The sequence below is a fragment of the Fringilla coelebs genome (assembly GCF_963513975.1).
Source record: "Fringilla coelebs genome assembly, chromosome: 15".
NCBI lineage: Eukaryota > Metazoa > Chordata > Aves > Passeriformes > Fringillidae > Fringilla > Fringilla coelebs.
This window is the reverse complement of record NC_140041.1, coordinates 17,816,850-18,096,712: the sequence shown is the minus strand read 5'-3', so window position 1 is coordinate 18,096,712 and position 279,863 is coordinate 17,816,850. Positions and strand designations below refer to the sequence as shown.

The 279,863-nt window shown below is 48.3% G+C and overlaps 15 protein-coding genes across 23 annotated transcripts; 6 read left to right on the top strand and 9 right to left on the bottom strand.

The window, feature by feature from the left end:
- Positions 1-14,591: 14,591 nt before the first annotated feature.
- SPRY4 (sprouty RTK signaling antagonist 4) lies at positions 14,592-25,639 on the top strand. The gene is made up of 2 exons (XM_084215696.1): positions 14,592-14,707; positions 23,932-25,639. Exon 2 carries the CDS (start codon positions 23,978-23,980, stop codon positions 24,869-24,871), a length of 894 nt encoding a protein of 297 aa, XP_084071822.1. The 5' UTR covers positions 14,592-14,707; positions 23,932-23,977; the 3' UTR covers positions 24,872-25,639.
- Positions 25,640-48,114: 22,475 nt separating this feature from the next.
- Positions 48,115-63,694, bottom strand: NDFIP1 (Nedd4 family interacting protein 1). Its single transcript, XM_084216093.1, has 8 exons — positions 63,535-63,694; positions 54,590-54,677; positions 53,739-53,869; positions 52,813-52,900; positions 52,520-52,644; positions 50,871-50,937; positions 50,211-50,316; positions 48,115-48,276 (listed from the first exon to the last, which is right to left on the bottom strand). Exons 1-7 carry the CDS (start codon positions 63,577-63,579, stop codon positions 50,213-50,215), a joined length of 648 nt encoding a protein of 215 aa, XP_084072219.1. The 5' UTR covers positions 63,580-63,694; the 3' UTR covers positions 48,115-48,276; positions 50,211-50,212.
- A 6,094-nt stretch (positions 63,695-69,788) lies between these two features.
- On the top strand, positions 69,789-74,452 carry GNPDA1 (glucosamine-6-phosphate deaminase 1). The gene is made up of 6 exons (XM_084215866.1): positions 69,789-70,044; positions 70,118-70,219; positions 71,333-71,515; positions 72,074-72,258; positions 72,812-72,986; positions 73,259-74,452. The coding sequence occupies exons 1-6, from the start codon at positions 69,921-69,923 to the stop codon at positions 73,354-73,356; spliced, it is 867 nt and encodes a 288-aa protein (XP_084071992.1). The 5' UTR covers positions 69,789-69,920; the 3' UTR covers positions 73,357-74,452.
- Positions 74,453-74,580: 128 nt separating this feature from the next.
- On the bottom strand, positions 74,581-81,846 carry RNF14 (ring finger protein 14). 4 transcript variants are annotated; one of them, XM_084215865.1, is made up of 10 exons: positions 81,718-81,846; positions 81,340-81,469; positions 80,623-80,804; positions 79,969-80,120; positions 79,151-79,678; positions 78,256-78,484; positions 77,479-77,651; positions 76,829-76,959; positions 76,172-76,251; positions 74,581-75,468 (listed from the first exon to the last, which is right to left on the bottom strand). In XM_084215865.1, the coding sequence occupies exons 3-9, from the start codon at positions 80,774-80,776 to the stop codon at positions 76,191-76,193; spliced, it is 1,428 nt and encodes a 475-aa protein (XP_084071991.1). In that variant the 5' UTR covers positions 80,777-80,804; positions 81,340-81,469; positions 81,718-81,846; the 3' UTR covers positions 74,581-75,468; positions 76,172-76,190. The 4 variants fall into 4 exon arrangements, with proteins under 4 accessions (XP_084071991.1, XP_084071988.1, XP_084071989.1 ...); XM_084215862.1 differs by lacking the exon at positions 74,581-75,468 and having other exon boundaries at positions 75,953-76,251; XM_084215863.1 differs by lacking the exon at positions 74,581-75,468 and having other exon boundaries at positions 75,953-76,251; positions 81,707-81,834.
- A 462-nt stretch (positions 81,847-82,308) lies between these two features.
- Positions 82,309-98,371, bottom strand: HSPA4 (heat shock protein family A (Hsp70) member 4). Its single transcript, XM_084215888.1, has 19 exons — positions 98,200-98,371; positions 94,031-94,088; positions 92,258-92,398; positions 91,935-92,057; positions 91,389-91,488; positions 90,868-91,001; positions 89,341-89,585; positions 88,900-88,976; positions 88,473-88,624; positions 88,247-88,353; positions 87,783-87,916; positions 87,164-87,345; positions 86,715-86,801; positions 86,059-86,211; positions 85,481-85,606; positions 84,655-84,762; positions 84,243-84,362; positions 83,688-83,849; positions 82,309-83,492 (listed from the first exon to the last, which is right to left on the bottom strand). Exons 1-19 carry the CDS (start codon positions 98,304-98,306, stop codon positions 83,295-83,297), a joined length of 2,514 nt encoding a protein of 837 aa, XP_084072014.1. The 5' UTR covers positions 98,307-98,371; the 3' UTR covers positions 82,309-83,294.
- A 3,043-nt stretch (positions 98,372-101,414) lies between these two features.
- On the top strand, positions 101,415-111,877 carry ZCCHC10 (zinc finger CCHC-type containing 10). Of its 2 annotated transcripts, XM_084215939.1 has the most exons (4): positions 101,415-101,485; positions 103,955-104,116; positions 106,941-106,982; positions 110,200-111,877. In XM_084215939.1, exons 1-4 carry the CDS (start codon positions 101,445-101,447, stop codon positions 110,462-110,464), a joined length of 510 nt encoding a protein of 169 aa, XP_084072065.1. In that variant the 5' UTR covers positions 101,415-101,444; the 3' UTR covers positions 110,465-111,877. The 2 variants fall into 2 exon arrangements, with proteins under 2 accessions (XP_084072065.1, XP_084072064.1); XM_084215938.1 differs by lacking the exon at positions 106,941-106,982 and having other exon boundaries at positions 101,427-101,485.
- Positions 111,878-113,355: 1,478 nt separating this feature from the next.
- AFF4 (ALF transcription elongation factor 4) lies at positions 113,356-163,984 on the top strand. Of its 2 annotated transcripts, XM_084215763.1 has the most exons (23): positions 113,356-113,674; positions 130,082-130,208; positions 131,654-132,430; positions 133,709-133,753; positions 134,620-134,706; positions 139,594-139,630; positions 141,095-141,143; positions 141,933-141,953; positions 142,485-142,539; positions 143,490-143,527; positions 143,890-144,052; positions 144,495-145,412; positions 147,495-147,583; positions 149,058-149,295; positions 150,291-150,388; positions 150,895-150,958; positions 151,095-151,231; positions 151,631-151,702; positions 152,359-152,452; positions 153,138-153,181; positions 153,968-154,188; positions 159,913-159,979; positions 163,929-163,984. In XM_084215763.1, exons 2-23 carry the CDS (start codon positions 130,086-130,088, stop codon positions 163,933-163,935), a joined length of 3,444 nt encoding a protein of 1,147 aa, XP_084071889.1. In that variant the 5' UTR covers positions 113,356-113,674; positions 130,082-130,085; the 3' UTR covers positions 163,936-163,984. The 2 variants fall into 2 exon arrangements, with proteins under 2 accessions (XP_084071889.1, XP_084071888.1); XM_084215762.1 differs by lacking the exons at positions 159,913-159,979; positions 163,929-163,984 and adding an exon at positions 154,736-159,739.
- Positions 160,607-162,231, bottom strand: LEAP2 (liver enriched antimicrobial peptide 2; the record flags this gene model as incomplete). The annotated part of the gene is made up of 3 exons (XM_084215800.1): positions 160,607-160,643; positions 161,597-161,748; positions 162,175-162,231. 3 exons carry the CDS (start codon positions 162,229-162,231, stop codon positions 160,607-160,609), a joined length of 246 nt encoding a protein of 81 aa, XP_084071926.1.
- Positions 163,985-166,479: 2,495 nt separating the features above from the next.
- Positions 166,480-167,551, bottom strand: UQCRQ (ubiquinol-cytochrome c reductase complex III subunit VII). The gene is made up of 2 exons (XM_084215697.1): positions 167,183-167,551; positions 166,480-166,721 (listed from the first exon to the last, which is right to left on the bottom strand). The coding sequence occupies exons 1-2, from the start codon at positions 167,334-167,336 to the stop codon at positions 166,621-166,623; spliced, it is 255 nt and encodes an 84-aa protein (XP_084071823.1). The 5' UTR covers positions 167,337-167,551; the 3' UTR covers positions 166,480-166,620.
- A 2,613-nt stretch (positions 167,552-170,164) lies between these two features.
- Positions 170,165-172,550, bottom strand: GDF9 (growth differentiation factor 9; the record flags this gene model as incomplete). The annotated part of the gene is made up of 2 exons (XM_084215662.1): positions 170,165-171,119; positions 172,117-172,550. 2 exons carry the CDS (start codon positions 172,548-172,550, stop codon positions 170,165-170,167), a joined length of 1,389 nt encoding a protein of 462 aa, XP_084071788.1.
- Positions 172,551-177,031: 4,481 nt separating this feature from the next.
- On the top strand, positions 177,032-182,019 carry C1QTNF2 (C1q and TNF related 2). The gene is made up of 3 exons (XM_084215642.1): positions 177,032-177,173; positions 179,804-180,052; positions 181,182-182,019. The coding sequence occupies exons 2-3, from the start codon at positions 179,812-179,814 to the stop codon at positions 181,793-181,795; spliced, it is 855 nt and encodes a 284-aa protein (XP_084071768.1). The 5' UTR covers positions 177,032-177,173; positions 179,804-179,811; the 3' UTR covers positions 181,796-182,019.
- A 581-nt stretch (positions 182,020-182,600) lies between these two features.
- FABP6 (fatty acid binding protein 6) lies at positions 182,601-185,504 on the bottom strand (the record flags this gene model as incomplete). The annotated part of the gene is made up of 5 exons (XM_084216090.1): positions 182,601-182,654; positions 182,835-182,924; positions 183,295-183,470; positions 184,276-184,360; positions 185,397-185,504. The coding sequence occupies 5 exons, from the start codon at positions 185,502-185,504 to the stop codon at positions 182,601-182,603; spliced, it is 513 nt and encodes a 170-aa protein (XP_084072216.1).
- A 14,917-nt stretch (positions 185,505-200,421) lies between these two features.
- PWWP2A (PWWP domain containing 2A) lies at positions 200,422-224,181 on the top strand. Of its 4 annotated transcripts, none has more exons than XR_014616531.1 (3): positions 200,422-201,095; positions 211,225-213,135; positions 221,666-224,181. XR_014616531.1 is itself a non-coding variant. In XM_084216088.1 (3 exons), the coding sequence occupies exons 1-3, from the start codon at positions 200,437-200,439 to the stop codon at positions 221,677-221,679; spliced, it is 1,641 nt and encodes a 546-aa protein (XP_084072214.1). In that variant the 5' UTR covers positions 200,422-200,436; the 3' UTR covers positions 221,680-224,181. The 4 variants fall into 4 exon arrangements, 3 of the variants coding, with proteins under 3 accessions (XP_084072214.1, XP_084072213.1, XP_084072212.1); XM_084216088.1 differs by having other exon boundaries at positions 211,225-212,192; XM_084216087.1 differs by having other exon boundaries at positions 211,225-212,937.
- A 6,311-nt stretch (positions 224,182-230,492) lies between these two features.
- Positions 230,493-251,383, bottom strand: TTC1 (tetratricopeptide repeat domain 1). Its single transcript, XM_084215746.1, has 8 exons — positions 251,353-251,383; positions 250,283-250,619; positions 242,221-242,281; positions 241,013-241,125; positions 240,792-240,828; positions 238,895-239,043; positions 236,913-236,967; positions 230,493-231,590 (listed from the first exon to the last, which is right to left on the bottom strand). The coding sequence occupies exons 2-8, from the start codon at positions 250,598-250,600 to the stop codon at positions 231,457-231,459; spliced, it is 867 nt and encodes a 288-aa protein (XP_084071872.1). The 5' UTR covers positions 250,601-250,619; positions 251,353-251,383; the 3' UTR covers positions 230,493-231,456.
- A 4,593-nt stretch (positions 251,384-255,976) lies between these two features.
- ADRA1B (adrenoceptor alpha 1B) lies at positions 255,977-268,370 on the bottom strand (the record flags this gene model as incomplete). Its single annotated transcript, XM_084215635.1, has 2 exons — positions 255,977-256,538; positions 267,398-268,370. The coding sequence occupies 2 exons, from the start codon at positions 268,368-268,370 to the stop codon at positions 256,027-256,029; spliced, it is 1,485 nt and encodes a 494-aa protein (XP_084071761.1). The 3' UTR covers positions 255,977-256,026.
- Between the last annotated feature and the right edge of the window lie 11,493 nt (positions 268,371-279,863).

Here is a 279,863-nt window from a genome sequence, read left to right as displayed (position 1 = left end):
AATATGATAAATGGAATAAACTATGGGTACATCTGTTCCAAGCTTCTTCTCCAAAACATGTTATGTCTGAAAAGCCTGAAAAATGTTCTTTTCTATTCCAACATTTCAAAGTAATGATTTTCTGCAAAGCATCACCTACAAAACATCCATCAGGCTTACACAGTTTAATCCTCATTCTGCATTTAGTTCCCTTTCTGAGCTAAACCACATTACATGGGGAAGAGAAAAGAGGCATTAGCCTCCAGATAAATCATGGGCATCTCTGGCTCAGCACCCCAGGGTGCAGCTCTCGGAGCTGCCCCAGGATCATGGAACCCTTCAGGTTGGGAAAGGCCTCCCAGACTGAGTCCAACCATTAAACCACCACTAAACCAAGTCCCCAAGTGCCACTTCTACAGCTGTGCCACTTGCAGGCAAATCCGTGTTACAACAATAGGAAGAAGCCAGAGGGACAGACACGTGATCTGTTTTAGCCACAAAATTATTTTCCCCTCTCCCATTAGCACTATTTTTTTAAACCTTGTTGCTTAGGTCTCTGAGCCTCTCCCAGCAGGATGAACTTCTGGTCATCTTGAGCAGGAAAATGCACACAGACCTCTTGGGTTTTAAAAACATTTCCATCAAATTGCAGGGAAAATTCCCTACAGCATCTGTGTAGCACTGCAGCAGTCACTGCTCCCCTGAGACACCACACCTTTACTCCACAGAGTAAATGCTGAACCTTTTTTTGCCCAGGCACTGTGGTGACACAGCACATCAAGGCAAATCCATATCCCAGTTTTGGGATCTCCCAGGATCGGTCCAGCTGGAGCTGGGAATGCAGACCTGCTCCCTGCGCTGTCTCAGAATGGGAGCTTAGCAAAATACCAAATAGAGAAAAAAAAAGTGTCACCAGATAATGAACACCTTATTTTAGGCTGTGCTTAAGTAATTTGCTTTTCTGAGAAGGGAGTTGTTTTATTGTATTTAGTGGGGGTTTAAGGGCAGCCATGGTGAAGTTTCTACATAAAGGAAAAGCAAACAGCTGAAGAGTCCTCCCTGGGCTTTGATCCTCCCTGCAGTGAGTAAACCATGAAGTGATTGTTAAATCCTAATCCGATTTAAAACTGCTTTTGAATGCTTTAGGGGAGGAAGTGCTGGCTCTCACCGTCCTTTCCAGCCCAGGGGTTTAAAGCTGTGTCACTCTGCCTGTGCAAAGCCAGGATCCCCCTCCCTGGCAGCTGCTGCAGCACCAAACACCCACCTCGAGATAAGGCTCATTGCAACTGGCAGTGAATAAATCTCCTCGTGGGGGCACCAGGAGGAAGCTCTGTGCAGCTCCCCAGTAACTCAGCTCTCAGCTGCAGAAAACAGGGGAGCAAAGAGCCAGAAGGCAGCGCTGGCAGCCACCACAACCAACTCCAAACAAGCTGCAGAGTGTCTGACACGAGGTTACGGCACTGCAAGGGTACCACTGCAGGAACACAGCTCCTGCAAGAGGATGCCCACAGGAACCACATCCATGAACAGAGCCACCAAGGAGCTCCCATCCTGGGCAAAGCCCTGGACCTCTCCTGGGCAGGCCTGGCTTTGCTGGGTCAGACCCTGCTGACAGCACAACCCAACCCAACACCAACAAAATGCCTCGAGTCTCCTGAGGAGCATTTCTGGGATGCGGAATCAGAGGAAAGCTTCCCTTAATCTCTGTTGAACTTAGCACATAAAAATATTTTTATATATTTCTATTTTTTCTTCCAGAAATGCCATTCAAAAGGAATCAAGATCAAGCAACCTGCAAAATTGTAATACAACAATTGCCAACCAAACTTCAGCTGCAGCTTCTTTGCAGTGAGTCTCCCACAACATGCTGGCTGATGAGTTTTATGCCACCTATTGTTTATTCCACCACCTTATTTTTCTCTAGATCACTCTGGTTTGTTTTTGGCATTCTCTAGAAATGCAGCTGGGCACAGGTACACCTGTAGCCCAATGGCCCCATGATTACAGAGGCAGAGAGGAGTAGGACCCTGCCAGACCAGGAGCTGCACAGCCAGAGTGACAAGCCTGGTTTCAAAGGGTTTATGAAGGAGAAAACCAGGAACACTGAAGACTGAGGATCCTTACATCTGGATTCTGTCACTGTAGCAGGATAAAACAAAGCCATGATCCAACCTTCTTTGGTCAAGTGTGGATCAGAAGATGAGCAAACACATCCCAGCCCAGCAGTCATTATTTTCTGTGTGTTCAGTCCACCAAGAGCCTGGTAGGAGCAGAGATTTCAACACGAAAACCAAGGCCCCAGGACACCAGGATTAGAAATGTGCTGGCAACTGGCAAGATATCAGAACAGTTTCCTTGGCTGGAGCCAAAAAGCAGGGATTTTGTCTTGGAACTGTTTATAAATCCCAGCTCCAGAAAAGCTTAAGAGGCTGAGTGCGATCACTGACTCAGGAAAACCAGGACACGGGCGTGGGCTCTGGGGACATGGCACAGCCTGGATTCCTGGGGGAAAACCAGATTCCATGTGCCAGGGCACCTTCAGCCACAACTGCAGCTCTCCTGGAGCTGGATCCCACCTTGAGCATGGTCTGAGAGCTGCTTCAGCCCCACAGTGAGAGACTTCTGCTCTCCAGGATGTTTCCAAAGGCAGGAACGAGGAAAGGCAAGAGCAGGACCCTCTGCTCCCTTCCAAAAGCAACTTCTAAAGAGCAAAATGACCCTTACTCCAGGAGAATGTGCTTTTGTAGCAAGACTGTTACACTTTTTGAAATGATCTCTTTTCAAACAATTAAAATCCACGCCCACACCATATGCAAGGCCGCGAGTCAAATCTCTGCTTTACATCACACACGGCACTTTTCAATGACATCTCCTTTTTCCGGGGTGGAAAATCACAGTCAGCGTTTGTATATAAATATTATTACACAGCTTGAATGTGGAAGCCAGGAAACAGAGAGTGCTGCATGACAACGTGCTAAAAATTCCTTGCTGCATTTTTTTTGTGTGGAGGAGCCAGCACTGTTTGTACAGGGATCCCATTGTCACACACGGCGCTGTGCCCACAGCAGCTCGCCCAGGACCAACACGTCCTCCTGGAGCAGAGTGAGCAGCACGGAGGAAATTCTCTCTTCTGATACTCATTCACTGCTCTCCTAAAAATTATGGCTTCATTTAACCTGTGCATACATTAAATCCCAGGCTATTGTCGTGCTCTCACTACACATATGCCTAAGAACAGGAACACAATAATTAGGAGGGTGAGCTTGTCCTCCAAAGAGAAGCAGATGAAGAAACTGCTGGCACACATTCTCTTTAAAGCCATAATAGCATTAGTTATCTTAATAATATTGCTTTATTCTAATGAAAGTATGTTTTATTAGATTTTCAACCTCAACAGTCCCCTTTCATAGCTCACAAGTGACTGACAGGGCCAAAGACTAGGACTGGACTTTGTTTTGGGCTAAGATCAAGCTTTGGGTCAGCTTGCCATGCAATAGCTTGAGCCTGTCTGAGTGGCACCAGATCCTCATTTCTCTGGGGATGCTTTAACTTGCTATGCCAGGGCTGGAGAGACAGGAGTTTAATAGCCCGGGGCTTTTCCATCGCCAAGGAACAAATGACAACACCTGAAATTGAAATCTCCAGCCTCCAGATCACCAAACCTTAATCCCTCCATATCAAATGGTCCAGTCTCTGCTGCTAAAAATACCCCAAACTGGCCGACGCCGGCTCTTCAAGCATCCAGAAATAGTGCTTGGTTTTTTGAAAGCCACACACTTCCATGTGTCCACAATGTGCTGCTTGCCTTTGAAAACAAAAACACTTCCACTGGAGATACACACTGTTCCACTAGAGCAGTCAATCCAACCCCTGAGGCACAAAAACCTCAAAGAGGGAGAAGCCACGTCCGGAACACACCGATCACAAATATCCAACAGAGCACGGGGCACCCTGGGGATCCTGCAGCTCTGACATCAAACCATTCCTGCTGAAAAGCACCAGGACAATGGCACAGGAGCAAGGAAAGACACCCCAGCACTGAGAGAGACACACCACGGGATGGGCAGAGCGTGCAGCCCCTCCTTAGGGCTGTCCTTAAATAATCTCACCGCTTTCCTGCTGGACAAAGCAAAACTGACTTGTCAAAGGTGCCAGAGTTACTTCCGGCTTAATAAGAGAGCCGGGGACAGAAAAGGGACACATGACATCCTCTAAGGAATATTTTTAAGAAAATAATGTGGCTGGAGCAATAAAGTGCCTGGGATGGGGAATACAGGAAAAGTGGACTAAGGAGGGGGTTCCATTCAACCTGTTGTTCCACTGCTCTACAAATCTCCCTAAAACCTCTGAAGACAGCAAAACCTTTCCCTTTGGAGCTTCCAACCCCAGAGCCTTTCACAAGAGCCCACTGAGCTGGACCAGGGCCTCCTGCCTAAAACACCCCCAGGGTCAGACAAGTAGGACAAATCCACATCATTTCTTTACTCATATCACTGAACTTGTTGAGATAGGACAAAAAATCTTGAGCGTTCCTTGCCCCTTTGGCTGCCAAGCTGCTGTCAGGGATATCAATTTGCAGACCAGCTATAAGAATTTAACATTCCTGACAATTCTGGGATTTGATTTGATTATGAAAATTCAGGGTCGTTTCCAAACTTTATTCATTCTGCTTCTAATTACTTCAATAACTGAGACAAGTTTTGAGGTGAAATCTCAAGTCTCTTTCAACACATGCTTTAATGAAAAGAAATTCACAAAACCAAAGGATAAACAGGTCAAAATTAGTACAAATAACTTTTCCCTTCTAACATTAACCCTTTCAAGGGACACTGGACATAACTTGATGGTCTTGGGAAGTTCCCATCTGTTCAACGGACAGAGGACTTTGTTTTAGAACTGAAAAACTGCGGTTCTAGACTGGACTGAAATATAAATCTCAAAATTCCCAGAATTCTGGACCAATAATTCACACCAGTTTCTCCTCCCTAGTTTTCCGTTTCCCAAGCATTTTCCATTTGTCCCAGAGATGAGCAAAGCCCCTGCACTGCCTTGCACCAAGACCCAGCGAGGACGTGCCCAAGGACTCGGGAGTGTTTTCCCCTGGAGGAACTCGGCCGTCACATCCCATTCCATTTGGAACTTGGGCTATTTTTGCCCTGTGCATCATCCAGTGCTTGTCCTCGCTGGCTCTTGCCTGCCAGGACGATGACTAACTTTCTCCCTCCACTTGTTCCCTCCACCCCTGAGAACATTCACATCCATCTGGAGTTTCTCACAACAAAATATTTTTCAGCGAACCAAAACACCGTAAAACAGGATCAGCCAACCCAGCCCGGCGTCCTCCCGGCCCTGGCACAGCTGGTGCCCTTCACCCTGGGCTGGGGAGGCTCCCCTGGCCCCAGAGTGGCTCTGCAGGGTGCCCAGCTGAGGAACCCCTCGGGCTGCACAGAGCTTTCCTTATCAGTGACATCCTGCTCCTTGTCTGGGGTTACTTACTGCCCATTTTAGGATAAATGGAAGAGAATCCCAGACTGGTTTGGGCTGGAAGAGACCTGAAATCTCATCCATCCCCACCCCTGCCATGGCAGGGACACCTTCCCGTGTCCCAGGTGCTCCCAGCCCCAGTGTTCAGCCTGGCCTTGGGCACTGCCAGGGATCCAGGAGCAGCCACAGCTGCTCTGGGCACCTGTGCCAGGGCTCCACCCTGCCAGGGAGGGATTTTTTCCCTGTATCCCATCCATCCCTGCCCTCTGGCAGTGGGAATTCCCTTGTCCTGTCATTCCATGCCCACCTTTCCACCTGCTCCAACCACCCAGCCTCACTTGCCCTCCCCACCCTGCCAGGAACAGGGGCTCTGGAGATGCTTTACCCAAACTCTCTGGGTCCTATTCAGAGATCAGAAAGCTAAGGAGGGACAGGAACAAAGGGGTGCTATCAGCTGAACTGGAATGAGTCACATTAATTTCAAATACTATCTGCTTTTGTTCATCAGCAGCCAGGGCTAATTACGGTGCTGAGGAAATGCATCCCCTCCCAGGTGCTGTGAGTGTCCCTCGTGCTGCCAGCCCCTGACACTGATAAATCCCCCACTCACAGGAAGGAAGAAAACTCTGAAGGGAACCAGGAACAGCAGAGAGGAGGAAGGTGCCCAAAAAAGAGCTCATGAGGAACAAAGAGAAAAAAAAAAAAAAAAAAGAAAAGCTTCTGAGATCCATTAAAGGCAAATCATTTAACATTTACTTTTCCTTCTGGTGCTGTTCTAAGTTTCCACATTACTGCACCATTAATTAGGCAAAACTACAGGAAATGATGGGTATTTTGACAGAGCATCGACTGCTGGACTCAGCCCAGCAGAGCTGTCATAACATCCTGATATACAGCATGAGGGGGCTGTGGGCTGGGGGGCTTTTAAGGAAAAACCTAAACCACAACAGAACACTAAACCCCAGTAATTCTGTCAGAGGCAACAGGTTAAGGCCACAAAGAAAAGTGGGGTTTAAGTGCAAAAAAAAAATTCCTTTCAAATCGCATATTTTCCAGTCTGTAAATTTTTAATGGACATAATCTGGGTATTTTCAAAGCAGAGACAGGAGGAAATTAGTCAGGAAAATATTTAAGTGTTAGAATGTGGTAATTATATACAATTATGTGACTCTGTAATACCCAGTGATACTTCAAAGAGGGAAGGGTTGGGTTGATTTTGTTCTGCTGCTGTACCCTGTGGAGGAGCAAACACGAGGGATGGAAAACCAGGGCTATCAGAGCTGATTTTGCAGGGACAGTCAGACCCCCCTCATCCATGTGCAGCTGGGGTGAGGTGCAAGCCCCCCACGGGCAGGGCCCCCCCAGCCACCATCAAGCCCCTGGAACATTCACCCCAAACCTGGAACAAACTCACACCAGTTCCTCAAGGAATGCCACTTTCCTGAAGGGACTTCAACTTGGAGGAATATTTTCACTCGCAATTTTTTTATTTTTGCAGGTATAAATCATGAATGAAACGCCAGATTTCAGCATTTCCATTGTGATGTGGGTTACTGATTCCCCCAAAACCAAAGCCAGTTAAAAATGACAGCGTGGGGCTGGAGACAGGAGCCACACAAACCAGATCAATGTCACAGGGCCCAGAGGAGCTCTGGTTAAAATATGCAGTTAATTAATCATCCCCCATCTTGGGGAGCCAGCAGAGAGCTACAATCCAGAGTGATTTTACAGAATAAAAACCCCAAGGCAATTGTTTCCCACCAGCACAGCCCCTGGCACTGCAGCCCACAGCATCTTCTCAGTGGAGCAAACCTAAACCTCAGAAAGAACAGAAATTACTCCACAGGAATACCTTTAACTACTGCAGCAGCTACGCTGGGATTGAATATGTGCCTTTTTGCTCCAAGTTTCATAAACTTCAGGCCAGAAATGCAAGAGGAAAAAGGCACTGGCAGTGTCTTGATGATCAAACCTCCCTCAGCTCCAGGGGTTTATCCACTGGCATTGCAGGACTTCAGCTCTTTTTAAAGAAACAGCCCCAACGTCTTCCCCAGCAAATCAAAACGAATTGGACACAAAAAATGTTTGAAAGCTGACTAGATTATTTAGCTGAAGAGACCTCTGAGATTGTTTTGTTGTAATTTGGTTTAGGGGAAAGTTCAATTCTACAGAAGAAGGAAGAACAAGAATATAACAGTAATTTATTTGAGCTTTTATGGTGATACATTAATACAGCACAGCTGTTACTCACAGGTATCCCTGTCCGTCTCAGGTGGAAGATACAGACCTTATTCCTGCCAAAATAAAGATGGATTTGCTGCCTGCTTTGGTCACCTCAGTATATGTGCAAAAGATCAGTTGATATTTAAATGTTTGCTTTGCTGTTCAGCAATTACATTATGCAGTGAAAAGTTATGTGGCTTTTTAGGAAGAAATTTGAGGGTTTTCTGACCAAAATGTAGCTGGGTATTAGTGAGGGTTTCAGGCATGGCTGCAGCATTTCTTCAGGCTGCTGTCAGTAATTTGTAGCTCTGGCCATGGACTGCAGAAGTGAGAAGAATCCCAATACTGGATTTTTCGGGCTCAGCCTGACCTGCTGTAGCAATGCAGACACCAAAGGACCTGTGAAGCGCTGCTGCATGGTCAGCATGACTTTTAAGGTCGGGACTTTTCCACAACGCTGCTTTGTTGGCCAGGGAACACCATTTCCTCCCTGTGAAAATTCCTTTCCTACTCACAGGTGAAGTGATGGCTGCCGAGAGCCCTGAGCCAGCAGGTGCTGCCTGCTGGCATCGCTTCTTCCCTGGCATTTAACAAACAGATATGCACCTCTCCTGAGCCCAGATGTCCAGAGCAAAGACAATTCCCAGCTGTGCAGACAGGCAGAGAGGGGCTGTGCCCACCTGCCTCCAGCCAGGGCACGGGGCCAGGGGACAGAGGGGCCGTTCCCTTTGCATTCTTGAGCTGCAGATGGCCAAAGTCCCCGTGCCTCCCATCCCAGACAGGGATGCTCCACAGGGACCTCTGCCTTGTCACATCCAGGGCACCTGGGGAGAGCTCCCAGGCTCCCGGAGAGAATGTGGAGAGCAACGCTTCCCCTGCCCTGCAAATATGTTTGCATTTGTTCACTTAGTTGCTAAAAATGCTCGAGTCACATGGGACTGCCTGGGAATGCAGCCCAGGAATTCAGTTTGTAAGCTGAATTGTGTTTCTGGAGACTATTGACCTGAACCGTAAATAAATATCCAGAAAAAAACAGGGACATATTCACGATTTATGGTCCTTGAGATGATCAGGTCAATCAAAAACAGGTGAAATATTTCCCTCCCTGAAACACAATCAAGTGGCTGAGTCCAGCAGGTTGGAAAAGAACCCACAGCCCTCCCTAGAAGATTGAGCAGCAGGTCCATTGTCAGACCTGGATCCTGTGGTGGGAAAATCCATATCTCAGACTGAGTCTCTGCCTGATAAGGAGCTCTGCTGCTCTGCCAGCTGGGCAGCAGGAGGGATCCCAGCAGCCTCAGGCCCTGCTCACCCATCACAGCAAGGCTGGAGCTGCTCACCCTCTGCCTGAGGAGCTCTACCTGTGCAAGGCAGAGCAGCCAGCCCAAAATCCCAACCCTGGTCAGGTCCCAGCTTCAGAATCTGCATTTATCTCAGTGGAATTTTTCATGCCAGTGAATGGCAAGTTGTTCTGATATATTGAGATGCACATGCAGCTTTTGAGATGATGGCACAGCCAGCACACAGCAAACTTTAGTCAGAAAAGATCTTCAAAGCAGCAAAACTCCAAAAAGCAAGGGCAAAAGATGGAGCATTCAGGTGGAATTAAAGTTGCCAGATAAATCAGATAGAATTGCAAAAAACAAACAAGTATAACACCCAAACCCTCAAAAACCCCTTATAAAATTTATATGCCCAAGGCCAGGTTGGACAGGGCTTGGAGCAGCCTGGGACAGTGGAAGGTGTCCCTGCCATGGCAGGGGTAGGACTGGGTGAGCTTTAGGGTTCCTCCCCACCCAAACATTCCAGGATTCTGTGATTTGCCTTTTTCCGAGTCCAAAGTTGCTGCACAAACTTCTGTTTAGGTTTGCTCCAGGTTTTTTTATACCACTCATAAAGAATTGGCACAGAATTCCCCACCACAGACCGTGGCTGCAGCACCAGTTCAAGACTGAGGAGCATCCTTTCTACCTGACTAAAACCTTCTCATCTTCCCCGAGCTGGTGCTCCCAAATCTCCATTGCTTGTGTTAAACCCAAAATAACCCCGAAGGCTCCACAGCCAGGTAAGGCCACAGAGCAGAACTGCAAGGGAAGGAAGGAAACGAAGCAGTTGGTGTTAATTATGCAAAACAAGATGTGACTCCAAGGATGTGAGTAATGTCTGGATACAACAACAGGTGCCTGATAAGAGAGGAGGAAGCCCAGACCTTTCATCTGTGCCGCAGGAGCTGGGAGAGCTTCGCTGGGAACACAGATAAGGATTCTGAGTGAGCCCCAGGGCACTTTGCAGAGTTTATGAGGTGATTTCATAACAGGAGGGGACGAGCTGCCCCTGCCAGGGGCCTGGCTGCCAGGAGAGGCCCCTGCTGCGTGCCAGGGCACATCAAGGCAGCCAGAAAAAGCTGGGAAACACTTCCTGAGTGTCCCTGCACAGGTGAGCCCAGCACTGCCTCCCACCCACACAAAATCCACAGAATCCAGTCAGTGACACCCAGTCACCATCCTCCCCCTCCTGGTTACGACACCAGGCTCCTCTTGCTTCCCACAGAGGCTGTGATCCAGAGGGAAGCTCTGGGAGGTGGTGTCTCCCAGGGAGCCACAGCTCCATCAGCTCCCAGATTCTGCCAGTCTCGCCCCATGAGAGCTGCACCCAGCACCTCACAGCTGAGCAGGCACTGCTGGCTCCTGGCTGCCACCTCTTCTGGGGCACCTGCTTTCTGTTTGGCACCTGGTTCTCATTTCAGGCTGTGCCCAAGAGCCCACGGTCCCACTGCTTTCCAACACTTCTGTGATTCCACACCAACCCCCCTCACTTGTCTCCATGACAGAGCAGCTCAGTAACTGCTGGTTGCAATGCACGAGGGGAGGAGAATTCCTATAGCAACATCCAAACAATTTCTCTGACTTATGTATGACAAATATCTGGCACAATCCACCAGAACTTATCAGCAGGACTCATCCTTCCTACTCGGCCTATGGCTGGAGGCATCACAAGCACCAAACAAATCAGGAATACGGGATGCTGCCCCAGAGGGATTCTGGAGCAATGCATTTCCAAGCAAGAGGTCCGTGGATTAAAAGAGAAACATTCCAGGCTTTATCAATTATTTCTAAGAGGTGATAAGATCTGAAATCCTCAGTTTTCATTTTTAATAGGAAAATTTAATCTAAAGTTTCCATATTTATAACATGCACGGCAATGGTGAAGTAAACAATGAGAGGGAAAAGGTTCTTCCCCTGCTATCACCAAGAGATGGCAAAACCACTCATGTGGGCATCCTTTGGTTCCGAGAGGTCAGGCCAAAGTTACAAACCACCTCCTCCACCGCAACCTGCACCCACTGCCAGCAACTCAGCAAATTCCACAGGCAGGATCAGCTGAGACAGGGAAGGAGCTCCTTCCTCACCCCGTTACAGCAAGGCTCCGACGCCAGCCAGAAAGGATTTGGAGGAGCACGAAAACCTCGGCAGATAAAGTCTACACATCTGCTCTTGATCCAGCTTAAAGATAGCAGAATGCCAAGTGGCCCAGGATTTAAGGCAGAACACGGCTCCGCGCTCAGAACGCCTCTGAAGCCCGAGCTCCGCGTTCCCCAGGGGGTTGCACTTTCACTTTCCTAAATTGCCTGCATATTTGCTTTTTTCTGATGGCAGATTAGGAACCATGCATTTCCTTAAACCGCCAGCTTTGGGCCAAGACACACACGCCCTGCCTGGAGCTCTGCCAGCCCACACAGCAGAGCAGAGCTGGAGAACCACGTTCCAGAGCGAGCTGCTCCAAGGGGAGCCCGGCACCGCTGCCTGCCAGCACTCACACGCACCCAGCTCTGCCAGGCTGCTCCCAGGATGTACAAGCACCAAACTAAAGAACTTCAGAGGCAAAGCAAGTGTGGCAGCGGCACAATTCCTCCCAGAGAAGAAATCACGATCAAAAATCTGCAGCCATTTCAGGGTTTAAATGGGCATGAAATGAGTGAGCAATTAATTTCCTGCACGAGGAAGGAGCGCAGAGTTCAGTATCAGCAGCACTGCCAGCGTGGATAAACTCATTACATGTCCTGGGATAAGTGGTATTTCCCTAAAGCCTCAGCTTCCAGAATCCCACAAAGATAACACAATGCTCCTCCCTGGCACTGCAGCAGCCCCTCCCGACAAGGAGTCTCCTCCCCACAGGCACAACCTGCTTTTCACAGCAGCCTGAGGAGATCTGGGGAGCAGACAGAGCACCAGCAGAGGTGGGGAGACACCATCCCTCCCCTGCACAGCCCAGCCCAGCACACAGGCATCTCCAGCTCCTCCTGTTTGCAGAGGGACTCCAGAGGAGCCAGGAATCTCCAGAGTGCGGAGCATCCACCACCCTCACCCTGGGCTTTTGCCCCAGCTCAGCTTCTGGATCCTCATCCAGAGCCAGAGCAGAGCCCACTGGTACCAACGGGAACAGCAGCTTGGAGGAATCCACACACAATTCCAAACCCAAAGCCTTGTGTGCCTGCGCATAGCAACCAGGCTAAGATCTAGCAAGAAACACCTTTGTCCATAGGGGAGAATTAGCCAAATCATGTTTTCAATACGTCTTAAGGAAGAGGTGAATTAGCTCCAAGATTTACAATCTCATAATTCTCTGCCTGAAAAGGTTTCATCAATCCCCAGCCCCACCAGCAATATTCCCCCTTTTCTCTCCCAAGAGCCACACAGCCAGACCCCATTTCCTCCTCACTCCTTCACACCTGGGTAATGATTTCTGTTTCCTCTCTCAGTTTTATTGCTGGGGGGTTCCAGGAGGGCAGGGGCTGGCAGGGCAGTGCCTGGGGCTGCTGTGGGACTGCGGGCTCAGGCAGCACAGAGCAGCCCTGCAGGGGCCGGGGCTCGCAGGGAGATGCTCCGCGCACTGCAACAAAGGACTTCCCCCGGGCATTGTGCCCGCGGCCCCGGAACACAGAACTCGGCATTCAGAGATAAAAGCCTTGAATTCAGAGGCGCTTGACTCTCCCACTGCTGCGACGTTACAGAACACTGGCAGCACTCAAATCAAGGTGCAGAATTTATCCTGTGCCAGTGTTGTAAAACGATGGGATCAGAGATTTTTTGTGCTCAGGAATTTGAGTCTCTCAGCTTTGGGCTGGTTTCCAGCACAAGGATATTTTTTTCGTCCTTTCTTCTATACAAGCTTTTTTAAAATCACATTTTCTTCCATTATCTCTTTATTTGCCAATTTCCAAAATCACAGACATCGAATTTCTCTGCCTGCCCCTCCTTCCAGCAGTACTTCACTGCAAAGAACACAACCAGTAACAAAGCAACACTTTTACCAACCACCTTCTATTTATTTTCAAAAGCGCCCAGCTGATAGATTTGAAGGCCAGTGAGATTTTATGCAGCCTTCTGGAAAAGCTGTTCTTTAGGGAGTGCCTATCTTCTGTCCTTTCCTTGTTAAATTGCATTTGCCCATGACCCACAATACGGCTCCCACTCGTGCTCTGCCCTCGGAGACAAACACACCTGAGAAAATGATCAGCCTCAGAGCACAGCTCTTGGAGGGAGAAATCCTTCCCGGAGAAAGAAATCTCCCTGGTTTTGTATCTGCGGTAACAGACATTGTTTGTATTAGCACTAAATAAATAAACAACGGGGTTTCATTCAGCGTTGTGCAAGCTTTGAAATATACACGCCATAAACACGGCAGGAAATGAGCAGGGCCTTGGTTTGTGCTCTGCAGATAACTCCTCACAGATATTAAAATACATCATTAATGCATTTTCAGGAAAGCGACCTGTCTGGGAGGCTCCTGGGGGACGCACGGCCCGAGGCCCCACCTGCGGCCGCTTCCGCGGCAGCTGGAGCGGAGGCTGGAGCGGAACTGGAGCACGGAGGGACACCCGGAGCCCGGCACACGCTCGGCCAGGGCTCCCCCCGACACGAGCCCCAGAGCAGCAGCGCTGTGCTGAGGATGGGTGGGAAGCCCCAGGACCCGTGCGGAGCGCTGGGAGAGGATCCCCAGAACGCTGAACACGGGCAGAGCTGCGGAGCTGGGAGCAGCGCATCCATGGCCTCACGTCCATGAAACGGGAGCAGCTGCTGGCGCTGGGTGGGTGTGGGGAACCTGCGGCTCTACCCCACCTCCTCTCCTCCTCGGGAGAGAAAGCCATGAAAGAAACCCACAGGTTGCACATACATCACTCGGGGCGGGGGCTGCGCTCGCATTTTCACCCAGGTGCTGCCACAGGCGCCAGGCACAGGGGACGGACACGGGTGTGTGACGATGCTGCGGTGAACGGAACGAGCCGCAGCTCTCAGCACCGGGAAACGAAGCCGAGCGCTAACGGAGAACCGTATCGTTTCACTCGTGGTCACACACCCCAAGAGCGGGGATCGCCAGAACCTCCAGCCGAACGTGCCCCCGTCCCCCCGCGGCTCCCGGCGAGAAGCGCTGCCCGCGCTGCCGCCCCTCGCCCCGCTCCCGGCGGGATGCGGCCGCCCGGGGCGGCGGCCGGGGATGCCCAAGGGGCTGGGGGCACCCTCCCGGCTGCTCCCCGGGATCGGGCCCGCAGGGGAGGGGGCTCGGCGCTGCCCCCCCGGCGGTCGGGCGCCCCCCACCCCCGCCGTTACCTCCAGCCCCGGGCGGGGGGCGCGGTGCATGCGCAGCTGCCGCTGCCCTTCATTCATAAAAAAAAAGGGGGGAAAAAAAACCCCGGGAGCCGCATCCGCGCTCCCCTCCAGCCCCCATTCATAAAAGGCAGCGGAGCATGCGCGGTGCCGCCGCGGTGCCCACCCATTCATAGAGTCGGGCGGCAGCGCATGCGCACTTGCGGCCGCTGCCCTCCCATTCATAAAATAGCCATTTTCCCAGGCAGGCAGGCGGGTGCAGCGCCGCGGCCGCCGCTGACAGCGCCGCGCTCGCAGGTCCCTGCCCGCAGCTCCTGCCGCTCCTGCCAGCCTTCTCCCAGGTCCGGCCCCCTCGTCCGCCTCGCATTTGGGATTAACCCGCCTATGGAGAGATGGTCCTAGCTGAATTATTTAAAGTAAGTACGGGATCGGTGCTTGCGAGCAATTGTTAAATGTTTTAAGTAGAAAAAGCCAAGCCTGCTCCCCGAGGGAAAATGCTGCGCTCGTTCTAGATGTGTTGGGCTGCTCCTTACAGATCGCTGATCAGGAGCATATTTCTGGCCGTGACTTTTCTAACAGTGATTAGCTATAATTATGTACAGTGGAGAGCTGCCTGGTGCTTCCCAGCCTAGAGGAGACTTGGCATTCTGGAGAAATATCCTGTTTCTTGCAGAATTTCCATTTGTGTCCCTGTGTCTCTGATTTATACCTCTTTTCTGCGTTCTCCCATCAACATCTGCATTTGCTGTACATATATGGCAGGCAGGTTTCAGCACACTTGGGTCGGGTTTGTTTGCAGGCTTTTACAGCAGAATAAGTGGCTTTTTTCTGCTGATGGGATGTCTTCTCCTTCATCCCTCCTTCCTTCCCAGAAAAGGAGCATAAATGCATGGTCACCTGGGCTGACAAGTCAGAATTGGATCTTTCTTGCTGTGGAATGGATTATCCGCATTTCCTCTCTTTTCCAAAGCCCTGTCTTGCGAGTGTCAAGTAGTTTTTAGCTGTCTCCATAATAGGACACTTCAGAAATCAGCCACTCATGTGTCAGACCTTTCCTGCACGACCTTTGCTCTTCAGCATTTTATTTCATACAAGCCTTTTTTTCATTTTTTTGGCCTCAGTGCCTTATTCCATCACTGATCTTCCCTGTCTTGCTGTACACTTGTTTTAAATCTGGATGGATGCTGTATTTTAAAGGCTAGATGAGTAATAAAAATGTGTACCCGGAATAACTTCATCTAATACATGAAATATTTTATGTATGGAGGAAAAACCTGTGCTGGCTGCTCCTTTCTACCAACTGCGTAGCAAAGATAAGCCAGGATTTTATTTTCTGGTACCAGTCCTGGCGTCACAGGAGAAAGACAAGCCTAGAGACGACATGTTCTGAAAATTCATTATCAGGAGGGGAATGGAAAAAGCAGAAAGGGGCATATAAAAGGCACAGAGGTCTTAGAGGAAAGCAGGACTGGGAATGCAGACCTTGGAAATGGCAGTGCAAAGGAATATCACGGGGGAAAAGGCTTCCCTCTCTCCCCTCCAGTTACCAAGGGTCTGATTGCTTCATTTAAGTCTTTTGTAGCCCCAAGTTTTTCTTTAAAGGGTGAAGGAGAGAACGAAAGAGGAAAGGAAAAGCATCCCTGCATTACCCAGAGTGGAAAAGGCACGTTCTAGATTCTTTAAAACTTCTCCAGCTGCTGCTTTTCCTCCATACCATGCCAAGGGGACAGCATGGCAAGAAATTGCTGTTTAATTAGGTAAAGAGGAACTCAGCTCTCCCAATATTACAGCTTCCCTTCTCTGCCTTTATTTTGGGTTAAAGAATAAAGCTCCAATTTGTGCACGGAATCACAATGATCCTGATGACTGGCTTCCCCCTTGTCCATATAAAAATGAATGATAGCAGGAGGAGGGGTTGTTCTCAGTTATTGGAACCCCACTGGGGATGTCTCGTTGATAAATGTGCCCTTTTCCATGGGCTACTGTGTTTTCCCTTGCTGGAAGGGACTCTATATTGGGATTATAAAATTAAAAGGACCATTTCTGAATACTGCAGTCCTTTTGAAATTCTCCATGAGGTATGTGCAAGGGAGAAATTATTTGTTCTCCTGAAACAGCAAAACAAAAGCTGTTTTCCTGGAATCATGACTAATTCCCAAACCATACTGGGGAATGCAACATCTCAAAACGCAATTCCTACCCCCCCAAAAAAAAAATTCTGTTCTCAGACTTCGGTGAAATAAAATTCACATCACTTACAACACCACAGCAATAATTAATTACCAGTTCTGACAGTTTTCATAAAATTAAACGTGAAAGAAAAAAATTCATTCATCATATTGCTATATAACTTCCCAGCTTCAGCCCAGTAGTAAAAACTGTGTTTTTACAGGCAAACAGTTGCACAAGGGTTGTTTTTTTATCCTTTTTCAATGCCATACAATGTATTTCCCCAAGAAAATCTACAATCCTTCCAACAAGGTTATCATTTAGTACCATTAGCTTAATAGATCATATCTGAGCTTAGTTTTCTGACCTTAAAATTAATGTTTTTGTCCAGTAAAAGACTTTGACTGAGAAATCCAAGTCCCCAGAGATCTGAATGCTAGTGGGCCAAAATGTGCTTTATTCACTCGCACCATAGGAACAGACTTTAGCTGGACAGAGACAGCTTCTTGGAAGTCTACAGGTCTCATTTCCCAGCTCCTGAATTTCCACACTCTGGCAAGAATTTAGTGTCTCGTTTTAAAAATGGCAGGTTTCCCTAATAAGCTTTCTAATTTTTTTGCTGCCTTATTACTTGTAGAGAAGATTCTAGCTGGCCTTAGCTAGATAAGGCTGCTAAGGAGGGGAACAAAAAGAATCAATGTCAATATTTTGTTAATATTAATACACACTTTAGGGGAAAAAAGCATTTTTTTTCCTTTTTTTGAAGCATTTACAGCTCGACTCAAAATCCAGACAGCCGAACTCAGCCTTAATGAACTCCAACCTTATGAATTATTCTTAATCCCACATTAAAAACATGTGCTTGCTGCAAGGTCTCCTTTAACTACCTCTGAGAGTAGTCTTCCTCATTAAAAGCTTTAATTGAACCCTTTGGCTTGCACCAGGAGCAGTGTGTCCCTTGTCACTGCTGGCAGGCCTGGACAAGAGGATGTCCTTAATGCCAAACAAAGGCAGGGGCAGAATTTGTTCCCTTGCCTCCAGCTCCTCCTCTGCTGGGCCTTGGGGAGCAAATCCTTTATTGATCACTTGGGGGGACCCTGTCCTGTCCCTCAGCACCCTGCCCTGCCCACTGCTCAGGTGCAGCTCTGCCCAACACTTCCAGAGGAGCTTTTTAACCAAAAAATGCTTTTTAAGCCAACCACCAGAGGAGACAGACTGGTGGTGACAGGTCAGATTTGGCGCTGGTTGCCATCGATTCTGAGCTGTGCTGCCTCGCACAGCCTGGAACTGTTCCTGCCCTCCCCTGGCATGGCACTGCTTCCAATGTATTGCTTTCAATTATGGTCATTTCCTGTATTAAGACTAAATATTCTATGCTTTTCTTGTTTTCTTCCTCTTGCACTGTATTGTCAGAAATTCGTGTGTCCCAGACAGCAGAGAAAATAAACCAATTTCTGCAGTGCATTTACTGCAACTCTTGCTGCCTCTGTGCCAGTGAGCGACTGTCCCAGCTCTGCCAGAGACTAATTCAGCTTTTGCATTGGTAATGGAGTCACAAACTGGTTAGGGATGGAAGGGGCCCTAAAGCCCACCCAGTGCCCCCTCAGCCATGGCAGGGACACCTCCCCCTGTCCCAGCTGCTCCAGCCCCAGTGTCCAGCCTGGCCTTGGGCACTGCCAGGGATCCAGGGGCAGCCACAGCTGCTCTGGGCACCCTGTGCCAGGGCCTGCCCACCCTGCCAGGGAACAATTTCTTCCTATAATTTAATCTAGCCCAGGTCTAGTATCAGCGCCCAAGAGCAGGTGTGATCCCTCTGTAGGTGCCAGGAGTCAGAGTTGTCTGGTCTGACCAAAGCAGATCCCCAAATGAGCAGCTCAGCTCTTACCCTGTCCCAGTGCAAGGCTCAGCCTTTCATCAGTCCCTGGCAATTTCTCCATCCCTTCTTCACAGAAGCTTGTGATGCTTCAACACTTGGGAAATTCTTGGAAATCTGTGACTGGAAATTCATGTTGAAGCACCAAATTTTCTTTGTTCCATTTACAGTTGGACTTGACAATCCTAAAGGTCTTTTCCAACCCTAACGATTCCAATACAAGAAGGTGGCTTTTTGTGCACGGTGCTCTCCATGCCCCTTAAAATTTTCATTTGTAAGATATGTAATATATGTAATGGTCCTGGAGGTGGCCACCAGCCCCTGGCAAAGGGCAGCACCACTGGCAGGTTCAACTCCCTGATGTTCCAGGGCCAGGCTCCAGAAAGGAGCCACCAGAGATGTCACAGGACACAGCGGGGACAATCCAGTGCCAGCAACCCCAGGAGGAATCTTGGTTTGCTGAGGCTCCTCCTGCCACTGGTGCTGTCAGACACAACAGAAGGGACAGGCTGCTCATGAGATGTAATTAAGGTGTAATTAATTAGAGAGAGATAAGTGGCCCCTGATCTGGAGCACGAAGCTGGCAGGGACAGAAGGGGTTTGGTGGCTGCATCACTCCCCTGCCCACTCTGGGGTCTCTCAGCAAACACACCCAAACAGCACATTTGGGGCTTTTTGGTTTTCTGTGGCATTTGAATTCCCTTCAGACATTTCTTGTTTCCAAAAAGGGTTGGGCAAAACTGTGGGACCTTGTACCTGATGCTGGCTGCAGAGAAGGAGCTCAGGGAAGCTTTTCCCATTTTCCTTCTGGCTGCCCTGGGGGTTGCCCAGGATTGCTTCCACATGGAACCCTCCTCTGGACTTAAGTCCCTTACTCTCGTTATTCTTGTATTACCACAAACATCTAGAATATTGTTAAACATGTGAGAAAGAACTTATTAAAATTATTAACCAGTGGGTGACTCAGATAGTTATGAACATTAGATATTTCTGCACTCACTGGATTTTTAAGTCAGGGTCCATTTTGTTTTTCAGTTACTGGAAGATTTGTTGTCCAACTCCACTCTGAAAATAAAGATATTAGAACCTTATTCTTTCAAAACTTCTTCTGAAGAGATTAATGAGAATGAATTTTCCTGAGGGTTTACTTTCTCATGGAACTGCCTACAAGGACAAAATGATGTAGGCAGATCCAAAATCCTACTAAAACATAAAATGCCTTTTGTTTTAATTTCATCTGATTTCAAAACCCTACAAAACTTTTGAGTCGGAAATAATACCAAAACACTTTACAATAACAGTTGGTTTCCTACAACTTTAGGACCTGCAATTACCCAGTACAACAGTAATCTTAAATTGGCCATATCTTGATGAAGAGATGGAACAAACACTGCAACACGTGTATGAACTTGGAGTCCAATTTTACTCCCTTGGAAGGAAGTATATTTTGACTTGAAAATTGTATGTGGTGAGTGACTGTACAGTCATGGGGGAAGAGAAATTTTTCTCTACATGGGAGTTTGCTGCCTTGAAAAGAACCTCATTGTTTGCCTCTAAAGAATGAAAAACTCCCTGTATAAGAAGACAGTCATGAATTTTTCTTCCTGTTGTTTACTTTAAGAAAATTATCTGTACAGTGAATTTGTGCCTGTGTTAATGCTGTAATACATCTGTAATTACCTGTGATCAAAAAGGAATTAATTTTGTGCACTGTATGGCTTTTTTTCCTCTATTGAAATGCAATTTACGATCAGGATTAGTGCAGTGGAGAACAAAGATCCCTAAGGTTGCACCCCTCAACTCTTGTCCTCTTTCAGGGTGCCAGGTAACCCCAAACATTAATTTTGATTTGGGCTCTGGCTGGGATAAGCTTTATAAATTCATTTTGTGAGGTGCCAGTGTCGCTGCTGAAGGCAGTGTTGTCCTTGTGAGCAAACACCCCTCGTGTGTGGTGGCTTCTGGGGGGAGGTGAAGGAAATGCTGCCCTGCCTCTGGGTGCACATCAACCAGAAAAGGTCCAGTTGTGGTGTCTTGGAGGATCCTCCAGGGAGGACACAAGGCCCCACCAGGTGTCCAGGCAGGCACATCCCAGCCTGTGACACTCCACAGGAGCACTCTGGCTTATGATTTCCTTCTGGCCCAGCAGAAATCCCTCACCCCAGGCTTGGCTGGATTGCTCTCTGCCAGGACAGGTGCAGCACTGTGTGCCTGCACAGCTGCCCTTCCCTGGAAGCTGCCCTGTCCTGGGACAGACACACAGCTGAGGGAAAGGTGCCCAGAGCACACAGCCACACCCTGGAGCAGCTCCACCCTGGAGCATTGCCGTGGCTGTGACGGGGCAGAGCCCAGGGCAGAGGAGCCTCCTGGCAGGGTGAGCAGCACCCAGCTCACTCCCGTTCAGCACTCCAGGGGTTTGACCTGGATCTGTCACCAGTGATCTCACTGCACTGCTGGAACTGCTGGTGACAAGGCCAGCAGCAGCAATGGAGTCACGGTCCTTGGAAAATTCCATAAATATCAGAAACATTTGTCTGTTAAGAGCAGCATGAAAGGGGAGAGCAGCTAACTGCAGAAACCCTCTGCTCAGGAGAGAGAGGGCAGGGCAGAAAGTGAAGGACCAGGTGTCCAAGCACCAAAACCTGTCAGGGTACACGTCTGTGGTGGTTTAAAGGTGATCTTGATTGAGCCAGAGGGACATTGTGGCCAGAGCAGGGGTCTGGGAATGGGGAGAGCTGGGTCTTGTTTGGCTCTTTTCCCTCCACAGGTTTTATCCAAGTGGATCCTGTGCCCAGATATCTTTGAGTTCACCATGTCAGGCTTCCCTTCCCCTTGTCCTGCAGAAATAGTTTGTCTATTAAAAAGACAATTTGAAATTGTACTGCAGTGAAAAAAGAGGAAGAAAAACTTCTATCCTTAACTCTCCTGATGTAGTGCCTAGTAGTGTCTAGTCCAGGGTCCCTCTCCTTTCTGTGGTAATTAACTGAAATCTTGATTAGCATTATCTCAGATAAGCCATCTTTAACATCTGCCTGCCTGAGACCCCATCTGTGCACGGGGGTGTTTGAGGAGTGGCCTGGCTCTAATCCTTCCCCAAATTTATCTGGTGACACCATTTCTGTGTGATGGCATCACTGGCCCTGGCCCATGGCAGTCTGGGCACTGCAGAGTTAATGCAAAGCCCGAGTGCCACCTCCAGGGACTCCCACACTGCCACCAGCGATGCAGAACGCCCTCGGTGCCACCCTGGGGACCGCTGGTGCTAGGCAGGGCTCACTGCCTGGGCTGAGCAGCTCTGCTCCACGCTCTGCTGCCACACAGGGCAGCCTAAAACAAATGGTTCTCCATGGATCCAGTGGAAATGTGGTGATCAGAGCAGATTGCTGAGAGCTGGTACCAAGTGGGAGTGGGCAGAGAGCCCTGGAGAGGCCAGGAAGGCAGGGCGAGGAGGAGCAGACAGGCTGGAACACCCTGCAGCGCTGCCACCATTTCCTCCAGCTACCTTCCATCTAAGATCAGCTCTGCTGCACTTACTCTTGGCAACCAAAACAGCTGCATCTCTCTCCTTTAAAAAAAAAAAAACAACAACAAAAAAACCCAGTGGAATCAAAGTCTCCCTGCAAATGTAACACACAGCCGACAGAGAACTGATGATTTTGCTAAACTCTGACTTGCAGCAAATACTTTTTATATCATGACACTGGATTCTGATGCACAAAAGAAAATCAAGTTCTTTTCCCTCTGCATGCACCATAGTTGTCAGAATCATTGCTTCTCTTTGTTTTTTACATACAGTAACTAGGAAGAGATGCTTTATAAACCCTCTTGTTCCTCCAGTCAGGATGTCAATGAGCTATGAATAATGAAATAAAAAAAAAATCCAAATGAATGGCTAAGACCCAGCAGAGAATTTTAACTGGGGAAGAGCAGCAGCATAAGGGCTGCATGACAATAAAGATCATTACTGCTAATAAAGCATTTCTTCCTGCTGGTGCGGTGCAGGGCACCGAGGGGGCCCGGCAGGCGGATGCGGGGCCGGACCCGGCATGTGCCGCCCTGCCCACGCCCGCCCTCCCGCTGATCCCGGGAGAACTGGCCCTGCTCCAACCCCAAATGCCAAGTGATCCATCAAAGCAACGATTTACAAACGCAAGGGTGGACTCTGGTGGCATTTCTCAGGGGGTAAAAATGGGCTTCCCTTTCTTCTTCCAAGGATGCGGAATCGGCTCTTGCTCCGATTTTTGCGGTGCCGTGTTTGTTTTAGGGGAGATGTGCTCTCGCAGAAGTGCACAAATGGTTGTAGCTGGATGCAGTTTTTTCCTTTTTCCCACTGCTGTGATATTAAAAGTCATAGAATCACAGAATCATTTAGGTTGGAAAAGACCTTTAGCATCATCGAGCCCAGCTGCTAAACCAGCGCTGCCAAGTTCAAATCTTTCACGCTGTTGGAGAAGGTTAATTTATTTGTAGAACACAAACAAGTGGCAATGCCTTAAGCTGTTCACTACTTCCTTTTTCTTGATACCAGCAGCTTTTCCCCTCCTGCGACCAAAGCTTTACTCACCCCTTCTTTCAACTGATCTCCAGCATTATATTATTTATGAATAAAGGTCACCCCGTGAGGAAATGGCACATCTACTAGAAAACAATGTGCACTTTCTAAATTTGAACCGAGTCGTTTCCGTTCTTTGATTTAAGTTTAGTTACTTCCTGTGGTTTCTTGTCCTACGCCACTGCTGAATCTTTGGATTGACTCCAGGATAAATTGCACTCTTTCAATGAAATTAGAAACTGCGGCACTGAGGGCTCAGCCAGAGCGGCTGGTAAACAGCACTTCAGCTGAATATTAGTGCACTTAGCGGGCTGCACGAGTGTCTCATTACCTGTGTGAGGTGGTGCATCCAGCCTGAGCCCTGTGGCTGCTCTCCTGGGAGCTGCACCCTTGGCTCCCACCCTGGTTTGCCACCAGACAAGGTGCTGAGCCAGCTCTTCCACCTCTCCTGGGAGGGATAAGGGAGCCTCTGGAACCAGCGGCTCCTGATGGAGAGGGAACGCTTCCTCACCAAAACCGGTCCATCCTCTCACAGGCAGGTCCTTGGTTAGCAAGGACAGGTGTTCAGCCCTATGCTCAAAAGCACCTTTGTACCAGGCCAGTGCTTCCACAAGCCACAGTCCTGCGTCAGGTTTTTTAGGGATCAGGGTCAACTGGGGAAAACCTCCAAAGTTTAGAGAAATCATTTCAGGAAATTTGCTGACAAAACCACATGTGAATGTACACCAGTAGCCCCAAGATGTGCTTTCCCTCAGTAAAACCACGAGTGGGCTCTTCAGGAGCCTGCAGTGACTGCAGCCCTCCCAAGGCTGGAAGAGCTATAGATGGCCAAGGTCAGGGAGAGGGACACGGTAGCAAAGGAGGAGTGGGGCACTTTGTGCCTGAGTGCTCTGCCTCCCTCGGACACAAGATTACCTTACAAGACCTTCAGCACAACAACCAGCCTCAGCAAGGAGCCCTTTTGGGCTGGGATTGCAGGATACCACAATAACAATGCTCTCTCTCTCTCTCCCCCCGCATCCCTTTTCTTTCTCCTTCCCTTCTCCCAGGACACTTAAGCACAGAATTGCCCCCAGCAGTCAGACTGATTTCTCAATGGAGCCCCGGATCCCTCACAACATCACCGTTGTCCCCAACTCTGTGATGGTGCAGCCCTTGCTGGACAGCCGGATCCCCTACGGGCGGCTGCAGCACCCGCTGACCATCCTGCCCATCGACCAGATGAAGAGCACCCACCTGGAGAACGACTACACCGACAACCCCGGCGCCTCCCAGCCGCCGGCCCAGAAGCGCCCCCGAGCCCCCCACGAGCCGGGCTCGGCCGGCCAGCACCCGCAGCGCTGCGAGCAGGATGTCACCCACCCCTGGATCTCCTTCAGCGGGCGCCCCAGCTCCATCAGCAGCAGCAGCAGCACATCCTCAGACCAAAGGCTGCTGGACCACATGGCCCCGGTGCCCGTGGCGGAGCAGTCGTCCCCCCGCGCCGTTCGCATCCAGCCCAAGGCGATCAACTGCAAGCCCCTGGACCTGAAGGGCCCCGCGTCCCAGGAGCTGGACAAGCACTTCCTGCTGTGCGAGGCCTGCGGGAAATGCAAGTGCAAGGAGTGTGCCCTGCCCCGGACTCTGCCCTCGTGCTGGGTGTGCAACCAGGAGTGCCTGTGCTCGGCGCAGAACCTGGTCAACTACTCCACCTGCATGTGCCTGGTCAAGGGCGTCTTCTACCACTGCACCAACGAGGACGACGAGGGCACGTGTGCCGACCACCCCTGCTCCTGCTCCCAGTCCAACTGCTGCGCCCGCTGGTCCTTCATGAGCGCCCTGTCCCTGGTGCTGCCCTGCCTGCTCTGCTACCTGCCGGCCACCGGCTGCGTCAAGCTGTCCCAGAGATGCTACGACCAAGTGAGCCGGCCCGGATGCAGATGCAAAAACACAAACAGTGTCATTTGCAAGGCGTTGCCCGAGAGCAAAGGGGCAGAAAAGCCCTTTTAATGGTTCGGGAGGAGGAGATGGGAGGATGCTCCGTGGAACAGGCGGTGTTGGCTCTTTTTAATAACCTGTGTTCTGAGGAGAGCGTCGGCCTCTTGCCTTCGGAGAAAGCGGAAGCAACTATTTCCACAAACTGAAGCACTTTGGGTTATTCAGGGTTTTTGGAGCTGGTCGCAGTTTAAATAGATGGGGCCAAAGGAGGAATGTTAATAATGCAGAGCGAAGGCTGCAAACCCATGTACATCATGAAGTACAGCTGCTGAAACACTCCCAGCTTGGAGGGACGGCTGCTCACCAGGCCTGCACACCACAGGAACCATTAACTGCTCGCTTGGCAGGCACCGCCTCACAGCCAATCTCCATTCCCAGCTGCAAAAAGCTGCTTTGAATTCAGATTCAGGGCGGGCTACTTGCTTCCTGTCTCCTTCCAAACCCCAGCTCGCTCCCAGCAGCCTGTTGAAGGCGATGGGGGAGCTCCCTCCACCCTCCTAGACACCACTCCAAGGGCTGGTTGCACACAAAGTACGCGTCTCTCTAAAGCTTTCTGTGTCCCTCAAAGATTTTTGACCAGAAGTGAAGCTACATTTCATTTGTTGACGGGTCTTCTGCCCTTTGGGCATTTCCCACCCAGCCCCACTGGTTTGGACCCTCTTTCTAAAGCAAGATGGTAGCAGGGCTGCTCCTCCCAGGAGGAATTGCAGCAGGATGTGTTCAGGCAGTTGTATCAACACCGTGTCCTCCTGCCTGTAAGCTGATCGTTGGCGTCCAGTTTCACCCAATGGAATATGAGTTTTCCCTCAGCAGAGCAGCCCCTGTGCAGGAGGAAGGTGGCTGATCCCGTTTTCCCCAGGTCCAGCTCGCTCCCAGAGCAAAGGGGATGCAACTCCAGCCACAAAGCGAAGACGGGCGGGGTTTGTTCCAATAAACCTCTTGAGCTCTGGTAAGAAGTCCCACCGACCTAAGCGTACGATGCACATAGATGTGTTTTTCTAGGGATCTCAATCCAGTACCACCCCTCCTGGAACAAGCTCTTCTTTGCTCATTAGATATTAAGATTTGTTTTTGTCTTGGGGGTGAATGGCATTTGCTTGAAGTACAGCACATTCCCCCACCCCTATTGCTGCTGTTTGACTTTTGCCTCTTCTGTACAAAAGTGTCTTTTTAAATGTAAAGAATGCTTTTAGTGTTTATTTTAGTGTTAATACACACTAGGGAAAGCCAGGGGAAGGAAGAGAGTGCAGTTAACGAGTGGGCCCATGGTTTTCAGCACGCAAATATTGGCTCTGTCCATGCCCTCAGCCTGGGGCTGGTTCTGCCTTCCCCAAGGATGCTCTGACCCCTCTCTCTTGACAACTACAAGGTGCTAGACAAGAATCTTGGTCCAAACATGCAACACTAATGAGTAGGTAGGTACTTGTTGCATGCAGAAAACTGACCTAGTGTCTCTTGGGTATTTTAATTAGAGGAGATTTCCTCAGTAAATGCACAGCAGTGACAGTGAAATGTCATCTCTAATTAGACAAGCAATAGGCAGAGCTCATGTAGCATTTCCAGGAATCCCCTTGGCCTGGGTAGGGGCTGGCAGGAGCACCCTGGTGGGACTCTGATGTCTTTGGGTTGCAGAATTCAGCTCAGCTGCATGGCTTGGGGTTTAGCTCCATGGAATTGTAGATATTTATTGAATGGGGGAGTTAAAAAAAAAAAAGAAAACCAACCAACTTTTCTATTTATAACATTTGCTAGCTTGTAGATGCTGAATCATAGAAAAAAGGTTGTAATGTCTGTTACCAGATACCAGTTCCTATAGGGTAGCCTCATGCTAACTGTATGTGGGCACCAGGAAGCAGGTGGGGATCCAGAGCTGTATTTATTATCTTGCACAAATTGGAGGGGAAAAGATAAAAGGAAAACCAACCCCCAACGAGCTGAACTGTTGGTTGAATGTATAAGATACTGTATTTAATAAGAGAAATCACTTTCCTAAGAAACAAGCAAGCTAGAAAAGGCCAGCAGGAGAGGAATTTACCTGCTGCTCTCCTCTGTTGGGACCACACGTGTCCAAATGGCCTCCACTCACGGCTGCTTTGCCTTTCTGACCCTCAGTCCCTGGCTGTTCCTGGGGAACCTGTGCTGAAAACCTGCCCTGGCAGAGCCCATGGCTTGGCTGCATGGTCCTGGTGAGCAGAGGCACCGCTGGGATGGTGGCCCCCGTGCCAGTCCACACTCATGTACATAGCCCCAGCGCTCCCAGCTGGGCTCCCTCTCACTGTACATAGCTGTAAACTATTTCTCTGTTGGTTTGTTTTAATATCTAAGCCCTGTAAGCTGATGATGCCGTGCTGGAGCCTGCCAAGCCTTGTGGATGTGTTAGAGCAGTGGTCAGTGTAGCAGAGTGACCCTCCCTCCTCCCCTGGCTCCCAGCACGGCCCCTGGACTCTGCCCCAGCACTCCCAGCCCAAGGCAGGGCAGGAAGGTGCTGAGCCCTGTCTGGAGCTGGGAAGGGCCGGGCTTGGCCCGAGCCAGGGCTCTGCCAGAGGGAGCAGCTCCTGTCAATAAAATCCATATTCCCTCTCCTCCCCATCCCAGCAGCTGCATCCCCCATCCCTGTGAAGGTACTTGGGTCTCCTGCCACCCCAGAGATGGGCCCCGGGCACGGTGCCGTGTCACCGTGTCACAGCCCCACAGCTCTGCCGTCCTGCCAGGGCAGAGCCCCTGCTAACGAAGGGACAGCTGCTAACGAGCACAGACCTCTCCAGCTGTGGCACCGGGGTGGGATGCTCACAGAGGCAGGAGGGCAGGTCAGGGCAGCTGCCCCTGGCACAGGTGCCATGCTCTGGAGGAGGAGAAGGAGGATGGCCGGGCACCTGCACTGCTAATTGCTGCAGCTCTGCTAATTGCTGCGGCAGGTTCATGGCAGGGTTTGCCCCTGCCCTCACACAACAGCCCAGACAGCGAGAAGGGGGACCTGAGGGTGCTGGCAATGCCACACCACATTCCCAGCAGGAGCAGAGCAGCCCCAACAGACAAACACCCTGTCACCACAGCCCTGTGCCCGTGCCCACCAGGTGCCAGGAGCAGATCCCAGCTTTGGTGTTCCCTGGGCCCTGGCTTTGCCACCCTGATGAGCCCTCACCCTTCCCAGCACTGGGTCTTCTCTTCCCCTCCCACGCTCAGACACCCTGAGAAATATTTCCCCCATCTCCTCTTACCACCCCCTCACATGTACACCCTGAAAAGTTACCACAGAAGGTTTTTCTTTGTATAGAATATTTATTTTGAAGCTCTATTTTAATAGTATTTATTTTAGAAAGTCTACTATTGTAAGAGTTCTTCTGTTTGTGAAGAAAAACAAGTACTGATGAATGTACTGATCTAGAAATTATATATATATATATAAATATATATTGTTAAATATATAAATGGCTGTTGTGGTTCTTTTTAAAAAAATCCCAAGAATGTTTATAGCAAGTATTCTAAAAATACAAGCAGAGAGTAGCCCAGAATTGGTTATTTGATGCTCTCCAGCCCTGCCAAGGAACTCAGGGTGATGCTGGGGTTGCTCTGCCCCACAGCCTGGCACTTCAGACCCACTTCCAGCCCTCCTGCTTCTCCTTTCCAGGGGCTGAGCTGTGCTGCCACACCAGAACTGCCCCGCCAGGACTGTGGGTGAGCACAGAGCATCCTCCAGCCCTGGCCAGGCCACCCCAAGGTCCCCCCCAGACATGGGAGCAGCCAGAACTCTCCCACCTCCTTGGCAGAGGACGAGAAGCTGCCAAGGACCAGCTCCCTGGGTCCCTGCTCACCCTGCACAGCCCCTGAGCCACATCCTGGGGCTCCCACCCACCAGCACCCACCACCCTTCCTGCCCCCAGCTCCTCATGTGTCACCAGCATCACACTGGACTGCTAAAAATACAGGATCCGGGTTATTTTTCACCATTCCTGTTATTTATTTGCACACACAGTGGAGCTGTGACTCACTGGAAGCTGTGCCATGTTTTGTGTCATCACAGAGGTAACCCGAGTGTGTTACCTGGCCTGAAATAATATTATTGAAACAATAATCTTGAGTTAGTCAATGGATCAGATAAAGAGACAATAACTACACTGTGCAGATCACGACATCGGATGCCAAAAAATTTGCAATAAGGAAAAGATACTGAATTTGTTATGCTGGGGGTGGTTTTTCTTTTTTAACAAACAGGCTGAGCCAGGATGTACAAATTTAAATCAGAGTTTGGCAACACCAACTGATGTCTTGCACATAAAGCTTTAAAAATACCAACACGACGCTCATGTCTCTCTGCTGGAAGCAAACCAGAGCACTCTGCTTGATTTGAGCAGTAGATGTTAAAGCAATAGTTTTTAAATCTATCAGAATTATCAGCTTTTTTTTTGATGCTTTTTTACATCATTTTCAGTTACTGGCTCTCAAAGGAAACCAACTCCAATTCTACAAGCATAGGCTATGGAATGGTGAAGAGATGCACGGAGCTAAGACTACAAGAGACCTCTCAGGCCCTAGAGCAAGCCCAGCTCTTGGATATCAGACCTGAAAGGGAATTTCTAGAGAATCAAAACACCCTAAAAATGCCCTTAATCAATGTATTAATTCTGAGAGAATGGGCTGAGATTTACAGAAATTATGAATTTACAGAAATGAGTGACCAGATTGAGCAGGTTGCATCCCTTGATCCCTTTCAACACAAATCATTCTGGGATTGAGCTAAGAACCTTATTTTTAATTCATTTTAAAACTGTTTTTCTAAAATATACACTTAATAAACTCAATGAGATTTTCCCAAAGGTGTAAGTGTTGCAGACACGTAAAATATGTTTTAAAAGAAAAGGCCTTATGAAATCAGGCCTTGCTCTGCTAGTCTGTCACTTCTAATTGCAGACAACTTGCAAGTTCCCATATGAAACAATCCTGGGTATGAAAAGTTTGTGAACACAACAATCTATTCCTGGGGGAGAAAAATAGGGGCACCTGTATAAACAATAGATCTTGCCCCAAGAGAATCCACAAAGGAAGAATGTAAACACCTGAATCTGAGTACGAACACACAAATCACCTTCTGACCAATAACTGAAGCACTAAGAAAACTGTTAGCCAGCTGGTGTTGCATGAGATCTGTGAAAACTGCATAAAATGAGTTATGTGAGTAAAGGATTGGCTTTTCTGCATGAAGAAAATGGAGTCCCAGGTGACTTATTCCAGCAGGGGTGGAACCCGACGTGATCTGCGGAAGGCGACGGCCGAGCCTTGGCACGGCTCACGGGACCGGAGTACAGAATGGGCAAAGCCACAAAAACAGGGCCACAGCCTCAGGGCAGGGAAAAATGTGGAAAGAAGGAGCCCAACTCTGTGAGACACAGCACAGCAACACAGCTGTCGGTGCAACCATCGATGCAACCATCAATGCAACCGTCGGCAGCTTCGCTGGCCGTGGGGTCGGCGCCACAGAAATGAAACTCAGGTGGAAGACACAAACCTGTCACGGGTCAGCCACTCATGGCATGGGACTCACAGAGCTGAGCACATTTCCTGGGACTGCTCCCAGTGAAGCCCAGCAGCCAGCTCGGTGTCTCGATGGGTCCACGTGGCTCTCACCACCACCACTGCCACGAGGCCCCTGCAGAGTTCCAACTCTCCAACTCTGCACAGCAAGGAGATGCTGCAGCACAGGGGCTGCACTGCTCCCACCCGGGCTCCACCTCCCACAGCACCATTTCCCAGAAATAAACTATTTCTCTCACTGGGATTAGCGGTGTCTGAATGGGGTGATGGAGGCTGAGCCCCATTCCTGGCTGGACACAGAGCTGGTTCCTCACAGGGCTCCACACCAGCACACAGCACCCAGGGATGGAGTTTGGCCCCATTGTGAGTGGCAGACAAATGGCCAGGACAGAGATAAATTGCCTTTGCACTTTGTTTTACTTCCTCCCCATAATAACCTCCCGTGGGAGCACTGAATCCCTGGGCTCCCACTCCGGCCCCTGCTGAGCACCATAAAACTTCAGGGAGGGGGTTCCCACACAGGGCAAATTTCCCTTTCCAGGGCAAGGAGGAATTGGCAACAGGGGTCAAGGCAAAGCCTTTCAGCAGGGTCTCAGCCCTCCTTTTGCACCCACACAGCCTCCACAGGATTTGGGACAGAGCCACCCATAACACACCCCAGGGTCCAAGCTGGACACCAGGTTTTGAGGCACAAGAGGGGTAAAGAGGCTTCAAAGAAGTTTCTGACCATGCCCAGACCACCAGAGCCCATCACAGCCCTGGACAGCCAGCCCTGGGTGACCAACTAGGACACAACAAGGCTTCTGCTGCTGCAGAAAGTAAATAAATGTCAAAAAAACCCAGCAAGCTGAGAAACACCAGCCAAAGGTGTGACTGGAGGAGATACTCAAAAGATGTTTATAAAAATAAATAAATAAATAGAAACCAAATCACAAACCAAGAACCAGCCAGGATTTCAAGTTTAAGGTTTCTGATCACTCTGCCAGGCTCTTGCCACACCAGTCTCCACCAGCAGCAAAGGACTGGGCAGGGTAAGCAGCCCCTCAGCACCTCCTGCTCCCTTCCCAGACCAGCTGGGTTCTGCAAACCCAAGCAAGGCTTGTGCTCCCAAGCACAAAGGCACAGGAATTTCTCCATAAAAACCCCAAAAAATTTACTCCAGTATTTCTGAAGAGAGGGAAGACTGAACCATGTCCTTCCCATTAGCACCATACCACTGCAGCTTCCATTGACAGTTTCCTGCCCTTACAACAGGGAATAAATAGAAGTTTCTGCATGAAGAAACTCTTATGAATAAATCATCCAGCCCCGTTCTGCTCAGAGCCAGGTATGTTTGTGATTATGATGCCATTATGTAACTGGGTGCTCCTAATCAGAAACACAATATTCCCAGAGCACAAAACTGGGACATTCTGCACCACCATTCTCCAGGTACGGCACTGGAGCCTCCAGCCACGTGTGGCACAGCAAAACCCTCCCCCCAGAAATGCCCTGCTCTGAGCTGGCAAGGAAATGGTTCATGTTGTCCCTTCAGGGAAGCTGCTGTGTCCAAAGAGATGCTAAAGGATGAATTAATTAAAATTACATCCTCCTTGTGACAGTATTTAATTGCTTTTCATGGAGAGGGTGAGCCATCAGCACAGATCCTCCCCTTCCAACTACAGGGTCTGTGGTCTAACACATCTAGAGTCCCACCAAAGACAAGTTTTCATCATCTTTCACGTCTGAGGATGAGGGGTTACAGTTCTGTTTTCCTCTGCAGCAACCCCATGACAAATAGCTTCAAGGCTGGCACAAACCAGCTCTCCTGATATTCCTGTGAATTATCCTTAGAAATACAACTAAATTTATTTTTTCTTTACATGGGTGTCTATCCACTGCTAAGAACCCTCCAGCTGTATTGGGGACTAGAACCAGGTGGTCTTTAAAGTCCTTTCAACCCAAACCATTCTGTGAATTCACAGCGACTGAAGCACAGGACTGGTGCATGGCCAGTGGGATTGGGTCAGCATGAGCTATAGACAGGACAAATCCCAGCTCCTGAGGAGCCTCTGCAGCCACGCTGCCTCTGTGCCTGCAGCTCCCTCTCCACAGAGGCAAGGGAGCATCAGGAAGCAGCTCCCACCTGCTTTCAGCAGGAGACAGCTCTGGCCACACAGCTTTGGACTGAATGGGAAGGTGGGAGTGTAAAAGAAGACCAGAGAGGATTCAGTGAAGTGTGGAGTTAAAAAAAAAAGGCTTGGAAGGACCCCATGCTGCTGGGAAGAAATGGGATTTCCTGCTGGTCCCAAAGACAGGAGCAGAAAATGGGGTTAAGGGCTCCAGGGAGGCAGCAATATACCCTAATGATCCCTCCTCTGCAGGGTGAGCCTGGCTGAACGCTGTAAACTGCAAAGGAAACCCAGAATGACAAACAATTGTAGGAACCTGAAAAGCCCAGTTCCTCTGGATTTCATGGGAAGTGCGATTTTCAGTCCTCTGACCTGTCTGTCTGAGGGGAAGTGGGCAATAAATAGCAGCCGGGTTGTTATCAAGAGGATGTGAGCTATTTATAAAAAATTCTTGGGCTTTTTGAACTCTGTTTAAAGAGGCAATATCCTTGGCTTGGGTAATTGGGGGACTAAAATGCTAAAGCAAACACGATTACTCAGCCACCTTGGGAAAGTTTAGTGCTTACTTGTGTTTCTGAATTTTTGAGCATATTTGAACAGCTGCTCTGGTATTGCCCCAGATCCAGAGGGGAGTAGGAAAAGGGCTTGGAGATCCCCGTGCAGGGCTGCTCCTGGCACTTCCAGCCATCACTGCTCAGCAATCCCAACAGCTGATGGTTACATGGCTTAAATGAACCAAAAGTCCAGGCTGGACAAGGCTTGGAGCAACCTGGTCTAGGGGAAGGTGTCCCTGCCCATGGCAGGGGTGTTGGAAATGGATGATCTTGAAGGTCCCTTCCAACCCAAACCATTCCATAACTAATTAAAAATACCATTCATGAATGAGCTGCCTTGTCTGAAGGGGTTTCTAGGTGCCTTACAACATGTTGGCTTCCCAGCAGGATTTAACCATCTCCAGCTCTGAGGCAGAGTGGATGCCAACTCATGCCCTCTGCCATAGCAGGAGGGGAGGTTTTGGTGGGGTGGCAAGGGGAAAACAAAGGCAAGATGAAGCCAACATCCACAAAGAACTAACGACCTCCTCACTCAAGGAAACTCATCCAAGCCCTCTGAAAAATGACTGCTTTTAATCAAACCAGGAGAAACTGCTGGAGCAACCTGCACACAGGGATGTACCCAACTTTCAGAGTCATGGCTGGGAGCACTGAGAGCCAGGGTGGGGCACAGCCACCCTCAGAAGGGCAGTTCACTGCCCAGGTCACACTGGCCATGCCAGCCTGACCCTCCCAGTGCCACCTGAGTGATGGATTTAGGGTCATTGGACTGGGGAGCCTTGAGCACAGCCCTCAGAGCTGCCCCCATGCAGGAGGTCCTGACCTGACCCTCTTCCATGCAGAGCACCAGCTGGCACACAGGGAAGGGTCCCTCCTGCCCAGCCCCGCTGTCCCAGGGTCCTCATGTCAGGATGTGGCACCAAACAGAGCCCTCAAAGCGTTTCCACTGGCTGCTGTCTTATTTTTGTGAGCCCAGCCATCAGGCAGACAACATTGCTCCTGTGTGGGAACCACACACAAAGTGTCCTGACAAAATGATGGCATCGTCTAAAATACACAAACACGCTCAAAAGAAGGAAAACCATGAAATTAAGGATAACAAACAACAAAGAGAAGCTCATACACAGAATCTGTTAGTGTTTATGAGTCACTGAGGCCTTCCTGTCTCCTCTTATAAATTGTGGGAATGCACTGTGGTCCATCCTCTCCTTGAAAACCACCGAGGTGCTATTTTCCTCGGAGCCCAGCGCCGGGGGCGGGGAGAGACACTGCACAAATGAAAGATTTTTTTTTTTTTCCCTTTTTCCTCCTTATTTTTTTTCTTCAAAGTAGGAAACCAAATCTGAGGAGCAAATGCTGTGAGATGGGTAAACAGAGGCGAGGGCAGAAGCCTTGGGGATGAGATCATCGAGCGCCCTGGCCCGGCGCTGTTTTCCGACGGCAAAAGGCTTAACAATGGAATGGATGGGAAATGCCAGGAAAAGTTAAAGAGCTTGGGACACGAGGTCTTTGTAAAAGCTCATTCTTTATTATTAACAAACAACTTCTCCCCATCTTCCTTCGTTTCGCCCTTCAGCAAATGAGGATTTTCTGTCTCCAACCTAATTCCTTTCTATCTTGGCGCTTTAAAGCTCTCCCAGAAGGGCTGCTCTGCTGCCCCCAAGGCTGCCCCACCATGCCAGGACACTGGGACACCAACCACTGCATCACACCTTCACCAGCAGCCAGAGGAAGGTGTCACAGTCCATGGCACAGGGTAGCACTGGATGAGCTCCGAGGTCCCTCCCAACCCAAACCAATCTCGTCCTGTGATTCTGCAGTGACCCTGAGCTGTGATCACTTCAGGGCCAAGGCTTCCCTCCAGGCTGCTGGAGGCTTGCAGCAGGGCCAGTCCCACCCTCAGGCACCCAGGTGCTCCCAGGAGGAAAGGCCATCAGCCCCTGGTGAGACAGAGCCTGTCCAAACCCTGCTGGACCCTGAGGGAAGGATGCTCAGCCCGTGCATCCCAGCTAAAACTGGAATGCACAAACCGGAGCCAGGAACAGCAAGTTTTGAGGGATTTTTATGTGAAAACCTCACACAACAGGATCTCAGATGGCTTCAAGAGAAGCCACCCAGGCTCACTCCAACCAGGGCCAGCCCTGAACAGCTCATGCAAGCTGCAAGTAAAGCACTGGCTACACATGGGCACACGCAGGGATTGCAGTACCAACTTCACACGTGGAGATAAAAATACAGGATTGTAGGATAATAAATAAATAAAACTCCTTCCCAGGGAGGGTGGGCAGGCCCTGGCACAGGGGGCCCAGAGCAGCTGGGGCTGCCTCATCCCTGAGAGTGTCCAAGGCCAGGTTGGACAGGGCTTGGAGCAGCCTGGGGCAGTGGAAGGTGTCCCTGCCATGGCAGGGGTGGCACTGAAGGATTCTTAAGGTCTGTTCAACACAAAGCAGCCTGGGATTCCGTGCTCTCAATGGTGTTTGATACTAAATCCCAACACCCAGCCCTTGGAAGGGCAGCTCAGAACCCTACCCAGCACCTTTATGTGATAAACACTGCGGAGTGTTTATGTGATAAACACTGCGGAGATGAAATCGTGTCCTTTACTGTCAAAGCTCCTTCCTTGCCCCTTTCCTGAGGGAGCACCACCAGCCACTGATCGGTTGAGTGGTTGCTCAAGCACTAATGGAAGGACAGAGCAGAGCAGGAGCTTCCTCAGCCCGGAGCAATTCCATGAGTTGGAAGAGCTCAGCAACACCTCTGCTGCCATTTCTGCTCAGTGCACATGATCCCGTCTGTCAGCTCTGAAAACACTGCTCCTGCTCCCTCTGGATTCCCTGGTTTCTGCACCACAAGCCCTGGAAATGAAATTATTATAGCAATGAATATGCTACAACAAAAAGCCTACCCCCAAAATTACATCCTTTGGAAGGAACAAGGAAGTTAAAAACCCTGAAATGCCAGCAGGGAGTGTTATAATTTGATGTTTGCACTGACTACAGGACACATCTCAGCAGCCCCTTTCAGCACCAATAACATATCCCTGCCAGAGCAGCCCTGGGCTGGGGGACAGGCAGGGACCCTGCTGCCAACAAGGCTAAAAACCCCAACAAAAAAGGATTCTGAACTACAAAAGAGAGAGAGTGGAACCAAAAGAGGGGTGCACAGCTACTTGGTACCACGGCAAGTGGCTGCAGAAGGAGCAGAGCATCTCCTGGGCGCCAAGACGCACCCAAAGGTGGGTGGGAGGACAGTGCCTCTATGAGATGAGGGCCTGGAGCTGGATTTCCTGTTCAGATTGAACCAATCATGACTGACATAAAGAGAACAACTTTCAGAAGGCCTCTTTCACTCCCGTGTGCACAGCCAAGCTCCCCAGGGGTGCCTGTGAGTGCAGAGGCAGCCCCGGCACCCAGACTGGGCAGTGCTGCAGCCGTGGACACTCACCCACAGCCCCCGAGTCTCAGATTTCTGCACAACCCAGTGGGAAAACCCTGCTGTGGGACGTGCTGCTGTCCCACAGCATCTGCTCAGCCCCACGGCAGGGCTGGGAAGGCAGCGCTGACAGGGACCATGAATAAAACAATAGGTACCACTCACCGCCCCCAGGGCTTCCTCATACCGGCACCCCATTTCCCTGGAAAACAAAGAACAATTCCCTGCATCGTGTACTGATGGCTCTTGGGCTTGGTCCCCAGTACAAACACACACACACATCATTTCTTCTTTTACATTTTTGCCTGATGACTTGCAAGACAAGCCTAATAAAAGCCGAGACAAATAACCCAAAACACACAAAAATGCGATACTGTTTCCTATTAACATCCAAAGCACTTCAGTGACTGAAGAAATAAACTGCATTAAAACATCAGAATAAAAAGAAAATCAACCACATATGGAAAAAATATATATGTAGAGGGGGAATATATATACATATATATGTGGGGAGGACAGTGGGGCACTGGTGGCCAGGGCTGCTCCACGTGGGCATCCCCATGGGCAGCTGCCAGATGCTGCAGCTGCAGCCCCAGCTGGCTCAGCACATCCAGAATCCACCCCTGCCTCTGAAACCACCACAGCAGGACCCTGGAAACCAACCGGGTCCCCACGGTGGGGCTCAGGGCATCACTCCCCGTCCCGGGGTGCCCACAGGACACCGGGCAGCACGGTGAGATGGAGCCCTGCAGCACAGCCCTGCACATCCCACAGCACCCTGTGGTCCAGCCCTGCCCCACCGAGGGCATTTTTGGGCAGCATCACCCAGCAGCTGGCAGCAGCAGAAGGCGCCGGGAGCTCCCACAGCAGCAGCCCGGCCCCGGGGCAGGAGCCGTGCCCATCTCGGGCTGAAGAACAACCCCTGAGCCGTGAGGGAGAGCAGAGAAAACCCTCCGGGCTCGGGCGTTCTGGGGAGGTTTTTCTTGGCAGCAGCCGATGGGGCTCTCGCTTCCTGCCCGGCGGGGAGCATCTTCCCCCGGGGACGGCGCATCCCATTCATGTCCTGCCTCCCGCCTGGAGAACCGGCTCTCCCCTCCAGCTGCACGGCTGTGCTGGCCAAATAACAAGGAAAACCCAAAAACTACCAAAAACCTCCAAGAAAACACCTCTACTGTAACAGGAGCAGCACACGCTTTAAACCAGGAGCACTCTCCTCTCCTCTCAGTACATTGGTGATCTGTCCGTGGGTCTTGAAAGCTTTTTTGTCATCAAATGACCCCAGGGCTGTGGGAAATAGGCATCAAAACTTAAAATTATGATCTATACACGAAGAGCTTTGTACAGAAACGGAACAACTCTTCCAGAAGCTGATAGTGGACTGAAAACAATCTTTTCTCACTCCAATTGTGCCAAGCAGCTGCAAGAAAGAAATACCAGCAGGAATGGAAAAATGTTTCCATGTATTTTGCTGGGCTGGCTGCCACGGCAGAGCCCGGGGCAGAGGCAGAGGGAGCCCCCAGGTGCCTGCAGCGGCCAGGGGTGAATGTTTGAGGATCCTCTGGCTGCAAGAAGCAGCCGCCGGCCGAGCCGGGACAACGGGAGGCGGGCGAGTGGAAACTGGCCCCGCTCCGCCAGGCACAGCCCAGGAGCTCAACTTGAAACCACTTCCTCTACCTCCCAACAATGCACAGAGGAATTTCCACAAATCCCAAGGCTGCCCTGACTTCCATTTCTAAACTTGGAAAAAGAAATACCAGGACATTCCTTTGTTGTTCCAGCTCACTCGCTGTTTGATCTGGGGTTTTTGCTCCAGCTGAGCCAATTAAAGAATCCCAATTTCCCCTGGAAAAAAAAAAAAAAAAAGGGCACAAACCAGTACCAAACAATGTGTTTGCTTCTTTAATTTTTAACTAATTGTTTTCAAGTTGAACTGAAACCTGCCACCTCATTTGGGTCCATGTGGTTTGATGCTTAAATAGCATTTTGGCCAGAGAGATGGATGTGATAGAGGCATTTCCATCTGCATTCCTGGCCTCTGGAAGAAAACGCTCCACTGCTGCTTTTCTTGAATGTGGCTATTGGGGATCACATAAGCAGCTCAAAATATAAACACCCCCAGCCCAAGCCCAGCCAGCACCCAGCAGAGCCAGCACAGTCTGACAGGGCCCTGCCTGGGCAGAAACTCCTCAGAAACACTTCTGTTCCTATTTCCTAGGCATTCAACCTACTTTTCTACATTTCTAGGAATTTGCATTTCTTTTTTATTTTATTCACTCACATTTGCAGTGGATTTGCTCTTCCCATGTGCTGTGCCACCCTGCCCTGATCCCTGCTGCCTCGAGAACATCAAGGGAGCTTCAGCAGCACCAAGGGTCAGATCCAGGTGCCAAAGCTAAGCAGGGATGAACACCTGAAGTGCTCAAAATCCACGTGCATGTGGCACTAGGGGACATGGCCAATGGTGGCCTTGGCAGTGCTGAGGGAATGGCTGGACTTGATGATCTCAGAGGTTTCCAAGCAAAGTGATTCCATGGCTTTGTCCTGACTTACAGAGAGTGCAATTGCTAATCCCAAATCCTGGCACCAAAAATCATCCCACAGCCACCCAACTGTGACCAAACTGCAAAGCTGGTGGGGCAACTCCGGCCTGGAGAGCAAGGGAAGGATCTCTTCTTCTGCCAGGAAGAACGAGACACAAACCTTGAACTCGAGGAGGAAGGAGCCCGTTCCTGTTGTTCAGCTGGAGCAATTAATGACACATGAAAGGAGGGAGGCTGAGGTGGGGAACCCAGGAGCTGGGCATGGAGAGGCAGCGTGGAGCCAGCTGGGGGGGCAGATGCAGGGAGAGGCAGGGACTCCATCCCCTCACAGAGCTGGGGCTGCAGACCATGGCCATGGCCAAAGCCTTCTGTGAGCCCAGCACAGCTGGACCAGAGCCCAAGGGTGGATCCAGAGTGGGCACAGAGCCTCCTGCCCCAGCAGCCCCCAAAGGAGATGCTGCAGTGGAGCATCAAAGTGATGCTGGGCATCATTAGGGAAATTTTCTTCTCATGCTACAACAGAAGCAAAGCTCAGACCTCTTTTGCCTTTTTTTTTTTTTTTTTGGAGTATCTTATCATCCAAGAGCTCATTAGCCAGGAATTCCTCATGCTGTTTATTTTCCATTTGTCCATATGTTCCCCACAAGCTCAGCCTCATCTCTGTTTTAAGTTTATACTTAGCAGCAGTAATTGGAAAGGATGAACAAAGGCACGAAGGAAGGCAACGCACACACAAACAAACTGCCCAGATGTTTTGGATTCCTGCATTTCCCCAAGAAGCAGGATCCTTAATGTTTTGATCATGTCATCACAGCACTGAGCTGCAGTCCAGAGTACAACTGGCTCCTCTCTGCTGACTCTTGGCCACAGAGACAGGAATTCAAGCCACCACAAGCGACCCAAATCTGCCATCCCACAAGTGAAAGTGAAAACCTGGGATGAGCCTGATCAGCATCAATGCCTGCAGTAGGCTTGTCCTAGGATGGATTTGGCTTTAGACTTTGAAACAGGACCAAGCCAAACTCCTCAATTCACACCACCTGCTCCTAACGTGCACCAAGAGCTCACCTGCCTCCCAAAGCATTATTTCAGCTGTTTGTAATTTCAGTTGTGCTTTTTTCCCCCTTAAGTTTTATGCCATTTAGAAATCAATTTAAACTTAATCAAAAGAAATCAGTTTTAATAATGACAGGAAAAAGGGGAATGGTCTCAAGCTGAGAGGAAAGAAGGCAGATTTCAGTTAGGCGTTAGGAAGGAACTGTTCCCTGGCAGGGTGGGCAGCCCTGGCACAGGGTGCCCCTGGATCCCTGGCAGTGCCCAAGGCCAGGCTGGACAGGGCTGGGAGCAGCCTGGGACAGTGGGAGGTGTCCCTGCCATGGCTGGGATGGGATGGGATGAAGTTTAAGGTCCCTTCCAACCCAAACCAGTCTGGGATTGTACATAATACAAAACACAGCTTTGCACTGGTTAAATTAAAGTGGTCTATGCTTGCTTGCAGATACAGCCTTGGTTTTCAACACAGCTATTGCAAAACTCCTGGGACAACACTGAGGTACTCCACAGAATGGAAAGAATTAAAATAAGAAATCCCAGCAGTTGTGCAGGGTCCAAGGAGCCATGGACAGCCCTGACGTTCCCATTCTCCGTCTTCCCTCCCATGCAGAACACAGAGTGAGAACAGGACAGAAGATTAATGAGAGGAAAAACTGTGACCACAGCAAATAGAGTGACTCATGCCCACTTCATGGTCTTCATTTCTAATCTAGAATAGTAATTTACTGCAGGACCAGATTAAACCTATTTCTCCTCCTGCTGAGCCTGTGGCCGTGGGGATGCAGCAGCCCACACTGGGAGCGCTGGCCACTGCCTGGATGAAGCCAGGCTCAAAATTATCCAAGCTCTGCCTCAGCCATGCAGCAGGAACACAGGCTGGGGGTGAGGAAAAGCAACACGCAGCAAAGAAATCCCTCCTGCTCCCTCTGGCTCCGAAGGGAAGCAGAGTCCTCCAAATGCCACCTCTGCAGGCTGGCAGGAATCAGCTGGATCCAGGGAACTAATTAAAGGGAGAGCACTAAAAGCAGACTAAAGACTGGAAATCACGTTCTAAACTCACATTAGGATCGGAAGGGGAACTTCCCAATTTGATGGCAGAAAGCAATTTAGTTCAATTAGCAGGGACATAACCAGAGCAGTTGCTTTACAGAAGCATTGCATCTCCAAAAACCAGCAGCTCCCTTAATTGCATCCCTTGGCACCTCGGAGCCTCCTCAGCCTGCTTTAGGTGAGCTGGGCTGAAAGAACCCCTTGGTTCTTTCTTTGCAAATCTCCTGCTGGGGTTTGAGCCCCGTCCCAGTGCAGAGGGCACACACTGGACCAAAGAGGAGCTGGCCCAGGGGAAAAGCAGCAGGAAGAGCCTTTCCCTGCCTCCTCCTCCTCCTCCCAGCACAGCCCTGCCTGCTTTCTCCTGCTGGCAGCTGGCTCAGGCTCTGCCAACATATGGATGAGTCATTCCCAGCAGCTTCAGGAAGTTCAGGCCTGTAAAGTGCTTCTTCCTCTGTGTTTCCAGCTGGGAGGTTTGGGGTGATGGATCCGGGTCGGGTCAAAGCCCATCACAAACCAGCAGTGCCAAGGACAAGAGGCTCTGGCACCCCTCACACCTGTCCCCACATCCCAGGTTTATCCCGAGTGTTTTGGGGCCACTTTATGTCCTTGGAGACACAGATTGGGAGGGCTGTATAATTCCTCCATGAATTTAGGAGGTATTTTGCTCCAAACAAACTAAAATCAACCAAAGACACTGACACAAATGCCCACACAATGCAGGAATCAAGCACAAGGGACCCATCCAGAGGTCTCAGCAGAGAGTTCTGCATCCCATGCCACAAGAAACCCCTCCCTAGGAGGCATTTAAAACTGAGACACGTGCCCAGGCTGAGCAGCTGCCCCTTCGAGGCTGTTGGGACTGGGCAGCCCCTTCAGGGCTGGGTAACGCCTGCCCAGCTCTCCCTGCCCACCCACCAAGCCACCCTGGCACCAGGAAACAGCACCAGGACCTTTGCTTCCCAATCCCAACTTTACTGGATCAGTGCAAGATCCAGCCCCTCATCTCTCTCCTCAGAGAGATGGAAGAGAATTTACCCTTCCAGGCTCGGTGGCCCCTCTGTGGCCAGCCCCAGGGCTAATCCTGAAGCCAAGGGTCAGTCTGAGAAGGGACCTGTCCAGCTCCATCAAGAGCTTCACCACCCAAAGGGACAAATCCCAGTGCTCCATGCCAGCAGGAGGACTCTGTGCTGCTCTCACTTACCTCGGTGAGCTGGGAAATGAAGCAGCAGCTCAGGCAGGTCCTCACAGAGCCCAGGAGCACATTCCATGGCAAAGGATGGGGCTGGCACAGGTTTCAGCTCATCTGGGGTCCCAGAGCAGGGTTGGGGTGCAGGGGAAGAGAGGTTTTTTCCCAGAGAAAGTTCCCATGACCTGCTGCAGGCACAGGAGCCCCAGAACAAGAAACACCTGCCCAGAGCTGGGACTTTTGGGCACTGCCACCCACTCGCAGCTGAGTGAGCAGTGATTGCAAACGCATCGCAGCTGTCCTGGGAGCACCGAGGGCTCTGCTGGGGTGGCTGCAGCTGCTCCCTTCTCCCATCCCATCCCATCCCTGGCAGTGCCCACGGCCGGGCTGGACGGGCTTGGAGCACCCGGGACAGTGGAAGGTGTCCTGTGGCAGGGCGTGGAATGAAAGGAGCTTTAAGGTCCCTCCCAGTCCAAATCATTCTGGGAGTCCATGGGGTTTTGGCAGCTCCGTGCTCCTGTTGGAAGTGGCAGAGCCGGTGGCAGGAGTGCCATCAGCCGTGGCAGCACTGCCCAAGAGCCCCAGTGCCACCCCGGGTCCCCTCGGCACCGGAGCCTCCCTGGAGGAGGCAGCAGGAGGGTGGCCTCGGCTCCTTCGTGCAGTGACACCCGCAGCAGGATGGGCTGGCTGGGACAGGATGGTGCTGCACGGGAGCTGTGTCCCCATCCCACCCTACACAATCCCATCCCAGCCAATCCCACCCCATCCCATCCCAGTTCAGCAGCCTCGGGCCAGCCCCGGCTCCCACCCGGCCGCAGCTCAGGGGCTCCTTGGCACGGGAATCAACCCTCCCTTGGCACGGGATAAACCCTCCAGATGAAACGCACTCAGACCCCTTTAACCGGGTGTGCGGGGCCCGGCAGAGAGGGGAGCAGGAACAAAAACCCCAAAGCCACTCGAGGGCCGCGATCTGCAGGCAGGGCTCCCGGGGTGTCGCGGCGGGGATGGACAGAGGGACGGCCCCACCTTCCCGGCCCTGCCGAGCCTGGCCCCTGCACATCTGCAACCCCTTTGCTTTCCTTTATTCTTTTTTTTTTCTTTTCTCCTCCCAGATCACTTTAAAGGTCCAGCTTAGGGCATAATTAGCAAAGCAGTTAAAGTGGCGAGGGCAGTGACCTTGGGCGGTGGCAGGAAGCGGCAGCCGTGGGTGGCCGGCGGGGCACAACGCCCCGGGAATCAGCAGCGCCTTGTAAAATCCCCTCCTGCATCCCCGGCACGGCCTCGGTGCCTTCGTCTGCCCGCAGAAAATGGGCGTTTCGGTGAAATCGTGGTGCTGAGCTCCTGTCCCGTGGGCTGCGCTGGCACCACGATGTCCCGTCCTTGCTGTGTCCCACAGCGCCAGGGACAGCCCAACATCCGTGGCCAGGGGCTTGCCCAGCATCAGCCGGCTCCCGGCACCCACCCGTGGCCGTGGCACTGTCCCCGCTGTCCCCCAGCACTGCGGGGCCACAGGGCTGCGCTTCCATGTCCGAGTTCCCTTATCAGCAGCACGACCTTTGCTGGTCACAGATTAGGGCTGGAGCCGCTTGGATTTGTTTGATTTCTGTTGATGGTTATTAGGCAGAGGAAGTGCCAGAAGGGATTTTGACCTCGAGTTTAAACCTACTCCAATTAGAGCCACTGAGCCTTTAATTACGGCGCTCCGGCCACTTTGGTTAAAGCAACAACAAAACCAAACACAGAATCTGGTCGAAGATGGGCTTTTCTTCCCATGGTTCCTCTGAGCTGCCACCTACTTTGTCCTTGTGCTGTGTGACTGTGGCACGGGGCATTCTGGCCCACCAAGGCCCCCACGCTGCCTCCGGCCCCAGAGGTGACACCACTCCAGGTGACACCACTCCAGGTGACTCCCACGGGCAGGGGACACCCTGCCCTCACCCACTGCCCCTCACGCCGCCCCAGTGCCCCAAGGATGCTCCAGGGGGGATCCCAGGAGCTCCAGTGAAAAACACCCAAGGTTACAGCTCAGGGGCTCATTAGAGCTCACTGAGGGGTGAAGGATATTTTGGAAACACCGATTTTTTACTTGGCAGGGCCTCTATTAAGTTGAGTTTTTCCAAAAGCAAGTCCAGAGAGCTCTTGTTCTTCGCTCCACTTGGCCCTGGCACAGGGACCATGTTTCATCCCCTGGCACCCAGCACAGACCTTCCTGATGCTCCAGAGCATGGATCCCTGCCTTTTGCTTATTGCTATATTCATTGATATGAGGCTTTATTAACATAGTTTAAGCTTAGAGTTTGTATCCATGTAAGTCCTATGATTTATAATTACTTTCTAGGATTTATCTTGGGGTTGATTTTTTACTTTAAACAGTGATTTAATCCCTGTGCTCTGATAATTTCCTTCCCTGCCTGGCTTTTTTCCATTTTACCCAAAAATCTCAGAGAAAAAAAAAGCCAAGAGGAAATTCTCCTTCTAAGCAGCACCGAGCCCTGAGCAGAAGTGGCATGGGGTGGCAGCCCAGCTGAGCAACCAGCTGGAGCAGTGAATGGATTTGGGCATTCCCAGGACCTGGGGGGAACACAACAACCCCACCAGTACCACACTGTGAAGTGTTTTATGTGATGAGTAACAGGTATCAGCACTAAAACAGCCCTTGTAAATGTTCTCCGTCGAGGTTTTAAATAGTTCTTTAATCCAGCTGCTACCAGGTTTGGAGTATTGTGTGTATTTTCAAACACTTTGATTTCTTCTCCTCTCCCATGGAAGCTGGGCCATCTTTTGAACACAAGGCAGTGAAAACAAGAGTAGGTGCTATGAAAACTTAATTTCACATAAAAAGGAATTTCCTCCGGCCCTGCAGGCACGGGTTGGGCACACGGAGCCACAGCAGCCCTGGGATGAGTTCTGCCCTTGTTACATTTTCTGGCCCTTTCAGCTGTTCCCTCCCAGCCCCTGCTCCAGGATCTCAGGCCATCCCCTGGGCCATCACACAGATCTGAGAGGAGAGCCTCAGCCCAGGAGAGGTCAGGGCAATGCAGCTCTGAATCACTGCCACTAACGAAGGCACCCAAAATGAGCCAGTCCTTGCCTTTGTGTGGCCAAGGCACACAGGGATTAATTCACTGGAGCGCTTCTCTGGTGAGAAAGGACTTCTGCAGTAAAGCCAAAAGGTTCAGAGAAATCATTCCTAAATCCAGCAATATTTATCAATTTCTTGTACATGTATTACCCAAAGCAAGAGGAGAGGTGAAACATCCAGTTGAAGAAACTGGGAGCTCTCCAGCTGAGTGGTTTTATTCCTCAGTGTAATCCTCTGTTTCACATCATGCCACAGACAATCAGCACCAGGATTTTCACTGGGGTTCCCACCAGAGCAGGCAGAAGAGCACAGACAATGGGCAGACCCCACTCCTCTCCTCCGTGGTGCTCCTACCTCACCCACAGGCAGATCTGATTTCTTCCAGCACGGGCTGTTCTCCCTTCAGCTGAGCCTTCTCCCCTTGGGTTGCTTTCCTGTCTTCCATGGAAACTGGAAGTCAGCTCTCAAGATGCACTTCTTACTGGTTCGGGTAGGAAGGGACCTCAAAGCCCATCCAGTGCCACCCCTGCCATGGGCAGGGACACCTCCTACTGTCCCAGCCTGGCCTTGGACACTGCCAGTGAAGCCACAGCTCCTCTGGGCACCCTGTGCCAGTGCCTGCCCACCCTCAGCCAGGAATTCCTTCCCAATATCCCATCCAGCCCTGCCCTCTGGCAGGAGGAAACCATTCCCTCTATCCCATCCCTCCCTGGCCACGTCAGTAGTCCTGGGGAGTCTGAGCTCTCTCCCCACCACGGCACCGCAGCTCCAGAGCTGTGTCTGCCCTCCACAGCAGCCAAAGCCTCCACCCAGCTGTCAGGGAAGGCCAGAGGTATTTACCTGGCCACTGCAGGTGACCACAGCCCTGCCACTTCGGTGGTGTGAAGGGGCTGAGCTGTCCCAGACCCAACACGAGTATTTGAGCCTGAGAACCCACACCCAGCGCAGCGTGGCTCCTCCAGACCGCGGCACCCGCCCGGCCCTCCCAGAGCCCCTGGCTGGGCAGGAACACGGAGCTGGAGGTGTCTGCAGCTTCAGGCCACGGCAGGAGGAGCAACAGGAATGCCAAATATTCCAGTTCTCTGGATAGTCAAGCCCAAATAAGGCCCAGATGCCAGGAGAGCAAACACGAGGCTGATCGACCAAGTTTGGGCAAATGTGATTCAGAGTTCCCTAATGCTGCAGATTTTGCCTTGTAGGATAAAATTCCTAATTCTGTGTTCACTTATTCCTGTATAAAGAGGACCCTGCGGAACCTCTATCCATCTCTGTCAGCCCCAACTGCTTGTTTGTGGGGACTGTACATTTGAGAAATTCAGCTGTGAACCAAAACCAGTTTCATGGGTCAGTAAGTCATATGACTACCAAAAAATCCAACAAATCCCCCAAAATGGAATCACCATTTCCTGACAGGCCTGGTTACGAAAGAGATGGTCACCTCGGAGATTTGTGTTACACTTTCCATGGAAAAAATGGAATGCCCCCAGATAATCTGTGTTTGTCATGGACAACCAGGTGCAATAACACATCAGAACTCAATTAAACATTGTCCTACAGCAACAATTGCTACAGAAGTGACATTTATTGACGTTCTGCTGTATTTACAGGTTGAACATAGTAAAACTCCAAAGTGAATGACCACTTGGCAGAAAGCACAGGAGTGCACATTAAATCTACATTTCCAACGCATCAGAGTCTCTAACACAAATTATAAAAGCAAGAATTACAGGTATGTTAGGAATTGTCTCAAAAGTCCCAAGCCAAAGAAAAAAAAGGCCTTTGTTTTGCAAGATGGTTTTTATACAAAGTTGCAACATGATCTTTTAGTTTTACACTACAGACTTGTTCCGTGAAAACCCCTGGAGAGCCCAAAAAGTTGGTGGTGCGAAAGGAAAGGATACTACAACACCAAGAATAAAGACTGTTAAAAGTTAATACTTGTGCCACCTCTAAATTCCCAATGACACCTCGGAGTCAGTGACCCCTTTTCCTCCACAGGGTGCTGGGGGACTGCAGGAGCAGCCTCAGCTCCAGAGTCACCCCTGTGCTGCCAGACAGGACACGGGGCACAGGGATGGACAGACAGGACATGGGGGACAGGGACGGACTGGGATGGACAGACAGGACACGGGGTACAGGGATGGACAGGGGATGGAATATGGGGATGGACAGGACATGATGTACATGCAGTACAGGGATGGACAGGACACGGAGTTCCATGGGTTGTACAGGACACGATGCACACAGGCTGTACAGGATGTGACACATGGGGACTGTACAGGACATGGAGTTCCATGGGCTGTACAGGACACAGAGCACACACTCTGCACAGGACAGGGTGTCACACACAGACCAGGACACGGTGTCACACTCTGTCCAGCACAGGGTGTCACACACAGCCCAGGACACTGTCACACACAGCCCAGGACAGGGTGTCACACTCCACAGCCCAGCACAGGGTGTCACACACAGCCCAGCACAGGCAGAGCCCGGGCAGCTCCCAGGCTGGAGGAGGAACTAAAGCAAGCCTGGCCCCTGCTGGCCCCGGGACGGCTCCTGCTGCCCAAACACCACAAACTCTGGCTGAAGGGCTCCATCAGCACACCACAGACTCACTGCAAGAGCTGCTTCAAACATTAGCCACTAATGAGTCAACAATTACAGAATTCTGCGTTAATTATTAAAATTTTACACCTAAAAACAAATCGAAAGAAATGCTTCTTTTTTTTTTTCTTTTTCCAACAGTACTTTTATTTATTTATTTTAAAGCAGGTGATTATTTTTTCTTCTGCTCCAGAGCCTTGATTCACTTCCTGCAGGTGTCCTGCTGCTTCTTGGGGGGGATTTCACTAATGCAGGAAGACATTTGCCAGAAAACATCTGTTGGAGAAGGATATTGAACACCGAAGCTGCAGTCAGAGAGTTATTTTGGATAACAGGAGGATGTTGTTCACACAGCACAGGATGTCTAAGGGCTGATGAAGTGTCTCAGCACACAATGATGTGACTCCAGTAAAATGCTAAGGAATCTGTATGTATTTTACAGGATACCACCAGGATTGTGTCCATTACTGCACACACAGCTGCAATAGTAAACTCCAGCTTTTCACTAGATTCATTTCACCAGTTTTATTTTCTGGTTTGTATTCATTTTCTCCCTCCTAATTTTCTAAAAATTATCTCTACTCTGAAATAAAAATAATCCCTTACTGTACCCTTTGCATCATGCCCTGAAGAGGAAATCTCATCTAAGGACTGTAACACACTAAAAATCCAAGTCTTTTGTGGTTTCTTCACTCAGAATTCAGGATTAAATATTTATTTTCAGGGAAAATATCACAGTTGAAATTATTATGAATTATTCTGGACATTTATCTGAATGTGCATATCTGAAAGTGCTTTTTGAAAACGCTCTAAAATGACACATAAATAAGAATTTAAACACTCTACACCTCCACAAGCAAGGAGTGAAGCCAGGTCTCTAAAAACATAATTTCAAACATAGGAAAAGTCTATGCAAAAAGAAACCACAGAGTTCCTTTAGGAAATTAAAAAAATAAAGTTTAGGTAAAGGAGCAAAATTTTTGAAAAAATTTTTCAGTCAGACAAAATACAGAGATAAAGCTGACTTTAAATGCTCACATTCTGTGACCATAAACTGGGGGAAATCAAGCCTCTGGTGACTCAGCAGGAATCTGGGAGGACACTACAGATCCTGGAGGAGGTCACAAGCCAGAACTTTGTTAAACAGAACTGAAACACGTAAAAAAATTGGCTGAACTATTTTTACACACTATCACCAGAGGAAAGCACTGCACAAAGGCTGTTCTGTGCTGCAGGTTCTCCTCACAGCCTGGAAATGAAGTAGAATCGTGGGCAATTTGCAGTTTCTAATGAAAGGGAAGTGCATTTGGAAACCCAAGGCTCGGTTTTCAAATCTCAACAATTTAATGACCCCCAATTTAAAGCTGGGGTTGGTTTGGTTCCTTTGACTGTCCCAGCTGCAATTGCCTCTCTGGGGAAATGGAGTGTTATTATGATATTTCTAAAGGGAGCATCGTGTTGCATTCCCCAGCTGGGAAGCAACCTATTCCAGGATTTCCTTCCCCTCAGGGAGGGACAGTTAATGCCAGGCCATTATCTGCTGTGAGCAGGAAATTATGCTACAAGGCTTCAGCTACTTAAGCCTCCTCCTTTAAAGCCCCATTAAGGCAGCCAGCCTGAGGTTCAGCACGGAAGCAAAACACTCCCAGGCACTCAGGTTTTTGCAAGATGCTCACGCAGGACAGCTCAGGTGTGTGGGAGGGTCTGAGGAGAGCAAAGGTGTGCAAGGGTGTCATTTCTTCAGGAACCTGGTAGCAATTTCAAACAGCAGAATTCAGACAAATTGCTCATTCTGGGACAAAAGCCAAAGGCACTGGCACGCCCCTCTAGCAACACTTTGTGACCTCTCCTTGGGTTTGGGACACACCACGTGTTTCAGGCATGTGATTTATTCTCAAAGACACATTTGCCAAATACTCAGCAGCCCCAAGGGGCAGGGGTTTTGTTCTCACAGTATCTAGTCAGGGAATCAAATGAATATCCAATTCCTCAGAGCAAAAACTGTGACAAATGTCCAGTGTTCCTCCACCTCCCCTCAGGTCAGTCTGGGCTCTGCAGACTCAGGAGCTGGGTAGGGGGTACCAAGAAACAACTGTTCCCTGCTTCCTTGAGTTCTAAAAATATTCAAGCGTTGGAAAATGTAGCCTAGAAAAGTCACTAAACAGAGTTAAAATCAAAGCAGAACAAATTCAGGAAAGCAGAAAATTTACCTTTAGTAAATAAAGAGAACTCTGGTTCTGGGAAGAGTGGAAAACGTATCTGGCATCTTCCTAACCTTTGCATAATTAATAAATCCTCTGAGAAACAGCAGAAAACCTGTAGGGGAGAGACACATTTGTCCAGTTAACACAGGTGTTGCTTCTGCAAGGAGAGGGAGCAGCTGAACACTCTGTCACCACTACAGAGGGACCTTATCACTGGGATGCACAGCAGCTGATCACACACAGTAATTATTTTTGGTAGCAGTAACACCTCATCTTTCCATTTCAGGTAACTTCAAAAACAAATACTTGGGTAATCACAAAACTTTTGAATCCAAACAAGATCCAGTCACTCCCAAAGCAGGAAAAAGAAAATAAGATGAGGAAGGCAAGAATCCACTCCTCCATTTAAGATGCAAGAGCAGACACAAGATCAGTTACAAGTATTATTCTCTTCTTAACTTCTGGATGATGTCAGGATGCTGCCACCAAGAACTGGCAGGACAGTGTTTACATGTGCCTTTAAAACCTGAATGTGCTCAGTCAGAGGAGTATGACGGTCACATTTCATCTGGACATCCACACACACATATTTAACAGCCAGGAATGCCCACAAAATCCTAACTGACTTTACAGTTTTTAAGCATCTTTCCCCCCACAGACACTCACCTAGTACAAGGAAGACCCACCAAAGCCAGTACTGGCCATCGAAGTAACCAGGAAAATAGGTGGAGAACTGAAAAGCAGCAAAAAAGCACAGTTTAGAGCACATGGAAGTCTGTGAACCAAAGTCAATCCCCACCAGCTTTAGCAGTAACCAGACCAGGGCTGCACACAAGAGATCTGATGGAATGCTGCATTTCACCAGCTGCAGCAATGAGTTACCTCCACAAACTGTTATTTATAGTTTTTCTGCACCAGCCCCAACAAGGGGAATGGGACAGATTGAACACCCAGCTATGAATTCTGCCAATCAGTGAGGCACAAGGACACTACTGGGCAAATATTCCTGTTTTAAATTGTGTCCTGGATGCTTATAAAGCACAGCTACAGGTTCTGAAAGGGCAGAGCAGGCTTGCAGCAGTGCAGCACATTTATTACACTGTCAGGTTGGATGGTGGAACAGCTGGAAAAGAAATCCCACATCTGTGGAGCCCACTGACAAGATTCCCAATTGGGAAAATTACTGCTATTAAATGAAAGGCACCAAGACTATGAGAGCACTGAAGTTCGCAGTTTCAGTACAAATACATTATAATTCCTCTGGGTCTGTTCTATTCAAACTTAAAACCTAACAAAAGATAAGTCAGTTACTGACATTTAAATCAAATGCACAGATAATGTCACCTCCTTCTGTCACACCTCTTAATCCAGCAAACAGTACTTAACACTTCTGAACCAAGATGACCACAAAAACTGTCAGAAAAGTGAAGAGATGCTGTATTTACAAATTAGAATTCCCAGCCCCAAAAGACAGGGTAGGAAGTGACAGCTCTGACATGAATGATCTCTACTTCTACTTACAGCCAGTGAGCTGCATGCTTGAAATTCAACTTTCAGCCTGGAATGCCATCCAGGCTCCAAATAAATATTTCCTGATGGAAATATTTTCTCCCAATCCCTCCAAAAAATATAAGAGCTAAAAATCCTGGAGCAGGATGGCAGCCTGCTCCTGCTCCTGCGCCGCAGGGAGGCTGCACCAGAGGGCACCCACGGCCTTCTCCCACTGCTGCTCCAAAGCTCACTCCTCCCACGGCCCTATTTCCCTCTCCTCATCAGCCATCCTGCATTTTAGAGAATTTCCTTCTTTCCAGGAGAGCCAGGGCACAGCAGGCTGCAGAGGCTGAAGGCAGGGCTGGCTTTGCCTGGGTTCATGTTTTCCCAGGATCAGCACAAACCACGCTCTGATCAGGCCAGTGCCTCTGTCAGACACACAGAATGAACCCCAGAATCCCACCGGGGGTTGGGCTGGAAAGGGTCCTACATACAGCTCCTCTCTTTTGCCACAGACAGGGAAACCTTCCACTCTCCCAGGAATCCCTGTCCAGCTTAAACTTGGACACTTCCAAGGATGGAGAATCCCCAAAGCATATCTGGGTGTGCAATCTTTCTTTTCTTTTACTACGGTTGTAATTCCAGCACGTAAACAGGATACAATTATGAAAAAGCCCTGTTCTTAGTGATTAAGTAGCTCAAAAAATATTTCATTATTTTAAAAAATCCCCTAAATTTATCACCAACTTCAGTATGAGACAAAAACCTGCTGGGAAAAAAGAGCATCAGTGTCTATGTACATGGTTTTGCACCACAGAACTCACCCTGACAATAAGGATCCACTTAATAAGAGACAGACCAAAGCCAGAAATGGCCCCATATCGTCCTGCAGCTGAAGTAGTCAGACAGAAAGACAGGAAAAATCCAATCCAGTTGAAGAGAAATGCCACTGAGAAAGCAGGAGAAAAGCAGCAGGTCAAGACACCTTTATATTCCAAGGAAAAAAACCATAAAGCCCTTGCACTCAGGTTTTTCCTGGTGCTACATAAACATTAATGTAACCCAAACTATTTTGGGTCACTGCTTGGAAAAAAAGTTCATTCCACCAGGTACTTACTGAAGAAAGTCAGCATGAAAATGCCATCATTTCCTATCCTCAGCTGGTCAGTGTCATCAAAGTCATCCCGTGTCACGAAGTCATCATCCTGCAATGCAGAGGGAGGCAGCACATGGGGGATTCAGGTCAGTCCAGTCCACACAGCAACCCCACTTCTGGGTGTGACTCTTCAAAAAAAGGGCTGGAATTCTAAATATCAAAAGGCCACAAATGCAGGCACGAGAAAATTCCTGTTTCTCATCCTGAAATGGTGCAGGGCATGAAATGTTATCTATATAATAGGAAATGTATCTTTATTTTTAACATAGTCAAGATCCAGCATGTTCTTGTTCTCATTGTGAAGAATTTCTCAACTCATCAAAAAATTATCATCTCAGCAAGGAATTTGGCTTCTGTGAAGAAGTGTAATGAGCAGAGGACTTCTAATGCTAGCAGGGGTGGAAAGAACGGCTGAACAAGAGATAATGTTGAAAAAAACAAAAAAAGAATTCTGACAGAATGGTTTTATCATCCTTGTATCAGCTACACTGACCTCCAGAAAAGTCAACTAAGTAAGCAGCAGGAGTATCAAGGGTAGATATGTCAGACAGCTGAAGAATTAATCCTAAATCTTTTTTAAAAATTAAAAAACCCAACAAAAACCCCAGTGTCAGTGCACAGGGATACAGCACAGTCCCTCTGTCAGCTTGCCAAGCTAATCTGGCTAGCACATGCTGGCATTACTGAGATGTCTGACATCATCACAGTGCTCAGAGGAAAATGAGGAAAAAAAAAAAATAGCCACAGGACTCTCAGAAGTGTGGAATATCACCACCCCAGAAAGCTCCAAAAACACAAAAAAACCCAACACAATTTTTGACACACGATGGGCAGGAGTTGAAGCTGAAATGGCAGCCAGCAGGACAGGGACAGGCAGGGACACTCACCCTGCCAGGAACCAAGGGAATGGTGGCCTCAGCCTTGGTCCTCTCGGCCTCGTCGTAGCTGGGCAGAGTGGTGGCCACGTTGTAGGATGGCGGCTTTGGGAACCCTGACTCGTCCTTGTAGTCAAAGTAAGCTGCAGTAAGCAGAGACACAGAGGGAACTCAGCACTTCCTCAGGAACACCGTGCTGGGAACCACCAGTGACTTCCAGGGAGCCCCATTCCCCACCCTTCCACCCAGCCCAGCCTCCTGCCATCCCAGAGCAGAGAGGGAAAAGCACAGGAGCGCCTTCTCTGACAGCCAGCAACCCAGAGAACGCTCACTGAACATGTCTGGCTGTACTTCTGCTTAAAACAACACCACATGCTGTGCCTCTGCTGGCCTGGATACTCAGAAATAGTCACGTTTCCAGATCCAAGTGGTTATTAAAGTTATTATGACAGGACAGGAGGATGAGTCAAAGTCCCATCCTTATGACCAAGTGCTTAGTTATTGGAAAGTGCAGGAAAAGTGAATTCTTTAAACCCTTTTAAGTAACGAATCCTTTAAGGAAGGGACACAGCATCATCCAAATGCCAGATAATGAGAGGGGAACCACAAATCCTCCCAGCACTTTGATTTTTAACTGTCTCCAATTTACTGAGAACACTGTGAACTGTAACTTGAACACCCCTTGATGGGATGACATCAGATGAGCGCAGCCAAATTGCATCTCCTAAACCACAAGTACCGACAGGCTGTGTGGATCAATCCTGATCCTTGCAGCTCAGGAAGGTGCTGCAGAGCCAGCTGTGGATGAGGAGAGCAGTCAGTGGCAGCAGAGCAGCGCCAGCCCTTTCCCCAGGTGAGAGTACCTGTGTTCTCTGCAGAAATGCTGCTGTAGGGCGGAGGGGCGTCGTTCACCGCCGGCACGGCCTCGCCCGGCTCCTCTTCATTCTGCAGCTGAACAGAACCACACACCAGGGGTCAGGGGCTTCCTCAGTGCTCTGACACCACCCCTGCAGCTTTAACTGAGCACAACAGACTCTTCTGGAAGCACCACGGGACACAGAGCAGCTGCTCAGCCTCCCTCTGAAGCATTCCCACTTGAAATGATCAATCTTCCATCTCAGTTTTTATGTTGTTTTTAAATCCTCTCCTCACACACCTGGACTCCAGCAAAGCATAGCACACAGCTTTCCAGTACCTTTCCATTTCCCTGGCACTTCCTCAGCTCACATTGCTTAGAAGCTGCAGTTGCATCTGTTTTAGTCAAAGAAATACAGTGAGATACCCAACAAAAGGCTCCATTGCTGCCTGTGGCGCTGCTAAGGAAGGGTTTCTTCTATGGATACGTTACATAATGATGCACAGAAGTACAAATGTTGCCATTTCCCTTCAACCTTTCACACTGCATGACTGAAAAGGAGCCGGTTTATTTTGTGCACTGTGCTTCCCACAGGCTCTGTATAAATAACCAGGAGCTATCACAGATCCAGCATCACCCGCACGAGGCAGGTGTGCCGTGGCAGCTTTGATCAGGGAAGCAGCAGTACCAGGCCAGAAAGGAGGTTACAGCTGCCATCTCATGTTTCCCTTCCTTCCATTTCTCATCACCTCAGCAGCAAAAGCACTGAGGTTTTCTGCAGAATAACTCACCTCAAACAAGCACCTCCAGACTGAAGCACTGGGCTGAGCAGGAGGCACTGCCCTCATTTGAAATCACCACTAAACAATGTCTCCTCCAGCTCTCCCTCCTGCAACCCCACACATTTGCTCCTGAAGCCATCTGAGATATTTTGCTTTCTTTTCTTTGGAGAGACACGCTGCCATTCTCCTTGAGCATTTAACACAGGGGTGGGGACGTAGGGGGATGTTCTTATCTTATTTGTATCGGGGAAAATAAATCAGCTCCCACTTCTAAACGCAGATCTTGGAAATCCAAGTGTTCTGTGCTTTGGAGTTTTATTCCTTTTGCTGCTTAACATCACAGACCACAGAATGGTTTGGGTTGGGCCATCCCTTAAAGCCCCTCTCATTCCACCCCCTGCCATGGGCAGGAACACCCCCCACTGTCCCAGGCTGCTCCAAGCCCAATGTCCAACCTGCTCTTGGACACTGCCAGGGATTCAGGGGCAGCCAGAGCTGCTCTGTGCCAGTGGAAATCTATAACCTATATTCTGCTCCAGCTCACACTACATCCACACCCTCTGCGACTGTGCTTAGCAGACGACAATGAGTGGTTCTACTGGCAGGTCCAAGGGGTCAGCTGAGAGGGGGAAAAGGGAGGAAATTACACTGGAAAGCACCAGAACAAAATCAGGAGCACTGTCTGCCAGTCCAGGTGCAGCAAAACAGCAGAGCACCACAGTCCTGCACTCCAGTTCCACGTCAGCTGAAGCTCACTCTGCTCCCCAGGAACATTTTCTAAACAGAAGAGGTGGGGAACAAGAAAAGGGTGCTTGGGTCAGCCCCAAGCTTTGTGGATAAGCAGTCCTCACATGACAACACTGAACCATTTCCTTGAAGAAGGAGGAATCAGTGATCCGGATGAAAATTTAATCCCTGTTCCAGGGAGCAGCTCCCAGCACAGCTGTCAGCAGGACACAGCCCAGAGCTGCTCCCTGGTCAGATGTGAGGCATCCCAGATGTGGGGGTGGAGGTGGCAGGACCTGCCTCACCTGCAGCTTTACTGAGCCCCAGGGCACTGAGCAGGGACAGAAGGAGCTGCAGCAACTCCCACCACAGCGAGGCACCTTCCACCTTCTTCTTCCCAAAGCCCTTCCAAAAAACAAAAATGCCTCATTCTATAAACCTCACAGAGCTCAGCATTACAAGCAAATGCAAACTAACTTGAAATGCAATTGCCTATTAGAATATGCTTTCATTTTTTAGAGAAAGACAGCATTACTCCAGAAATCCCAAACCACCCTGCACAGAGCACGAGGGGCAATGGAAAGGACAGGAAAACAGAGCCAAACTGCTTGATTCAATCTCTGCCCAGAGAGCTGCCTCTGGATCCCTCGACATGGCAGGGGTAAAAAAAGAGTAAAAAGATGATCTTTATGGTCATCCCGACCCAAACCATGCTGTGGTTCCATGATTCCCCCAGCTCTGTAGTTTATGAATTCTCTGAAAATGCTCCACCATGCTTATTGTCAGTCTATCCATGAAAATATGAAAATTCAGCACTTCTTTTCTCCCTCTGCCTGTGCAGGACCTGGTCTACTGACAGGAGGAAAGGCTCTGTCACAGCTGGGACGCTCTGCATCCTCCATGCCCTTTGTTACCTGTTCTCCAGGTGAGGGGGTGGCAGAAATTCAACCCCTCATGCCTGTAAGAGAGAAGGCAGGTACAGCCTGAGAGCACAGTCACCGGGGAGGGGGAAGGAAAGCACCACATGTGACAACACTGGAAGAAATGAAATAAAAGACGACACAGATACTGAGTGGAATATTAACTCCTACCAGCGGTTCTTCTTTCAATAGTAAAAAGAAATACATGTTCTTCCACCCATGTCACGTGGGAGAAAGCAGCTGAATTTACTGCTGCCTTCAAACATCCCAATTCAGGTAATGGATAATGACACAAAAATGCAGCTACTTTCTGAAGTTGAGCTTGAAGCTGTAGGAGGTTACAGTTATAGAAAACATATTTTTCTTCTAATGGACAAGGTACACAAATGCCTTCCAGCCTTTTTAATGATTCCAGGCATCTAAAATTCAACTAAGTGCCTATTAGCAGAGCAGGGAGGGTTCATGTGACAGGAAGAATGACTCATCAGGCCTCACTGCCCTGGCCTGGCCCCGGCTCCCACCTGCCCTGCACAGCTCCAGGTATGGACTCCCAGAGAATTCCCCGAGGCTTCAGAACCCAGAGAGCCTGGTTAAAAGCAGTGTCTGACTTCAGTCTGTTCTGCTGAGGCTGTGGGATAATTCTTTCCTAGAGTCACTGATGGATTTTAGCTTTTCAGGCAAGGTTCTGGTATTCGTGGCATAAAAACATAAGACAGTCTTTACAGCCATGCCTGTAGTTATTGAAACAACAGCTTGGCTGGGATTTTTTCACCAGACTGCTAAACCAACAGAGAGTTAACTGACAGAACACCCAGGGATAATTATTTTAAAATAAACCCCATCATCAGAAGCCTGGCACTGAGCAGGACATCATCTCTGGTTGCCACTTGCCCTGAGACCTGTCCCGTGTAAATACACAGCGCAGCAACATAAAAGTTGAAATCTTCCAAGCTGTTTGGAAATATTTCCATGTAAACTTGAGAAAAAAGCATTTCCAATAAATATATTGGTTAATTCTTCCAAATTTCCTAAACTCAGCATATGGGCTGCTCACATAGTTTTGAATCTTTATTTTTTAAATCCCCTTTGCCAAGTTCAGAGGCTGCATGAAAATATTCTTTACACTAAATGAGCATCACTACACTACACCAGCATTACTACAATCTTGGCCTTAGCAATAGATCACATATCGTTACACATCTTCAGCCTTTTGGAAGTAAATTCAAGTCACTGCAAACTCTGAAAAGGAGAGTTATTTTTAGTGACTTTTGCTTTACTCAATTAAACACAACCTGATTTAAAATCCTGACTTTTGGTCGATGTTGCAAATTTCTGTAACTTAACATCAGCTTATTAATCAGCAGGAATAATGATAAGCTACCAGACAAGCCAACCCACTCCCTTCAGCCCTCTCCCTGATGAGCAAATAACTGTTTTCTCCTGTAGGCACTCCCAGCCCATTTCCCCGGAGCAGTGACAGCCCTGAGTGCCTGGCCCAGCCCCTGCACTGGCACAGGTGTGCTGAGCACCTCTCAGGTGACACATGTGGCACCTGTGCCAAGCCAAGCCTCCCCGGGGAGATGCTGATGCTCCTGCCCGAGCCTCGCTCCAGCCCTGAGCAGAGCCCAGCCCTGGGAATGACCTCCCTACACTCCCTACTCCCTGGGGTGCCAACTCCAGAATTTCCCCATGGAAAGGGGCTGCCCAGGGGCGTTTGGAGTGCCCATCCCTGCAGGTGGCACCTGGAGCTGGCACTCAGCGCCCTGGGCTGGGGACAAGGTGGGGACGGGGCACAGCTGGGACTCGCTTTTTCCAAACTGAGTGACTCTGAGATTCTGAGATACTCCTCCCTTTTAACAGAGGACTGAGAACCGTGCCCCACTCCCCAAAGCCACCTGGAGCAGCTCCCTGGCACCCAGGGTGCACACGCCAAGCAGGAGCCAGCAGCAGCATCCAGCTGAGGGGAGCAATGGCAACGACCCCATGGGCCACCAAAAGGCAAAACCACAAATCAAAACCTAATTTTTGTCCATAAAATACAACCTGTGGTGTTGTCCTCTGACTCACTGCAGCCAAGGGCCTGACACCACAGAAATGCTCCTCAAGCCTGGGAAACAAGCTGGTCTAATTCCCTCATTTCTGTTCAAACAGGGAGTTAGACTAGTCTGGACAGACTGGAAACAAGCACTTGGGCCAGCACAAACCTGTGCCACACACTGGCCTTAGACTTGAGAGATCAAGGTCTTAATATGGAAAAATTAGGTTTTAATCTTGGATAGCTGTAATTAAATTTCCCACACTTAAAGAAAGCATAAGGCCTTCTCATAATATTTAGAATCAGATTAATATTTTTCTGGACATTAGGGTATTTCAGTAAGACTTATAAACATTTTAAAATATCATGTTTTTTAAATGGTCACATGAAGAAGGTTAAGTATCTTCCATGGAAAAAAAATCCCATTGTGCCACCACAGATCAAATTTGGATATTTCACAACAGGCAGGAACAGAATGATTGGATAGCCCTCAATACTGAATTCTGCTCGCTCGTCCCCATGACAAAGGATCAGAATTCACAGACACAGAACTTTTGATCCTTGCATTCTGTATGGTTACTTCTAAGTCATGATGCCAAACCCACAGAAAAAGGTTGCTCATGTCCTGGGAGCACTGAACAACCCAAAGCCCTCAGGGGCTGTTCCTACAGCTGCTTCCCAATGGGATCACTGAGCCCCACTGAATTTTAGTCATGAGAGAAAAGTTACTAAAAAAGCCCAACTCAGAGCTCCACACCATCCTCATGCCTGAGATAATGTTGTATTTAGAAGTTTGCATGCAAAGCTATTTTCTCCTGCTACACAAGCTGTGAGATGACACAGGACTGCTGCTGTTTCCCTGCTTTTCCCACATCCTTTGATTTTTAGGGACAGAATGTATTTAAATTCTATAATAACTTTTGCACACAGAATCACTAAACCCTTGCAAAGTTACCTGACAGGTACTGCTGCCTGCACAAGGGGATGTCTCAGAGGAAAATAATCAGATTTTAGTCACCTCAGCGCAGCCAAGGCTGGACTCGGGGCAGCTTCAGCACAACCTCGGAGCAGAGGCTGCACAAACAATTTTACTCTGCAATTTTTCTAATTTTACTTGGTTTATGTCAATGGCATCTCCTCTTCTGGTTACAAATAAAATAAAATATATAAATAAATATGCAAACAACCTACCCTGCAACTTTTCTTAGCATTCTTATCTTTAGCCAGTGCATCTTGCCCACTGCAAGGACCTCACTGAGGAAACAAGTCACTGACATTTCTGATTCTAACTGCTGACATGAAAAGATTTGGGATGTTCTCATTTTTTAGTTTCAGGCTGTGTGCCCATTTCAGCTGCAAAATTAAACACAAACTCAAGGTACACACAAGGCAGCAACTGATATCTGCCTCCCTGTTCCACTCCAGCCTCCCCAGATATTAAAGAAGCATTGTAGTCCTTCATGGATTTAAACTCTATTCCCATTCTATTTCCAGCAATGTATTCCTTCAACAGTTTTCACAGAACAAAAAACAAACAAATGGAAAAATCTTTCTTCCTTATTTTTCCCACTGACACCTCCCTTCATGGAATGATTCATGATCCATGTAAACCTTCAACAAGTGAAACAGGAAGACACAGCACTTAAAAAGGAATACATCTTCATTATTTAACACTCCCACCATTTCCTAGGTGGGTTTACATTACTCATACACCTCACATGTATTTTCAAATGCTCCAAGTGCAAAGCATGCCTGGAAAACACAGAGTGTAAATATACCTGTTAAAGCTGAGCTATTTTTTCCAGAATGGATGGTAATTTCTATTCCAAGGATGAAATACAGTTCTGCCAACTGAACTCTCAATCCAGGGTTATGCTGGGAAGGCTTTAAGCCCACTAATCCCAACAACATCCCTGTATAACTTTCCCAAAGGCAGACTGAACTGACAACAGCCTCTCAGTGTCCCTTTTTGGGGACACAGCAGTGCCCGGAATAACAGCACCAGGGCGGGCTGCAGCTCTCTCCTTCTTCCCAAACCTCTCCATTCCCACCTCCACAAGCACAGCCCCAGCACCTGGCCTGCAGAGGAGGATCCAAATCCAGCAGTCTGAGCCTGTCCCAGCCCTGCTCCCCATGGAAGGGTTGGGGAGGCTGAAATCCCTTCTCCAGAGCTTCAGTTTGATCTTACATGGAGCTGCACCTCCTCAGTACTGAGCTCAGACTCGCATTGCCCAAAGGCACCACTGCAGGCTACTCTTTATCAGACTGTCTCCTGCCTGAACAAAGCCACCGGCTAGGAAGGGGCTTTGGAAAATCAATCAGTGCAAGCCCCTTGCACTGCCCACGATGGTGAACAGACACGGGCTGGGAGTCTGCAGGGAAGAAAGAGGCTGCTGATGGAGCACAGCCCACATTCCCACATTCCCACATCCCACCTGCAAGGCTGAGGAAGGGCTGCGAGAGGAGAGGAAACACACAGGTCTCAAACTGGGGTATCAAGTTCTGTTGTGCTCAGATCATGGTCACTAACTCTCACCTTTTTTTCCTGAAAATACAGGTACTTGAGGAATCCTACAAATATTGTACATGTTGCACAGTGCCCACACCTCAGTGCTGCTCCCACATACACATGGATACATCAGGAACCCACCCCTAAGTAAGGGTTGCACATCCCTGGCACACTTGGACAGTCAATCACATTTACCAGTACAGGAACCACCTACCTGCATAACCAACTCCATTAATGCATTACCCCATCACCCAAAAAGATCAAGCCTAAAAAATTCCTCCACTGACTCATACAATGAGCTTGTTGTGAATTTCTCCAGGCTATCTCCACTGACTGGGTCCTGTACTCACTCTAGCCCTTGCAGTTATCACTTCACTATCAGTCTCTCTTCCTTGGCACATTCATTATTGTACATTCCCACACACAATAAGTTTCAAAATATGGGGGGGAAAGTGACACATTCAATGCTACAGAGACTCTCCCACTCTCTCATCCTCTCTATCTAAATCCCAACTGCATCTCCACAGCTTGCAGGGTTTTGAAGCAACACAAGCATTAGGAGCCAATTCAGTGATAACACACTTCACAAGGGGAACACCTGAGTTCTGGCAGAGGGCAAGGAAAGAGAAGCAATTTCTAAACAGCTGCACAAAAGTAAACACATTTACATGTGAGAATCTGTCTCTCACTCCAGTTAAACCAGTGGCTCCACAGGCCACCATTATGTGCTTGTCTTTAGCAGTGCAAATCCTCTGGCACAGCCTGGCTCCCTAATCTCCGCAGGGCTCCGAGATGAGTCTGCCCTGGCTCTGCCCGAGGTGTGAGCAGACACAGCACTGAGCAGGCAAACAACAGCTTTACACACCCCACTCAGGGGAAACCAGGAGTGTGTGCATCAGCCAGGTAACACCACAGAAGGCAATGGCGTATTTCAGCAACTGTGGCACCCATCCCCACTGCTCTGGGTGATGGGACACGCTGCACATTCCTTTGGGAAAAGGCATTTGTGAAGACCACTTGTTGGGGTCAACACCACCAGCAGGACACTGCCAGGAAAGGAGATTACTGCAGAGACCTGGTTATCAGTCCCGAGCAGGTCCCAGAACAACACAAAGAGATTTGTCATTGTAAGTGAGCACATCTGTTTAGCACTGAAAAAAAAAAAAAAAAAAAAAAAAAAAGCCTAAGTTTTACTTAACTTCTCCATTTCCAGTATGTAAAACCACGGAGACCTGCAGCTGTCAGATGAGACAAGCACTCCATCCCATGGGAGGGTGTATCTCGAACTCTGCAGAGCAGGAGCCTACCCACGCTGGGAATGCTACCCAGGAAAAGTCACAACACAGCGATTTCTTGGGAGAGCCTCGGTTCAGCAGGAGCGAGCTGTCTGCTGTTTTGAGGGATTTCTCCATTACTCTAAGTACAGAATTCTCCATGTCTGATGTCAGAAAGGCGCCTGCCAGAACTGGGTCACACCGGGGGGCCCAGCCGACACCCGGCCCTTTCCGTGGGGCCGGTACTGCAGACAAACGGGAGGCAGGAAGAGAAGAACGACCCGAATTCCCCAGGGAGCTCTTTAAGGCCAGCCCCTGGCCTAGATGGAGTCCACACGTAAAAGATGGAAGAAAACTAACGGTGACCTCGGGACGATGCGGAACGAGACCGTTCCGGTAGGGGGGTCGCTGGCCGTGGGGGGAAATGACCGGCGGGGTCAGCGCCCTGCGCCAAGGTCGCCCCGGGACTGGGCAAACACCGGCCCCGGACACACCCGGCCCCAGGACAGAGCAAACACCAGCCCCGGGACCGGGCAAACCCCGGCCGCGGGCACACCCAGCCCCCAGCCGGCGGGGAGCGGCTCCGCGGCCGAGCCCGGCCTGACCCCCCGGGGACCCGCGGCCTCCGCCCCGGGCGCTGCCGCCCGCACAGGCCCCGCTCCCGGCCCCGCGGCCCCGGGAGCCGCCCGGCCCCGGCGCTCCTCACCTGCTGGTAGCGGCCGGTGCTGGGCTCGGCGGCCGCGGCCGCCATGGCGCTGCGGGGTCGGTGCGGGCGCTGCGCAGGCGGAGGCGGCGGCGGCCCGGTCGCTGCTCGCTGCGGGCTCCGCTCGCTCCCGCCCTCCCCGTCACGCTCGGCCGCGCCGCCTCCCGCCCCGCCCGCCGCCGGAGCCGCCCCGGGCCGCGAGCAGCGCTCCTGGAACGGACACGGAATCACAGAACCACCGAGGCTGGGAGAGACCTGCAACACCAGCGAGTCCCGGCTGTGCCCCATCCCCACCTTGTCCCCAGCCCGGAGCCCCGAGGCCACCTCCAGCCCTTCCTGGGACACTCCAGGGATGGGGATCCAACCCTCCCTGGGCAGTGCCAGTGCCTGAGCTCCCTTTCCATGGGGAAATTCCTGCTGTGCCCACCCTGAGCCTGCCCTGGCCCAGCCTGGGGCCGTTCCCTCTGCTCCTGTCCCTGTTCCCTGGAGCACAGCCCGACCCCCCGGCTGTCCCCTCCTGGCAGGAGCTGTGCAGAGCCACAAGGGCCCCCTGAGCCTCCTTTGCTCCAGGCTGAGCCCCTGCCCAGCTCGCTCAGCCTCTCCTGGGGCTCCAGACCCTTCCCAGCTCCGTTCCCTTCCCTGGGCACGCTCCAGCCCCTCAATGTCTCTCTCACCATGAGGGGCCCAGAACTGGACACAGCGCTCACAGTGACACCTCAGCAGTGCCAGCACAGGGGACAGTCTCTGCCCTGCTCCTGCTGCCACACTATTGCTGAGACAGCCCAGGTGCCATTGGCCTCTTGCCCTCCTGGGCACACCTGGGCTCATGTTCAGCTGCTGTCAAGCAGCATCCCCAGGTTCTCTGCTGGGCTGGGTCCCAACCAGGGCAGCTCCACTGGGGCTGGAGGGTGACCCGAGCCAGCCCGGAGCCAGCCTGGCTGTGTGAGGGGACCCGGTGTGCCACTGCCTGCAGGAATGCCGAGAGCCAGCAGCATGACCCCGACACCGCCGCAGCTGCAGGAGTGACCCCACAAACTCCGTGCACTTCATACAATGTACATTGTGGAGCTCAGGTATAATTTTCAGAGTGGAAGCTGCCATAGGATGTGATAGTGAAACCTCCGGGGTCAGGAAATTGATGTAAAGCCATGCTGCCTCAGCAGGGACACACCAGAGCCAGCGCTGAGGAACCAGCCCTGCGTGAGCCACACTGACCAAGCCCGGGTCACACATGACCCCAGCCATCCCTGTCCCACCACGGGGGCAGGGAACAGCGCAGCTGCACCAAACACAAGGTGTTGGCCATCAGCTCTTCCATATCCACAGGGAGCAGATGGTGTTGAGCTCCTTCCTTCCAAAAGGAGCACGTGTAGGAAACCACGCAGTGAGAGAAGTTGGTTTATTCTTAGTTCTTCAGTGTTACATTGGCCAAAACACTTCTCAGCTTGTGTAACATTTGTTTTCTACATGCGCGGATCAGCTCTAGTCAGGCTTTCAGAAAATTACCCACATCAATCCCTAAGGTGGATGAGATTTAAATATATCAGCTTTAGGATGAGGAAGGCTGAATCAGCCCCGCTGGGATTCCAAACTGCAAATTCAGAGAGTTGCAAGCATTGAAGCCCGAGGACATGGTTTTGAACTGCACGCTCAGTCATAAATACAGGCCTCAGTGCTCATTATTCCCTACCATAATCAGCCTGGATTCTTTTCTCCCTGTATTTTGCCTTTGAGGGGTAGGGAGTTCATCGATGTCTTAGTGAGATGAATGAACATCCCAGTTCTCATGCTGAAGGAGAGGCAGGAACCGTGAAGGATTTTAGCGATGAATTACCTCAAAGAGTGACTCCTGAGAAATGCTGGAGACACAAGGACGAGGCAGGGCTCTTGCAACACAGATGCCTTTGAAGGAGCTGGAACAAGAGCTGCAGGCACTGATAGACTCTGGTTTCACCTTTCCACAAGACTCTCGATTTGCACTGAGAATTTCCCTGCAGTGAGGAGCTGTCCTGATGACATGCATGGATTTACTCACTGCTGAGGTGGGATTACACCCCTAAGTAAGGCTGTAGCAGCAGTGGTAATTAGCTGCACAGTGAGTGACTTGGACAACACAGAGATTAAAATAAGATGCAACCTGTGCATGTCCTCAGAGAAGATGCTGGAACGTATCCTGGAGAAATGGTGAAACCATTTGTGTCAAAGCCATTTTGGGGCCAGTGGAGGCAAATCACAGGCTAATTAGTCCATCTAGTCTGAGCATGACTGACTCCGGAGTGGTAAGGGCAATTTCTTCCAGCTTCTCTCCCTGTATTTATTTTTATTTTCTAAGGTGGGGAAGCTCAGTAGAAAGATGATGCTGTGGTTACAGCACATGACTGGTTCTGCTTTCATTTCCCAAGTGGTTTGAGGCAAATCACTTCATGACTCTGGTTTTTTTGGTGTTTTTCTCCAGTACAAAATGTCTTTTCTCCCAAGAGACACTTGAAGCTTGAAGTCATTGATTTTAGTGACTTCCGTACGGGATGTGCTGTGAAAGTATTTGAAAGCAATTGAAAGTATGACAAGTAGTGGAGTGAGTCCTCTGAAATCTTGGAGCTGTACATGTGTTCCTTTAATTATTGTGTACAACTGAGCAGTAAAGGGAACACTTTTAATCTGCACTTTGTAATAAATATTGAACACTAAAAGCTAAATAATAAACCTCAAAAGCAGGGCGTGTAAGCTAAACTAGTAAGAATTTAGCAGGACATTAAAGCTAGATTCTTCTTCTAACCTTTTAGTGCTAAATTACCCAATTAAAAAAAATCAAAATGTTCACACGACAGAAACCTTATTGTCATAAATTCAAAAGTACTCCTGTGTCCCTGGAGGCAGAAACAGTCCATGTGCAAGAATTGGATTCACAGGGTTTGAACATCCATAGATGTCATTCCCCACTGTGGAATAACATCCTGAATTAGAGTTGTGTAATTAATCTGGAGAGATTTGTTAAGGATTAATAAATGCTCTCTAACAGATGCTCCTCCCAAAAATATCACTTGGCCACAAAGACTTTTTGTGCTTGGGATCATCTTGTATTTGAATCACCTTTGATCTTTTTGCCCAAAAAAGCCGAACTGTGGCTGGCCCATCCCTGGAAGTGTCTAAGGCTGTGTAGCATGGGGCTTGGAGCCACTTGGGATGGTGGAATGCTCATGGCAGGGCGTTAAACTGGACAATCTTAATGTCCCTTCCCACCCAAACCATTCTGTGGCTCTGACAGCCCCTGCCCAGGGCAGCTGCCCCACTGCCTTGGAAGCAGCAGGTTCTGCAGGTGTGGGCTCCCTACAGGGTTCTGGACACGCAGGCAGCGGCAATTTCGGTGTTTGTTGCAACAACAAAAGCCACTCGGTCACATGGGGTCTGCTGGAACGAGGAGAGCCCCAGTGAGCACAGCCACACATCCCACAGCCGAGTGGAAGCAGGGCCTTGTTCACTGGTGTGGAAAATTATGGCCCCATAAGCCACAAGTATTGTGAGGAGGAGGAATGAAAACAACAGTGGCATTGAATTGGAAGAATTTCCCAATGGGAGTTCTCTTCCTCTGAAACCCAGCAGCAGGACAAGGGGCAGATATGGAGTGATGCGGTGAGCTGTGCTGCATGGTGCATGGGGCAAGCAGAGCTGAGCTCCAAATTGCCTCCACACAGCGCAGCCAGCTCAGCTCAGCTTGACTTCAGGGGCCCCAGCTCACTGATTTCACCAATGCCCTTTGTTGCTCTGTTGTTTCTTGATCCTTCTGGAGAAATCACAATTAACCAACGGTTAATTTAACCTTGCTATCCAGATTAAATCCCTTACTGCTTAGGCTGGCAGTTTGGAACCTGGTGAGGAGTGAGGTCCTGACAGCTTTGTCATGGCAACATCACCTGCAAAATGGGAAGGGACTGGCATTGGTGCTCTCCAGAGCTGCCTGCTCATGCATTGCCCTACCCACAGGCTTGTTGTGACCCCAGAAAATCCTCACTAGGATTTGGGGGCTGTTGGGAGAGCTAAGATGTGAGTGGGGCTTGCAGGAAAGAGCAGCTTCCCTCCCGATCTGTTATTTCTCCTTTTCTTATAAATTGGGGTCAGAAGGTAAATGGAACATGCTGGAGCAGGAAGAGGTGACTGATGGTGGATATTAAAAAGACTCTTTAATTACAGGATTTGGAGAGAGGATTCTTCATGGAGACAGTTTTTTAATTGTTGCTATTTCAGGAAAAAAATCCCAGTGCTCCCAAGCAGTTCCCAATAGCAAAAGCCCTGGTCTCTGAACACTGCTGACTCTGGTCCCTTCAAGATGGGGCAAAAGAAAATGCTGGGTTTCTAAGAGCTCCCCCATTAAACTTCAGCTTCTCCTGAAGAGAAGTGTTTGTTTCCTTCCATCTGCTGCTTTTGCAAGGAAGGAAAATCAGCCTGTTCAGACACCAGGAAGTTCTTCAGCATGGGAACAGCTCGCTGTAAATGCAGGAACAATAACGGGCAGAAATTATCATACCTAAAAATACCCAGCATGCGAGTCACACGTATAGCCCAGCCCCGGAGCAGCTCGGGGTGGATGGAGCGTGTGGATCCACAGGATGTGCTGGGTGTGGGCAGCGCGGGGGCACCTGCCTGGCTCGGCTGCAGCTTTTGCTTTCACCAAAACATGTTTTGCTTTTACGGGGAGCTGTCGGCTCCTCCGGCATCTTTGTGCGCTGCAGCTGCCCAGGCCACTGGCAGGGGAGCCGAAAGGCTCTGTGCAGTCAGAGCCCTCCGACACTTGGATTTCACCGACCCCATCCCCACACCGGCGCTGTGTGAGCCGCCGGGGAGGCTGCAAGGCCGGCACCAAGGGCAGCAGCTCTCCACTCGTCCCAGGAGAGCCGGGGTAGGGGAGGTGGAGGCAGGGGCTGAGGTGACGCTGTCCAAGGCCGCTCTGAGGACAGACGAAGCCCGCAACCCACAGGTCACCCCGGCTGTTCCCTAGAGCTCACCGCCGAGGGAAGTCCCTGGTGTCCCTGCCATCGATTCCTACGCGGGCTGTGCCTCCTGAATTTGCTTTTCCGAAATTTCCGAGCGCCGGCCGCGTTTCCCCGGTTACCGAGCGAGCCGCTGAGGGCTCTTTGGGGAGTGGCGGTGCCGGGGCTCTCTCCCTGCCCAGCCCTGCAGCACTTTTGGCTTTGCACACCAGAAGCCGCAGTTGTGCCACGACAGGGGTGATGTGCGAGCTCCCACGTGTGTGTGCAGGACAGGTGTGCGCTCACCAGGTGTCCTTCGTGCCGGCAGATCCAAGTGAGCTGCGTCCCACAGAGCCAGAGCCCAGGCTGCCCTGCCCTGTCCTGCGGGAGAGCCGGGAATGCCGCTGCTGCCAGCTCCTCACCCAACACCGGCCACCGGGAGACCTGCCCGTGGGCTGACACTGCTATGGAAACACCTGTCCATGGAATTTATTTAGTCTCTGTGGCCTAAAACTCTTCCCGTGTGTGCCCACAGCCCGCCACACCCATCATTCCCACGGGCAACCCAAGGGCTCTCCAGGATGAGACAATACTGGGAGCACTGGTTCTAGCCAGGTCATTTAAATTATTAAAATGAAAAGTAACTGCATGGGCTGGATCCCAGCAAAGCAATTTGTAGCTCATTCTTCCTTCTGATGAAATTGAATATTGGTCTAACTTTGAAGTAAGAGCTTTGTATCCCAAAAATGAACCAAGCCTGTGCAAGGAGAGGTCGGGCACATTTTCATGAGAGCTTGAAGGCAGCTGGAGCAACAGCAGGAAGGTGTTTTGGGGATACCACTGTGCCAGGAGCAATGACAGATAGATATCATGGTCTCTCCATCCTCCAGAACGACCCCAACCTGCCCCAAAGGGAGTCCCTACAGAACAGTTCAAGGGTGAGAGCAGCTCATTTTGGTGGGACAAGGCTGGGAGCTTCGTTCTAGGGCTGAAAAGCTGAATTAAGGTTAGAGTCGGGTGGATCCCTGCTGTGATGGTGATACTCGGCGGAACCACATCGAGATATTTACGGCGGTTTTAACGTATCTGGAGGAAGCATCGCTTCCCGCAGCTTTGCCTGGACGGCAGGCGCGCTGCAGGGCGGTGCCATTCACCGGGCAGCCGCTTGGCAGCCGCAGCGCCGCGCTCCCGGCGCGCCCCGCTCGGCCGCTCCGCTCCGGCCCTGCCCGGGGCCCTCCCGCGGGGCCGGGCCCGGCGCTCCCCGCCCACCCGCGGAAGTGATCCCGGGCAGGGCGAGCCGGGAGGAAGCGGAGGCTGCGGGCAGGGGTGATCCGCGCAGGCGGCGGCGGCGGTCGCGGGCAGAGGCGATCCGGGAGGCGGCGGCGATCCCCGGCGAAGGCAGCGGCGGCCCCGGGCGGCCCCACCATGAAGCTCATCATCCTGGACAATTACTCGCAGGCGAGCGAGTGGGCGGCCAAGTACATCCGCAACCGCATCGTGCAGTTCGGGCCCGGCCCCGGGCGCTTTTTCACGCTGGGGCTGCCCACAGGTGGGTGCCGGGGGGCGGCCGGGCCGGGGCCGAGCGCGGGCCCTGCCCCGGCTGAGGCGGCCGCTCCCCGCAGGCAGCACCCCCCTGGGCTGCTACGGCAAGCTGGTGGAGTATTACCGCAACGGGGACCTCTCCTTCAAGTACGTGAAGACCTTCAACATGGACGAGTACGTGGGTGAGTGCCGCAGCCACCTGTCCTGTCGCCTTTGTCCCTGCCCGGGAGCTGCTGGGCCCTTACCCCGGCAGAGCCTGGCGGTGCCCAAAATCCACCTGTGCAGGTAAGAGGGACAACATTCACAGAGTTACAGCATCAACATTCACAGAGTTACAGCATCAGTTAGGATGGAAAAGAGCTCTGAGATCATCGGGTCCTGCCTGTGACCCCACACCACGGTGTCAGCTGAACCATGGCTCTGAGTGCCACGTCCAGTCTTTCCTTAAACACTTCCAGGGAATTAGCAAAGGGGGACAATTTGAAAACCTATAGAAGAAATTTTAAATTTTTCTGTAGGTTTGAAAACATATGGACAAAGCTGGATGCTGGTGTTGTCCAGTATTGCACACGCTGTTACAGACACTGCTGTGTGTTAGCTGCACTCAGGCACTGAGCAGGCAAGAACAGCTTATCACTGCAGGCTCAGCATGCAGCATTACCTTCCACCTTTGCTCTGAGGTTATCAAGGTCCCTTACAAAGACCAGTGTGTCCCCTGAGTGCCCTCAGGCATCTCCTGCTGAGGTAGCAAAGGACTGCCATTGCTGAAGTCATGGTGAAACAGTCTACTCAGAAGAAATAGATCCAAAGGTGAAAAACATACAAGCTAAATATTCCCTAATGCTAATTTTATCCTGGTCAGGAGGGGTTTTTTCTGTGAATAACCCCAATCAGCAGCAAGGAGCATTAGGGAATAAGCAGTGCATTGTGGGTTTACAGCATTCAAGAGGGGTAAATATGCAGTAATTATATAATAATTTCTCAGGCTTCTGCACAGGTTTTTTATAATTCTTACTAATATGAAATGAGAAAAGGGCTGGAAAGGTACTGACAGATGAGGCACAGCACAGACCTGCTTTTTGAACATCTGTTGTATGTTAATATGGGCACATATCTTACAGGAGCTGATTTTAATTCTGGTATTTAGGGAAATAGAAACAACTCTGAAAGCTGAGGGTGTGACAAAGGACGGAGAGAGCAGTGCTCTGTCACCAAGCCACTGCAGGGTTGTGGAAGTGCTTTGCTATGGGTGATACTGTTCCATTTGGCCTCAGTCCTGTGTGTTCTGTTACCAGGTCTCCCAAGGGATCACCCAGAAAGTTACCATTCCTTCATGTGGAATAACTTCTTCAAGCACATTGACATCTCACCAGAAAACGTCCACATCTTGGATGGAAATGCTCCTGATCTCCAGGCAGAGTGTGATGCATTTGAGGAGAAAATCAAAGCAGCTGGAGGCATCGAGCTCTTTGTTGGAGGTGAGAACCCGAGAGCAGCAGCCTCTAAACCTTGTCCCAAAGCTGTGCCTGTCCTCCCCAGCTCTCATTTATTGCCAGGATTGTTCATTTTCAGTGCATTTGCAGTGAAATCCACCCCACAGTCCATGGCCCTGGGCACTGTGGTGTCCTGGCAGCCTTGTCTCCCCACCTACCACTCCCAGCTTTAGGTCTTTCAGTGCAGTCAGTGAATTGTTCCGGAAGCGTTAGCAGGAGAAATGGGAAGGGCTAGAACTGTACGAATATGGGGTATTTATCAATTGTCAGTGGCAACAGGAAACTGCTGGGAGTAGCTTTTCCCACACAAGCTCTTGCCATCAGTTTGCTATAAGGTTCTGCCACCTCCTGTGCTTTGTCATTGTCCCAGCATTATCAGGGCATTGTCCGGTTGTTCCTAGCAGACACAAATCTGAGCTGGAGCAGAGGAACTGCAGGGGTTTTTCTCAGCTCTGTTCCTGGGAGCATTGCCTGTGCTTCTCCTGGGAGAGCTGCTGGCTGTGCTGCCACAGCTGACCCTGTGCTGGCACTGTCCCTGTCCAGGCATCGGCCCCGACGGTCACATCGCCTTCAACGAGCCGGGATCCAGTCTGGTGTCCAGGACACGAGTGAAGACCTTGGCCATGGACACCATCCTGGCCAATGCCAGGTTCTTTGATGGTGACCTCTCCAAAGTGCCCACCATGGCTTTGACAGTTGGAGTAGGCACTGTCATGGATGCCAGAGAGGTGAGGAAATAAGAAGTGGCTTCCCGCAGTTCCTCTGGAGCAGCCAAAGGTTATCCTGTTGTGGAGCAGCCACGTGTCCTCTGGTGTAGGACATGCCTGCCACAGAATGCCTGATCCTCCTGTCCTCTGGCATCCTGCAACACCATGGAGAGGCTCTTGCTCCATCTCTGCTGGCACTTGTGTTTGTGTAACCCTGCAGCAGCTATTCCCCCCAGGAAGCCAGGAAGGTTTGGGAGGATGTCTTTGGTTAGGAATCTCACCTGGAGAGTAACTGGAGACTTGATGTCACACCAGCAGGTCATGAAAACTGTGTGGCACCACTTTTACTGGAATCTATTCTTGATCTACACTTGTGAAATCTCAGTGTACAGGTGCCCAAAGGATCACTGCAGTGACCCACCAGGCTGTGATTTCATTGAGAGCTGAAGCAGCCAGAGCAGCAGCAGCACAGAGAAGTGGCTGTGGGGAGGGTGACAGGGGTGCCCCCATTCTCAGCTTGGCAGGGTGTGGTTGGGCTCTCCCTGACTGCCCCTCTCTGTGTCTGGGGGTGCAGGTGATGATCCTGATCACAGGAGCCCACAAGGCCTTTGCTCTGTACAAAGCCATTGAGGACGGTGTCAACCACATGTGGACGGTGTCGGCCTTCCAGCAGCACCCCAACACCGTGTTCGTGTGCGACGAGGACGCCACGCTGGAGCTCAAAGTCAAAACAGTGAAGTACTTCAAAGGTGAATGTTTGACCAGGCGGCCAGGCAGCTGCTCTGTTACATTTTCAGGAGCCACAAGCCATGCTTTGCAGAGGTGTTGCTGTATAAGTAACTCCCAAAGGAGTATATTCCTTAAATATATTACAGTAGTATGTGTGAAGGTAAATGCTCAATGCTTGGTGTGGGAGCAAAGGCACAAGGACAACAGCAATGTCTAATTCCATTAGCATCCAATGAAGGAGACTTTTCCTTTATTTTGTCTGCTTAAATTGCCTTTTGCCTCCCTCCATCAGGTTTAATGCTGGTTCACAACAAGCTCGTGGAGCCCTTGTACAGCATGAAGGAGATGGGAGCAGAGAGGAGCCAGTCCAAGAAGCCATACAGTGATTAATGTCCTGGGGCAGTGCTGAACCAGCTGCTGAAAACAGCTGGGAGAAAAGGGAATTGCTGCAGAAACTGATCTCATATTTGTTCTTAAATTAGCAGAATGATCGTGTGGTTCCTTCTCTCCATTAAAAGAGACAGATGCCAAACACCTGCCTTAATCAAGCAAAGGAGGATGGGATCCAGTGTTCTGTGTTCCACAAACTCCTGCCACCAACTCGTTCTCTAAAGGAAACCAAGAATGAATTGTTTGATTTGTGAACTGGCTGTAATCACAGACTGAAGGCTGCAGGACTGAAATGTGAGGATAAATGAAAGTACAATGTTTCAGAAACAATTGGGTGATAACTTTGGGGTGTATTCCTTGCAATTAGGACAAGTATATCCTGTTATTCCTTTCTCCTCCACGAAACCACTCTTATGTTAGAATCCTGGAAAAGAGGATTATCCAGCTGGAGAAGGGAAAGCTCAGAGCAGCACCCACAGCCAGGAGAGGGCAGCAAGAAGATGGAGCCAGAGGGAAGAGAAGGGAGGAGACACAATGCTCATGCTGGAGAGGATAAAACCCCACTGTGGGAAGAGCCAAGCAGTGGCACAGGATCCCCACAGTGCAGGCTCCCTCCTTAGGAGGTTGCCAAGACCTGACTGGAAAAAGCCCTGGCTGAGCCTTGCTTTGAGCCACACGTTGGACTTGAGACCCTTCAGCAGAAGAGGCTCCAGCAGCATCCCCCACAAGGGGTCCAGGGTGCAGCTCAGGCACCTGAGGATGTCACTGTTGTCAGGCCCAGGTATGATTTGCCATGCCTGGTGCTCTCTCTTCTCCAGAATTTTCCATTTCTCTGAGGAAATACCAAACCAGCCCCAAAGGAAACACTCTGTTCCCACTGGCTTCAGCCTCTGTTTAATTACAGACACCCCACACAGGTGGACAACAGCCAAGACCCCACCAATTCTGAAATGTGACTCCTGGGATTTCTGTCCAGTGCTCTTACACGAGGGGCAAGAAAACTGGGCAACATTTATTTTCTTTATACAGAAGTTTTGTAAGTTGTTGATCTGTAATGTAACTTTCTTCACTAAATGTCTTCAATTTTTTAAATGGTGACATTTGACTGTGTCTGGTGCTCGGTCTCAGTGTGCTCATGGTAGCAAAGCTGTCCTGGAGGCAGTTTGGTGGGAAGAGCTCCTGCTGCTCCCCCCTTCCTAGCCCAGTGTTTGCTGGAAGGTTTTCCTCAGAGGGAAAAGCAGGGCCCTCGGGGTGGGAGGGCACTGTGGATGCATTAAATCCCACGAGCAGAACACATGCCTGCCAGCTCCAGGGATGGAGCTCATCTCCATCCCTGGGAGCTCTGGGCTGTCCCACTCCCAGGAGCACCTGGGCACACCTGTGCTGCCAAATCCATGCCAGAAGGAAGACTGTGTTTACCATCTTCAAGTGAATTTTGTGCATGTGAAAGGTGCAGGAAAACAAATCATACACAACGTAGACTTTTCCTACACACTGACCTAGAAATTCACCTGAAGTGAGAATTTGTTCTTTCTTCCATCTTTTTAATCCCTGTGCCAGTTCCAAGAGTGCAGACTCCTCCTCTGCACAGAGAACTGCAGCACCACTCATTTTGGCCACACATCCCAGGATAAATTTATTAACTCTCAGTCAGAACTCAGTGAGCTGTGATCACCCACATTTCCTGAGGAGTCTCAGCTCCAGAGCTTCCCATCCAGGCCCTACTACTCTTGAACACAGCACATGCAGCTTTAGTTTCCAAATGAACTTTTAGACTGTTCTGCAAGTGGAAAAACTTGTAAAAAAGTCAGGATTTGCCTCCAGTAATCACCTTCATACTCTCAAAACCACTTGCTGAGATTTTAGGGGAAACAATTTGGTTCTGCAATAATTTGAAGTGCAAAACCAGTGGAAAAATAAAGAATCTAGTCCAGAAGCAAAAGTATCAACCATCAAATTTCTTATATGAAGAGTTCATAAAAAATAAATTACTTCATCAACTGAGAACACAAGGTAATTGTCAGTATCTTGAAGAATTCAAGTTCATCTCTTCCTGATACTTTTCACCCTCTCACTGGTCACATCCTCAGCTCACTGCCTTGGCACTCATCCCTGCCAAAACAAGGACAGGCAACGTGAGGGAATCCAACAGCAACACAGGGAGCCACCAACCACACAGAAGCCCCTGGAAATGGCTGTTGGTCATTCTCTGCCCAAGCTCTCAGGGATGCAAAGGCTCAGGCACAGCAGCCAGCGAGAAGGGTTGGGGATAATCAGCTTTAATGTCATTAGAAAGTACCAGTGACAGAGCCAGGAGCTGCTTTTCAGAGAAGCACATCAGGAAATTCATAAAAGCAACAAACTTTGTTGCTGAATACAGAAGAAATTTTCTGGTTTTTATCAGAAAGCTTCCCCCAGTCCAAGCAGCCCGAGAGAGAGCACTACAGCTCCACCAAACCACCCCAAACCCTACAATATTCAAGCGTCTGATCCAAGGGTCAGTCTCCCTAAAGGAAACCCCCAGAATACTTCCAGCATTTGAGGCTTCAGTTTTGTCTGCTGGCTTTCAAAAAGGGGGCACCTCTTGGTATATATCTTTCCAATGGTTTTCCAGTTTCTGACTTTAATAATGGACGTGTTTGTTCGGGCATTCCATGATGATCCTGATCCCAGGATGGGGAAAAGGTCTCCTTTGGTTTTGGCAACAGGCTCTGAGGTGTGAGTGTCCTGCAGTGCAGTTACCACTCTTCTGTCACACAATGGAAGTGAAAAGCAAACAAAGGACACACAAAAAGCCTGTCTCTGGTTTGTTCACCTTTTGGTGCTGGAGGGAGCTACTGATTATCATCTCCTTCCCAGAACTCCCCATCATCAATGTGCATGGCTTGAAACAATCTGCAAGACAGAAAATCAGCAATATCAGGCCGTAAAAAAGTCAAATATGTTAGAAAAATATCACCCTAAATGCAACAACAGTACAGCAGGTTCCCTTGGTTTTTTCAGTACCACAAACCACCATCCATGCCCTGTGGAAGGGGCAAGAGAGGCTGCCATTGTCCCCCTGCTGTGACCTGTCCCACAGTAGCACTTCTGTCCCTTGGCTCTTCCCCAAGGGAACGTCAGGCAAACCTGAAGCTCCTTAAAGCAGCTCTTCCCCAAATCCTCAAGCTGCTCCTGAGCATTGCCAGGGAAACACTCGGGGAAACTCAGCACAGAAAGGGTAAGGTCATGACCTGACCAAAAAAAATCAGGAACAGGCTCAGAAGACTCCTCCAGAATTTTAAAAACAAAGTTCTTAAAAAAGCAAAACCATATCCTGAATCACTCCTGATTTTTACTGCTAGTGCCAATATCTGAGAGGAGAAACTGTGCCTTAAACCGTAGCTACACATTTCAGCTAAGAATCTGGGAGAGACTGTAAGGAGAAGTAGCAAACGGGTGTTCAGCATGGAGGGGGTCCCTGAGCACCGACCTGTTGAAGCAGGGTGAGGAGGGGTCGTTGAAGTGCCGGTAGGGGTTGGCCCGGGACAGGGAGCCCATGCAGAGCCAGCAGAAATACTGCATGCACCCTGTGCAGGTCATCTTGTTACAGCCATCCAGTTTCTGGGGGGGAAAACCAAGAAATGGTGGTAACAGAGCCCCAGTGTGGCAGGCGTCAGTCCCTCTCTGCCAACAGCCCCCAGAAGCACAGCAGTCAGTGAGCACATCCCCCCTGCTCCACCACACACTGACATTTTCACTGGGAGCTGGGATCCCAGCACTGGAAATTGGTTATAATACCAAAAATACCGGAAATAAGTATTTTTCTGAAGCTGGATTGATTTCCAGCTCTAGTGTGAACTAGAGGTAGCCTGAAACACCAGGAAAACAAAAGGATTCATGTAGATCCAGAGTCAGCCTGGATCTATTCAGTGTGGGAACCCGACCACCAGTCGCTGTTTGTACTCCACTCCTTGGGATCCACAAATATCACCTCACCTCCTTTTCCATATCACACAGAAATGGAAAACTCTTAGTATTTCCTAGAGACTTCCTCTCCCTAGAGGCTCCAACACACCCAGAACTGCCTCCTTGTGGGTTATTTTCTGTTCCACGATTCCCAGCCTTTCCCTCCTCACTCACCTCGATGTGGGTCCCACAGCAAGGACAAGACTTGGAGTTCTTCTCCAGCCATTCCTTACTCTCCATCTCCTCCAGGGCTTTCTGAATCACTCTCTTGCCATAGCGTTGTTCCAAAAATCTTTTAGTTGTCTCATCTGCTTCTAAATATTCATTCCTCAAATCCATTAATTTCTCTGGGGGGCAAAATCAAACCAAACCAGACAGCTTTTGTAAGTTATTAGATTTAGAAGTCCAGCTAACTGCAGCACAAAGATTCTCAAAGAACAATAATGTCATGAATTAAAAAGCAAGAAAACTATTAAAATACATAAGATGATAATATTAAAACCACTCTGCCCCAACATTCAGCAGTTTTACACTGTTTTATTATAAAGGAGATCTGTTGATGGAATTAGAATGATGTAAAATAAACTGAAAATGGAATATTTTTTTTTCTGACTACATATTTAATGGAATTCTGTCACAAGATTTTAAGGCCAGAGAGAGAGGCCTCCACCTGATTCCAGTATTAACTCTGGCAATACAAAGTAGTGAAAATATAAAGGAATTCTTCCCCTGCTACAGCCTCTCAGCATGTGACAACCAGCAGTTTAGGGAGCTCCTGAGCTGAGGAGTCTCACCAAAGAAATATTTAATTGCCAGCAACAGCCCTCCTCCAAATGAACACACCTTTCAGGAAGCTCAGGGTGAGGAGCTGCCTTGCCAAACTCTGGGCTTTTCCACCCAGGATTTAGCTGTGTGTGGGTGTGACTGTGGAGCCCAGGGGAGGTGACTGACCTGCAGTGACCTTGCAGGGGGACACCCCGTGGTAGGTCATCTTGCAGAGGGTGCAGAAGGCGTAGTTGCAGCAGGAGCAGATGCCCATGGTGCAGCCAGGCTCCTGCATCACGGGGGTCTGGCAGCCAGGCCGGGGGCAATAAACCACGTCAGCCATCAGGTCCAGGCTGGACTGCAGCAGCAGGCGGTCGTAGCGGGCAAACAGCTCCTCCCCAACCAGCTCCTTCACCTGCCAACACAGCCCATGCAGGCAACAAATCCTCACCCACACACACCCAGGCCCTGGCACAGCGTGCCCAGAGCAGCTGGGACTGCCCCTGCATCCCCGGCAGTGCCCAGGGCCAGGCTGGACACTGGGGCTGGGACCACCCTGGGACAGTGGGAGGTGTCCCTGCCATGGCACTGCATGAGCTTTAAGGTCCCTTCCAACCCAAACCAGTCTGGGATTCCCTGATTCCTCGCACCTGTAATTCTGAGCCTGCTGCAGCAACAAACAGCAAGTCAGTGAAAAGGTACCAAGAACTGTGATGAATCCATTTCAGATTCTCCAACAGGTGACAGGGAGTCAAGGATCTGCTCCCAGGGAACAGGGACAGGACAAGAGGGAACAGCCTCAGACTGGGCCAGGGTGAGCATCAGCAGGAATTTCCCCATGGAAAGGGTGCTCAGGCCTTGGCAGGGGCCGCCCAGGGAGGTTTGGAGTGCCCATCCCTGTAGGTGCCCAAGGATGTGGCACTTCATGACATGGTGGGACTGGGTCAAAGGCTGAACTTGGTGATCTTGGAGGTCTTTTCTGACCCAAATGATTCTGTGACTGCCAATGTCCAGCATGCAGGGCCAGGCCCTGAACTCAGCTCGGGTTCCAGAGCTCCCAGCCCCTGTGCACGGGAATTACCTGGCCTGGAGTGGCGACAGAAGTACACTTGGGCTCGGGGCAGTTGAGGCAGTGCACCTGCCCATCCCTGATCTGGATCTCAAAGTAGTCCTTCAGGCAGGCCTTGCAGTACACGTGGCTGCACTCGGCGAAGCGCATGCACTCACTGCCCAGCTTCTCACAGAAGCAGATACCGCACGAGTACATCTTACTGTTAAAGCACTTCCTCCTCTGGGCCTGGTCGAAGTCCAAGATCTCCCTGATCAGACTGGACAAGGACTCCACATCCTGCACAGCCCTGGCATCCACGATTTCCTCCTCAGCTGTGGCAGAGCCTGTGGCACCCCCACAGTCCTTCTCAGCCTCGAGGGGCCCCGCTGGTGTCCGGCCCTGCCCCTTCCCCTGAGGGCACATTTTCAGCTCATATGGCGATGAAATATTCAGGTAATTCAATGTTTCCTCCTTCAGAAACTGCATCCAGGCAAACAGCACCACGCAGCCTCGGTTCTCTTCCCACACATTGTCCAAGTGCTTGCAAAGAGCGCTGAGCTGGGAGAGAACAAAGAATTCCCGATTTCAGGAAGTTTGTAACTCCTCACTGGGCTCCTCCCCTCACACAGTCCTTAGAGCAAACTTTGATTTCACACTCAGCAGTTTTTATGCTGAATAAAATAGTTCTTACAGATGCAAGTTTTCATTCCTCAGAATAGTAATCAAATGAAAATCAGCAAGAGACAAAAGAAGAGCCAACTAAGGAGCAACGTCATTGTTTTTTACTTTGCTTAACTGTTAATTATTAACTTACTCAGCAGTCAAAATGTAAAAAATCCCCTGCAAACCTGGGCCTGGGAGAGCCATTTCCCACTGAGGGTGAACACAGGCGGGGAGGTCGATGGGTAATCAGGTGGGAGCTCGAAATTCAGCACAAGGGGAGGCAGGAAGCACACGGAGTACTCGAAGCCACTGCTCTGGAGGCTCTCTGTGGAACTGCCTGAGGCAGGGCCACCAAGGCACAGGGAGAAATAACAGAAAAATGAAAACAAATCAACTATTGCTGTTTCTGACAGCACCCAATGTCTGTTAATTTGATGTATTTCTGGGGTTAAAACTATTTGTTCCACCCTAAATAACAAAACTCTCAATGCAGTAAAATGTCAAGGGTTGGAGGTCTGCGATTAAAGCAGTTAAACAGCAGCACTGTGAAATGTCAGATTCTGCACAAACCAGGAGCCTGGAAACATATCCCCGGGGGAATAAAAACCCAATAAATGAACTTAATTATTCTGAAGAAGTGCTATTACTCATCTGTGATTTTAGAGTTTACTGCGGACGTTCTGTGTCTGAGGATTAAACAGCTCAAACACAATCCCCACCAAGCACAGCAGAGGGTGAGCCACAGCTTTGTCCAGTCACTGCTCCCTCAGGTCACTCCCCAGCAACCACCTGAGCTTGGTAAAGCCTCCCTTGGGATAACACAAAACATCTCAACTCACCCCTCACAAAAATTTTAAAGTCTTGAGGCAACTCCAGACAAATTCTTGTTTCTCCTCCTTGGGCAGACTCTGCTCTCTTAAACTCATCCTCATCGTAGATGCTGGCCAGAGCCAGCAGCTCGTCCTCCTGAGCCTCCTTGTCCTCTGAAGACATTTAACTTTTCTGTAGAGTTGCCACCACTCTGCAACATCAACCAAATTAATGCATCCAATTCAAATTATCAATTTGAGGCAGCTATTTTATAGCATAGTAAACTTTATAAAAACCGAGGTAACTAATCTAAAACAATGTGCAATATAATTAAGGCATTTTACAGGTTGAAAAAAATATCGGTAGCTTTATAAATTTTTTTAAAAAACCCAAAAGAATATTGAAAAGTCTGAAAGCAAACTGTGTGTTATTAGGTAAAGACAGCTGTAAGGGGGGAAATAATGAAATATGAAATAGAACAGGTGACACAGGGATACTTCACTGATGTTTGGAAGAAAACAGACCGCCCAAAAAACACAGGAGAAATGAATTAGTAACAGCAGCTCTTGTCCAGCGCTCTAAGGCAAACAGGGAAACAGTCCCATTTGTGATTGAAAATATTAGAAAAAGGTTCAAATCCCGCACAGGCATCTTGTAGATGCACTCGTGGAGCATCTCAGCTCCGCATTTGGGGAAATAAAGCCAGTTTGAGGCTTCATATAAATAAAGCCAGTTTGCTGAGTTACCTTTCGAGTCAGAGCAGCGCGGAGGCCGAGCCGAGGAGCCGCTCCCTGAGCATCCCTGCAGGGCCCGACGCTTCTCCTCCCCCAAGGCACGGGCAGGGCGCTGCTGAGGGGAACACCCGGCCTGGGGCTGCTGCGGACAAACACCAGCACACCGTCAGCACGGGCTCGGGGTGAGAGTCCCCCCGGTGCCCCGGGCCCGACGGCTCGCCCAGCGCTCAGGGCTCATTTCCAGCCGCAGCAGCTGGGACCGAGCTGCGGGCCCGACCCCGCGCTCCAGGCCCAGCTCCCGTGGCTATGGCGGCTCCGGCCGCTGCCACCGCTGCGCCCCGGCCCGGCCCGGCCCGGCCCCGCCTCACCCGCTCCTCACCCGCTCCTCACCGGGGCAGCCGCGGCCGGGCCGCGCGGGCCGGGGACAGCGGGGGGGGCCCGGCCCTGCCCCTCGCGGAGCGGCGGCGGGGAGGGACGGGAAGGGAAAGCACGGGAAGCGACGGGAAGGGACGAGAAGCGCCGGCGGGCGGAGGCGGCGCCGGCCCGGCCCCGCAGCTCCCCCGGCGGCCGGGAGGGCCCGGCCGGCCCAGCCCGGGGTGCTCGGTGCCGCTCCGGGCCCCGCCTGCCGCCCCTCCCCGGTCCCAGCAGCGACCGAGCGGGCACCGAGCGGCCGCCCCCAGCAGCGGGGCTCGGGCGCTGGACGGGCTCCCCGGGGAAGGGCCACCGTGGAGCGCCGGGGTGCCTGTGCAGGGGCAGGATGGACTCGCTGGGCCCCGTGGGTCGCTTCTAACGCAGAGCATTCCATGGTTGTGATTCATTACGGGGAGCTTAAATTCACACCCACCGCACCCACCCCACACCCCGTGGGAAGCCGCACAGCCCCGGAGCAGCCCGGCAGAGCTCCTCGCACACCCCAAGAACCAGGGACACAGCCCTTCCCTCCAGCCCGGCCTCTCTGCATTGCAATCAACAGCTGCGGCAGGTGATCCAGTAGAATCCAGTGCATTTATTTCTTGCAATAACTGAATGGGTGTTTTTTCAGCTTTGGATTTTAACACATACAAATTAATTTTTGCAAGTTTAATGACAATCAGTACTAGAAGCAATTCATTGTATAAAGCTCATAGAAAAAAACAAAACAAAACAAAACAACATATCTGTCAGTTCTTGGTTTTCCTGGAAAAAAGAAACCAAAACAAAAAAACCAAGCATTCCAAATGAAGGCCTCGTGGAAGCAAGCATACCCCTGCCAGAAAAAGTTAGGAACAAGTCAGAATCAACTATCAGCATAGGCAGCTGAAATACAAGTATTCACTCTTTCTACAAGCAGCTAATTTAACTAAAGACAAGGAGTTTACAGGGCCTAATTAGCTGGGGAGTTTGTGAGAAACCTACTCCCCTGTCCAGGAGCATATTCTGAGTCTGATCTGCAGTCTGGGCTAAGAAATAAAGGTGCTGATGAGCCACCCCCTGCTCTGCAAACCTCCTGTAACCATCAACTGTTCCAGTGCAAATCAGAGTGAGTCCAGAGCAGGCATTCACATAAACCAAGAGTGATGGAAGACTCTGCCTTGGCTCTCCCCTGCCCTCCCTGTAGTGCCAGTGCTGCAATCCACAGGGAAAGGGAAGAGCAGAGTGCACATCAGACTTCAGATGTTGCTGTCTCCCTCCTTCAAGGGAGAATTGACTCAGCCTGGACATTAAAAATGGAGAAGCAGCTTATGGCTGTTCCTAGAGGTCTAGTTAGACTACCAAAACTTCTAAATACAATCAATAAAGGCAAACACTGCTGAGCTGAGCGAGTCCTTCGCCACCTCCGTGTTCTGACCTGCTGCCCTGCCCAAACCTCTCCAAGAGTTACCAAGAGTGCTGTGGGATTCACTTGCTTCAGTTTGTATTCAGAACGTACAAAGTTGACAACTTAAAGCTTTATTGTAGTTTGCAATAATATAAACAAGTGCTGAAATTCAGTCAATGTCCATTTCTGGAAGCTTCTTGTCGGTGGCTGTGGGGGCAGAGCCCTCCTCGGGGGGCTGGGTCCCGCTCCCGGCGTCCCCCTGCCCGTCCAATGGTCCGTTGGGTTCCGTCGGCTTCTGCTCCTCCTTCGGCAGCTCCACCTTGGGTTTGGGTTTGTTCACTATGGGATTGCAAATACTTGCCAATTCCTAGAGAACACGGAAATAACACATCCTTAGAAATGGTTTTATCTCCCACAGTTTAACTTCTGAAACCGCTGGGAATGCTCCAGTTGAGGGCTGATGTTCCCTGGTACTTCTGCGATTTCTCACCTCAGAGTTTTCTGATAGAGTAATAAACACAGAAACTCACGGAAATACTGTGAGTTATGGAGAAAAACTTACTTTTGCTTTAGACTGTATTTCTTTTGCTTTTATAACTGGGTCCAAAGTAAGACTCCTCTTGTTCTGAAGGTTGAGGTTGTTGTTCATCCACTCCATGGCTTCATTGGTGCTCTTCTCCACCTTTGCCACGTCTGCTTCATCGAGATGCTCATACAGTTCATCCTGCAACACCCAAACAGGAGCAGCTGTGCCAGTGTTTGAGCACAAACTGCATCCCGATTTCCTCAAAACTTAGCTTCAGAATACTAAAAGACCATTTAGCCAAGAGCTGCTGTGGTTAACAAATCAACAGAACTGACGACCCACAGCTCAGTAACCAGAGACTGAAGATCTGCTGCTGCTGGCATTTTGCCTCCATGAGGAAATCAACACCTGATTAAAAAGGGACTGAGATGTGCAAGGCCCAAAATCCACTTCCAAAAATCTATTAAACATCAAGAACTCCTAAGCTCACTGGGAGGTTGCACCAGATTTTTGTCTGATGCAGGTCACCCAAAATTCAGAAAATATTTGTACCATTTGCTTGCATTTTTCAGAAATTAAGTACGAAAATACCTTTGCTTTGAATGCATGAACAGCTTTCATGTACTGTTGGATTTGCTTCCCCAAGTCGTCAAATGCTTTTGGTCTTTCTTCTGATTCTTGGAATCTTGCCTGAATAGGCTGACCCAGAGTCTGAAACAAAGCACAACAGGTATCAAAACTCATAGAGCATCACTGAGGGATCCTCAAGGTTTGACAGGAAACATCAACTTTCCTGAACTCCTCGGAACTCTGACTCTTCCCTAAACTTAAAGACTGAGCCTCCCTCAGCCCTGTTGTTACAGGTCTGTTGGAGACCTACTCCCCACACACACTCCAAAGCAAGCTGTTGTTACCTCAGAATCAGCAGACCCCAGACAGCTCCTCGCTGGAACAAAGTTCTCCAGCTTTGGTAAATTCCCATGGGAATGTAAAAACCACTCACCTTCAGTTCTGCCAATTTATCAATATATATTTGTTTGGGCTGGTCTTCACCATCTTCATAAAGCCAATTTTCTGTATCTTCTAGCTTCAGAGTGAAGCTATTGCGATCCTGCAGCAATGCACAGAAAACAAGCAGGTGGCATCATTCATTAGGTGACAAATGGCATTAAATGGTACCTGGAACCTTTCTGGAAGGGTTGTATTTTTAGAATATAAAGAACTCTGCCTGGAACTCTTTATGCTATTTTAGTGAAAAGTAAGAAATAAAATATTCTTCTGTAGAGCTTTGTGATGGATTCCAGGCTCAAGGAAGAACCATGTGTGACAGCCACATTTCAGATCAAATACTGTCACATCGAAGGCTTTGTTGTCCCCTGCATGTTTGCATTGTCACTACATGAGCAAGCCTGAGAACAGAGGGAAACTTTTCTTTAGCAAAGGTGCCACAAATGTCACCTGGCATGTCCCAGTTTGGGCTCTGCAGACACCTGGTTGGCAAAGCTCCATTGCAGTCAATGGAGATGCAGTCAGGTGCTCAAAGATTCATCCCTAGAAGCAGAGTTAAATTCATTACATACCAAGCCCCTTCAGTACAACAGGGAAAGCTGACTAATAATGCCAAGAGATTTTTAGGCAACCAGTTCAGATACAAGTGCCCTCATTTTGTAGATTATCATCAGAGCCAGAAAGGTTACAATTATTTCTTCAAATTTAAAGTTTGAATATGTAACTTATAAAAATATAGTATGTGATACAGGTCAAGAGTTACTAAATCCAGCTGCTGGTTGTACCACAATGTATCAGGACAGTCAAGCAGCAATACTCACATCCTCACTGACGAATTTCTCATAAACACCGCAGAGTTTGTCTCTCATTTCATACACGTACTCCTCCACTGCATTCTTGGCATCATTCCTCTCCTTCTCCAGCTTATCCTGCATTATCATCTTACCCTGTGAACAAAGTGTCAAATTAATTGGCTAAAAAGCTCATTATTTAACATTTATTTCCAGGACACTTTGTTAGCAAAGGCTCAAACCAGATCAAGATTTTGACAAACTGTGATTTACAGAACACAGCACATAACTGGAAGCTGATTTCAGTTTTGGTGTGATGTCCAGCACAGCACAGGACAATCCTCCTCCAGCTGAGGAACCTCCACCTTGTACCTGTAGGTGATAGTGCAGGTTTTCTGCAGAACAGCTCCTTGAGAGTGACAGCTCCCTGGACCAGGAGCAATGAATATATTCTGCCTCCATGGGGCGCTGTTGCTCACCTCAGACTTCTAACTGCCTGTTTTATTCCTTTTAATCCTTTCCTTGACCTTCCTTAACCATGTTTAATGAAAAACAGCATTTCTAGAGACCAACAGGTGACATTTTTAGCTTGGGCAGGAAGAGTTTACCTCGTTCTCAATGAACAAGTTGAGCATGTCCTTCCCTATCTGCCACACCAGCTGGTTCTCAATGGGAAGGTCCACTGTGGTCGTCTTCACTTTGGCCTTCTTGGCCTGAGGTGGCTGATCCACTTTTTTGTCCTTTGAGTCAGCCTGACAAGTCTGTATTAAAATAGAATTACATTCACAGTAAAAACAGCATCACCACTCAATTGAAGGGGACCAGTCAAGATTTACATCAGAAAAACTGAGTTAGCACCTCAACAAGAGAACCAAGCACTCCCTGCCATTCTGACACCTCAGCTGCTGAGGCCTGAGACAATTAATGCACACAATTAATCAACTGATCTTTTCTGGGCACTCTACATTCATAGGGGATGGTGCTCATGGCAGAAGCCTGTTCTAGTATTCAAGTTATTGAAAACCAGATGATTATTTCTTCCCTGAACAGGAGAGTTCCCCCATTTTATCAGTACCAGGTCACCTGACAGGTCTGCAGTTATCAGTGCCATTTGTGTCCTTTCTAAAGCTCTAATCACAATAGACCACCAGTGCACTGAAATAAAAGTTCAGCTTCCAGAACTATGACAAAGGCAGCAGATGTGCTCACACTCCTCATATTCTCACAAATCTCATGAAAATAAAGTCTCAAATGCTCTTCTTACCTCCATTTCTTCGGACTCTGCCTTATTTTCAGGCTGGGTTTGCTGTTGCTCTTCAGCCTTTTGTTGATCCTCGTCTACTTGCATCTTCTGAAATTCAGAGAGATCCAATTTCATACATTAAACAAATGCAGATCATTGCTTCAGTTCCTAGGCTGATCCCTTAACACCTCTAATGCTCTTTAGGCAAAGCAAACAGAATGAAAACAGCAGGAATGAATTATGAGCTCCCAGTCTTTGCTCCAGCAATCCACGGCTCCATCAGTAAGAATTTGATCTACACCTCAAGTCCTGGTTTCAAGAGACCTATCACTGGTGTAACATACTACAATGAGTACTCAGCCTCATATTTCAGTTGTGGGCGTGTCTAGTAAATCCTTACACAAGCCTGAGCCTCTGGCCAGCTGTGCTTCATGGGGATTCTGAGCAGCTGGGAGCAGTGAGTCTGTTACCTCTTCCTCCTTTGCGTGCTGATCCGTCTCCATTGGCTCCTCATTCTCATCAGATTTATGAACCTCCACCAGAGATGCACTTGAAACACTGAAGATGCCATGGATATTTATTCTGACTTTGACTTTCACTTTGGAACTAGATCCATCTGTTTGAGGAGTGACCTTCTGAACCAGGAAGTGAGCTAAAAAGAGAGAAAAAAACCAAATACTTTTGATTAACCTCAGTTCTGAATGCAAAGCAAACCCCAGCTGCTGCTGACACAGCTCACTGCAATGTGCTCAGGGAATGTTAAAACCTACTCAAGTTGGACAACCCAGATTTTTTACTCAGCAATGCTGGGGCACAGCTACTGGGAATTCTTTATGTCAAACTTGGTGTTACTTCTGTCAAAGCAAAGGCCTGCACAACTCTCAGTATGGCTCTTCCACATTTGCTCCAGTATTAGGATGCTCTTGTTGCCCATAAACTTCATGCTACTCCACCTATTTTACTGAAAATTCGTTTGAAATGTTGTCCGAGAGCATTTGCAGTAGGCTGCATGTCCAGACAACATAATTAGACATAAAAGGCTTGAAACACAGAAAAGATTCTTAATTAAAGGTACAAAATGGTGCTAACCTATAGCAGGGTCTGGGTAAGGCAGCTCCTTGGGGGAACTGTAGTAGGCCTCCAAAGTGAAGGGCTCCTTCCTGTAGAAAGTGAGGACCTTGGAAAAGGGAGCAGGGTGGTTCTTGGGGAAGACCTCACAGTCACTGCAAGAGAAAACACAGCCTGGGTTAAGCTGGTAAGGTAAAAAAACATTTCTAGATACTCTTAGGGAAAAAGCTTCCTTAAGAAGTGACAAGACTGTCCTGATCTTTCAGGTTAAGTAACAGCCTCGCTGGAAGTGCCAAACTGCCACTCAATCCTGGTTTTGTTTTCTGCCATCATTATCTTCAAAAGTATCAAAATTGGAAGTGTTAAATGGGCACTTAACCCAGGAAATACCCTGTTCTAAGGGTATTTACTGACATTTGTTATTTACTCTAACCATCACCAGTAATTTTAAGCTGTAACATGCAAGAAGATTGTACTGGTTTTACCTCAGGTCTTCCCCTGCTGGTGAATTCCATCGCAAAGAGATGGGGTAGGGTATCAAATCGGTGATAGAAAACTCTCTCACTTTGAAAGCCGGGGACAAAATTGCACACTGCAAGAGCACAAAAGCCATATTACAAATGTTCAGACTTAAGGTGAACAAGCACTTCATTCAGCAAGTAGCTATTGATGCTGCTTAATATTCTCGCAAGAGCAAACAGCACTTTTTACCTGCAGTGCACAGCCTCGTGCCACAGCCTCATCTGCATTCAGGGTCGTACTGACTTCTTTGCCAAAAAATTTACTGATCTTATCTTTGACAGCAGGGATTCTTGTGGTACCACCAACTATCTCTACTGCATAAATATCCTCCTTCTTCAACCCTAGAAAGGAGTCAGACAATAGATGAAATATTTCTCTTTCACATTAATACACCGACATCATAAACCAGAAATTTTATTAGACCAACTTTAGGCTATGTTTCTAAGCAGGAAAAATTTCAGCTCTTAGCTTGAGTGAGAAAGTTTTTTAACCTTGTAACTCCTAAGCAAGAAACTGTTGTTTGTGGTAAACTCTTGTGTCCAACACGCAAAGGCAGCCTGCACTCTAGCTGGCTCCTGTCTGCATGCAGTGCAGCCCCCCACACACGCTCACTTACTGGCTTGCTCCAGCACGCTGCGAAGGGGTGGCTCCACTCTTGCCAGGAGTCCTTCACACATCTCTAAAAATTTGCTTCTGTTGGAAGAATCCATAAACAAAGCTCCAGCACACCGTAAGCAACATTGCAAACAGAATGGCCAAACTGAAGGAATGCCACTTTCACTGTGTACTGCAGGGTCTTCTCTCCCCCACCCCTAGCTTTATACTTTAGTATGCTCTCCCAGAAAAAACCTGGCATCCTTTCAACATTCCCAGCCCTCCCTCCTAACTCAAGGCCATTGACCAGGCTCTAAACACTTTCATTTCCAGCAGCATTCCTGCACATGCTGTTCTTTGATTTCTCACCTCCCTTCAGCCCTAAGAGCTGACACTTCATACCAAGTTTATAACTGCCTGAAGGGCACTCTGAAGTTTCCCCTTGCAGAACAGCCACGGTTACCTGTTCATGGTTCCAGACACATCTATATCATTCATGAAGCACTCTATGTTCATGGGCAGGTCAGAGGCATTGGCACTCATCAGCTTCTTCAGCCTCTCACACTCCTGGTACAGCCTCAGCAGTGCTCGGATCTTGGACTTGATGTCCAGTTTGTATTTCTTCCCAAACTCCTCACAAAAGTATTCCACCAACACCTCATCAAACTTCCTGCCTCCAAGGGTTGTATCAAACGCTGTAGCAAGAACCTTAAAGAAAGGGAACCCTTCAGTACAATGTGCCATTACCCAATCAAAGCAATCAGTAGTTCACATCAAAGCAGTGCTTTGTTTCAGATATAGTTCAACTCTAAGTCAAAGAAATCGGCCTTCCTGGAATGAGGTGACAACTGCTTTAAAAGGAATTTAGGGAGATTGGGCAGGACTTAGCAACACAATCTGTTCCATAGCTTGTGCTGGGAGCAGATCTCTGTTCCAAATTCTGCTTAGCCACTGTCAGTTTGAGTCATATCCCAGTTTAATATTTGATGCCTCCTAAGGGTGGAACATGCTTTCCCAAAGCTAAAAATAAACCAGGAAGAAAATAAATGATATTAACTCTTAAAACAGGTGTTCCTTTTTGATGAAGGAATTATCTGCAAAGAACACCTGTAGCCCACCCACCTCAGCTCATTCTGCTCTGTAAACACACCAGGAATTTATTTTTTAGGAACAGAAACCATTACCCTCAATACCCCTTCAGATGACTTTGGCCTCTACACTGGCTAACAGCCCTGCACTCTGGACCCCAAAGCATCCTTTCCACACTGCCATGGCATCCAAGTTTAAAAAACAAATCCAAGAGAAACACAAAGGTTACATTTACTCACATAAATAAAACTATGAGAAAACTAATGTTGTCAGACCATTTCTTTGCATTTCACTACCTCATGCTTTAAATTCTGCATCTGTTTCTCCAGCCAATCATGAGAAAGGTATTCTAACTGTGAAGTCCAAATTGTAATAATTAACAATAATAATAAAATGCCAGTAAGAAATGTTAATGTTTGCTGCAAAACAGCAATGCTTTGGCAGTGTACACTCACAAATACACTGTCATCTGCTGAGCTTCCACTGGCAGCTTAAAGCAATCAGGAATGTTTCTTCATTGTACATGAGCACCACAGTGAGGGTTCAGAAACAATGTCTGTCCCACCACTGCAGGAATTCCTGCTTCAACACCAGATCTCATGACTGAACTGGAGTATTTTTCTGAAAGCAGCACAGTCAGATATGATAATTTCTGAATAAAGCATTTAATCCAGGTTTTTTATTCTTTGCCAGAGTCTACTGATTAAGGCATGTTTGCTTCCTCCACACACTTCTCAAAAGCTCTCTAGTTCCCTGCCCTACTTTTTGCTCCAGACAAAGTGCAATTTTAAGAACAAGAATTGAGCTGTGTGAAGCCAGACAGGCTTGCCTGCCACAGTCCATGGGTGTGCTGATGAATGTTCTACAGATAATCAAAATGGATGTATAACAGCTTGTTTACTTTCAGTTTGCCTTTGTTGAATGCACAAACAGAAACTTGATATGCAGAATGCCCCATGTCCACAAAAACAACGTTCCGTGGCTTTTCTTCCAAGGTAGGCAGGTCTGGCTTATAGATCCCATATGCAAGTGCAACTACAGAAATAAAAGTAAAGTTAGGACATAGAGGTTTGTAATTATCAAGAAATAAGTGGTAATCAGGAATCAACATTAGCATTGCATTGTGCTCCTCAAGCTACAGACACTGAATAAACAGAATTCTCAATGCTAAAGAAACATGGAAGAACATAAAACAGTACCACACCTCCCTCAGCTGCATTAAAACAGATATTCACCAAATACTGTTATGTCTTTGTAAAGCAATGAGAAAACAGACCCAAATTTAAGAAACTTTCTGATCAACTCATCTATTCCAAGTGTATAAAACCAGCTGTAATTCCAGAAAGCAAGGCTCACTGGCAGAATAAAAGCCTTTTCATGTAGTAAAACTGCAACACTGAGTGAGGGACAGGAAGGAATTACCTGCAGTTGTTTCATTGATTAGTCTCAGACAGTTGAGACCAGCTATCTGGGTAGCATCCATCACAGATCTCCTTTCTGCATCTGTGTAGAAACAAGGAACCTGCAAGGAGGTCAGAGAGCCAATATTAACATTTCCAGGAGCCACCTTCACGAAACAGTTACAAGGGTGGATAGGACAGTGAGCTCGTGGAGCACAGGCCTCCTTCAAATGCAGTGCTCATTTCAGTTGCAATAGAAGAACAGCAAAAAAAAAAACAAATCACATAAAGACAAAGTTCCTTTTTCTATTCCATATCATAAGCCACTTATTTCTGGAGCACATAATCAGAAAATAGGAATCAAATACTATTTATGTTGCTAATTAGCAGCATTTTAAGACCATTAATGATAAAAGTCTAGTTTCTAAGAGGTGTAAGATTCAGTTTAAACAGAAAGAAAGATACCTGGACATTCACATTTACTCGCCAATTTAATCAGATTTAATTTAATGCTGCAGCCATTTCAGTTCATTTAAGTTCTGTGTGTTTTGTTAGATTCCATACTTACAGAAACAACACAGTCAACCACAGGCTTCTTAAGCGCATTCTCAGCAGTCTCCTTTAATTTGGTCAGAAGCATTCCTGTCACCTGCTCAATTGTAAAGTTTCTTTCTTCTTCCATATACATGGCCTTCAAATAAAAATTGTGCACACTCATTACACAGCAATGGAACCCATGCACCATCCCTATTATCAGCCTTTTATTCCCTTCCCTATTAAGGCTTTCCATTCAAAAGAGAACACAAACCACAGTGAGCAGATTCAAAACAGAGAAATAAAAGGAAACTTTATCAGTTTCCTCCTCTGGCTCCTCAAACATGCCAGACTTACCCTGATGCCAGTTGAGCCTGTTGGCAGCTGGACAAGTTCATAGGCAAGGCTTGCTTTTTCAGCTTGAACAAAGGGATCTGAGAATGCACGACCATGAAATCTTTTAAAACTTTGTACTGTATTCTTTGCATTTGAAATAACCTAGAGGAAAAGAAATCTTTAATACAACGTGGCAGGGGAACATCTGAATTTCAAACAGAAGACAGAGTTTTGTTCTCATGCTTCTCCCACCAGAGTATTTTTGTCATTTGTATCTTAACAGCATCTGGGCAGGTGCTGGGAGGCAACTTCCCTCTGGTTGCTCAGGGAACCTACAGCAATTTGAGATGGAAAATAAAATGTACACTAAAAACTGAGCCAAGTCTATAAAATATTGATTACAACCACACTCAAATTTCATAGTGCACATGTAGGAAACGCTTTAGAACTGTTAGTAAAATCTCCTTCCCACTTACCTGTTCCCTACCCCCTACCTTTCTACAATCAGTGATAGCCCAAACATAACAAGCACATGGATGTAAACTCCAGCTCAAGTTGATCACATGCACATGACACTCAGCACACAGATATTCTCACAAAAGACCTCTCACAAGGACCTGCTCATGAAGCTTTAGGAGGTCAGGAGGTCCCATAAATGATGCTGTCACCTTGATTTAACTGACAAAAGGCAGACTGACTTTCATTACCAGCAGAGATCAGCACAGAGAAGTGAAAGCCCATCCCAGCTGGCTTCACATAGTACAAGTGAAGGGAATTCTGCCACTGACACCAGAGTGAGGCACGCACTGAAAACCACAGGCACTGAGAGAGCAGACAGGCACTGTACCACAAAGCATTACCTGGGATCTGGGCTCAGGCAGGTGTCTACTTCCTAAGTTACTTGGCCTGGATGTTCTCTAAGTTTAGTCTGTGCAGGACATACTCATCTCTACAGGGCTCTGCACCAATGGATTTTGTTAAACTAAGCAGACTCAAATCCAGAAAAAAACAGCTGTGTTTGGTTCTAGTACAGTTGTGCTGCTCTTGACAGCAGCTGACATGGCTGTGTCCAGGGATTTTTGTATTTTAGGTAAAAAAATCTTCACACATCTCTAGGCTTTTTAGGCTAAGAAAAAACAACTGTTTGACTAGTTACTGTAGAAGACTTGAAAAAAAATCATCTTTTATAGGGGTTACTTACACAGCAACATAAAATCTGATATAGCAAGACCCAAATACCACAAGGAGGACAAATCACCTTAACTTCTTCCTTAAATTACATTTACCTGCCTACAGCAACAGAAACTCAGACTATGGGCAAGAACACCCAAGAGAGATATTTAGGTTGCAATACAGCCACAAAGGGTCAAGAAAGCTCTACCTATTTACACTCAAATATGCCTCCTTTCTGCCAAAATCATGCACTTAATGGAATTCTATAGAACAGAGTCACATAATTAAAAGCCATCATAAAGCACAGGGACTGAAACAAACTAGGGCAGGGTGAAGCACCACTTGCGAATTTAGGTTCGCAACTAGAAAAAAAGAATTAGTAGTTACGAGAATTTCTTAAGAGGCACAGCTTTATTTTGTACACTTCATTATGTGCAAGGATGAACCCTGAGATTTCTCTGCCAGATGACAAAGCCACAGCCGATGGTGAACAACTGAGAGCAGCTCAGCTGTTCACTGGTTAGGGAGGCAGCAGGGCAGCAGCTCAGGGACATCTGTTATGTGCAGTGACAAACCCCACACTGCTGCTCGGAAGTTGTTCTACCCAAACCCTACACTCACCTGGCTCTTAGCTGCAGCACCAATGGAGCGATTCTTGGGCCCAAAGGATATACAGGCTCTGCAAGGAAGAGTGAGTTCAGTCAGTGACTCTACAGCTGCACATCTTCTGGGTAAAAATACTGATACTGTCTGGAAGACCACTGTAATTACTATGATTTGGTCCATTAAAAGCATTGGTCACTCGCTGCAATCTGTGCATGGAACATTCTGTGGATTCTGGGAAAAACAGGCACTATAACTGCATTTAAAACAGCAACAGTCCTCCCTGCAGAACAGACTAACCCCAGACTCATCCATGCTCCTCCAAGCTTCCCACCTAAGCACTGACTGGGCTGAGCCTTACCTCAGTAATTGCCCGTGTGTATGGTGCACTCAGGGATAAGCTGGTAGCTAATAACACGGGAAACATTCGACTGTTCAGCACACAAACACGAGGTAAATCACATATTATGGAAATCATTCCTACACGTCTGCAGCAGATGCTAAATAAGGTTTCCAGGTTAAGGCAAACCCTTCAAGGGTAGAAAGAAACTACTTGCACAGAAAGATTGGCCTTTCAAAGTTTCATGGGTACCCACTGAACATGGAGCACAAAAAGAGAAATTATGTTTTACTCCCCCCTGCTTTGCGACAGCCTGCAGTTCTGAATAGAGAAATTCTCCTTTTAGAAGAAATTCCTCAGCTGATTAAGCCTCTTGATTTATATATTTAACAAACTGTAGGAGCCCTAACAAAACAAAATTCAGGCCTCTAATCCAAGTTGTTCATACCACTGAGATAAACTTGGTGGGGGGAACCCTGCCATTAGGTAAGCAGATCTTTACTGCTCACACAAAATGCCAGCTAAGTCTAATTAAGCTGCTCTCCATGCAGCAGGTTAAGAATCTGCTTTACAGCAGGGTGATGCCACAGGGCAGCTACAGAAAACATTCCAGCTCAGCCTGAGTTTGGAATTGGGTGTTCCAAGCAGAAACTGTCAAAACCAACCTGAAGGCTGGGGTGACAGAAATGCATTGGGTTTGTATCTTCTTCCAATTTATTGACAACGTCACAAATGCAACAAGGCCTACCCTAAAGTATCTGCTGCAACAGAATTAACATTTATGAATAAATCTCCAGTTGTAACTATTCATGACATTAGTTAAAAAAAAAAAAAAACAACCTAAGTTTGTGCTCTGCAGACCCTCTGGCCCACACCAATGGAACAGGAGGTAAAAACTTAATGAGCCCAGAGCAGGGAGCTGGTTATTAATTTACTCTGGTCTCCTGAAAGGAATTAAGGCATGAATTGTGCCCTTCTCTTGGAAAAAAAAAATCCAGCTACTTCACTGCTGAATTCACAAAACAAGAGCCCCTCACGAACGCAAACGGACAAATTTAGATGAGAGCCCTGGCAGGGACCCAACAGAGAGGTGAGTGAAGCTAGGAAGAAGGAGGGAGAGAAGGAAGAATTCTCGACCAGCCTCATTCCCCAAATCAGTTCACAAGAACCAGCAAACTCATAAAATACAAATTACACTATTACACAATTTCTGGGGGCTGAAAAACTAACCAGTGCATTTTAAGTAGAAACATTCACAGTGAAGGTCATCAGAGGTCTAATGAAACAACTTCAGAAAGTTAAAATCTCTGCTTCACATACCTGGAGGCACCTCCACACCCTCTCACCCACTGCCACTTCCTGGGAGGATCCCCCATCCCCTGACAGTTCATGTCCCCTGCACTGATCATCAGCACCAGCTCCAGAACATCAATCACAATGATTTCATATAACTCAAGGCCCTTCATCCCTACAGAAATAATTAAACTATCTCATTTTTTCCTCTCAGTTTCCACTACCTTTCTCTCTTTTACTTTTCCACGTCCAAAGATAAACACAGTTTGCACAGCTTTGGGATGTACACGTTCAAATTTTACAGCACTCCAGAAGAATCCAAGTGCCAGAGCTGAAGGCAGATTCTGTGGGAGTGTCATCTGTGCCACTGAACTCAGTCCAATGCACTCAGAGGGGTTTATTTTAATAATACAAATTATTACAATAACACATACAAAACAGTGTTTAACCCTGACCATGAGCCAGTGCCTGAGGAAACCTGTCACTACACCTTGCATGACTTCCCCACTGTAACAACTGCTCAGCACTGACTTTTTGAACCAGGCTTCTGATTCTAAGTCACTCAAAAACCATGCAGAAGTTCTTTTAATAGAAGGGTCTGCTTGCAGAACGCTTTTCTGCATTTCCTCCGAACAGTACCTGGAGATTAAGCCCTGCTAAAACCCTCTCATTTGCATTATGCTCATTTTTTCCAATTTCACTTCAGGCTCCCACAACTGAATTATTTCCTGAGAGATGCACTGTGTCAGATATTTTATTTCACTCTTCTCCTTCAACAAGGGAGATTTGCGCTCACATCTCAAATATACAGATATATTTATCAGCAGAACTTCAACTCCCTGAGGGCCAAATACCTACAGCTATTAGAATCCAGCTCTGATCCTCTCTACATTCAATATTTTCCCAGTACATCTAACCTTTAAATTTCCTCATTATTGAGAACACTTAAGAGATCTCCAGATACTCGGGCACACATGCTGAATTCAAAATTTCCTTCTCCATTTATTCATTGCTTAGAGACAGGAGCAAGCAAACAGTGATGTATGAGAAGCAAGGTCACTCTGGGCTTCCTGAAGTGATGTGAGGGATCTAAAACAGCCCAAACATCGAAGATGGTGCAGCTGTCCCACTGAGACAGCCACTTCAGGATCTGCTTAAATAAAGCCACACTGCAACAGAGAGGAAGCTCCAGAAGCACTTTTAGGACAGCTTTCCCCCCGTTCCTCTCCACGTGTGATAGCCAATTCTTGATGCAAATTCTTTTACCACCTTCATTTTGCAACTCATTCATAGAGTTTTATAGCAGTTCTCTCCTTCCTTCTTAGGAAGTTTCTTAATAAACGGAGGCAATGCACACTCCTGTTGAAAATGTGGCAGCAGGGATCATGACACAAGCAGGGCTAGAACATACTGACCACATTGTATCATGGAATCATGGACTGGGAGGGATCTTAAAGCTCATCCAGTCCCCCTGCCATGGGCAGGGACACCTTCCACTCTCTGGTTGTTCCACGCTTCATGCAACCTGGCCTTGGACACTGCCAGGGGCAGCCTCAGCTTCTCTGAGCATCCTGTGCCACAGCCTCCCCATCCTCACAAGGAAGAATTACTTCCCAATATCCAATCCAGACCTCCTCTCTGTCAGTTTTGAAGCCATTCCCCTTGTCCTGGCACTGCAGGCTGCTGAGCAGATTTCCAAACTCTGATCCCAGGACAAACCATGGCTCACACCAAAGCCGGCACCAGCCCAGCTCAACCCAGCCCTCCCCTCCCTGGTCCTGCTGTGCTGGGACCGCAGGGGAATGACAGCCGTGCTACCAGAACACGGCGTACGAACAAACAGGGAATTAAGGTCTGGCACTTCCAGCAGCCAGGGATGCTTTTCTCTACACTCACAGCCCCCGTCCTCCTAATCCCAAGGGCAGAGCCCCGCCTCGGGGGGGACAAACCGGCCGTACTGCACCGAAAGGCTGGGAGAGCTGGGGCTGCTCAGCCTGGAAATGAGAAGGCTGTGCGGACACCTCGGAGCGTCTCGCAGCGTCTCAAGGGGCTACAAGGAAGCCGGAGAGGGACTCTGCATCAGGAACTGGACTGACAGCTCAAGGGGGGAACGGCTTCAGACTGAAAGAAGGGAAATTTAAACTAGATGTAGGGTAGATATTCTTCCCTGTGAGGGTCAGGAGGCACTGGCACAGATTGCCCACAAAAACTGCGGCTGCCTCATCCCTGGAAGTATTCGAGGTCAGGCTGGACGGGGTCTGGAGCAACCTGGGATGGTGAAAGGTGTCCCTGCCCAAGGCAGAGGGGTAGAACTGGATGAGCTTTAAGGTCCCTTCCACCCCCTTAGCATCCTATGAGTCTGTGATTCTACGAAAGACAGCTGAGCGGGCTTCCCGAAGCCCCCTCCATGTCTGCCGCGCTTTACCGCATCTCTGCAAGCACTTTATACCTCCGTTCCTCCCGGCCCCGCCACTTCCCTCCCTCCCCGGCCCCGCCACGCCGGGCCCCGCGGGCGCCTTGCCGCCGCCTCAGCGCGGCTCCCGAGCTCACTCACGGCGTGCAGCGGTCGCTGTACTCATTGGCGACAGTCTCGATGCCGCCGGCGCGGGCCACAGCCACGTAGCAGCTCTGGAAGCCCAGGTCGATGCCCACCACGGACATGGCGGCGGCGCTGAGGGGGGAGCGCGGTACCGGCAATTCTCGAAAGATCCCGTCGGACCGCGGCCGCGCCGGCGCTGAGGGCGGCCGAGATCTCGCGAGAGCGCGGGGCGCGCGGCGGGGCTGAGGGCGGGCGCTCTGGGCGGGCTCTGAGGGCGCTCGGCGCCTTCTCCCTTTGCCAAAGTTCTTTCCTTGCGTCAGGAATGGCAGAAAAAGGCCATAAAGGCACAACTTGGCAGCGCTGCAAAGGTCGCCGAGTTGGTGCCCTCGGTCCGAAGCGGTCGGTGCCACAGAAAAGTTGTGTAGTGAAACTTTTTGCTTGCCCGTGACGTAAGGACGTGAAGGTGACAGGTGTGGTGGATGGGAACAGCGCACACACCATGAGATGTAATGATAATACAAATACAGTCTCTGGAAATACAGTTTTTGCAAAAAAGGACTTCAACGCCTCCTTAGAATTTTTCATTTGCGATTCAGACATCGCATGAAACGTCCAAGGCCAGGCTGGACAGGATTTGGAGCACCCTGGGATAGCAGAAGGAGTCTCTGCCCATGGCAGGGGTGGAATGAGGTAAACTTTAGGGTTCTTTCAACCCAAACCATTCTGGAATTCGGTATTGTGATTATTCCTGAATTACAGCAGAAGGTCCAAGGCTGGTTTTGATGATCCCAGTTTGAAAATCCAAGGTGTCATAATTTGAGATTGTGTTAAAAGATCATTTGAAACCAATTGTGCTCCCAATAAAATTCAGCATTTGACTGCTTTATGTCCAGTAGGATTTACACTACACTTGGTGTATAATCATCACAGAATATTTTAATATTATTATATCTCACTGGGGCCCTCTGCTGCAGTTTGGATGAGTACAGATACATTGTGTTTTCCAGGGCAGTGTTTGGCCACCAAGTGCTTTGTAGGCGTATGGGAGAAAAGTCCTTTAAAGGATCAGGAATCCTTAAAGAACTAAACAAATTTTTTTTAAAATCCCTAGAAGTTCCCGGGACATGAAAGCATGAGGGATTGGTGGATTCATCCTATACAAACCTAACCTTGATACTTACATCTGTGAGTTTCATGAAACTAAGTGTTTAGGAATACTTTTAATTCCATGATGAAACACACCAAAACCTGCATGGCAGTGCAATGTGTCACAAACAGTGCATTACCAGGGCTCTGGCACTGTATTTACATGGCTGCCCCTTGTTTCAGGGACACAAAACACACAGACACACAGACACTCACTGGTGCAGGCAGGAGGAACTCCTGTCCCAGAGCCACTGCCTGCCTCAGCCATTCTGCTCTGGCAGCTGCAGTGGGATGGGAATTGCCTCAGGAATTGCATTACGGTGCTAATGATATTATATTAATGAAGTGTTTGACCTTAGGCGTCCTTGTGATGCCTTGAATTTTAGCTTTCCTATTTTCCAGCCTCTGCATTGGTACAGAGCTCTGAGCTCCATGTGAAGTGTCAGCAGCTCTCCTCACAGCTCAGTCCCACAGAACAATCCTTTTCCAGCCCCACAACCAAGGACACGGCTGCAGCTTCAGCCCAAAAAGTGCAGACAGCAGGGAATGGAGGAGAGCAACCTGGGAGGGTGGGACTGCATCCCCTGGAGCTGGAATTGGACACTGAACCCCAGCATGGAAATGGACCCAAACTGATCAAAGTGTGAGAACTCGTGGCCAGGAGCCCATCTGGGGTGGAGCCGCGGCCGGGCTCTGGCACTGCCCAAGGCTGTAACCTGTGAAGGGCTTTTCATAAAAACCTATTTATTGCTGTAACTCTGCCCAGCCTCTGCTCCAGGCAGCCTTTCAGGCATCACCTGAGTGTAGCACAAGGTGCCAAGGAACAGCCCTGGCTGCTGGCCCGTGTGGGGAATGTGGCGCAGCCACAGCCCCGGGAGCCCAGCTTCCTTTCAGGATTTTTACTCGGCTTTTCCAGAGGGAGCCAGGGAGCAGAGCCCGGTGTCAGAGAGGATCAGAGTGTCCCGGAGTGACCCTGGGCTGGCACATGAGCTGCTGCCCCGGGCACGGGAGGGAGCTGGGGGAGAGGGGCCCTGCCAGCCCCGGCAGCCAGTCCTGGCCACGCTCTGTTCCTCAGAGCATCCACCCTGGGCTTCATTCAGGCCTTGGCTCACTCTGGGCCATGGGCACTCCTCATCCCAGACCTGCTCAAAACTTACTCATCATATATCCTTGCCTGGCACACCCAACACCCTCCTTTCCCATGATCTGCAGAAGAAGCAGATCTATGATTTCTCTGGAACCCACCAGCACGGTGCGTCCCAGTGTCCTCCCAGAAGCTGCAGCCTCAGTTTACAGTTGATTGCCATTCCCGTTCAGTCTCGGAATTCATTAACGCCGGCCAAACACGACCACGAATGTGGCCTTAAAATAATCCCCGGCTGCTGTCTGTCACAGGCTCTTCCTGGGGCTGCTGTAAATAGCCCTCACACGTCACCCGACCCAAGGCTCACCGGCCTATTCTGGGATATTCAAATAGGAGAGGGCTTTGTGATCCCCTCTGCTGAGGGATCTGCAGCCCCAAGCTCTGACACAAATCACACCACAGACAACCCAGCTCTCCAAAATCCCACCTCCCTGTGCTACCAGTGTTACACAGGAGCTGTTTCCACCAGTTCCGTTAGGTCAGGAATTTGCAGGGAAATAAATATTAAAATTATAAATTTCCTTTTCTTCTGGTTTCACAGCTTTCCATCAAACCTGACAGAGAATTAGATATCATGGGTTTCCAAATTAAATCAGCAGAGCTGGATGACTGCCCACCGAACAAACCGCAAAGTATCCAGGACAGGGACAGGGAGAGGACAGGGAGAGGACAGGGACAGGGACACGAAAAGGGACCGGGCCCGGGCGCTGCAATGACATGGCGGGAGCGGCAGGGGCGATGGAGAGTGCAGGCCGGCGGACGCTGCCGCTCTGGCCGCCAGAGGACACGCTCTCTATGGTCCAGGTGATCTTGTTCTCTATGACCCTGGAGGTCTAATTCGCTATGACCCTGGAGGACTCTCTATGGCGGTCGCACCCTGCCCAAAGGGCCGCATGTCCCGGCATGCCCCACGGCCGCCACTAATCCCGCCGTTCCCCGCGGCAGCCTCACTTCCGGCCCGGCCGTTAAGATGGCGACGCCCATGCACCGGCTGATTGCCCGCAGACAGGCGTGAGTGGGACCGGGGGGCCGCGCGGGGCGGGCTCGGGCTGAGGAGCGGCGGGCACTGCTGGCGTCGCGGCTCCCGGCGTTTTCCTGGCGCTTTCCCGGCGCTCTGCGGCCTCCGCGCCGCTGCGCTGTGTCTCGGGAGGGGGCGCAGCTCGGCTGAGGGGAAACCGCCCCAAAACACGGCTGGGGTGAAAGAGTGGCGGCCTCGGGTGTCGGTGCACGGCCGGGGCTTGGTCTCGAGGGTCGCGGTGGCCCCTTTCTGTTCAGGGGGTCCCGCGAGAGCGGTGGTGCAGAGGCTGAGGGAGTTGTTGGCCTTGGGCGCCGCCGTGGGGAGCGTTGGGAACGGGAGCGGGGCTCGGGAGGAGCTCCCGGGGTCACTTCCCTGCTCCGCATCGCAGACGCAGCAGTTCAAACGCGAAACAGTAACCTTTCAGGTTCGTATTGTTACCATGAGTTTGCGGAGATGTCAGAAAGGCAGAGAAAAGCCAAGCGGGCGACTCTTGCTCAGATGGGGTTGCTGCAAGTCAGGAATTCCCTCAGCACCGAGGGGATGCCATTACAGAGCCCTGGAACGAGGAAACCACACTTTTGCTTTTTTTGTGCAGCAAATGTATGTCCCACCCGTGGGGTGCTGGCATTGGTTTTTCAGGTCTTTGTTGGTTTGGGTGTTGTTTTGTTAAATTAATTTATTTCTCTTGTTTCAATTTTTGCACTGTGGGTTTTTTGCCCAATCACAATGTGCAGAATGTGGTCAATTTCTTAATGATTTAGAAATAATTTCTTTTCTATTTTCTAGTGGAAAGTAACTTGTGATTTCAAAGTGCTCCTGGAACACTTGCTCTTTTGAGTTGCTTTTTTATTGGAGTTGAGGACTCGTTTTTAGCTTTGATGTCTTTGTGCTTGCTGGGTCTGTGCTGAGCTGTCCCTCTGCTCCAGGCCTGGGGTCACTGATCCCTGCTCCAAGTTTCCTTCAGTTCTGTGCTCTTCGTTGCTGTCAGACTCGTGGTGCTGCTGTGCTTTTGTAGGTCTGCAGCTGCTGAGCAGGGCTGGTGTTCCTCTGTTCATTACCTTGGCTTTAGGGCTTTCTCCTGACCCTTTTACCTCCCATGGGCTCTGTTGGGGTGAGCAGTTCTGCAGCCCTGAGTCCGGGGTTGTTCCTGTGGGCACAGCTGGGGAGGGGCTGGGAGGACAAACATGGGTTTGAGTTTGGGTTTGAGTTGAGGAGGGGGAGCCATCACTCTGGTGATTGTAGCTGCTGTGGCCAGGAGGCAAAGGCAAAGCCTTTTCTGCTCATTCCCAGATATTCTGGCTCCTGCCCAAGGCCACGTTCATTGTGCTCTGCAGGGGGGAGTTTAATCAGATTTTTGTGCTGCTTTAGCTGAGTATTTCTGAGGCCTGAGGATGAAGCCAAGTGCTCTGCATTGAGAAAGGATGAATGTTCAGCACAATGTTCCCTGCAGGAACTGGCTCAGAGAGTGGTGGCTGAAGCTGAGGGAAAGGCAATTCCCAGCCTGGCTGGAAGAGGGGAAATGCTCTCTGCTGGTCTCTCACTTCATCCTCACACATGAGTCTGGGAGCTTCCTAGAACAGCCAGGCTGCCATTTCAGAGAGTTTAGATGGGCCGGCCTTGAAAAGTTCATGTTTTGGTGCTTGGAACAAAAACTGAAGGCAGCAGGAAGAGACAGCCATGACAGGGAGCTGAAGTGGCACAGCCTGAGCTCAGGACTAATTTTGGCTGTGACCTTGGGCAGCTTCTGAGCTGGGTGAGTTCCCTTCTTTGTAAAGGAGGAGAGCAGCTGGGACAGGAGGCAAAACAGCTTTGTAGAACTTCAAAAGAGCACCTTAAGAGGTCCAGCTTGAAAACAGGAGTGTTTTCCCTTCCCTGATCTGTAAAAATGCCCATGGGGTTTTAGCAGAGTGAGAACTGGAATGGAGTGTGAAATGTCCCTGCTGCTGCAGGTGTTTGGGGGCAGGCAGGGAGCAGGAATGAGCAGGAATCTGATTGTCCCAAAGATAAACCTTGTGCCAGGCTTTACCAGCTCCTGGGTGGAGCTTATTTGGGAGTCTGGGAGCCTCTCAGAGAGTCCTGGGCTCTGGGTGAGAGTTGGGCAGTTTGGGACTTGGGTGTTATATTTCAGGAACTGGAAATGAAGCTGCTGCTCTTCGTTCTAAACTAGAATTTCAGTGATTTTTCTGGAGCCAGGACCACCTGCAGCTGTTGGATAGCAGCAAAGTGAGCAGTGTGATTGTTCCCATGTGCAAGTGTTTTAATTAATGAGGATCTGTCTGCCTGAATTCTGTGTCTACTTGCTGTTACTGCCCATGTCCTGATTCAAAAGAAAACCTGAAACACCTGTGAACATCTGGTTTAATCATAGTTTAATCAAAGCTGCATGATAAAAAACTAAATATTTTTTCACTGGGTAGAGCAGACCTGGAGTGAGTTAGTTATGCAATTCTGCATTTTTCTAGGGAGGCAAACAAGCAGCATGTGAGGTGTCAGAAGTGTCTAGAGTTTGGCCACTGGACATATGAATGTAAAGGGAAGAGAAAATACCTGCACAGGCCTTCAAGGACAGCTCAGCTGGCCAAAATCCTTAAGGAGAAAGAAAAGCAACTCCTGCTGCAACAGAGGTAAGACTGGCAAGATGAAATGTCTGGTTTGTGATTGAAATAAAAGATGTTGTCCCAGACCATTTTCTGTGATCTTTTCCTCCAGATTGTGGAATGTGTGCTTGATTTAATGTTGGAGCTGATTTGTGTGTTAGGTGAATTATGTACACTCAGGTCCCAGAGAATTGAAATCAACATTTTAATGTCATCAACACCTGCTCATCTGAAATACATTTAAAACTGTTTTGGCCAGTCTGAAACAAAAGCCATGCGCTGAGCCAGAGTTAAATCAGTTGGAGCCTTTTTGGTAGTGGAGCAGTTTCCTGAATTCCTTGCTTGTTTGATTTCATGTTTCTGTGCTGTCCAGGCAGTGAAAGCTGTAGATTTATTTCTAGCAAAGCAGCAATTCTTGCCCTGTGTCCAGATCTGCTGCTCAGAGCTGCAGTTAAACTTGGCCCAGCTGCTCCTGTTGCTCCCTGGGAGCTGCAGGGCTCAGACAGGTGATGGAGAGCTGGGTTATCAGCTTTAACCAAGCCTGAAGTGAAAACAGCTTGCTGAATTGCACAATTATTTCCTCTGGTGACAGCCCAAAAGTGGAAGAAGCAGAGAAACCTAAACAGAGCTCTGCCTGTAGCACCTGATTTCCTTCCCCTTTGCCCTGGGAGTGCTTTAGTGCTTCCCTCCAAGTTAATAATTGTTTTGACAAGCTGAAGCGATTCAGCTTCTCAGTTTTCCATGCAATTCCATGTGCCAGGGTCCTTCTGCCACTCCAGTTTGGTTTTGGGAGCTGCAGAGGGACAGACAGGGTCACTCCCAGTGCCACTCCTTGCACCTGGAATTCCTGAGGCTTTGGCCAGGTGTCTTCAGGCACTGCCCCTGCCAGGATGGGAGGTGGGGAGAGCATTCCCAGCTTTTGCCCCTGCTGGTGGCACAGGGAGGGGTGGGAGCTCAGGCAGGCAGGGCTCCTTGGGCTCTTCAGCTGCTCCAGCCCAGCAGCAGTTCTGAGTCACAGAGCTCAAACCCTGCCTGCAGTGGCGACTCATTAGCTTGGGAGGAGAGTGATGTAAAGTGATTGATTTTGAAGTTAATTCTCATCCAGTGAATAATTGTGGAGTAATTAGTCACCCAGTGTTGTAGATAGATCAGCAGTGCTTGGACTCTGACACTTGGCTCCATTTGGAGGCAGAGTCTCTTCAGAGACTCAAGATTTTTCGGCTGAGTTTGAGTTGAAGGCTCAGATTATTTCCTTGTTGCTTTTCTGCCCCTATTCTGGTGGATCCTGCAGGTTACCACTGGAGGATGGTGAATTGAGGGTGAAATTCCTCGTCCGGTCCTTGGGCTTGAACCTGATTGTGGGATCATTTTGTGTGGGAGTTACAGGACTGGCCAGTCTGGCACAGAAGGAGGTTTGGGGCCCTTCCAGTGAGGGGCAGGTGCTGGGAAAAATCCTCTTGAGAAAGGAAGCCTGAGCAATCCCCAGGTGGGAGCAGTGCTTAATCTGCAGTTAAACCTGGCCCAGCATTCCCAGGGGTGGTGTCATCATGAGCTCCTCAGCTGTGCCAGGAGGATCCTGTTCCTCAGCTGCCAGAGCTACACTTCCAAGGGTGAAGCCTTTTCTTTGTGGGAAAACAACTTCCTGGGTCACAATTGTGCTTTTGGTGGCACTTGCTTTGGGAGGTTCTTCCTGCCTTTGGAGAAGTTGGGTCTCCCACAGGTCTGCTTTGGACAGCCTGTGTCACCACCTTTAAAGAGCCATGCAGGAATCATTAACCAGAAGGCAAACCCAGCCTAAAAAGGTCAATATTTACCTCTGACAGCCTCATCCAGGCTTTTCCAGCATGAACTCCTTTCCCAGTTGTTCCAGGCTCCCTGTGCTTGCCTGGTGTTGGCCCCTCTGGAGGTGTCAGTGAGCCCCCCAGTGCCTGCCATCCTAGAGCAGGACAGGGAGCTGAGGGATTGCTCATTCCTGGGGCTGTTGGAGCTCTGAGGCCAGCCCTGAGCTGGGTTTATGGCTCAGTTTATGGAGGGAGTGTCCAGAGCAGGTCTGGCCTGAGCACAGAAGGAGCTCCTGGGGTAACACTTGAGTAACCCACTCCTCACACACGAGAGGAAGGCACTCCCTGAGCTAGGTCCTGTCTCCTCGAAGGTACTGTGGGGTTGAATTCTGTTCTCACAGTGACTCCTCCTACCTGGGACCCCCTGGTTTCCTGCCGAGGGTCTGAGGCCTTAGGAATGTAAATATGGATGGGAGGGTTTGGAATCTGAATATCAGAGAATCTTCCGCTTGTCCACAGGAGAGTGTGGGGAGTCTGGAGAACTCTTGTGTGCGAAAATAAAAAGTTGGAGAAATCTCATTTTTCTGGTGGCGCACAACTTTCTTCTGTGGCACCACAAAATTTTGTGAGGGGATGAACACTTGGGAATCTGACAGACACACAGCTGGAAAGCAGCAATATAAATGGACTTCTGTTTCTTTTTGCGCTTGAAATGTGAAAGCTACAGACTAAAAGTCAAGCTTTTACCCTTGATTTCAATCAATTCACTGATTGCTACATATAGTTACACACAATTTCTTTGTATCCTTTCCTCTTGTGCCTTTCACATTCCAGCTCCTGCTGTCCATGCAAAATAATACAAAGGGGAGAGCAGAACATAAATAGCACAGAAAATCAAGGGTGAATTGCTGCATTTTTCTCCCCTGGCTGATAGGTGGGTTTTGCTCTGCTTTGCGCAGGACTGAGCTGCCCAGTGCCCTTTGAATATTAAACTCAGCCTCAGTGTGCTGCTATCTATTTAATTTTCCTATTGCACTAATCAAAGCCATTATTTCCCCCCCCCCAATTAGCGCTGGAGAAAATGCTGCAGAAAAGAAGACCAAGAAAAAAAGGTATGTGGGGACTGGTGGGGACTGGGCCCTGCACTGGCTGTTCCAGCAGGGCTTTGGGAGGGGGGTTGCAAAAGTCAGCTTTGCAATAGGTTTTGCTTGTACTGCTTTGAGGGTGTTACAGATTTTGTCTGACAGGCATCTGGAAAATTTCTACTCCTCTGCCCAAAATCTCTCAACGTTTTATTCTCTGTTTTTCTCCCTGCTGGTTTTCCTCCCCCTGTATGATCTTGCTGTACGAATAAAAGTCTTCCCATTTCTGCCTCAGAGTCCGTCAAGAGTCTCTGAAACCAGACTGGCACAGGAGTTCTGGTCTCTCATTGCTTCTGCTCTTTTCATTCCCTTCTCCTGCCAGTTCTCTCTCTCTCTCTAGCTTTGTCTAGTGGATGAAATAAAACATCTTAAAAAGCCCAACCCCAAAACCAAACAAAAGCCCCTTGATCCCAAACTAAAGCAAAATCCAGGAAATGACCCTGGCCCTCTCCATGTCCTGGTTGGAGCCAGGAACTCTTTTGGCATTGTTTGTACTTTACCTTGCATTAATGTTTACTTGGGAATTTGCTTTCTTAGCAAATGGAAAGGAGGAGCAGCCAGAACTGTGGCTGTAACAGTGCTGGAATGGTGCTGGTAGTTTTACACCAGGGAATGTCTGTGCAGTAACAGCCCAGCATCTCTTCCCCTTTAGTGCCACTCCCGTGTCCCAGTCTGATCTAACCCAGTTTTCAGGAGGTGTTTAAAGGCCAGGCCTTTGCTGTGTGTGGCAGGCAGTAAATAAGGCAGAGCAGATCTTTAAAGTGTTCTTTATTCCAGGCTGTCCTGTGGAATGTGGTTTATTGGAATGGGCTGTCTCAGTGTGTTCTAGCAAAGGCTGCTTTCCCAAAAGTGCCAATTTATTGCTGGAGTTGCTCGGGACTGGTGAGATCGTGAATTTACTGGTTTTGAGCTGGGCAACTCAGGCCTCTTCCTGCCTCAGTCTCCTCAGACACTGCAACCTTTGCTGGCATAATTATTTACAGAGTATTTGAACTCCAAACCAATGCAAAAATGGACAGAGCAAAAGGGTTCATGGGGAAGGGGGTGGTTTGGGCACTTTTTCCTTGAAATTTTAAGACTCTTGTAAATTTGAATTACTCTCCTGCTCCTATGCAAGCCCAAAATAATCTATCAATAGAAATTCCTTTCCAGTCAGTTTGCTATTTAGATTTTCATTATAACATGGGGAGAGTTAAATGTGGAGAATCCAGCATATTTATAAGTTCCAGATTTAAAATAAATCTGTAAAAGTTTGGGTTCTGGCAGAAGGAGCACAAACCTTTTCCACAGTGTGTGTTTGTTTTGATATAAACACTAATAAGGGAGCTCAGGCCTAACCAGAAAAACAGGCTGAGGCAGAGCAGCTGCTGCAGAGCCCTGTGACCTCAGGTGACAGAGCCACCTTCCAGGTGCTCCTTGGCCTCAGTGTCCCACCCAGAATGCCTGAATTCCCTGCTCATTCCCTGCTCTTTCCCTGCTCTCCTCAGGCCCAGCTGTGGCTGTGCCCACAATTGTGGCTTTTGGGTGTCAGTGGCACTGGAAACCCCTGGGGTGTCAGAACAGAACAGGGACAGCCTGGGGGGACAGCCTGGGCTCCAACAGCACTTGGCCCTCACAGGGGCACAGAAACAGAGGTGAACTCTTGGAAACTTGTCCTGAGGAGGATGAATGGTACCTACTTTAAAAATTCTGTGCTTTCCCAGAGGTGTGATAAACCCCACAATCTTGGATCACCAGCCTACAGGCTCTGCACTGTCACACTCCCAGATTGTATTTTGAGTTTTAGCTGTCCCCATCTTCATCCTCCAGCTGTCAGTTCCAGCAGCCCATGTGTTGCCTCTCCTGAGAACAAGTTCCTGCCTGTTTCCTCTGGGAGAGGCAGCTTTAAGTGTAATATCCTGATGTTTCTGGGAGTGGGTTTTGGAGTAAACCTAAATACTGTCTATCCATGGATTGCTGCTATGGATTCTGTGAAAGGTGATCAGGAACGGAGTTACTCAGGGGATCCTCTTATTCCTGCCCATCTTGTGGAACTGCTCAGATTGAAAGTACTCCCATATTTTTTATTTTCCTCATCTTAGTGCTGTTTTTCCCCAGAAAAGTCAGTGTTTAAGCAGCCCTCATGGATTTATCTGTAACGAACAGTTGTTGTGTCTGCACACAGAGACAGCAGATTACAGATGTGTTACAGAAACTTCAGTGCTTTCTGGCTTAATCCACACCCACGTTTGTCAGCTGACAGGGCTGATATGATGAAAAAATCTCACTCTCTTCAGTAACCTTAACACAGGCACTTCCTGAGCTGTTACATTGAACCAACCCTCTGATAAAAAATACTGCATTAATTTTCTAATGGGAACAAGATTCTGCATTATCCTAATTTACATTTTTGGATGCTCTTTGATTGACTTTGGTGGGAAGGGAGGTGAATCAGTGTCTTATACTTCAGGGAAAGATCTCTGGGAGAATTGAAGTATACTTTCTTGGAATTTGTATCACCCCACTAAATCAGAGACATTGGTCTTGAGAACAATGGCCCCAGGAAGGGCTGAACATAAAAAAAAAGTGCAGAGCATACAGAAATCCTCTTTGCTGTGTTCATAATTCTGTCTTAACCTTGGATTGTTTCCACCCTTCTCCTCCACCTGGAAAACACAAGCATCCTGTATTGGCAGGTACTTTGGGTTCTTTTGCTGGGAGTAATCTAAGAAGTTTTTTGGGAACAGCTCTGACCTTGGTGAAATCTCTGCTGAGACCTCCCCTGGCTCTTGCAGTGGCAGAATTTCCCTGTTGCTGTGGTGAGGCAGGGACTGAGCCTGGCTCATTTTCCCCAGGGCTGGGCTAGGTCAGGGCAGTCAGGCCAGCAAATCCCCTGCTCAGGGCTAGGAACCAGATCCTGGCCAGCTTTCCCTCCCTGCCCCTCTCTGGTGTCCTGCTGGGTTATGTCATGCCCTGGAGCCACCCTGCCATCGCTCAAATGGCCCAAATCCACTCGTCCAGGAGTGGAGAAGGGAGGGGAGGGCACCGGGATTCATCTGACATGGCGAGGCCTGGAAATTTTGATGGTGAGTTGGGGAAATTTTCAAGGCAAGTAATTGATCTTTGGATTGTTGCAACAGAGCAGAGGGAACGCTCTGTGTGTGATGGGCTCTGGCAGGGCTCTGCTCAGCTCTTTGTTCTCCCTCAGGTCCAAGAGTGTGACCAGTTCCAGCAGCAGCAGCAGCAGTGACAGCTCAGCCAGCGACTCCTCCTCTGACAGCGAGGACTCCTCTTCCTCCTCCTCCTCCTCGGACAGTGACAGTGAGGACAGCAACTCCTCCTCCTCCTCCTCCCCCTCCTCCAGCAGCTCTTCCTCCTCCTCCGACTTTGAGTCGGATTCCAGCTCCTCCAGCAGCAGCAGCACAGACAGCAGCTCTGAGGATGAGCCCCCAAAGAAGAGGAAGAAGAAATAGCTGGGGAGGAGCAGGACTGGTGTGGAGTGAGTGACACTGCCCTCCCAGGGGCTGGAGCACACGGCTTCCAAACACTCAATGGTCAACATTTCTACTGCTCCCATTTCTAAGTGTTCTGCCTAGTTGTTCATAGGACATGGAAGGTATTAAATGGCACGTGAGACTTACTGAGAGAGTATTTTTGTGGTTTATCCTTTTATGGAAGATTTTACTTTTTTAGCTCCCAAAAAAAAAAAAATTCTATAATCAGATTTGTTTATAAGAGCTAAAGTCCAGTAGCAGCTAAACCTGGATGTTTACATGCTGGAAAGCAAAAGCTTTTTTTTTTTTTTTTTGTTGCAGATTATGCTGTGCATCATGTGCTGTTCCTCTGTTAATGACAGCTTCACTTCCATTGAGGAAAATCCTCTAAACTGTTAAAACCAGAAGTTTTTCAGTGCTGCTGTGGAGCTCTGGCATTGTTTAACCTGAATGCACAATATGTCCCACACAGAGCCTCCCATCCCACTGGTGACAGACAGGCTCTGTGCTGCTGAGCTTGTGTTCCAGTGGCTTTTCCTGATGCTTCCAGGTCCAGTCTTAACTGCACCACCCAGCTGAGCTGTGTTGGTTTGTCCCTGCTGAGTGTTGTGCTTGTCCTGCCCACAGGCTCTGGGCTCTTCCCTGCCCTGTGTCCTTGGCTGCTGTGTTGGAGGTGTTTGTAAGACACAGGGTTGGTGTTGGAGAGCAGCAGCTCTGTGAGTTGGGGCTGCTGCTTCCACTTTAGGAGTTTCATCTTTGTGCCTTTTTTTTGTAAATTCAGTGTACCCCAGAGACAAGGGCCAGAGTGGGTGTCCTGCAGAACTCCATCAGAATATTCCCATCTGTAATATGGGCAGCAAAACCAGAGAAATAATTACAAACAGAACTGGCCTCTGTTCTCACTGGATGCTCAGTACAAAAGAGACTCCTTGACTCCTTGAAAGGGCTCAAAGGAAAGTGTTCCCCTCTGGATGTGTTTCCCAGGAATGTGTGAAATGCAGGATTGCCAGGCTGTGCTGAGTGGCAGTCTGCAGGAATCCAGTCATTCTTTGATTGTGGGACTGGCCTTGGAGAAGCAAGTGAGTGCAAACCCCACAAACCCAACAAAAGCAGATCCCAACATGCTGCAGAACAGGGATTGCTGGATGGAGTGTGGGAATTATTTGGTTTTCTGATGCATTGAAGCAGTTGCTGTTAGTATTTTATTTGGTGATGCAGTCTCCTGAATTTCTTATTGTTAGAGTGCCCTTTTGGGGAGGGGGCATCACTTGTGGAAGAATTCCTAATATCTTGGTTTAGGTGAAATACAGTAACTAAACTATTTTTTTATATTTTTATGGAAAGAGTAGTGTGCAGACTTTGGAATAAACTGTACTTATTTAAATGATTGAAAATCCCTATGTTGTGTGTCTGTCTGTGACCACTCCTGTGTTTTACAGAACACGCTGCAGGCTGTAAATAAAACTACCAGAAAGGTGTTCAAATCTTGTGGAGTGAATGTGCCATTTAATGGGAAAGTGAATCAATTATTAAACACTAGTTGCTAAGCTGAGGCTTTCTGCAAATATCTAAAATATTTGTGGTGTTTGTGTGCAGGTTTCAGCTGGAGTTGCCCTGGCATTCCCTCAGAGAGGGGCAGGATTGCTCCCCGGGAAGTTCTCCAGCCAGAAGTCCTTCTATATCAAGAAAAAAAAAAAAGAAAAGAAAGTTTTGTTTCAAATACATGTTTATATTAGGTTTTTTTCCTTGTTCTTCCCTTTTCTGGTTACTTTGTCTCTAGGTCTTGTTATTTTACAGAGTAACCCCCCAGCCTGGCCAGAGCCTTGCCCTCCTACATCTGCCAGTGCCTCACATCTGCTCTGCTGGTGGATGAGGAGTTTTATAAAAGCCCTGTTAGCCAGGAGTGCCTCCAGGGACTGCCCTGTTTCATCCCTCCCACTCCGAGCCGAAAACAGCCTCGGGCAAAGCCCTCACCTCTCAAGGAGAAACAGGGGAGCAGAGCAGGGGGAGACAGCCCCAGTCCTGAGTGCAGGGCTTATTAACCCAGCCAGAAACCGCCTTTGGGTGTGCTGGGTGCCAGTGCACTGCACAGTCCCTGTGGGCTGGAGCGCTGCTTTATTTCCTTAGCGAGGGCTCTTTAATAAATGGGAGCTTCTCCAGTGCATGGATTTGCCTTGTGCAATTCCGTTTGTGCGAGTTGGGCCTTCACCAGCCCCTGGGACAATGGCTCCTGCCTCAGCTGGGCCTCACAGCCTCCTTTGTTCCCCAGCCCTGTGTGCTGCACCCCTGGCACCACAACAGCCGCCAATCCCAGAGTCGGAGCGTGGTTTGGGTTGGAAGGAGCTCAAAGTGCCACCACCCAGTGCCACCCCTGCCATGGCAGGGACACCTTCCACTGTCCCAGGGGCTCCCAGCCCCAGTGTCCAGCCTGGCCTTGGGCACTGCCAGGGATCCAGGGACAGCCCCAGCTGTGCCAGGGCCTGCCCACCCTCGAAGCCAGGCATTCCTGCCCAGGATCCCCCCCGCTCCCGGGCCGCTCCCGGGCCGCTCCCGGGCCGCTCCCGGGCCGCTCCCGGGCCGCTCCCGGGCCGCTCCCGGGCCGCTCCCGGGCCGCTCCCGGGCCGCTCCCGGGCCGCTCCCGGGCCGCTCCCGGGCCGCTCCCGGGCCGCTCCCGGGGGTGCCGCGTCCCGCTCGCCGCCGCCAGGGGGCGCCATGGCCGCGGGGGCGCTCCCCGCGCGCTGCCCCACGTGACTCTCCCGCCGCCGCGCGAGGGGGGGGGGTGGCCGGGTCCTCGCCACGCCCCCTGCGCGCGCTCCGCCGGGGTCACGTGGTTTATCCACGCGTCACGTGATCGGGGCGGCGGCGGCGCGCGGGGGCCGCCGGGAAGCGCCAGGCGGGACCGGGCCGGGATCGGGATCGGCACCGGGACCGGGCCCAGCGCAGCCCCGCCCGCGCCGCGGTCCTGCCCGCGCCCTGCGAGCCGCCAGCCCGGCGCCGGCCCGCCATGGACCGCCGGGACCCCTACGGAGCGGCCGCCCGCTTGTGAGCCGCCCCCCCCCCCCGCCCCCGGGCCGGGCCCGCCCCGCGCCCCCCGGCGCTCCGTGACTCGCCGGCGGCTCCTCGGGCCTCATCGTTCGCCGGTGGCGGCAGCCAGGAGATGGTCCGGGCCTAGCGGAGCGGCCAGCGCAGGTGAGCGCGGCCGGGCCGGGCCTCCCGCCGGCAGCGGGGCAGCGCCGGGGCCGCGCCGTCCCCGGCCCGGGCACTCCCGGGACATCCCGGCCGCCCCCCGCGGCGGAACCGGCGGGCCCCAGGGCGGGATCGGCCGCCGCGGGCGCATCTCCCGCCGGGAAGCGCGGATTTGCCCGGTCGCGCCCCGCGGTGACACCGTGCGGAGGGCGGGGGTCCTTCCCGGGAGGCACCGCCGGGGCATTCCCGGGACCCGGGCTGGGCTCGGTGCCGGCGGGGCCGCTGCGCTGCCCGCCCCGGTGATGGATTTAATCCTGTTCCGGTAATTGACGTCAGGGCTTTGTTCCTTCCCCTTTGCTCTCCGCAAGGGTTCGGGGCCGGAGCCGCTCCGGGACGGGCCGCGGGGCTCGGGGGGCCCGGGCGGGGCCCGCTGATGGAACCGGCCTCGGGCAGCGCCGGCAGAGCCGGGGCTCGGCCACAGCCCGGAGCCGGGGGGGCTGTTATGTAAAGCCTCCTCCCCGGGGGGGTTACATCGGACTTGGTAAAGAAGCTCTCGCTCAACAGTCCTGCACTCTGCGCTGACTATTTGCCTTTTTTTCCCTTTTCCAATGAACAGAACAAAGCGAGCAGGTGTTGAGGTGTGTGGCCCGGTATCGGTGCGTTCGGTGCTGTGCCTGTGGTTGTGTTCTGGACACCAGCAAGTGGTTCACTGAATCTTGGGGCAGAGCTTGTGCCCAAACCCTCTTCACAGCCTGGGCAGGTGCTGCACGATGGAAAAGGAGCCTGGAAAGGGGCAGGTGTGGGGCCTGCTGTGCCCCCAGCTCATCTCTCACCTCATCACAGCCTTGTTTGATCATTTTCTCAGCAATACTGGTGGTTTTAAACATCCCCGTGTTTGCAGCCAGGCCCCCAGTGGCCCTGTGGGACTGAGCAGGCCCTTCCTCAGTGTCCCTGAGCTGGTTCTGCTCAGCTCTCTGTGTTTGTTTGTCGTCTGGGCTCGCTTCCAGCTGCTGATCTCTCAGGTGTATTTCTAGTTCTGGCATTCCTTTAAAACTACTGAATTCTTCTCTCAGGTCCCTGGCAAATGGGGATTTGCAGCCTGGGGGGTTATTGCAAAACAGGGTCTGGTGAAGTGCTTTGCAGGAGTGGTTGTGCACCTGATTGGTCCTTTCATGGCTCCTCTAATGAGGAAAACGTGATTAAACTGCTGGCCTCGAGGTGTGGGACAGTCCCAGTGTCACAGTGGAGTTACTCAGTGGTTGGACTGGGACTGGGGCAGGTCTTGTTGGTCAGGAGTAAAAGGGAAAATTTATCTTTTGGCATTATTAATGTGTCAGTATTGATTTTTGGCATTTTCTGCCTCCTGCAGAATGGTGTGTTTGCAGCTCTGTGTGAGAGCAGACTCTCCTGTGTTCAGGAGTGAGACAAACCTGGAATATCCTGAGCTGGAAGGGACCCATAGCATCAACCAGCCCAGCTCCTGGCCCTGCACAGCCCCAAAATCCCACCCTGGGATCCCTGGGAGCAGTGTCCCATTCCCTGGGGAGCCTGGGCAGTGCCCAGCACCCTCTGGGGAAGAATCTTTCCCAAAATCCACCCTGAGCCTGCCCTGGCCCAGCCCTTCCCTGGGTCCTGTCCCTGTCACAGGAGCAGAGACTGGAGCTGTAGCCCTCAATGAGCTCTGACCTCAGGCTCCTCTTCTCCAGCAGAACGATCCCAGTGCCCTCAGCAGCTCCTTCTTGGTCCTTCCACACTCTTCCCCATCCCTGTGTCCTTTCTTTGGATGCTATCTTTTTTATATTGTGGCACCCAAAAGTGCCCCCAGGACTCCAGTGCAGTTTAACAGCAATGAAGGAAAAGAGTGAATTTTAACTCCGATCTCAAAAACTGTCTCAGGCCCCTCATATTTCCTCTAAACATCTCTGCAGTTCTTGTTTTATGACTTTTCTCCTTGTCTCAAACATTGACCGAGTGAGACTGAGCCCCTGGGTCAGGTTTTGTGTGAGAAGCCACACAACAACCCAGAAAAATTATTCATATTTATATGTTTAGCATTCTTGCCAGTTCTAGGGACCTGGACTTGATAAAGCACGATAAAACCCAGTGAAATATGGCTTGGATTTCTAGGATGGTTTTTTTTAGGAAGCTGGAATGCACAGATGCTTTTGCATGGTTACAACCCAGTTCTTAATGAGAAGATGCCACATTTCTGTCTGCACAAACCATAGATTTTGCTTCTTGGGGGCCTTGTAGATAAAGAGCTTCAGCAGAAGTCTGTCCTGAGGTTGCAGCTGGCCCATGACAGGGTGGCATTTGCCACCAGTTGCTCCCGTGGCTGCTGGCGGGTGTGTGCCGCCCCAGTGCTTTCCAGCGTGGGTGCTCCTGTGTCGGATGTGACTAAGGGCATACTCAGTGACCTTACTGACTGAGACAGCCCTTGGCATCTTCTGCCTGGCAGCAGGGACTCTGTCACCAGGTGATGGTGGAACTGCTGTCATTGTGTCCCTCGCTGCATTTCCAGCGCTTGGGACAGGGGCCAAAGCTGCTCGTGACTGTTCTGATGCCTCCCTCCCGTCCCTTCCTGCTCATCCTCTCTGTTTGGGAGTTCTGTCATCATCACTGCTCTTACTCTTTGCTCCAGATTATCAGAAATTTGCAGTGTTGAGGGCAGAAATACTGAGAGTTGAGTCTTGAGAGCTGAGCCAGGAAAGCAGCACCTCTGCCATGGGCAGATTTGGGCATGTGGAGAGAGCTTGAGCAGCTTCCAAGAGGCCACAGTGATGTGTGTGCTGAGCTGGGAGCAGTATGAGTTGCAGTGTCCTGTTTGGAGTCCCCCTTTGTGAGGATGTAGGAATAGTCTGGAGTTTTTGGTGACTGAGGTTTCTTTTCTGTGGCAATAATTGTTCTTGGCCACATAATTTCAGTTTGTTACTCACCTGTGGTTTTTTTTCTACAGGCCTGTTTCCTTTCTCTCGCTACTATGTCACAGTTATCTTCAGCAGAGGCTCAGAAATAACTAAACTTGAGACTAGATATCTAAACTTCAGCTTAGGTTTGATCCACAGAAGGAATCCTTCCCTGTGAGGGTGTAAGGCCCTGGCACAGGGTGCCCAAAGCAGCTGGGGCTGCCCCTGGATCCCTGGTAGTGTCCAAGGCCAGGTTGGACACCGGGGCTGGGAGCAGCTGGGACAGTGGAAGGTGTCCCTGCCATGGCAGGGGTGGCACTGGATGGGCTCTGAGGTCCCTTCCCACCAAGATCCCCTGTCCTCCTTCACCTTTAGTGTCTACCTCAGAGTATGTACCAAAACCAAACTGAAATTGGTGTCACCTTCTCTGCACTGGGGGACCAGAACACCCCAAGCTGTGGGGAGATGGAGGGGCTGTAGGATGAAGAGGGAGTGTCTGGAAACAAGTCAAGAAACTTTAACAGATTACATTTAGCTAGAGCAAGGTTAGATTTATGTAAAATATCTTGCTAACTGTGTTAAACTAAGAAAATAAGCAATCAAGTTCATAGAATTGCAAAAGTCAAGATGAAAGAACTTGTGTGGCAGTTACTCCTCTCTGGCAGGATGAGAGTAGTGACTCCTTCTCTGCAGTCACTAATGACTAAGGAGATGCTCTGCAGCTTGTGAAATGACAGGGCTGCTGTCACTGCTTGGGAAATCCAGTGCAGCCCCTGCTCCTTCCTGTCACCGAGGCACAGCCAGCCCCGAGTGCTGCAGCTGTGCTGCTCTCCCTGTGCCTCTCTCCTGCAGGAATCCACTTTATTCTCTTTGAGCTGCTTGCACAGGGTGCCAGCTGAAGGAACCCTTGCCAGTTTGGAGCAGTGCTGGTGCTCTCTGAGGTGGCCTGTGCTCAGAGCTCAGTGTGGCACAGCTCCTTGGGGCTGGGCCAGCCAGGATTCGTGTTCCCTGCAGCTGGAGCTGTTGGCCTCGTGCACTCCCGTGTCCTTCAGGGTCTGGCACCTCCCCAGGCTCTCAGACTTCTACTGCTTCCCAAGTTTCTTTCTTCAGCCCTGAGTTTGAAACCCCGTTTTCCCTCACTCTGTCTTTTCTCCCCGGTGCTTGGAGTTTTCCTTGGGTTGTCTTGTCTCTTGTTCTTACTGGGTTCATTAGTTCCTGCTGATGAATGTAAAACCTGGCTTATGAACTGCTAGTAGCGCCAGGTACCGGCAGGAAGAAAAATCTCCTTGTGCTCCATATTGTACAAACCTGGAATAAGGAAGTTCTTGCCCTGAAGTCTTGAACTAATTTTCTTCTGTTAACAGCTCATTAAGAGAAATCTTCCTGCTCATCTTTTTATGGAAAACAACACCTCATGAGGCAACTCAGAGCCCCCTTTTTTTTTTTTACAGTTCATCTTAGTTTTTATTCATGTCACATTTATTGATAAATTACTTGAACGTGCTGCTTTCATGTTTTATAATTAAGCAAATAGAGTGTACTTTTACTAATGTGCAATCCTGTAGTGATCATGTTCTCCAGGAGAGGCTGTTTTATCATTCCATGTCTCTCCCTGTGGATAGGTGTGCTCCCCTGCAGCCCCACAGCAGTTTCTGACTGTTCCCAGTGCTGCACTGGGAGCATGAAGAGGTAGGAGACCAGAGGCAGGATGATGGTGTGCTACTCTGCAGGGTGGTTCTTTCTGAAGGATTGATATTCCCACATTATTTGCAGTTTCCAAGAGCAGCTTGAAGCTGTTTGTCCTTTGGGCTGGACACTCCCCTCAGCTTTTCAGCTCGGTGGGTTCCTCGTGGACAGGCAGAAATGAGCCCTGGCATGGTTGTGCTCCTCCTGCAGCTTCCTGAGGGTTGGGAATGTCAGAAGAGGTCTCAAACCAAAGCAGATCCCAAACCTTGGAGCTTTTCCAACTCTGTAACCTTTGGTGGTAAAATGGGAGGGCAGCCAGGTTTTGGTGTCACTTTGTCATCTCCTGGAAGTGGGGGCAGGCCTTGGTGCCTCACTGTCACACATCACTTTAATGACAGACATTTTCCAGTTTAAGAAGAAAAATAAAGGATGTTTAATTTGCAGAACCAGATGCTGGGAAACAGTGTTTGTGATCAGTGACAAGTTAAACTCCTGAGACAGAGGAAACTCTTTCCACTTGTCCTTAGCTGGGATTCTAAGATTTCACAGAGGTAAATTGTTCCAGAGTAGATATTTCCCTCAACAGTGGGTTCCTGTGGAAATTTCATGCCATTGAACAGTCATTCAGTTTTTCACTTCATTTTCCTTTGAAATTCCTAATGTTCACTTTCCTTGGTGTGATCCTCTTGAAGGTCTCTGGTTTTAAATGAGTATTGGATATTTATATTGGTTGTCTGCTATATTTTTATATAAATTAAGCTTCCAAAACTGTGTAGTCCCATTCCCATAGTAGAAACTGTATTTCCCCATTCCTGCTGGCTTGACTATAAAAGCTGAAACCTGACCATAATTGTCCAGCTTTGTGCATTCACATGGAGATTTTTTGTTTCTGCATTTAATTTAATTTCCAAAAGACGTTAAAGAGATTTCAGTGATGGAAGTGCTTAAATGGTTTTAATCAGGCTTTGATGTGCACAAATCATTAAAGCGAGGAGGATGAAGAGATCAGAGTCCCCAGTTCCCTTTGTGTGCCTGGGCTGCAGAGGAACTCGGGGAGGAGGAAGTGTTCAGGAAATCCCAAAGGCACAGGACAGGGGAAAACAGCCTCAAGCTGTGCCAGGGGAGCTTCAGGCTGGATATTGGGAAAATTCCTCCATGGAATGGGCTGGAGCCCCATCCCTGCCTGGCTTTAAAGGTGCAGGTGGCACTTTGGGGACTTGGCAGCGAGAACTGGACTCGAGGAACTTGGAGGGCTTTTCCAGCCTAAACAATTCTATAATTCTGTTTTTCCCACAGGGAAGGGGAACAGCAAACCAAGAAAAGCTACATCAAAATGGGAATTTGGTTTGTGTGATGTTGTGCATTTCATGGGCAGAGGAATAACCAGAGTTTCTGTGGAAAAAAATAAATTGAGAAATCTGCCAATGTAACTTTCCAGTGTTGCATTACAATTAACATAAGCATTTCCTTATTTAAAGATAATTTTAAAATTGTTTGGTCAAAATCCAGATTTGAAAACATTAGGATGGAAATTTCAGAGAATTGAATATGGGAAACAGGTTGAAGAACTTGTTGTCACGTGCTTTGGCATAAATAAAATGAACCTAATGGAAATTGCTGAGTGAAAAAGGCTGGATTTTACAAAAATCTCCTAATATTATTGTATTTTTGTAACTTCAAGAGGCCTCGAAGCACAAAGATTGGCCAAGAGGAGGTTAAATGGATTCATGAACTGATATTTTTCCTTTCTCCTGGTTTTTTTTTAATGTTCTGAGTTGTCTTCTATGGAACAGAGTTTCTGAGTTTGTTTGTGTGTTTTGAGGAGGTTTTTATATTTTGGAGTGAGGTGCTGTGTTTGTTTGACATTTCCCATTGAGCCTTCCAGTTCGCCTCTGACTCTCACTGGTGTGGAGCTGCTGGAATCCCCCTGGCTGTGGGTGAAAGGCACTGTGGCCACATGGAATACTGGTTTAAATTGCATGGTGAAGTTTGGGGTTTCTAGTTAATTAATTTATTTTTAAATTCATTAATGTTGATTTAATTTAGCCTTCTGATGCTGATAGGATAAATTAGCATCATATTATAGCACTGATTTGCCATGGTGGAAACTGGTATTTGGTGTAAAGCATCCTTTAAAAGATAAAGGGTGAAAAGGTTTTTCCTGGAGCAATTGCTCGTGCTGAAAGAGCACCACTAATTATATTTAATGAGCAAAAAACACAAGTAAGGGCTTTGCACTGTGACACATTCTTAGCCAATAATTACCAGAAATATGTTTTAATGGGGGAGTTTTAACAAGTAGTCTTCAGCTTAAATTTGTTAATCACTAATAACCTCCTAAAAAACTACTTTGTTCAGGTTTTTTCTTCAGGTTTTCTTCTTCAGCTTTCTTTTTTTTCTAGTGGAAAAAGTTGCATTATTTCCTGGCCACGTGATGCAAGGTTCACGCTGAATTGGCATTCAGAAATGGTTTTGTTTGTTTTTTCTTATTTATTCAGAGGAATGTTTAAATCCGTCCAGTCATGATTTGCTGACAGACTTGAAGCTCAAGATGGTCAGAAATGGGTGTGGTTTAATCTTCATTGCTATTTTAGAGTAGGAGATTTGGATCTCATTAGCTGCTCTAATGGGCTGATTCCATGCTATACAATTTATTTCAATGTATTATTCAATTTTTAAAAATTATTATGTGTGACTCTCACTATGAATAGTGAATCATACCTTAAAAAAAATAATTTCAACTTGTGCTTAGAAGAATTCCATTAATTGAGCCCCTGGCTGGGGTGCCCATCAATGCCTGGTGCCTGCTGAGCTGCAGCTGGTTTGCCCAGCACAGCCTGGAGCTGCAGCAATTCCCACCATGGAATTCCTGTGGCACTTGAGGCAGTTTTGGCTCTTCCAGAGACATTTCCAGGCTCCAGCTCTGACCCAGCTCGGTGTGAAGTAGCCTCTTGCATGAAGGGTTTTGAAACCCAACTGAATTTTGACTCAGCTTTTGCAATGTCCTTGTGTTTGTCTTTAACTTTGTGCCACAAAAAGCTGAATTTCTCTTTCTGGTGGCAAAACTCACCGACTCTCCCTGGCTGGAAGTGAAATGTGTTGGTAGAATTCTGTGTTTTGTAGTTTAGTGTCTTTTGGTTTAGGGCCACATCCAGAAAAGTGCAAAAAGTTGTAAGAACTTTGGGGGAAAAAACCCAAACATCATTATTTTGGGAAAATATGATGTAATTTATATTAAAAGAGTTTGTGCAGCTAAATTAACATTTATCAACTGTTTTCCTGAGGTGAAAGATACCCCACTAAATGCCCTGTTACTCAGTGGGGGCAGAAATGTGAATGTTTTTCTGAATCTGCTCAGGGGGATTATTAAGTACAGGTGACATTTAGTAGGCAGGATGAGAAGTGAAAACTTTCCAACGTTTTGAGCAGTGTTTGTTTGGAGCACATCAAAGCTGTGGCTTTCCCGCTGCATTTCAGCTTCCCTCTCTAGATAGTTCTGGGCCCTTCCTCTCGCTTCCAAATTTTTTTGCTTTGCCTGTAAATCTTAAATGCTCCTCTTCCCTAGGTTTTTCCAGAGTTTTTACTACTCTGTGCTCTCATCTTCAGCATGTTGAAATTGAAAAAGAAAGCTTGAAGGTACCAGGAAGCATCCTAGGTTTCTGACAGCAGATTTTAGACAAGTAGGAAATGATGCTGAGTTTGGTGAGCCCTTTGAATACGAGCTAGAGCTGAAAACTGGGAGGGAAAGCTTGTGTTCTCACTTCTCTAGTACTCAGAATTGTGGATTTTGTCAAATCTGTAAAGCAGTCCTAGAACTGCTGCAGCTGCCGGGGGGACACTGCCCTGTGAGAGTTCAGGCCACCACTTTTGAAAAGGTATAGATAATAATGACTTGATGATAATGTAGAAAATCCATTGCTGCTGCCCTGGATCCACCCTGGTGGTTTTGGGGCTTCCCCTGCAGTTGTGCTGGGAACAGCCTGGACACAGATTTCCCTTTAGGCCTCTCACTTGTTCTGTGGCTCACCCCGAGTGGTTTTCCATGGTCCTGGGGAGAGTTAAATCATTGAACAATGCAGTTTTTAATTCTGGTTGCCCTGCTCCCCAGCATCCTCCTGCTCTTCCTCCATCCATCACAAGCACATTGCAGAATTATTATCTCAAACCCTGTGTTCAGCTGAGTGGGGGATGCAGCACAGTGGGTGAGTCTTGGTCACGATGGGAAGTCCAAGATAAATGTCTTGTGAGACAGTGCAGACATGATCTTACACCAGGGCTGGAGGAAGTGACAGTTAAACTAGGGTAAAGGGTCTGATAAACTTCTCTCTCCTTTCTTTTTCTGTCGTTGAGGTGGGAGAAGGATGTGAACCTTGAGTGTGATTTTCCCTTTTGCCTTTTCGCTCTTGGTTTAGATGGCACCTCATTAAAACCTTGTCTGCTGTTTCAAATCTTACACAGAGCAGATTTATCTGAGAGTTTCTGTCAAGTGAATACTTTCTTAATCCTACTGCCACAGAGTTCATAGCACTCAAATGTAATGATGTCTTTTATGAAAGTAAATTATTGGGAGGAAGTCAGAATGATAATAGCCAGATTAATGTTAGATGTCTGAATAACTATTGCTTAATAAAATCTAAATGCCAATTGTCTTGGCTTCAAAGTTTAAGCAGATGAACATGTAGGCACAGGAATTGGGTTATTAAGTTTCTGCCCAATTAGAGGGCAGAAATTTGTTGGGAAACTGTGTTAGAATATGCTTTGGTTAGCCTGTGTGGACATGAAAGGATTGCATGTAAAAATGTTGAATTTTTGATGGTCCACCTTTGCACTGGGGCAATTTATGACTCTCCCAGTGATGGAGAGTGGAAAAGATGGGGAGGATGTCCTTGGCTGAGTGGGAGGTGGAATTGGGCTGAAGTTGGCTGGGAAGAGATTTAACTGAGAAAGAAAAGAGTGCTCCTGGTGGATGGCTGAGCTGGAGGTGAGTCTGCACTGCTGGTGAGGAGATCTCAGCTGAGCCCTCTCAGGGTAAGGAATTTCACTGCCTGGTTAAGAAAGGCCCTGTTCCTCAGAGTGGATATTGCCGGATGAGGCAAATTGAAATGCAGAGCCTTGGGAAGGCAGAGTTGAAATTCAGCTTTGCTGAGCAGCAGCAGCTTCACTTCCCTCTCCTGGCTGGGGCTGGTCCTTGTGGCAGGAGTTCATTGAGGCTCCTGTGCCTTTTCTGGCCCGGAATCCTGACCTGGCCTTGGGCTAGGTGCAGAAAATGACAATTTTAGTGGCTTTGTGGTGTCAGTCCCTGAGGTTCCTCTGCTCTGAGTCAGGGTTGTGACTGTGGGATCTGGGGTGTCTCCCAGGATGGAGCCTGGGGAGAGAGGGACAGTGGCTGGAGGAGTGACCCTCCCTCTGCTCCCTGCCCTGCAGAGAGGAGGAGGGAGCAGGGCTCTGTGCTCTCACCTGCTGGCCTTTCCTGTTCCTCTCCCCTTCCTGAAGAGACAGGACAGAAAGGGGGAACTGGTGTCCTTTGAGCAGCTCTGCTCCCTGTGAAGGAAAAGAGTTGGGAATTAATTTCTGTGTTCTTCAGGGAGGGGGGACCAGACGTGTTCCCTCCTGGGTAGTACTTCTGCACAAAAATGAGACATTTAAGATGTGTGGTTGTGCATTTTTAAGGTCCCTTGAGTGAATGACATCAAACCAGTCTTGCAAATTCTCGGATATAAACAATTTTAAGCTGTTTTAGTAGTATGATTTTAAAATGGACTTAAAAATGGTTTTAAATGAGCTACACTGCAAGTGCTGAATTTAGAAATGTCCTCCTTGACTCGGCTTCTAAAATCCAGTTGCTGGGGATTCACTTTTACCTTAGTTCTTTTACCTTACCTTGGCAGGAGGTGTGGAACTGGATGATTTTTAAAGTCTCTTCCAACCCAAACTCCATTTCTCCCTTGCTTCTGCGTGCTGAATCTCATGTATGATGAATGATGCGCCCAGTTCTCATCCGGACTTGTTAAATGAAATATTACACTTACAGAGCCTCTTTCTAAAGGATCCCCAAGTCCTTTTCCAGTGCTTAGTGTTGAGTTACAAACGATCACTGTAATTCCTTTATCCACCATCGCTGTGTGTTGCCTTCTCAGGTGGAAGATGCTGACTGATCCTCAGGTAACCTGATATTTGAGGGATGAAGGGGACTCTGGCAGCTAAAACTCAAAAGCAGGGTGTAATTACTTGCACCATCACTTGTCTGAGATGCTGGAATTAAGGCAGTGCTCCCACAGAAGTGCTCTGGAATTCTCTCAGCTAACGGTGGTGAAGGATTTGTGCTGCTTTGTCTGGGGAGCAGCACAAGTCCAGGCACATCGTGCTTGCTGGGGATTTCTGGGTGCTCCAGAGCTGAGTGGGAAGGAGAAGTGCCTGCAGCAAACTGCTGGCTCTGCCCTCCCTGGGAGTTCTTGTCAAACATTAACCAGACCTAGGCCAACTCACTTTTTTATTATTTTTATTTAAAGCTCTCCCACCCTCAGTACGTACAAAGGTGTTCCCAGACAGCTCTTGGGGCACTTTGTGTTCTCCCTGTTGAATGTGCAGTAGGAGCTCCTGATGTGAGGGGTGGGATAGAAGCATTTGTGTTTGTATTGTAGGAATGAGGAACGTTTATGTTTCAGTTAGTGGTGAATCTGATTTATATTTGTATCGTATTACCAGTACAATTGCATTTGAATTGTATTCCCAAGAGCTCAAATGAAACCTTGGAAAGAGGGAGATGGACTGTGGAAAAGTTCATTCTCATTGAAGTAGCTGAGCAGGATGGTGGCTCAGGGTTTCCTGTGTTCACCTGTGCAGCCTCCCCCTGCCATTCCGAGTTCCTGGGATAGAATTCTGTCATCCTGGTGGTATCCCAGCCTTTCCTTTGGCAGAGCAGGTCCCAAGTGCACCAGGAGCCATCCCAAACCAAATCCCCCCCCTTGGCATGGAGTCTTGTATCAGGAGGTGAGGGACAGAAACAGAAAACTTCATGCTTTTGAGAAGTTGGGTTTTTTCTCTGTCTGGACACGTTCAAAAGCTACTTGAATTCTGTGTAAACTCTTGTTTTTGATTGGTTCCTTATTTCAGTTATAAAACTCTGAAGATGACTCTGCTGCTTCTGTATTTGCACCATCACAGTTTTCCTCTAAACCCATCCTGGAGAATCATCCTGTTTGTGCATTTTTGGTCAAAGCTGTATTGTTTTAGTAGGAAATGTTATATTTTTTTTTCTGTGTTTTTTTTCTTCACCATCACATAGAACGTGGAAGTAAAGATTCTATGTACACTTCTATAAGTAGCTCTTGGTGACACCAGGGCATGTTCCTCTTTGTGTGTTGATGTTTTTGTGTTAATTTTGTTGTTGCAGGGCAGTTATTTTTCAATGTCTCCCTTTTTAAGCAGCTCCTCTGGGAGTGTGTTTTATTAAAAGCTGACAGAGTAGCATTTTAGGCTCATGCATATGATTTCAGGGCAGGATTTGTGGTGATGCCCTATTTGATGCACAAGCTGGGAGAAGTGTCCTGTGCCAGCTCCTGAGATGCCTCTTGCCCATGGTAAAAAGAATATTTAAAATAATCAACAGGCATCTTTGGATGCAGCATTCAGGCAGCTTCAGGTATTCTTAAATGCCTTCTGAAAACATCATTCCTTGTTACAGGCATGCTCTCCAGCTCCTTTTCCCCTTCCTTTTAAGAAAAAAGGATGAAATCATGGGAGCCGGGTGTGTCCCTGCAGCTGGGTGTGCCCCACACGGAGCTGGGATCCTGCACGTTCCCTCTCAGCCTGTTTATCCTTGGTAGCCAAAATGGGGCTTTCATCGCAGCCAATTAACCAATTAACTGTTTGATTCCTCTTGCTCACGAAACCCATTGAGACTGAAGAAGCCCTGGAGTTAGATGAGGATGTCTTGAAGGAAGTGGAGGTGTTGCAGCAGGCTTTGAAGGTGCCCTGGTGGCTGGTGAGGTGTTTGGGGTCGGGTCCCTGTGGCTGGGCTGCCTGTGCAGGGCTCCTGGGCCAGCCTGGCCTTTGGTGGTTTTGCCTCCTGGAGCCTGGGAAGGTGAGGAGGTGCTGCTGGTGCTGAGCTGGAGCGAGGACTTGGGTGCCTGATATGGTTCAGAGGGTGAGAAGGGTTTGGCCAAGGTCCTCTTTCTTTTAACGGCTTTGCCAGTAAGACTCAGGCAGTGTGGGTGTGCTGGTTGGGGTTTGTCTTTAGTCTGGATTGTGCTCCAAAAGCCCCAGAGCTGGGATGTGCCCCCTGCCCGGAGCTGAGCGAGTGGGAGGAGAAGGCAGCACCAGCTCTGCCATTTCATCCCACAGGTTACACACCCAAGGTGATGATCTCTCAAACCAAAGGCATGCCCTTGTTGGATTAGGGATGAGCAGAAATACCAGGTGGGATTTAAGAAGAGGTGGGGAGGAGAAAGGAAAGCTGTGTCTGGTCTGGGGGTGTGGTAGTGCTGGTGTTGATGTGCTCAGTGTGCCTGGAGCAGCCTGGAATGGTGCTTCAGGAATACACACAGGGGAGGCTGGGCCAGGATTTCTGTGAATTCCCCGCTGGATTTCCTGCTTGCTTTCAGCTCTTCCTGTTGAGCTGGAGCAGAGGCGTGAGATCTGAAGGGTTGGTTGTGCAGAGAAGTCTCAGACAGGGACGTTCAAAGTACAGTGGGACACTGCAGGAGGAGTGACTCAAACCATGTGGAGTTCAGCTTCCTAAAAATGGAAACACTCTCCTGTGCTTGAGGCCTGTTCTCTGATTTTTTAAAAAATTTTTGAACTTCTCTTTTCCCAGATATGGCAGCTAAGACGACTTTGGCACTTGCTGCAGGAACATTGTTCTGGCTCTCTCAGCCTGGCTCTGCTCCTCCTTCACTCTTTAGCTCAGGCCACCTGGGAAAAGGGGAATTTTAGCAGGATTATCTTGGTAGTACCAGGTACAAGGCAACAGGTTCTTCATCTTCCACTTCCAGGCCTGTGCAGGGAGGAGCAGAGGTGCTGTCCGTGTTCCCAGAGGATGGGGTAGGAGTGGTGGGAGCGGTGCATTTTGGTGTATATTAAAGGTTTGTTGCTACTTCAAGTGGTCTGAAAACAGAACTCTTGCAGTTTCCTACCTGCTGGAGTTAATTGCCAGCACTGCCTATCAGCAGCCAGGCCTTGGTCATCTGCCTTTCAAAGTACCTCTGCTTGCTTTCCCTGAGCATGGGAACATTTTCCTGCTGGTAGCTGTGGAGGATTGGGTTGGAGTGGGAAGTTGTTTGAAGTACAGAGCTAAGGAAGCCCCATGAACTTCCTCTATTTACACATTTCATGCTGGTGTGATTTTAATGGCCTTGTACACATTATAGGCACTTAAAATAGCTCTGTGTGGAGATTGGATGATTAGATACCAACAAGTCTAACTTGTATCACAGTCAAACTATTTGCTCTAATAAAAAATGTAAAAGAGTTAAAGAAAGCTAAACTAAATCTCCACACAGTCAAGGTGACTCCCCATGAGGGTGTTTATCATTTACTGTATTACAAAAGGCTGGGGAGGAGTGGTTAAAAGTGTCATTAACTGGTGTCTTTCTGATGACTAATATTACATTGACTTGGGCAGGTACAGCCAGATCAGCTCTGGGTTTGCACCAGCTCAGATCTCAAGTGAATCTTTGTTGTAATGTTCCTTTTCTGTGGTGGTGTTGGTACAAATGATGGTTTTTCTTCAGCTCTGAGAGTTAAAGGAAATGTTGATGCAATTTTAAAAGATGATGCTTATCTCTTTAAAAAATAGTGAAGGTCTTTGTAAATATTTAATCCTCTATTTGGAAAACAGAGATGTAAACTAAGTTGTTAAGATTATAATATTCTGGATATATAGCTATATGATATAGATATATGTAATTCCTGATTTTAGTGTAATAGTGGGAATGAACCACCCAGAACCAGAGCATTCCTATTCCCTGCCTCAAAAATTGCCTTTAATACTGAATGTCATGGACTCAGACTGTTCCAGTTGGCTTTAACTGATCAGTGTCTGTAATTAAATCTGATATTTATCTGTGTTGAAATCCTGCATATGTGATGAATTGGGCTGCAGTCTCAAGAATGTTCTTTTCAAGCCTCAAACTTCTAAAACAAGTTTGTCATCAATGCCAGAATGATCCCAGGAGTCTGTTGGCCACATTCCAGTGCCAGCTCCCTCTCTCAGCCCTGGTGGCCACCTGTGGTTACATGAGTTCAGCAGGTTACAGGAGAACTGGAGAAAAAAGTGATTTTTCATGTAAAATGTAAGTTGTATTCATGGGTTTGATATCAGCACAGCGTTGGGTTATGCCAGTGCTTGTACTTTGTTTGCAAGGCAGGGAGATACAACAGACCTGGTGCTTTAGAGGGCATCAAAGGTCTCAACTTACACCCTGGGTTTGGTCTGCTCTGGGCAGCCTCTGAGATTTCACTGCTTTCAGAGCAATAGGCAAGGCGAAGCCAAATGGGGAAGAAATGTGAGAGGCAGAAATGTTACTGAGGTGAGAAGATTCATGTTTTCAAAACTGACTGATGGGTTGAAGTTTCCTTGTTGAGAATGCAATAGCTGGGTTTGCACAGCTTTCAGAGTCATGCTCTAGTACTCATTTATTATTTTTAATAATCAGCTGTCTAAAGACAAGAAATAATGATTTTCTAAGCAGCCAGCATTTTCATTTTAGACTGCAAATTATGTGGTGGAACATCAGTGTCTTTCCTGGATGCACCAACTGTACTTTGTGCAGATCAGGAAGGAACATTTCTAAATCTCTTGGTGCAGAGATTAGCACATATTGTGGGTGCCCCTGGATCCCTGGAGTGCCCAAGGCCAGGCTGCACAGGGCTGGGAGCAGCTGGGACAGTGGGAGGTGTCCCTGCCATGGCAGAGGTGGCACTGGGTGGGCTTTGAGGTCCTCCCAACCCAAACCATCCTGCAGTTTGATGTTAAAGGAGTTAGTGGCACCTTATTGATCATCTCATTTTGTTTACTCCTTTATGTCCCAATGCTGTGTCAAGCTCAGAGGGAATATTTTCCAACTTTTGTGTGTGTTTTGCAAGAATTTGATGTATTTCTGTTAACACAAGCAGCAAGACCAAACTGCAAAGGAAAGTTTGTTGAGAAGGGGGATTGGCAGGTTCTTAATCTGCATTTTTGCAGTAGGAGGATATGGTCCAAGGCAAAAGGTGCATTATTGCCAGAACTTCCCTGAAATTACTGCTTTGAGTTGAAATGCCTTTTGGGAATCAGGGAGGGAGAGAGACCTGGAAACCACATCAAAGCTTGAGGTTAGAATATGTTGGAGAATGGGTGCCAAAAAAAGGTATGTCAGCACCAAAAATAACCCTAATCTACAGGAGAAGTCAAGCACTGCTTCGTGGGGGGATGGCAGAACATCTGGGGGATGTGGGGGAGAAAAGGTATTTTAGAAATGAATGGGAGATGTTTGGCGTGGGCTGGAGCCGAGATGATTTGAGCGGGTGAAGTGGTTTGAAATAGCTGCTTGCCTGAGGACCTGCTGGATTTTTTTCCTTTTTTCTTTTTGTTTTTAATTGCTGTATAAAGTTTCCCTGTTAGCCAGCTGTGGGTTGGGGGTTACAGCCCTTTGGAAGGGGCTGAAATTGGACAGTTCTGAGGAATTGTGGCCCTCAGTGGGTTCTTAACAGAGATCATTCCATGGCCAAACAGGGCCAGAGGCTGCCTGGGGACACTTAGGGCACTCTCATCCCTCCCCTGGGCCCTCACATCCCTCCTGCTTCCCTGTGTGATCAGCGCTGATCTTTTTGCTCGTAGCAACATGAACCGTGAAGACCGGAATGTGCTGCGTATGAAAGAAAGGGAAAGGCGAAATCAAGAAATTCAGCAGGGTGACGAAGCCTTCCCACCCAACTCCCCTCTCTTTGCTGAACCATACAAAGTGGTGAGTTCCTGCACCTCAGAAAAATGCAGGGTTTATAACAGAAATCATCTGCAAATTCATGTTTTATTTTTATCTCTGTTCTTGAAACTCTTAGGGCAACCAAGTATTTAAGCAGGGCTTGGAAATAAAGCTGGGCAGTCACAGCTCCACTGGCAGATTTATAATGCTTGGGAAGGGGAGGAGCTTTATAGGGAGTGAGAAAAGGAAAATAAAACCACCAAAATTTTTTCCTTCCTTCCTTCACCTTCTGTACAGTGACTCAAAACAATTCAGCTGTCCATTGCATGATGCCAAATTGCCATTTTTGGGGTGCTTTAGCCTGTTGCTAAACTTTCTAACCTTTTATCAACATAATCCAGAGCTGGATAAGTTCACAAAGAGAATGTTTAAATGGGAGGTTAATATAAAGTGCTGGAATGTTTGATATGACTATGTTTGACATGAATTATCAGCTCTAACTAGTGCTCCAATAGTTTGTATCTGATGTTTTAGTTTGTTTCGAAGGAGTTGATTCTGTCTGTGGTCCTGCACAGCTTTCAGCCTGTGCTGGGTTTCCTTTCAGGCTGCTTTGCTGAACAGTACTGGAAAAAGTAACCTAATTCTGGAATAACTAATAAAATATTATTTAATAGGTTAATTACGTAGTTCAAAACTCACTTTGAAAGCAAACCCTTCCCTTGCTGCAATTTCAGCTGGTTTGCAAGAAGTAAAACATGACTGCAAACTCTCTTCCTGCGAGAGGAAAGTTGAGAAATACCTGATGGTTTTTTTTGTTCCTGTGCTTGATAACCAAATTCCACATGTGTGAAGTTAACTGGAGTTAGTTGGGATGCATGGGGGAATGATCCAGGATCCCAGATTTAGAAAACAAAATGGTTGTTTTCTAAAGAACAAAGAACGCTTTTAACTGCGTGCAACAAACATTGTGCCAATATAAACACCAATTAAAAATGACTTACGGGGGTGAGGTTAAGTTGATTTTATTTTACTGCTAATTAAAACCTTTTAGGACTGATGCATTCTGTATTAGAGAAGTTACAGTCTGTGAGGTGACAGCATCTGCAGCTGTGGAACTGGCATCCAGATCAGCAGTGCATTATTTGATTATTGCTGCTTCAGCTGTCCCTGCTGCTGAATTTTTAGTATGTTTTAGGGAGTTACATGTTTATTGTTACATATTTTTAATATGTTTTAAGGAGTCAAATTGCTGTTTTAAGAGCTAAAATTCAGAGTTGGAAACTCTGGCAAAGAAAGAGGTGTATTCTAGCCGAAATTCAGGGTGAGTGCTAGAAGGAGGTGTATTCCAGCTGAAATTCAGGTTGGGTGCTAGGAAGAGGTGTATTCTAGCTGAAATTCAGGGTGAGTGCTGTAGTTATCAGACTATTTAACTTCCTGTGAAGTTGTGATCCGTTCTAAATCCCGATTTTGGTGCCTTCTTGTCCCAGACCAGCAAAGAAGACAAGCTGTCGAGCCGCATCCAGAGCATGCTGGGGAACTATGATGAGATGACGGATCTCATCGGGGACCGGCCGCTCCAGAAGATCGTCGCCATCCCCAAGCCCTCGGTTCCGGCGGCGCCCGATGACAAACCCGTGCCCGGCTTCTTCGGCGAGCAGCGGCACGGCGCGGGCTCCCACCAGAGCAGCAAATGGACCCCGGTGGGGCCGGCCCCCAGCACCTCGGCGCAGTCCCAGAAGCGCTCCCAGGGGCTGGGGGGCCACGGGCAGCGCTCGGGGGGCGGCGCCGGCGGCGCGGGGGCCCGGCACGAGCGCGAGTCCTACGGCGGCGGCCGCAAGAAGGGCCAGCACGGCTCCGAGCACTCCAAGGGCCGCTCCGGCAGCCCCGGGAAGCCGCCGGCCGTGGCCTCGCTGGCCCCCGGGCACTCCAGAGCCCACGGCGGCGAGCACCACGGCAAGGAGCACCAGCGCTCCAAGTCGCCCCGGGACCCCGAGCCCAGCTGGGACTCTCCCTCCCGCGTGCCCTCGTTCGCCAGCGGGCAGCACTCGACTCAGTCCTTCCCCCCCTCGCTGATGTCCAAATCCAGCTCGATGTTACAGAAACCCACTGCCTACGTCAGGCCGATGGACGGGCAGGAGTCCATGGAGCCAAAGCTTTCCTCGGAACACTACAGCGGCCAGAGCCACGGCGGCGGCGTCAACGAGCTGAAGCCCAGCAGCAAAGCGCACCTGACCAAGCTGAAAATTCCTTCTCAGCCGCTGGATGTAAGTTGCTGGCTGTGTCCTGCCTCCTTAAATGTAAATCCACTTGGGCTGGGATTTTCCAGCGTCTCCAAAATCCCAATTTGCCTAACCCAAATGGAGTTTTTAGTAAACACTGTGTTTTTGTTACTCAAAGCACCTTCACCTAAGCTGTATTTTCAGCAGGGAGCATGCAAAAGTAATTGTTTTTGTCTTCTGGGTTTTTTATTAAATAAAGGCTGAGACACTCAGAAAAGCTTACTTAACCCCCAGAGGCCAATTTTTACAGAGTATTTCTCTAGTCAGGAGTTAGGGAAATTGTAGGATATCCACAAATATTTTGACAAGCTGGATAAATACGTTGTTGTTCCTGGGAGCTGAATTGACTTAGAGTTGTTGATACAATATGCCTGTATCAGATTTTCTTTTGAAGTCAGTAGCAATTACTAGATGTGATTATTATACCTTCACCCCACATTGAACAGGGTGCAGAACTTATATCGGTTGTGCTGGATATAAAATACTATTGGGTTAACAACTTGGAGGAGTTTGGTAATTCCCGAACCATTAGGACACAGACTCTGACTCCAGCTCACTTACAAGGAGAGTGCCTTTGCTAGTAATGAAGTCTCATTTCATCTCCTGTCCAACTGCTGGAATCATGGTAGCCAGAGAAAAGCTCTTTTTCCTGGGATTGCAACAGATAGCAAAGTAAGATCCAGCACACAGGTAAGGAAATCAGAAATTACTTTATTTGTGACGACCTGCCACATCAATGCTGATGCAGTGGATCCTGAAGTAGCTTTGCTTCTTTCTGCTTGTGGCAGCCAGGGATGCAGAGGATTCATAGATGGGTAATTATTGCTGTTTCTGGGATCTCTCTGTGATGAGTGTTTTACTTGGGAATGCAGTTTGTCATTCCTGTGCATTCACGGTCCTGCACTTGAATTCAGATATTATCCTGGGGCTGCTTCCAGGAAATGACTGAAAGCTGTGATTCTGTTTCCCCTCTCTACAAGGTTTTAATATCCCTGCCTGCCTGTGATCACTTTAACTGTCAAGTGAAAAGTGAGAGATAATTATCACAGTTTTATGGATGTCATGTATTTGCTTTTCATAACCGTGACTCACGCCATAAAAACATGGATCTATCTGATGTTCAAATTGATGAAAAGAGTTAGCAAGGGCTGTTTGTGTCGATGTGGAGTCCACATCAGTCACAATAAGGATTGAAGTTTGTTTTTAACTGCTTCTAGTCTCTGGAAAATTTGGGAGATGTTAATTTTGAGTTTTGATTTGTAGGCATCAGCCTCTGGTGAGGTGAGCTGCGTGGATGAAATCCTCAAAGTAAGTTCTTTGGTGTTCTTGTTCCCTACTTTGTTGAAAGTACAGCCATTCCCAAGGAGGGGGAAGGACTCTGCAGTGCCAGAGCCTGTCCAGGTGCAGGTTGGCACAGGAGGGCTCTCCTGGTGCTCCTCCAGCACGGGGGAACTGAGCCAAGATGGGAGCAGAGCTGGCCCTGGGTGGTGTGGTGTGCACATCATCCCCTGGAGATCCTCACTGCCTTCCTCCTCCCTGATAACCAGAACTACATTTCTTCCACCAAATTACAGTCCTTCATCCTGATATTTTAGATTATAGTAAATGCTTTGCTGCCCCATGGCAGTACTTTCCCTCTCTCATACCTGGGTAATTTTCCCAAGTCCTGTGTCCTTTTACCCTGTCCTGTGTCTGCTCTCACAAAAGGATCATCAGGTCCCTCTGGAGCATTTCCATGGCTTATTATTTCCTGTGACCTTCAGTCCTCCAGGGGCCTTGGGGATGCTCTGAGAGCATAGGAGGCACTTTCCAACTGCAGGCATTTGATTTCCCCCTTTTCCTCAAACTCTACAGGCTTCCCTTTCCTAGGATTCTTCTTCCCACACACTCTGAAAGGATCAGACTCTGACTTGCACTGCAGTTTATCTTCAGGCCAGCCCAGCTGATTGATTTATGCCTTGCTGCTTGTTATTATGTCATAACTCTCTCTTCTCCTGGGTAGCAGTTTAACATTCAGGTTTACATGCAAAATCTTTGTTGCTCATTTGGGAAATTAAGATTTGAATATAAAGCTTAGTGAAGGGTGAACAATGAACTGAAAACTGAGAGAATCCAGATTGCAAGTTGAAACCTGATTTATTTTGTTAATAACTCTGATTTCTGTTGTGTTTCAGGAGATGACCCACTCCTGGCCTCCTCCACTGACTGCCATCCACACCCCCTGCAAAACTGAACCCTCCAAATTCCCCTTTCCAACCAAGGTCAGTGCTGAATCCAACAGTGGATGCAGTTGAAAAAGTAACTCCAGTTAAAGATCAGGATTTTGGAGCTCCTGCATTCAGTTCTGTATAATCTGGGTTTGTTTCAGTGCTTTGGCATTCTTTATTTATCTTCACCTCATCTGTCAGCAGTAGCCTTATGAAAAATGTCCTTGGTTTTCCTCTGCTTTTCACAGACAGTCTGCAAAGTTATCTGTGATGCAACTCACCTTTTTAATTTTTATTGGATAAATTCAAACTTTCAAATTTTTGAAGCTTGGAAAATGCCTTTGAGCCCTTTCCCTAACAGGGAAATGCTCTGCACCATTTTGTGTACAACCAGGAGAGTTTCCCTCCATGTAGCAAAACAGAGGCTGAATGGTAAATGCTGAGAAATTTAAATGGGCTTTTCTGCATAAACTGAACTTTCCTGCTAGTTTGAAGTCCACTAATAGTTGTGTGAGATTTTTGGTTTGCATTTTCAATTACAAAAAAATTAAGACAGTTTAAGGATCACATGTTTTGCTGAAGAAATCAGTTGTTCCAAAAGATCCTCTTCCCAACCTCCTGTGTTCTTAAGAAGTGCTGAAGGGTTTAAGCAGTTAATTCCAGAGAGAAATCCACCTCTGCTGCTGCTGCTGAGAGCACAGGGCATGTGTCCAGGGGAGCTGCTGGAGCTGACACCTCTGAGGAAGGAATTCTGCTGCTGCCTCCCCTGGGCTGGGCCTGGCAGCTCCAGGGTTCCAGGGCACACTCAGGGCACTGGGAATTGTTTGCCTGGAAGAGCAGCTCTGCAGGATCCTGGAAGCCCAGGGGAGGCAGCTGTGGGTAAGAGCCAGCATGGGGAGCTGACTCACCCAGGAATCCCTGGTCTGGTTCCTGGGGCTGCTGATTACCAGTAAAAGATTCAACTCCACAATGTGATTTTTCTCCAGACTCAACATCTCTCTGGGATGAATTGGGGTGCTCCACCCCTGACTTGGCAGAGCTTCAGAGTGAAGAAATTGCCCTGTTTGTCTTTTAAAAGTTACCTATGTAATAATTCAGACCATGCTCTCTCTGACCAGCTGCTGTTCTAGACACCACTTAATTGCTCTTAATTTCCTGTTTGATCCAAATTGCTCCCCAAAACAGAACATCTGAGGGAATCATTTTGAGAAGAGTTTCTCACTGAGGTTTCTACTGTCATCTCTCTAATCCCATCCTTTTATGTGAATGCTTTGACATGACCTTCCTTCTGCCAAAGGTTCCAGTCCCTGTTGGAAGGGCACATCCACAAACCTCCCCCAGACTGGTTCAGGTCCTCATCCTGGCTGGATATCCCAGACCAGGGGCAGTCCTGCTGTCACCACCTCTGTGTGACCTGTCCCTGGTCACTGCTTTTTGCTTCTCTTCAGTGTCAAAAAATGCAGAATTTACCATTCAGTTCTCAGCTTTACTTTGGGAGGCATACCTAGAAATAAATCCTGTTTTCTGTTTTCCTAGCATTAGATCAATATTAATCTTGCAAATATTACTTTTAGTCAGGGTTTATTTGTGTGCTATGTAAAACTGTCAGCCTGGAAATAATTCATACCTTTTCTTACAAGGAAATTCCACACCTTTTCTCATCAACAAAGGTCCTTATTCTTCTGCTTTGAGTACTCATTCCTGAACCTTTGGGGAGATATTTTCCCTTTGCATTTTGAGCACCCTTGGCTGTGGGGCTGCTTGGTTTTAGTTTCCCTGGCATTTGACTGAGTTTGGGAAGAGGAAGGTGTGCAGAAATCCCTGTGGCTGTGACACAGGCCATGTAACACTGCACAGCTCTGGCAGTGCCTGAACAAAAAGGAGCCTTTTTCAACCTCTCAACCTGGATTGTGTCTCTTCACCCAGTTTGCAAAAAATTCCATTTATGGCTGCTCTGAGTCTTTTTGACTTTTTGCCAGCTTTTTTATTTTGTGGCTGCACATCTTAGCCATGGAACTCTGTCAAATTCTCTCTCTGCATCCAAAGCCTATAATTTCCTCTGCCTTCTCCCCTCTGTCATTCTTGGCAGCAGCAGCTCTGCAGAATTCCAGGGAGTTAGTGAGCCATGGGCCTGTGCAGTCTGGGCCCAGAGCAGAATCCACCAAACAAAACACAACAGTGGTTTGCTTTAATCAAGCAGTTCTGTTGGAGGAAAGCTCCTTCTCTGTAATACTGTGCTCCATTTTTGCTGAAGTGTTTCACAGCATTGCCCCTGTGGGCAGAGCCTGGTGTGTTCTTCCTGCTCACATTAAATGAAGCTGCCCTTGGTGGACCACTTGATTTTATTTGTCAGACTCTTGGGATGGGATCACTTTCCCTGTGTGTAGGGAGTGAGTAACTCGAAGGAACCCAACCTCCTGACTGGGGCCTCTGATTGCTATAAATATATCTAATAGTTCCCAGGAAGTCTTGGATCAGAAGAGAAGACTCCGTGAAAATAGGTCAGGGAAAGTTTTATGGATGCTATGGAAAAATGCAGATTGCTGTGTCTTGATAAAAAATGTTATCCTGTGACCTAACACTCTATAATTTTATCCACGGGCTCACAGTCAGACACTCCAGAAATGCTGGCAGGGTTTATGAAGTGCATTGAGCAGCCCAGCTGCTGGCTGGGAGGGAAGGCTTGGCTGTGCCTGTCCCTCTGCAGAGCTGGGGCCAGCAGGAGCCCTCCTGCCATCCCTTCCCTGCTGGGACACACAGACTTCCTCCTGGGAAGCAGAAAGGAGATCTGACCTGAGGTTTCAGGTGTCACCTGGGGATGTTCCTCTCAGCCAGGCCTGGGGTGGGAACCCAGCCCTGTTGCCTCCTGTCCAGCTGGAGAATTCCTCTCTCCAGGTGTTTTTATCAGAGTTTTTGTTTCCTGCTCCAGTGTCTTCCCTGTGTAACCTCAGTCCATTCTACTTTGCTTTAAAGGGTTTCCTTCCTTTCAGTTGGTTGCAATTTCTTTCTGAAGCAGACCTTTAGAAGCTGCTGCTCTCAATAACCTGGGAGTTGAAAGTAGAGATTTTTTTTTTCAGTCTCTGAGTTTCTTAAAGAAATATGTATCCAGTAGATGGCAGGGGAGTTGGAAAAAGTTGCACATTGAACCTTAACACCTCATTAAAGTGCACTTAGCTGAGAGCCAGTGCTTTGCCTCTGAAATAGGAAGTTGACTCAAGTGGGGAATTAGGCAGGTGTGTTCTGCAGAATTCCCCATCCATGTGCTGCTGGAAGGGGGGCCAGTTCCTCATCCCGTGCTCCCCCAGTGCTGTGGCTTTGGAAATATAGAGTTTGAGGTCTTTATTTCTTTTTTCACTCAGTTTGTTGGCCTGGCTGAGCTGCCAGTGGCAAAAGGAAGCCAGGGATTCCCACCTGCCTCCTCCTACCTGTGAAATGATAAGAAATGGATTTATTTTGAAGGGAGTGTGGCTGTTCACGAGGCTTCTCTCGATCTTCACTTTGCTTTTGAATTCTTTCTTAATTTATTATTGTTTTTATTGTCCCTTCTTTTCAGTTAGTAAAGATCAGTGGTATTGGAAACACCTTCCAAGGAAAGCTCCTTAGGAAGTTCTCCATCCACAAAATTCTTGTTCAATGCATTGTTCTTCTTTTGAAATACAAAGCTGAGGGAAATTGAAAACATCCCAAGGGTGCTTTGCTGTGTAAAGCTTTTGTGTGTTTAAAAACTTCATTCTGTAAATTGCCTCTGGAACCACTGCCTGGCACTGGCTTGGTATGAGGGAAAACCAGGTCACAGGTGGACCAGGAAAAATGGAATTCATTGTTGAGTTGTAGTTCTGGTTTGCCATTGCCAGAGCATGTAAGTAAGATGTGTGTATACAGCTAGAAATTGCAAATATTGGACTCAGTTTATTTTTCTGGGGCCCTCAGTTGTCCTCATTTTGAAATGAGGTCAGGAAGGTCCTATTTTAAAAAGGCACTCGAGCCTGGAAGGGAGTTTGGAGTGGCTCAGTAGCCTCTGTGTACTCGTTAAAACAAGGGTTTGGGATTTCAATAAAGTTCATAATCTGCTATGTCTTGGGAGTCAGAATTGGAGTTGCTGAAATGGGAATACTGAGGATGATAAAAGTGCTGAAATCTGCAAGGCTTCCTCTTTCCTGGCTGGTTTTATAGGATATTGGGAATTAGGAATTGTTCCCTGTGAGGCTGTGAAGCCCTGGCACAGGTGCCCAGAGCAGCTGGGGCTGGAGCACCTGGGACAGTGGGAGGTGTCCCTGCCATGGCAGGGTGGCACTGTCTGGGCTTTGAGGTCCCTTCCAGCCCATCCTGTGACTCTAAAATACCATTTTATTGGCTTTTCTGCCAGACCTGGCTGTTCTGGGCTGGAATGCTGTGCTGCCCACCCAGGCTGGGTTTGCCCTTGGGGCAGAGTGTGCAGAGCTGGTCCCCTTTGCAACCTCACCTTGTCCCTAAGGCTCCTTTGGGGCTGAGGAATATTTTTTGTTGAGATTTTTGTTCCAATTGCTGTGTGTGCCTGAAGAAGGAAAAGGAGGAGGAAAAGGTTGGAAGGAAAGCGCTTCAAACAGCAGCAAAGTTTGTGTGTGAATCAGGAGCATAAACAAACATCCTGAACAGTTCCTCTCCATCCTAAACACACAGCAGGAGGGGATTTAGGGAAGTCACAGGGATTTGGGAGCTTCAGCCCTGATGTGCCCTTGGGAGCAGCAGGAAGTGGCTGAGGAAGAGGAGTGTGAAGGTCTCACCTGGGGTGCCCTAGGGCCCAGAGAAAGAATCCCTTTTTTTTGCTTGTTGTTGTTTTTTCACCTTTTCCAGAGATTAGGTGTCAACCATTAGGTAGAAAGAATATCTTCCTTACAGCCTGGTTTTAGTACCTTGAATTCCCACTGCAAAAAACCCACTTGTGATGTTTTATTCCCCCAGGAGTCTCAGCAGTCCAGTTTTGGCACTGGAGAACAGAGTGAGTACATGAAACTTCCTGGAATGTGTTGAATGTTTTTGTTGTCTTTCTGCTCTCAGCATCTCCCAAGATGTCAGGGCTTTTAGGAAATGAGGTTTTCCAGACTGCTCACAGGATGGAGGCTGACTTCAGATTTTCTCTGCTTTCTCAAGTTTTAAGCCATTAAACAGTTGCTTGATTTTCTTTTCCATTTCTTGTTCAGATCTTGGAGGTTGTCACTGAGTGGAAGGGTGGTGTGTTTGAGGGAGAAGATAAACAGATTTTATTTGATCCAATTCTTTACAAAATGCCTCTATGGTTTATTTGAAAATAACTGAGTACTAAACCCAAACACCTTAAAAAACCCAACTCCCTTCTTAGGGACATATTAGAAAGCAGAAGAGTACTTTTGCTTTTATTCCAGTGAAAAAGCATATGGCAGTTTCACCATTTATTGTTACTTTGACATTTTGAAGTCAAGAGAGGGAGCTGCTCAAGAACTGAAATCATAGGCTATTGTCCTTGAGTTTCTTGCACTTTTGCACTTGGGGAAAAAATAGGTTTTATTTCTTTAAACTGTCATAATTTTGATTATTGAAATGAACATGAAACTCAGTAAATATCAGGTAAAATTGAATTAAATTAGTGCTGTTAACTTCCAAAAGTCCTTCCACTCCCTCTTGAAGTGATTAAACAGCTTAAATAGTAAAAGAAGAATGATTTATTCTTAGATATTCCCAAGCAGCTTAATCTGAACACCTGATACAGTGGGGAATTAAGGAAACAAATTCAAGCTTAATTCCATGATGCTAAACCATAGGCTCACGTTATGGAAGCAGCTGATCTTTAGGTGTGGAAAAGAAGAGCCAAGGTTAATTAAACACAGAGCCAGTTTCTTGTGCCTGCTTGGATTTTCTGGAGAGCTTTTAACAGCCTCTGTTCCTGTTTTTGTTGAGCTGCACCCAGTTATTTACCAGAATGAAAGAAAAGGGAAGGGAAGAAGCCCCAGATTAAGAAGCAGATTTTCTCAGGGTGTATTCCTGCTGTCAGAATTAGTGTGTGAGTTGGATTTTGGGCTGTGGGGGCTCTCATCCATCAGAAGCTGTGTGGGGATGCTGGAGCAGTCAGAGCTCAGCAGATGGATCTGTGTCCCAGATCCTGCATGTGTAAGGCAAGAATTTCATCTTGCTAGGAGCAGTACACTTTTCCACACCATTAATAACAAATTATTGTGTATTGGTTCACACAGCAATGATCTCAATGATTTTTTCTATTTTCTTGGTTAAATCATTTGCTGTATTTGGTGTTTTGCCTCTGCACTCCTCCCTGCCTCAGCCTGGGGGAGGTGGTACCTGCTGTCCCCTGGCACTGCTCCCTCCTGTCCCCTCACACAGCCTTGCTTTGTCCATCCTTGTGGCACCTTTGGGGGGCTTCTTCTGCTGTGCCTGAGTTTTCAGCTGTGCTTTTCTTCTTTTCTCCTCCTAGAACGATACAATCCCTCATCCAAAACCTCCAATGGTCATCAATCAAAATCGTAAGTGCCTGCTGAGAAAACATTTCACAAATAAAAGTTGTGTTTTAAGAGATTTAGGAAAAGGTGTGTAGAGGAATCTGAGTGACACTCCAGCATCCTTCTCCTTGGCTGGCAGGGAAAGGTTTTTTGGGACAATAAACCAAATACTGCTCACTGGAGTGAGTAAAAAATACCCCGAGCTTCCTTTCTGCTCCTTTGCTTTCCTGTTAGCTGCCAGGAGAGGAGCAGGAGTTTGGACCTTGGAATTGGCTTGGGAATCAGAAAGGCCATCAGCATGGGATGGGACCTAACAGAGCTGGCAGCTGGAGGTTGCACAAATTCAGGATGAGGAAAGGTTTTGGATTGGAGGAGACAGAAAACTGGGTCTGGGATCTCGTGAGGTTTGTTCTGCTCTCCCTTTAAGTCCTGACAAATGTTTTGAACACAGACCCAGCAACACAGAAAAACTCAGAGGCAACTGGAATGTTCTGCATGGCTGTAGTCCACCTTTTTCAGACTTAAAAATCGGTGATATGCAGTTAAAAGATGGTTTCCAAATAAATCTGCCATAAAAATAAACATTTACCAGTTTACTATGACAAAATAACTAAATATATTTTTAAGTGATTATGATCTGGTAAAGAAAACCCTTGAAAAGGAGATAAATGCATCATTTGTAAAATGGTAGCAATGAGCAGTAGTTCAGGAGTGAGCTCCTAGAGGTTATGTTTCCGTTCAGATCAGCAGAGCAGCTCACTGGGAAACTCAGGAGAGTCAGACTTTTAATTCTTTCTCATTTTCCCTCCACAGATGTGAATCGAACCAGACAGAGTAAGATGTTTTCTTTTTATAATCAAGTGTTTCCACTAACCACTGCTGTGTGTTTTCATTGTGCTCATGTGTTCTCAGTGTGTGAAGCTGTGTGTGTGTGACACCAGCAGTAATGATGGCTTTGGATACAGTAATTAATGCTGGCTTAGGACAGTTGCACTGCTGCCACGGGACAGGAAGCAGCCGCTGGGGCTGGCTTGCTTTCCTCCATTTCAAACACAATTCTTGCCCATTGTGTGTAGAAGTTGCACATAACACAAGTTACCTCCTCCCACTCTGGTAAATTGTGTCAGATTTCCTTTCTAAGTTTAACAGAATGGACTCAGGAGCCAAAGTACCTGAATCCTCATTCTTCTCTGGGAATGACTCAACTCACCATTCTTAACCACGAGATGTGTGAGTGCTGTCTGGTGGCTCTCACCCACGCAGCCTCTGCAGGATAAACAGTGCCATGCTGAAATCTAGCAGAATGCTTTGGAAGTAATTAAAGTGCTCGGAAAAACTTGTCTCACTTTCTCCTTTTTCCCTTAGTATGTTGAAAGATGACTTAAAACTCAGCAGTAGTGAAGACAGCGATGGAGAGCAGGTATGTGCCTCAGGTGGCTTCCCAAAAACCACTGCACTCATCCAGGGGCAGCCCTGGGCAGGGAGCAGTGGCCCAGCAGCAACCTGGGCAGCTTAGCAGGAGATCTGTGGAACTGAAATCTCCTGGAATGTTTTTAGACAAAGCTCAGGCATTCCTAAATGTAATCTTGGGGAAAATTTTGTGCAAACAAATTGACATGTGGTGTTTTGTGGAAACAGTTTGCTTTTATCTAGAAATTCTTATCAACTGATTTCACATGGGCCTTCTCTGAACATCAAATGACAATAGTGCACTTTAAAACTGATATAATGTCTCCTTAATTAAAGATAAACTCCTTTGTGTTCTGCCATCCCAGCTACAGAGCTCATGATGTGAACATCTGGGTGCATTGATGCTCTGGGATGTTTGGGGTGACAAGGAGTCCCTGGGAGTACAGCTGCACCTTTATATTTATCAAAAAGTGTCTTTTTTTACTCTTTCCAGGATTAACTTTGTGCAGCTTCTGCCAGACTGGCACTTAACATGCTAAATAAAAATAAAATATGTGCCTGTGCTGGCCAGTAACCCCCACTGCTCTGGGGCTTCTTCTCAGTTCTGGTACTTGATTTTCTTCAAGTGGAAAACTTGAAGTTGGTGAACTTTGCTTACCCTGGGCATCTCATGAAAACCATTGTGAAATGCTGATTCAAATAGATAGAAATGGGCTATTAGTTAGTGGTGGAAACGAGAACTCTCACAAATGGAGTCAGAATATAGAGATTTGTGCTGAAAACTTGAAGAAAATAGCACTGCTTCTCTTACTGTATAAGGAAAATGCAGATAAATTTGAACTACTACAAATAATGCATTTTTTAAAAATGAAAGGCTCTAAACCAATGTTCTGCAACTTAATTGTATATAGCAGTCTAAAATAGCTTCTAGAAGCTTCATGCTCTTTTTTGTAATTGCAGGACTGCGATAAGACCGTGCCAAGGAGCACACCTGGAAGGTAGGAATGGAATTCCTGGGGGATTGCAGCACATGGGGAAGTTCAGCCCAGTCAGCACTCCTGGCTTGGTCTCCTTTCCAAAATTCATCTTTGGCTTGTACTAAAGCAAAAGTGATGAGATTTTAACCAGTGATTAAATAGTAGTAAATATAATATTAAGTATTTCCTGCAGATGAGACTGACCACTTTGGGAAGGGGCAGCACCCAAAGGCTGTTTGTTTCCAGGCTGAGCTGCATTCACTTAGGCTGAATTTTCTCCTGAACCTCGATGAAAATGTTACATTTTGTTACTTCTAATGTAAAGGTTGGAAGGATGTGCCTGTGCATCGGGTAATGCTTAGTTTCCCTCCTTTCTGTTGCAGTAATTCTGAGCCTTCCCAGCACAACAGTGAAGGAGCAGATAACTCCAGGGATGACTCGAGCAGCCACAGCGGCTCCGAGAGCAGCTCCGGCTCCGACTCGGAGAGCGAGAGCAGCTCCAGCGACAGCGAGGCCAACGAGCCCTCCCAGAGTGCATCCCCCGAGGTAGGGCAGGCCTGCAGCAGCTGCCTCCAGCCCTGCATTCAACAGCACCAAAGTTCACTAAGTTCTCACTGTTAAAGACAAAAAACTGACATGGGCTCGCTGTAAGCTGGGCTGTTCTGCTGCAGTTCCTGTGCTGCATGTGACAGTTCTCTAGATAAGCCCACATTTGATGTTTGATTTGAAGTGGTTTTTACCACTAGCTCTTTGCTGAAGAGCAGAATTAGATATGGTATCAGAACCCTAAAAAAACACGGCATCAAATATTGCCTGTTGGTAGCAGACAAAGGGAAAATTTGTTTTATTTGGGCCTGTATTTCATTTCTTTATCTCAGGTTTCAGTGTACCTCGTGCTTTGGTGTGCAGCATCATACAGCTGCCACGTGGACAAGATGGAAGAAATGGGAAATATGTTATCTAACTCTGTTTTTTACTTTGTTTTTAGCCAGAGCCACCACCCACAAACAAGTGGCAGCTGGATAACTGGTTGAACAAAGTTAATTCCCATAAAGTGTCACCAGCTTCTTCCGTGGACAGCAATATCCCTTCTTCCCAAGGCTACAAGAAAGAGGGACGGGATCAGGGTACGGGGAGTGGGTACACTGATCAAGGTGGATCCAAGGACTCCATTTCTTCCACACCAGGGAGAGATTCCAAACCCACCCAGAAGGGCTCGGAGAGCAGTCGTGGGAGGCAGAAATCACCTGCCCAGAGCGACAGCTCGACTCAGAGGAGGACTGTAGGGAAAAAACAGCCCAAGAAAGCAGAAAAGACATCTGTGGAAGAGCCCAGAGGAGGTCTTAAAATAGAAAGCGAAACCCCAGTAGACATGGCAACAAACATCCCTTCAAACAGGCACAAGGCAGCCACCAAAGGCTCCAGGAAACCCAATATAAAGAAGGAGCCCAAGTCTTCCCCTCGACCTACAACAGAGAAAAAGAAATACAAGGCTTCGAGCAAATCTGCCCAGAAATCCAGGGAATTCATCGAAACAGATACCTCATCCTCTGATTCAGATGAAAATGAGAGTCTGCCTCCTTCCTCACAAACACCCAAATACTCTGAGAGCAATAGGACTCCTGTTAAATCTTCCATGGAGGAGGATGACAGCTTTTTCCGGCAAAGAATGTTCTCTCCTATGGAAGAGAAAGAGCTTCTGTCCCCACTGAGTGATCCTGATGAAAGGTACCCACTCATTGTGAAGATTGACCTGAGCCTCTTATCCAGGATACCAGGGAAGCCTTACAAGGACCCCGAGGGAGCCAAGGCAGAGAAGAAGAGCGCCCCGGAGAAACACGCCCGCGAGGCCCAGAAAGCGCCCTCGGACAAGAGCTCCACCAAAGGCAAGAGGAAACACAAACAGGTGAGCCCTCTGGGGACAGCCCCCTGGCCTCTCAGCCCTCAGAGCCTTGGGTAGCCCAGAATGCAGGTGACAGCTCAGGGCAGGGACTGAGCTGGGCAGGAGGGGCTTTGCTGCCTTGTGTAGAACCCCTGGATCATCCCCGTGCTGCTGCAGGAGACTGTTGGGATTTTCTTGCAGAAACACCTGTGGGAGTGTCAGCCCCGTAGCCAGAGCTCAGGGGCATCCTGTGCCTCTGAGCTCTGCATCCAGCCCTCTGCTGCCTCCCTGGAACCAGCCCCTGGTGCTCTGCAGGCAGCTGAGCCAATGGGAAATCCACCTGGGAAAAAAACCCAAAAGTCAGTTTTCAGCTGGATCAGCTCCCTGAGCCATGGAAATGCCCACTGCCAGGATAAGGGATGGGGCAGGACTGGGCCTGGGGCATGGCAGCAGCAGCAAACATCTCAGGTGCTGCTTTACTGGGAGCAGGATCATCTCTCCATAAGAATACTGAATATTTCCCAAAAGCATTTCATCTTTTCAGCTAGAAGTAAGAAGCAGGAATGGCTGGGGGCAGTGCAGTGGCAGGAGTCAGTGGGGGAACTGAACAGAAGGGATACTCTTGGAGGGGGGAATGTGAGAAGTCAATGCTGGTGTAATTTTAAACTGCTTTTTGAAAGCTCAGCACAGGGAGCCTGTATAAAGGGCAAAGCTGGAACTGTCAGCTGGGCTCAGTGATCCAGGGAGTCTGGTTTCCAGCAGTGTAGGGCCATGAGGCCCTGGAGCAGGGATTCAGAAATCCCTGTGCTGCTCTGGATGTCCCTCTGAAAACTCCATTTTCCCATGTCCAAGGGATCTGACAGGGGTTGGAGACTTTGTTGACATCTGCAATCCCAGGATTGTGGCAGATCATTCCCAGAATCACTTGAGATGGATCATCCCAGTTACACCAGTTTCCTACTGGGCAACCAAAGTAAACTGGATCCCTGGCTGAAGTCAGTGTGTGCAGGAGCCCTGACATGTAACTGCAAACAGATTTATCCTGTTCTGTTCCTCACTGAGATTCCTGTTTTCTCTGGCATGAGAAATGAGCTGCTTTTGTAAAAAGGGAATAACTCTGCCCACTACAGTGAACAATGACTTTTGCAGGTGTTGCTGGATAACTGCTGATGCTCCTGGGAATGCACTCACACATTCCAGTGGGTCTGAATTCCCCGACTTCTCTCTCTTTGGCCAGTTTTGCCTTTAAGCACACATTTGGAATTTTACAGTATTAAAGATCTATGCTCTCACATCCAAACCACAAAGCTTTGGTGAGACCAGTTAGATGCAGGCTTTATCCCAGGAAACAGTGGTGGTTAAATGTTGTGAAGCCTCAGGTTGCTCTTCTGCTTCCTGAGAGGATGGAAGCCTGGGTGAGGCAAGGACAGAACCCCTTTCCCCACGCTGCAGTTTAAGTTTGTGCTCCAAACCCAAGTGCCACCACTTGACTTCCTAATTTCCTGGGTTTTCTTGATCACAATTCTCATGTTGCAGCATCAGTAACAAAGCTGGGGTTTGTTACCAGATGATTTCTTCTGTGAGGCCCCATTTTCCCTCTTACTCACTGGGTTGATCCCTTCAGTGCTCAGTGAAGACATCTTAGAAATTTACCTTCAAGACCGTGTGACTTGAGGATTAAATTGATACCAATACTTAGTTTTCAGCATCTCTGAGCTGACTTTAATAGACTGATAAGATTTTTACCGTTTCCTGGCATTCCTCAGACGCCTCTTTGGACCCCACACCATCAAATCCATCTCCTGATCTTGCCAAAGCCTTTGGCAGATTTTCCTGAGATTTTGTGGCTGTAATTTATCCGTGCTTAAATGAATAACTTGTCTGTTGCTGCTTTTATCAGTTTGTAATTTAGCAGCCAGACTGGGATTCATTCTGTTCCAATACCAGGGTCTGGTAAGGATTTGTAAGGATGAGGATGGGCCATGGTTTTGGAGTCTGTAGTAACTGCAACACCTGCTCAGCGCTGTCTCTGTGTGAAATACTCCACTCTCAGTGATGTGTAAATGTGGATCTTTGCTGGATGTTTTTCTCATTTGCTTTGCTCAGAACGAGGATGAAAACAGAGCCAGTGAAAGCAAGAAAACGAAACTGGAAGAAAAAGCTCCCTCAGGACACAAGAATTCCAGCAGCAGGGAGTGAGTATCTCTGCTCTGAGGGTCAGGGTGCCTGTGGAGAGAATGGTGCTCATCTTCCCCCTCTTCTCCTCACTCCCACCCCAAGTTTTCCTCAAATAATTGGTAAAATTTCATTTTTTCTTACCCTTCAAACAAATTTACTTCAGAGCTTCTACAAGCAATTGGTGGAAATGAATTTCCATCCCCAAAATCATTGGCAAAGGACAATTCTGCTCCTTAACAAAATGAGGTGACCCCTCCTTTGAAGGGAATATTTCCTTCCTAGTTTTCTCTGATACACAGTGGGGCTTGGGTTTGGTCTAGAAATCAAATCTGCGCTTTTAAATTAACCCCGTCTGATAATTCTCTGTTTAGTAAGTTTGAAATTGGGAATAAACTCCTGAGCTGGCTTTCTTTGGGAAGCTGATGGCATTGAGCTTTGGATCCATGGATTTACCTCCCATCTCCAAGGGAGGTAAAGGTGCAAGGAAGGTGTGATACCAAAGCAAGGTAGTACAGAATGAGCAGATCAGTCCCGTGGTTTAATGTGTTATTTCTGGATTCCCCATGCCTTTTGCAACACCTGTTATACATTTATGTGGTTGATTGCTTGGTCAGTATTAATCCACAGGAGAGATTAAGTTTTTTTCCACTGCATTTTGAAACTTCTGTTTCAGTTCAGGCAATGAAAACTGGTATAATTGTAACATGGAAAATATTCCTGTCCAGTGAGCAACTGCCAAATCACAGAGGTGTGAGAAGCTGCAGCAGTTTGGATGCTACAACTTTTGTTTGCCCCTTCTGAATGAAACAGTGTCTTACTGTTTGTTAGGAAACAGCTGTAGAATGAATGGATAGTTTGATTTTTACCTGATATTTGATTTTTTCTGTTGTTTGCCTGACTGCCAGTGCAGCTCTCTAAAGGACATTTAATTAAGTGAAATATGATTTTTCCATAAATAACGTGTAAAAATATTAATGATGGGAGGGCAGGAATAGCCAGCAGCATTCCTCAGCAGCCAAGTGAGAGTGTCCTGAAAGGCTGTGCTGGGGAAGTTTCCCATTCCCTGGGTTCCAGGGCTTTATCTGGAGCATCTTTCCCTGGAGCTGTTGGCTGGCTGGTGTGCACAGACAGCCTGGCGCTGGCACTGGCTCCCACTGCTGAAATTTGGGCTGGTTTTTGGACAGAACTGGTGCAGGGGTGGGGTTTTATGGTTAGAACTTGTCTGGCTTTGCCTGTGCTTTCAGGTCAGAACAAATAAAATGGTGAAAACAAGTTCAATCTGGCTTTGGAGAAACCTACTCATTGAGAGGATTATTCTGCTTTTCTCCAAAGCTGGGTCTGACAGTAAAAATCTTGGGGGGAAAAATGGTGTTTAGTTAGAGATTTAAAAATCAGACTTTTGTGCACTGGTTTTTTTGGGTTGTTTTTGTTTGTTTTGGTTTTGTTTGTTAAGGAAGAAACCCAGACCCTGAATTAGTTCCTCTTTTCCAGGTCTTCAAAGCCAAGTGCAGTTAAAGAAAAGGATTTGCTGCCCTCCCCTGCTGCCCCAGCCCTGCAGAAGGATTCCAAGCAGGAACACAGCTCCAGGAAGAGAACAGTCAGTCAGTCCTCATCCCTGAAATCCAGCAGCAACCCAGGCAAGGAGAGCAGCAGTGGCAGCAAGAGCAGCTCCTCTTCCAAGCAGAAGAAGACAGAGGGGAAGGGGTCCAGCAGTGCCAAGGAAGCCAAGGTAAAGGGCTGGTTCTGACCCTGCCTCCTGTGTTTTGTTTAGTTTGATCTAAACAACCATTTCCACTTCAGTTTAAAACAACATTAGTTCGGGATGTGCATTGTTTGCTGTCATAGAGCTCAAGTGCCTTGGAAGGCCATAAATGAGAAGACACCTTGGAGAGATGATGGAACATGAATGCCTATCCTGCCAGATTCCTGTGTTAGCAGAGGAGTGGGTTTAGTCACCCCTGGTGACTGGTGCTGCCTGTTCATTGTTTAGGTGGTTAACAAGGACATCACTAGAAAGCTGGAAATGGAACTGTGAGACTGCTCTGGTCTCCTCAGAGCACATACAGAGCTTGTCCTGGTTTCAGAGGACAGCAGGAGCTCAGTCCATGCTCACTCCTGGGATGAGAAGCTCTGGCTCTCATTTTATGATATGTAGAAAGATTATTTCAACTCCAGCTCAGCAATTTACAGAGCTCTCCATGGTTGGAGGGGAGAAAACATTGTTATGGACATGGTGCAGAAAATGGTTTGTAAGAGATTTAGGTTGGGAAGACAGATGTGATGGAATTTAAAAATATAAATGTCCCCCAGCCAGCTGTTAATTTGTGATATGTTTGTTGTTTTATACTCAGGTGTGCTTACTCATGTCTTCCTCAAAGGAGTAATTACTCCTGTGGGAGTTTTTCAAGGCAAAGGCATTCAGAAAGAGTATTGTTGATAGAAATCCTCCAAATCCTCCTCATCTCTGTTAGAGTAGAAAAGCAGGATTTAGAAACAGTGACAGGTGAGATGGAGGGAGGGATTTCCTGACCCTGGTGTATCTGGAAAGCCTTGGCTGCACCCTCCCCTCTGCAGGAGGAGCCCCAGCCTTGTGGGAGCATCCGGGGAGCTGAGTTATTCCCAGAGCTCCTGCAGCCTGTCCTTCCTGGAAGGAATGGGGGAGCCATGGGGGAATTTATACAACAAATGCTCTTCTTGTAATCATGGCATGGATTTCCCTTCCAGGAAAAGATCCTGAACAATTCCTCCAGCTGCCCTCCTGCCTCTGCTCAGGCCACGGAAAGTGTGAAGTCGAGGAGAGCAAAGCTTGTTTTTGATGATAGGTAAGGACAGAAAATTCCCTTTCCTTTTGGGGGGACTCTGAATCTTGAACACAGGCGGCTCCCATGGAGCAGGGCTGGCATTTTGCTCCACAGAAGATGTTGCACACAAGTTCTTTGTCAAAAAAAATACCTTGGAAAGAAAGTAAAAAAAATATTTCACCATCTTGTGCAGACTTGAGGTTTCAGGTGTCAGCTTGCTCTGAAAGCACTTCTTTAAATTCACTTTACAGATGAAATTATGTCTGCACCAAATGTAAAATAACTTTCTGCTTAAGAACTTGCTTGAAATACTGTTGGAATTACGTGAAACTACAGAATTAACTTGAAACTGCTTTAAACAATTTTTAGTTAAGTAAATTAACAGATTCCTTTAGGCAGTTTTATCAAAGTGTAGCTTGAGTTAGAGCAGAAAAAGCCCTGAAATGTGGCAGTATTGAGGAGCTGCAGCTACAACAGGCAGTGCCAATGGGTAGCTCCAGTCCCTCAGTCCGTGTCCTCTCTTGCAGGACTTACTCAGCTGATCACTATTTGCAGGAAGCAAAGAAGCTGAAGCACAATGCAGATGCTTTGGTGAGTGGCTCTGCAGTGCCCCCCCAGTGTGTGCCCCGTCCTGGGGCTGGTTTGCAGCCTCTGCCATGCTCCTGCCCCTGGGCTGGCATTCCCTGGCACTGGCTGCTCCGGTTGCTGAGCTGTTCTCCCTCTGCAGTCGGACAGGTTCGAGAAGGCCGTGTACTACCTGGATGCTGTCGTGTCCTTCATTGAGTGTGGGAATGCATTGGAGAAAAATGCTCAGGAATCCAAGTCCCCGTTCCCTATGTATTCAGAAACTGTGGAATTAATCAAGTAAGCTTTGCAGAGATCCTGCAGGGGCAGGTGGGGGGGGGAGCTCTGGGAATCAGAGCTTTGAGGTGTGCAGTGGTTTTGTCCCCAGTTTTTGAGATCTGTTGTCATTCCCAGTAACACTGGAGCAGTGACCAGTTCATTCCAGTTGCTGGGGTTTAAAAGCATTTCTGGGAAGGGGGAGGTGATTTCTGCTGAGGCTTCAAGTCCCTCTACAAAGAGTGATCCACAAGGAGCAGAATTATTCTGGTTACTGCTGAGTCAATGCTTTATTTGGGCTGAGAGATGTTCCTAAAACAGTGGGGACAGCTGAAACTGGAAATTTATGAGCACATGAGTGTTTTGTGAATTTTACTGAGGGTGGGTTTTGTTTTGGGGCTGACTTGCTGCCTTTCTCTGCAGGTACACTATGAAACTGAAGAATTACTTGGCCCCGGATGCGACGGCTGCGGACAAAAGGCTGGCAGTGCTTTGGTGAGTGTGCTGGGACTCCCTGCAGTGCCCTCCTGCATTTCACATCTGTAATCTACACAAAATGCTGGTTTGCACTGAGCTCTTGGGTGTTCCTGAGCCAAACACAGGAGATTCCCACTTGGCTGGACACAAACATTCACCTGTGTCTGACGGCTGTAAATGGGGATGCTGCCAGCAAGGGCCAAGGCTTTGCCTCATTGCAGGGTGAGAGCAGGAGATGCCTCCTGAGCTCTGAGCCAGGGTTAAGTCGCACCTGGACTGGCTCTGGGGGCTGGCAGGAGCCCTGAGGCTGAGGGAGTGGTTGCAGAAGGTGTGGAGGGCCAGAGGTTCAGGGGAGAGCAGAGGGCAGGCCCTGCAGGGGCTCGTGGTGCTGGTGCAGGTGAGCAGTGAATGAGCCCCTGGCCTGAACTGGCTGGGGCCTCCCGAGCCCAGCAGCAGCGCTGAGAGTTCAGCTCCAGCTCGAGGCACAGGGAGCTGTTCCAGTTCTGAATTCCCTTCAGAATTTCAAGGTGGTTGTGGATTTTCTGGTTGAGTTACAACTTGAGAGCTGAGTTGGCAGAGAGAACATCAAGACCACAGCTATTAGATTTTTGAAATTCACTGAGTTGAGATAAACCTGACTTTAATTGTGACTGATTTGTCCTGTCTTTGGGCAGCCTTCGGTGCCAAGCTCTGCTGTACCTGAGGCTTTTCAAACTGAAAAAGGAAAGTGCATTGAAATACTCCAAAACTCTGACTGAACATCTGAAGGTAATTGCATCTGTATTTTCTGAACATTAAAACCTAATGGTGTGGAAGCTCTACATCATTTCAAGTTCCCAAGTCCAGTTTCAGACTGCTGCATGTGAACACCTGTTTCGAACTGGACTTGAAGGTGTATTAAAGCTTTAATAACCATGACCCTGCTGGTCCTGGCATGACAGCTCTGTTAATTTGATCTTCTTTAATAAATGCAGTAGGCTTCAAGGAGAAGGTTGTTGCAGTGGGGTGTTGGCTGGGTTTAGGGAAATTACCCATGAATTTATCAAAATTTCTGTGCAGCTGATTCTGAAGCTTCCAGCTCTCAGTGCTAAGAGGAAACAGGCTCATCACATACCCTATCTCTCAGATTTGGGATATCTTTAATTGTTCACTACCAGTGATAACAGGTTCTTTCTGTTAAAGGGCTGAAAAAATCTCAAATGTTCCCATAAGGGGCAATGGACTAATGCTTGTTTGTTTTGCTAAAATAACCCCTTAATTTGTATCTTGGCCATCAGTAAAAAAGGATATTTCCCTAAATAACAGTTTACTGGGATATTATTGAGAACATTACTTCAAAGTACAACTATGAAAAAAAACTTTGTTAAAAAGAACCAATTAAACAGTCAGATAAAATGTACCCAGTGAAAGTACAAGTACAAATCAGGTGAAATGTGTCTTTTTTTCCCCACAGAATTGCTACAATAATTCTCAAGCACCATCACCTGGTATGGGAAGGTGAGTGGTAAAAGCTGTTACTTGTATTTCTTAACTTAAAGGAGGTTTTCTCCATTTCCTGTGTGCCAGGGGGCTCGAGGAGCAGCTTTTGGGGCGGTTATTTGAAGGGTGTGGATTTTGATCCATTTTTTGTGTAATTATCATGGTGGAGGGAGATGCTGCAGCTCTGCAGGGTTTGTCAGGCTAAAAAAGGAGCAGTGTGCCACTAACCCACAAACCATTTATCCCAGGGAGTTTTGGTGTTTAATTTAATGCTTGTCCCCCCAAACAAGAGCTTTGCTAGTGCTGCAAGGCCAGAGGTTACCAGCACTTGCAGGATTCTCTGTTCCATAGTTTAGCAATTACTTCTGCTCTTTTAAACCCAATAATGGACCTTTGATAAGTTATTCCATGAGTTTAAAGGTGGGGGCACTTCAGATTTCCATTGTGTTATCTGCAATAATGTTATGCAGTGCAATATTCTGGCAGTGGAATTACCAGGTAGCTGTAATTTTTTCTTAAGGTTCATTAAAACAATGAATTTAAGATTCATTGAATTCTGAGATGCTGAGGTTTGGTAATTAGGTTTTGTAAGCAATAAATAATTATTGGAGGATCCTCAGCAGTTCCCAGCTCAAGATTTCCATTTGTTGTAGGGCAAATCCTGATTTTTGGTGTGTAAAGTGGGAGTGTTTTCCCATCACACACCCTGAGTGTGGGCAGAGGGATCTTAGGGGACATCTCAGAGCATGGTGTGTCTAAAGCTGGTGCATTTCTGCCTTTCCATCTTCCTTTCTGGGTGAGCAGCAAACCTGTTGGGATGCCATCTCCAGTCTCTCCAAAGCTGTCTCCAGGGAATTCAGGAAATTACTCTTCCGGGGCAGCCAACCCTTCAGGGAGCGGGTCCTCGGTGACGATCCCGCAGCGCATCCATCAGATGGCTGCCAGCTACGTCCAGGTCACCTCCAACTTCCTCTATGCCACTGAAATCTGGGAACAAGCAGAGCAGCTCTCGAGAGAACAGAAAGGTAAGGGCTGCCTCGGGCGGATGGAGACCTCCAGAGGGGGCTGGAGCACTCCCAGGCTTTGATTCTGTTGATGGAGCCCTGGGTGCTGAACCTCTGCAAAATCAGGGGGAAAGTGACACCTGGGGTTGCAGGGATACCCCAGGCTGGGGGTTGTGATTGTCAAGGTGATGTTGGAGTTGTGACATAAAAATCTTTGGTGTGTTTCCTGTGAAATGTTCAGTGTAGGAAGAGTAACTTGGTGCATTTCCCTTTCTGAAATTCTTTAGTAAAGACTTCTTAAGGAAGTTTGGCAGTAGTTTAAGGATTTTCAACTAGTGAAATATAAGTTTTAGGGGAAGACCAAGAAGTTTGGCAGTGGTTTAGTTGTTTCCAAGCAGTCTTGTGCAGAAGAGCAAAGACAGGGATTAGGAATGACCTTTCTCCTTGACTCCCCACTCCCCCACCTCTCCTCATTCCCTTTCTCTCCACCCCAGCGATGGCTGCTGGGACCTGGGGTTGGGTGTGGTTACCGAGCGAGCTCCTTTAACGTGTGTTTGTGCTGTTGCAGAGTTCTTTGCAGAACTGGACAAGGTGATGGGGCCCCTGGTGTTTAACACGAGCATCATGACGGAGCTGGTGCGTTACACGCGGCAGGGCCTGCACTGGCTGCGCCTGGACGCCAAGTGAGGAGCCCAGCCCAGCCCAGCCCCTCTGCAGCTGCCTCTGATTCCTCTCCACAACACTGTGTCATGTCAATAAGGAAGACTGCCATAACACATTGCTTAGTTGACACTAAGAGCAAGGAATGCTTTCCCATGTCTCCCATCCTCATTTGTGTTTTGTGTTTAACCCCAAATCAGCTGGTTCACGGACTTCTCCAGTATTCCCGGTTTAAGTTATTTAAATATTTGAAAATTTGCTACGTAAAAGTTGTAGTTTGGCTGATCTGTCGTGGATAGATCATTGGGATTCCGGTCACAATACATGAATAGTCAGTTTAAATCCTATTTATTTTAATTTTTTAAATTTTAATTTTGAAAAGCCCCCTTTGGGGCTGGTTTTAGCTATTTCTTCTTCCCTAAATTTCCCCTTTTGAGTACTTAGAAATTAAACCTAGACACTTTATTTAAGTACTTTGTGAGCTTTGTTACTCTGTAATGTCTTGTGGTGGTAGAGCCTGTAAAAGGAACTAGGGTTGATAGGTTCTAACGAGTAGGGACACCATACTTCTCATGCCTAATGCCTATGAGTCGACTAATAAATGACAACTACAGATTTATTATTGCAGAATTTGTACTAAATAGAAAAGTTCCAGATATTCTTCTACGTATTGAGATACTTCATTTAAATGAATTATAAAGAAATTTATATGGAAAAATATTTAGCTGGATCTGCCTTGGATTGTTTCCAAGGCAGCTTCAAGCCATCGATTAACACTATAACAATCACAAAACATTACAGTAATTTGCATTTAATGTAACGCCCAGGCAATGGTGTAGGAATGACCTTCAGTTTGATGGGTGCAATGCAAACAGGAAAGGCTTTGGAAAAGGACAATCTCGTGCTTTTTTGCATCTCTTCATTTCAAATACCTTTTGTTTCCGTGCTTGTCGCTTTTTGACAGTTACGAAATTGGGGAACTTTGTGGTTCCAAACCCAAGAGGAGCTCAATTCCTACCAGAACGGTCATTTGCATCTTTTCCATTGACTGAGAAACCAGGAATCTTTAGTAGAACTCTAGGTCCATTTTGTCCTCTTAGGGTCTGCTGGGTGATGGACACTACAGGCTGGCAGTGCAGCAGCCGCCGAGGGGTGGGAGCAGAGCTGCTCCTGCAGGAAGCACTGTTCTGTGCAGGATGGATGGCAAACTTGGCTTTACCCCGTGCTAATGAAGGTCCCGTTCATGTCACGTAACGTCCACTCCCGAGGGGGCTGCTGGGTGCCACAGAGGGGTGGTGGAGCTGCAGGTGGCCCCTCTCTGAGTGCAAACCAAAGTACCTTTCCATGTGAGGTGCTTGTCTGAGTTAAAGGTTTCAAATGCTACTGCTTTCAGTATTGCTTAGTGCCCCCAACATGTCTGGTGTGCCTTATGCCTTACTTTTAGATGAAGATTTTATGAACTGTTTACAAGATGTTTTACAGCAGGACCAGGTATACTGTATGCAGTGGTCTTCTGCAGTACTTGGGTAAAATTCCATTTCCTTTTTCAAAGTCCCGGTGTCTGTCACACAAACTGACTCATCGTGGTGGTCTCCTTCCCCAGAGTCCAACTCTGAATCCTTTGGAGTGAGATTGTGGAATGCTGCTTTGTTTTCTCTCCCATTGAACCCTTTATTCTGTACCAGATATGAACGTGCATGTTCAGGAAAATTATTGCACTAAATTTTTTGTGTAGGTGTAGTTAAGTGCCAAAATCACGGCAACCTCGAGAGAAGGAATAGAATTCTACGCTCCTTAGTACTGCAGTATGTCCTATGGGCTTTAAGAGTTTAGAAGTTTTGCAAATTAGTAACCTACTACAAGGTAGCTGCATCTTCGTAGAGCTTCCTTTGCGTCCCAGCGTGTTTTGTACTTCCAGAAAAGCTTTGCTACGTCCGGATTGATAAACGGGGAACAGACCTGGGGCTCTCCCTGACTCGACTCTTCAGGTCTGTCGGAGCACCCTTTTTATGGAATCACTGTGCAAGGTCACCTTTCTGTTAGTCTTTGCTGTTGGAGACAGAACTCTGTACCCTCAAACTCCCCGCCGTGGGCATGGGACACTGTCAGCTGTGTTTCCTTTCCTCCTCTGAAGTGCCTCGCACACCTCTGACGCTGAGAAATCCCTTGGTAGAAGTTGCATTTGTGGGTGGGTTTGTGTGTAGTGCTGCACTAGCCAGCGTGGCTGTTCTTGGCTTGCTCCTTTGTGCACAGTCACCATTGCTGTCAGCAGGAATGGTGTCGTCTCGGGGAATTTTTTTTTCCTTAACTAGAGTCCCACAAATAACTTTTGGTGTCACGCGAAATCGGCCCCTTGAAAACGCATCGCTTATCGCTAGAGCAGTGGATCTTAGAAATTGGCTTCAAACAACCAGGCTTTTTTAGAATCATGTCAAAATGTGGACCTGAGCTGGTTGGAAGTGTCCCAGCTGAAGGGTGAGCCCCATGGTGGCCTATCCTCTGGAGTGCTGTCCCAGGCGTTGTGTCCGTGAGGGGGATCCGCAGGGCCTTGGGGATGGATAGGAAATGCCTTGTGCAGCTGGGGCTGGTGCAAACAGATCAGTTCAAACCTTACAATTCCAAAAGCATATCTTAATTTGGGATTGACCCTTGTTTCCAAGAGGAAAGTTCTGTACTTGATCAGATTCTATAGCCAAAAAAAAAGCAATTAAATCCTAGGCTTCCATCCCTCTGCCAAAGCAGGAGGGCTCTGTCCCTGTCCTGGGCAGTTCCCAGCACCACAGGGGGAGTGCAGGTCACGGGAGTGACTAAGGAGGGACTCCCCAATCCTGGCTTCCCAAATGATTCCCTGGACAGGGAATATGGATCAATACATATCAATGCTGTAATTTTAATTCCCTTGCTGATCATGGCCCCAGTTGGTGAATCTTAAAAATGGCTCAATCAGACTAGGCTTGCTCAGCTATCTGTGCTGTTTGACTTTGCTCTCAGACTTGCAGGTTCCAGGTGATAAAGGTGCAAAACATTTATAATTCCAAACAAATCTTCAGGACCCCAGAGTAAACCAGCCCAAGAGTTTTGTTTTGATTTGAATCTCAGCCATAAAGCAGAGCAGACGTATGGCTCTCTTTGGCTTCGACGGCAGTATGCAATTTGTATTGTATGTGTCTTTTAATATATATGTATATATATATGACTCAGTCTGTCCAAAGTATATGTTATACTTGTTTTTAGATTATGGTGCAACTGACTATATTGATATATTATTTATTGAGTGCTGAGTCACCATCTTATTGGTGATAAATATTGCATATTATCCAGGAGTGCAATGTATATTCCTTTAGATTGCTGAGGCTTGATTGCTGTGGTAACAAAAAATGCCCTGAAATGTATTTATGAATGGCCCCAACACACACAGAGTCAGAATTTATGGGAATGATGTAGCACTTGCCTGGGGCAAGTAAAATAAAGCCGTAGGCAGAGAATTGTGGAGTTTGCCCAAAAGGCAAACTGCTGGAGAGAGAGAGAAGCTACCTTTGCTGTATTTAATGTCATTTTCTGAACAGATCTTTGCTGTCACTGCAGTGTTTCCATTGAGGCAGATCCACAAGGGCCTGAGCAAGTCGAGTTTGAATTACCCATTGGGCAGTAAACAACTTCCAAATTCTTACCTTCACGACAAATCCTTGGGTCAGGGTTGAAACTTCTCCCTGTGCTGTGTCAGTGTTCTGGAAAACCCCTGTTCCCGAGCAGTGAGGTCAGTGCTGGGCATCCTGAAGGACAGAGAGGAGCCAGAGCTTTGCTCGCCAGCTCACCCAGACCCAGAGCTGTTCCAGGAGGGGCTTCCCGGGCAGGAGGTGGCAGTGGGATCCTGCTGTGTCCGAGCTTTGGGGCTGTGGTGCCCCTGGGAGGGAAGGGCTCCCCCGGGCAGCTCGGGCTCAGCCCTGGCTGCTCTGGAGCAGCTGCAGCTGCTGTGGCAGGGAGCTGGGCTTGGTGTGGCTGTGCCTCCCCTGCTTCCATTCCACCTGGGAGCTGAATCCCCCGTGGATGGCTGTGTGCCCCTTCCTGGGGCAGCCTGCCTCCAGTCCCCAGCCCTGTCCCAGCACCGGCTCCTGGCGCTGCCTTGGCATTCCACATCCCAAACTCTACTCCAAGGACCAGGCATGACTTTCCAAGCACAGTTCCTGACATTTGTATCTGGTCCCCCTTTTAAATTGTTTTAAAAAATTTTGTATATGGAGGATAAAGTGCTTATATATTTATTAAAAATCCTTTATCTTATTTGAAATTATTATTTGGTGAAGAAGGGGTTTTTCTTTTGGGGGAGGGCTGGGGAGGGGAGGTAACTTTTAACCTGTCACTTATAAATGAAGCCCTGATTAATTCTACAGAAAGGTACTATTAGTAACTAATGGGATGTCTCTGTTTTATGCTTTGTACATGACAAGTCCATGTGTTACATTTTGTTTTCTATCAAAAGATTTGGGCATCTGTCTTCAACCAAAACCAGAAAAAATAGAAACAAACTGTGATTTTATTTGTTGCAATACATTTGAAATTTCAAAGGGTACTTTGGGGCTCAAAATTAGGATTTCTAAGTCAGTATGTGCATTTCACGTAATAAAGCTGTTAATGGTGAGCAAAGTATTATATACTAACTAGATTTTTTCCACATCTGTATAGTATATTCTATGTATTTTGTGGTATTGAGATTATAGAAAGTTTAGTGTCTGAAACATGCGTTTAATGTGTATTTTTAAACAAATTTATGGCAATTAAAATATTTGGAGAAAAGGGTATCACATTTCAATTTGTAAAGATCTTTTTAACTACTGTGTCATTAAAATGCTTTGTACAATGCAAAACTGTAACTGGAGAAACTAAGTTTAATAAATATCAAATAGATTTTCTGTATTAAACTTCCAACCCCCTGTGCTTGTATCTGTTTTGTGGGGCCCTTCTCCTCCCTGGAAGTGCATTTCTAGGCAGAATTTCTTTCCTTGATCCTGTTGCTCTGTGAAACAAAAGAAAAGTAGCATCCAGTGTGTGTGTCCAGACTTGCTGATATTTTTTTTTGTCTTTCAGCCTCCAAGTCGACATCCAGCACATCAAAACAGCATTTTGATCAATTCATTTTAAGACAGGAGAGAAGGTCAGTGGCAAAAGTCAGCCTAGGACATGTATTTAAGTAAATTTGATTAGAAGTAATTATAAGTAAATAGTTCTCATTCCACTTATTGCTGGATGTATTTAGGATATTGGAATTGCTATCAGTATTATCAGTTTGGCTCCCTGTTTCCAACAGACCTTTATCAGAGGGCTGATAAGAGCTAGATTGGGAGGGGATGGGGTCTGATCTACTTTATGCTCTTGCCAGGGGGATAAATGTCCAAAGTCTGGCTGGAACTGAGCCCCAGCTCTGCTCACCATCCACTTTGCTCAAGATACAAGGAAAACCAAGCTGCTTTACTGAATATATATTTTAATTCACACCTTCAAATAAATAATAGGAAGTATTACAAAAAAAAACAAAACAAAAAAAACCAAATGAGCAGGAGATGCAGAGTCCTTTTATTGAGCTTGGCCAGAGGCCTCCAGAGGCGTGGCTGGGGAGGAGGTGCTCTCGAGCTCCTTGAAGTCCTTTCATCAGCACATGTGACAGAAATATTAAATACTCTGCTTGCTCGAGGCCCTTGCAACTCCTGAGCAGTCCATAAATACATCCCAAGTGTGTGGAGCATGGTCAGCAGTAACAGTGCATGCTGTGCTTGGTGCCAGCTCATGCCGAGGCCGTGGAGAGGAGGCAGCGGTTTTTCCTGGGGAAAAAAACCATCGTGAGGCACTGAGGGCTGGGGCTGCCCTGCCAGGCTCTGCCAGGGGTCCCAGGTACTTCTTTGTGCCCCTGTACCAGCAGTGCTGGGTTCAGGCATTCTGCATTTCCCCTCAACTACTCAGTCTTGATTCATTTTTTGGTCTTTGCTTTCCATCAGAATTCCAAACATAGCATAGCAGCCCAACCACCCTGTCCTATTTACTTACTTATCCTGATAATTTATAATATAAAATAAGCTTATTTATAATAATATTCATTAATAATAGGATATACATATACTGTATGGTCTCTATATTATTATTTATTATATTGTATTTACCATACTATATATAGTATATTAATATTCATTAATAATAGGATGTACTTATCCATTACTGCTATTTACACATAGTAGAAAATGACTATTTTCTATCTTGTCTCCAAGTGCTGGTGTATGTGTACTGCAAGTGCTATGCAAAATCACCTTCCAGTCATTAATTAATAATTTTAACTAATCAATTTATATGTAGTTGTACAATTTGCTCATGCCTAATGAGAACTAAATAGCTTTTGATATTGTAGTTGCTTTTTAAACTATGAGCTTAAATAATCACCTTAAAGTGATTAACTTAGGGTAAGATATCAATACAGGCCTTTTCACTTTTCATTCGTACATGCTTTAGAAGGAAGGATTAATGGGCAGGTCTATAAATTGCCCAAAAGCTGTCTGGAGCCCTTTGTTGTCTTTGCCCAGCCGGGTTATTTGGGGTTGCAGTGAAAGGACTGGGGCTGGCACTCGGGAGACCTGGACTCTGCTCTGTTTGTTCTGCTTACTAAAGAGTCTGTTACCCCATCCCCATTCCTGGTATCTTTTTTTATGCACAGACCGACCTCTGGATCCCACCTGGAGGAGCCCAGGTGGGAGTTCCTGCTCAGGGCAGTGCTGAGTGTGCTTACCTGCAGAGCATGGTGAGGCACTCGCTGTTGTCCCTGCACGAGGCCCCGATGGGTCTCAGGGACACCCCTCTCCAGAAAGGCGTCATGCGCCGCTGCCGGGCACTGCGGGGCTGGGCCTGGGGCTGCCTCGGGGACAGGGACACGCCGTGGCTCTGAAACAGAGCAGGGTGACCGTCAGCACACGTGGCAGCTGCAGCGCTCCCTGTCCTGCTGCTGAGGTCAGCAGTCTTCATTTTAAGTGAAGCTTAACTTGAAATCTCTCTGGTTTGCAGATCGTGGCACCCTCTGGGTAAAGCACGGCTTGCAGCCTGACCCCAAAGAAATATCTACCCAAATTAGTGATGGTTTTCTTCTTCTAGGGAGTGAAGGCAGAATCACTGGCTGAGCTATGGCTCAGAGTAGCCCAGTATTCACTAGGTAGTAACTCTACATTTTTATGATGCTGAATCCTCTAAAAAGCCCTGCTGTCATGTCTTAACTCCTGCCAGCTGTCCATCCAAATCATGACAGCTTTTATGGACTGCCTGTCCCTTGAATTAGCCCTTTAAATAGTTTATTTCAGTATAGTCTCAGTTTACCTGGCTGAGCAGCAGTGAGCAGAGCAGAAGGGCTGCCATCACTTTCCACCAGTGCATCTTCCCAGCAGGAGTTGTCACTTGGAGCAGCCGTGGGCAGAGGAGGCACAAAGAGCTCCAGTCAGGACTTCCCAGGCTGTCAGCTACATTTTTATAGACTTCATTCTCTTATCGTTGCAAATCAGCTGCCAGATATTACAGGAGCAAAGTTCGCTTTGGAGCAAGAGGGAATTGCTAAGTCTACATCTGCTGCAGTGATCTGGTTCAAGGCCTGTCTCGAGCTAATGATTTACTCCTCTCCCACTTGTACTTTGTCTGCTCAGTTGTGCTGACCCCTTGTGCCAGCTGTTCCTTTTTTTAAAGCCCTCCTAAGATGTTACCAGAACTCCATGGTCTATTTGTAAGCAAAAGGGGGGCTGGCCCAAATTATTGTTGTCAAGATCAAAAGCCTAATTTAACTTCTGTAGCTCTGAGTTAGCCAACCAGGGGTAAGGGTTGTCTTAGCAAACTGATTTGGAGCACAGAATTGTGCTTTTGATTTGTTTCTCATTCTCGGTACATGAAAGAACCATAAGGAAGTTGCTTAACCTTTATTTCCAGGCACACAGTGGTCAAAAAGCAGGTGTAACATTTTCCAGCTGGGTTTGGGAATGTAAAATGTGTGATAACTCACAGAGCTCTTCCCCCAGGAATCCCAAGGTGTCAAAGATAATCATCTCTAGGTAGATAATGGAAGAGGCTGCTCAGGGCTTGTCTGGAGCTGAGGAGCTCCATGTGCAGACTGTGTTTTCATGGATGAACCATCTCTGCCCCAAGCTGTGTCACTCACCATCAGGCTTCCAGAAGTGCCAGCAGCTCCCACGGGCGTGGCGGGGCTCATTGTCATTGAGAGGAAAATTCATTTTTCCATTGTGCAGTGAGACTGCAGCAGCAGAGAAAGATGTGAGCACAGCTGGTACCTCTCATCTCCTTTCCCCTCTGCCTACACACCTGTGCCTGTCCCAGTGTCTCGTGGCCCCTCACTTGTGGGATCTTGTGGATCTTGTTGGATGGGGCTTGGAGCAACCTGGGCTAGTGAAGGTGGGGGGAACTGCAAGAGCTTTAAGGACCTTTCCAACCCAAACCACGCTGTGGTTCTGTCTGGCACCCACATCTGTCAGGTCAAGACATCTGAGATTGCAGAGTGATATAGAGAATTCCAATCTGTGTCACTCTGTATAGGTTTTGAAACACACTGTTTGAATTCAAGTAAATACTTTATAAAGTAGTAAGTGTATAATGAACTGTTTTAGCTAAATTGTAAATACAGATCTGGATGTCACAGGCTCTATTTCTCTGATTGCTTAATATGAAGGCACAAGTGCCAGCGTGGAGAGCAAGTGACTTAGATTAAGATAATGCTGCGATGTCAGATGATTACCCCTTAGCCCAAATTTCCCTGGGATGAAAAGAAAAACCTTCCCAGCACAATGTACAATCACTATTTGATCATTCCCATCATAGGATGGTTCTTACACACCTTCCTCTGCCCTACTTGTTTTGCTTCTCTGGGAGGAGGAAGCAAAATTTTCATTATTTCACCTTCTTATGAAGGAAAGGAAATGGGACAGTAAGTCATGGCAGACAAGTAGCTGAACTTAAAAAGTTTATTTTATATTTGGGTGGGAATGTCTCAGTTGTTTTTCCCATGGAATCCTTCTTTTTCATGTAACTGGTTTCTGCTGTTTCATGCAACTAATTTCTGCTGTTTCCATCAGGCACTAGTGCAGAACACAAAGGAGGACAAGCAGCAGGAGCCCTGACAACTTCCATGAATCACAGGGTTTGGAAAAGCAGCAGAGCCCTCTGTAAGTCATTGTCTCAGCTTTTCTGGCTGGGGAAGGCTGGTACTTTGTGATGATAGATCAGAATTGTTGTCTGTCCCTCTGGGTCACTAATAGCATCAGACTGTCCCTGTTAGGCAGCAAACTGCTTTGTGCAAGAAACGGGGGGGAAAAAAGAGTATAACTGAGCTGGTCCTTTCCATGCCCTCAATTCCCACAGGCCAGTAGGACCCCACAGCAGAGAGGTGAGAAAAGAAACACAAAATGTTGCTCTGTTGCCACTTCTAATAATTGCCCAAAGGAGAACAGAAATAAATGAGTAAAAACTTCTCAAGCACCTTGTTCAGATTCTGAAATGCCCATGGGTTGAAATCCCACTGTCACAGGGTTGGCAGGAGCCATCCCAGCTGGGAATGGGGCCTGCATCCGAAGAGGAGGTTGGCAGGACAGGATTAGGATAGGTGGGTACAGTTGCAGGATGGCAGGGCAGGGTCGGGATGGCTGGGAAAGTTTGGGGTGGGTGGCCAGGGTCACAGGATGGCAGGGCAGGGTCAGGATGGGGCAGGGGAAGGGACAGGGGACGGCAGGGCAGGCTGCTGCTGGAGCAGCTCGGTGCTGACCCTGTCCCTCCGTGCTGACCCTGCCCGGGGCCGGTGCGTGGCCGCGGTGCCGCTGCCCCTCTGTTTGCATTAGTCTGGCCCCTGGGCCAGGCACAGTTCAGCCGTCTGTGAGCAGGAGCAGGGAGCTCGTGAGAGGCCCAGGCAGCTGCTGGGACAGCACACGGTGACAGAGGTGCTGGGGCACAGCCGCACGGGGCTGCCACTGAGGCCACCCGGCTCTGTGGCTCTCGGGCACGGTGAGCAGGACACCATGTTCTGAATGAAACATCTCAGGAAAAGGGACTTTTATACGGCACACAATGACAGACATGGAGGAATGGCTTCAGACTGCCAGAGGCAGGGTTAGATGGGACATTGGGAATTGTTCCCTGGGAGGCCCTGACACACATTTCCCAGAGAAGCTGTGGCTGCCCCTGGATCCCTGCAGGTGTCCAAGGCCAGGGCTTGGAGCAGCCTGGGATAGTGGAAGGTGTCCCTGCCCATGGCAGGGGTAGCACTGGATGGGCTTTGAGGTTTCTTCTGGGATAAATCTGCCTCTATACATCTCTGCCAGCTCACAGCCACAGCAGCCATTTTGTTGCTCCCCACTTAAGCTTAAGCTGCCTAGAAAATAACAGTGACTCAAAATGCAGTTAAACACAAAATATTTTTGGGACAACTTGCGAGCACTGGCTGATTCTATTGCTACTTATGCCGACCTCAGGCTGTGCTTGGAGGAAACACAAGAGGCTGAGCTTGGTCTCACGTGCTCTGATCCCCAAAATACTCCAGCACGGAGCTATAAAAATTGCATCACCCCAGCTTCCTGAAGTGAGAGCCTGAGCATCATTGTCTTCCTGACAGCCCAGTCCTAAGCACACAGGGGAAACGTCATTGCTGCCCTGCAGATAAGATAAACTCCCAGGACAGCTCCAGGAATAGCACAACAGGAACACCAACGTGTTGCTCTGCATGGGCTGGGAGCTGGAGGCAGTCACTGGAACACTGGGAGAAGAAAAATAGGATAAAGGAACCAGCCAGGTGTTCTGAGCTTCCAAGAGTGAAGGTGTTTCTACACTCAGAAACACAGGGTGAATTTGTCACTCTGTGTCAACTTTATTACCAGCAGCTGATTTTTAATCATCTTCAGGCATTAAACAGTCTTGCTTCTCCTGGCAGTTTTTAAGAAGGTTCTGATGCAGTCACTTACCACTGATCAGATATCAGAGTGTAGTTAATTACCCAATTAACATTAGCATAACTAGGTAATTAGAATCATAGGATCAGAGAACAGCCCAGGTTGGAAGGGACCTTGGCAGATCAGCTGGTGCAGCCATCTGTGGGAAGGCAGCCCAGAGGAGGTTACCTGGCACCCCGTCCAGTCACCTCCTGAAACCGCCAGGCTGTTCCAGGGACGGATTGTTCTCACTGGAAAAATTCCTTTGTTGCACGGAGATGAAACCTCTCCTGGTGCAGCCTGTACCTGTTCCCCTTCATCTTCTGCCCTGGGCTCCTGTGAAGAGCGAACCTCCAGCCAGAGGTCAGGGTCCATCCCAAATCCCAAGCCACCAGCCAGCCCATCCAGCTTTAATCAATACCAAACCAGGGAGTGTTTGTTGTTCACAGATCTCAAGGCTGGAGGAAAAGCAGCGGCCCAGTGATGGGAAAAATAAAGGGGACAAGGAACAATTTCAAACCAGCCCCTGCTGCACTTTATAAATTCCTGTTTTCAAAGAAACAGGAATTACGAAGGCTGGAAGTGCTCTAAGATAAAACATCCGAGCACATGGAACTTCAGCCTGATTATCTGCCTGTACAGAAAGAACCAGACAAGGGATTTGATGCTCCTCATCTCAAACAGCTCAAGACACGGATTTCACACAGAGTCATGGGGCAAAGTTACAGTTTATTAGCCAAGGCTTATCTCCCTGTTAATCCCCTCCAGCCATGGGAACAAGCACAGCAGGTCCCCGGGGAGCTCCGGAGCCACGTGGGCACTGCTCGTGGTCACTGGGCACTGCTCGTGGTCATGGGCACTGGTCGTGCTCGTAGTCAGCCGGGTTCTTCCTCTTGAGCCGCTCGAACTCCTGTGTCCCCCAGGAATAAATGAGGTAACCGATGGCCAGGGCTGGCAGGGACAGAGGACAGGCACGGTCAGGGGACACCGGAATGAGGGGACACTGCCAGAAAGGGACACTCTCCATAAAAGGACAGTGGAACGAGGGAACTCTATTCTAAGGGAATAATGCAGCGAGGGGACACTGCAGTAAGGGGGCATTCACAAAAAAGTGGCATACGATGCAGTGACGGGACACCTACAAAAGGACATTGCAGGGAGGGGACGCTGGAATAAGGGGATTTCACCACTTGGGGACACTGGGAGAAGGAGATTTCACCACACGGGGACACTGGGAGAATGAAATATTCACAATATGGGGACGCCGCAGTGAGGGGACACTGCACCGCGCACAGCACCTACCTCCTGCGACCTAACAACATCCCACAGCCCCCACCGTGCCCCAGTGCCCCCCTCCCCAATTTACACTACGAAGGAGGTACAAAAAAGAGGGAATGCCCCCCTGTACTCACGGGGCACCACCTTCAACACCTGGGAGGCGAAGCGGCGGCCCACGTTGGGGATGCCGTGAGACAGGAAGTTGGGGAAGGCTTGCTGCTCGAAGGGCGACAGGCTGTAGGAGATGATATGGCGCACCCGCGCCAGGTTCCCGAAGTGCTTCCCCATGGCCGCGGCGTCCCCTCGGTCACCGCGCAATGGCCGCCGCCCGCCCCGGAACTGCCTCGGCGAGGCCTTCCGGGGCACCGCGAGCGGCGCTTTCCGTCTGCAATAAACGGTAGAGGCGGTGAAATACGTGTGTGATAAATCACGGTTACACTAAAGTGCGTTTTTAACAGGCGATTTGTAATAAATGATGTGCGCCATTAACGGGCCCTGCCCTGAGGGGAGGGGGGTGTCACGAGAGGCGCCTGCGCCGTGAGGGGCGGGGGGGCGGTGCCTCAGAGCGGAAAACCGCCAAAAATAAATAATGGAGAAAAAACCGCTTTGGTGTGGCGATTGTGGAGCTCCGATGGAAAATAAATAAGGGGCTGAGGAAAAAACCCACTTTAGTGTGGCGATTGTGGAGTTCCGATGAAAAATAAAAAATGGTCTGAGAAAAAATCCACTTTGTGTGGCGATTGTGGAGTTCCGAGGAACGCCGGAAGTGTCTGAAGCAGAAACTCGTGGAATTGTGGAAGAGTTTGCGCTGGAAAAGGCTTTTAAAGGTTAAATATCCCTCCACACCCCCCCTCCCCGCCATGAGCATCGTAAACAATATTAGAATTATTATTAGAATGTATGAGACACCTGCCACATAACTTAAATTACTATTAGACTGTACTAGATATCTTCAATGTTACTGGAATTATTAATAGAGTTTATAATTATTAGACTATATTAGATATATTCCATATTATTCGAATTGTAGAATATATTCAACATCAAACTTATTTCAATTATTGTTAAACTATATTAGAGATTTTCAACATTATTGCAATTAGAATATATTAGAATTATAATAGTATATAAGCTTCCAAATTAATGGATAATTATTAGAATTACTATAATAAAATTAATCATCTTCCACATAATTGAAATTATTAGAAGATACTAGAATTGTTAGGCATATTTAACATTATTGGAATTATTATTAGACTAGATGAGAATGGTTAGAATATTAGACATTTTCACCATGATTTGAACTATAGTAAAATTATTATACTGTATTAGACATTTTCAACTTTATTTGGATCATTATGCTATATTAGACATATTTGCCATTATTTAAACTAATATTACACTATATTAGATTTGTTAGAATATGTTAAATATATTCAACATTGTTGGAATTATTATTGTAATATATTACATAGGTTCAACATTACTGGAATTATTACATATATTTAATATATTATTAGTGAAGTATTAGACAATATTAAAGATGATACCTATTAATGGACTATTAGAATATATTAGGATTATTGGACTACATTAGACACATCATCATAATTAGAAGGATTTGTCTCAGCAAACAATTCCATTTATTTTCTTTTCTGGCAGGTGAGCAAAGCCAAATTCCCAGAGTTTGAAGGGAAAAGCAGAAGTGATACAATCCAAACTGACCCAGCTGCCCACAGTGCTGGCACCAGGATGGTTTTATGTGACACCAGGGTTCTGTTTTGAGTTTTTGGTGTCAACCACTTTGATTTCAGCAGTCAGAGACTGAAACCTGGAGCAGGATGTTCACTTTTAGGCAGATTTGTGCTCCAGGAGCTCTCCAGACACCCCACCATCCGTGGGTTCAGTGACCAGGTGAACCAGAGGGGCCTCTGGAAGTGCTCAGGATCTCAGGTAGGAGCTGGTTGGGTGGCTGAGTGCAGAAAGTTACAGCATTTATTTATTAATCCATTAGCAAGTCAGTGTTAAAGAATGCTCTGAACAAGTTTTACAAGATAGTTCTGCTCCACAGCCTTTAATTAACAAACAAAAAGAAAAATCCCCACTAAAGCTGAGAGGTTTTGTGTATGAATCCCAAGTCCAGGAGGAGAAAATAAATCACAATAAATCAATTACAGTAAAAATTTGGTGTGAAAGCATCTAGAGTTGAGACACTTGTTACCTACAGTTTTATTGTGAGAGGAAACAAAGCAGCAGCCCCACATTTCAGAATTTTAAACCCATTGAACAGCATTTACATCAACACATTTAAGGCTTTTAGAAGCCATTTTGGGAGGATTAAGCTTTTTAAACAATTCTTTCTACTTCAGAAGCCAGTGGCAGTGTGGCTCCAGTGGACAATCCTCTGCCCTCACCCCATGGACAGCTGCTCCTTATTCTTGAATCAAAGGAAGTCTCCTCACCTGATGCCAGTTGATACCAAAATAAGTGCCTTAAGTGTTCACAAATTACCCACAGCTGCCATTAAATTCTTACCCTTCTTTTAGCTGAGAAAGCCCAAAGAGTGCAACAGAAGAAAGGCAAAAAACAAACTGTTAATCTTTATGGAACTGTGAGGAAGGGTTTTGTCACCCTGCTTAGAAGACCTGGAATGTGGTAGGGGAAGAGAATGAAAAACTGAAGAAATAATTCTGACAATAAAGACTTCCTCCCCTTCCAGTCATTGCTGGAGATGCCACACACACGGTTTCTGTAGAGGCAGAGTAGCAGGCACTGCATGTCAGGTTATGTGTGACAGCCATTTATTTCTCTTTTTTTTAAATCTGTAATAAAGCAGCTTAAAAATAGACATTTGCTAGTTGAAACCCTTCCCCCATTTTAAATGCAAAATTCTCCCAATAAAAAGACACTATTTACATTTAATTGCACATTCTAGAAAGGCTGAGTGAGTACAAAAACCAGTGCTCTGATGTGAGCCCCCTTCTGCTAACTCGGTGCTAAATCCCAGCTCCTGGAGTTACAGCAGCGCTGCTCAGTCAGTCGTAGCTGCAGGCCCCTGAGGGTGCCAAAGCCAAACCTGTATTTGGGAGCGCAGAGGCAGCCCGAGCGGAGCGCCGCTAGCGGCAGGTGCACTTGGTGGCGATCATGTCCTCGTACTCCTTGTAGGCGATGGAGCCGTCGGGCTCGATGGTCAGCACGCTGAGCGGGCTGTAGGCCGCGGGCACGCACGAGGGCCGGGGCACCGCGGGGTCCAGCCGCTCGTAGATGAGGGTCTGCACCATGGTGTGCACCGGGGAGCCGTAGCGGTGGCCCAGGGCGCGGGGACAGTCCCCCCGGCAGAACTGGGGGCTGTAGCGGTGCGGGGCGATGATCCAGCGGTCCCAGCGCAGCTGGCTGAAGCTCAGGCGGAAGTTGTGCAGCTCGCACTCGTGCTGAGGGAACGCAAACTGCTTCAGGTGCTCGCTTAGGTTATGGGGTGAGGCGGCTGGGGCTGCTTTGGGATTCTCGTTCCTTCGCTGGCGAGAGGCCCTTTTACCCTGGGGATTGCCTTGGCCTCGGTCACCCTTTGGAGGATCCGCCGGCGGGCTGCTGCTTTTCCTCCCGTGCCCTAGTGAGCTCCCCCGGTGATAAGCTTGCTCGCTGGTGTCATTCAAATACAGCAGAAGGGAAGGGGGAACCAGTGTCACATTCACAGCGTTTCCCAATTTTGTGCTCCCTTGTGGGTCACCCATCAGACAAGTGAAGTTCAGAGCCATGTGCACGTTCCTCCTGTTCAAAGCAATCAGAGGCTGGAGGAAAGAAGTCACATCCATCTCCACCCATTTGCGTTTCCTAACGTCAAAGTGCAGGCTAAAAGCTAAAGAGTGGGAAATGCTGGGACAAACTTGGCTGGAAAAATCGTGTTCCTTAAGGGATAAACGGCATATGCAGGTAATAGAAGAGGAAATGGGAAGAGATGTGTCAAAGGAATAGAGCAAGACAGACTTGAGTAAGTGCTCCAGAGCAGTAACACGATCCAAGCTGAAGAGTAAATCCACCGAGTGAACATCTCCTGGGAAGGGAAACAGATTCCTGTAGTGTTAGTGTGTCTTATTTTTTGACCTAGACATAAATACTGTTGTAGTAGATAAGTTAAAATTTTGATGCCCTCCCTTACATTTACTATGTGAAATTTCTGCTTTGCTCAGGGACATACGAGTTAAAAATTAAGAAATTTTAAAAAAACAAAGAAAGCCCCTGATTTTAACAGTTATTAGATTCCATTTCTTTAAAAGAACCAGCACAGGAGGAAGTCAGCTGTTGTCTCCTTAGTGCTGGTGTGGGGTAACAGACCTCAACACTCGAGATGATACAAACCATGAACTCCACCTCAAAGGGCTGTTCCTGTGCAGCAGCACAATGCTTGTGTTTATCTGTCTTTCTAGTGAAAAATGCAAGTCAGGAGAACTCAGGTCACCTCAGCAGGATTAACACCCAATGATTTCTAGGTGCTGTTGTTGTGATCAGCCCACATTTAAGAAAGCCATAGAAGCGCCATAAGTTACAGTGTGCCCAGCCATCCCAGTTCTGAGCCTGATTTACAAGTAATTCTACTCTTCCCGTCAGGGTTTGGTCATGATTCTTCTCTAGCAAATGCACCAGGCAAGGAGAGGAGTCTCTGGCAGTGGGTTCTGGCAGTTTGGTACAAGTCTCCTACCTGTGCCGTAGTTCTTTGAAAAAAGCAAAACCAAGATGGGCTGTAGAAGGAAGTGTACTGCCCATTATACCTCAACATTTTTTCCACTTTTCTTACTTGACTTAGATCTGCTTGTGGCTTTTTCTGACTCATGAGGAGATGAGTCAGCCTGAAACATCAGCATGTCTTGTACATACCACTTGTGTGGTGTTCCCCAGCCTGTAATGTCTGTACCTAATGCCACTCAAGGAGAAGTAGGCTATGAAAAACTCCCCCAGTTTAGGAGAAGAGCCTCCAGGACTAAAATAGCAGCAGCGGTAAAGAAAGGAGGTATTTTTATCTGGTGCTGCCGGCACAGAAACCCCGCGTACCCTTCCCAGCAGCGCTGCACACCTACCTTTCCCCAGGTGCGCGGGGCTGCGCTCGCACTCCCAGCACGGGGTGAAGAGCCGCACCGTGTTATAGAGGCGGCCTCGCTGCGCCTTGGGGATGCCGTCCCTGGTGGCAGACATCCTGTACAGCCTCTTCATGTACCGAAGGGCCCTGGAGTCCGGCTGCAGCCGCGGCGCCTCGCTGTGCCAGCCCCGGGGGCCGCGGTCGTGCAGCACCTTGAGCAGGGGGGGCAGGAGGGCATGGGCCGGTGCCGCACCTTGGGGCAGCTGCAGCCCCGCGCTGAGCTGGCTGGCAGCATCCTCGGGAGCTGCCAAAAACCCAGGGCCCTCTACAGAGCCCCGCCGGCCCCTGGAGCGGGGCGAGCACTGGGTGCCAGCAGAGAGCCAGGGCAAGCAGCAGTACAAACAAATGCAAATCCTCCAAGTGCTCTCCATGCTCTTGAGGGCTGCAGATGAAAAATTACCTCCCTTCAAGTATTCGAGGAAAAACAAGAGTGCCTGAGCTCCATCCCTTATATAGGTTGCAGCTGTGGAATGTGAGGGAGGTTTCCTTCTGATTAGGAAACAAAGAGAAAGATCTGCAGCTGGTCCCTGAAACCACAGGTTCAGAGCAGTTGGGCTAAGCCTTGGCCCTGGGAGCTTATTATAAAGAGATACTAATTCTGAATTAACCTTTTTCACATGGGAAATTACAGGCTGGGAGCGAGTGCCAGCCCGCAGAGGGAGCTGGGGAGGCGTTAGTGCTGCCTGCTCTAATTAATCCTGGTTTATTTGCAGGAATATATAAAGTTAAATATTAGTGCTCTTAGCCTTTAGCCTTTCTCTGTGTGCTGGTGGAGAAGTTTTACCGGCTCTAAGCTGAAGAACCCAGCCCCCAGCTTCTCACTGGGTATAAAGTTGTGGGTTTTGTTAAGGAAGAAGGTTTGAGGCTGCTTTGGGAGCATCTTACAGGTGGTTTAATTTAGGGGTTATATCAGATGTTCTCCCTCTTGCCTTGGTGTGCTGCAGCAGAAAGCTGAGTTTGCCAAGCTTGTTACTATCTCTTTCAGCTTCCCTGGTATATTTTCCTGCCTGACAAGCTCTTGTTTACAAGCTGAAGAGCAAAGAAAGCCCTGAAGAATCAAAAATTGTGAAAAATTGAGAGTCTGCTGGTGTTACCTACCCTGTTTGCTGCCTGAGGTGAGGTTTGAGGTAACCTGCTGTACACCAGATTTGAGATATTTTTTCAGAATTTTTTTTATACTGGTCCTTCTTGCAGGATCTCTGCCATAGGTTTTCAGTTGTTTAAGGTAGGAGTAGGGAAATTGTTTCTCATTTTGTTCGTGTCTTGTTTATTTTACATTATTGTTGGATGTGGTTAAGGTGCAAGTCTGGTGCTGCAGACTCCAGAGCAGGGGGGCTGGAGGTTTTTTGTGATTGGGAAATACAACTTGTTTTCAGAAATCCTTTCTTGTCTAACTATATTACTTAGTATCAAGGTAGGGGCCAATTGTGGTGAGTCAAAAAGGTTGCTGAATTTACTTTGAATTACAGAATTTACTGAATTTACTTTGAATTATTCGTAGGAGGTATATGGAACAAAAAGCAATAACCCCAAGCTTTGCACAGCATCTGCTCAGTGCTGGCAGTGGCTCACTGGTGATTGGGCTGGTTCCCACTTCCATCTTCCCAAAATAAGCTCTATTTATTTTTATCTTAATGGGTCAGGGCTCCAGCTCCTAAGCAGAGCTGATGGCCTCAAGGGCATCCTTGAAGTTTAAACAGGGTTTTGACTCATTTTTATGGGGGCTTTTGGAGAGGGACAATCACTCTCTGTAGACTGCTTACAGACTTCCAAACTGCTTTTATGCAGGGCAATAAAAATTACTCCAATCACCATCCCACAGTAAGACTGGAGGCCTGTTGGGTGGAAAAATGCTTCTTCCTTCCCATTAGTATCTCCCCTAAACCCCAAAGCACTGACACCCATCTGTGGTGAGGCACACTCCCATTGTTACTGCTGGGTTTTAAGCTGCCTCCAGCCTTGGTGTGAATTTAAGCTCTTCTGGCATTTGCTGAATCATTTTATTTGGTTACAAAGTCGTGGCTGCAAGGTCAGTGCCTAACAATGAAACTAGTGAGTTCTCAGATGGTAAACAAGGGGAAATCCTTCCATGCTGGGACACAGCCCTGCCCTGGGCTGGGAACTGATGGTTACCCACATTTAGGCACTCCCACGTCTCCCCCACAGCACATGCACAGCAACAGCAAAGGGTGAATGAACCTTTAGGTGACTTTGTCCTGCAGGATTAAGGATGGCAAACCAGGTATATTTATATAGAAATAAATGATTTATCATGTTAGTGATAAGACTAAAAAGGCCTTAAACAGAATTATTTACTACCTAGTATGGGTAGCCAGAACTACTAGTATAGTACAGTGCACTAGTTTTGAAGCAAAAGTGAAGCATTTATATTAAAACAGTTATGTTGAGGCAAATATACTAAAGACAGCAAAAAGTATTAGCTTGAGAATGGTGTTACTCATCCAGACCAATGACTGTGGGCAAATCTCTTTGGCTCAGCCATGAGGAGTGGCCTTGAGTGGAGTCCCTACTCCAGGGAGGGGTGTGTTGGAAAACCTTTTGTTAAACAGTGGGCCTGGGCTGTCAGGCAGATGTGTCTGGGCCAGCTATGCCAGCTCAGCAGCTTTGGGTGAGGTGTCAATAGCATCACTTGTTTGATCCTTTATCAGGCACTTTATCATCTGCCACATTTTCACCTGGCTCCCAGGATGTTTAACTTTGGGATCCATGAATCAGGCTGGTTTTAGCATTATTCACCACAAAAGCAGCATGAACACCTTCTCTACTCACTGACAGCTTTTCAAGCAGGGCATTGTTTGAGTTGTTCCCCCCACTCCAGGCAGAGCATCCTGAGCAGGGACTGCACCCCCAGCCCACACCTGTCCCTGAGCCAGCCCCCCTCCCCTGGGGACACCACAGCAGTCACAGCACAGAGGCTTCTGCTAAAAAGCAGCTCAGAGGGGACAAGATCTGCTGAATGTCCCCTGCAGTGTCTCACTGACACAAAAAGCACTGAATACGAGTCTCGGGCTGCTCTGATTCTCTGTGCAGTTTGTTTATTTAACAAATTGTGCTGCCAAGTGTTCTCAGCAGAGCTGTCTGGGACCCCGGTGGAGCCTGGCCTGGCTGTGCAGCACAGACAGATTTTCCATTTGCCCAGCAGGAGCTTCCCAGCAGTTTCTCCCCACACTGCAGACCTGGGCACAAAATCACCCTGAACTCTGAATTCCCTGCTCCTGCCTGGAACTGCCTGGCAGGATTGCTGTGTGTCCAAGCATCCTCTCGTCCCTGGCCCATGTCACACCCTTCCCAAAGCACAGGTGCCATGGGGTAGGAGCAGGGTCAGCAGAGGAGCTGTTCCTTTTTCACACCATCTGAGGAAACCACTGTGGTTTCCCAGGCCCATCCCACTGGCATGGCAGCAAAGCCAGGGGAAGCTTTCACCTGATTTCCTATTTCACATGCAATGCCTTGAGCCTTTTGGCCCACACCCAGGCAGAGGGGCCCAGCATGAGATCTGGGTTCTTACAAATTCATAGAAACAGGCAAACAGTGAGAATTTCTATCTGACCAATTTCCAGAGCAGCCCTTGGAGCAGTGTCTGGGTCTGTCCCAGCTGTGCTCACCCCAGTGCCAGAGGTGAGCCAGCTTTTCTAGAGCAGCCCTTTTCCCAGGGAAATGCAAAGCTGAGGATTGCACGGGTTTGGGAAGGGCTGTTCCCCTGGAGGTTGTTCAGTGCCAGGGAGCTGGGGCCGGGCGCTGGCTCTGCAGGAGCTCTGTGGGACTGTCAGCACAGCACGAAAACAGCCCTGTGCTTCCTCAGCCAAATGTTCCCAATCCTCCCAGGAGCATCTAAACTGGCCCAGCTCACAAAGCCAACTGTGTACAGACTTCGTTTTTATGTTAGATCCGTTCCCACCAAGTGCCAAAAGCAAGCACAGGGGAAAGCTTAAAAATAAACCATGGCAACTCTGAGAAGGATGAATTTGGGCAGAGCAAGGAATGACAATTCCAGCATTCTCCTGATCAGCTGATGTTCTGCACTGAGCAGAAAGGATTTACTGGCTGCAGGGCAGGGTTTGGAGCCCTGCCATCAGGCACATGCCTGTCCCACGCCCATGAGGGATCCTGGTGGGGCCAGAGCAGGAACCCACAACCAAAGATGAGTCTGGTCAATACCAGCCCTGGCAGCATCCCAGAGCATCCTGCTCCAGCCTCAGCTACTGCTCCTGCTGTTCCTGTCTTACCTGAAGCAATTGTTGGGGGGTTGTAATTATTTTCCAAGCTTAAAACAAAATCCCAATCATTTCCCAAGACAGAAGCATTCCTGCCCTTCCACCCCTATCACAAAGTTGTATTTTGTAGTGCACATCAGCCTGAAGAAGTGCTGAGGTACAAATTTGCATTTGCAGAACTGCTGCTTCATGACTTGGTCCTTAAATTCAAGCCTGGAGTGATTCAAGTGCGTTTCCACCCCTAGGACAAGATTTTCTTCCCTTTAATGCTCTAGGATAAAGTATGAAAGTTGTTCCCCAGTTGGATCATTGTTACCCATTCACTGCTTGTGTGAGCAGTGACTACAGCAGAGAGGGGCAGCATCAATCAGAAAGGATCCAGGCAGCCCCTGAGCCTTTCCTGCAGGACTGTGAGGGAGAGGGAGAGTGGGAAAAGCTCCCTAAGCATCAAGAGCTTTCCAGCCACATGTGCGTAAAAATCCCTTCCCGTGCCACGTGACCGAGGAAGAGGCACAGATCCATTACACAACAATAAAAATATGCCTTTGGCAACGTGGAGCCAAAGTGGAGCTGCTGCAGGGAGCTCAAACTACGCACGAGAAGGAGTAAAACAGGAATAAAAAGGACCAAAGTCAATCCTGCACAGCCCTCCCAGGACCTGCTGAGGCAGGACGGGGCTGTGGATCTGCAGCAAAACATCTGCCTGAAGCCCTGGGGGTTGCCAGCGCCTGTCAGGATCCCTCTGAGGAGATCAGGCTGGTGAGTAGGACTTTCCTTCCTCTGCCTCTCCCTCCTCTTAACCTTAACTTTGAAAACTTCCCAAATAAGGTCTAAGTCGCTGAGCACTCAGGTTTCCAAAGCCTGCGCAGGAATCCATAAAGGCAACAGTTGCCAGTTAGAGAAATAACACCATGAGGGAAACATTCCCCAGCATTTGCTGGGAGCCCCCACCTCCTTGAGCCTGTCCTTGCACTGGGCAGCTGCCGAGATGGGTTTGAGCTCGGGGTTAGGAAGGATTTGGCACAGGAATTCCTGGTGCTTCTGCTCCAGGCTAGGGAAGGTTTGACACAGGAATTCCCGGTGCCTGCAGCCAAGGACAGAAGGTGCATCCTCTGCTTTACCTCCTTTGCTTTGTGCAGCAGCAGGGAACACATCAAACCCCTGTGGGTGTAAGTGCTTCCCTGGCTCCTAACAGTTAAATCTACCAATTTCTGCTGTTCTGTCACTGCTGTTACACCTGATTTCACCAAAATCAGCCTCACACCCAAGGGCTCCTTTTGCTTCCACCCCAGGGATGCTGCAGGGCAGCCTGCAGAGCTGAGAATTAGGCTCATGGAGATAATGATTATCCTGAAGATTAATTAAGACACCTTGAAGTACACTAGGAAATTGTGAAGCAGAAAGATGGATGTTTCATTTGGGAAAGCCTCGAATACTGAAAGGAAATAGAGAAGAAAGTCATGGTGTTCACTCACTGCTGGGTCCCCTCATCCTGCTCCTGCCTCCCTCCAAGCAGCAATTCCCTCAGTTTCCTATTCCCACCACCACATGGCACAGGGTGGCTTCACTGGCCAAAAAATCATCGTCACTGCACGTGCCACCAAACCCTGCATCTGGCAACCCTCAGGGATTTTCCTCTGGGATTTCAGCCCAGCTGCCCTGGAAGCAGCAGAAAGTACAGCTGATCCTGACTCTTCCAGGCAGGATCTTTTCTTACAGAAACACTTTAATGCAGAACAGGCATTGGTCACGGCCCAAAGGTCTCTAACCCTGGTGACAAAGCCATTGGTTAAAATGTCATTGGAAAATCAGCCCTGCTGCTGCACAGCCTCCTGTGCTGGGCTGGCTGCCCACACCACGGAGAGGGGAGATGCTGATCTGCTTCCAATTTGCTTTTTGGAGCTCATTGGACCTTCTACATCGAGGAACAATTTTCCTTTTAAGGTGGAACAGCATGAGGTTTGTTCTCTTTCAAAAAGATTTCTTGAAGAGGGTATTTATAGATGCTCTTGTGGACGTGGTGGTGCTTTGCATCCCACACACATTGCTGGGATATGGGATGAAGTGTTCATGTGGTGCTGTTAATTAGCACCAGCTCTGGAGCTGTGCCAGAGAACAGCCCCAACTTGGATACTCCCCGCTTATCCAAGTACTGGTCCCACAGACCTCCCGACCTCAGGGGATTTTGTTTGCCCTTTTTATCCCATCAGGTCAATGAGCTGGGCTGTCTCAAGGTATCAGAAGTAATTATGGTAAGAAACTGTCACAGGAGGAGCTGCTCTCCCACCCTCTGCTCCTTCTCACACCTTCCTTCTCCACATGAGGCATTCCCAGCTTTTCTCCAGGTTAAGCTCCACAATGACATTTTTCCCTGCCACAGCTTGTGAGTCACATCTACCTCCAGACACCTGTCACTTCTCTGCCCTGTTGGAGGGGTTCCTGGGAAGCAGGGATGCAGCTTGCCTTCTGATCTCCCCCTCCACAGGCATTTTGTTTCCCTTCCCATGAACTCAGAAGCCTTCATTCAACTTTCCACATGAACAATGGGGTGGTGTTTTCCATCTCACAAGTCCATTAAACCAACAAGCAGCAAATCAGAGCTGAAGAACCAAAGGACTTAAGAAGACAAATCCAGCCCTGGATCTGGTTTGCATTTCCCTCTCCTCTGCATGTTCTTAATTATAATATCACAGAACTGGGGGCTCCCACTGAGCATAAATATGTAGGATCAGCTGGCTGGATTTGGAGCATCTAAATATGCATTTCTACCCCTCAGGAGCTGAGAGCAGGATGAGAGCTAAGGCCAACATGGAATTTAGCCAGTGCTTTAAGCATCTTATTTCCAGTACTGAGAAGCTGCTAAAGCTGAGCTGCAGTGGGGAAGAGGATGAGGCTCAGCTCATCTGCCAGGCAAAAGGCACTAAGACCTGGCCCAAAGCCTGCCCAGCCTCTCTTCTGAGTCCTGCCCTGCATCACATGATGTGCTTTGTGCTTTGAAGAAACCCCAGTGACCCAACCATGGCACATCATGCTGGGGATGTTCGCACCAAGCCCCTTCTCCTTCTTCCACTCCCCTGCTCCCAAGCAGCTGCTTTCTGCACCTCTCTGCCATTGCTGCTGGTGTTTTGGGGGGAAAAGAGGCTCAGGGAGCAAAATGAAATGAGGGATGGCCACAGACACAGACTTGGAGAAGAGTAAGTTTGATAAAATACTGGTCTGAGCTAGAAAACTCCGTGAGCCAAGTTCTTGGAATAGCATCACACCAAAGCAAACAGCTCCCCCACCCTGCCAGGACAAGCCAAATAATCTCCCATTTTTGTGCAAGTTTCTACACCACCCATGCCAGCGGTGCCCACAGGCTGCTGCCTTATCCTGTCTGCTCCCCACAGGCTGCGCCATGCTCTCTGCTGTGCTGCTCCTCTGGACCGTGCCCTGCGTGGCAAACCACATCCTGGGGGGCTTTGCCAAGCGGGAGCTGCAGGAGGGTGCCCAGCTGGCCTGCAGCCTGCCCGGGCCCCCCGGGCCCCCCGGGCCCCCGGGCGTGCCCGGCACTCCGGGCACCGTGGGCAGGATGGGCTTCCCGGGCAAGGATGGCAAGGACGGCCAGGACGGGGACAAGGGCGAGCACGGCGATGAAGGTAAGAGAGAGGCGCCCAGCATGGCAATGGGAGGGTGGAAGCTGTGGGGCAACAGCTCCTTCACATGGAGAACTCCTCCGAAGGATCCCGCCTGTCCGAGGGGCTCCAGGCTCTCGCCGTGTCCTCACAGTTGCAGTTTGTGTTGGCTTCCTTTTGTGACACAGTGAGGTTGGCCCTGCTCAGGACTCTCTAGAGCAGACAAGGAGCTGGTCTCAGGTTCCTGCTCCCAGGAAAACCAGAGCCACGAGAGAAAAGCAGCATCGGCTGCCCTGAGCGCTGTAACGGGACAGGCGCTGGCCGTGCCGGACCTAGCGCAGAGCAAACAGAGCTGAGGCGGGGTCAGAGGCATCAGGAGCAGCTCTGTGCACTGCAGAGATTTTCCTCTGCACACTAGAGAGCACTCCTGCCTCAGCAACGCCAGCGAGCCCAGCCTGCGGCTGCCTGCCTCCTCCCTCCCCAAACCGGCAATCTGGAGAGCAGATTTCCAGCCACAGCCGCATTTCGATCTGCTCTTGCTAACAGCAGGTCAAGAGGCACTGCATAAATCCTCACGGTTGTGCTCAAATCAGATACCACCGAGCCAGAATCACTGCCAGCCCAACTCCCTTCCCATCTCGAGGCTGCCCCTGCCACCCGTGTTTGCTGGTTCGTCCCCCAGCTGGGCTGGGCTGGGTTTTTTACCACATCTAGACTTACTTTTACCTTGTTTTTATACAGTCTCATGCTAAATGTAAAAAAACGCAAAGAAAAAGGAAAGTAATGAGATCAAAAGTATTCACCTACTCAAACTGAGGCTCTGAAAGCTTCACAAACCTGCCCCACTCTATAAAACCCAAACATTTAAAGTTTGTTCATTAATTCCTTCTTTTTCTCAAGTGAGCCAGATGATGGAATCAGTCCTTTGCTCCTTAAAAAGGACAGAATTCCACTGTTACCACACCAGCTCCCTGCCTACCTTGGCTGGTCAGTCAGTCCAGCCCCAGGTGGAATTTCATTGGGGTTGTCACACCAGCAATGGCTCCCTCCTAAATGAAATCCCTGCTGCAATGCTCTAACCCCCTTCTGCCGCTCTATCAGCTCTTTGCCTCAAGAGTGATAAGAAAACCTGATAAGATCATTTGTCTTCCAGGTCCCCAGGGCAGAACAGGAAACCCTGGCAAGCCAGGCCCCAAGGGGAAAACAGGAGCCATCGGCAAGGCAGGGCCCCGGGGGCCCAAGGGCTTAAAGGGCAATCCCGGGAAAAGCGGGGCCCCGGGGAAGAAAGGGCCCAAAGGGAGCAAGGGCGAGGCGGGGCTGCCGGGGCCCTGCAGCTGCGGGGCCAGCAGGGCCAGGTCTGCCTTCTCGGTGGCCGTGTCCACCAGCTACCCCAGGGAGAGGCTGCCCATCAAGTTCGACAGGATCCTGATGAACGAGGGAGGACATTACAATGCTTCCAGTGGGAAGTTCATCTGCAGCATCCCAGGGATTTACTACTTCACCTACGACATCACCTTGGCCAACAAGCACCTGGCCATTGGCCTGGTCCACAACGGCCAGTACCGGATCAAGACTTTCGATGCCAACACCGGGAACCACGATGTGGCCTCTGGATCCACCATCCTGGCGCTGAAGCAGGAGGATGAGGTGTGGCTGCAAATCTTTTACTCAGAGCAAAATGGGCTCTTTTATGATCCCTACTGGACAGACAGTTTATTTACTGGATTCTTGATTTATCCTGACCAAGATTATCTCAATGAAGTATAGGAGGAGAAACTATGGGGAAAAATAGGAAATGGGCCTCAATCCAATGAAGCGTGGCCTTACGTGGGACATGCCTGGGATTATCAGATGATTCCACATTTGCCTATGGGGTTATCAGCTGATTACACCCTGTATGGGCTATTTAGACTTTTCCACAGGGTACCAGGCTTTCAGCAGCCTCATGAATCTCTCCATCCCAAAGCCACCTGTTATGTATTCCATGATTATTCCAACATGCCATGGACATGTAACTCAAATACTGGCCAGAATGCTTTGGTTAATGCATTGTTATAATAAAGCATGGAAACCAACAGTCATTTCCTAAAGCTGAGCTGGGAAGTGCTACTGATGCTGGAGATTGTGTCACTGGGCCTCCTCCCCCAGACCCCAGCACAGTCCTTGTTAATGGAATCAGGCTTTGCCAGCCAAAAAAGAGTCAGGAATTTGTCAGCTGGAGTTGTAAAATCCCTCCCAGCCCCATCAAGGCAGCTCTAACAGCAAAGGCATCTGGTCTGCACAGGAAGTGATTAAAAGGTCTCGTTTTTAAGGCTCAGGGCTCCTCTCACAGCACAAAGTGGTGCTCTGAGCACCACCAGTGTCCCTCCGAGCAGAGAATCAGAGTCACAGAAGGGTTTGGTTGGGAGGGACCTTAAATCTCATCTGGCTTCACCCCCGTCAGATATTTAGGAATGGGGTCAGCATTAACATGATGATGTTTGTAAAACCAAGAAAGAGACGAAGACAGAACTTTATTTTATTTATTTTATTGTTGCCTTTCAGTGCACTGGAAGAGATTGGCCTTGCTGCCTTAGGCAATCTTTTTGCTGGTCCTTTTGTAGACTACACCAGAAGAAGTAGAAATCTGGAAAAAAGAACAACCCAAATCTTTAGTTGAACAGTGTAATCGGAGCCCCAGAGTCCCAGGGGATCAGCCCTGGGGATGGCTCAGGGCCTGTCCTTCACTTAAGATTTTTTCCTAAATTTCAAATGTTGAGTATTCTCTTTGTTTTTTATGAACTACCCTGGATCTTTGAGCACTCACCTCTACCAGCTTCCCCCCACAGATCTCTGCAGTGTGGCGGTAGTTGGGGAAATCAGCTACAAGTTTCCCATCTTCCATTTTGACAGTTGCCTGTGAGAGAGAAAGGGTTCATGTTGCTGGGGTTGCTGGAATTTCTGTTGCCAGATTCTGTAAACACCTGCACACCTGGTGCTGGAAGTTTATGAGACAGAGTTTGTGTGTTGCACAGGGCTGAAATCTGTGGGCTTTAGTTCTTGAATGTTCTCAGGTTAAATAGACACTTGGTCATCTTCCAGTTCCTGCAGGTTCCAGATCTGCACATGACTCATTAACAGCTCTGAGAACAGTCCTGGCAGGCAGCCCAGGAATCAGTGATGATGGAACCCCAGGGACACCTTCACTAGGCCTGACACAGGTTTGCTTTTCACCCAAAATCCAAATCCACCTGAGGCTGGGGAGCTGAGGAGCTCTGTGAATTTACCTTGAATTTCTTCCCTCCCATGGTCTCCATGTCTGCCTCCTTGCCCACGGTGAAGGTGTTGGTGGTGGTGTGGCCTCCTGGGAAGTGCTGTGTCCACGTGAAGTCATTCCCATTCTGCACCACCTCTGTCACAATCTTGCAGTTCCTTCCCATTTCAACCTTGTCACTGGGGAGACCTTAAACAACAAAAACACAGAGTTTGTCAAATCTAAGCTGAATTTGAACTGAAGGATGGTAGTGGTGTGTTTGTTCTCAGAGCATCTGATTTGTTGTTGATTTCTTATTTTTAATTTTTTTACAATATCAAAGCTCTGAGTTGAAATTACTGATGCAAAGAAAGATATTAGTACATTAAGACGTTTGCTAAAACAAATCTTGCATTCTTTTCCTTAAGAAACAATACACAGGGAAAATGTACAAAGTACATAAAATATTCCCTTCTCCTTAACCTACACATGCAATGCTTGGAGTTTCATCTGTGGGACCTTGGGCCTTTGCTATTTAGCTGCACATACCTATTTGGATATTTGCTCTTGCTCTTTAACAAGAGGCACATGGAATCTTTGGACAGTTTGGGTTGGGAGGGAACTTAAAGATCATCCAAACCCCTGACAGGGGCAGGAACACCTTCCATTATGCTAGGCTACTCCAAGCCCCAGTGTCCAGCCAGGGATCCAGGGGCAGCCACAGCTTCTCTGGGCATCCTGTGCCAGGGCCTGCCCACCCTTCCAGGGAAGAATTTCTTCCTAATAGCCCATCTAAACCTACACCCTGCAAATCTGAATCCCTTCCCCCTTGTCCTGTCACTCCATTCCTTGTAAAGTCTCTCTCCATCCTTCCTGTAGCCCCTTCAGGCACTGGGAGGCCACAGCTGGGTCACCCCAAAGTTTCTCCTCTCCAGGCTAACAATCTCAGCTCTCCCAGCCTTTTCCCAGTATCTTTCCCAATCCATGCCCCATGCCTGACCCCAGCCAGACTCACCAATCTTCTGCACAAAGGCATCGTAGTTCTCGTCGGCCTCGAACTCGTATTTGCCTGAGAATGCCATGGTTCCCTTGGGATGAGCCTGGGAAGCAGAGCAGCAGCTGGATGGAGCAGGATGCACCAGCTGGGCTGAGCCCTGGCTTTATAGAGCAGCCCCAGCTCTCAGCCCACCTGGCCCACACCCCTTGGAAGTGGAGCTTTATGGCCCCTGAGTCACCGCGATGCCATCGATGCCATCGACCTGTGACAATCAAGGTCATCAGGCAATTGTGCATCCTTGCCAATAACCTGGAGATCAGCAGGAATCAAGGCCAAACGCTCAACTTTCCTTTAGAGCAGATTAAAACAAAATATGCATTTTTACTTTTAAGATTTCACTGGTTTTAGATTCTGGATGGAATAAAAGTAAAATATAAATGAACCATGCACCAGTTCTCAGCTCTGCAGAAAAAGACCTGGGGAAACTTGTGTCACAACCAGGGTTTCCTTTGCCCTTTTGGTTTAAAAGTGGCTGCAAAATGGCTCTGACTATCCTGAAAACATATTTGATGCTTAGTTTGTTAATTAAAACTCCCTCAGCTTAATCCCAAGATTGCTGAATCCAATGAAAGGAAACTTCCTTTCCCAGCTGGACCCCAGTGCTGAGGCCCCAGCTGTAAAGAGGAAAGCAGCATTGGCACAGGGAGCAGGGCAGGGGTGGCACAGCTATGGGAGCCTCAGCCCTTGCTGCTCTGCTCCAGAGGGATCTGCACAACCTTGGGAAGGAGGTCCATGAACTCAAGCCATAAACTCTCCTGCTCACATAAAATTTGCAAGGGGACAATTCCACTGGCAGAGTAACACCACAGGGACCTTGGGACAGAGATCAAACTGGATAAGGAAAACAGCCCAGTCCTGTGTAAAAGGAAGGAGATAATCAGATTATATGAACGGTATTGAGCTTTTATGCTCCCTGTCCATAAAGATCAGATTATATTGATAGCTGTTCCATGATGAGATACAAAAATGCTGACAGCTCCATATAGACATGGACAGGAGGTTTCATAACGCCATGATTTGATTCTGCTGGTTACAAGGAGCAGCTATGCAGAAAAGCTCTTTGCTGTATTTGAATGTACCAGGATGATGTAAATTCTAAGTGTGTGGCATTTGGAGACAGTGAACAGGAGTAAGTTGTCAGAGGAGTAAAACTCTTGTGGAAGCTCATCCCCAAAGGAAAAGGTCATCCAAAGTGAGCAGTGAATTCCCGGTGCCTCCAAGTCAGCAGCCTCTGATATGCAAAACACCCGAGTCTTCAAATGCTGCTGGGAACAGAGGGAGCTTTAAGGAGCCAAATCAAAGCCTTGGATATCTTTACTTTGAGAATTTGCTTGCACAAAATAATAACACAGCGTTTTTGCATTCCTTTTGTCTGTGAAGTCCCCTTGCCCTTGGGTGGCTCCCAGCAGCCTCCCAGGTTTATTAACCTTTCAGAAGAGTTGCAGAAAGCCAGGGAGATTCACTCAGAGACAAAACGAGGATAAGGGAGGTAATTCCAGCAGTGACTGAGCCAGGCAGTGCCGGGCTTTGAAGTGCTTTTAGAGCTGGATTGCAACTGAACTGGGAGTGCGGATTGAAGATATCAGAGGGAACTCTGCAGTGCCCACAGAGCTGCAGTTAATGACTCCCTCGAATGCAACTGCCTGGGGAAGCCTGTGGAGCCCCAAGCAGCCAGATCCGGCAGCCCTCCTTAGGAAATGCTAATGATTATTAATTCCTCTGGCACTCAGAGTAATCATTGCTAATGAATTCAGGATGAGCTCATTTGGCCTTAATGTGCTGGGTAATTCCAGGGGAGCCCTGTTACACTCGGCCTCGTTAAGTGCCCGTTTAGTCTGGTCCGAGGTGTTGCTGCTCTCCAGCCCTAAAGAGCTGAGAATTCATCACCAGAGTGGGGCTGAAATATTACACAGCTTGGGCAGAGCTCAGAGACTGCACAGAAATGCACCTGCCAAGCTCCACAGGTGACACAACCCAGAGCCTGTCCCTGCTTCAGAGGGAATGTGGACCTGCCTGACAAAACCAGGAAAAACTGGAGCTCACAAACGTTCAGGGACAGGAACACCTGCAGGGCAGGAAGGCACAAAAATCCCATAGTTTTGGGGACTCCTTAAAAGAAAATTCAATTATTTTGTGTGACAACACTCCATCAGGAGAACCTTCAGTGTGTCTGGACCTCCAGAAAAGAAATATCCAGAAAAACAAGACAACCAAAGGATTCATCCAGGCTGCACAGGCTGGCAGAGCCTCTGTAGAAAGGGCTTGGATCCCTCTGGTGTTCCTGATCTCCAGGTGGAACCTCAGGGGCACTGCTGGGGTCTGGGCTGGGAATTACAGGGACAGAAAACTAAACCTGGGGAAAATGTACCTGGTACCACAACTTCTTGGGAATTCCATTCTCTCCTTTCTCCAGGATTCTTCCCTTTAATGAGTTATCTTCTAGTAAATGTTATCAGCAGTTAAATTCACTGATATCTAGTTAAATGGGATAGGGATGAACAGCAGAAATGGGAAGCTACCTTGATTTTTACCAACTGTAACAGAAGACTTGAATTTTGTTACGCCGGTTTGGATTTGTGTATCCTGAAGAGGCACAGGAAGGCTAATTTTGGCTGTTCTCAATTGGGCTCCCACAAAACTGCTCAGATTCCTTTGAAGTATCATCCTTGGATTAAGAGCCACTGTGGAATATTTTGAACTCCAATGGTTTTAGTCTAATATAGACAATAGTTCAAAGGTTGCTAAAAAGAAGATATAATTCAGCTTTATCTGCAGACTCTTCTGGTCAAAAATCAGAGTTAAAGCTCCTCTCTCTATGGATTTCTTATATAGAAATATCTAAAGTTCTAATAAAGTGAATAACTGACGGCCTTGAAGAGAGGAATCATTGCAACTCTTCTGGACTTTTCTGAACAAACCCCAAAGCCACCCATCCCCTTTATCTACACAGCTCATGGGCTGGGTTGTAAAGGTATTATTACTTGATAATATCAGTGTTCTTGTCCTTGCTGACACATCAGATAACACGGCTCCAAATGGAGCTTATCCTCCAGGGAATCTAACTGGGATTTCCTCACAGGCTGTGGCTTCCCACCCAGAGAAATCCTGCTGTTCCAGAGCATTCCCTCAGTTTTTTCTCCCCAAGCTCTGTCAAAGGGAACATTCAATTGAAACACTGCTCTTTTCTTTCTCTGAGGCCACATCTGGTTTGCAGTTGACCTTTTGGTGTTCCCAGGTCCTCTCCTCTCTGTGTCACCCTCTGAAGCCTTTCCTGTTCTCCCTTCCCCTGCAGCTCACCTGGGAGAGGGCTCAGGTGGAGCAGCACCTGCCTGGAGCCGGGGAGAAACCACCTCAGGAACCAAAGAGGGATTTGATTTGAAATAATCTCAAAGGCACAAAGGAGAAACCAATATTTGAGTGAATTTTTCTTATGCCAGTGCAGTGTTTAGTAAGTGCCCCTGAAAATGTTGATCCAAGACAAGTGTGCAGGGACAGAGGGAGTCTGAGAAGCAGAGAAGGATTTCTTTCCTTGAAATACAAGAAAAGCCAGTTTTCTTTGCACAGAAAGCCTCTTCTGGGCCTCAGCTCTGCTTTGATGTGTGTGATCCACAGCAACATCTCACTGCATACTTTCAGCTCTTTGAAATTGTTTATATTGCCTTGGATACATTTATCAGGAGAAGAAAATATACTTCTGTGGCAGAGAAAATACACACATCTCACGTGCTAGTCCTTCCCCACCTCCACACCAAGCAGATCTTTGCATCCCCTTGTTCTAGGAGCTGCTTTTATTACATCTGGTGTCCCTCTTCTACAGTTTGATTTATTCCTGAGTTGCTCAGCACTAAGCTGGCTCTTATTAATCAAACAACATTGATGGAAAAGTGGGAAAATTAGACTGGCTTGGTAACAGCTGTGATTTTCTCAAACCCTGGAATAAGCCACATTTCTCTTAAAGATTCCTTCCAGAATCAGAAGAAAAATCTGGAAAACATTTCAAAATCTGAACTTCTACTTAAGTGTTGCTTTACTCCAGAGTACCAAACAACAGCTGTTTCCCTCCTAAACAATGGGAAAGCATCTGGGGCCAGAAAGCCCCTAAAAAAAGCCAGATTGGTTCAGTTGATCAGAGCAGGGTGCTGAGAACACCAGGTTTGTGTGTTCCGTCCCTGTATGGGCTTAAGAGTTGGACTTGATGATCCTTGTGGGTCCCTTCCAAGTCAGAATATTCTGTGATCTGGAAACTGGTATATTTTTAAAAACTTTATTTTTAACCTAAACCTACCTTTTCCAGTGGCTCAGACTGGTAACATGCACAGGTCGCTCTGAGGGTGCTTAAAAGCTCAGTGACTGGGTAGGAGCCAACTTCCCTAAATTCTGTTTCCTCGGGCACAAAATGCTCTTGCAAAATCTGCTTTTGAAAAGAATTTGCACCCAGGAGTAAAGCAGGATCCTGGCTGTCCCTGTGGCTCCCCTGGTGGTTCCAGGAGCAGCAGGATTTGTCTGGCAGCCAGGTGAGCTCACCTGTGCTGGGCCACAGCACCATCCAGTGCCAGCTCCCTGCTGCTGAACCCTGCCCTGGGAATTCCAGGGCCAAGCTGCAGCTCTGTCCTAAAAGGCAGGATTGGTAAAGAAACCAAAATTTCAGCTCTCCCTGTGTCAGAACTGGGGGTTTTGTCACATTTACAAAATTCAGGATCACAGGATCACAGACTGGTTTAGGTTGGAAGGACACTGAAGATCCTCCATTTCCAACCCCCTGATGCAAAGTTTAGGGGCACAATATGGGTTTTGAAGCTGAAGGGGAATCTGTTGGGTTTTAACCTGCTTTTCTACAGAGCTTTTCTACCTGTGATCTGTACTCAGGGCCTGTTCAGATCTGGTTTTTTGGGGATTTTTATTTGAACTGTTGCCACCCAGCAATGTTTGCAAGCCAGGGCTCACTAAGACTCCTTGGCCAGAGCATTTGAACCTCCTGAGCACCAACCTTTGGCTGCCTCCCCCTCCTCTCCCAAAACAAAACCTTGCAGGTTATTGGTACTCCCTGCTGCTCTGTGCTGGCACAAGGCTGAGCCAGGGCCGAACCCAGGATCTGCTTTCCCTCCCCAAAATTGGAGAGCAGCTCAGGGAAGGTGTGTGGGCTGTGTGTCCCTGCAAGAAGGAGGAATTCCCCCCGGGAAGCAGGGAGTGAGTCCCTGCAGTGGCGTTGGCCATGGAGCGATGCTCTCAGGGGTGGGAGCTGCAGGGAGAGGCTGCCCATCCCTCCTCTGCTCCTGAGGCAGGGGGCCCAGCCAGGATGGATTCCATGGGTCAGCCCAGGGAGCAGCTCCCAGCCCTCCCCAGCAGGAGCCAGCCCAGCAGAGCACAGGGCGCTGCAGCTCTGCCCATGCTGGGAGTGGGAATCTCAGGGAATGCTGCAATCCTTCAGTGCTGATTTAGGGTCTTGTCTGAGAAAAAAATCCTCCTCCTGCAACAATGGCTTTGTTCTGAGACGTTTGGTTTTGTCTGGTCAGTGCCTGCTCTTTTAAGTCATTGTGACCTACATACAGAGAGGATCCAAATAAAAAATTAAAGAGAAAGAGCTCTCTGTGACACTGCCTGGCTGAGCCAGCCCTGCAGTTCTGTGGCCTCTGGATTACTTTTTCACAGAGGGCCAGATATGAGTTTATATAAATTTTGTATGGTTGGGTTCTTTTCTTCATTATCGTATGAATGTTTAAATATCTCTCCTCAAGGAAAAATGTAGCATTTACCCACTAGGATGAAGAGATGGACACACCCTTGCTAGTGCTGTTATTCTGATAATATAAAGAAAAGCCCAGCCTGGAGCTGTGCCTCTGAATAAACCCCAGGACTGAGCACAGGGGGATGTTCTGGGAGCTCACAGCTCAGTCGCCCTGAGCCCCGGGTTCTTGTGTGAACACACACCAAAATTTTAACCAATTTTTGGGTTAAAATAATTTTCCCCAGGACACTTTGATGAGGTCTGGATGGCACAAGGAATGATTCTGGAGATGTGGAATCCAAGCCCTCTAACTCCCATTTAAATCAGGATTAGTGGCACCATGACTCCTGCTGACTGCTCCTTAAGCTGGGTGAGATCAGTCTGGGATCAGCTCAAATCCCAGGGGCTGCAAACTTGCTGCAAACTGATTTCATAGCCCAGGGGTCTGTTCCACCTGGAATAACCCAAGCTCTGAGCTGGAGGAGAGCTGTGCTGCTGCTCCTGCCCTGCAATCCCTGCCCCAGCTGGCACCACCTGGAGAAACAAGAACATTCCTGGGGCTGAGGTGCCCTGCAGGGTGCTGTGCTCGGTGCCCTGTCCCTGCAGGGCAGGGCTGGTGCTCCTGCAGCAGGGTCTGCACAAAGAAGGGCAGCTCCCCCAGCCTGGCACCTTTCCCTCCTCCCAGAGAACAACTGGCATTTCAGCCCAGCTGAGGGAAGCAGCTGGCTGGGGGTGAAGGAGGAAGCAAATCAGAGTTTATGGGGATCAAACAGGCCCCCATCACTCCTTGTGCTTGGGGCTGCAGGGCTAGCTCACATCCACCTCTGCTGCTGATTGTTTTTTTGACAGGAATTGCTCCCTAAACAGTCATGTTCAGTGATTATTTGTCTCCTTCCCTCTTCCCCTGATTACAGCCAGACTGGGACATCCCTGATCCGCATAGAAATGAATATTTGAAAAGGCAGGGCTGTCCTCCAAGGGCCCTGTGCACCATTAGGCCTCCAGATTTACTGCCCCACCGGAGGCCAGGGGGGTAATGAGGCAGCAGCAATGGGCTACGAATCAGGAAAGAGCAGCTCAAAGAAAGGGATTTGCCTTGGCACATTCCTGGCTGTAAATTAAAATTATCACTGAGGTCCTGCCTTTATCAGAGGATTTTTCACCTGGTTTTGTAGCCCCACCCCCAGTGCTCTGCACTGTAGCAGCTCCTCTGGACTCTGCAATGTGTTTTGCCTGTGCTGATGGACAGGAAGCACCAGCATCCAAAACCCAAGCACATTTAAAAGGAGTTTTGCTGTGTCACTGTGGTGGAGAGCTTTTCCCTCGGTGCTGAGCAGTGCCTGCTCCTGTGGGCCCTGCCAGGAGCCCAGGTTTGCCCAGGACTCTGGGGGAAGCACCGGCATTAATTGCAATCTGTGCAGCCAGGCTGCTCCAGCTGCAGCAGGAATGCTCATGAGTGCCAGGAATTGTGTCCTCCCTGTGGAAAACACATCCGCAGTTCTCGGTCCTGCAGCCACCAGAGCCCTGCAATCCAGCACCTCCAGCCTGGGCTCCTTCTCTCCCCCTGGACCTGGAAAGATCTGTGCAGCTTTGTATCCCAACGTGCTGAACCCTCGGAACTGACTCATGTTTTCCCTCATTTGGGAATGATTCAAGAACTTCCTCTGGCCTGACCACATCTGACTCACCCCGGGTGACTTCAGAAATTCAAACCAAATTGAGATTGGTGGAGAAAAAGCAAAACTGAAGTCAAATTGTAACTACTGATGTGACAAAGTATTCTTGACTCAGTCGGCCGGCAGAAGAGGATTCATCTGTTCTGTCGCTGGTCCAAGCCTGCATTCATCAGCCAATTTGATTTCATTCTGAGGGGAAAATATCATGAGTATCAGGAATCCCTTTTATATTAAATTTATTCCCTAGAGGAAAACCCTTTGCAATGACAAAAAATTCCATGTACCACAGAGAAAAAGATTTCCAAACCCCTCTCACACAGAACTAGGAACCCATGGTGAACAGGCAGAGAAACTGTTTCACATTTCCCAGATACAATGTCCTAGAGAACAGTGTTTTAACTCTAAAGAGCTGTTTTGTTTGAAGAGCTTACACAAGCATTTAAACCTTTCCTATTTCATGCAGGAGACAGTTGCCAAGTCTGTTCTGTGCCTGCAAGCACAGATGAGCACAGAGGATGCTTTGTGAGGACTGATTATATTCTATTTACCAAATTTTAAACAGCACTGATTTTTACATCTTTCCTTCTTCATCTCAGAGAGGACAAGAGATTTTCTCCTTCCTCCTCTGTTCCTTCCTGCACTGGGGATATGTGGCTGCTTTTATGCAGAATCCTGACTGAGACTTCTCCATTTTCATTAAGGCATAACTTGATTCAATCCTGGTAATTCTTTTGGGATCCAGTCCTTCACCTTGCATTGTGTGTTTCACCAAGGGAATTTCCTACAGAATTGTGTCCCTTGAAGGGTGCGGCATGAAATTCTAGATTTCAGAACATTTTTGCCAAAGCAGAACAAACAGAGCACCCCAGACATGTCCTAGACTGAGGCACCAGAGGTGGAGAAGGAGCTCTCAGTAAACCCCAGGTGCCAGCAGAGCAGTGCCAGAGGCTCTGCCAGGATTATCCAGAGTGCAGGTCTCCAAACACAAGGGATGAACCCTGGGTGAAGAGCAGATTGCTTGCAAACAGTGGCTGTAATTCTCAATCTTTTTCTCAGAACAAATACAATTACATGGGTACAGTTCATTTATTTCCCTTACAGTTTTCCATCCCCTTTTACTCCAGAAGTTAGGCTGAGCCTAAACAGAGGAAGCCCACAATCTTGCAGCAGAGCAGCCATTACTGGGTGCTTCCTTTTCAGCATCAAGTACCTCTGTTGCAGTTTCATTTCTGTATTTCCTAAACTAGTGTGAACTGTGCCTGGAAAATGCATTTTTTAGAGCATTTCTCAATGCTTTGGAAGCCTTACCTTGCCTACACCCAAGAGAAACAACCACACATTTCCAACCAGTTGTTTCAGTGAACAGAAATAAATGTAAGCTGGCAAAGGTATCTTTTGCCAGCAGAGTTTGTGCTGCTCAGCACAGTGGTTTCAGCAGCAGTAGGGACAGAACTGTTAAGAATAAAGTATTATCCAGCTCCAGCAGCTCAGGCCCTGCTCTGTGATAAGCCCCACATGGAGGATTAGATTAGGGCAATATAGAGAAATATTGGCTACACCGACACATTTCCTCAGAGGGTGGTGACACAGCTGTTGAAGGCTTGCACTTTCCTTTTTATTATTTGCTGAAGGGTGAGTGGGGAGAGTTTCACTGGGCCAGCTCTAGAAAGAGAGTCAAAGGCAAGATCCAGCCCTGATCCCAGGGAATGCAGTAAAAAGCACAAACAATGCTCTGCAAATCACCAAGATTGGTTCTAATTGCATACATCTTCTGCCTTTGGAGCTGCTAAGACAGATGTGCAAGAGTCACAGCTGAATGACCCCTGACAGAGATGTTCTCACTCCTGGCATTTGTCACTTCACAGACTTGTCTGTGACAGGACCAAGGAAAAGGATTTTTTAAAGTTCCCATTCTGATTGCATCACTCCAGCTCTACACTCCCCAAAGCTCTTGGACAAGCAACATTTACTGTATTTTTGCACAGATCACTACGTGTCCTTATCACATCTTTCATGTCAATCATCTCTGCTGTGGCTTTGTGGAGCAGCTGCCAATCACCCACCCTGCCACCACAAATCCCAGTGCTTCATTGATTCCAGTATCAGAGCCTGTTTTGTTCTGGAGCTGATGGGATGTTTTTTCCCTGGACTGAGTTAGAGTCTCTGAATGAGGGCAACACAATTTCCAACCATTAACAATCCTGGAAAGGCAACAGAGCAAGCTCTTGGTGTGAAGAATTCTTTCTCTTGATGTGCAAGCCCCTTGCAAATGGTGTTGCTCAGAGTCAGAATGTACAAGATTACCTGGGAGGAGAAATTAAAAACTGACCTGACTTTACCAAAGGAAGTGACTTGCAAAGGACCATGCTGGGATTTGCAGGTGAGCTCTGACAGGAATTCAGGCTGAGCCTGGGCACTCCATAAATTGATCCTACTCGGAATTGGATTAGGAAAGGGAGAGAGAAGATGCCACCAGATATCCATAAAATACAGAGATACATCTCTTGCTTGAAATACACCTGGCACAAGAGGTTCCAAGTCCACAAGAAACCAGAAGATGAGACAATGACAAAAAAAAGGTCTGTAAGAAAACACAAGGTAAAACACTAACTGAGAGCAATCTGTAATTTCCTTACATATTCCCCCTCAAACCGTGTGATATTTTAAACTAATGACAAACTTGCCATTTTTATTAATCACCAGAGTTCTTTCATTATTTTTATCCAGAATGCAAAAATACACAAAGCAGACAGGGACACACAGTCCATTTTCTATCAAAATCAAAAAGCTGAAAATACTTGCCTGTGATGACAGCACTTCTTTGCTCCCACCCCTCCCAGGAGAGCTGCAGACCTCAGGAAGAGCTGGGTCTTAATTTTTGGGTTGATTTCTTTGGGTTTTGACTGAAAGACAAACTGCATGGCAAAGCTGATCTTTTTAAGCACAACTTAAAAAACTTGACTGCATTGTCATTTATGTCCCGTCCCTGCCTTTGGAAGAGTTTCAAAAGTACCACGAGAGAGGCAGAGGGACCAGGGGAGAGTGGAACCCCAGGCTCTGCAGTGCCTCCATCACAGACTGAACTCCCAGCAAGATCCAGCTACAACCCCAATGATTCTGAGTGACATGGAGAAGCAGACAAGGCTGTGAGACAAGAGTTACTTGGTTTTACTCAGGTAAACCACGAAGGCAAGCTGCCTTCAGGAGGGACAGCCTGTTAGAGGCCCTTTTGAAATCTCCCTAGAAAATCCCACCACAAATTTGTTCTCTTTTGGGGACCACCGGCAGTGCTTGGCTCTGGTCTGCAGCCAGCCCATTTCCAATTGTTGTATGTCACACAGTGTCGAGCTGGAAAACACATTTGTCTCCACCAGTCAATTTACTGAAATCCATACAATTGTTGAAGTCAAACAATTAGCAAGAAAGCTGAATGCCTCAGTAACTCTTCATTTAAGGAGAGAAATTAGTTTGTAATTTATGGAATAACTTGATGCATCTGAAAGACCAATTTTCTGATCCCTGTGTCATTGTCAAGGATAACATTCAGCACTTACACAGCACTTCATCCTCAAGTTGTTTTTAAACCTTCACTATAATTAAACCACATCACTCTTGTGTGGATGAAATGTTATTGTCCATTTTTCACAGCCAGCAGAGCTGAGGCCCACACAGGTGCCAAAGAGAAGGACACAGTGACACAGGCAGTTGGCAGCTGCTCCTCCAGCTCGGAAATACAAAAGATCCAAAACATTCCCAGTCAATTCCATTTCCTCCATTGTCCTGTCCCCTTGAGCTCTGTCAGCAACCAGCTCTGATGAGAACGGCCTGTGTAGGGTTCCCACTCCTCTAATTAAGGTGTTTTACCCTTCCTGCTATTCCTATTTGAAATAGGATTCATCTCCAGGGACCACAGGTGAGGAAAGGTCCCACCTCACCAGTTGGGCACTCTTGATGCCAACAGGGCTTGGCTGCAGATGTAGAATAACCTCAGAAACACCACAAGGAACAAAAAGTTGCTCTGACATATTTGTGGCTAAAGAGACTTCTGTAATTTCTCAGAAGACTTTAATGAGCAATTCCCTATTAATTACCAAGCTGCCTTGCCCAAGCTGAGGAGTTTGGCCTCCCTATCTGTCCTGGCTCCAGTGTGATGCCCATTTTCTCCAAATGGAGAAATCTATGGAGATAGAGTGTGGCTGCCAGCAGCACCTGCAGCTGCACAGGCTGCAGAAGAAGGCAGGAACCAGTCAGAGTAGGAGATAAGACAGGAAGTACCTTCAGACTCCATTTCCTTACAATTACCAAGTGAGATCTCAGCAGTGAGACAGTGCCAGTCCTTCACCCCACGGGCTCACAATTACTATTTTTTTAAAGCAACCCCAACTCTGGAAATCTCTTTCAATCAATTCTCCATACGGACATTAGATTAAGCCCCACTCATTGACTTCATCTCTTGTTCACAAGAAATGCAGCGCATAATTGACTTTTCAGATTACAGGGCAAAATTCTGGGGCACATGAGACTGCAGTGAGGTTTCCCAAATCATTTAATGCTCATCCCTAAACCCAACAAAATGAGCTCCGTGTTCATAGGGCCACAGAAATCAGTTACCAACATTACAGGAAGGACTGATGATTTTCTCATCCCAAACTAACTTTCTGTAATAATTCACTTACAAATTTCAATCCAGCTTAAATATAATTAACAATTGTTGCAAGAGCATTACTTTCCCAATCTGTTAGAGGAGCAGTGAGTTTGCAGCACACAACCAAGACCCATATTTATGTTCAGTTTATTTGCCTGTATCCCTCTGCATTGCTCACATACAGTGGTTTTCACTGGTTACACTTTTTAACTTAGAAAACCTTAAACATTCCTCACCAGCAATCATGCCTTGAAAATGCTGACTAGTGGATTTATTAGCACTGTGCAAAGCTGTGAACACTAAACCTGACTTGGGGAGGTTTGGCGGCCCTGCCCAGTGTCACAGGAAGCCACTGTGGCAGGCTCAGGAAGCCACTGTGACTGCAGTTGGGGTTGAGCAGGGCAGCAGAGCTCTGTGCTCCTGCAGCAGAACCTGCAAAGGCTGCAGTGAGGATAAAAACCTCATCCTGGAATGTGGGGAGCCTCAAAGCCTCAGTGGGGATGCTGGAACTGCAGACTGAGAACCTCCTCTCTAAAGTTCCTCCACCCTGGTGCAGGTATTGGGACAGGGATCTGCTGTCCACCAAGACAAACTGTCCCTGTAAATCCACACGCTCCTCCAGAGCCCTGTGTGCCCACTCTGAGAGGGATCAGCTGCAGCAGGAACAGCTCAGCCAGCCTGGACCTCTCCAGCCCCTGGGACACCAGCAGCATCATTAATTCCAGCCACTGGGCAACTCCAGGGCCAGCTCTGACACAGCCTGGCTCCAAGGGAGCTGAGGGAAGCTGCACTCAGGGGTTTGGCTGCACTGGAACCCTGGTTACTGTCCATTTGTGAGGATTGCTCCTTAAAGCCCTGCACTGGCGGTGCTTCTTTCATGGCACTGCACTTCCAGGCTGCCCGGAGTTCCCACTGTCCAACACCTGAAAACTCCACACCCCATTAGTTATTCCCTACTGAAGTACTCAGACCTGCTGGGACTGCTCACACCTCCAGATTGGAGTTCCATGACAGAGCAAATCAATTTCACTAACGCTGAGTTTAGAGGTTCCTCATGTCCCACACAAACAATTCCCCTTCCATGTGTGCTGTGCACAAACTCCAGCTGGATCTGCTGCTTCCCCACATCCCCTCACTCTCTCCACCCAAACTCATCTTCCTCAGCTGCCAATCCCAACAATTTACTGCAACACATCTTTATGGAGCTCACCATTTTTCCTGCCTTCATTTCAATTGTTCTATTCCTCTGATTTTCTCCATTCCCCTCTGTAATTTATAGTTCCTTCTCTCCATTTCTGTCCTTCCTGCCACTTGCTGAACACAGAGAAAGTTGTTTTAATTTACAGAGAGTGTGGTAATGCAATCTGTTTCATTAATTTAATTAGTTTTATTTTGGCAGTTTCTAAAGGTTCCAGGATAGAAAAAAAGACTCCACAACTATGGAATCACATTGCAGACCAGTCTCTAAGGCAAATCCTGTCTTAAGGAGATTACAGGTTAGATTTGAAATAAATAGAAATTAAATGGTGATCAAAGGTATTTGGGAGGGAAAAAAAAAAATATAGTAAGGTTTCTTTTTGTTAAATTTACAAGTTCCATCCTGCATCCACATGCCTATGTTGGTGAGGTTGAATTTTAGAGTTACCTATGGTACGGTATTTCTGTGGGGCATTATTCTGGGCTATAAATGTCCTGATTTACCTTTTTTTAAAAGCACACACAGCACCTTTCAACATTCAAAGGAGCCGTTTATGTTTTATTTTGATCTCTCAGTAGGGTCAAGCACATAATCTGCTGTTACTGCAGTGAAGCAGAGAACAAGCATACACCCACTCTGTTCCCTACGGAGCACAGGAATTGCTGGCCACTCCAGGGGATCGAAAACACAACAATTTGCATTTGAATGTCCTCCACGAGCAACACCTGCTGAAAAGGTGCGTTCCAGCAGAAGACTTGCAAGAAGAAATCTTCCATTTTATGCCCATTCTTTACATAAATCCGAGCTTAACATAACAAAGAGCCTGCTGGGCTGAGCTGTTAGATCCGAGCATCCCATCAGCTCCAGGGCTGAATAGTTTTAGTTTCTTTCTGTGTTGGTTGGGAATTTCTTGCGGGCTCAGGATTTACGGCCCCGTTCTCTGCTCAGCATCCACTGGGAAGGGAACAGGGGCTGTGTCCTGAGCACACAGAATGGAAACACCATCGCAGGATAAACCCCTCTGCTCTGTAGCCGAGGCCGGGAGCCTGCTGGCCTCCCTCGGTGCCTGAAGGTGTCTGGAGCCCGGCTTAAGCAAACTGTGTCTGTGTGTCTGTCAATGTCCTGAGGGCAGAACCGGAGCGTGTGTGAATGTCCTGAGGGCAGAACCGGAGTGTGTGTGAATGTCCTGGGGGCAGAACCGGAGTGTGTGTCAGTGTCCTGAGGGCAGAACCGGAGTGTGTGTCAGTGTCCTGAGGGCAGAACCGGAGCGTGTGTGAATGTCCTGAGGGCAGAACCGGAGTGTGTGTGAATGTCCTGGGGGCAGAACCGGAGCGTGTGTCAGTGTCCTGAGGGCAGAACCGGAGTGTGTGTGAATGTCCTGAGGGCAGAACCGGAGTGTGTGTCAGTGTCCTGAGGGCAGAACCGGAGTGTGTGTGAATGTCCTGAGGGCAGAACCGGAGTGTGTGTCAGTGTCCTGAGGGCAGAACCGGAGTGTGTGTGAATATCCTGAGGGCAGAACCGGAGTGTGTGTCAGTGTCCTGAGGGCAGAACCGGAGTGTGTGTCAGTGTCCTGAGGGCAGAACCGGAGTGTGTGTCAGTGTCCTGAGGGCAGAACCGGAGTGTGTGTGAATGTCCTGAGGGCAGAACCGGAGTGTGTGTCAGTGTCCTGAGGGCAGAACCGGAGTGTGTGTCAGTGTCCTGAGGGCAGAACCGGAGTGTGTGTCAGTGTCCTGAGGGCAGAACCGGAGTGTGTGTGAATGTCCTGAGGGCAGAACCGGAGCGCTGACCCGGCCCGGATTGCCCGGGGCCGGGCTGGCCGGGGCTCGGGCAGCCGCTGCCGTGGGAGGAAATCGTTCACTGCTGTTCTCCCCTTCCGAGTCTGCTTTTCCACCTGATGTGCCCAATTCATGGTGCTTAACACTTTAAAAATGCCGATTTACCTCACAAAAGGCACCGGTCCCTCTGCCTGCCCCGCATCAGGCGAGGGCAGCAGGAGGGTCAGACATTGATCTGTGGTGAGCAGGGACAGCACCCAGGGAATGGCTGGGGCTGGGCCAGGGGAGGCTCAGGGTGGATTTTGGGAAAGGCTCTTCCCCCAGAGGGTGCTGGCACTGCCCAGGCTCCCCAGGGATGGCACGGCCCCGAGGCTGCCAGAGCTCCAGGAGGGCTTGGACACCGCTCCAGGGATGCCCAGGGGGGATTGCTGGGCCCCTGTGTCTGTGCAGGGCCAGGGGCTGCACTGGATGATCCTGTGGGTCCCTTCCAGCCCAGCATGTTCTCTGATCTCCCCTCTCCCCAGTGTCATTCCCTCAGTGCTCCCCAGCACAGGGACCAGCCGCTCCCCTGCCCGCACTGCACAACGCGGGGGGAGGCAGCGCCAGGCTGTGCGGGGAAGCCACTCCAGGGCAATCCCTCGGGGAGGATGACCTGACCACTCAGGAGCGACGCGACCCTTCCGAGAAGAGACCCGCACCCCATGGCTGCCCTCCCGCCCTCGCCATCTTCCCCCGCGCGCTCCCCGGGCCCGAAACAGACATTTGGCGCCGCCAATCACCGGCCTCCCTCGGGAGCGACGCCTCCCTCCACCAATCAGAAGGCGGATCAGCCCCACCAGGCCCACCCCTCCCCTCCCCGGTGGCCTATAAAGCGTTAAACCACGCCCCCTCTTCCCCTTCCCGGCTCTGCACTGAATGAAGCTCCCGCTGGCCAACGAGAAATTCCCGCGGGGCTGGATGGACAGGTACCCTGTCCAATAGAAGTGCAGCATTGCGGCGCGCCCGCCAATAGGGCGCCGCCTGCGGGCGCAGGGGGCGGGCTCTCCCTCCCCGCGGGCCGTGGCCGTCGCTCCCGCTGCTGGAGGGAGGCGGCGGAGAAAATGGCGGCTATGGCTGCGGAGGCGGCGGCGACTGCGGCGGTGCCGGGGGACGGCGGGGCCGGCGAGGCCGAGCCCGAGATGGAGCCGATCCCGGGCAGCGAGGCCGGCGCGGACCCTCTACCGGCCGTCAGCGAGGCCGTGGAGTCGGCGGTGCCGGATGGCGAGGAGGCCGACGGCGGCAAGGCCGAGGAGCCGCCGCCGGTGCAACGCGCCCGGAGCCCCGGCGGGACTCGCGAGCCGGACGCGGGAAGGACGGAGGAGCAGCCGCCGCCGCGCAGCCCGGGGGTGGAATCGCCGCGGGCCGAGCCCCGCGCAGCGCCCAGCCCGGGCTGCTCGGAGCCGCCGCAGCCCTGCCCGCCGCCCGAGCCGGCCCGGGAGCCGCCGCAACCCTGCCCGCCGGCTGCCGGGGGCTCCGCGGGGCCCGGGGAGGAGCCGCCCCGGCCGGAGGAGGAGGAGCCGGATGCTGCCGCCGCCGCCGCGGTGGAGCCCGAGCCGGCGGTGCCCGCGGCCCCGGGCGGAGGGGAGGCGGAGGTGCCGGCGCTGCTGCCCGGCTCCGAGGTGCGGGTCACCCTGGACCACATCATCGAGGACGCCCTGGTGGTCTCGTTCCGGCTGGGAGAGAAGCTTTTTTCCGGGGTCCTCATGGACCTCTCGAAAAGGTGAGAGCTCGGGGGAAGTCGAGCCCGACCCCGAGCCCCCACCCAGCGCCGAGCCCGGGAGCGCTCCCGGAGCCGCCGGGGGCGGGATAGGGGCGGCCCCGCCGGGAGCCTCGTGGGCTCTGCACCTTCCCTTCCCTTCCATCCCAATCCCATCGCTTCCCGTGCCGTCCCAGCCCTCCTCGGACCCCTCCGCCCCGGGCCGAGCAGCTCCTGCCCCCGCGTCCTGCCCGGGGAGCGGAGCCGCAGCTCCCGAGCATCCTCTTCCTCCTCCTGGACCCTTCAGCCGGGGGTGGGCAGGGCCCCTCCCGCCCGGGGAATGGGCAAACGGGAGAGCCGGGCGAGCGGCGAGCACATGGGCACAGCCTTTGGGCTTGGCCGGGGCTCCGGAGCATCCCTGCGTGCCGGGAGCAGCACCCGAGCAGAGCTTGGCGTTTATTGCCCTCTTTGTACAGAAGCAGAGCTCTGATTGCCCTGTTCGTTCGGGCTTACATTGCCTAGGTAACCTTCTTTTTCAGTACATACTATTTTCCAGAATAATGGTTTTCCAGCTAGGCTGTTGCAGTTGTTAATTAGTACTGATTGCTCCTTGTACGCAATGGACCAACGGACGGGGTGAAGTTTCATGGTTCTTAAATATCCTTGTGGACGGGGGGTGGGATTTTTACATATCTCTGAATAACTTATGAGACAGCAGGGTTTGGGGTTTGCTTTTTTTTCACTGCCTTTCAGTAGTGACAAGCTCTTGGGAGACTAGAAATCATGGTACCTTACAAATAATCGAGGTTCTATCAGCAGGTGAAAATTCTTCTTCATCTTAGGGGTTTTTTTTCCTAGACATGTAAGGACTCTGCAAGTTCATGATAGAAAAGTGAAATGTAACAAGGTTATTATTTAAAATAATCGGTATGCAAAATATGCAGCACTTTTTCCCCCCAGATTTAAGTTGTGTGTGGACATATGTCTTTTGTCAGTCCTTTTATGCTGTTAGTAGCTGTTCAGCAACTTCCTGGAATATTAATATTGTTAGTGCTCCCTAAAAGGGAGATTGTGGCACTTCTGGCTTGGGCCTCAGTGTGAGGTTGGGGTTTGACTCAAAAGGCCTTGTCTGAGCCCCAAGTTTTGAATAATGTCATGGAGTGACGATTTCAGTCTGTCACTTGATGAGGTGTGAAACGCTGAGCAAAACTCCAGCCACTTGTGGGCTGAAACAACATCTCAGATCCGGGCAGGAGGTGACACAAATGAGGTGTAATCCTGGGTAACACGAACTCTTTTGTAGGTTTGAAGTTGTCCCAGTAGAATGCCATGGTTGCCCTGGGCAGGAGGGTGGCAAAGCCTCTGCTGCCAAGAGTGCGGGAAAACACCAGCTTCTCCTTTTCTCTTGAAAGGGATCCTGTCCTCCTAAACACACCCTGGCCACAAACATCCCACGTTTTCCCAGCTCTGGTGCACTGGGGAGCCTCTGGCAGGCAGCAGATCTGCAGCCCTTTGCAGCAGCAGTCACTTTGCAGGCTGGCTGCTGCTGCTGCTGTGCCTTGGTGGGAGCATCTCCAGCCTGCCTGGGTCCAAGCCCAGCTCCTGGGACAAAGCTTTGCAGTGGGAGCTGTGCAGAAGCCATGCAGGGAGGCTGGGGCTGGCCCTCCCAGGTTCTCTTGGCAGTGGAGCTGTTTCTTCCTTCAGAGGTGCTTTTACATGGCAGTCCAGGAGGGGAGGTTTAAATTCTCAAGGCCAAGCTCTGCAGAGGGCCTGGACAAGAAGAACTGAGTTTTGAGACGTAAGGTCTGTAATACTGGGCTGGTGACAGCAAAAGGTTGGTAGATAACAGGAGTTTCTTACCAGATGTCTCAGAGCAGGAAATGCAGTGGGAAACAAGCTCTAGAAATAGTCCAAGAAATTCCTGCTTCTAAGAAATCAAAGCATTATTTAAAAAAGTGTTTCCTGTATGTCCAACAATTCCATTTTATCACTTCTGTAGTCACTAACAGGTGGTACTGTCTAGGTGTCAGCTTTTCCTTATATGTGTTTATTTTTGTTTGGTGTAGCAGCACCTGGACTTGCAGTACATGAATATTTTTCATGAACCTCCTTCTGCGTCTCTGGCCCTGGAATTCTTGTCATAAGTTTTTCCACTGGACCAAAAATAAAAAAGAAGGGCAGGGTTAAATGAAAACCACCTAAATTCCATGCATTTACATGACAACACTGGGATTTCCAGCATGGGAGATGAGTGGTTGCTGAAATCTGTCTCATTCAAATGCATGGGAGTAATCTCAATTTCCCTAATGCCAAAGGGATCGATATTTTAAGACTGACAGTTCTTACTAAGTAAAAGTGACAATTTATATTAGAATTTGCTCATTCAGTAGCTTCCAAAAGTGACTGTGTTCACTGCACATGCTAATGCTGTGTTTGCTGTATGATCAGAGGGAAATAATTCCTATTCCTGTCTGGATCTTAATTTCTCTTTCCTCTCTTCACCCTCCAGAGCAGTGAAGGTGCTACTTCCATACAATACTGAGAAGAATAAGTTTAAGTGACTTTGAAAAACCTGTTCACTGTGTTCTTTTTTTGTCTTCTGAAGTCATGTTCTGAATTACTTGAACTCCACAATGAAAGAAAAGCAAAAATATCCCCTTATATTGTGATTTTTGCCTGTTTTATCACTTTTTCCATTGTTGAGATGATGTCCTGACTTTGCATTTTATTCTGGGTGACTTTGATGTGCAGTGATATTTGTGTGAGGGGGCTGATTCCCTCTCCCACCCCCTGTAAATGGGATACCCCTTTAGGGGTTTGTACCACAAGCCCCTGGGTGTTGAGTGGGCTTTATTCCTGCATTTATTGGAGGTAAGGAAGCCCTTCCCTGCCTGCCCCAATGGCAGTCTCCTGCTCCTGCTGCCCAGGGAGTTCTGCAGCCCAGCAGAGAGCAGGAACCCACATGTCCTGAGTGCCAGATCCATTTGTCATGCAGTAAATCCTCATCTGGAGAGGAGCATGTCCCCACTTTGCTTACTCTGAAGGCTCATTGCACAAATTAGGGATGTGTTCCTACTGTTAAACTTCATTACTGCTGCTGCCATTACCTTTTAAGTGCTTTCCTGCTGCCAGGGTGAGGCTCTGCTGGGGGTTCCTGGGGTGGATGTGCCTGATGGAGTCCTGAGGGGAGAGACAGGGAATGGAGCAGAAATGGTTGAGGAAAAACTCAACATAACATATCCAGGGCTGATCCCACAGTGTGGGCAGCAGGAAAGGGGGGATCCTTTCCTGCTCAGGTGAGACCCCACCTGCAGAGCTGCCCCAGCCCTGGGCCCAGCACAGCAAGGAGCTGCTGGAGAGATCCAGAGAAGGCACCAAGCTGCTGAGGGGACTGCAAGGAGCATCCTCCCCATGGAGATGGGCTGGCAGAGCTGGGAATGCTCATTCTGGAGGGGAGAAGGTTGTGTGGAGTCTGAAGGGGCTGCAGGGAGGCTGGAGAGGGAACTTCATCAGGAATTGGAGTGGCAGGACAAGGGGAATGGCTCCCACTGCCAGAGGGCAGGGCTGGATGGGATGTTGGGAATGAGGAATTGTTCCCTGGCAGGGTGGAGCCCTGGCACAGGGTGCCCAGAGCAGCTGGGGCTGCCCCTGGATCCCTGGCAGTGCCCAAGGCCAGGCTTGGACACCAGGGCTGGGAGCAGCCTGGGACAGAGGAAGGTGTCCCTGCCATGGCAGAGGGTGGCACTGGGTGGGATTTAAGGTCCCTTCCAGCCCATCTGGTCCTGTGAGGTTTAAAGTCCCTGTGAGCTGCTGTACCTGGCATTGCTCACTCCCTGTTTGCTCAGGGGACAGGAGATGTCCATCCCACCTGCTGGCTCAGGGTAAATCCTGCTCTGTGCCTGGATGAAGTAGGTGGGAGGGAAATACCTGAGAAATGTAGCATTTGTAAATCTTAAAATACAGGATTAAGAAGTTGTGGGTTTAGTTTCATCTTCTAGAAAAAGGATAATTATTTCAAAAATGTGCATTTTTTTTTTTACCTCTCTAAAGATTAGGGGAGGAGGGGGGGATTAAATTTATGTTCTGTTGTTTGCCAACAGTCAAGACTTGGCCTTTTTATTGCTTTATCATTTAACTGAAATTGTCCTTCTAATCCTGCAGATGTGAAGGACACGTGCCTTGTCTTCTTCTCGAAACCAGTTCCCTTCTGACTTGTGTGTGTTCATGATAGTTCTTGAAGGAGAGAGAGAGAGCAAAAAGTTGTTTTGTGACCTGAGAACCTGGTTAGATATCCAGAAGATGTGCAGTGTGTTCCTTGTAGACATGTTTGAAATTATCTCTTTATTGGGCTTTGGTTATGGAGGATAAGAAAGGACTTCCTGCACCAAGGTGTGCATGAGCTGTATGATGAAAATAAACTTTTATAGGCAATTTGCAATTCTTACAATCCCAGAAGCAGTTTTCAGGTACAGCACTGACTCTTGAATCCTGTGCTGTTCCCAGTTTGTTAATTCAGCTTCTACTGCAAGGGAATGATGTGAGAAGAAAGCAGCAGAAGCCTCACTTGAAAAATATGGTACATTTCTCCCTGCTCTTTGATTTAGTAACCAGGGACAGCAGGTGCTCATCCTTGTCTGGGGAAGGACTGGGGTCTGGAGGATGCCTGTTGCTCTGTGATGCACATTCTCAACAGTAAAGAAATGTCTGTGGCTCAGGGTTGTGTGTTTTGGTTTGTTTTATTTTAAAACTCGCACTCAGTTCCCAAGGTGTCCCCACACCTTGTCAGGAGCCCAGAGGAGCTTGGTGAAATCCTGGCATTTAAGGAGCAGCCCCAGCACTTCTTTGACATTTGTTTTTATTGTCCCCACAATGTGGGAAGCTCAGGTGTGATGAGAGTGTGGTTCAGAGAGTAATTCAGGTGTCTTTAACTGGTGACTGAGGGAGGTTTTATTGAAGGTGTTAAGTGTAGCCTCACTTAGAGGGTAGGGTTAGAGCTGGGGTCTGGATTGGGCCTCAAGCTCTCCTTTCCTGAGGGAATCTGTGGTTTCCAGCTGTTCTTTGTTGGTCTGGGATGTGACAGATGGTGGCTGACCTGTCCTTCCTTGTGGAATTCTCTGTGTTCCAGCAGCATGGCCTGTCCGGCTTTCTCAGGGTTGCTCAGCTTGGTTCAAGGTGTTGAGGCAGGGCAGGGATGAAATTTTCAGTCTGCATTCAGTTTATTTTCTGTTATGGGACTGATGAATCTTGGCCATCTTGACACTTCAGTTCATCCATTATTTAATGGTATCATTCTCTTCCATATGTCCTGGGTCTGGCATATGGATGTTCCTGAAGAGTATATTCAAGGTATAATCCTTCAAAATAGGTCACAGCAAATGTATCAGCAAAGTGTCTGCTTCAAGTGCAACTGACAGCTAATAATGGCAACAGATGTAAAAATTAAAAGATATTGCAGTTTAAACAGCTTTATAGATCTGCCAGTAAAATGATGGTAATGGTAATTATTAATGGAAAGCCTAAAGTCAGAGCATCCTGTCTTTTCTTCATGCTGTGCTGTTCCAAAGAGCCCCTCACACTGCAGTCCTTTGCCATGGGTTCAGAGCTCTCAGTGAAATGTGCATTTTCTAGGCTATGTAGCCTGGTGTATATTGTTCAGGAGGTGAATAAACCATGGAGCTGGTTGTTTGGCTTCTGGGACTGCTTTTTTCAGGAAGGTGCTGCACTCAAAGCAATAATATATTCCATCTTGTGCTTTATCACACCAAGTAAATCCTTCATTAAAAATAGGTTGTTGCATAATCTGTGTTTTCAATGCAGGTTATTTTGAGGAGTTCTGCAAAACTTTGTGTTCGAATAGCTATGATCTAACTGTGTATTACATGGAATGTTATAATTTAAAGCCTCAGTTTAGAGGCCTGAAATGCATATCCATAGTTCTTTCAGCATATTATTATACTCCTGGAACTTTCATCCATGCAATAAAAATGCCTTCAGCTGTTGCTTGTGCCGGCTTTTGTAGAATACCAAGGTTGATCTTGGGTACAAGAGCAGAAAATGTAACAGGAGATTTCTGCCCTGCCTTGGTGGGGAAGATGGGTTTTGATCAGTCCTTTACCACTTAACACTTGAACACAAGTTTCTCTGCTTTGTTGATGTCAGTTCAATGTGTCCAGAGACAAATGGGAAATAGTTCTGAACCTGCTCGGTGGCTTCACTCCTTTGGCAGAGCAAGGGGCTTTTCATTTCTCTCCCTTTGAGTAGAGAAGTCAGACAGTGGAGGCTAAAGATGAGAACTTAAAACTTTAGGTGCTAATGTAAAGCACTTTCCCCCAGGGTGTATTGTTTATGTACTTTGTTTATGTACAAACAGTAATGAGTTAAAGTGGGATTTGTTTTGTATCTTTCGTGGTTATTTCTGAAAAAATACTCTTTAACTGTTCTGTTTTGCATATAAATTGAACAGTAATATGCATTCATTGTAGTAATTCTGATGCAGGATTTAGATTTGAAAAAAGTGGCTTTACTTTCCTTAAGTACTTAAGTTTATATGTCTGTAATACAGACCTCTCTGGCTTTAAATGGCAGAGTTTTGGGTGGCTTTTGGATGCCATGGCTGCCTATTAATTACCTTGCAGCTGGCAAACTGGAAATGAAGCCTCCCTGTTTTTACCCTATTTCTGTCTCTGCACACCCTGGTCAATTGAAAGCTCCTCTCAGTGTAAATATGCCAGAATTGATCAGGCTCTCAGTTCAGTACAGGTCCTGGTGTCCTGTTGCTATTTCTGTCTCCAGTGAAAATGTACATTTTGCAGTGCATCTGCAGCAGAGGTGCCATCAGATCCTGCTGATTGCCCTGGGTTACTTGAAAAACCACTGAGAAATGGGTCTTGTACAACATCACACCCATCCTCTCTTAGAAGTGCGTTTTCAAGGCAAATCAGAGCTGGGACACCTTTGCAGGAGGGGAGCTGGCACCATGGAGAGAGCTGGCTCTGATTTCCATAGGTAGGGAGCAGCAGGGCACTGCTTCCCAGCACTGCCTGGAATTGGGGGTGCAGTACCTATTTCTGAGGTTGGTTTTTCTAACACGTCCCTTGAGATCCCTGTCAGTGAATGGTGCCATTCCCTGGGCTGTGATGTCTGGGTAGGAGTGTTACAGAGTCAGGAGTGGGCTGGGCAGGGACCAGCTGCAACTTGGGCACCAGGGGATTTTTATTTTAAGCAAACAGTAATTGCAGAATATCTCTACTTTCATCCAGAAAAGCCTGTTCTTGAAGTCTTGTGGGGTAAGGTGATATTTGGGATCAGTATATTGAAGAAATTATTTTGTTGTTGGAATAAAGACAAGGTAATTCCTTGTAGACCTTAAACATGGAACGTGTGAAAGGAGCCTCACTGTGGGTAACTGAAATTCTGTTCAGGGCTGATCTAATGCCAGCCAGTGACTGACTGGGGATCAGTAAATGTCATGATACAACTGAGCTGTGTGCCTTGGAGTTTTTTTAATTTTGTTTCCTATAATGGCTTTTAGTCCTCCTTCATGTCTGTGGCAGATGAACCCATGCTTCTGCAGTTTTTCGGTCTAACTACTAACACAATTAACTAGTTTAGCCTTGCAGTTGGTGTGACAAAAACTACTGTGGGTGTATGAGAAGTATTTCTCTTCAAGGTCCATCAGCCAGGTGTGTGAAAATAAGCTTTGAAATTCTGGTACATGCAATAAACACTTGTGCTTGCTGCAGAACTAATTAAATGCTGTGTCATGCCTTGTCCTGAAGAGGTTTAAGCTCACGTCTTCATTCTGCTGCTTCTCTTAGGAAAAATAAACCCCTCTTTTTTTACCTTGTTCTTTGTCTTTATTCTTTCCTGTCAGCTTTACTGTTTCATTTGCAAGTTTTTCTGACATTGTTTTCTCTTCTTTGTTTTCGTGCCATTCTTCCAAGTTGCTGGAGAACTTGGTTAGGCAGGGAGAAAACAGAGATAATCAAAAACTGTTTATAGATACAGTCTGCTTTTGGGTGAGGCCAAGAGAAGGCACAATACACTGAGCTGTTGGAAATAATGATCATTCCCAAATGATTACCAAATATATTTTGTCCTGCAGGTGGTCCTGACTAATTGTATGTTCTGTATTAACACATCATTTACAGGAGTAGTGCTGTACATAACTGGCACAATAGCCATGAATATTCTTCCCCAGCTCATTCATTTGTAGGTGGACAAGGATGGGAGAGTCTGGTTTATTTTTTAAGCAGTACCTTTGGTGAGGGATTCTCTGTCTTCAGGGCTCACTCTGGATTGGTTTTGTCCTTTGTGGCTTCCTGTTCATAGTCCTGGCCTGTGTTTTGTGCTTGAAGGAAGGGAGAGTGGAAGGTGCAGAATGAATCTTTGATTTCCTGGTGTCAGGCATGTGCTCAGCTTTCCATCGGCTTCTTTGTGCCTTTGGAGTGTAAATCGTGCACACCTTGCTGGGGAGGCAATAGAATGAAAACCTGGGAAAGGAGAGATGAAATACTTGAATGGGATCCTTCTGGAAACCCTTGCAGTCCTCTTCATCCACCTCTTCCTGGTGACAGCTAATTATGCTGATTTCCTGACAGAGTCCCATAAATGCCCTCTGGGAGAAGGGCTTGGCTCAGGAATGGCCTGGGAGGGCTGGAAAGTTCTGAGGCACTGAGAGCAGGGTAAGGGATGTTTGTCTGTGTGGGGTTTGCTATCCCACCCCTGTCTAGTTCTGCTGTTGTGCTCTTTGGGAATGGAATTTGCACAGCAGAGATCTTGCCCTGTCTTGTTTTCAGCTCTTAGCATAGATTAACTTTTTACCAAATCCTCCTAATCTTTATCAGGTGGTGAATGATAGGATCTGGATCTTATTTTCTTTTAGAAGCTGAAGGTCTTGATGCCAGTAACACTGAAAATATTGCTAATTTAATTACTGTCAGCTGATAGTTTCTTTTAAAGCCCTACTTGGAATTGAGTGACTTGCTTACAATCCTTTGTGGAGGGAGAAGTATTTGTGGAAAAGCAACTTCTTTACCCTTGATGGACTTGTGGGACTTTAGGGAATGTAAAACTTCGTTGTGAGCAAGTCCCTTGTGGTTTAATGCCAGACCATAGGCTGGAAAAATGTCTGTACAAGCTGCTGAAATGCAGACTGGGTGGATAATTTAATCTTGGGTGGGTCATTTGCTTCAATTACAACTTTAGACGTAGAAAGGAGCTTGTGATAAGCAAAAGGACAAACAAGGGGTGGCTTTTGTTGGGGACACTGCAAGGAACCTTCTAACACAGGATGGCTTTTTCAACTCTAATTTTGAGGAAATAAAAGCAACATGTAGGCACTTATACAAATAAAAGTAAATAAAGTTCAATCTAATCAGCTGAGGGGATGCTGCTGTTGAGCAGCCACAGTGCAGCACAAACCTGAGGACAGATCTTGGGGAGTTACTGCCTTGTCCTGATCTAGAGCAGTTCCAGTCTGGAGAAAAGGAGCGAAAGGATTAAAATCTTGTTTGCTCATGGAACAGGGAGGATCAGTTTATTCTGAGTAGAAATCAAGGGAGTTTTGCTGGGAGAAATTCAGACTGGGCTGGCTGGGGAGTTTTGGGCTGTAAAGCATCAGGTGCTGAGCTTTTGTGGATGGAGGCACTCCTTATTCACTGCAAGGATTTAGGCAGCCCAGATTTGTCCCTGTTAAATCTGGACTGTTCACCCTTTTCTGCTGTGCTAAAAATGGAAGAAAAGTTCCTGAAGATGCCTTTTCATAAAGCTGACTTAGTATGTAAAATGAGCCTGGGTAGATTGGGAGTTGTTGGGGTGAGTTTGAATGTTTATAAGCATTTTCCAGAAGCATAAAGTTAGCTCTTATGCTGCTGTCTCAGGGATATTTTTGTTACATTTTCTAGGTGTCTTGTTGATACAAGAGAAACTGATCATAAGTGAAGTTGTTTATTTTTTGTTCTCCACTGACTTCATTTTGGTGTCTTGTCTTTTCAAAGCTTGCCATAAGGCTGGATGTGAAGCTTTAATTTCTCTGGGATTTATGGTTTTCAAATGCTGGCTACCTAATGCAGACAAGTTTTCAAATGCTTCGTGATAAATGCCACAAAAATTCCCTCCAAACGTTGAATTTTTCTTTCCCTCTCTCTTGAAGGTTTGGCCCCCATGGAATCCCTGTGACCATATTTCCTAAAAGGGAGTACAAGGACAAACCTGAAGCCATGCAGCTCCAAAGCAAACCATTCCAAGAGGAGGCGCAGGTGAAGTGTGAGGCCGACGCCGCGGTCCCTGATGACTCCTCCCTCACGCAGCCCTCAGAGCCCAGCATAGCTAAAAGCCTTTGGACTTCTAAACCACCTCCTCTCTTTCACGAGGGAGCTCCATACCCTCCTCCTTTGTTTATCAGGGACACCTACAACCAGTCAATACCTCAGCCTCCACCCCGGAAAATCAAGCGGCCCAAGCGGAAAATGTACAGGGAGGAACCCACTTCCATCATGAACGCCATCAAGCTACGGCCCCGGCAGGTCCTGTGTGACAAGTGCAAAAACAGCGTGGTGGCAGAGAAAAAGGAGATCAAGAAAGGTGGCAATGCAAGTGACTCTTCCAAATACGAGGATAGTAAAAAGCGAAGAAACGAGAGCGTGACTACTGTGAATAAAAAACTTAAGACTGACCATAAGGTGGATGGAAAAAGCCAAAACGAAAGCCAGAAAAGGAACGCTGTGGTCAAGGTTTCAAATATTGCCCACAGCAGAAGCAGAGTAGTTAAAGTTTCCGCACAAGCAAATACTTCAAAAGCGCAGTTAAACACAAAAAAAGTTCTCCAGAGCAAAAACATGGATCATGCAAAAGCTCGGGAAGTCTTGAAAATGGCCAAAGAAAAGGCACAAAAGAAGCAGAGTGCAACCTCCTCTTCCAAAAATGCACATTCAAAGGTCCACTTCACGCGGCGGCTTCAGAACACCAGCTCAGGGTCCCTCCCGCCCCGGTTGCGCCTCAAGCCCCAGCGGTACCGCAACGAAGAGAATGACTCTTCCCTCAAGACGGGACTTGAGAAAATTCGGAGCGGCAAGATGGCAACTAAGCCCCAGTCTCGCTGCTCCTCCACCCGCTCAGCAGGTGAGGCCCCTTCAGAAACCCAGAGCCCCTCAGAAGGCCCCGAAGAGGCCAGCAGTGAGGTTCAGGACACGAGTGAAGTGCATGTAACTGTTGATCAGGATGAACAGCAGACACTGGGCAAGAGAGGCAGCAAAAGCAATATAACGGTTTACATGACCCTTAATCAAAAGAAATCTGACTCTTCCAGTGCATCAGTTTGTAGTAGTGATAGCACAGATGATTTGAAATCCACCAACTCTGAGTGTAGCTCTACCGAAAGCTTTGATTTTCCTCCAGGCAGCATGCATGCACCTTCCTCCTCCTCCTCCTCTTCCTCCTCCTCCTCCTCTTCGAAGGAAGAGAAAAAGCTCAGTAATTCCTTGAAAACAGAAGTCTTTTCCAAAAACGTCTCTAAATGTGTCACACCAGATGGCAGGACCGTATGTGTAGGGGACATTGTTTGGGCCAAGATTTATGGCTTCCCTTGGTGGCCGGCCCGTATCCTTACCATAACCGTGAGCCGCAAGGATAGCGGGCTGCTGGTGCGCCAGGAGGCTCGGATCTCGTGGTTCGGCTCCACCACCACTTCTTTCCTGGCTCTTGCACAGCTCTCCCCCTTTTTAGAAAGCTTCCAGTTGCGCTTTAATAAGAAGAGAAAGGGTCTGTACCGCAAGGCCGTCACTGAGGCAGCCAAGGCTGCCAAGCAGCTCACGCCCGAGGTGCGGGCCCTGCTGACGCAGTTTGAGACGTGAACGTGGAGAGTAAGGTAGGCAAGAAACCTGGAGGCTCCACCAAACCCTAGCCAGGTTAGAGAGAACTGCCAGCAAGGAGGTGGCAGAGGCAGAAGTTGCACTCGGTTGACTGACTGCTCCTTTCACACGAGACCCGTGCCGTGCGGAGCGGTTCCTGTCGGTTCAAACCAATTGAACGCGCAATCAAAATTAGCCTACAAGTGAGGACTGAGGTATTTTTCAAGTGAGAATTTTTTTTAAAGAGAAAGAAAAAAACAAAAAACAAACCAAACACCCGATGCATAGGAGCCATAGCCTCAGCTGGAAGGCAGCTGATTTGCAGGGAATTTTTTAGTAGTTTCTACCCAGTATATAACTAGTTCTGTGTGGCCAAGGGTTGACAAGAGGGATGAAAGTAGTAGCTGTGACTTTTTTGTTTTATTAGGTGGCCCATCAGGGAAGTGTAGAAATGTAAGCCTTGTCTAAATGGTCTTTAAAGATTATTTTTAACCAGTCTCTAATGGATTTAGTCTGGCCAGGCCCGGTGGGCTCAAGCTCGCCTCTGCGGGCTGGTTTAAATGGCATTGGAGACGTGCTCCAGGTTGTAAGGAAGAAGAGTTTTAGTGACTTAAAGACCAGATTAAATGGGGTTTTATCGTAGTGACCACTTAAACACTCAACCTTTCTATGCACATGGGGGCACAACTAAATCACTTCAGGGTCGGAGAAGTCGAGGGATGCCTGTAGCTCTAAGACAAAGCTGAGGAGGCCTCAGTGTTTGGGATCAAGGGCTGTTAATGCTGCATAGGTGTGAATCATTCTGGTCTTTCTTCCTGAAGAAATCTTTCAGGCCATTTGCCTGGAGGTTTAGCTTAAGAGAGGCTTTGTTTGAATGTGTAAATAATCAATTGCTGAAATTGGTCAGATTTTCTCCTGACTGGTTGTTCCTAAATTCTTAGGATACGTCCTAGTAAATTACACTTTGTGAATTGTCAGATGTGTAATTGTTGCATTTTGGATGTATCTAACTTTTTTTTCTTTTTTTTTTCTTTTTTTTTTTAAACTATTTCCGTTTAAGGTATCTGTTTGCAGGTCAGAAAAATGAGATATGTAATTGTGTAATGCTCTGAAATGTAAAAAAACAAACTGTAAATAAAATTGACTAAATCTGAATTATTTGTGTGTGTTTCTCAAAAAGCTTTGAAACAAATCCAGGATGTCAGAGTATTTATCTGTATGCCAGATTTAGAGGACACCCTTAAAAAGTAAATTGTCCTTTTTCATGCATTCTTAAAGATGAAGTGCTTGACGTAAATACTATTGGTATACTTCAGTCTTAATTTGGAGATGATTAATTATCTGTCCCTTTTGTTTCAGAACCAGCTCTGTAGAGGGCTTTCTGGAAAGTTGATTAAATTTCTCCCTAAATTAGCTTTTGGGCCATATATTTGAGTAGAGCCTGTGGATAATGTCACTTGTACAGTGGGGAATGTTTCCGTTTCCATCTCAGAGCAGTCAGAGCTGCTCTCCACTGCCATTCCAGCTTTTCTTGCATGGTTTTTGCTCACTATTGGGGCATTTTCATGCAATGCACTTGTTTTTGGTTTTTTTTGTGAGTTTTGGTCCTTACCTGACCATGTGAATTCCTGTGTCCTCCAGCCCATTCCTGCTTCAGCCTTGCAGTGCCTTGTCTCTTGAAGAGTCTCCTGATGCTTATCCCAAAGCAGTTTTCATCCTGGTTTTTCCAGGATTGCCCACGTAGGCAATTGTGACAGATGTAAAAATTTAAGCTCAGACTGAAATTAAACAGACATGAAAAAGGGGGCAAGGATTTAATCATTGGACCCTGAAAGTATTTATTTTTATTTTAAGATTTAATTTCATATGTTCATGATACTGTCTGGTCTTGCCAAAGCATTCAGTTTCTTTTTACCTTTTTAAATTATTCTGTCATCCCCACAGAACTATTGGAAGTCTAAAGTGTCAAACCCATGGCTGTTCAAATTTTCCTCAAGATGACAGTCATTAGTTGCTAATTAAGCTTCCAAATATACCAGCTTTACCTTGGCATTCTAACAGTTCCCAAAAAGCCCCACTGGTCAATGCTTTTTGAACATGATAAACACACAATAGAATTTGTAAAAAAAAAAAAAAAATTGGAAAAAAAATCTGTTTCACTTCTCTGTATTCTCTCCTGCAAACAGAAAGAGTTTCTTTAAGTAAGTAAGCTGTATTTTGTTATTAAAGCAAACTGCTTTTTGGAGTCAGGAACCCATGTGAGGTGGGTCAGATGTCTACACCACTTCCTTGAGGTTTAGAAGCTCAAGTGAACTGGCTTTAAGTTAGCTGTTGTAAGCCAAGTAGTGGCAAAATCAATATTGACATTGTTATTTTTTCTTTAGAAGACCTGGAAGCTTTGTTCTCTTAATTTATATAAAATTAGAATAGCACTGCAGCTTACATCGGCAGAGTTTGCTCAGGTGTGCACTGGGGAGCAGCAGGTACGGGAGGGCTTTCTTTTGGTGGTTTTATGTTCAAAAAAACTGTTTATGGAAGGCATTTGAAGTCAGTTTTGATTTGTAGCAGATGAGTTTTAAGTCTTTCCTCAGTTTCATAGTGAATGCTCTGGATGGCTGCAGACTGAACAGGCCTCGAAGCAAATAATTTGTTTTGTTAAATTAGTTTTTTACAACACTATGTTGCAGTAAGTTGAAAATCTCTTCATACTCGTCCCTGACTCTCCTTTAACCCCAAAGGAGCTGCTCCTGTGGCTGCAGCAGCTTCCAGGGGCTGGGCTGGGACAGAGCCTGGTTCAGCAGGCACAGGGTGAGAAGAGCTTTGGAGGCTGGGAGGAGGTTTAGGGCTGGTTTAGCTAAGCTGTAACCCCCGCTTTGTGTGCCCGTGCTCCCAGCAGTGCCACAGCCCCAGGGCTGCCACTTTCCATGGCCTGTCCACGGTTTGTCCATTGCTCCCACCTGGAACACACCTGTGGGTACAAACGGGCTCAGGCTGGCCCAGGGAGGCTCAGGGGGTGCCAGGAAAAATTTCTTCCTGGAAATGGTTGTTGGGATTGGAACTGCCCAGGGAGGTTTGGAGTGCCCACCCCTGGAGGTGCCCAGGGAATTCCTGGAGGTGGCACTCAGTGCTGTGGGCTGGGGACAGGCTGGGGATCTGGCACAGAATGGACTTGGTGACCTTGGAGGTCTTTTCCAACCTAAATCCTTCAGAAAGCCAACAGCAGCACAGAGGGTGACTGCTATTTTCCCCTCAGTTTAGTGGGATAAATGGCAAATGATGCCTTTTTGAGTTGATGATGGAGTGCCTCTGTGTGGTTGTTGGGTATTTATGGCCTGTCAGGTTAGGGGAGAATGGCACGTGATGAGTTTCAGTACAGGTGTTCTGTTCCTCTGAAGATCTTCAGGTAAAATGCTTTGGGGGAGAGAGCAGTTATTCCAAAGCTCAGAGCTCTTTCAATGCCCAGAGGTGTTTGAAGGTGTGAGGCTTCAGGAGCAGAGCTGGAAGCAACAGGAAATGCTTGTGTGTGTCTGAAGTGGAGTCATGCAGGAAATTGAACTGATATTTGTTGCTGTTCTAATTAGAGTTGGAACTTTGTGTCAACACTTCAGTGAGATAATCATCTCTGATGGTTTGGTTTCTCTTTCAGGCACTGCTGTGTTCAGTTTGGAACCTACAGAATTACCCTGGGGTGGGGCTCCTGAGGCGGTTTGTGTCTGTGCAAGGCTGAAAAGACTTTTTTTGTTTCAGCATGGAGTAAAATACCTCTGGATTTTTTAAACATAGTTTCTAACTGTGATTCGGAAAAGAGTAGCACAAGTGGGGAAGGGTAAGAGTTGCTTTGTGTATTGCTAGCCCTTGGGTCTGGTTCTATTTAACTCTCTTAAGTCCTGATATTTTCTTTCCTGTCTGCTAAAACTGTCAAGAGTAGAATAGGAACGTGCATTTTGGAAAATTAATGTCAGTAGCTCATTCTCAACATTATCATCTGTCCTGCCTGTTCTGTGGAGTTCAGTGAGAAAACAGAGCAGCTTTCTTGGCTGAGGAGCTGTGGAAAGGAGCAGACTGGTAATCAGGGAAAGCCTGTTTCAGTCCATCCTTGGCTTTATAGTTGTGTTCCAATGAATGCCTGCAGTAACAGCAAATTCAGGCAGAGCAGGGGTCCCTCACTGATCTGGAGCTGAAGACTGAGTTGGGAGGGAAGTGCAGTGAGCTCAAGCTGGCTGGCAGTGTGTGGTGGCACAATCCATTGGGTACAACAACTAGGACTGTTTAAGAAGGGAATTTCTCCATAACTGACAAAGCTTCTGACCGTGGAGTGATCAGGGATCACCCACATTTAACACTGAGAACTTGGGTAGCTGCCTGAAGATCCATCAGATCAGGTTTGAGATATCCAGTATCAAATTCTCCTTAATCCCTGCTGGAAAGAGCCTGTGTGTGATCCTGGCCTTGCAGTGACCATGGCAGTTCCCAGTCAACATTTAACCCCCCAGCTGCTCTCTGGGACGCTTTGGGTTTTGTTTAAACAGTTCCCTCCCACGGGTCACCCTGGCAGTGTGTTCAGTGGGGCTGTTCAGGTGAATAACATCCTGTGGCTTTTCCCTTCTCTTCCCTGCTCACCCTTCTGGCATTTTCAGTCTGCTCTAGTCTGACCCCATCTGCCTCTGACCTCTGTGCTAAGAGCTGTTTGTGGTCATTTGGATGGGTTGTACCAAGCAGCAGCAATTCCTCCCAGGTCAGAAATACCTCTGATTATTGGGGTTTGATTGTTGGACCCTAATAGCAGCTTATGATTCCCTATGATTTACTCATACATTTCACTCTTCTGTGTTACCTGGGACGTGGATTCAATCCAGACTGTCATTTAAATTAATTAATGATTTTTTTTCCCCTTAAGTTTAACAATGACACAAGTGCCCTTGTGTGAACCAAGGCAGAACAGCAGTTGCCAGGCAGGGCTGTGGTGCCAGGGAGTTGGTGACTGGTTTGCCATCCTGCTTTTTCCCTGCACAGCTTTGCTGTTGCTCCCAGATGGGGCAGTCTGGGATAATTCCCTGGAGCAGCACCTTAGCGTCAGGCACCAGCCACTGAGGAGAGCTTGGCTCCATGTTTTCCTCAGGAAAATACAATTGGTGTTGCTGGCGGGAGCTGGGAACAGCAGGAGCTGGGAAGTGGGTGGTGCTGACAGGCCAGAGCTTCAGAAAACCTGAGCCACCTTGCACATCCAAGAGGGAGACACATGGGAGCAAAAGGAAAAAAGATAAAGGTGGAATAACCTGGGAAAGGTGACTCATGTGCCTGTGCCATGGGATGTGGTGCCTGATCTCCCCTTCCTGCCTGCCCATGGCCTGAGGGGAGAACTTAGCAGCAGCCTGCAGGTAGGAACTGGCTCAGGGAATAAATCAGGGTCCCCTGGAGCAAGTTTGAATCCAAGCTTTGCTCCTTCAGTGTGAAGAAATGGATCTGTGGGGTTTCTTTGGGCTGTGTTTGACAAGTTACTTCCCAAACCAGGACCAGGCACATTTTGAGCAGCTGAAATTGCATTTCTGTGCCAGTGATTCCATTCCTAAGTGCAGAGGAGGAAGGGAGGGCTGTGGGAGCTGAAGCTGTTCCAGGTGTGTGAATCCCTTTGGGATGGGGCAGAGGCACAGGGGAAGCTGGGCTCTGCTGAGTTGTAGCTGGGACAGGAAATAACACTTAAACTGAGGAGGGAGTTGGAATCAAGCACTGGAGTATTGCATTTGTGACAGTGAAACCCTGGCTGCTGGGTGGGTAATGGCAGGGATTGAAACCAATGGATCAGGCTGAGCTGGGCTCAGTGCAGCCAGGAGTGGGAGAGGACAGGTGATGGATCTGTCCTGTCACTTTGTCATTAGCAAGGCTGATTTTGGAAAACCAGAATATTTGTAAAAATATGTCTGTAACAGAGGACACTGCCCTCTCTGTCCTAGTCACATCCTGCAGGAATCACACTTGGAGTAACCCAGGTTTGAGCTGAGGAAAGCTGCACTGCCCTTCTGCCAGGGGCCTTGGGGTGCAGTCTCCTGCTTGGCTGATGCCATTTATGGAACAGCAACTTGAAATCAGGTTGTTCTTTAGGAAAAAACCAAATCTAGGTCAGTTTTCATGTTTGTTTACAGATGTTTTGGATGTCAAATATGCAATATGAATAAGGAATATTTTCCTATGTGCCAGGCATGTGCTGGGAACCTGTGCTTTGGGAGGTAAATGCTTATTCCCAGCACTGAGATTCTGTAACAGAACCACAGCAAATTCAGGTGCCAGAATTGTCCTTGCCATCCTTTGACAGGTGCACAAAGTGGGAGAAGGGATCTTGCTTTGTCAGTAAAATAAGCAGATACCATTACAAGCAAATATTTGCTTAAATGCTAATTTAGTGTCATTTTTATTTAGTAATGTGTAGGATTTTTGTCTGGCTTTAGGAGATGCTGGGGTTTAATTGCACCTCTGCACTGCTTCAGGATTTTAAAGCACATGGTGCCAGTTTGGGTAGCTAGTAGCTCTGGTGAAAAGGAACTAAAGCCACAAAAACGATTTTGAAAGAATTATAGTCAGTTTAGTTAGAAGTTTAGTTAATGAAAAAAAAAGTCTTGAGGTATTTCAAGTGTTGAAGGATTTAGGAATAATCTTTTCTGGTACATTTATATGGAGAAAACTGGGTTGGACCACATTTTAGGAATTCTCAATACTGTGTCATGTATTTCAGGGAATTAGGCACACAAAGGGAAGAATGTGTTGCTGCTCTTTGTTTTCCTGGTGGCTGAGGTCCTGCTGCTGGAGCCTCTAATGGAAGGAAACTCTTGCTTTTAGTAGTTCATCATCTGAAAGAGCAACCTGGTTTCTCTCTTCTCCACTGGCTACAAATGGAATCTCTAGCAGGAAAATAGGAGTTTTGTGTCTTCTGTTCCATAGTTTTACACAGACACAGCATTATTCCCCGGGAAGGTGCACAAGTGTTACTGTAACTATTTAAATTTGGGCTCCTGGCCTTGAGGTTTAATCCCTGATGGGATGTGCTGCTATTTTTGCTTCCCTTGTCCTTCTGGGGTGCCTTTTCTCTCCCTCCCATGGCTGCCTGGTGTCCTTCTCTTTTCCTTTGCAGATAAAAGCCAGGAGTTTCAAAGGCAGCACTTCTCTCTGGACAGCAATGAATAAAGGGATTGAGAAAATGTTCGCATTGAAGACTCAGAATCCCCATGGCAGGGCTGGCTGCCAGGAAAGGGCTGTCTGAGCAGGGTTCAGTGGGACAGGCAGGAAGGGCCTGAGTTCTGTCAGTGCCTGTCCTGACACACATCTGTACCTTGTTATGGGCAGTCCTTAGGATGGCTCCATAGGGAAGGGGCTGGAGCCCCAGAAGCAGCTGAGGGAGCTGGGCAGGGGCTCAGCCTGGAGCAAAGGAGGCTCAGGGGGCCCTTGTGGCTCTGCACAGCTCCTGACAGGAGGGGACAGCCGGGGGGTCGGGCTGTGCTCCAGGGAACAGGGACAGGAGGAGAGGGAACGGCCCCAGGCTGGGCCAGGGCAGGCTCAGGTGGGCACAGCAGGAATTTCCCCATGGAAAGGGAGCTCAGGCACTGGAACTGCCCAGGGAGGGTTGGATCCCCATCCCTGGAGTGTCCCAGGAAGGGCTGGAGGTGGCACTCGGGGCTCTGGGCTGGGGACAAGGTGGGGATCAGGCACAGCCTGGACTCCATGGCCTTGGAGTGCTTTCCCAATGTGGGATCTGTGTGATCCTGGGATTCTGTGTGATTCTGCCTCCAGCACTTGAATGGAGCTGCTCCAAAGCAGAGTCCAGCCTGTGAGCTCACTGGAGATTCCAGGGGAGCCATGCCCTCAGCCAGACTGAGCTGTCACTGTCCCACAAACCACAGATCTCACCTGGAGTGAGTGGCCCCATGGAATGGGTGATAAACAGGCAGTGGGCTGCACTCAAGGAATTCAGTGGCACAGACACTGAGCTGACCCAGGTGATTAGGTTTTCAGTTGCTGTATCTGAGAAGCACAATCTCCATAGAATGCCAGAATCCCAGACTGGTTTGGGTTGGGAAAGACCTTGAAGTTCATCCAGTGCCACCCCTGCCATGGGCAGGGATGCCTTCCACTACCCCAGCCTGGCCTTGGGGCAGCCACAGCTGCTCTGGACACTCTGTGCCAGGGCCTCCTCCTCTTCCCAGTAAGAACTGGTGGCTGACTGGTGTTGGTTCATGCAGGGCTCAGTACTTGGGCTGTTCCTTTCTGCTTTATCATAATTTATTCCTGTTCTCTGGAGTAAATGGGAAAGCACAGGGAGCCATGGGAAAGAAACACCATTAGCACATTTACAGTTCCTGCTCCCTCAGGCACTCAGCTCCATGTGTGGAAGGGCTCTGCAGGGTCAGATTTAGCTTTGTGTTGGGAACTGCCATCGATGTATAGATTTTGTGAATTAATCTCCCTGCTTCCTGAGCTGTCTTTAAATGTCTTTTCAATTGGAATTCTCTCTGGATGCTGAAATGGGGTGAGATGTAACAGATTGGTTCTGTGGCTCCTCCTCAAACCCCAGCCCTGGAGGAGTTTGCTCACTTGTGTCTGTCTTGTGATAATGTCAATCTATATTTTGTCTTCTGCACACGATGCACAAAGCAGGTGAGCCAGTAACTTTTCTGGCCACCTCAGCTTTTGCTTTACCTGCTTTGCAATATGTACTGGAAGACATTTAACCATGTTCCCTTTCTCTCCCCTTTTCAGCTCAGAGACACTAATGACCCGCTGTTTTTATGGAACCTCACTACACTGCCACGAAGAGCACCAGCTCATCAGGACTGAGAGAAATCTGAGACTGACTTGTCCTATTTTTCCTCTGAAATCTTCACCAAGTAGTAAACATTTTTTTGAAGGGGAAAGGGGGTAAAAGATGTTAAAGCTCCCCCTCGCACCGTTAGGGCATCTGTACCTAATGTACATTTTCCTTAAAATTTCAAAAGATGTTAGGAAATATTTTATAAAACTTTTTTGCAATAAATGACGCATGAAATTACGAAAGACTCTATGACACTTACATGCAAGGAACCACTTGAATTATTAGGATGAAGACTCACTGCAGATAACTGGGGTTTTTGTAATGTGACAGTCACGTTTGTATGTTTTGAGAGGTGCCAGTGACGGAGCCAATTTGCCTGGGAGTTGACTGTAACTTTTGAACTTTTCTTTTAATTCTTGACTTTAGCATTGCAATTTTCCATTCTCTGAGGCTTAGTTAGTATTTAGTGCAGGTGTTAGCAGAGCTGTGATCTGTGATCAAAGCATGTCCAAACCCAGTTGTATTGTGAAATATGAACAGTCCTGCTATTGAGACCAACATTTCCCATAGAGGTGATGGAAAGGACAGTGACCACAAACTCCATGGATCTGTGTTTTGTGGGAAAGCTCCTTCTGTGTGAATATGGTTGCATTTTATTTATGCTCTTGTAACACTTAGGGAATTGAGGGTTGTGAAATAACCTTGAGGGGGCTACAAGGCAGAGAGCAGCGTTTTGCTTATAATCCTATAACAGGATGGGAATCATGAATGGAAAGTGATTCAATGGGATGGCATTTCTATTTCAAATCATGGCTTATTTTTTCCTTTTGACATAAGTATTTTTCAGATAGATAACTAGTAGAGAGCAAAGGTTTTATTAGAGTTTCTGATGGTTGTTAATCTGAGTTGGGTTGACTTATTTGAAAAGCTGTAAATCAAAAAAAAGAAACCCACTGGGTTTTATCCATTTTATTCCCCTCCCAGAAAGGTCTTGGGTAAGACTGACTTCAGTGGAGCTTGGGAATGCTGGACACGCTGCTGAAATCTTGAGTTATTAAATATTAATTTATTTGTCACTAATTATTTCCATTGTGTGCACAGTGTCTCGGCAGAACCATTTCTTTAAAGTTCTTAGCAGGGGCTTTATTATGTAACCTGGGAAAGTAAATATTTGTTTTGAAGATATGAAAATGTGCACATAATCTACTAAAAGTCAAATTTCTGTTTCTATAGAGATGAAAGGACTTGTAGGAAACTCTTTTCCTCCTTACTGATATCCTGATTCAATTGGAGAAAATAGAATGTCTTTGTCTGGATCGTTTAAAACCAGAGGGACTTTTCCAAGGGGCCTCTGGGTCAGCACAAAGACAATTTCTTCGTGTCTGGAGCCTGAATGAACCACATAAAATTTGAAGTTAGAACAACTCTGTCATTGGCAACAGGTTTATACTTGTTAAACAATCGGAGAGGGAGAAGTGACAGGCTGGGACAGGCCCCCAAACCCCAGCCAGGCCCATCAGGGATTCACACGCTGAGTGTGTGGCAGCTTGTGCTTTGTGCTGCTTCAGTGTCTGCTTTTCAGAGCTAAATTCTTTATTTATAAATGTAGAAATTGAATATCCACTACCTACTTTTTAAAAACAGGCTGTACAGTGCTGTGCAGTGCATTCAAATTGTACCGTTTGCCATAACGATTTCACCATAAAGTACAAACTTTTTTTAAAATTTGGATGAATATTTGTTCTACAGTGCTTTTCCTTTTCACCAGTGGAAGAGGCCCAGCAGTCTGGTCCTGCTCAGGGCCTGGGATGTGACTAGAACTGAAAGCTTGAGACATGTGAATGAGGAAAGGGGTGCCTTGGAGCCGGGTCCGTGCCAGCCTTTCACCTCTGCTTGGATTGACAATGGATGGGGGCTTGGCCTAATCAGGTACATTGTCCCCCAGCCCCCCAGAAACCAAACAGAAAAGCCACCAAACCACATGGCACAAACCAGTTTCTGCTCAGGAAAAAGGCCCGGGACTGTGGTGGCAGGGTTGTTGCACATGGCATTGAGGAGTGCCTGCTGTTGTTTTGGAAGCCGGTAGTGCCTGGCTGTGCCCCCGGATCCCCAGGGCTCTTCTCCCCTCCCTCCCTCCCCTCCCTGAGCACAGCAGCTGAACCAGGAGGGATTAACCCAAGGGTTGCAGGTGTGCACTGGAGAATATGGGTATAGAGCAAATAGCATCCAAGGGAGCTCATGTCTGCCTTGCTTTTCCCAGCATTGCGTTGGAAACCACGTTTTCATTTGGAAATGAAATTGTCAGGGATATTCTAATGAGAGAGAGTGACAGTAATGTATTGCTTTTCACTTTTTTGCTTTAGTTGCTTAATATTTAAGCTTTGCTCCGTGCTACCTTCTTGTCTGTATATTGAATGGTCACTATGCCTCTTTCATTTTGTAGACTTGAATGAGGAAAATCTGATTCACCCTTTAAAGTTTGCTGAGAAGTAAAAATGATAAAGAATGTTGTGTAACATTTATTCAAATAAAGCCTTGATTTTTTTCAGTGCTCTTTTAAAGGGAAATAATGTTTTGATGTTTTTAACTTTCTTGCTTTATTAGTCTTTGACCCCAAAGCCTTTATGTCAGAAGTGGTTTTTCTGGAAAAAACAAAGATCAAACTGAGGTTGCTGGTCCACTGCTGGAATTCCATCATGTGGACAAGTCTCTACCTAACCTCACCTTTCACCACAGTGGCTGGAAGATCCCAAGCTATGCTCAGCCAGCTGGATGCTTTCCAAAGCAGTAGGAAAAATTGTAATTAGTATGAAAAGATGGGTGTGGTAGAAACAGGTCCAAGGAAGCCCTGGTGGCTCTGCCACAGTCCCAGGAGGAGGAGAGGATGCCATGGGAAGGGGCTCCTGCCCTGGTACACACAGTCCTTGGGCTGGTTTTTATGGAGTTCTCAGAGTTTCAGACAAGGCTTGCCCTCGCAGGTAAGTGGACAGGGGGATTTCTCCATCCAGGGAGGAGTTGCCTTGTTCTCAGCTGTGTTTCCTTGGCCTGGAGCAGGGATCAGGTGGTGCTGGAGAGGTAATTTCTATTCCAGGGCTCCATCCCACTGCGCTCAAAGGAGGGCCATGCCAGCAAGTATTTTTCCAAAATACCTGGTGGTGTTGGGTTGGTGCTTGCACTCGATGATCTGAAAGGTTCTTTTTCAACCTTCGTGGTTCTATGATTCTATGGATAGAGGCAGCCTTTATACATGTTTTTTCACTTGCATTTTGGTACTGTAAAGAAAGATTCCCTAAGTTGAGTTGAGCTCCTGGGCTAAACAAAAAATAATCTGCTTGAGTTACCTTGATTTCTATGAAGTTCTGATATCCAGGAAGCATTGGTGGTTTTATGGCACAGGGTGTTTTTATGGCACAGAGGATGCCAGAAGCTGGTGGGTACCCAGAGCTCCTAACCCTGCTGGGAAGGGGTTGCTGTAGTGACCTGCTGTGGGTAATGAGGAGTTTTTCCCAAAATCGATTTTACTGTGAAGTGCTGCTGTTGGCTCAGCCTGAGGTGCTTTGGGAGCGCTGTGACAAACACCCACATCTGGCTGTGGCCCGAGCACAGCTCCAGCAGATGGTTTTCTTTTCCTTCATGGTTGTTTCTCATTCTGTCGGGATCGCAGGAACTCCCATCCCCTTTCTCTCATTATTCCCTCAGCCTTGCAGCAGTTCTCCCGAGCCGGGATCCTCATTAGGCGGGGATGTCCTGCTGAAGTGTAATTGCTCGCTAATGGCTTCTCCTTTGTGGCACCGAGTTGGCAGCGGCGCTGTGGGGACGGAGCCACGAGAGAGGTTGGCCGGGCAGATTTCAGAGCTCTGCAATTACTCCGTGGATTAATCCTCACTCCAGTGGCTGGCAAAAGGATAAAGGTGACCCTCAGCCCACACAAGGCCCTCTAATGGCGTTTGCTGCTGCCCCCGGGCATCAAAAGGGTGACGCTTAATGCGGGCGACAGTGCAGCTCTGGCACGAGGGCTTTGGAGAGATTCCCGTCCGAAGTGTGAGGGGTCAGAGTTTAGACACGGCCACTGCTGAAGGGAATTGTGGCTCAGTGACAGTGGCACTGGGAACTCACACTGTCCCACTCTGTTTTTGGGAACATTTCGGGTGAGGCCCAGCTGGGCTTGAAGGGCTCCCGGTTCCCTCATGGCTCCCGGTTCCCTCATGGTTCCCGGTTCCCTCATGGCTCCCGGTTCCCTCATGGCTCCCAATTCCCTTGGGGCTCCCAGTTCCCTCAGGGTCCCTGGGCTCATCTGCGTCACAGAGAGTGTCAGGTTTGCATGGAGAGGCCCTTCTGTGCTTGAGGGCTTTGTGGGAAGCTGGGAATGGCCCATGCTGGGAGGATTCCAGGGCAGGGGAGGTGTGCTGAGGCCTGGGCCCTTGGGGAAGGGCTCATCCCTCTGCTCCGCCATGCCGAGCCCCTCGGGCAGAACCTGGCACCAACTCCCCTCACTGCCTTGGCTTCGTGTCCTCCTTCCCTGTCCTTGCTCCAATTGTTTTGGGATTTGTTCTCCCTGTTGTGTTCTGCAGAGCAGGGAGCCAGGAAAAGGCTCCTCTTGTTTGCTGGGTCGTACTGTGGGGTTTATTCACATTCCATATCTGGCTTTTATGGTTCTGCTCCTGCTTTTCCCTTGAGTGTCTCTGTGCTCTTTGTGTTGCCTTCCTTGCTGGGTTTGCAGCACAAGTCTTGGGTGCTCCGTGCAGACTGGGCACCCCTGCAGAGGTTTTTGGCATATTCTGGTTTTGGGGTAAATATTCCAAGCCCAGGAGGGGTAGTTCTGATTTTGAAATCCAGATTTTCAGCTGAGCTCCACATCTTAAGAGCTTGGGGACTGGAATTTCTGCCTGTGGTTGTCTTGGTCATTAAATATTAAGTGAGGCAGCTCCTGCTGGAGGGTTCGTCCAAACACTGAAGGCTCTGAGCTGTCAGGGGAAGGGGCTGGGGGCCCCAGAGTGTTCAGGGATGGATACTGGGCCATGCTAAGGATAAGACCCCAGGAATACTGAACCTGCTCAGATGGGTGGGGATGAGGCCTCCGTGATTCATTCACTTGGCTGTGGTTGCTTTTAAAAAGGCAGCATTGGGCATGAGCTGTGAGAGCAGAACTGGGGGGGTTGGACTTCACACCCTCTGCATTAACACTGCAGGATCCTGTCAGGAGCCATCAGCTGCATCTTGCCTTGGAAAACCTGCTGCTGGCTCCAGGCTCCAAGGCCTCAGCTGCATTCCAGCTGGGAGCAGGGGCACAAATGTCTTGGGGCACAGCGAGAGCTGGCGCTTCAAGGGCAGCTCAGGGCTGGAGCCATGGGCAGGGAATCTGTGAGCTCCCAGCCTCCTCCTTTCCCTAAGTTCCAAATACTGCAATTCTCCGTCCCTCAGACAGAGAAGTGCCCCAGGATGGAGGGTCACAGCCAAAGGAGCTCATGGAAATAGGACAAATGCAATTAGAAAAGCCCTGGCCCCACTGCCTCCCCAGGGACTGCTGGGCCCTCTCCAGCACCACTCAGGAATACACTTAGGAAGCTCTGCCAGCAGCCACCGCCCAGACGAGATAACAGCATTTCCCCCTCTTCCTGCCATCCCTGTTCCCTGGAGCGTCTGCAGGGAGGGGGTGCTGCCCTTCACTGCCCAGAGACAGGAACAAAGGCCCCCCTGGCCAGCGTGTGCTTATCCCAGAGCAGGCACGGCTCCTCTCGGACCCTCCGGGCTGCCTGGGTGTCAGTCCAGTTCAGCAGCTGCTCCTGGAGCCCAATACCCTCCCAGACACTCCCCGGAGCCCATGGACAGCAGGCAGGGAGTCCTGGGAAGCAGGAGCAGAGCACTGGGCTCAGCCAGGCCAGGAAAGGCAAACCTAATCCTGCTGCATCCATTTAGGGAACACAGGATCTGTAAATTATCTCCTTGAGAAACAAAGGGGGAGAAATATGCAGTTCTGGGGACTCCAGGCTGCAGCTGCAGATGGTTTCCAGTTGGGACATTCCCACTGAAGTGCAGAATCAGAAAAAAAGGGGTTTGTTTTAATTTTCAGTTGATTTAGAGCCTTTAATCTTTGTCAGGGTAGGCAGTGATGTCTCTGGCTTAGTGCCACAATTCCTGTGCCAGGCGCTGCCCAGAGCCCCCCCAGCAGTCACAGCCCTGCCCGGGGTGGGAAAAAGTTGCTGAGCAAGAAGATGTTGGGATTCATCCAAACGGGGAAAGCTTGTGAATGAGCAATATATGAATGCTGCACATTAATGTGCCCCAGTGCATCTTTGCCCGTGTTGGAGGGAGGCACTGGGGTGTAATTGGTTCTTGGCTGCAGCAGTAATCCCTTGGGAATAACACAGCTAATTAAAGCCTAGGAGCTGGTGACCACAGCTTCTCCTCTCTCCCAGGCTGGAGCTGTGCTAATCAGGGGCAGGTAGATCCCAGGAAGTTTTGTGTTAATCAAGGAGGGAAGGACTGGGCTTCAAAGCTTGGTGCTTTTTCAAATCCTGAATGTCCCAAGGGATGAGCTGGGGGAGATTTTGGATCCTGCTGGCAGGAGGGATTGGCTGTGCTGGGCCTGTGTCAGTCCCACTGGCCCTGCCCTGGAGTGTGGCTGCTTCCCTTGGGGCTGGGGTTTTGGGAGACAGAGCTGAAGATGTGAACTGGGGAGCTGCTTTTTCTATCTTTCAAGAGATGTTAAATGCTCCAAATTTTTGGTGGGATGGAGGGAACTGCAGGTGTTCAGCTCCTCTGAGGGTCAGAACTTGGGGCTAATGAGCAGGATCTGGAATGAGGCCAGGTTGGATGGGGCTTGGAGCAAACTGGTCTCTGGAAGGTGTCCCTGGTCTCTGGAAGTCTCTGGAAGGTGTCTCTGCCCATGGCAGGGAGTGGGACTGGATGAATTTCAATGTCCCTTCCAGGCCAAACCATCCTGGCAATCTGTGATTCTAAACCTCAGCCCATCTGCAGCCAAAAGGATTAAAGTCTCTGAGGGGACAAACAGAGAAAAGAGTGAGAACCTCTGCATAAAGCAGAGTCAAATCCCACTGTCAGTTCTGGTGTCAAATAATGGAAGGTCTGAGCCACAAATGTTATGGAAATCCTGGGGAAAGTACTTTGTAGGGAGAGACTAACCCAGCTCATGGACAAGACCAACACTGCCTTTATTTCTGAGGCAAACACCTCAGGGGAAAGGCCAGCTACTGAAAGGTTTTGTGTTTGGCAGGCAAAGGAAGGAGGAACAAAGGCAGGAGCTGAGGATGGACAACTCCAGCTGGAAAGGAGGCACATGCTGGTAACCAGGAGGGTAAGTAACTGTTGGAACACTAGAGCCAGGAACTGTTTGGTTTAGGAGCACTTATATTTAAAAGATTGTGTTTCATAAAGCAGGTTTTTCTTAGTAGAGGTTGTAAATCCAGCAAGTGTGACTCAAAACTCCCTGGCACTCCCTGAGTTGTGGCCAGTGGCACCAGGAGGAGGCACCAGTTATTGTACTGGTCTAGCTGTGAGGACTAGTTTAGACATAAAAAAACCACTTAAAAATCAAAAGCAAGACACATGCACTTGTTCAGGATTTGGACAATGCAAAAGGACTTTCAGGCAATTAACTGGAATTTTGCCAGGAGGAGAACTTGCTGTGCTGGCAGATAACACCTGCCAGAGGTTTCTGGTCCAGCTGGAGAGTGGCCCTGAGGAGGCAGGGATGACCTGGAGGTTTGAGTTCTCAGTACCAGCATGCCCAACTCCCAGTGACTTTCACACAATCCAATTAAATTACAAACACTAATCAGCTGCAGTCCTGCTTCCTTTGCCCTTCCCTTCATTGGAAACTCCAGGTGCACATCAGGCATCCTGCAGGGGAGTTGCACAATGATTTGATGATGTGTTTGCACAGCAGGTAGGAAATTCAAAAGCTTTGTTGTGCTTCTATTTCCCAGAAATTCCCCAGTCTCCAGCTGAGAAGGAATATTTGCAGCTCCCCAGGCTTTCAAAGGGGTGAAGCAGGAACAGAGTGGAAGGAACAGAAATCCTGTCCATGAAGCAGCAGGTTGGAAAAGGCCACTGGTAACTGGGCACAAGAGCCAGCCACGGGTGAGTGACACTGCACAGTGTGGGCAGGGACAGAAACCCACTGGTCAGAGCAAGGAAATGTTAAAGACTTAAAAAAAAAATTAAAATTTAAAGCATCCAGGGTAGTTCCAAAGTGGTTCCACTTTTGTCCATGTGAAGGGTGTGCTGGGATGCTGCAGGTGAGTGGAACCAGAGCCAGCTGGTGTTGGGGCCTGCCCCTGAACCCAGCCCAGCCCTGCCCAGGGCTCTCTGCAGCAGCCTGGGCACCTTTGCTCTGTACTGCTCCAGGTTTTAGGGAAGATTATTAACATTTCTGCTAATCCCAAGCCACTGAGTCTTCCCTGCAGAGCTCAGCTCGGGGAGCAGAGGTTTCACAGCTGATCCATCCCCAGGCCCAGCTCTAAACTAACACTAAACTAAAAATGCAGCAGGACAGAGTTTAACAATCAAAACAACTCTGTGCAGCTGCAGAGACAAAAATGACATTAAAGCACCAAACCTGCTGTGCCTGGAAAGGCTTTTCCTTTCAGTGAAAGGCTACAGCTCCTGAATTTCAGACACACAGAGACTTCCTGAAATGAATTGGAGATGACACCCAATAGCCAAGGCAGCCACTGCTAATTATTTAATTAAATCATGTACTGAAATCTGCATGGAGACAACTGCAGAATCTGACTCCAATGTAAACACTTCAGCACTGATAAACCCCAGGAAAGCAGGAATTACAAAAGGCACCTTCTCCCAAACCCGAATGAACCACCACAACAGAACATATAAATATATATACATATATATTTATATTTGCATTATTTATATCACAGCCTGGTTTGGGCTGGAAGGGACCTCAGAGGTCATCTCATTCTAGAAACACTTCCAAGTTCTCAAGGTCCAGTTGCTGTGGAAACCTTCTGCAATCAACTCCTGTGCATCCCTGCAACATGAATGGATCTCAGACAAGCACATTTCACTTGAAGGTACTTTTACAAGGTGTGCAGATGGAGAGGGAGGCACAAAATGTCATTGCTGCCTTCAGAAAAATTAATACCCAGTAAATAAACTGCTGGAAGGGTGGCATGAAGTTAAATGACAACACTGCTGCAAGCAGGACCAAAAACCCCACTGCTTCCTATGAATGTCCTGCCAGGTGTTATCTGTGGGACCTTCAACACCAAACTCCCCTTGGGGAGGGCTCAGCCCAGGCAAGAACCTCACAAGCCCAAGAGCAGAAGTACCAAGCGTTTATTAGAAGATCCATGGTTCCAGGGCAGAGCTGTGTCCAGGGGGCCAGTCCCACCCAGCTGAGGGTGGGGCAGTGCTGCTGCTGGATCTCCCCATCCCCAGGACACCACCAGCCTTTGTCCCAGCCTTTGGATTCCCCTGAGCTGCTGCTGCCAGCACTGAGTGGGCCAAACCAAGGAAGTGCCTCTTGGAAAAGCCAAACACCGCAAGGGAAGGGGAAAAAATAAATTAAAAAAAGAATAAATCACACACTGGACACAGTTATCACTATGAGAAGTTGAATGAGTTGCTTTACATCCACATTGCAAATAATTTCACAAGCTGGGAAATGAGTTTGCTGAGTCTCCTCTTGCCCTGGGGGTGGAGGGTGTTGGTTTGCTGGATCCTGGCACGGGATGTGCAGAGCCACACTGAATCCATGTTATCTGTTGTTGTTGGGGTTTTGAACAAAGTTGATGGAGTAGGAGCCAGTTGATGAATCCTGTTTGATCTGGAAGTTCTCTGTTGACAGGCCAAAGGGACGCAGCACCAAATTGCCCAGATCCTTCAGTTTGCCTGCAGTGACATTCCAAGAGAACACTGTGAGAGCAGAGCAAAGGAAAATCCCATGGAATTACACCCAGCTACAGCCCAGCCCTGCTGATTTTTCCAGCACAGGTAAATGCTGAGGAAATCTCTGCATTTTGTTAATATTTAGGCTCTTAGCAGGAATTAAAAATCACTGTTAAATATCCACAGAGTATTACAGTTAATAAAGTCCTGTCAGTATAAGGACCACATGTGATTCCTGACTCTAGAAAATGGATCTTGCTACAGCTATAAGAGGGAAAGGACAACAAAAGGACATCCTTTAAAAAGATCCTATATAGAAATTACAGAATAGATAAAGTGAAACAGGAAGCAGAGGTAACAACTTCACTGCTGCCCAAACACAAACCCCTGGCATGACAACACAAGGGAAGAAGATGGCCAGTTTTCAAAGAAAAACATTCTTTCCCTCCTGGTTTCAATGCAGAATTGTAGATTTCCCAAAGGAAAAGCGGAAGTTTGGACAAGTTGAAGCCTTCTCAAGGTTTGCCTCCCCAGGCAAACCCCATCTTTCCAAAAGCTCCCAGCTGCACTGATCCTCAGGGAATGTGTTTTGTTTTGCTGGGAGCTGAGTGTGACAACAGAAATTGCTGCCATGGAAAATCCACTGAGCAGCTGCAGCAGCCAAGGGCCTGGAACAACACCTGGGAATGCCACAGCTATTCCTGCCTGGAGGGGCTTGGAGTCCTGAGAACCCCCTGGCACTGTGCTCACCTCACCTGGGTGGGCCTCTGGGGCAAGTGGAATCCTGGAATGGTTTGGGTTGGAAGGGACCTTAAAAATCATCTATTCCACCCCTGCCATGGCAGGGACACCTCCCACTGTCCCAGGCTGCTCCAGCCCCAGTGTCCAGCCTGGCCTTGGGCACTGCCAGGGATCCAGGGGCAGCCCACCTGTGCCAGGGCCTGCCCACCCTGCCAGGGAAGGATTTCTTCCCAGTATCTGGAAAAAGACAACCTTACCCCTGAGCCCACCAAAGCAAATGAGTGGGGAGACACAAGTTTCCTTCAACTTGATTTTTTAAATGGGAATTCACAGATGAGGTGGTTCAGGGATGTGGCCAAAGTCACTCCAGCAGCAGCTCAGGTAGGATTAACCTCTTTGTACATTTTGTTTTTTTAAGGTACACCTGTTTAAGATAAATTAACTATGACATTCATCCCTTTATGCAGCACCCTGAAAGCATTTTGGCTATAAAACCATTTTGGTAGCATCTGTCTGAGTGACATGAAGAGGTTTTTTTGTACTTCTGGACAAACATTTGGTAAGGGCTGAGCTTCAGGTCTGGGGTGAGCAGTGTCTCAGTGGAGAATCCTGCAGAATCTGGCATGGCTGGAGCCCCCCAGCCCTGCAGCTGGGCAGGAGAGCACAGTTTAACTGGCAGGACACTGGAGAGGCTTACTCCAGCTGCAGGGACCTGGATGCTTTTTTCCAAACCCATAAACACCCCCTGACTGCCTCAGGACCCACCCTGCAGCTGGAGCAGCTCCCCAGCACAGCAGGGATTGGGGCTTTATGATAATTCCAGCAGCACATCTCAGCTCACCTTCCTGCTCTGTCCCTCCCCAGGCAGGCTCTGGGGCAGCCACACTGAATTAATTGTTAATGAGGCAGAAGAAAGCCTTGGCTTTTCCGGGCACTCCAGCCCAGAGCTGCTGCTGCTGTCCTGGCACACACAGAGCCAGCATTGTAGGGGAGCTCTGTCTCCTCCTCCCACAGCTCCTTTCAGCCCTAAATTAAGGGCTGTAGTGAACTGCAACCCCCTCCTAAAGAAAAGCTCCCTCACAGCCTGTGCTGGGAGGAAGGAAAAGGCACCACGTGGAGCTGGGACTCAGCTGCAGAGGCTGCCCAGCCTCCACCACTCCCTGTCCCCAAGCAGGGTCACCCTCTCCTCCCTCTGCCCTTATTCTCACACATTTTGCTCTTTTTCTTTCAAACACACCCTGTTTATTTTCCACCTGCAACTCCAGCACATTCAGGTTTTTCACCAAAGCAAATATTCAGAGGTTAACAAGAAAACAGAACTGTAAAAATCAATTTAGGCTCAGAAGTCTGTGATTCATTACTCACCTAAACTGCAATTCAACACCCTATTGAAAGAGGCAGATGCAGGAAAAGATTACTCACAATTTACATTAAGATGTAACAGCCAAAATTAATTGCTATTCAGTCTTTCTGGCAATAATTCTGGCTTAGTTGCTGGTGCTAATGTGAGGTTTGGAAGTTGAAAAGCTCCATCTTGCTTGTGTAAAGAATTCTTTTGGAGAAAAGACAAATTTCCTGATGAGGTCTTTTCTCTGTGTAACTTCTTGTATTACCAACATTTTTAAGCAATTAAAAGAGCAAGGGCAAATCCTTCTCCCTTCCCTAAATGGTAAATGAGGACTGAACTGTAACTGTAATTTGGCTCTGATTTAACTACTTAGAATCACCTTGTGCAGGGTTGGGATTTAGCAGCTCAGCTGCAAACACAACATAACTGTCAATAGAAAAAAAAACCCAAACAACCCCCATAATTCTTTAGGCACAAAGCCTGATAAATGTCTTTGCTGATCTCAGGTAGCTGGAAAAATCCCTTTTTGGGCAGGTGAGGAGCTCTGACCCCCAGACTGCTAAAACCATTACAAAGCTCCCCTCTCCTCACACCCTCTCCCCAAAGGAGTGGTGCCACATATCACAATAATTATAAAAGCCTCTAAACAAGACTGCAAATCGTTGGCTTTAAGGAGAGAAACACAAAACACCCCAAAAAATGGTCACTGTTCACATCCTCAGTCACTGGGGCAGAGGATGCTCATGGAAGTACAGAGGGAAAAGCCTCTTGGATTTCACCTCTCCTGCTCCAAGTCCAGCTCTCTCGTGTGAGCTCAGGGCTCCCTTCATCCTGAGCAAACTTCAGTGGCAGAGGAGCTGATCAAACACAGCAAGAACTGAAATACAATTGTCAGCCTTGCAAAAAGGAGATCCCTGGGGACACACAGCACCAGTGGGCTTGGCCTGGCCACAAACCAGGATTTTTCTGGTGGCATCAACCTCAGCAGTCACGTGGGCCAGAAGGAAAATCCAGCCAGGAATGTGTGCTCTGGGTTATTTACACACAAGCACTGCACAGGGGGTTCAGCCTCTGACAGAAATGAGCTGCAGCCCTGGGAAACAGGAAACACACTTGGGAAGGAGGAGGATGCACTCCTTTTATCTGGCTTTGTTTGTACACAGCTCCAGTTCCATGACAGTGGGAGATGGTTGGGCAACCCAGGCCTTGCTTGAGTTGAAAGAATAAAAGCTCAGCAAAGCCAGGAGAGGCCAATTCACTGACTGAGGATCAGCTCAATATCCAAAGGAGCCAAAGCACAAACTGGGACACTGTTCCTAATTTCAGTTTAGAGTCAGTGCTCCTGCAGCAGGCCTGGCCTGGAACTATCAGGATGCCTCAGACTTGCTGTGCTGGAGCCTAAAAGTCTGGAATACAACCCAGGCACCTGAGCTGCCCCCTGGGAAGGCAGGAATGTCCCCCTGGCACTGCCCAAACCCAGTCACCCAGCTCCAGCCACAGTGCCACAAGCCAGGTCCATCCTGGCAGTGGGAAATGCCATCAGAAAGTGTGGGAAAGCTCCAAACAAATTCACTGTACAACAAAACAATCCAAAGGAATCTCGGAACCACCACATTCCATCAAGTTTCTCTTCTCCCACACCTTCCAGAACTTCCATCCAAGCCCCTCTCCAGGGCTTTCCTGACCTCAGACAGAGCTGCAGCACTTTGCAAACCTTGGAAGTGTTTCCTTCCTCCATGGCATCACCACTGCCTCCCCTAACAACAGCACACAGGCAACCTTGGAACACTCAGGAGAAGGAGCTGCCCACATTCCTGACTTCATTTCAGGATAATGTTTTGTAGAAACCCCTCAGTTTGTTGTGACAGCCACAGCCACCATCATTGCCACTTAACCAGAGCTGTGACAACCCTGCCACAAATGAGGCTGGGGAGGAACACAGGTTCTGTGTTGTCCTACCCTGCTCTCAGTCTGGCTCTCCAGCTCTTTGAACTCCTTGTGTGACATCCCTGAGAAGGGATTTCTCTCTCCAGAATCCCAACAGAAACAGTCTGAAGTGGTTACCAAAAGCTCAGCCCAGTTTTGAAATCTCAACTGCTACTTTTAAAGTATTAACACTGTTAACAGAGATCCCACCTAGTCTGACACCCAGGAAAAAAGCAGCAGTGCAGGGGCTGGATTTACTGTTCCAGTCAAATCCCTTGTGATTAGTGAGGCCCTTTAGAGTTCAGCAAAGATCAGGAATTATTTTCATATTACTTTGTGCTGAAACCCATCCCATGTCCTACCAATGGGCCTGATCCTTCCGGAGATTTTCTGCATTTGTCATTTATTTATAGCCCCACCACCCTTAACCTGCTTTATTTGGGGCTTGTTCTCAGCACAATGGGGGAAGCAGGCTCTGATCCTGTAAAGCTCTGCAAAGCCTCACTGACACTCTGCTAGGTCAGAGCAGAACAAAGCCAGAGCAAATCAGAGGCTGCAGAAAAGAAATTAGAGAAAAACATCAGCATAAGCTGAAACAGTCTCTTCTTCCCAAATATACCAAGAATCAGTGTGAAAGACAGGCTGAGCTTGTTTAACCTGATTTTCTGCAGAGCAGCCAAACACTGCCTTAGGAATGGTAATTCCACTCCTGGTGGTCCCTGGCTAGGTCCAATTCAGCCTCCAACCAAACAGCAATGAATGCTGAATCAATCAAGGCAATGAAATGCTGAATCAATCAAGGCAAACATGAATGCTTGGAGGTCTCTGGGCTGGAAATGCTACAGAAAGAATCACATTTATTTCTTCAGCCCCCAGATCAAACATGCCCAGTTATTCCAGCTGGGGGAGTTCCTTTAGGCACAGGTTTAGTGAAAGCTGGTTTATCCCTTTCATGGGAATGTTTGCTTTGAGGGCTTATTTGCAGGGAGAAAGGGCTGAACAGTTGGGCTGTGTCAAACCACCTTCCCCAGCTCCTACATACACCAATATGAAATTGTTTTAGAAGGTTTTAAGTTTTCTTTCTTTAAATGGAACTCATGGCCTTTTCTGCATGGCAGAATTCATTATCTCAAATTTACTGAGGGTGAAACCAAGCAATTGAGAATTACAAAGAAATCAGGAGTTTTGTTTAACACTGAACAAATATTTCCTTTCAGATTTACCTCCTTTAAATTTTATACAAGAGATTCTATTCATGCATTTTTTCTGAGTAGATTATGAAGGTTTTTATGGAAGTACATGCTACTCACCCAACATTTCTTTCTTTAATTTTTCATTCCTCTCCTCAATTTGCTGTGGTAATCTCTGTGGAGAGAGAGAAGAACTGGAATCAGATCCCTGCTTTCACTAATGCTCCCATTTTGGACATCAGCAGTGACAGACACAAATCCTGGTGTGCAGTTCCAGACTCTGAACACTGCTAATGCAGAGCCTCAGTATCTCCCACTCCAGGAATGCCCTTATGGACACCCATTTTTATCTGGTGTCTGTGATGCTTATCCCAAAGTACAGCTGCTTCTGGGAAATCTCTTCAGCTGCCCTAGAATCCCTCAAAAACTGTGTGGAGGCTGAAATTCTCCCAACAGTTACACACCTGTGAAAACCTAAACCTAACCACTGCTTCCATATAATGAAACTTTCTGGGAAATCAGCAATAGGGGTGATTTGAGCACAAACATGATAATTCCAAACTGCTTAGTCTGGCATTGAAAAAGTCAAAAATAACTGAGGATTGAAATCAGAACCCCAGCTCTGCACTCCTGAAATACAAACAGTGCTCGAGTATTGGAGCAGGTACCAAATCAGGAATCAAAGAACTACTGTGCATTTAATATTTTAATCTCTCATTTAACAGGGTCATGACATGCCCTAGAGCAGCGTGAGATCATTCCTGTGGGCAGGGAGGAGGAAGATTTGCTCTAGCTGTGAATGAAGCCCATTTGCAGATTTCCTTGAGGCATCATTTTCATTGCCACTGAGGGGGAAAAGATCCAGTGATATTCCTGCAAGGCAGAGACACTTTTACCTGACAACAGAGCAAATCCTCCAGGTTAGAGACATAACCAGGCATGTGGAGTCAACAGCTGAAACTTGGGGGGTTTCATTATGAAATTTAGAGATGTATGATGAATATTTGAAAAGTGTAAAATTATAGCTGTCAGGATTTCCTTAACAGGTTTTCAAGAAGGGAGTTTTAAGCTTCAGTCTCAATAGTTTGCTTCTTCCCTCAAATCTGACAAGGACCAGCTGAAGGCAGAGCAGACCAAATGCCAGGGCAGGGTAATTTGAGGGCATTTTGTCCAAAGGGCTCTGCAGCCAAAGGCTCTGCCTGGCCAAGGGAGCTCAGGGACCAGGAGGGGGTGAACCCCACCCTCTGCACTGCCCAGGCACAGAAATCAGGAATAAACACTGAGCTTTCTGAACTGGGCCTGAAGGAGCAGCAGCACTGCTGGGGATTCCCTGCTGGGGCTGGGCAAGGGCTCTGCTGTGGGATCATCAGGGCAAAGCCACTGGGAGAACATCCTGGCTCTGCAGGGGTCCAAGGACAGTGCTGGGGCTCCAACCAGCCTGAACAGAACCAGCCAGCCCTGAGGGTCTGACTCAGAATCCTGGATTATCCTCAGTGGGGAGAGGCCACCAGGATCATCCAGCCCAGCTCCTGGCCCTGCACAGACCCAACAAGCCCAGCCTGGGCATCCCTGGAGCAGTGTCCAGACCCTTCTGGAGCTCTGGGCTGTGCCCATTCCCTGGGGAGCTGCTCCTGGCCCAGGGGAAGCCCCTGCCCAGCTCCAGGTCCTTTATGGGAGCTCAGCTGTTTTATGGGGTCACCCCTCACCACCAACAGCACTCACAGAGTTAAGCAGAATATTTTCTGCCATCAGTGCAACTGATCCAGTCCCCCAGGAAATCATTCCAGGCAAGGTTTCTTGCCTAATATGCCATAAAAGCTGTTCCTAATCTGTCACTTACAACACCACAGTGTGGGGAAAAGGGGGGCACAATCACTGCTAATGATTTATTTTCCCAAAAGGAGACTTAAAACAATTAAGCCTTTCAAGAATATTTTTATAACAACATATTCAGAGTGGGTTTAGAGACAAATTTGCAGGTGATGCACGTGAGTTTCTTTTTCCTTCTGAGGCAGAATCCATTGCAGGGTCACTGCTGTGAAGCTGAACCAAAATAATGATAACTAAGTTAGGCCAAAGTTCACTGAAAGGCTCAAGCTTACCATGCAAGCTTCTCTGGCTTGATGAACTGAGGGGTCTTTTTCTAGGACTGCCTTATAATCTTCCAGAGCTTCATCTAATTTTTCTGTTTTTTCATAGAGTTCTGCTCTCCTCAGCAAAGCTCTGACATAGTGAGGGTCTAATTCCACAGCTGCAAAACAAAAGCAAAGCCCAGGATTGTACTTAAAACATTTCTTCAGACCTCAAATGAATTCTCAAGTGTGTATTACATTTGTAAGATGTCCTTAGAATGTAACTCAGGATCAAGCAGAGGCACAGCTTAAAGCTAAGCTGGAATTCAGAAGCAGCTGCCTGGGACAGTCTCATGATCATATTTCATTTAATGTCCACAACCTCTCACAGATGGAAGTGATTTATGATCATAAAGCTGTAAATGTGCAATCCTATCCATGCAGGGATTCTAAGTGATGCTACAGAAACTTTAAGGACCTGCAAGATATTTCAGTTTTTGTGTGTTTAACAAGTGGCTATTATTAGATTGCAGCTAAAGTTAAACATCCCTCCAGACACACACAGCGGGGAAAATCAGCCTTGCCACGCTTATCTCAGTTCAAGTGGAGACAAACTCCAGGAGAATTTCTGGAGCTCTTCTGAATTTAATATCAAACAGTTCAGGTTGTGTTGGGAATGCACAAACAGTGATTTCAGCCCTGAGAGCTGGCAGAGGGGCATCCTGACTGAATCTCAGCTCTTCCTCCCCTCATTCCCTTGGCAGCCAGGGCTCTTTGCAGTGGCAGTTCAGACTGAATGCTAAACTCAGCAGTCACCTCCACATGGTAATTCCTCAAGAATTCCTTCATCCATTTTCCACCACAGAAAGAGGGAATGTGAAAGATTTCACCATAAAAACTGGGAATGTGAAAGATTTCACCTCAGAAAGAGGGACTGTGAGAGATTTTTCATGACAGAAAGAGGTCTGTCCATTTTGCAATTCCCAGCTCATTAAAATGGTTCTGGGGACAATTAAATCTCAGATTATCCAGATAAATATTCCAGTTTATCTTCTGGCAAGGACAAAGGCAATGGCACAGTCAGCAAGCTGCAGGTGACTGAATTGCTCTGCTGTGCTCCAGTCCCTGGGGAGTGTCAGGCCCTGGCAGCTGAAGTCTCCCTGCTCAAAGCACATCGATTCCCTCTGAGCCACTGCAAAATTCAAGGTGTTTTTCAGAAAGCAGCAGCTCCAAAACCAGGCAAAGCCCCAGTGAGAGAGGCCAGGGAGGATTTGGTACCTCCAGGAGCCCTTTCAGCAAGCACAGCTCCCATTTCTGTGAAGGCAGGGCTGGCACACAGCCACTGGATTAGTTCTCTGATTGGTAATTTGGATTTTTTCCCCAGCTGTCACAGGGAGTTTAACAAACACTCGAGGGTGGGTGAGTGGGTGGAAGCAATAAAGCAAAGCACAGCTGAACTGATTCCACCAGAAGGTGCAGAGACAGAACTGTGCAGGGCAGGAACAGGGGAACATAAGCCCTGGTGACAAAGCAAAAGCTGTGCAGGAAAGGGATTTGATAATGCTGTTAACTCTATAAAGCCTCAGAGTTCTTTGAAAGCTGGGATTAAACCAGGATTTGGGGGGGATAGCAGGTGGAAGTGGGTTTGAAATCACAGGTGTGGGAAACAGTTTCCACAGAAAATACTTTCCTATTAAAAACGAGTACAAACTGCAGCCTTATGGTACAAGAGAATAGAAAGTAAATTACTGCAGATAGGAAAGGTTTGACAGACATTTTACAAAATAAGTAATACAAATCAGGTGTTTTCTGCTCAGTTCTTTAAAGACCCTTATGCCCAAAATTACAGCTCTGCAGTAAAGGCACTGAATGACACAATTTATGTACAAAAATCTGGCACAAGGACAGCACAGAGAGGAAAAAGTACCTTTGGTGCAGTCACTCAGGGCAGCCTCTGTCTTGTCCTAGAACACAAAACAGTTTTGTTAGATTGAAGTAATATTTCTTCATGTCCCCAGCCCTGGAGGTGGCACTCAGTGCTCTGGGGGGGGGACAGGGTGGGGATGGTCCTGGAGGGCTCTGATCACTTCACAATTGCATTTGTGCCACACTCAGTCCAGTGTGACACAGAATGCAACCAGCACTGACCTGTTTCATTTTTGCAGCAGCTCTGTTTGAGAACAGAACAGCCCTGTCCTTCTGAAAGCAAGCTGGGCAGATCTGCAGGGCCTTGGTGTAGGAGTCTTCTGCCTCTCCATAGTCTGCAGAGCAACAAAACCCAAACCAAACCATTCATTTCAAACCACTGAACCCCATGGCTGAGGCTCCTTGGGAAACAGTTCTCAGTATCTGGTGATGTGACACCAGAATCAGTAGCTGCTCTCAAAGATCATTACTGAGTTCATAAATACAATTGAGTATTTTGGGATTTACTTAATTTTGCTAATAAAAGCAGGAATATACTGAGCTGAATGCAACAAGTGCAGCAGGATGTGGATGTAATTCCCATCCCTGACATTGTTTCCTCTTTGAGCAGAGGTGGAATCCCTTTGGATGAAGTGCTGAAAGCTGTCACTGCACTGCTCAGAGCAGCTGCAGGGAGCTTTTATGGCCACATCATCTTCACCTGACTGAAAGATCAAGGAGAGGCCAGGGGTGAGACTCCAGCAACACTCCAGGCCTGTGGCTCTCCTGGGCTGAGCACTTCCCTCCTGCCCTGTCTGATGCCTTCCAGAGCTGGGGATCATCCCCAGCACTGTGTTCCCTTAGGACTCCATGAGGCATCTCCAGCCTCTGCCTGCTCCTCAGGGCACACAGATTCCCTGCCTGTGTCCTGCTGACTGAGGGAGGCAGGAACCTGCAATTCCTGCTTTCTCTGGGAATCCTCCACCAACAGCAGATTCAATCAAAGGCAGGTGTCAAAACCACTTCCCCCCTTCTGTTTGTTCACTAAAATCAATGTATAAAGGTACAAGACAACTACAGAGCCCCAGATCTTGCTTCAATTCTAAGCACAACCATCAACTCAACTCAGAACCTCAGGGAAGCCATTTTTGATCAGTGAAAGAAATCCTGGCTCTTGGAAGGCAGTCCAAAATCCATGGTTTTGTATGTACACACTCAGCTTTCATGGGAATCCTGCTTTAGTATCCAAACCTTTGGATTTAAACAACTCTAAAGGAGCTCTGACAGCTCTGTCTCTTCTCTAGAGCTGGAAGAAAAAGGCAAGAGGTGATAAAATTCAACAAGGACGGTGTGAGGTCTTCCTCAGAGCTTCCTGCAGCACCCCCACGATGGCTCAGTACTAATGTGGGATTCTCTAACACCCACAGAGTGTCCAGACATGACCAACCCACCTCCTTTCTTGAAGTGCTCATTTCCTTTCTCCTTCAGCCCCGTGCTCTCCTTTCTTCTTTTCTACAAAAGGAAAGACAATGTCTCAGAGTATTTCACTGAAATGAGCAACTAGGTCAGCTGCAGTTCCAAATAAAGTATGGAAGGAAAGCAGAATAAAACAGAACCTGAAGAGTTTTAACTCTGCCAAGATCTGCTTGTAGACCCTGTGACATGAAATACTTTCTATATCTATGAAACACTGGAGTGTAACAGCAAGGCAATTAAAAAGCTCCACTCCACAGCCACCAGGATGCAGGGAGAGCATCCATGGAGAATTCCATGCTTTAACCCAACACATCAGCTTTTACTGGCTGTTTGCTTCTCCTTTCCAACTCCATTTAATTCACTCACTGCAGGTCAACTGTGCAGAATATATTTCAAATGTAAAGTCTCACAAGTTTTGCTTTAAATAATTCCACCTCAGCAATTCTTGTTATTTCCAGAGATGCACAAGGAAAAGGTCCAGGCTGAGAAAGATTTCTGCCCTGAAAGATTTCTTAGGGGGAGGAAGTGAAGCCCCAGAAGCAGGTTCTTTGTGCAGTGAGAACTGCACGTGTGAGCAGAGCTGTGTTCTCAACCATGAACATCCTGGCACAAGGGGAGGCCAGGCTCAGGCTCCCAGCCTGTGACACAGAAAACCCAGGATGTCCCCGAGCCATCCCTGCCACCCCCGACACTGCAGACACTGCACACTGAAACAAAGCAGGCAAGGGCAGGAACACCACAGAGCTCAGGAGTGCTACAAAAGCCATCCTTGGAGCACTGGGTTTTCTCCCAGCACACAAAGGACTTCAATGGAGGTGTCTGTAAATGACAGATCACTGAGCAATTAAAAAGCCAACAGTAGGAAAAGGAGCAGTTTCCTTTCCTGCAGATTGTGTGAATCAAGGATTAATGCAATTATCAATATCACACAGAACATCTCCTTGGAAACAGCTAAATATAGTACAGAGTGTGGAGCACTGCAGCAGCTCCCAGCTATGCCAAGGAGCTGACAAACAGCTCAAAATCCCAGGTTCTCCCTCCTGCTTTTGTGGCTTTGGGAATTGATTCCCCTGACCACTGGCACACCTTGAGAACAGATCATCCTCAGTGGAAGAACACTGAGTCATGGCATGAAATTCCTCAGCAGAATCTCATCTGACCCCTCTGATACATGCCCAGACCATCACATTTGTTGCTATTGCCTATTTATTAGCTTTTCCAATAGCCATCACTGCTCACATCTTAAAGGAGCCCCACAAAAGGCAGGGCACACAAAACCATGCCCAATTATTCAGGAAGTGCCTTTGCCCAGGGAGGGCTGACAAACCCCCAAGCCCTTCCACAACACCCCAAGGGACACACTAGGTGATTTCCAAACATGAACAGACAAATTCCACACTTCAGGCTGCATGAAAATCCCAAATCTCTGTGTAATGCAGAACTCTGCTGCCCAGCACGGGAATGGGAAACTGCTACACCTCAATTTTTCCAGGGAACAGACAGAAATTCCTGCCTGGAACCCACAAAAAGGCATTTTAAATATTCTGCAGTGCACAAAGGGTGACAATGATCCCAACCTCTCGTGGCACTGAACAAAGCAGCCCCATGTGAGCACAGGGCAGGCCTGAGATGAGGATCCTGCTGGAAAGATCTCCACAGATGCCCTCAGTGAGGGGAAGGGCTGCCTGAAACACAAACCCCACTGACTTCATTGCTCATGACCTATTTAGAAGTGGCCTCTAGTGCCACGAGCACTCTCTGCTGCACAGGGTTCAGTTACAGCTCCACAAGAATGAAAGGATTTTTATCATCAACACAACTACAGCATGTTCACAGCAGTCCTGAGGCAGAAACCCTGGAATCAAGGGATGCTGGATGAAAAGTTTCACCTGTATAATCAATATTTTGTTTCATTTTATCCAAACTATTTTAAAATATTACATGTTTACCCTAATTATGCATTAAATGCTAATATAAAAAGCGATTTGCAGCAAGAAAGCTTCAGAAGAATAAGCTTTATATTAAAAAAGGGCTAAAAGGAAAAACAACAAAGCAACAAAGCAGCACTTTTAAGAGCTCTGTGTATGATTTTGTAATTTATTCTGCTCCCTGCAAAGCAGCAATGGCTCAAAACTTGCATTTCTGTGAGAGCCTGACCAACATTTTCAACAAATCCCTGGCTTATGGGTTGCACTTCCAAACTGAGTGGCCAAAGTATTTTTGAAAAGAAGTCTGCAGGGAACCTCCTGCACATCGATGGATTTGCATTTCAGGTAGCACTGACCAAGAAGCAACATCTCAAAGCCAATTCCTTTGGCTTTTCCACCAAATGTGAGAGCATGAAAAATGGATGAGCCCCTCACATGCTAAAGGCACTGCCCTGCAAAGCAGGCTGGGTGTGAAATAAATGCATTATTTATTCCTCCATCCAGACATTCCTGCAACAGAAATTCCTAGCACAGAACTCTTAGGATTTCCATTTGAACTGCAGGGAGGCTGGGAGAAGCTGTTCAGATCCAGGGAAAACCCCAAAGCACTCCAGCCCCGCCCTGGTGAATTCCCAGCAGCTTTGGGAGGGATCAGTCCCGAGGGATGTGCACAGTGTCCCCCAGTGTCCCCCAAACAGCCCAGGAGCTGCCCCCCTCCCTCCCTGGCAGGGAATGAGGTCAGCCTGAATCTCAGAATCCCAGGAAAAGCCCTCCTGGCCTGCTCCTGCCCTGGGGCTGCTCACACACAGCCCTGCAGGCAGCCACAGCTCCCCACTGAAGGATTTTCTGCTCTTCAGTGGCAGCAAAATCTGAAGGTTTGGGGGTTTCTGTGAATTTTAGTAATGCAAAGATGACAAATTGCATGGCAGGTACTGATTGTGATGTGGTTTAAATATTTTTTGAAGTTCAGAAGAAATAACTGAATGTAACTGGTGAGGATTCTTACAGGATCTGATTAGAAATGTTTAAATTTGGATACTGAAATCCAATCCCATACTCAGAAAAAATCAGTATTTAACCCAAACCTGCCTGGCAAAGCCAGGGCTGGTAGAGATGATCTCAAGTCAAGACAAGGGACAGCCTGGCCTGGTGACAAAGTACAAACCTAAATCCCACACTGTGCCTGCACCTCAGCTGCTCTGCCGAAACACTCAGGGTTAACAAGAAAAACATTATATAAAATAGAATTTTATAGAATTTATTTATAACTATATAATTAAAAATAAATTTTATTTAGATATTAAATGTAATTTTTATAATAATAACAGCATTATTAGAGAAGGCAGCAACCTGCATATTGCCTGTTTCCTTGGGAAGTGAGCAATGCAACAGAAAGCACATTGAAGTGAAATCCCTGAGCAGCCAGTGGGAGCCTCATTTTGTGACACTGCCAACAACCTTTCCTCTGGCTGCTGCTGTGGTGGGACCGATCCCTTGACTTCCCTTTGCTGGGAACTGTTCCTGGCTCCAGTTCTGGAGAGGTTCTACTGCCAGTGAGCCTGCCCCTCAGTCCCTTGGGGAGGTCACCCAAACCAGGGACATCCAAATTCCTGCAGTTCAGAAGGGGCACACAAACTGGAATTTTAAACAGATCAGGAATGCATTTTTCAGCTGCCAGTCTCACTCCTCAGTCACTCATTAGCAGCTGTCTGCTTCCCCCTGCAGTTTTGGGAAGCTACTGCTCTATCCTGCATCCCAGGCTTTGGATTTCAGTTCAAGGTTGGAGTCACCCCCAAACCCCCAAACCTGCACTTGGGAGGTGCCAGGGCAATGGCAGGGATGGACCTGGCCTGGCCCTGCTCCCTGGGATTCCATGGAAAAGAATTTACTCCTTCTACCAAACCACCAAATCCCATGGAATTGGAAGCAGCACTGCCAGACCAGGGAAGGAGGTCACAGCCCTCCCTGCCAGCTCCAGTTAAGCCCAGCCTAAGTGTGGCCCTTCCTGAGTGACAAGAGTGCCACTGACCCCTGGTGTGCAGAGGAACAGCCTCGGGCAGGGAGAGGAGCTGCCCACAAACCCATCAGCACCAGGGGAAAGGCCTGGATGTGACAGCAGCACTCCCTGCCACAGAAATGCACAACTGAACACAGGACAGCAGCACTCAAAGGGACATGAAGGGAGAATTTTCCCTCTTCCTACTAAATTGCCACTCAGCAGAAGAGTTTTGTTTGTTTAAAACTCAAAGAATTATAAATCACACAGGGAGATTCTAATTCCAGCTTTTATTCAAATTCTTCTCACCAGCTCTTGCAATTAATGACTCCAGCAGATACAGATTTACTGCCCAAATGTTCTTCTCCAGGCTTTAACTCAGAACATGTGACAGGATGTTTTATTCTATACAGAAGCTTCCCCTTATGGAAAACAATGGGATCAACCCAAAGGCACAGGGTGGAAAGGAAGGGTGAGGAGGGGGCAGCTTAAAGGAAATGTCTTCACTAAGCCAATGTTCTTAACATATCCTAGAGCCTGCAGAAAACAGGGGGGTTAAAAAAAGGAAATTGTACTGTTTAGCCCAGCAAGAATCTCAGGCATCACTCAAAAATCCTATTTCTTAAATTCAGTTCTACCACATTCTTACGGAGCTGCTCACAACACTCCTCAAGAATCTCCTCTTGCTTGTGTTGCTGACCCATTTCCTGCTGTCAGAACAGGAATTGTGATTCAGCCAGCTGCGAATCCAGGACACATGGAGAGGCCAGAGAGGGAACTGCTCAGGAGGAATATTGAGCATTTATTGAGTGTCTCACAGAACACAGGCTTCCATATCCAAAATTAGAGGCCAGGTGCTGAAGTGCTCGCCACAGGACAGCATCTGCCACGATGGAAGAGCTGAGGGACTGGGAGTCCTGCACTGGATAAACTCAGGAAAGGGTGGCCCTCAGAGCAGGGCTGGCCAGGCTGAACAATGACCCTGCAACAGCTGCTGGGTGTCCTCAGAGTCATTCTGCAGAGCAGCCCCACGTCAAAGCCATCACTGTCACTGACAAGCAGCCAGAAAAATCTGCTTGGAATGCATCAAAAGCAATTTGCTGCTCAGTGCCTCTGCTGAGGCAGCAGCAGCAGCCTTGTGAAACAACAACCAAACCCTGCAAAGGTGAATTTCAATCCTTAAAAACCTCAGAGGTGCAAGCCCAGGAAAGGAACCAGGCTCTGCTTTTGAGAACGCTTCTTACAGGTTTGTGTCTTAATATCCCTGCAAGTTCTTATTTTGCTTCTCTGTTCACAGAGGATTTCTCAGGGTATCCCTGCTGTCTCCCTGGAAGGAATCCTGCTGCTTAACATCAGAAATCTCCCTGTATGGGGCTCTTGAAATGTAATTAGAGAAAACACACAATCCCTCGCTGGCTCCTTCCCTCTGAGCTCTGCAGCAGCCTCTGCACAGGTGAGTGTTTTACTCTGAGCTGCTGGAATCTGAAACACCCAGAGCCAGGCCCAGGATCTGCCTTTGCATCTCCAGAATAAATCAGAAGCTTTTCCTACAGCCCTTTACTGAACACCACTCCACAGGGCCTGTTTATTCCAGCTGCTGAACACAGCAGTGTGTTTTGTAACAAAACCCCCAACCCCAGGAGGTGTAACTCCATAAGCTTGGCTGGAGCAGGGCTCACACCCAGCTCTCCTTGTGCCCTGAGCTCACAGTTTATGGCTGGTGCTGCAGCACCAGTTCCTGGGGAGGTTTTGTTCTTTAGAAAAGCAGCCAAATCAAATCCATCTCCCCAGGTGCCAGCACCAGGCTGCTGTTTGATGCCTGCTTCAACCAGCACTGCCCTGCATGTAAAAAATCCAGCCAGATTTCCCTGTGAGCCACCACCCTCAGAGCCCCACTGCCCCTGAGTGCTCACAATGACCCAGCAAGGACTGCTGAGAGGCTGCTCCCCACCTCAGCAGCCAAAAACCACTCCTGACTATTTCTGTCTCATTTGCTGCAGCGGCAATAAAAAAAAAATTAAAAAATCACATTGCCCTTCTCAAAAACAAAACAAAACCCAGCCTTTTGAGTCACTGGAAGGAAGCTTAAAAGGTTTAAAAAAGTTCTGAGTAAATGAATGTACAGCACTGTTTTCAGACTGGGACTGCAGGACTTTTCCTTAAGAGCTGCAGCATTTAACAGAATCTTTTATAATCAGAATATACAGAATGTTTCACTTTGAAAAATAAATTCATGGCCATCAGTAGCAAGTACAAGGAGCAGAGTTGGATGAGCAATTGAGGAGTGACCTGGCCAGGGAGAGATCATGGAAGGGGCCACTCCAGTGGCTGTCACAACTGTCTGAGCTCCTGGTTCTGCTCTGCATTCAGAGTTCTGCAGCTCTGCTTGTACCAGCGATACTTTGCTAGAGAAAACAACTACATCTGAAAACCTGCAAGATTCAGAAGTCTTTCAATGGAACATAAAAACCTGCTGATGCAGGACTTGTGGTGCTGGTGAGAGACACAATCCCTCAGTTTGGGTAGCTGAAATCACAAACCACCCTGAAGGGCAGAATTGCTCAACATCACTGGAAATAAACCTGCAGAAAGATGAGAGCTGCAGCTGCCTCCAGCCTTTCTCTGAGGAAACCTTCCCAGTTTGAAGCAGTTGTTGTTTTGCACTCCCATAGCCCCTTTCAGTGGAGTTCCACAAAGCTGAGTGCCAAGACTCAACACTCCCAATTATTTTGGTCATTTGACAGCAGGCAAAGATCCATGTGCAAAATGAGATGATTATCTAAAAATACACCCAAACCAGGAACAGCAGGAAAATTAACACAGCCAATTGCCAGGCTTGCTGCTCTTTTCAGAGCTCAGCTCCAGAACAATTTCCCCCCCAATTTTCAGCAGTTTTTCTCTGAAGCTCTCAAGTCCCAGGCAGGTGCTGCAGCCCCAGTGTGACTCATGATGACAGTGCTCCTCATTGGACAGGAATAAACACAAGGAGAAAAAAGGCACTGTTCACTCACACTGGAAAAAACCCAAGGGCAATGAAATGATTTTTGTGTCAAGGAAGGATTTTTACCCTCTGCTCAGCACCTGAGAGATGCATTTGGAGAATGCCCTGTTTTGGGCAAAAACCCCCAAATCAAACAAACTCCTTCCTACAGCTGCAACAAGACCCTGACTTCCCAGAGGGACTCCAGGATGCTCAGGGCTCTGCAATAAAGGAAATTCTAATTAAACACAGGACAAAAGTTTCCAGGATAGTTAAAGAGCAGCACAGGGAGCCAGAGGGGCTGTGCCAGAGATGCCCCTGGCTCTGGGCAGGGGCTTGCACTGAAATCCTCCAAAGGATGCCCCAGAACACCTCCTGACACTGCCACCCCCCCTTCTTCACTACTGGATTACAACTGGCAGCATCATTTTGCCCATTCAGAGCCCAAACTGAGATCCAAAGGGATTCCCACTAGCTCCAGCACAGACCACAAGTACTTTCAGTCTCAATCCTACTCCAAGGAGACTCTAGCCCATGTTGTCCTTCCCCAATATTGCTTTTCTCCCTCAAGGAACTTCTATATTTACACAAAGATTGGTTCCACAGATGAAAACCTGCGTTTGTCTGTTCCCTGCTGCAGGATGAGTTTGTCCAATGTGACAGCAGTGAAATCAAACTCACACATTTAACGTGGTTTTGTTTGAATAAAGTCCCAATAAAGCACAGGGATCTATTCCAACCGAACCCCTGCTCTCTGGATTCCCATAACCAACCTTTCATCTGAAACCTGCTGAGCTTTGGAGAGGCACCTTGCAGGCACTCAGGGGAAACCGAGGGATGCACAGACAGTGACAGCAGGAACAGGGAGAGTTTTGTTGCTGAAATTACCAATTTCTGAGTCACAGCCACCCCACCCACAGCTCGAGGCACACAAAGCCTGCCCTGAACGTGAGGAGTAAGAGCAGCAAGGAAAGGCACAAACACTTGTTACCTAAAAGAGGGGATTTAGAACAGTCAAACCACTCAAGGGCTTTAAGGGTGCCTCTGTGTCAGCCCCAGAGCACTCCAGGCACTGACTGCACACAGACCATTGCACACAGATTATTTCACACCAGCACTGTGCTCTGCATTACCTGTTTCTCTTCCTCTGGCATATCTTTCTCTAGTTCTAGCAAGTATTCTTCCTCTAGCTCTGTCTGCTTCCTGGAGCTACTCCCGTCATCCTGAACGCTCCCTTCATCATCCAGCACAGCTCCTTTGGCTCCAAAGGAGTCGTGACAGTCATGGAAACACTCCTCTGTGGGGTCCTGGCCTGGGGAGGGGGCACAGCCACTGCCCAGGCTCTGGGGGTGCTGGGCATCTCTGGGGGCAGTCTCTGGAGTCTTCTGATCCGACAGCTTCAGGCGATTCAGAGACTCCACAGGTGGGCTTGCAGCTTTAAATTCTTCCATGCTGGGCTCCTGGGAGGGGCTGTGGCAATGAGAAAGGAGCGACACTCAATAATCATCATTAACGTTTTTCAGCAAACAAATCCCAGCACCTGGGGGGTGAGACTGGAGGGGACCACAGGGGGTCACTGGGTCCCCCCCACATTCCCAGAGCCAGGGCACAGTGGGGTGTCCGTGTGGCTCTGGAACACCCCCAGGAGGAGACTCCAGCCCCTCTCTGGGCTCTGCTCAGGGCTGGGCACTCAGGGCAGCAGTTCTGCCTCCTGGGCAGGGGAATTGCTGGGCTCAGCCCCTGCCCGTGGCTCTGGTGCCACTGCTGGGCCCTGGAGCAGAGCCTGGCCCTGCTCTGCCCCCTCCCTTTGCCTATTTACACACATCTACGTGTACTTAAAGATTTAATTTCTCTTATCCACATTTACAAATCTTTAAAGTGCTCTCGACATCCCTAAGGGAAACTCGGATCCTTCGGGGTGGGGGCAACATCTCCGGATTCCGTGTCCCGTGTAGAGACACGGGGCTGGGGCACTGCGCCCGTGAGTGCGGGAACTGCCGAGCTCGGGTCCCGGCACAGCCCCGCGGGCCCGGCCCCGCACCCGGCACGGCTGGCCCAGCGCGGCCCCTCCAGCCCCGCCACGACCCCCGGGGCGCCGTTCCCGGCTCGCAGTGTCCGCCCCGCGCTGCCCGGAGCGGAGGGGACGGTGCAGATCAGGCCCCCGGCCCCGCCGGGTCCCCCCGAGCCCCGGGCCCACACTCACCCGCACCAGCCGCACTTCCGGCTTCCGGCTTCCGCCACGCCCCCGGCACGAGGAGCCGCTTCCGGCAGTGACAGCCAATGGGCGAGAGGCGCGCACGGGGCATGCTGGGAATTGTAGTTCTCTGGTGTGACGTCAGTCAGAGCAGGTGAGACCTGGTGAGGGCAGGTGAGGGAGGGCAGAGGAAGGCAGGTGAGACTAGATGGGGGCAGGTGAGACTAGGTGAGGGCAGGTGAGAATAGGTGAGATTAGGTGAGGGCAGGTGAGAGTAGGTGAGGGCAGGTGAGAATAGGTGGGGGCAGGTGAGGGAGGGCAGAGGAAGGCAGGTGAGACTAGGTGAGGGCAGGTGAGAGTAGGTGAGGGCAGGTGAGACTAGGTGAGGGCAGGTGAGACTAGGTGAGGGCAGGTGAGACTAGGTGAGGGCAGGTGAGACTAGGAGGGGGCAGGTGAGACTAGGTTAGGGCAGGTGAGACTAGGTGAGGGCAGGTGAGGGCAGGTGAGACTAGGAGGGGGCAAGTGTGGGCAGGTGCCTCATCCCGCCCATGGCCTCTTTCTGCCCAGGGCCGCTCTGGTGTAAACCGTCTCTCTCCGTGTTTCCTGTTGGCTCCCTCAGGCCCTGTGAGGCCCCACTGGGCTCACCCCAAAGTTTCTCCTCTCCAGGTGAACAATCCCAGCTGTCCCAGCCTTTCCCCCGGCAGAGCTGCTCCATCCCCGCTTATCCCGGCCTGGCTCAGCAGCCCCAGCCCTGTGCTGTGCTGGGGCAGCTCTGCAGGTGGGGCCTCACCTGAGGGCACAGCTGCCATCCCTTCCTGCTGCCGCTGGGATCAGCCCGGGGCACAGGGGTTCATTGTCCATGTCCAGCTCTGCCCCACCACCTCCCTCTCCACCTGCTCTTGGCCGTGTCCAACCCCAGGAGATCCCCAGGACCTGCTTCTCCCCATCAACAACATTTCATCATCAACAGTTCATGTTTATACAGCTCACAAATATTGGGGTTATCCCCCGGATCTTTGGGGTGATGCTCCCCTTGCTCAGCCTCACACCCCATTCTGGTTTTGTACAACATTAAAGTGTTAAAGGGATTCCAAATCTGAGCCCAAAAGGAGGCTTGAGCTGTGCCAGGGGATGGAACAACGCCCTTGGGTAAAAGCAGCCACAGACTGGGGAGGTTTTGCACTTGAGGGGTTCTTTAGACATTCCTATATACTGCTGCCTACTGCAGAAGATTCAACAAGAACCAGGTGATAATTCCAGCTGATAAACCCCAGCAATCTGGAATAATAATAATAATAATAATAATAATAATAATAATAATAATAATAATAATAATAATAATAATAATAATAATAATAATAATACCACCTTCTCATATTATATATTATAGAAATTATATATTATAGAAATTCCTGCATACTGCTGCCTACAGCAGAAGATTCAACACGAGCCAGGTGATAACTGGAGTGGATAAATCCCAGAATTTGGAGAATACCTTCTCATTATTATTACAGTTACTGCAGGCGGGATACCCCGCTGCCCCCGACGCCCAGGGAAGCGCTGCTGTTGGAAAGGCCGGGTCAGTGCCGTGCCGAGCCCGGGGGCTGCGGGCACCGGGCTCTGAGCCGCTCCCGGCCCCGCGATCCCGCAGGTGGCGGTGTTGGATTGTCCAAGGCGGGTCCCCGCTCCTCGGAGCAGGGCTGGACTCTCAGCCCCTCCGCAGAGGGACAAATATTGCACAACTCCCCCAGGCTCCGGGCCACGTGGTGAATTTACTCCTCTGGACAGCTTTTTTGATCTTCACAGTAAGAAACCAGAGCTGAACAAATCAAGGAAAGGAAAAATAATTTCCATTTTCTGGAGGTCACAGAAAGTTCAGGTTCTTCACCAGAATTAAACATTTGCACACAGGTCTCAGCGGAATCAAATGATTGTGCTTCCCAAAGAACATTTTGAAAGGAAATTGTGAAATAGGCAATTAAAGGCTTTTTAATCACAGCTATAAATTAAAGTTTTACTACATCCGCTTTTAGGCTGACTTATTAGAGAAACAGTGATGGATTCTTATTAATTTGGAATATCCATTCTCTTTTTCTCCGTGTCTTGGCTGGAGTGCTATAAAGACTATGGGAATTGCTAGACAGGGAGCATGTTCTTCACAGCCCAAGCCAATGTGTTTTGTTGTAAGAAATTCCCAGTAACAGCCCCAGATTTCCTTTCCCCATCTCCTTCCACTTATGTAGCAGTGGAATTTTGGCTGTTCTGGGAAAAAGCCAGGTCATAGATTAGACCTGAGTAAAAATGCAATGTTTTCTGTTTTAACCCAGGCAGGAGAGCTGAGGGGTGCAGGGACAGTTGTCCCTGTCACAGTGACATAAATTGTCATCATAGCCCGGTTTTCTCCCCAGGGACACTGGGTTTATCCCCTAAGTTTAGTTCCAAGCCAAGCAGACAAGCCTGGTTTATCCCCTCAGTTTAGTTCCAAGCCAAGCAGACAAGCCTGGTTTATCCCCTCAGTTTAGTTCCAGCCCAAGCAGACAAACCTGCTGTCCTGGGATCCTTAAATCTGATGGTGGAACTGAGACCTTCCAGCCCCCAAAACATTGCAGTGGGTGCAAACATTTCATAAACCCAGCGTGGTGTGTGCCCACATTTGAGGGGTTTCTTTCTGCCTCCCCAGGTGCAGGTGCTGCTTGTGGGGTGCCCCAGCCCTGGGCTCCATGTCCTGCCCTCTGGAATGTGGGAGCCAGGGAGGAGCTGGCAGAAGGTGAGCAACCCTTGTGGAGTGAATGCAGCCAGAATCCTGTGTATTCCCTGGGTGTGGGATAAGGGACTGCCTGTGAGCACACCCATAGTTCCATCCCATAACTGCTGTGATTATCTCCTGTGCTGGGCAATTTTCTGCTCATTTGTCTGAGGTGAAAGTCAAGCACACAAACCGAGAGCACAGAGCTCAGCTGCTGAATAGAAAGTTGCTATTTTGACATTTTCCAGACTGGAACTTTTTACTTTGTAATGCCAATGTCCTCTCTCTCCTCTCCCCATCACATTTGTAAAGATAATGGGAAGCTGCATTTCCAAAGAGCAAAGGATGCAGGATGCTCTCCAGCTCCAGCCTCATTCAGCTGGGTTGATTTTAGCATAACTCTCCTCACAAATGAGCAGCACATTGAGAGCTGAGTGCACTGAAGCCTAATGGGTTTAATTTCTGTACAGCTGGGCTGTGACAAAGCTCCTGAGCCATTCCAGCTGTGCCTCTCCACTGAGTGGCTCTGGAGCAGCCCCTCCTCAGGGATGAAGCTCCACACAGCAGCTTAACCTGGGGAAATTCAGTGTTTTATGAACATCTTGGGTGCTAAATGGCAGCAATTCATTTAGAGAGGCAAATCTGTTTGCCCACAGAGTGGGTTCATCAGAAAGTCTGTGAATGAGCATAAAAAAGATACCACCATGGGCCACTGCCACTGCATGTTCTGCGTGGCAAACTCAGTTTGGCTGTAATAAAATGGGCTTGTCCCACAAGACCTTATAATTATGCCCTGGCCCAAATAGTTTCTCCTTTAAAGGAAAACGTTGCATCAAAAGAAGGACTAACGTAAGGAAAAGGGTGATTTGTACAACCTCATTTGGACTGGCTTTGCCTGGTGGAGGCTGTAAAAGATTCCAGTGGGAAAAATGAAGATATTCAAAATAGATCTCATCTGGACAGGTCGGGTGACCTTGCTAAAGTTTCATATTTTAAGGTGGCATATCAAACTTTGTCCTCTGCAATCTTTGTAATCCTTCCTTCAGATCCACGTGGAGTTTTTTCCCGGTTTTCAAACTGTCAAAGAGATCCTGGTGAAGGAACTCCTGTAACTAATTCCTGATGGAAGAGTTACGTGTGTTGGTGATGAGGGAAGCAATGGCATCCCATAAGCCACAATGCCATGTGTGTTTTATTTTGTAGTGAGAATCCTGATGAGGGATCATGGCTGAATTCCAGCCCTACAGTAACAGAAACAAGTGTTTCAATTGTTGAGAAATTACTTTAATCATTGTTTTCCATCTGTAAAGTGCAAGTGTACAGCGATGTACGGAACAGCTGGGAATTATGGGCAGAGCCAGGGACAGTCTGGAGAGGAATGACCTCAGTGCATTCCTCATTGCTCCATCCACCCACCCATCATCCACCCATTGATCCATCCATGGATCCATCCATGGATCCATCCATGGATCCATCCATCCATCCATCCATCCATCCATCCATCCATCCATCCATCCATCCATCCATCCATCCATCCATCCATCCCTCCATCCATCCCTCCGTCCCTCCATCCATCCCCACCCTGGCCCACCCCATTGGCCCACCCCATTTCACCCTCTCTCCACACAGCTGTCTCTGGCTGTTCAGCTCTCCCAGGACACCTGAGGAGTCCTTTGTGCCCTTCCTTGGGCATTGCACCCTCCCTGCCCTCAGTAGTTTCTCTGGGAATTACCGGGAATCTGGACAGTCCCTGCTCCAGGGCACTGCTGTGGCACGAAGCCTCCTGTCCCTGCTGTCCCTGCTGTCCCTCCTGTCCCTGCTGTCCCTCTCCTGAGAGCCAGGGGTCCATGGCTGCCCTGGCCAGGCGTGGGGCAGGGCAGTGTCCGGAGCTCGGGAGCCGCAGGTTCGGCGGGTCTGTCCCTGCGGGCGGTGCCCGCTCAGGGCGTGCCCGGGGGCTCCTGCCCGGGGCCGGGGCCGGCGGCGGGGCCGTGCCCGTTGCGCTCGGGCAGCAGCTGGAAGGTGAAGAACTGGCAGCGGCCGGGCTGCCCGGCGCTCTCCCGGGCCGGGCTGAGCAGGGAGCTGCAGTTCGTGCACTCGTGCAGCGTGCACAGCTCCAGCTGCGGCTGGCTGATCCTGCTCACGTAGCCGGGGCTGGGCGATGCCGAGGATAAAGTCCGCTGGCTGCCGCTCAGGAAGCTGCCGCTGTCCTCCAGGGAGTCCCTGCGGGCGTGCTCCAGCGAGCAGCGGTTCCAGGTTCTGTAGCTGTAGGGCCACCAGCCCAGCTGCTTGCGCCGGTGGCACTGGCATCTCAGGATCTGGATGAAAGCCCTCTTGAACTCCTTGCTGGAGCAGGGGTAGATGATGGGATTCAAGCAGCTGTTGAAGTAGCCAAGCCAAAAAATCACCTTGAAGATCGTTTCAGGGGGCTTCAGAGCTGAAAACAGGGATCCTGTCCAGGGGAAAGAAGCAGAGAATATCTGAGATAAAGGGTTGGTCCGCCTTTAGGAAGAGAGCACGTTCATCAGATCACTGTTACAATCTGTGCTTTAAAACTCTTTTACGCTTGTTGCTTTCAGTGTTGGTCTTCTGGTACTAAAATGTTATTTCTAAAGCTGACAAGGAAATGTTTCCCATCTGAAAGCTAAAGGAGCACATCATTGATGAAGGATTAAAAAATAAGAAGCAGTCCTTGTATTTATAGGCCCTCACCTGCTGCAGGAACATCTCCTGATCCCAGGGACAGATCAAACCTCCCTTGTCCAGGCTGTTGCACAAGGCACACAAGGAATAAGGCTGTGCCTTCTTCAAAGAGCTTTCAAAGGTCACTTTAAAAGAAAAGTGTTCCCTGGCCCCTCAAAAAGAGCATTTCTAGAAACACCTTAAAACTTCTAATACATCATCTGGCAGCTCCTGAGCACCCCTCCATTCATCCAGATTACTGTGAGAGTTCAAACCTCCTGAAACCTGAAGTTAATTGGGGAACTTCTCACATCTCAGACATTCATAAAAATGGTGTAACCCAAACCAAGAGGTCATTCTGTGAACACTTCCCCTTCTCTTCACAACCAAACAATTTCCCTGTCGAGGCTGCCCAAATGAAAAGCTCACACTGGGGAATCCACTTCCTGTACTTTCAGTGGTAATTGATCAGCTAAATTTAGCAAATGGGGCTGGAGAAAAGAATGCATGAGGTTCATATGGCAAACAGAGCTGGTTCTGTTATCCATCTGGGAAAACACCTCTGTGTCTGCCCCAGGTGACCAAGGAGTGGGGATCCAGGAGAGAATTCCTCTGTCAGGAGCTGGAGTTGGGTTTGCAGAGCCTTTCAAATGGAAACTGACAGCCCAGCCTGGCTCAGAACGAACCTTTTTTTCTGGAGTGGTTTTGGATTAGCTGGGCTGTGAAAGCAGCTGAGTCAGTGGTGGCTGTCAGGAGGGGAGGGATGTGATTCTGGGCACTGTTCCCATCTCACAGCAATGCAGAGGTCGTGCCTGGGGCCTCAAAACTATGCAAGAGCACTTCCTCTGCTCCTGGGTAACAGCTCTGGGGTGCCAGCACCGCCAGCACAGCGTGTGTGGGGCCAGGGCTGGGCTGCACGCCCTGCACGGAGGGTCCTGTGCAGCCAGATCCCAGATTTTATCCTGGCAGAGTTTGGGAATGGTGCCAGGGCTGGCTCTGCCCTGGAGCTGAGGAGCTCAGGGTTAAATTGAGAGTTTAATGGATTTCCTCATGACTCTGCACTCCAGGGTTTTACAGGGCTCCTGCAGGGTGAGCCCCTGTCCCTCCCGGCCGAGCTGCTGGCAGTGTTCTGGAGGGTTTGGCCAGAGCCTTTTCTGTGCAGCTGCTGCAGATCCTGCAGGTCCTGCAGGTCCTGCCTCCATCCTGCTGGATGCTGCAGGAATTGCAGAGCACAACGCCTCAAACAGCAGAGAAACCATGAAATGCATTTGAAAAGTTTCCAGCATGCACCAAATCAGTGCAGCTCCCAAAACTGTGTCTGAATGTCTCAGGTGAAGGATCCAGTCACAATTCCTGGGATTCATGGAATGAGTTACATTCTTATAAAGCTTTAGGAAAAGCTGATCTAAGTTTACAACTGCAGCCAAGATGAGGAGGATGCGGCTGAATCTTCTCCATGCTCAGCTGCAAAACCTTTGCAGGGTTTGTTTTGTAAGTGATAATTGCTAATATTTCCCTTCAGTTTAGGGAAAAGAGAAGCTCTGTGGCTTTACAAAACAGCTACAAAGCGCCATAATGTAAAAGGAATGTTTTGGAGCTCACGCTGATAAATTTCTTTAATTGTTTTCTGGAATTCCTTTAAAATAGAAATTATTTTTAGCTCTTAAAGTCCAGCAAACCTCATGAAGTGGCCCAGGAGTCTCTGTTTTTTCTCCACAGAATCCACAGAGGTGGATTGAAAGGTCTGCCTTTGTCTGATACTGTAACAGCTAAAAATCTGTAAAACAGTCCTCTACCAAATTAAAATATTTTTAGTCAGATTAAATGTGGACAGAGAAAATGCTATAAACAAAATAAATAACTAAATAAGGAATTTTACAGGCCAGATAAAATGAGTGAAAGTCTAGAGATGAAAACTGGGAACCGATGCAGATAAACGAGCCATGCCTCTTTCATCTATATCACACAAGAACTTTCTCCTGAATTTCTCAGTTTTAAAACCTTTTTATTATTGTAACTAAATGCTGATCTTTAATTTTATTTGTTTATTTTAATTAACTGCAATACTTTTTATTTAGCTGCATTAACCTGCCAGGAGCAAACAAGTGTGGGCTGTTTTGATGCCTCGATAAAATGCTAAAGCAAAGCCTGCTGGACACACCTGAACACCAGACTGATATTTCCTGCTCTAATCTCCAATCACTTCCCCACTGCAGCCTGATAAGGAGATTAAATATTGCCCTCTGCTGATTTAAATTGCTCTTTAAAATGCCTGGGAAATTTGCACGTGGTTGTCTCCTCAGTGATTAATTCCCTGTGGGGTGGCCAGAGGGATTTCCCTGCTCCAAGTGATTGCTCTCCTGGTGTTTGACAGCCTCACTCCAAGGGATGTGCATTTTCTGCTCACTTTTATTTCTTGGCACTACCCCAGTGATTCATTAATCACAGCACCACAATCTCCCTCCCACTGCAGCACTGACACCAACGAGATTTTGCAAAGCACAAGTGGAGAACAGGAAATATTTCAGAAAATCAGCTGGATCCGTTTGGAGGGATCAGGTTTTTGCCCACAGTCCCCAGGCTTGATGGAGCTGTTGAGCTTGGAGATACACTGAGCAAGTATCATAAAAAGGAATTAAGAAGTATTTTATTTAGGAAGAACTAATTTCATGTAGGCTCTGACTGGTTCTTTATAATGAATGCTTTATTATGGAGAAGTCAGTCAAGTCTCCTCAATGAAATTAGGGAACACTGTGGGAAACAATTTCCCATATTAATTCTGCTCATGTATTCTGCAGAATATGGAGGCAGAGCACCACTGAGACATTAAAATTCAGAGTCCACTGGAATCAGGGAAGTCCTTGAAACCCTTTGATAAGGCTCATGAGGACTTTAGTGGACCTGGGAAAAGTCCTTAAAATATCGGGGTGGGCAGCAGCAAAATCTTCTGGAATGGTTTAATTGTTGCACTCTTATTTAAGGGAAACTCTTCACTGAAGAAGGTTTTAATTAAACATTAATTTTTAATGCATTGTGGGTTTGATATCAATTAAGTATAATAAATTACTCATAGAATGATTAGTTCTGCTCTGAATTTGATACTTAGATTAGATAATAGCTGGGGAGGAGTACTGTGGATTCCCTGGATTTAAGGACAAGTCACTAGGGATGAATTTGGGGCTGTCAGGTGCTGTTTTCTGTGCCTTACAAAGGAATTGCATTTCAAAATCTTCTAAATCCAGTTTTGCTGAGATGAAAACACACCTAGGAGGGAGTGTGTTGAGCTCCTTTCCAATTTCCTGGAACAAATACAACATCTGGATTTATTGCAATACAATGGTGCAACAGAGCCATGTAAGGGCTTTGCTGTGTGCCAGTGGATATTCCAGCTGTGAAACTGTGGATCCTGCAGGCCCTTGTCATTGTTTGAAGATTAAAGAGCCACAAAACATGAAACTCCTTCTCTCTCCTGATAACAGGCTGAAAATGAAGCGTTTCCAAACCTGCTTGTTTGCACACCATAAAATAGAAAGGGAGAATTGATAATTAGTGATTGGGTAAAGGTACCCTTGGAAGGCAACCCAAGGGCCAATCTTCTTTCAGAGATTCCATTTTGGTGCAGATTGGAGCCATTCTGACTGGAGTTAAATCTGAGCTTTTCAAGAGAAAATTCCAAGGTTTTAAAAATTGCTCTGGTGAGGGAAAGGGGTGAAAAACACCAAATGGTGACAGCTGAGTCCTGAGACAGGGAACACAGGAAACTTCACCAACATCAACCCCCATCTCCATCTGTCCCCCAGGAGTCAGCTTGTGCAGAAATGAGCCTTGCTGTGCAGGGAATCTGCTTTATGATGGAGCTTTCCCTGGGAAAATGATTGATCAGATCTGTGCTGTGACCAGCACGAGACTTTCCAGGCTGGCAACCTCCGCGTTCCCCCGTGGTTCCTGCAGGAGCCACGACTCCTGGCAGCTGCTGGTGGCTGAGTTACCTCCACTGTGTGCACAGGCAGCACAATCCTCCCTGCAGGAGCAATAGTTTGCTCCTGAGAGAGCTGTTGTGAGTTTAGAGTGTGCTGAAAGGATGTGGTTGCCTTTTGTTTAAGCTTCCTGCAGCCCTTCGTACCGCGGGCTCAGCCAAGCCAGTGTGCCAAGGTTTTAGAGCTAATTGGATTTCTAAAGCTCCTGATTTCTTCCTTTCCAGCATTCAGTGTTTGTTTACATTCCCCATGACTTATTTAATATAGGAAAAAACCCCAAACAGTAGATGTTTACAAATAGTAGATGATGAAGTGGAGTGGAGTGGTTATAAAACTTAGGGTTGGTCAAGCTGGGAGGCTGCTGGAGAAGAGGACTAGGATAACAGGGAAAACAGCTGGAAAACAGTGAAAAATGATCTTGAGAAACACAGGGAGCATCCAAAATAAGCAGAATCAAATTCAATAAGGAAAATGAAAGGGAAACTGGGTGAATTATAGGTAACAATGGGTAGCATACAATTCTGGTGGGGCTCCAAATCTGGCAGCTGTCATTCTCAGAGTAGTGATAGGTGCATCATGAACATCCTGGAATCATGGAATGATGTGGTTTAAAGGGACCTTAAAGGGCCCCCTTAAAGGGGGACACCTTCCACCATCCAAGGTTGCTGAGAGCTCCAAAGTGTCCTGGTTGTGAGGAATTTATGTCCTAGGACTGACAACCTGTAGCAGATGCCTCATATTTCAGATGAGCAAATCACTGCAGTGAGAACAGCATGAACTTCATTCACAATGACTCAAATTTGAGAGCTTTTGAAAGGCTCTGAAAATAGAAACTTATCTGGAGTGGCCAAAATAAAACAGGACTTGAAGGAGCACAGATAGGCATGAGATGTTTTCCTGAACCCCAGAGCTGCTACACCTCCTTGCATTACAAGCAGTTGCAAGGCACAGCAGCTACATTTGATTTCTGAAGGAACAGTGCCTTGGATTTAAACACAGAATTATTGCCCTGGGCACCACCTCTCAGCCCAGCCCAGCTTTGTGACTTACACCACTGAGAGAACTCACCTGTGTTTAAAATGTGCTGCCCTCAGACAAATAGGATAAAACCAGGATCAGTTTTGGTCAGAATCTTGTTCAGTCTCTAAAGCTGGCAGTGCACAGGGACACAAACACTGCATTATTATTGTTATTATTTAGTCCAAAAGAGTTACAGACTCCAGCAACTCCTGACTAGACTGACCAGGAGCCAAGATTGTCCTTGTTTTGCAAGGGATTGGCTGATTGAGGGAGTCTAGAAAAGCTGATCTGAGCCTGCTGACATTGCATGTATTGTACTAAAATATCTGCAATTACTGAACATGCTCTGGTGTTTTCTCTCCCCCTTGGCTCTGCCTGACAGCTGAGCCAATCTGTCCTGGCCATGGCTGGCTCCAGCATGGAGCTGAGCCCTGTTACAGATGTGCTGGATGAATTTCCAGCACAGGGGCTGTCTCTGCTCCCTCAGAGATGGATAGTTCTTGCTTTCCAGCTCCTGGGGCTCACTTGGAAGTCAAATAAAACAGTTCCAAACCTTGCAGGGGGTCACACAGGATTATTTTAGTAAAGATGTGGAAACCCTCCTGGCTCTTTGGTCCTGGCAGTATCTCACCTGAAGCACCTGAGACCCTGAGCTCTGGCCTCAGCTGCTTTAGGACCATCTGGATTTGTGTCCCTTTCCTCAGTGCTGCTCCTGTGCCCTCCACCCTGAGCAGCTCCTCAAGTGTTTGCAAACCCCTCATGTCCAGCTGCCCTCCTAAAAGCAACATTTCCTCTGAGACCCTTCCCTCCTGCCTTTGGTTTCCTCTCACTGCATCAGTCCTGGCATTTTTTTCCTTGGATCCCTCTGCCCTCCTGGCCCAGGAGCTGCTGCCATCCCTGGGGCTGAAGGGTCAGCACTGGTGATTTCTCTGGATTTTTTCCTGCATTGCTCTGTATATTTTTTTCTGGCACACTGACCACTGCAGGATTTCCCTTTGTTCCTCTGACAGACAAATCCAAAGCCTAGGGAGGAATTAGCCAGGAATTTGTGTAGTTTCCCCTCCTTTGATAACAACTCTGTCCTAAACCCCAGACATCTGTAAGTGACTGGTAACTGATACTCTTTGCAAAGCAAAGGCTTAACCCAGGGCTTAAGGGAGGCTGTTTCAGTAGGAAAAGAAATCATCCCAAAGTAATCTGCTGCTCCCCACGTGCCAAAACACTCTGTGCTGCTCAGTGAATGCCCTCTGATGTTTGATTGTCCAGTTCCTGAACTTTGCACCAGGATTGACCTGCCAGATTGCCACATCTCATGAATTTATCTGAATTCTGTAACTATTAACTCGAGGTCATCGATTCGAGAGCTGGACTGCTCAGGGAGGGGAGGAGGAGGCAAATGAGGTGAAGATAAGCCAGGCCTAAAGCCCTGCAGAGAGCAGAGCCCAGTGGCACTGCCAGCACCAGACCTAAAGCCTGGAAGGGTTTCCCATGGAAACCAAGGGGCCTAATTTGGTATTTCAGAGGTTGGACTGACATAACATAAATCTACATTCTGTACTTAAACAGCATTTTATTTCAGGAATAATTTCGTGTTGGCTGACCTTCAATGTGCAGAACACTTTATGTTATTTTTTATTACTTACAGAGAGATTCCAAAAGCCTGATCCACAGTGACAGTCCCACCAGGTGTATCTTCATCCTGGGGCTCTTGGGACCTCCCCCATGTCAGTTCATTTCCAAGAGTTGTATTTTTCTTTGCAGGATCTCTGGGAGCAGGCTCTGAACTGGGCAGTGCATCCTGCTCTGATCTCCACTGGGATGATGCAGCAGGCTGGGGAAGTGCCCTGGTTAAGTGCCTGGTGAGTTTTCCCTCTGGGAATGTCTGGGAGAAGACTGGGAAGTCTGCTCTGATATCTCAATTTACAGGAGTGACACTAAACCTCTCCTTATACAATCCATCATTTTGCATTCATTTTTTAAACAAAGGTATTGACATAAAATTGGTCCCTCCATTGCCTAAAGGAGAGAGTTTTAATGAGTGTTACCTTAGCTCTGCAGGGCTCTAGCCTTTATATAAAAAGAATCTCTTTTACTCATCATTTATCAGCAATGAATATTTAATGTAGTCCTGCTGCCTAAGGAAGAATTTGTATGAAAGGGATGAAAAGAAACATTTATTTTAAAAAACCAAGATATTTACTCCTCGAAGCTGAGTCACTGAATTTATGGCCCAAGAAGTTGTTTTAAAGACACAAATGTCTTTGGTTTTTTTTTTTTAAGGTGAATCACAAACAATTTTGAGTGGCAGGGTGACTGTTTGCACAGCCAGGGAGCTTTTATAAATGTGCAGCCAGGATGTTCTGCAGCTCCATTGCTGTCTGGACAGAATATCCAATAGAGGAATAACCCAAATTTCTCACACAGTTCTCTCTGACCCCAGTTCTGCATCCCCAGGTGCTGAAGGCAGCACAGCTCAGTGCCCCAGACCTGGCTGGGGGTAATTCAGTGCTGAGGATTTAATGCTGCTCAGTGCCTGTGCTGTTAAGGCTGGAGTTCCTGTCTGCACTGGATTCAGAGGTTTCCTTGGGATTTTTGCTTGAAAAACGCTCTGGGAGCATTGATATAATTTCTTTTCATTTTTCCAAGCAATCTGCCTGCTTTCAGCACCACAGCTGCTCCCAGGCACAGCTGCCACCTGATGGAGTAACTCTGGGCTGGAATATCAAATGGGGAGCTGTGGAATAAATTGAAATGCCAGACTGGAAGAAGAATAATTTTGCCTGGGAAACTCATGGAATTGCTAAGAATACCAAGGAAGAAACTGCTAGATCCACGTAGATTTGTTCAGACCTGGGGCTGTGGTGCTGCAGAAATAACATTTACCAGCTTGGCAGATGTTTTGTGCTTGGATCCACAGAAATCCCGAGCTGCTTTGCCAACACCCTCCTGCAGAGCCATGGAGTTACTGGGGGGAACAGGGAGCAGAGAAACAGAAGGAGAAATAGCAAGGATGCAGATGTGAGGCTGTGATTTGGGTCACTGGGGCAAACAGGAGCTGTGAGAAGGAGAAGGTGAGGGAGAAGCCTGTCCTTGCAGGAAGGGGAGCTGTCTCAGCTGGACAGCCCAGGGACCAGTGGAGAGCTTGGAAAACATCAGCACCTTTTGGATCCTACAGTTGGCCTATCCCAGGAATTGATTTCATACCACTGGGTGCTCTCTAAAGGGTTTTTAATAGCATTTCACTGAATTGTGTCTTCAAGACACAAAGCAAAAGATTCCTGCTCTGAAGAGTGCAGCTCACTTAGGAATTCTTCCCCTACTGCTTTCCCCTCTGCTGGATTGAGAGCAGCTGCACTGTGCCTATCAGGAAACTGACTTTTCCCACCTGTCCTAGTGAGCAATGCTTGAATCATGCCTGACATCCTCAAGTGGCTCTGCACTGATACACAGAGATAAAAATACAGGGGTTGGACAGTGCTGCATCATAAATTTAAAAAGAAAAATCCGGGACAAGGGATAAGCCCAGCCTATTCCTAGTCAGCAAAACCAAGGGAAAACACCCACTGTGGAAATGCATTTGGATGCTGGATGGGGTGCTGTGGACCCCCTCTGCCCCCCTTTTCCAGCCAGAGGGTTTCTGACAGCAATGGGATTCCAGCAGTTCTAGGGCACTGCCAAGAGCTCACCCCTGCAGCTCTTCCTGCCCTCGGCTCTGGGGTGCCAGTGTCCCACCCTGGGCGTGCTGGGGTCACAGCCCTGGGCTGGGCTCCTCAGCTCTGGGTTGGTCCCCAGCACTGAGTTTGTCCCCAACTTTGGGTTTGTCCCCAGCTCTGTGTTTGTCCCCAGCTCTGTGTTTGTCCCCAGCTCTGTGTTTGTCCCCCAGCCCCTGAGCCAGCCCTGGTGCTGTGCTGGAGGCTCTGGCCTGTCACCCACTGCTGCCTTGGCACAGTTTACACAGGAGATAAAATCACGTCCTGGCAAGCAATCAATTCTCCCTCAGGTGGTTTAACAGCCTCTCACTAAACCTCCCATGGAGCCCAGGAGATTTGGAGTAACTCCTCAAAGGGAAAGCTGACAGTTGAGATATTGAGGGTCAATAACTGGAGCTGCTTGGTGGCTCCCCCTGCTCCTGCCCTGTGTCTGTGTTTTTGCTGGGCTGCTCCACACCTGGGCTGGCTGAGGGGTGTCAGTCCTGGCTCCTGCCACCCACCCACACGAGCTGCTGTCTTCACAGCTGCTTTTTTTCCTTCAATAACTCAAAGCCAAGGAGGGCATCTGCTTTATCAGGGGATCATGACCTACTGCAACAAATCTCATACTGCTACATATGGTGAAACACATTTCCATCCAGAGCTGGGTATTTTTGCTTGTTTTATGTTATAAACTTCCTCTAAGAGCCAGTACAAGGACTTAAACTTCAGTAGCCAAATAGAACTTTACTTACAGTTTTCCTTCTGTCTGTAATTTTTCACATCCTTAACGTGACCTTTATGCAAGTCTTGAGTGATAAAGATTTTAAAATTCAGTATAATAAGCTAGAGATGACAAAGTTGCCCTGCAGTAGCTGAAGCAGTAAAGATTCTTAATGATACACAGAGATTATAGTTTTATAATACTCCACTAGCACCAGGCTGCTGAACTCAGTTTAGTTTTCTACAACAATCTCTAAAAATATTCGCTTACTACTCAATCAGAAATGTTTTGGTTGGGTAACTAAGTAAACACAAATACAGAACATTAATAAAGGCTTTTTCTCCCCTTTCTCTATCCACCTCTTTCCATAATTAGGCTGCCAGATTGTCTCAGAGAAATGAATTTTGGACAGCTATTTCTGAGAGCTCAGTAATTGAATATCTTGAGATACTCCCCTTCAGAGGTTGTGCTAATAATAAAAACAATACAAGAACATTTCACAGCTTTGGGCACACTGAGCAATGTGTTAAGGCTATGCCAATGCTTGAACAGTATTTTAAAGTTGAAAGTGAACAAAGTGGCTGCCAAAAGCTCCCATGGCAGTGTCCAAAACGAGAGCTGGTGACACCAACGAGCACCTGCCTTGGGATCTGTGGGATCTCCTTTGCTTTTGGGATTTGATCAGTAATGTTTGAACTCACAACTAGGACTTTTCAGCTTCCCGAAGCTCAGGGGAGTTTTGCCCCTCACAATTAACTGAGTTTATTTCCAGTGAGAGCATCTTAAAATGCCAAAATCCTACTGTGTTTCATCCCAAACCCGGGGTAGTGACCTGAACCCCCAACACTGCAGCGCTGCAGCTCTCTGGTCTCATCTAGGATTTCGGGTAAAGCATTTTGGTAATGTTTCTGACCCTAATTCAATTCAAATGAACAACACAAAGGGGATTTAAGATATGAACCCTGGAGAAATTGTCCCCTGGGGTGACACAGGCCCTGAGGACTGTGGGTGAGCAGCTTTGTGCAGCTGCACACTTCCCAAAGTCCCAGCGTGGCTCTTTGCACGTCGGGAGTTCCTTCCCTTTCATTCCCTTCCTTTCATCTGCTCACGGCAGCTCTCCCAACAGAATCTCCTTCTCATCCACCTGAGTCCTTTCCAAGATATTTCTGAGGGATCCAGAAAAGCCACCCCAACCCCTGCCCTCACATCCCCAACTCACCCAGTGGCAGGACAATGAAGAAGGGGAGCCAGCACAGGATAAACATGCCAACCACGATTCCCAACGTCTTGGCCGCCTTCTTTTCTCTGGAGAACTTTAAAAGTTTGAAAGCTAAGGAGTTCCTGGGGTTGTGGCCCTTGGACTTGGTGTTGTTCAAGGAGTCCTCGTGAACGTGCTTGTAGTGAATCCGTAAGGTCAGCTCCTTGGAGTTGGACATTTCCTTCATCACCCCAGCTTCCAGGTTCCTGGTAGTCCTCTTGGCCACGATGTAGACCCGGCAGTACATGACGAGGATGACGATTAAGGGGATGTAAAAGGAGCCCAGGGAGGAGAAGAGGGCATAGAAGGGCTCCTCGGTGATCCGGCACTCCCTGTCGTCCTGCGGGGCCGGCTCCTTCCAGCCCAGCAGGGGCCCGATGGAAATCACCATGGACAGGACCCAGACAGCCAGGAGAGCTAAAATCGCCCTTCTCCTGGTGACCAGCGTGGGGTACTGCAGGGAGTAGCGGACCCCGATGTACCTGTCGATGGAAATGGCACACAGGCTCAAAATAGAGGCTGTGCAGCACAGCACATCCACCGCTGCCCAGATGTCACAGAATATCCTCCCCAAAGCCCAGTAGCCGAGCACTTCCAGCGTGGCAGAGAACGGCAGGACAGTGAAACTCAGCAGCAGGTCTGCTATGGCCAGGTTAATGATGAAATAGTTCGTAGGGATTCTTAAATGTCTGTTGCAAGCCACTGAGAGAATTACCAGGATATTACCTATGATAGCAAAGAGAATAAAGGCACCGAGGATCAGCCCCACAATGATCGCCCTGCTGGTGGCCAGGGCAGGTGAATCCAGGTCGCTTCCCGTCTCGTTGGAGTTGTTTGCAGAAAAATTGCCGTAATTTAGTGCAGAGCCTTTGAAATATCCCGGTATTGATGTATTGGATGTATCGCCAAGGTAGGTATTCATCTTAAAATTCATCCTCCATAGCAAGCTGGGGTCGCGTCCCTCGGCGAGTCAGCTCAAAGTCATCTCTGGACCCGCGAAGTGGCTGCAGAGCCGCGGGCAGTGCGAGCAGGGGAATTCATGGTCCCGGGGAGCCGCAGCTCCGGCACGGGCAGCCCGGAGCCACCGCCCGGGGCTGCTCCGGACAGCCGGGGCAGCGGAGCCGCCGCACCGCCCCGCACGGGGCTGCTCCGCGCTCCGGCACTGCCCGGCGGGGCCGCTGCCAGCGGCAGCAGCAGCAGAGCAGCAGCAGCAGAGCAGCAGCAGCAGAGCAGCAGCAGAGCAGCAGCAGCAGAGCAGCAGCAGAGCAGCAGCAGAGCAGCAATCCTGCCCGGAGCCGCGGGAGCTGCGCTGCTGCCGTGCCTGACACGGGGCGGGCTCTGCGCTGGCCCCGGAGCGGCCGCGCCGGAGGCGGAGGGACAGAGGGACCGGGTGACAGAGGGACAGAGGGACCGGGGGACAGAGGGACAGAGAGACAGAGGGACCGGGAGACAGAAGGACAGAGGGAGCGAGGGACCGGGGGACAGAGAGACAGAGAGATAGAGTGACAGGGAGACAGAGGGACCGAGGGACCGAGGGACCGAGAGACAGAGGGACAGAGAGAACAGAGGGACAGAGGGACAGACGGCTGGCTCCAGGCTCCTGCACGGCTCCGCCGTGCGGGGCCAGTGGCGGTGCGGGGCCAGGGCGGTGACTGTCGGTGGCTGGGCTGTGACAGTGCGGGGACAGTGCCGCGGCGGTGGCGGTGCGGGGACAGTGCGGGGACTGCCAGTGGCTGTTGGTGACAGTGCCCTGTCAGTGCGGGGACCCTGCGGTGGCCGTGCGGGGACAGCGAGGGGACAGCAGTGAGTGAGAGGACAGCAGGGGACAGCAGGGAGGGGACAGCACTAGACGGCAATGCCGGCCGGGCGACAGCGGGGGAACATCACGATCTTTAACTCGTTGGCCACAGGACCCTGCAGTGCAAACCTGTAAGAAACCAGCTGCATTATCTGAGAAGGAATTTCCTCGGTGGGACGTGGTGAAAAAAGCAGTTTCAGGACAAAATGATCTGTTACCCTTTTGCCCGTTAAGGAAATATATTGCAGTTTATTTTGTGAGTCACATATCATTTTAGAGAGCTAATCATCTCCTAAGGACAAATAGCCTGGTTCCAAAAATCCCTGGTTTATTTGTACTATTCATTATTCAGTATTGCTATTCAATATTCAATGACGGCATAAAATTTGTTTCTAATTAAGAATCCGATAATGAAATAAAATTGTAACAGGTCAGTAAAATCTCGATGCTGTTCTGTACTCCTGTACAAGGCACCTCTGTGCCTTCGTCTCCTCTTTTCCACCTCTGTAACTTTTCCAGGCAGAGTTTATTGTGAACCCCAGCCCTGAGCAGAGCTGAGTACCCCACCCACAGCCCAGGGGAAGGCAGAGACAAGGATTTACTTTAGGAAATACTTTACCTTTAGTCCTCTGATGCTGAACTATCTCCCTGAGTCTTTGCTCAGGGCTCTGAGGTCACCGATGTTGTTAACTCATCGTAGCTCTGGGAAGAGTCATCCTCTTACAGTAGCCTATAAAGCAAAATATAAGTAATGATTTATTCTGTAGATAACAGCCTTTAATGTTGAAAGTGGTTTCTTGGTTTCTTCATCTTGTGAAGCTTCGGGGAGAAATCTCAGATCTTTAGAACTCAGTGCCATGAAAAACAACAAGTGAGAGATTTGCTGAACATAAAACTGCCAAAATCCTGTTCTCAACTTTCTGTCATCAGATTACGTCCTCCAGCTGTTGTCTGCTGTACTCTGGGTTACTCTATATTGATTTTCCTGTTACAAAGTGTACTGCATTTAAAATAAAAACTTCATATTTAATAAGGCAGCTATGGCTGAGAGTTGCAGCTGACTGCTGGTTTTGAGGACAAACCTTGTAAACAGAAGTTGAATTTTAGTCAGGGAATTCATGGCAGATGTCGGTGTGGCCCTCCCAGCACAGGGCTGTGGCAAAGCTTTGTTGTTCAGAACCTTCCCTTTGAGACTCTCACAAGAATGACAGGATAATGCCATGGAGTCGCTGGAGGGGAGAGGAGCAAACCCTGGATTTATGAGCTGCACCTCAGGTTTTCTGCCCTGCCCTGTCCAAGCAGAGCTCTCAGTGCTGGCAGCAGCTGGACTTGGGGCATCCATCCTTCACACTTCCAGCTCCTCTGGGCTCCACTCTCAGCTCTGCCTGGGACTTCTGACCGTGCTTCTGTGCCTTGTCTGTGAATTCCTCAGGCTGGGGGCTCTGCCCTGGTGCCACCCGGTGCCATCCTGGTGGCACGGAGGGCACGGAGCCACTGCAGCCTCCCTCTGCTGGGGGCTGAGCTGCACCCATTTAAAGTGGTTTGATGAGATCATCAGGTCAGAACAAACCTGTTACAGCCTTTGGCACGTGAGAAATGTGATCAGTGCAGGATGGGAGAGGCTGGACAAGGAAAGCTCTGTGAGGATGTGAACTGTCAGCTGGCATCGTGTGGGACATGCCCAGCCTGCCAAGGGGGACAGAGTGCCCTGAAGCTGCTGCCTGCCTTTGGGCACACTCCAGCCAGACTGGGCAGCCCCAAGGAACCAGAGCTTTCAACAGCATTTCAGCAGCCACCTCCAGGAGCCAGCTGGTCCCAGGACATGGTGCCCACAGCAGAGGGAAGGGAACAGGTCCTGGCTGCTCATGGCTGGGCTGAAACATTTGCTCAGCACTGGGAAGGGTCTGCTTCCCTTCCTGGTGCTGCTTTCTGTGCCCTCTGGAGGACAGAACAGATGGAAAAATCCCATTCCAGGGGCCAAAGGAAGACAAAGCTGTGGCTCATCTCCCACAGCCCCTGGAGGAGCCAGGTGTGTTCTCACAGCCCTGCTCACCAGGCATGAAAAACAAACCCTGGATGATGATGAGCCTGAGCTGGTGAATGCTCACAGACTGCTGTGAGATCTTCAGCAGCAGGTGCTGTAAGAGAACCAAATGTATTGAAACTCAGACACCAGCACTAACTCTGCCTGGGGGTGAGGGATGGAATAGGCACTCTGAGAAAAGGGAAAATTTTCTGCCACAGGTTGGAGCCAGTCAAAGACACCTGCTCAGAGAAGTGCAGACAGGATCCATGGCAGAGTTCCTTTCATCCAGATGAATCACAGTGTTCAATGAAAAAGTGAATTCAATATCCCAAAGATCCTAGTCAATTATACTTCAATAAGGCTCCCAGAGTCATTTTTCAATGACTCCTCCATTGACAGAGGAGCCCTTTCACATGGCTCAGCTTTGAAAGGGGCTGTGCTCCTTCCCCTCGTTTGCAGATGTTAAAACATGTGCTGGCACTTGGATCTGACTCTGAGGCACAGCAGAGACACTCCCAGAGCCTTTGGCAGCCCTGCTCCTGCCTGGGCATGGGGATGAGCTGAGCCAGGAGCTCAGTGGGAATATCTGCATGGGAATATCTGCATGGGAATATCTCCATGGGAATATCTGCATGGGAATATCTGCATGGGAATATCTCCATGGGAATATCTGCATGGGAATATCTCAATGGGAATATCTCAATGGGAATATCTCCATGGGAATATCTCAATGGGAATATCTCAATGGGAATATCTCAATGGGAATATCTCCATGGGAATATCTCAATGGGAATATCTGCATGGGAATATCTCCATGGGAATACCTGCATGCAGTGTGGCACAGCCCCTCTGGAGCCTTCCCATCCCTCTGCTCTGCTCCTTCTCTGCTCCCAGAGCATTGCCAAGCGCTGGGGTGAGGAGCTGGGCTTGGGGAGGGTTTCTGTGTGATTTTGGGTGGGTGTTTGGATTCCTGGGGTGGAGAATTGTATCTGCAGCTCTGAGAACGTGTGAATGCTTGGCTCTAGATTGTGTTCAAAACAGAGCTTCTCTGTAGGGAGGTCCTTAAAACTACATTGATAAAAAGATGTTAATTTGTCTGCTTTTGATAGAAACGTCAGTGTTAGCTACAGAGCTGCACTTAATTATTGCTTGTTTCATTAATTACAGTGGATAAGGTTGGTACTGGACCTTTGCAGAGCTGGTACAAGGCTCCTTCCTCAAGTCTTTCTTCTGGAAATCACAAAAAAAAAAATCACACAGTGCCATCCACAAAATGTATTTCCTTCATTTCCGTTCTTTCTGAGGGGCAGAACTTTGTCCTTCATGGGAAACCTCTTTTTCTCAGCCAGAATTATAAAATCTTCCCACAGACATTGGAAATACACTGGATTATGGTTTCCTCACCTTTTGTGATTAACAAGGAACACATTTCCTTGGCACACACAAACCCTGAAACCCAGGAAAAGGAATTTCCATGATGAGAAGAGAAAAAATGCATTTAAAATGCAAATTTGCAGTTGTCCAATGGTGATATTTAGAGCCTTGTGGGTTTATTTTCAGAGTAAGGGAAATATCTCTGAGGTTTGCATTAACAGCCAAGGTTATTAGCTGGAACTTGCCAAAACAGGATTGCACACACTTGCAATTTGGATTAATCTTTTTTTCTGTAGTTATTCAGTGCTTGTCATTTTAATGTAAATAGGATTTCAAGAGCATTTTTGGGGTAGAATTAACTAAAATATAATGATTTTCACACTGTCACTGGCTCTTAAATCCCCTCCCAGACTTTGCAGGCCCATTGCCCAGACTGGACCATGTTTTTTTCTCACTGTGCATCTCTGTCAGAACTGTGCTGGAGACTCTCAACATTTATCAGTCATTTCCCAGTTGTGGATGGAGGTCTTATCTCAGAGGCTTTGAGGTGCCAGCAAGGGACTGTGCCTTTGGCTGGGGTGGGAAAATCAGTGTTTGGGAGAAGAGAGGGGCCTGGAGGAGAGGGGAGGAGCAGGAGCAGGGCAGGTCCTGCCTGTCCCAGGGGCACCTCCTGGCCAAAGGAAGTGCAAATCCCTCCCAAAGCTCTGCCCAACTGCCCTGAGGAAAGAGGATTTCTGCCTGATCCCTCCTGGAGAGGATCCAAACCCAGGGAACTCTCTGGCTCTGCAATCTGCCAGAGTTCTAATCCAAATTTCAGGGAATTTAGGGGAGCCAGGAGAGGGGAAAGTTGAATTCTGGTGGAGAGGCTGGAGGGGACACCAGGCTCTCCTGGAAGGATCCTTCCCTTTGCTCCACATTTCAGCTGTTTCAGAACTTGCCTCTTTTGGGATAGAATTATAATGGAATAAACTTGAGCTTTCTAGACCTGAGAAATTCAAATCAATACAGATTGCCCAGTCCTTTTTAAAAAAGGCTGGGTATATTTATTTACATTAAACAAGTTAAACTTCATTGAAAATATTTAACCTGAGATTAAAAGGGCAGGAATTAAATGCTGGAAAAAGCAAACCATTTTAAACACAGCACAAAGCTCCTGCTCCTCACTGGCATAAACCAACGTTGTGCCAAGGGCTGAGCAAGATGAGAGCAGCTCAGAGGTGTCTGTGGCTCATCAAACAAGCCCTGATAAAGTGGCTGAGGTGACCACAGTGCTGTAAATCTCCACACCTCAGGAAATAAACTTGGAGGTGAATTCAGGCTGGATAAAGCTCCTCATGCTGTCAGCAGTAATTAATCTCATTTCTGTGCCTCCTCCTCAGTGATTTCTGTGCTCTAAGATTGAGGTACCCAGCCCAGAGGAATGTTTGGAACACAACAGAAACGTGGCTGGGAAGGGGGTTTTTCAGAGATTTCTGGGCTGAGTGGGAATTTTGCTGTCCTGAGAGTTTTCACCTTCACCTTTAAGCGCCCCAAGACCTCAGAAACTTCTGGAAACTCCTCCTGACCTGTGCACCAGGATTATTTCTGTGCCAATGACTGCCCTCCCCTTGTTTTTAAATACCCTGATGGTTTATTCTGCCTGTAAGAGGTCACAGCAATTTGGTGCCCAAAGCCCTGGGACTTTTAAATTTCAACTTTAATTTTCCAGGTTGGATATTTGCGTGAAAGATCAATATTTCCTTAAAAAAAAAAAAAACAACATAAACTTATTTTCCACCTCTCTCCACATCACTGAGCTCTGATCATGGTGTGCACAGTACTTAATTTCAGCTTTATGACATTTAGAACTGGAAATTGCAGCATAAATGTCTTCTAGCCAGTGAGTGGCTGGGCATCACTGCTGCTGAACACTGAAATTCATCTTCCAGGGCTGATGTACAACCCCATTCTGATGTTTTGCCTTGATGAAAATGCCTGGGAGAGGCAGGGAATGACTTTTATATTTGCAATAATACAGGCCTTAAAATATGGACCAAGATCTTAGTTCAGTGAGGTTGATGTCAATCTGTCATCTATTTTATCTGTTCCTTTTAATTAATCTGTATTTAGCTCTATTTTAGGGTATCTTTATTGGAATTAAGCAGTTTTTCTAACCTTGAAGCATTTTTGACATCTAGTTTTGTTAATATGGGTATCTCTGAGGAGAAGGAAGTCTAAACTCCCCATCCTGCTGCTTCCCTGAGGAGCTGGAAATTTGTATTCCTCCTCCCTAGCTCAATAATTACCCAGTCATTCCTTTGCTGAACTCATTGCAGCAAAAATAATAATGCTAAAGGGCAGAATTCCTTGGAGAAGGATTGCAAATGGACAGAAAGCTGCTTTTGGTGCAGGGTTGAAAACATCAGGATAATAAGGAAGCAAAGGACAAAGAGGAGCTCTTTGCTCTACAGGAAGGGAATGAAAGGAAGAACTTTTGGGAAAATAAAGCAAAAAGAACCAGGACTTCTGTCAGATCTTCAAATGTGCCAGTCCTTAAAGCTGTACATCCAGCTGGAGAGGGAATTTTGCACAATCCCAAAGTCTGGAACTTGCTGAGAGAAAATGTCTCTTTTGTGTCTTTTCTTCTGAGGGGATCTGGACCCTCCTGTTAAGGAGTGAACCAAAATATTCCCTTTTCTCATTATTAACATCAGCTTGTGAGCCAGGGGTGGAAGTGCTGCTGCTTCTCCTCCTTCACAGCAGAGTTGGAATGCACAAACACCTCATCACACTTTAAATTATGCATTAGTGGTTTCACACTCCTCAGAGCAAATTAAAGAGGCATGTGCTACTCTGTCTCTTAGAGATGAGTGTCAGAGACAAATCAAGGAATCTTTCCTTTTAAATTCAAAGTTTAAATGTGTTTTTCAGTGTTACCCAGTGCATCAGTTGAACTCTCAGTAGCCAGAACACAAACTATAGGTGGAACTCTGAGAGCTTTGAAGAAGAGAATTAGTTTGGCTTGTATTTTCTGTTAAATGAACACTGCACTCTTCTTTGAATTAATGTTAAATATTCATGAATCTGTTATTTTCCCGTATTTTGTTCTTCTGAGAAGCCATAAAAATCTATAACCAGTCTTTATTTCTCCAGAGAAAAATTAGGTGAGAGAAAACATCTGTTTCTCTCTTTTTCCTGTCAAGATTTGGAATAATTATATCAACACTTTCAGCAACTGGGAAAGACCTAATTCTATTTAATTCTGACTAAATGTGCAGTAGGTATGAAAGCAAACTGCACTGTGCATTGTGTGATGGTGGAGGCAGCAGGGGAGCAATGGGAATGTTTATTTGGTGGAGCTGAGCAGATCCTGCTGCTCCCCATGCTCCTGAGCTGACGTGGGAGCAGGAGAGGCTCTGGGGTCACAGGGGCTCATCCAGGGAAATCCTGGGCTTAGAAAACACAGAGCACCTTTGCAGGTCTGGCTGGGGTGATCTGCCTGCTCTGGGAGCTCCTTTGGGCTCTGGAATTTGGGAGCTCTGGAAGCTCCTGGGCTGAGCTGCAGGGACTGCCCGGGGCAGGAGCAGCTCCCAGCGCTCCCAAACACATCCCCACCTTCCCCAGGGGCTGGGCTCCAGGCACACCAGGGCAGGGCCTTTTCCTGGAAAGCTTTCCTGTCCACTCTGGAAGTGCTTTCCAAGAACAAAGCCCAGGGGGGCTGCAGCCTAACCAAGAGAATGAGGAGGATTTTGTTGGAATTTACCTTTTTTTCACACCGCAAGAGATATTCCCGAAGGTGTCAGAAGTCACCATGAGTCAGAAACAGAAGTGAGCTGAAGGCAGCAGCTCTGATCCTTCAGGAATGATGGATTCCTTTCCAGGATCACTCCAGGAGCTGCTCCCAGCAGCACTGGGCAGTGCACCATCCCTGCCCAGCCAGGGACCTGTCCTGGATGAAATCCCCTCATCCTCCTCATCGGGGGTGCAAAGAGTGAGTGGTGAGTAACTGTGTGCAGGAAAATGGCAGGGGAATAGCTGAGAGCAGAGCTGTGCCTGGGTCTGCCAGGAGCACAGGGACAGTCCTGGGAGCCTTTGGGAAAGCTGGGAGCACCCATGGACACTGCAGTCTGTAGAGGCTGAGGCATCAGCAGCACCCTCCTGGTTTTGCACATTGCCAATGATTTCTGATCCCTGTGTTTTATTTATATAAAATACACCTTTTCAAGCACACAGAGGTTGTCTTTTAGGAATAATCTGAGGAAGGGCTGAGATGTGGGGGGTTCTTTGGGGAATTGGTGTCCCCACCAGGCAGTGCTGGCACAGCCCTGGCCCATTCCAAGCCCTGAGTTGGTGTTTGCTGTCATCAGGGGTGACACTGGTGACGTTTCCTCCAGGAGCAGCAGCCCCGGCAGGCAGCGCCTGCCCCCGAGTCAGTGATGCCAGATGAAGTCACTGCCCCTGTCAGTCACTCTGGCACCACTCTCCTGGTTAGAAACTCGCCCTTTTTGGGCAGGAACCACCCAGCAGCTCTGAGCCTTGAGGATGTTCGGTTGTAAGCAGAAACTGCTCCGGCAGTTGGGTAAAAAAGACCTTACCCTCAAGGGCATGTGAGGAAAGAGCTTCCTGACCTACATCTGCCAAGAATCCCATCCCAGCTCCCTCCTCCCAGCCCTCTGGAGTGAGGGGGAACATTTGCCCGTGATGAAGATAATGGCAGAAAATATGTATGAGAATGAGTCACTGAAATTTTTGTTCAGAGTGCAATATCCAGCATCCCCAGAGACCTTTATTTATAGCCTGAGCAAACTCCACAGAGTTGCAGGAGGACAAATGAAAGTGTAGGAGAAGCTGAAGTAATGAGTAATGGTAACTCCAACAGGCTCTTTCCATCACAAATGAAGTGAGCACATCGTGGCAGTAAATCTCCAAAAGAGCTCAGACAGTTTTATCTCTGTGGAGCCTTGAAAGACTTTTTGGAATACACGTTGGAGTAAAGGTTTCGTTTCATGGTTGCCTCTAGAAGATGTCTAGAATAGAAGCAACTGCAGATCTGGAGAATATCCAGAATAATTACCATGGTCTTCATCTCATCCTTGTGTCTGTCCTCAGTGCTGCCCCTCAGGGTGTGGTATTGCCATCAATGAAAGATATTCATAAATTAAATATGTTCATAAATGAAATATGTATTTTATATATGAAATACATTCAGGGACACCAAGTGTTCACGGTTGCAATGTCAATTGTGACTCAGGGCTGCCCAGGAGGGCTGGCTTGCATGGGGAATGCAAAGTGCTCCTTCCAGGAACGAAGGGAGCTCCCAAAGAGGCTCTAACTGAGATTCTTTTTCGCTGTTCCTTGCTGGATTGTACCATAAGAAATCTCCAAATGCCTGAAATGTAAACTGTTCCTCTGGCAAGCAAATAATTTAGAGGTGATTTAGAGAATTTTTCAGCAGAACAGATTTTCATCAATTTCTTTGAAGCATTTCCAAATTCTTTAAAATTTTCTGTAACCCACACTTTCCATTGGAACCTGGAGAATCTGCCAGACTTTCTCTTGCTGCTCCGTGGCAGGAAGGAAGCTGTGATTAGAATCAGGGAGGCAAAGGCCCATCAGAGACAGCTCATTTCAAAGTCATTCCCTGGAATTCTGGGTCAGCCCTCAGATTCCTCCTCCCCCTGTCTCAACACCCCACTGCTCACCCAAATGGCCTTTGTTTTTCACTCCTTTCCCATGGTTTTGAGGAGAGTCATCCATCTGGTTTCTCCTTTCCCTGTTCCTGGCTCTGTTCTGTGATGCTTTCAGGCAGGTTCCCAGCTGTAGATGCACCCTCCAGCAGGAAGATCAGACAAATGCTGGAATCAGGAGTTGATATGGAAGAATTCAACATTTAGGGATGAAAATTAGGGCTTCCCCACTGCCCCCCTTCCCCTTTTAGACTGAAGAAATTGTGAGACATGTTTAATGGAATTTAGACAATATTGTGGCTGTGGCATTGACCTCACTTGGCTTGACAGAAACAAATGATGAACTGGCCATCTCCAAACTGCTGCTTTTCCTTTGTGTGCACCCAGAGGGGACAGCCCAGGCTGCTCTGGGCTGCTCTGGGGGCTGAGCCATCCCTCATGCCAGGGGTCTGGCCAGGCTGGGGCTGCAGCTGACTGAGCCCTCGAGCTGCAGGGAAAGGTCAGCCAAAAATGAGAAGAGTTTTCACAGGCTTGGCCAGTGCTGCTGGGAGAGGTCCCTGCAAAAGGCTTTTGGATTTCTGGTTCCCAGGGCCATGAGAGGGAGGTGCTCTCACACAGAGCACTGGGATGGAGAAGGCTTTGGGCTCTGCATGGATCAGGACAGGATCCTCTGGAAGCGCCCATGGCCCAGGGCTGAGCTCCAGGGCTCCTTGGGGAAAAATCCCAGTCCTGGGCTCCCCTGGGAGTCTGGAGATCCCTGCTGCTGTGGCAGCCAGCACAGCCAGGTGCACTTGGGCTGAAATCATCAGGGCCTGGCCACCTCCTGGAGCAGGAGCTGGTGCCCAAGGGAGGAGCTGTGGGGCCAGGGAAGGTCAGCACAAACTGAGGTTATTTAGGGTGCTGCCAGAACCCCCTGCCAGTGCCATTCCACCCCTGTCCTTGTCACTGACCAACTGGCTCTTGCTTCCTTTCCCAAAGCTCCCAGCTCAGTTTCATGAATCAGTCCAGGTCCATGACCTATGGAGTTTGTGGGGTGAAGGAAGGAATGATGAATCTGACTCCATGTTCTCAGAAGGCTCATTTATTATTTTATGATACTATATTATATTAAAGAATACTATACTAAACTAGACTAAAGAATACAGAAAGGACACTTACAGAAGGCTAAAAAGATAATAATGAAAACTCCTGACTCTCTAGACACAGCTTGGCACTGGCTGGCCAAAGAGTGAAAACAATTCACATGAAACCAATGAAACAATCACCTGTGGGTAAACAATGTCCAAACACATTCCAAAGAAGCAAAGCACAGGAGAAGTAAATCAGATAATTATTGTTTTCCTTTTTCTCTGAGGCTTCTCAGCTTCCCAGGAGAAAAATCCTGGGTGAAGGGATTTTTCAGAAAATGTGAATGCTGCAATGATCCCCCAGGCTGGAGCTCTCCAGACATTGTTTCACTGGGTGTTTTACCCTCCTGTGACTCCTGGCTTCTCCCTGGGACTGCAGTCAAGTCCTGGCTGCTTTAACCCAGCTCTGATTTATGTTTGATGAGGAGACTGAGGC

What these genes read in the sequence shown, in the direction of transcription:
- HSPA4 (XM_084215888.1), bottom strand. Translation starts at nt 98,306, where the DNA reads ATGTCCGTGGTGGGCATCGACCTGGGCTTCCAGAGCTGCTACGTGGCT. An exon ending in TGGTTGACTGTGTTGTTTCT is followed by an intron (nt 91,489 to 91,934) that starts GTAAGTATGGAA and finishes ACCTCCTTGCAG; the next exon opens with GTTCCTTGTTTCTACACAGA. An exon ending in AGAAATTCGTCAGTGAGGAT is followed by an intron (nt 84,763 to 85,480) that starts GTGAGTATTGCT and finishes GCATTGCTGCAG; the next exon opens with GATCGCAATAGCTTCACTCT.
- UQCRQ (XM_084215697.1), bottom strand. Translation starts at nt 167,336, where the DNA reads ATGGGGAAGCACTTCGGGAACCTGGCGCGGGTGCGCCATATCATCTCC. An exon ending in GGTGTTGAAGGTGGTGCCCC is followed by an intron (nt 166,722 to 167,182) that starts GTGAGTACAGGG and finishes TGTCCCTGCCAG; the next exon opens with CCCTGGCCATCGGTTACCTC.
- RNF14 (XM_084215865.1), bottom strand. Translation starts at nt 80,776, where the DNA reads ATGTCTTCAGAGGACAAGGAGGCTCAGGAGGACGAGCTGCTGGCTCTG. An exon ending in CCCCTGCAAGGTCACTGCAG is followed by an intron (nt 77,652 to 78,255) that starts GTCAGTCACCTC and finishes TTTGCCCCCCAG; the next exon opens with AGAAATTAATGGATTTGAGG. An exon ending in GCTGTGGGACCCACATCGAG is followed by an intron (nt 76,960 to 77,478) that starts GTGAGTGAGGAG and finishes TTTCCCCCCCAG; the next exon opens with AAACTGGATGGCTGTAACAA.
- C1QTNF2 (XM_084215642.1), top strand. Translation starts at nt 179,812, where the DNA reads ATGCTCTCTGCTGTGCTGCTCCTCTGGACCGTGCCCTGCGTGGCAAAC. An exon ending in GGGCGAGCACGGCGATGAAG is followed by an intron (nt 180,053 to 181,181) that starts GTAAGAGAGAGG and finishes TTTGTCTTCCAG; the next exon opens with GTCCCCAGGGCAGAACAGGA.
- GNPDA1 (XM_084215866.1), top strand. Translation starts at nt 69,921, where the DNA reads ATGAAGCTCATCATCCTGGACAATTACTCGCAGGCGAGCGAGTGGGCG. An exon ending in CAACATGGACGAGTACGTGG is followed by an intron (nt 70,220 to 71,332) that starts GTGAGTGCCGCA and finishes TTCTGTTACCAG; the next exon opens with GTCTCCCAAGGGATCACCCA. An exon ending in CTGTCATGGATGCCAGAGAG is followed by an intron (nt 72,259 to 72,811) that starts GTGAGGAAATAA and finishes CTGGGGGTGCAG; the next exon opens with GTGATGATCCTGATCACAGG.
- TTC1 (XM_084215746.1), bottom strand. Translation starts at nt 250,600, where the DNA reads ATGGAAGAATTTAAAGCTGCAAGCCCACCTGTGGAGTCTCTGAATCGC. An exon ending in TGCCAGAGGAAGAGAAACAG is followed by an intron (nt 242,282 to 250,282) that starts GTAATGCAGAGC and finishes TTCCTTTTGTAG; the next exon opens with AAAAGAAGAAAGGAGAGCAC. An exon ending in CTGCTGCAAAAATGAAACAG is followed by an intron (nt 240,829 to 241,012) that starts GTCAGTGCTGGT and finishes TTTGTGTTCTAG; the next exon opens with GACAAGACAGAGGCTGCCCT.
- NDFIP1 (XM_084216093.1), bottom strand. Translation starts at nt 63,579, where the DNA reads ATGGCGGCCGCGGCCGCCGAGCCCAGCACCGGCCGCTACCAGCAG. An exon ending in TTCCCTTGGTTCCTGGCAGG is followed by an intron (nt 52,901 to 53,738) that starts GTGAGTGTCCCT and finishes TCTGCATTGCAG; the next exon opens with GATGATGACTTCGTGACACG. An exon ending in TTTCATGCTGACTTTCTTCA is followed by an intron (nt 52,645 to 52,812) that starts GTAAGTACCTGG and finishes CTGCTTTCTCAG; the next exon opens with TGGCATTTCTCTTCAACTGG.
- ZCCHC10 (XM_084215939.1), top strand. Translation starts at nt 101,445, where the DNA reads ATGGCGACGCCCATGCACCGGCTGATTGCCCGCAGACAGGC. An exon ending in CTGATTGCCCGCAGACAGGC is followed by an intron (nt 101,486 to 103,954) that starts GTGAGTGGGACC and finishes GCATTTTTCTAG; the next exon opens with GGAGGCAAACAAGCAGCATG. An exon ending in AAGAAGACCAAGAAAAAAAG is followed by an intron (nt 106,983 to 110,199) that starts GTATGTGGGGAC and finishes GTTCTCCCTCAG; the next exon opens with GTCCAAGAGTGTGACCAGTT.
- AFF4 (XM_084215762.1), top strand. Translation starts at nt 130,086, where the DNA reads ATGAACCGTGAAGACCGGAATGTGCTGCGTATGAAAGAAAGGGAAAGG. An exon ending in CCCAGAGTGCATCCCCCGAG is followed by an intron (nt 144,053 to 144,494) that starts GTAGGGCAGGCC and finishes CTTTGTTTTTAG; the next exon opens with CCAGAGCCACCACCCACAAA. An exon ending in GAAACTGTGGAATTAATCAA is followed by an intron (nt 151,232 to 151,630) that starts GTAAGCTTTGCA and finishes CTTTCTCTGCAG; the next exon opens with GTACACTATGAAACTGAAGA.
- PWWP2A (XM_084216087.1), top strand. Translation starts at nt 200,437, where the DNA reads ATGGCGGCTATGGCTGCGGAGGCGGCGGCGACTGCGGCGGTGCCGGGG. An exon ending in CTCATGGACCTCTCGAAAAG is followed by an intron (nt 201,096 to 211,224) that starts GTGAGAGCTCGG and finishes TCTCTCTTGAAG; the next exon opens with GTTTGGCCCCCATGGAATCC.
- SPRY4 (XM_084215696.1), top strand. Translation starts at nt 23,978, where the DNA reads ATGGAGCCCCGGATCCCTCACAACATCACCGTTGTCCCCAACTCTGTG.